Genomic DNA, 288,358 nt, shown 5'->3' on the forward strand with positions numbered 1-288,358 from the left:
GTCCGTGCTGTGCTTAGAACGTGTATTAAGTGTTGATCTGTCGCTCCAAATGTTATCGAGTTGTAAAGTGATACTTCTGGGTATAATTCTCATAATGCCTCCACATCTGTACAGTACACGGTAGAGAGAAGGATATTTATCTACGATAACTATACGAAAACAGGTGAACGTCCTGCACATAGAGATCCTGGGCGGAGACTCATAAAAAAAACTGAGAGGAACTGGTTCTTTACTCGCTGAGAAGCGAAATATTAAAAATCGTGTACTTAACGAGGAAAAAGTAAATGAAATCGCAGTAAGATTAGATCATACGCCTACAAAATCTCCAACACGACTTGGATAAGAAGCCGGGGTTCCTAGGAGCTCAGTATGGTGGGCTACAAAAATATGCAAATATTGGGAGAGCTTAAAAAGTAAACCCTCACACATTGGACGAACTAAGAGATCATATTCGGAGAGAAATATCCTCTATTACGGAATACGAACTTACGCGTGTGAATCGGAATTTCCTAATATGATGTCAGAAATGTGTGGATGCAGGAGGAGGACATTTCCAACATCTTCTGTCATAAGGTATGAGATTATTTTCTTAATTCTAATTTTCTTAATTCTAATTGTTATCTCATGTCATGCACGGATAAAGTGAGCGAAGTGCTGTCCCTGTTGCCATGACGCGGAGTGGGAAGTGATGAGTCAAAGGGAGGCACATAAGCTGGGCGCGCCTGCCGGCCATTCGATGAGAGAAACTCACTGTAGTAGGGTTCTATCGCAACAGAAACCACGGACACGATCTATTCTGCCCTAGCCCTTCCTAGCCCATTTCCTTTAAACAAAATATGTATCTCTGACAGTACGAAGTAAAGGAAAGTTTTTACCGGCGGATGCCCTTCTAGATATCAACTCTATGTTGTGCGATGTATTCACTGTGGAGGCTAGCAGTGCGGTGTATTGATTGTAGGTGAGTAAATGTCTACCATGAAAAAACTGTGTCCAAGCCACTGGAATTTATCGCACAGACAGACCTGGTTTGCACCTAAACCAACCTAGAACCTGTCAAACTGAACGCCTTCGTCATGAACTTTCAGCCAAAGATGCGACCAGGAAACAGTCTAATCTATATCCCCTTAAATCTGAAACAGCAATTCTGTAATATATTTAACCCTACATGTGTTATAATAACAGTTTGAACTAACGAAATTATAGGTAAGGCTACTCTAAAGTGGGTGGATTGCAAGGAAATCTGACAGTCGTTAAATCATCAAATGCCATCCAAATTATCATAATAATATGTAATGAAATGACTCCCGTAGGCGACCTGCGTGTCGTGATGAGGATGAAATGATGATGAAGACAACACATACACCCAGCCCCCGTGCCATAGGAATCAACCAATTAAGGTTAAAATCCCCGACCCGGCCGGGAATCGAACCCGGGGCCCTCTGAAACGAAGGCCAGTACGCTGACCGTTCAGCCAACGAGTCGGACATCATGTAATTAATCAATATTCGTATAAAATATCAAATTGGCTTCAATGTAACTTGTCTCTAACAACCACTACGATATTTTTATAGATATTAATCAGTTAATTATTGCAGTTTGTGGTTGAAATCGTCAATAATAATCTTGTATTTTCAGTATACCTCTTTTTACATCGAATTTAATTTTATTATGATGTCACACTAATTTATTGATTTATGTTTACTTACTTCGCTTGTAAATCTATTGATAGGTCCTGAACTGCCGTAGCTGATGCACAAACTAAAGTGAACAGCAATATGACAAATCTCTATAATGAGTCTTGGAGGCTCGTCTGGAAATATTTACACCACCTCGGGTATTCTTAGATCGCGAATTCATTCTACTTTTACTACAATTGTACTTAGAAAAATTCACGTGGTCCTGAAGCTCTTTTAGTCTACAGTAGGAAAGGATATCTGTTTAATGCCTGGGGCTAATCACAGTTGGATCTTTAACAAACCAGTGTGTTCGTCTTCGTGGTGGCAAATTACAGAATATTGGAAACATTCTACTTTCGCTTCGTGAGTGTTATCGACAGCATTACCAGAGCAGTTAAGCGTTGCATTGCTAGAGAGGAGTAGGCGAGTTGCTTGGTTTCGCCTCTCAACAAGGCGAGCAACGAACTGGGTAAGGCAATGTTGTTGATAACATTCTCCTTCATGTATTGTACCTGAAATATCACAAATATTGGCCGTCACTCTGGTATACGCTCTACGATCATGTGCAAGGTGTAAGGGTTGCACGCACTTTAGATGTCTGCAAATTCATCGATGCAATTTTGAAGCTACTTTATCCTTCGTGCAATTCCACGAAGCTTCATGATGTTTCCGTATAATATTAAGTGAAAACCATGGCATTTGTTTGCTCGCATAATGCGACCATTCCGACATGTTTCCAAAAATTTGCGGATTTTAGTAACACTCGTACTATTCTTGTTCTTGATAGCACTTCAAAATCTAAAATTTTAGGTTCAAGAGATTTGGAGCTGTCATATAGAAACATATTTCTAAAACTTCAAGGATTTTCGTAGAGGGAGATTTTAAAGTTCATATTTTCTTGTCTTATCAAAGTAATAGGCAACGGCAAGTCCTAACTATATTTTTATGTAATCTCATTTTGATCTGTGCTCTCATCTTTTTAAATGTTGCCCTAGTTGTTTCCATTTGGCAGCTAATTTCATGTTCCGGATCCAAGTTTTTGGAAATGATGAATTACGAGCACATACAAGAATTCTTTCTTTCAACGCGTTAACCATATTTATGTAATGATAATGTAATTTGTATAACATCCTCTGACTGGGTGAATTGTTTTCTAGTTCCAATCACCCAATGAATAACCAAGCAGTGCAATTGGGATTTATGTTATAACGCGTGGTAGCTTACGTGCAATCAACCGACTTTGAATAATTTAAATTACTTTTTTATTAATTTTATTTCAAATCAAGACTATTTAAACCAGAAGTGTACAAATATCAAACTACCGTAATAATAGAGAGATATGATGGAGAAGCAACTATGTAAGAACAAATAGGCAAGCATTGCAATAAATTTATGTAGGTTTCTCAAGATTCTCTTGCATCTAGATGACCATTCCAGATACCTCCATTGCGTCAATTCTAATTTATATTCCTCTATTACATTTCAGTTATAGAATTCAGTCTCTTTCCAGTACAACCTATGTTCGCGAAACTCCCAATTAGTCTCTTAACACTCACTGTTACAAATACACAAGGCATGTATGTGGAGAGAAGAAAATATAAACACGAAATGGTAAATTACACGAACGAAATGCCACGGGCACGTAGAAAGTGGCAGTAAATATCTAGGGAGTCTACCTCGTACAGAATATATGGCTGCCTTATTGGCGGACATTGGTACTGTTCAGAGAATCTACCGAAATATGAGCAAAATTCGAACTTAATATATATGAATGAGTTCCGAAAACTCCACAGATAGCAGAAGCAATTAAAGATAGCGAGACGGCTATTGGTGTGTGAGGCAACTTACGAATAGATTTTGAATTTCAGAAACGCCTAAAGGTGACTAACCCAATACGTGAGCAATTGCCTTTAGCTAAGACAAGTCAAGGGGTTATTAACCTGAAAAAAAGGTAGCGAGTCATCAAATGTAAATCGACCACGAGTTACCACTCCGATATAACTGCGTGAACCCTGCCATTGATTGAAACAATATAATCAAATATGCGTTAATGGTTGTAAGCAAACTTCGATTACATTCCATTGGTGGTGAGAGCAGGCCATTTATTTGGTTTTGCCACACATCAAGTCGAGCACCAAGCTCAAGAGGGTAACTTCGTTAGTTATCATAGCATAAAACACAGCGCTCGCTGGAAACGAACAAGAAAGCTCAGAACTTGTTCCCTGGGAAAGCACACGTGTGAGAGAAATGAGTATAAACTGAAACATTTCATATCTTGTTTAATTTGAAATGAAATCCTTACCGATATTATTCAATATTGAAACAGATAAGTTAAGTCATAATGAAGAACTGTTGCAAAAATTACATTAACCCTGATTTTTTAGCGGGACTTGAATCAAGTATCCAGTACTGTACGGGTCGAAACAAAGCAAAAATATTTTTTAAATAATTTCTAAATGTCATTGCCTCTACAATACTCTAACTACTTTTAAGGTTTCCGGAGACGTCAAGGTGCCGGAACTAAGTCCTGCGGGACTTCCTTTACATGCTAGTAAGTCTGCCGACACGAGGCTGGCGTATTTAAGCACCTTCAAAAACAACTGTACTGAAATAGGTTCTACAACCTGTGACAAGTTCAGTGAATAGTCCTGTACTATCAACACAGATGAACAATTCACGACAGTGACCTTACTGTCCTTCGAAATAGTCCCTTCCCATAACTATGGTCTACTGAGATCGACGATACTTGTCCTAGAAACTTTGCCAGAAGGCTTTGTTTGGGATGGTGTTCAAAAGCCTCGTCACGTTTCGTAGGATGTTAGGAATATCGTCAAATCTCTTTCCTCTCAAAGCGAGTTTGATGCGTGACTTTTCGGCTCGGACCTTTTTCCGATGAAGGGATCCCGGAGAACGCCATTCCATGCTTTGCAATTTCATTTCAGGGTCGTACCTGAGACACAATACTTCATCCTCAGTGACGATACAGTTCAAGAAATTTAGTGTCGCCCCCGCCGTTTCGACAAAATGCTGTGAAGCCTCTAAACGTGCCTGCTTCTGATCGTCAGTCAAGTGATGTGGCGCAACACGAGAACACGCTTTCCTCTTCCCTAACTTCTGGGTAACGATTTGTCGCACGGAATCATGGTTAATCTGCAGTTCATCCGCTACTATCCGCACAGTTAATCGCCGATCGTTCGTGATTGATGTCCTCAACTTCTCAATGTTTTCGTCACTGACGGCGGTCACCGGTGTTCCGCTACGGGGGTTGTCAGAAACACTTTCCCGATCTCCTCGAAAACGGGCGAACCACTCGTACACAGACTTCATAAACACGTACCAGCATTGTATGCGTTTCTTTCGGTGTGTTGCCAAGCTTAAAACTAAACTGTACATTGATCTCTTGGTCGTTCATGTTCCTGTTAGCAGTTGAGAACCAACGCATTAAACGCGCACTGTGTCAAACAGGTATTACATGGCACACACACGATGCTCAACTGAGCAACGTTGGGAACAGGTGGTCAAAACCTGCTGCTACGCAGGTGCAGCGTTGCGTGTCGCCAGTGTTGCCGGATCGACCGTTCTGACTTCAATCACCGAACTTTACTGTTACAGGTTGTATAACCTGACAAGCTGGGGTCAGAAGGACAACGCTTCAACAGTCTGAGCCACGCAGCCCGGTAAATATCATTTTTTAAATTTTCTTAGTAGCCGAGTATAATCTCAGTAGAGCCAGGATCTTGAAGAATTCATAGGTAAGAATGCAAATTAAATTCAGGGTCCGATGACCTTAGATGTTAGGCCCCTTTAAACAACAAGCCTCATCATCATCATCATCAAATTTCGCTACGAGGAAGATGCACCTCGCCCGCTTTTCCGTGGTGTAGCGAGAGTAACATAACTTCTAAGGGTATGAATAGGTCGGGGTCTCTATGTTTGGACAAACATAGCAGAACTGTTGTTCGTGCTAGAGTATACTTATTATTCGCTTCTGTAAATTATCATTCTAATCCATGAATGATTAAACTTCCGGCAAAAATTCCTCAGTTATTTAAACCAATTATTTGTTGCACACTAGCTTCCTCAGTGGTAGAGTGCTGACATCTGGATTTCAAGATCACGTATTCAAACCTGGAAGATATCGTCTTTTTTGGGAGGGGAGACCCAGCTTAACACGGGGAAAATAGTCCAATATTCAGTCTATTCTTATATATGCTACAAACTTTGTTGACAAATGATGTACATATCCCAGTATTGGCATGCAACTTAAGTAATGTCAAAATTCTAATAATTATAATATTTTAAATAAAATGCGGATTTTCATTTTCATGTTGACATAACTTCACGTGAACCAAGCGACTTGGCCGTGTGGTTAATGGCGCACAGCTGTGAGCTTTCATCCTGGAGGTAGTGTGTTCGAACCTCGAACCCCAATATTTGACAGCCCTGAATAAGGCTTTCCATGGTTTCCCATTTTCACACCGGGTAAATTATGGGGATATGCCTTAATTAAGTCCACAGCCGCTTCCTTCCCACTCCTAGCCCTTTTCTATCCCATCGTAGCCATAAGAACTATCTGTGTCCGTGCGACGTAAGACAATCTGCGAAAAAATGTCTTCAGGCGAAAAATTCCGTCACAAGGATTCGAATCCTTACACAAACATAATTTTGCTAGTGGTTTTTACCACACTGTAACCCACCGAAGACTTGTCTGACTGGTTGGTTGTACGGTCAGCGTACTGGCCTTCGGTTCAGAGGGTCCCGGGTGCGATTCTCGGCCGGGTCGGGGATTTGAACCTTAATTGGTTAATTCCAATGGCACGGGGCTGGGTGTATGTGTGTTCTTCATCATCATTTCATCCTCACCATGACGCGCAGGTCGCCTACGAGCGTCAAATAGAAAGACCTGCACCTGACGAGCCGAACCCGTTCTGGGATATCCAGGCACTAAAAGCCAAACGATATTTCATTTTTCATCGAAGACTTGCCGGCACAAGAATTCGAAGATAATGCCCGTGACATTATTTGGGGTACAAACTGTCCGTATTTGTCTGGTGTGAAAATAGTAAAACACGGGAAACAGTCATCAGGACTGCGGAAGGTGAGATTCAAACCCACCATCTTCCGGATGCAAGCTCATAGCTTCGCGACCCTAACCGCGCAACCAACTCCCTCTGTATACTTGAAGGTAAATTGCTTTCTTAATAATGAACAAACTGCTGTAATAAGGGGCCCACCAGACCCAGCATGTAGTAAAACGTCATATACTGTCCAAACAAGGCGTGGAATCGCAATGTTTGTTCACGCTTTCTCTCCTCGAAGATTTAAACTTCACCTGCTGCTAATTTAGGACCTGGCAACGTCATTTGACTTGCACTACTGCAGGTTTTCACTCTTGTAATAAAAATGTATTTATGTTAGCTTAAGAGCACGCAAATCATTTTACGCATACGCCATATGAGTCTGCCGTACCCGGATCCCATGAGATCTCCAAAGTTAGGAAACATTGGGTGTGGTCAAGAAGTGGATGGGTTGCCACGCGCTGTTGGTGGGGTAAGGGAATGGATGAGCGGAAAGGAACTGGCCACCCTACCGTACGTAAACTCCGGCTCAGGAGGTTCGGACCTGCCTTCTGGCAGAATACACCCTTACCTTACCACAGCAAAGTTAAAATGGAGAATTACGCTTCTCATAAGTTAAAGTGCACACCTTTTCCAAGATAGAGGGTAATAAACTAAGGTATTATAATGTGAAAACTATTCAGTATATATTCGAGACTTTCCGTATGGAGAGTGGCATTTTATGTATGGAAGTGAAACATGGGCGATAACGAACTCCAAAAGAAAGACTTTCTTTTAATAACTTGCTTTACGTCGCACTGACACAGACAGGTCTCATGGCGACGATGGGATATGAAAGGGCTGGGAGTGGGAAGAAAGAGACTGTGGTTCTAATTAAGACCAAGTACGCCAGTCTCGCATCAGTAGATGTACTGGCGCACAAAAGAACTCCTACGGAACTAAATTTAGGCATCACAACATCTCCGAAAAACAATTAGTAAATCCAATAGCATTATTCACTACGTTTATTGTTTTCAGAGAATCCAAGGTGATAACATTTTAGCCAGTAAGAGTTCAATTTAGGAGCCGGTATATATACCAACACGAGGCTGACTTATTATATTTAGGCTTCTTCAATTATCTCCGATCTGTGCTGGGGTCGAACCCATCCACTTGGTTTCATAAGGCCAGTTCTTCTACAGTCTGAACAACTTTGCTCATATAATCTAATTTATAAAAGAGGAGTTCACGACCATGAGATATCAGATGACAAGGGCTCATAAATACTGGATCAAAATTAATGAGAATTATTGATTTGATGATGACCTCAATACATCTGAAATGGGGCAAGAACAGTACACGTACGTTTGAACCAAGTAATAATAATGGCGTGTGGCTTCCGCAGAGACTTGGTGCAGGACTTTTGATTTGACTCCGTAGGCGACCTGCGCATAGTGATGGGGATGAAATGATGATGAAGACGGCACATACACCGAGCCTCCGTGCCAGGGGAAATAACAAATAATGGTTGAAATTCTCGACCCTACCCGGAATCGAACCTGGGAACCCTGTGAACAAAGGCCAGCACGCTAACCATTTAGCCATGGAGCCAAACAGACCAAGTAATGCACTTAGTAGAACAATTACTGCGGCTCGTAATTCACAAAGTTGAATTTAAAATATTCAGGGATTTGGTTCATAATTCCGTATTGTTAACACCTTGAAATACCGCTGAACATTCACTTTAAAAGTAATTCCCTTCGGCGATTATACAAGTATACTTTTTTAATTTAACTAACACACTGATGTTTGCATTCTCCAGTAATTTCTTGACTGATTCTGCTTTTACTTCATTTGATGATACAAAACGACGTAATTTAACTTTCATACTTGAATATATAGGTAAAAGTCACCGCGTACCATACCAGGTAAAAAATAGGAAGCAATTTCAAAACGTTGATATTTTACGCTTGGGAAGAAATTTTGACATCGGTTGCGAGTAATGCACAGTTGACAATTAGAAATACCATCCATAGAGACAAATAGTAAACAAAAATCTGTACGTGTACAGAATTAGCAAAACGCTTATTAATCGTATATTGAAGGAAAGTCCTGTTTTGCAAGTTTTCAACATCATACTTATATTTTAATGCTGAATCAATCACTACTGATCTGCATTTAGGGCAGTCGCCCAGGTGGCGGATTCCCTATCTCTTGTTTTCCTAGGCTTTTCTTAAATGATTTCAAAGAAATTGGAAATTTATTGAACATCTCCCTTGGTAACTCATTCCAACCCCTAACTCCCCTTCCTATAAATGAATATTTGCCCCAATTTGTCCTCTTGAATTCCAACTTTACCTTCATATTGTTATCTTTCCTACTTTTAAAGACGCCACTCAAACTTATTCGTCTACTAATGCCATTCTACGCCATCTCACCACTGACAGCTCGGAACATACCACTTAGTCGAGCAGCTCGTCTTCTTTCTTCCAATTCTTCCCAGCCCAAACTTTGCAACATTTTTGTAACGCTACTCTTTTCTCGAAAATCACCCAGAACAAACCGAGCTGCTTTTCTTTTGATTTTTTCCAGTTCTTGAATCAGGTCATTCTGGTGAGGGTCCCATACACTGGAACCATACTCTAGTTGGGGTCTTACCAGAGACTTATATGCACTCTCCTTTACATCCTTACTAAAACCCCTAAACACCCTCATAACCATGTGCAGAGATCGGTACCCTTCATTTACAATCCCAGTTTTGTGATTACCCCAATGAAGATCTTTCCTTATATTAACACCTAGATACTTACAATGATCCCCAAAGGGAACTTTCACCCCATCAACGCAGTAATTAAAACTGAGAGGACATTTCCTATTTGTGAATCTCAAAACCTGAATTTTAACCCCATTTATCAACATACCATTGCCTGCTGTCCATCTCACAACATTAGCGAGTTCACGTTGCAGTTGCTCACAATCTTGTATGGGACAGTTTGAAATATACCACATTTTCAAACATGCCGAAGATAAAAGGTATCGTAAACCAAAAATTAGTCATGTATTCCGGCTGAAATCAACATACAGTTCCATAACCATTATGTTCGGCTCCATGGCTAAATGATTAGCACAATGGTCTTTCGTCCAAGGGTCCAAGGTTAATTCCTGACTGGGTTGGGTTCCCTTCTCACAGATGCTCAGACCGCCAATCAGGCGTCGAAACGTAAGATTTGCACCCTGCCTCTTCAAAGGCTACACGGCATTATTATGACAATTATTCTCACCATGTGACTAAAATTTCTAGTTGATTGAGGGAGAAGCACCTTGGGTGAAAAGAAATTTAGAGAACTGTGTCGTAATTGTTATTAGTATTACGTCTCAGTCACTTACGTAATTCTTTACGATTTTTAGACACGCCAATTTGCCGGAATGTTGCTCTGATCTCAGTAGTCGTAGACACAATCATGATATAATGACTGTTCATTTAAAGGATCAAGAATTGATTTAGTCTTCAAGACAAGATTATGGTGAGTGGCATAGCATCTGCTAGTGGTCCAACGTCGCTCATAATACATGGGAGGATTTTTTGGCTATTTTCCTTACGTCGCACCGACACAAAGGTCTTATGGCGACGATGAGATACGAAAGGCCTAGGAGTGGGAAGGAAGCGGTCGTGGCCTTAAGGTACACCCCCAGCATTTGCCTGGTGTGAAAATGGGAAACCACGGAAAACCATCTTGAGGGCTGCCGACAGTGGAGTTCGAACCCACTATCTCCCGGATGCAACCTCACAGCTGCGCGTCCCTAACCGCACGGCCAACTCGCCCGGTATATACCGGTGGTGAAATTGGTAAATCATGGAGAAAACAGCTTCAGGGCCACCCACGATTAGATCATCATCATCATCATCATCATCATGTGACTGTTAGATAGGATTACATTTAGAAACACAGTCAAACGTAGGAAGAACTAAGTAGACCGGAAGAGCCTGGACAGATTAACAACGGAAGCAGCCAGCGAACGTATGAAGGAGTATTGGACACAGAGAAAACTCCGCACGAAGTGAAAGAAATGGAGTTGTAACGTGATCCTAAGAGGTCCAAACGTGATCCTAAGAGGTCCAATCGCTTTTAAAAATAAGTATAATAATAATATTAACACAAGTGACCACAGAATGTTTGGAGAAGTCAAGAAGTTTAAGTACCTGGGTGAAGTAATTCATAAGAGTAGCCTAGAAGAAGAAGGGATCAGTATCCGGGTCTGGAAATTGGATCCGGCGTACCATGTGATTAAAAACATTTATAGTAAGATGATGCTGAGTATTGGAGGCATATTACGACATTGTAGCTCTGCTTTGGAGACATAATGCATTAATCGAAAAGGACAAGTCGATCAGTTACTTAAAGAAGAACTCAGGTTGCCACGAAAGATCTCGGGTAACAGTTGGGTTGAGGGGCAAGTTCTATTAAGGTTCAACAAAGAAGAATAGAGCAAGATAGAACAAATAACAACAGAAATTAAAAAGAAACGACTGCTGTTCTACGGACACATCTTCCATATGAATAACGAGCGGCTCACGAAGAAAAACCGGAATTTTATGAATCCGAAGGCGTCCAAGTTGAGATGGTTCCAAGAGTTTGAGAAGGATTTGCTGAAGATAGACATTGCCGAGGATAAAATACATGACAGGGATAGTTTTAGGAGGATTGTGAAAGGTCACCACCGCTTTCACGAAGAGCCAGAACCCAGAAGACGGAGAGGACCTATAACAGAACAACGAAAGATGCACTGATTGATGGACGCAAGGGATAGTGCCAGGACGTCAAAGCCGGCAGAGAAACAAGATCTACTAAACAGTGAAAATGAGATTGGTATCTAACACGCATTCAATTGCGATGATGGCAATTATATTTGCTGATTTAAAGGGCCTAACAGCTAGGTCATCGGCTCTTAATGGTGCAACGAAATGAAACGATAATTGAAGTTCAACCTGTATTCACTGACTAAAGTATAAAATGAATGATGGAGAAATGACAACGAATCCAAAACTATCAGTAGATCCAATTCACAATGCTGTATTTTCTGAGATGATGCTTGTTGTCTAAAGGGGTCCAAAATCCAGGTCACCCGACCCTCATAATGGTACTAATCGCTGGTGAACAGAACCATGGCTTTCCTCCTATAGTATACTAATCACGGATAACGCAGACTCACGGTGTTAATCACACGGTGGTACTAATCACTGATGATGTAGACACAGGGTATGTCACACATAATGGCAACACGCACAGGTAATGTCCTACTCACAGTTAACGCAGACCTATTGTGTTCCTCAGATAATGGCACACCTCATAAGTTACGCAAACCCATGGTGTTCCTCAAATAGTGGCACTAATCACAGACAACGTAAACCCATGGTGTTCCGCATATAGGGGTACTAATCACGTGTACTGTAAACTCACAGCGACCCACCCACGATGATACTAATCACAGATCCATATTGTTCCTCACATAGCAGTCCTAATTGTAAGTAATATAGCTCCATGGTGCTCCTCACGTTATGGCACTATTCCGATATAATATCATGGTTCCAAGTCCTTCATCTCTTTATCATCATAAGTGTTCTGCCATATGACAGGTCTTCACATGGCTGCTCTCCACGCAATCCTGTCTCTTGCCACCCTATTTGTTTCCTCATACTTGTATTCTATCCTGATACTGTCCAGCATCTGATATCTTCTCCGTCCTCTTTGTCTTTTTCCATTTACCGTTCCTTCTATAGCATCTATAAGCAAGCAATCTCTCCTCATCCAATGACCAATTCAATTGTGCTTTCTCTTCTTGATTATTTTTAATATATTTCTCTCTTCCCCAACTCTTAAGGAGCTGCCTAGCTGAGGCGGTAAATGCGTGCTCGGTTCGCCCGGAAGGACCTGGGTTCGTATCCCCGTCAGGAAGTCGTAAAATTTAAGAAACGAGATTTCCACTTCCGGAGGTGCATATGGCCCTGAAGTTCACTCAGCCTACACCAAAAATGAGTACCAGGTTAATTCCTGGGGGTAAAGGCGGCCAGACGTAGAGCTAACCACTCTACCCCATCACGTGCCGAGGTTAACAATGGTGGAAGCCTTTACCTTTCCCTCCTTCAAGGACCTTCATGGCCTGTACGGAGGTGACATTCTTTTTTACTTTACCCCAACTCTTATCAAGACTTCTTCATTCTTTACTTTTTCTACCCATTGTATACTTTCCATTCTCCTCCTAGTCCACATCTCAAATGCTTCCAGTCTTCTTTCCTCAATGTCCATGCCTCAGCTACATACAGTGCCAGCACTTCACGAATCGCTTCCTCAAGTCTCTATCCATGCGTCTTACGACAAGCAGGGGATACCCCAAGTCTAGCAGGTCTATTCTTCATCTGGATACCCAACCACAGCGAGTGCAGTCCATACAGTCTCCAATTGAATATAAAATTTCTTCCTCACGCAATCTGTAGTGGTTTATTCAAAAGAACTGAATTAGAATATATATAAGGAGTAAGTCAAAACTTGTTGGACTATGACCTTCCAATCCTGTTCCTGGTCCTCTCCATACAATAATACTTCATTACTTGCTTCACCATTGCGTGGCAAACTCACAATCAAATATGAAGTAATTAAAGTTAAAAATCAATATAACCTAAATGACATTCACATGACAAGTCAGCAATTCATTTAATTCATCTCGAAATAGTCCCTCCTCTCTTCCCCTCTTTCATACTCTGAATAAAGCACGATCCTTTTAAATACATTATGAAATTTCTAAAAAATCCGCAGTTTTAAAGGGTAATAACACAACAGCACACTCGAAACACGCAGAGTTATGACATATTGAAATTAATTCATTACTATTGAATTTCCACATCGTATTATTTAATGAAAGTTAATTAAATACTCCAGTTGTTGAGTTGTATCGACGAAAACACAATATAAATCCCATGGGAGCTATTGGTCTACACTGTAACGTACCGTATTTCTGCTCTGTAACAAAGTATTGGAGGGATGATATATCTTAATGGGAATAAGAGATGAGGTAAGAATGTATTCTACCCGAAGGCAGGTCCGAACCTCCGCAGAGGTGTGCCTGAGCCGCAGATTATGTACTGTAGGATGGCCAGTACCTTTCCGCTCCTCCATTTCCTTACCCCCCACCAACAGCGCGTGGCAATCCATCCAAATCTTGACCACGCCCAATGTTGATTAATTTCGGAGATCTCACGGGATCCGGTGTTTCAACGCGGCTACGGCCGTTGGTTGAATAAGAGAAACGAACGATAATTTATTATTGGTAATTTTTGTTGTTGTTAGACTGGTTTTAATGAAGATTTCGACGCCACCATGTCATGAGCCAAACTTACATCTACTTCAGTCCCGTAACCCCACCACAACACACCTTCGGACACTAGCTGTTCAAGCCCTGAATGTCCCATGTTTTTCTCTGCCAATATATCGTCACACCGTATTCTTGACTCTATAGGATATTTAGAAGATTACGAAATTACACAAACGAATACTCTCTGAAACACACATTAAAACAGTCTATATCAACATACGATGAACTAATTTATTTCATAACCAGTTTGGGGAACCTTAGCTATGTAACAGCTGAGACAGCATGATCGGTCATTCCTGTCATTACAATCACAACACTTAAAAAGCAAGACGACACAATTATGTGAATTTTAAAATTTTACTTTCACTGGTCCACTGATGGTGGAGCAAAGATTCCTAAAACCGGTCACGGATTAAATTATTTTAATGTTTGGTGCTATAGACATTTTTTAAAAATTTTTAGTAAGTACATCAAACCTTCAGCACTGCTTACAATGATCTCAATTTTGTATGATGATTGTGACTTTGAAACACAATCCATGACCAATAAAAGCAGGAAATGACGTCTACTGGAAAGCAATAGGAATTTTTAACCTCATACATTTAAACACAATGCGTTCTTGGGATGAAAATGTATAAAACTCAGGAATAAGTAATATACTGAGAATTTTTTTAGATGGATATGCTACATTCAAAAAGTTTGTTTTGTAAAATAAAAAATAGGAACAGATGAACATAAAATATTTCTCAAGGCATTGATAAAGATATGAAGTGTATGTATATAAATACCTGTGTGGCTCAACAGGCAGCGCGCTGGCCTATCACGGCTGGCTTCCGCGGTTCAAATCCCGGTCACTCCTGTTTTCCCTGTTATCTTTCATTACAGCAACACACTCCAATAAAATTTCATCTGTCAATCATCAAACATTGCCCCAGAGGAGTGTGAAAGGCTTCGGCAGCCGGCATGATTCCTATCCTCGCCGCTAGATGGGGGCTTCATTCATTCCATTCTTGACCTGGTCGAATGACTGGAAACAAGCTGCAGAGTTCCATTTTGATTTTTCAGTATGTATATATTATGAAACAAATTTTCGAAATTTATAGAAGGGATTCTGAAAGACTGGTTCTCACTCAAAGGACTAAGGGGAGCTAGAAATCTAAAAGGAGAATTTTTTGATGCTTTCAAACGTTGAATCCCTCAAATAAGTTTACAATTTCCAATTTCTGGCTTCGTAAATTTGAAACGCGCGCTAGGAAGTACCTCATTTTCTCGGAAGGAAAAATTTTCTTCGCGAGTTCAGTTGGACCATTGTTCATAACATAATACGAAGAGCAACCCTGATTTTTTTCGGTATAGTTATGATACTTCTTCTTAATCTGTTTACCCTCCAGGGTTGATTTTTCCCTCGGACTCAGCGTAGGATCCCACCTCTACCACCTCAAGGGCAGTGTCCTGGAGTGTGAGATATTGCGTCGCTAATACAACTGTGGATAATGGCCAGTTCCTCGCCCAGGCAGCCTCACCTGCTATGCTGAAACAGCGGCCTTGTAGGGGATGGAAAGATTGGAAGGGATAGACAAGGAAGAGCGTAGGAAGCGGTCGTGGCCTTAAGTTAGGTACCATCCCATTTTCCTGCACGGTAAGTAGGAAACCACGAAAAACCGCCACCAGGATGGCTGAAGTGGGAATCGAACTAACCTCTACTCATTTGATCTCCCCAGGCTGAGTGGACTCCGTTCCAGCCTTCGTACCGCTTTTCAAATGTCATGGCAGAGCCTGGAATCGAACCCGGGCCTCCGTGGATGGCAGCTAATCACACTAACCACTACACCACAGAGGCGAACATAGTATGTTACAACCTGTATATTTAAAATCAAATTTCCTGCTTTAATCGTCGAACCTGTACAAAAGGAGCTGAATTTCTTCTAATCTGTCAGCAAGTATCACGTTGTGAATTGTATAACGAAAGGTATTCATTTCCTTCCCATTAATTTTGATTCCTTTATCAAGATACCTTGAGAAACAGCTTCAATTATTAAGACAAACAGCATCGAAAAAAGATTCAACCTTCTCTCATGCCTCCTGATAACTATCTAGGTACTGAACTGATTTAAACTACCCTATTTCAGATTATTAATGGATAAAGTGGCGTGTAACTGCTAACTTACAACGGGTTTAATTGACAGTGTTGTATTGTAGAGACCGACAATTCTCGTCCTGTTCGTAAAACCGATCGGAAACAGATGGCGGATATTTCTTTTAGCTCGAAGTAAATAGCACGCTGCCTAATTAAAATGTACTGCTGGTGAAGCGGATTCGACTGTCTATACTTAACAAGGCGTGACTATTTGCTTCATTTAACCAAACTGTTGTCTTGAAATTTACATACGTTGTTGACAGATGTGGTGCGCCTCACTACACCCTAAGCCTTGTTGTTACTACAGGCTGCAGCCACTAACAACAAAGATCGATTTACTATTCATGTAAGTGTGTACCATGAAACAATTCGTTAATTATTTGTAGAATTATAGTTGTCCAGGAAGAAATAAGGTTACGTTTGTTTCCAGGGAATATCAGTTTGTAATTATACAGGTTTTTATTGGAAGAAACCTCAGATTTCAGTAAGAAAAATTAAATTGAAGAAATTGAGTGTTCATTATCAGGAGAATTACATCTTAATATTAGGACCAGATTATATACTGTTATACATGCACGCAGAAAACGACATTCACCTGGTCATAAACAAAGACCTAAACAGAAATCGGGACTGGACTTTTAATAATTCCCTCAAAGTTAATCCAAAAAAATCACAAACAATCAAATAGGATCGAAAAATAACCACATTAAATTGGAGAGAAAAATATCCTGTGATTATGTTCTAGGGAAGAGAAATCGGTAGGAAAGTCTCCGTGAAGAATATTGGCCTAATCATTGATAAAATTCTAACTTAGACTGAACATGCAACAAAAATCTGCCATAGAACATTCAGATATTTTCCATCTTAAAACAAAGAAGTTACTTATACAAAGTATAATTCTACCCATTTTCGACTACGTAGACGTTATATACAACAGTTTTAAACAGCAAACTCGGTACGGTACCAAATTACAGCGCACGTACAACTAATGTATCCCCTTTAACATCAATAAACCGAGATATTGCCACTTTTCCACCTACCTCAATCAGTAATTTTGGCTATATTTAGAAGAGGGACGAAATCTGCACTCTAGGGTTCTACGGAGCGAAATGCTGGTTTATTGAGAGATGACTTCAGTACCTATCATCCAGAATCAATCGTAAACAAGGTCAATAACTAACTCTTTGCGAAGTTTGCCTCCCACCACACTACTAGTTACAGTGATTCGTTCATTACAGCTACTATTCGCCAGTGGAATCCCTTGTCGGCTGAAATTAGAGACATTCCTAGTATTCAGCTGTTCAAAAAAAAGTCTTGCAAACACTACTTCCATATAAGGACATAATCTATAGGACATATCTAAGGTAATGTACTTTCTTCATGTAAATATTAACCGTACGAACTAGACGATAAGCATTTCCAGTTAGTATCTGAATTACACAATTTTAATATGCTGTATAATTTAATATAAATAAAAAAATGCGTTATTTTTGAGCATGATAACAGGCTCTATAGCCTGAGCCACTCTATAAGAGTCTAAACTTAATAAGGTTTCCACATTTTACAGAAACTGGTCTCATTCATAAAGGTGTATTGTAATCTTACAGAATTATTCGGTCTACGCCTGGCAATGTCTTCCTAAGTGAATAGCATTTTCCAAATCGACGACATTATTAACTTCTGTAATTGTCAAGTTGCATATCAAGGATTGTCAAGATATATGTCATTACTACATTCATGATTCCTTTTCAAATTTGCTTATTCATGTGCTATTGATTTTTTAAGTGCTTGTGGGCTGATGATCACTCCACGGGCCGAAGCATGTCTACATATGTTACATAAATAATCTGTTTGAAAAATATTGTGTATTAATTAGGTGGTTAAACTATTTTTTTCTCATAGCTTGAGATGTTAAACATTGCTGGGATATTTCTCTTTCTGAAAGTTCACCAATTTCAGGAATTTTAAAAGTGGAAGTCAAATTATTCGTTGAATGATCGTTTATTTTATCCAACGAAGTGGAGACCATAAGAATCTGAGATTGAAGAAGTCAATATAAACTGCAGTAATAACTTACAAAAGAATCGTACGAAGTCAGAGAGAATTTCGATTTTCTTTCTTTTACATATACGTGACTGTGTTTCTAAGCTGAAACAGGTTGAAGAAGTGGTGTTTATGAGGGGATTCTGGAACTCCCAATTCGCGGTGCACAGCCTGGATAGTAAGGCAGGTGCTGGTATACGTCAGCGCTCACAGATAGTGGTCATCTTACCTCGCCCTTCCTCACCCCTCGTTCTCCAAAGTCCACCAACACATACCCATACCATTACGGATTTGACACGATGAGTTACGAAATGTTTGTCGGGGGTAAATTGGAACATTATTCTTAAAGTCATTTAACCCGTGAAGGCAGATATCGTAGTGCTTTTGAGGCGGGGATTATTTTAAATAAATTTTCCTTATTCACACCAGGCAAATGCTGGGGCTGTACCTTAATTAAGGCCACGGCCGCTTCCTTCCAACTCCTAGGCCTTTCCTATCCCTTCGTCGCCATAAGGCCTGTCTGTGTCGGTGCGACGTAAAGCCCCTAGCAAAAAAAAATTCCTTATACTATATACCGCGAGTAATTTTATACCTAAATCCAATACATTTTAAACATACAGTATCAAAAAAGTGTGTGTGGTACTCTTCGTCTGCGTCCACATCTAGTCCATCGCACTTTCGTATCAAACGCTACTCGTATCATCCTCGTCCTCTTCAAATGCCGGTCTCAGTAGTTCAGAGGGTTAAGGCGCTAGCCTTCTGACCCCAACTTGACAGGTTTCATCCTTGTTGAGAGCGGTGGTATTTGAAGGTGTTCTAATACGTCAGCCTCATGTCGGTAGAATTCCTGATACGCCAAAGACCTCCCACGGGACAGAATTCCAGTACCTCAGCTGTCTCTGAAAACCGTCAAAAGAAGTTAGTGGAAAGTAAAATTATTATTATTCCGCTTAATTTTCCCAGTCTTCGTTAGAACGAGAGGTAACATTGTTCCCTTCATTGTTGCATTCATCGACAGAGTTATCAAAACTTTCGTCAGTGATCTGCAGTAAGGACTGGCGCCCAGGTGCCTGATTCTCTGTCAGGTGTTTCCCCAGCCCTTTCTTAAATACTTTCAAAGAACCTGGAAGTTTATCGAACATTTTCCCTTGATAAATTATTCCGGTCCCACTCTTACTAAATTTCTCCCCTGAAGGGGGAGGCGGGCCTCTTAGATAGTGACGCCGTCTCTCAGGCCAGAAGATTGGTTGAGGTGAAGGAGATGCTCGGAGGAGGTGAGAGGTTTGGCATCCATTGCCTATACTAGGAACTGTCGCGACATTCGCCTTAGTGCAAGAGAATGGAAAACCATTCTCAGGACAGCGGAAGGTGGGGACCAGCCCTACTCCGTGTCCCGTATACACAGGCGTAGAGCTACGGCGCAGCTATGACCACCCCTCCTCTGCTCGGTTGGCCGGTCGGAGTGCAGAACTGTTCGACTACGGACCATCCGTGGCCAGTCCTACGTCGAAGCCTACTCTGCAGCCGGCAAAGTTGCCATCCCTTATGCCTTTGTTGGCTTTACGTCCCACTAACTACTCTTTTACGATTTTCGGAGACGCCGATGTGCCGGAATGAAGTCCAGCAGGAATTCTTTTAAGTGCCAGTAAATCTACCGACACGAGGCTGACATATTTGAGCACCTTCAAATAACACCGGACTAAGCCATGTTCGAACCTTCCAAGTTGGTTTCAGTAGGCCAGCGCCTCAACTGTCTGAGCCACTCAGCCCAGCTGAATATATAATCCAAAATAAATATTCTACTTTATATCATGTCCAACTCTTTGGCTGAATGGTGAGCGTTGAGGTCTTCGGTTCAGCGGGTCTCGGGTTCGATTCCCGGTCGGGTCGGGGATTTCAATCGCGTGTGATGAATTCTTCTGGCACGTGGACTGGGCGTTTGTGTTTGTCCCAATACTTTCCTCTTCATATTTAACAGCCCACTACACTAATAACCGCCATAAAGACATACTATAGTGATTATATCCGTCAACATAGGTTTGGCGTCAGGAGGGGCATCCGGCCGTAAAACAGGGCTACATTCACATGTGCGACACAGTTCGCATTTCATATCTTTACACATTTCGAAATCAAAAACTATCCACCAAATTACATGAAGCTATTGTTGATACGTGCCCGCCCCTGTTCGATTCCCGGCCAGGTGAGGGATTTTTACCTGGACCTGAGGGCTGGTTCGAGGTCCACTCAACCTAAATGATTAGAATTGAGGAGCTGTCTGACGGTGGGATAGCAGCCCCGTTCTAGAAAGCCAAGATTAACGGCCGAGGAGATTCGTTATGCTGACCACATGACATCTCGTAATCTGCAGGCCTTCGAGCTTGCAGCGGTCGCTTAGTAGGCCAAGGCCCTTCAAGGGCTGTAGTGCCATGTGGTTTGGTTTTTAATTATCGATATGTACGTCCAAAGAACATGGAGAGGGATGTAAAATATCTACATTCTTTATCGCAGGAGTTAAGACTAATTCCGTCTCTGGAGGAGACTACTACATATGGCATCATAAAACTGTACCGCAGGCTTGCCGTAGATCCACCGCAATTGAGCACAGAACAGTTTCGAGAGCATCCGCCAATGGGTTAACGAAATCAACTATAATTTTCTTCAGTAATGCATTCAAATTATTCAATAAATTACTATTCACAGGCAACTAGATCTACAATGCGACGCATCAAGTGGTATTTTGCTGACATATGCCAGAGACTCTGCCTGCTGTCATTTCTTGATGGATACAGTACTTTTGCATCCATCTATTGGCACAGGCCAGAGTAAAGTGTAGCTTCCACCGAAGTCCCAGTCAACACCCATAGGTGTGACAATATGGAAGCTGCTGGGGTATGGGTAGTGCTGAGTAATGACATTCAGACCATGACTAGTGCATCTGACTGTTATGAAAGGTGCTGCTCATAGCGTCAGTCGTGCTGCATTAGTACTCTCTGACCCAGTGAGGAAAGCAATGGCAAACTACGTCACTCCACATCTTGCCTAGTACGCCTCTTTTTGGTGCTGCCATTGGTTTTTAGGGTTTCCTTATAACCGCATAACCTTTGGTGGTGCTATTTGAGGATCCAACCAGCCTCTGGGCTGATGACCTTACAGACATGCCAGAGACTACTTTCATACACAGGCGCGCACCGCGAATATTGAAATCCTGAATCTCATCTTAGCAAATAATTACAACCCCATAAATAATTCAGTTTAATAAGACCTCGACCAATTTGTGAACAAAAATTCGAAATTCACCGTCCGATTTCATGTTGTTTCCGTCTCAAGTAAGTTTCTTAGCAAAAAGGTAATTTTTCACTAGTTTGCAGAGTGCACCTCAGAAGGGAATATCTATAAATAACTAATAGTTATATAAATAATTACAAAACCCTATGCATTAAATTGGCTCGTTCATTTTGTGTCTGTTTTACTTATTACGATATGAAGCAATTATTTGTTAATGCTGAGGATTATAACTTGTAAGAAGAACACGGATATTTCAAGCTTTGTTCGTCTATGCGTTCTGAAAGGCTGCCAGTAGTATTATTGCTATACAAACAATCGGTAATCCCAGCGGGGAATCATTTTCTGTTTTCCTAGTCTCTAAATTATATCTTATAGCATTTTATTCTGTTACTTTACGGGGTATTTTAATATCTATCTATCCTCACTTAGGGATCGAGTTATATGGCAGGTGTTCCAAATACATAACGGTGTTATTTTCCCATGTTATTTTAAGAAATTCCGGACTGAGTGGGTCAGACGTCTGAGGCGCTGGTCTTCTGATTTCTAAGTGACATGTTCGATCCTGCCTCAGACCGGTGGTATTTGCAGGTGCTCAAATACGTCAGCCTTGTGACGGTAGATTTACTGACACGTAAAAGAAATCCTGGTGGGGGCTAAATTCGCGCAGCCCGGCGTCTCCGAAAACCGTAGAACTAGCTAGTGGGTGCATAAAGCCAAAAACATTATTATTATTATTATTAATATTATTATTATTATTATTATTATTATTATTATTATTATTATTATTATTATGATCGTTTATTTTCAAATTTACCACTTAGGATCAGGCTAGGATGTCATGTTTCTTTTGTCTGAAGTTTCCTAGCCCTCCGGTACTCCTTCATATGGGCGGTATGATGTTTGTTCTCTTCATCCGTCCAGGCTCAACACGTCTTTGCAGTCCTTTCAAGTGGAAAACTCTCCCAAATTTTGCAACATGGTCCGAAATGTTATTTTGTCTAAAATCTGAACTTCCTAGGTGTTGGAATTCACTATATCTTTGTCATTATTATTATTATTATTAAAGCCCCCGTTCCTCAGGAGGCAGCGCGCTGGCCTCTCACCGCTGCGATCCGTGGTTCAAGTCCCGGTCAATCCACGTGTGATTTCTGCTGGACAAAGCGGAGGCGGGACAGGTTTTCCACCAGGTACTCCGCTTTTCCCTGTCATCTATCATTCCAGCAACAATCACCAAAATCATTTAATTTCATCTGTCGGTCACTAATCATTGCCCCAGAGGAGAGTGACAGTCTTCTGCATCCGGCACAATTCCTATCCTCGCCGCTAGATGGGGCTTCATTCATTCCATTCCTGACCCGATCGAATGACTGAAAACAGGCTGTGGATATTCATTATATATAGAACTTTATTTAGGAAACTGACCCTCAACGGGTTCGCCATAAGCCGCAGTATTGCACAATTATTGTCTTGGAATGTAATTGGTTAATGGCGCGCAGCTGTGAGCTCGCATTCGGGAGATTGTGTTCGAATCCCACTGTCGACAGCCATGAAGACGGTTTCCCGTGGTTTCCCATTTTCACACCAGGCAAATCCTGGGGGCGTACATTAATTAAGGCCACGGCTGATTCCTTTCCATTCCCAGGCCTTTCCTGTCCCATCGTCGCCATAAGACCTATCTGTGTCGGTGTTACGTAAAGCAAATAGCACGCATTATTATTATTATTATGATTATTATTATTATTATTATTATTATTATTATTATTATTATTATTATTATTATTTTTAGAAACTTCATAAACCGAAAAGAATGACTGCTATCGGGTTAAAATGTTTAAAATTTTCTTTGTCGTTCACGGTTACAGACAATGTCAAAATTGTATACCTACTGATACTTTCAAAATTCCCGATTGCAAGTACTATCAAAATGAAGAAAAATATTAGTGGTTTACTGGATGGTTAATTTACTCTTCCTCCAATAGAAAATTTCACTGTATGTTACAATTTACTTTGCGTTGCTTCGACACGGATATGTCTTTTCGAGACGATGGAAGAGGAAAGGGCTAGGAGTGGGATGGAAATGGTCGTGGCCTTAATTAAGTTACAGCCCCAGCTTTTACCTTGTGTGAAAATGGGAAGTGACGAAAAGCCATCTTTTGGGCTGCCTACAGTGGGGTTCGAACCCACTATCTCCCGAATGCAAAATCACAGCTGCGTGCCCCTAACTGCACGGCCAACTCACTCGGTAATTCCACTCTATGCTTTTAGACAGAGTTTTAATTATGCTTGCTAAAACATTACCCTAAACTCTGTATGCCACTTTTCAACGTTAAAAAAAATTTTTGGCGGACAAATTGGGGGGTCCCTATACTGCGAAAAAAGTAAAATTAAGTATTTTCCTTAATTGTGCCAAAAATTGAAGGGCTAAAGGGCACAGAAATATTTCAAGTTGTGACTCTAGGGTAGATCTATCACTCTTAAAAACAAATTTTGAAAATCACTTACGGCCTAAATGCAGTTTCGGGAAAACAGCCTAAAATCGCTTCTTTCTTTACTTGTTTCCTTTTACATTCAAATTCTAATCAAATTAACTTATTTACATAATTATTTCTGCAATGTTTTCTTTGTTCAATACCCTCAGGGATATTTTTTAATTTTTTTGAAAATGTCACAGAGAATGTAGTTAGGCTATAAGTGCTTAAGCGAAACTCTGCATTGATTCACAACAGCGCTCGTAGTGGTGCTTAAGTGAAACAATGCATTCACTCACATTAGTGTTCGCAGTGGTAGGAAAAGGTAAATTTCTAATCTAATCGGCGGATAACGATGATTAAGAGAAGAGTTTTATATTTTAGGAATAAATAGATAATATATTCTCATACTTTATTATATTTACCTAGAATCCGTAGCCCATATTCCTAGGATATTTTCAAAATTGAGTTGCTTGACTGAAGGGCCACAGACCGGAGTGCTTCCAGCCGGCCTCGAGAGCGTGACCATCCCTTTCGTGCATTGTTCTCTCCCTCTGGTTTCCATATTGCACTTTCTGGAAAGTGCAAGGAAAATTTGACGTTTCTAGCCACATCGCGAATATTCCGGTGCTCATCAGGCGAGCTACAAAAAGGAAGCTAGCCGCGAACAGTCGTTCAGTGTTGGAGTTCGGTAGCTGGACTCGGATGACGGCAGTGTTGGCTGTCGCCAGTGTCCCATCGGAGTCTAAACCAGTAGTAGTAGTAGTAGTAGTAGTAGTAGTAGTTGTTGTTGTTGTGGTGGTGGTGTCAGAGTGCCCTTATGGAGTACGGAGTACAGTGTGTACTGCCTTGAAGTACTGACTGGAGTACAATCTGTGTACCGACTTGTTGTGAGTGACTGGTGTTTGATGGCAGTAGTGCTGGTTGCCAAGACACCACGTACGGAGCGGAATACTCTGTGTGTGTGTGTGTGTGTGTGTGTGTGTGTGTGTGTGTGTGTGTGTGTGTGTGTGTGTGTGTGTGTGTGTTACCGCGGACTGAGAACCGTCGTGGAGTCAGCGTGTTGGGCAACTGTTGGGAATATAATTAGACCATTGTCAATAGTGGTTGTTGTGAAGAGTATTATCCTGCTTGTTTGCACTGTTGAGTTGTTGCTGTTTTGTTGCCATTGTTAAGTGTTTCACTGTGATTGACTGTCTGTATTACTGGACTTTCTCTGGTATCAAACAAAGGAACAGTCATCGTGTGTTGCTAGAGTCAGCAGCCCTGTGTTCAAACTTATCCGTCTGCACGCAGCTGCTGTATAGGGTGACTGTAAAATTAAGGCGTGTCTGTCACTAAGGATTATAGCCAACTCGGGTAATGCCAACGAGAACTATCCGCTGTGTAAAGAGAACAAAGACTTATAAGTAGGTAGGAGTTGCCATTCACGGTTGAATACAATATTGTGGGTGTGCATTTATTGGGTCATCCTGAAATGAATTAGATCGATCAAACATACAGTGTTAACAGATAATGTGTGTTTTTTGCCAAATGTATAGTAAATATTGAGATAGGATTATTATATTACGAAATACCATCCCACGGGACGAGTTATGTAAAGTTTGACGCTTTTACTATTTCGTACAATATTTCCCTGATTTTTTTCTGTCAGTAAAATACAGCAACTGCATATGAGTGGTTTGAAAATCAAAAATCATTTAATATCACCTTAAGTGATGCTGAATGTGTACTTGGAACCAAATTCATCCCAAATGGAAGCCTACAGGTTTAAGAGAAGTACAGTATTGCCAACTCGGTATTTATAATATTCATTAACTGACTGACAGGTAATGTTTCACAATTTTACTTTTTTTTTGCTAGGGGTTTTACGTCGCACCGACACAGATAGGTCTTATGGCGACGATAGGATAGGAAAGGCCTAGGAGTTGGAAGGAAGCAGCCGTGGCCTTAATTAAGGTACAGCCCCAGCATTTGCCTGGTGTGAAAATGGGAAACCACGGAAAACCATCTTCAGGGCTGCCGATAGTGGGATTCGAACCTACTATCTCCCGGATGCAAGCTCACAGCCGTGCGCCTCTACGCGCACGGCCAACTCGCCCGGTAATTTTACTTTTATCAGGTTGCCAGTAGTGTTTTGACAGTTTCGTAGAATTACTTATCAAAAATAGAGACAATTAGTATGTGCATAATTTTCTTCAGTAGAAGTACGTATGTGACGTCACATATTTAGCACAAAGTTTGCCCTACTTTGAAGCGCTATTTCATGAATAGTGCATTTCAGATTTTCAATATTTTTTTGACAACAGGTAGCCGGTTGTTTTATTTGTCCATTGAGGCATTAAACATAATCGTATGTTAAATATTCTCGACGATATACGCGTTCGACCCAAACACTAAAAACGTCTTACAATGTTCTTTCCATGTTCCCGTTGTCGAGGAATGCAAGTCTACGTTCAAACATAGTTGCTATAACTTATGCCCCAACCCTCAAAACTATCATTTTGATGGACGTAAGTACGTATCTGTACGCTGAGCATAAATCAAAATTTGTGAAGGCAAAATGTTAAAACAATTCTGTTAGTCATTTGATATTGAATTCTCTCCGCTAAGTCGAGTGAAACAATAAAAGTTAGTTTATGATTTTTCTCTTCGTCTTTCTGGCACTCATCGGAGTGTGAACTCTGTCATAAGATATCACATACAGTAGCTATAAAGAAACAGCAAGGGGAGAGAAAAACAAAAGTAAAATACAGAGTCTGGGTATCTTCCTTGCTCTTAAAATACATCTCGAGGAAACTTAAATTAAGCTCGCTGTGTTTCCACAATTTGGTTTAGCTGCAGAAGACAACACAATTACTGCTGACAGCAATACACACGAACACAAGATGAAGGCTCGCATTTTATTGTTATGCCAGTTGAGAGAAGTCACAACAAGACAGACGGGAAGACGTGCGGAGCTTCCACAATAATGAAATGTACACCAGCAGATTTCAGTGAGCCGATTACGGTACCAGCAGATAAAAGAACAGTTTATGACGGCATTGTTCACAGTAACACAACGAAAAAAAGGACACTCTATTGCTCTTTAAGACAATGGTGATGGGAACGGAGCGGAGTACGAAGTGGAAAAAGAGTTCTTGAATGAACTGTCCTAAGAGATGAGGAGTGAAAGGAATTTCTGCATGTTACTGCAGTTAGGTACATTATACACACAGATTTCAAGGAAACTACCATTGAGTTCATATCAAAACCTGTCAGAAAATTTTGCAAAGGGCATTAGTAATTTTAATTTGCAAGAAAATATATCCCAGTATCGCAGGAACTATTAAGGAAATTCCTACCACAAAAAATTGTAACCTTCCCCTACTTACTGAACTAGGATGATATTGACTGAGTGAACAGCTGTATATTTTGTTTACTGTTCCATATTTTACCACAAATGTCATTGAAATTGATCTAAATTAGAAACTAATCAAGGGAAATACTTTATTCTAGTTCAGCAGCTGCGTTAACGCATAAAATAACTACGAAAAATTATCTACTGTACTTAGCTTGTATACTTCATGAGATAAAAGTATATATTCCAGAAACTGAGTTCAGAGTATGACACAATGCTCACTCATGCATTTAACCATGTCAGCACCTAAGAAAAGCCTGGTCCATAGACAGCATTATCTGAGTGTTTGCTATGACAGTTCAGGCAAGTTATTTACAAGATTCTGGAACAGATTACTGAAAATCACAGCCTTCTAGATCAAAGAGTTACAAAGAGACGAATGCCCGAAGCTGTAAATTTACTCACTTGTGCATTAATATCCTAAATTCATTTTCAAAATGTTTTTGGGTAGAGAATCATAATAAATTATATACCATTTCATTCAGCAGAGTCCAAGTAAGTTTATGAGCCAAATTTTGGGAAAATGTAATTTTAAAATTGCTTTCCCACAAAATCTCTCTCTCTCTCTCTCTCTCTCTCTCTCTCTCTCTCTCTCCAGTCGTTCCACTCATGACTGAGTATCGTGACCCAAGGCCTTTGTTGTTTCTTTCATAAGCTGATACCATTCTGTACGTACTTGCGTTTTCCGGACAGTAACTCTCCATGGTTAGCCCATGATCTCTCTTACTTGATCAACCCATCCTTTTGCGAGCCGTCCTTGTGTCCTTGTACCAGAAACGTTTCCTTGGATAATTAATTTCTCCAGGTTATCTTCCTCTCTTCTCATAATGTGACCAAAGAATTGCAGGATTCTCTGGTACAGAGCTTGACATAAACTTTATTGTATTCCAATTTCCCGGATGACAAAATCTTTTGTTCACCTGGCTGTCCACGGTATTCGCAACATCCTTCTCCAACACCACATTTCAAATGCGTTGATTCGGTTCCTGTCTTTAGCTTTTATGGTCCAAGTTTCGCATCCATACAGGAAGATCGAGAACACAAGCGAATGGACTAATCTTTTCTTCGTATTCATAGATATTGCTCTATCTTGCCAGATCTTCTTTAATTTTGCCATAGCTGTACGCCCTAGAATGATGCGACGTTTGATTTCTTTTTCGCAGCTACTTTTATCCTCGATTATTGAACCAAGATAAGGAAACAATATAGATGGAAGTATTTAACTGGAAGGTTCCAATGTCGATCCTCGAATGTGTCGTATGAATGTGCTGAGTTGTTAGCAGTTGGACTTTCCTGAACAAATCCAGATACTCCAATAAAAGATCGAGCACGCGTTTGATCGCAGAATGCATAGAGTACTCTACCAGTAATTAGATCTGCCCTAACGTAACTAAAAACATCTCATGCAGTCTCTTTTTGAAGCTTCCAGCTAAATCTCGCAACTAACTTTCGGTGGGTGAGCCCCATACAGGACATAGATGACAGAAACAATTTCTAGGTAGGTTTCGGTAGGAGCTACCTTATCATTATACTTCCATAAATTGCATGCTAAACGATCACTTCTTTCGACTTTCATATATCCCCTCCCCAATTGGCCGAGCACTATTTTAAATGACTCAAAGAGGCTCGAGATATCTTCCCAATTACTGGTATATTTCTTTATCTCTAGGTTCATTCATTTCCTTAGAAGAGCATCAAAACAGACGATTGTTTACTAATCTTTAAATATCAAACAGGCCAAGTATTATACCTCGCGTTCGAAAAAAGTACAATGATATTGGTACCATTGAAAGCAAAACAGATTATCTGGTTCACATGTATACTCATTTTCAGCAATCATATGTTAGTTCAAGGGAATCCTGGTCACTCACCTATGAACTTTTTACTGGACAAAGCGAAGGCGGGACACGATTTTTCTCCAGGTACTCCGGTTTTCTCTGTCATCTTTCATTCCAGCATCACTCTCAAACATCACTTCAGTTCACCTGTCAGCCATTAATCATTGCCCCAGAGGAGTGTGACAAGCCTCGGCAGCCGGCATAATTCCTATTCTCGGGGCCTCATTAATTCCATTCTTGACCCATTCGAATGACTGGAGATAGGCTGTGGATGTTCATTGGATGTCAGTGTAAGGAAAGTAGCTTAAGAATTTGTAGGGTAAGCAGCTGTGTGCATAAGTTTTATGTTGATGTTTCTAGGAATGGCGGACAGCTTATTTGGGGGTTGGGCATTTGGAGATTAGTATTTTTAATACTGAAAACAAGAGACAAAATTCAAGGGAATCCTGGTCACTCACCTGTGAAATTTTTACTGGACAAAGCGAAGGCGTAAAATTAAGCATACATACATACATACATTATCATTATAGACTGTTATGCCTTTCAGCGTTCAGTCTGCAAGCCTCTGAGAATTTACTAAACGTCGCCACAATCCTCGATTTGCAACTAGTGTTGTGGCCTCATTTAGTTCTATACCTCTTATCTTTAAATCGTTAGAAACCGAGTCTAACCATCGTCGTCTTGGTCTCCCTCTACTTCTCTTACCCTCCATAACAGAGTCCATTATTCTCCTAGGTAACCTATCCTCCTCCATTCGCCTCACATGACCCCACCACCGAAGCTGGTTTATGCGTACAGCTTCATCCATTGAGTTCATTCCTAAATTAGCCTTTATATCATCATTCCGAGTACCCTCCTGCCATTGTTCCCACCTGTTCGTACCAGCAATCATTCTCGCTACTTTCATGTCTGTTACTTCCAACTTATGAATAAGATATCCTGAGTCCACCCAGCTTTCGCTCCCGTAAAGCAAAGTTGGTCTGAAAACAGACCGATGTAAAGATAGTTTCGTCTGGGAGCTGACTTCCTTCTTACAGAATACTGTTGATCGCAACTGCGAGCTCACTGCATTTGCTTTACTACACATTGATTCAATCTCTCTTACTATATTACCATCCTGGGAGAACACACAACCTAAATACTTGAAATTATCGACCTGTTCTAGCTTTGTATCACCAATCTGACATTCGATTCTGTTGAATTTCTTACCTAATGACATCAATTTAGTCTTCGAGAGGCTAATTTTCATACCATACTCATTGCACCTATTTTCAAGTTCCAAGATATTAGACTGCAGGCTTTCGGCACAGTCTGCCATTAAGACCAATTCGTCAGCATAGGCCAAACTGCTTACTACATTTCCACCTAACTGAATCCCCCCTGCCATTTTATACCTTTCAGCAGATGATCCATGTAAACTACAAACAGCAAAGGTGAAAGATTACAGCCTCGTCTAACTCCTGTAAGTACCCTGAACCAAGAACTCATTCTACCATCAATTCTCACTGAAGCCCAATTGTCAACATAAATGCCTTTGATTGATTTTAATAATCTACCTTTAATTCCATAGTCCCCCAGTATAGCGAACATCTTTCCCTCGGTACCCTGTCATATGCTTTCTCTAGATCTACGAAACATAAACACAACTGCCTATTCCTCTCGTAGCATTTTTCAATTACCTGGCGCATACTGAAAATCTGATCCTGACAGCCTCTCTGTGGTCTGAAACCACACTGGTTTTCATCCAACTTCCTCTCAACCACTGATCGCACCCTCCCTTCCAGGATGCCAGTGAATACTTTGCCTGGTATAATAATCAATGAGATACCTCGATAGTTGTTGCAATCCTTCCTGTTCCCTTGCTTATAGATAGGTGCAATTACTGCTTTTTTCCAATCTGAAGGTACCTTACCAACACTCCACGCTAATACTACTCTATGAAGCCATTTCATCCCTGCCTTCCCACTGTACTTCACCATTTCAGGTCTAATTTCATCTATTCCTGCTGCCTTATGACAATGGAGTTTATTTACTATCCTTTCCACTTCCTCAAGCATAATTTCACCAACATCGTTCTCCTCCTCCCCATGAGCTTGGCTGTTTGCATCACCACCATGATGATTTCCTTTTACATTGAGAAGATGTTCAAAATATTCCCTCCACCTCTCCAGTGATTCCCTGGGATCTATTATGAATTCACCTGAATTACTCAAAAACTGTTCATTTCCTTTTTCCCTCCCTTCCTAAGATTTTTTATTACTGTCCAGAAAGGTTTCCCTGCTGCTTGACCTAGCCTTTCCAGGTTATTACCAAAATCTTCCCATGACTTCTTTTTGTATTCAACAACTATTTGTTTCGCTCTGTTTCTTTCATCTACGTACCAATCCCTGTCTGCCTTGGCCCTTGTTTGGAGTCATTTCTGATAAGCCTTCTTAAAATTAAGCAATTTCCTCAATTTTGCCAAACGTTGCAGGTCTAAAAGACCCAGAGATGTTTTAAATGAGCGTCTTGGGTAGCTCTATGTAATAAGGTAACAAATTTGGAAAATCGCTTCTGGCCTAATTGCAGTCCAGGAAAAACAGCCTAAAATCGCTTGTTTCTATACCCGTTTTCGATTTAATTCAAATCCTAGCCGAATGACCTTATTCTGTAATGTGTTCCCCAGTTGATTACTCAGGTGTTTTAGGTTTCTTTAAAAATTTCTACACCGAATGTAGTTATAAGAGCTTAATTGAAACAATGCATTGACTCACATTAACGCTCGTAGTGGTAGAAAAAGGCAAACTGTTATCTACTCGACCTGAAAACGATGATTAAGAAAAGGATTGTAATATTTATGAATAAATAAAGAATATACAGTATTCTCGTACTTTATTACATTTTATTTATCTAAAATTCGTAGACCATATACGTAGGATATTTCCAACATTGAATTGCTTGCCTGAAGTTTCATTTTTCGATTTATTTCATATATAAATATATATTCATAAGAACTATCAGCACACGTACTGTCTGTGACCACAATAATCCTGAATTTTACACAAGAGAAAAACGCTAGTAGACCTAATGTTACAACTTGGAAAAAATAAACTATTCGTACGTACAAATAAAAAAATGCTTGGACTTTACGGAATACAACACATTCATAGGGGATTATCATACGAAGTGGGCTAGGTCGACAATTATGAAACAAAGTTGGTGGTGTTGAAGAATGCTTAACTAGTCTTTGATAATGTCTATTGTGATGTTGTTGAGTGTATTTCTGGGGATATCTGACCCTTTCAAAATATTGCAGGTGTATTTTGTAGTACCTCTTCTACTGCCAAAAAGCAACCCTTTAAATGAACAATGCTCAAATCACATGTTGTAATATTTGCTTAAATATTGGAGGCATGGTTCATAAGAATCTTTATTTTTCTCTCTGAACCTCAATCGCCTGCTCAATGTCTCTTTCAAAACGATGTTGGGATCCATTACTAAAGAAGTGTGCTTTTTCGGATGAATGGTAACGAAGTCGGCTCTTCTATTGGGCCTCGTAGAAGACACACAGTAAACTTCATAAACTTGCCACTTCGTTTCCCTTAATGCTGAAGATAGAGATGATCTAATTTCTCAGACCGCCCTAAATATTGTAAAATGGTTAACTCCTGGTTTTCTCTATGAAATATCGTCAAATCTCGCAAACCTCTTTCACAGGAAAGAAAGGAAAAACTAATAGAAGGACTCAAGAGATAGTGGGTACAAAAGCGAGAATCCAAGAAGAATTAGTCATAATCGCTTCCTAGTGAGTTTTAAATTACCAATAAAATATTTACAATCTTAACTGAGAATTCTTGTAACTTCAATACGTTCAATAACATAAAAAATTTAGTAATAAAATACTATGAGAATTGATTCGAATAATTTTCGCACATCTGTATGGGCGGAATTAATACCAGACGTATATTCTCAAGCGAATATTTCATATGGGTGACAGCCCGAACTTTATCAAAGGGCCTAAATATGCTGATAATCTATGGGGCAGTCCGAAATAATGCGTACAAAATTCGTCATTAGTATTTACCGTCGTTATCGAAGGCATGGCTATCTGTTGAGATTGTAATACTTGTAATAAGGATGAATGTCATCCCTCACTCGTAATCGGTCATATAGGTCAATTCAATGTAATATTTGTGCTCGAAGTTTTCCGGCCACTCTCTTCCAGAACAAAACACATAAAGTGAACGATACTGTTTTCAGTACATAAAGATGCTTTACGACGGACTGACGCAATGATGTTGGTTAAAGGGCCGGAGAGGATTGATTTAATATTTTTCTTTCGTTCAGTGCAAGCGTTATTAAATGCCACGAAGCACACAGTTTTCAGTGATATTAGACCCACTGGCACAGGAACTTTTCATCTTGTAATCAAACGACAGTATTTGTTTATTTACCATCTAAAGTGTGCTATTATTTTTAAAAAATAATCCAAAGTTCTAGGTAATTCAGTACACATAAAGAGATAAGGGATAGTTTTATCCTGATACCCTGGAAACCATGACAATGATGACTGTACCGGTATTTATTAACATTTATATTCTTAAAGATTGTTGATAAACTAAGGCGTATTTGAGGAATCTTACCTGCGTAATAGACTATGCTCTTCTTGACCATGTAGTTGGCTTCTGGAATCTTTAGCTCACAGTCGAATATTGTTGGCGACTCTAACGTACTCTCGTCAAGAAGTGTTGAGGCTGTGATATCGTAGACACCATCACGAGGAACAGTTCTCACCCAGACCTTGTCTAGGCTCACTCTGAAAAGGCAAAGCACAAGATTATCAGCACCAGAATTACACTGTCTGGATACTCTACAATAAATAAAGTAGATCTTCTTCCTATTCGAATTTAAAGAAAGTTAACCACCTTCCACAAGATTATGAAATTTTCATATGAGTATGTATTATGAACAGTATTCAGCAATATCTACTCTAGGTTCCTATTTTCGGGAGTTTCTTAACTCTAACAGTGCAGGATATAAATTTGATTGTTCATTATTTCCGCACACTTTGTAAAATGTTTATCTACATTATATCGCGTACAAGTCAGCGCGACCAATAACAACGAAACAAAACAAGTAGTGACCTCACTTGACACCAGCAAACGCTAAATCGAACAATATCGACATTCGTGAGTTTTGCTCTACCAGGTCTGATTCAGTGTTTCAATCCATACACTTCTACAGCACTAGCATCTATAATTCTATACCTTTCTCAGTTTCGTATGGTATAAGAAAATAGGATAAAGACTTAAATCATTTTAGATGACTAACTCATGACCATGTTTTAACACAGGTTATATCAGCTCATGAAACTTTTGATCGTATGTGTAAACGCTTAGTATTGGTCTCAACATTCGGCGTACCCCTGACATCTGTGAGCAACATGCCAGACGCAGCTGACAGGCGTGTTGCCTATGCAATGTACGTCACGGCGAATTCCTTCCACGGTGAAGACCTAGTTTAGTAATGTTTTATTTTACCTGGCAAGATTAAGGCCTTCAGGCCTTCTCTTCCATCTAACCAGGAACTGAAATATACATATGTTGCATTGTATTACAATAACTACGTCTAATACAAATTAAATTAATAATAATACAAGAATGGTGAGATTACATTAAGATGAAATGAATTAAGATTAAATTAATAAATTAAGATTAAGTTAAGACCTAAATGAAATAGGGTTGGACTGACCGGAACAGTCAGTTGTTCCGGAATATTAAGAGCTTGAGGTGGAGTGTTTCGGTACAGTGTGCCCGCACACGGAACACGGGACTGTAATTAAAAATGAAATGGCTTTTAGTGCCGGGAGTGTCCGAGGGCAAGTTCGGCACGCCAGTTGCAGGCAACCTGCGCGTCGTGATGAGAATGAAATGATGATGAAGACGACGCATACACCCAGTCCCCTGTCAGCGAGATTAACCAATTATGGTTAAAATTCCCGACCCTGCCGGGATCCCTGTGACCAAAGGCCAGCACGCTAACCATTTAGCCATGGAGCCGGGCGGGACTGTAACTGCGCAGCAGAGAGAAATTCGTGAGGCAAAATGACATGCTCCGCATCAGCGGGAATGTGCTGCTGTACTGGACGTGCTGTGTGTAGTTATGGCCAGCATAAAGCTGCGTGGAACGTGAAGGAACAGTCGGAACACAAATTCGTGCCCAATAATCACGTTTAAGGCTGCTTTTAGGTTAAGATTTTTTCAGTCAACATGAAATACACATAACACTGTCACAATGGCAGTACAGGTGTTCAGAAGTAACTAATCCAAGGATATTTTCACCAGTTTAATGTATCGGCCTGTATTGTGAGTAATTAGGGCCAGGATAAAACTTCAAGGCACGTGAAAAATTAGTCGGAACGCTGAAATACGCATCCCAAAAATCATGTCTAAATGTTGTTTACAGGATAAGAATGTTTTCATTCATTCTGAAATACACCTGTCACAATTACACTGGCAGTAGATGTGTTTACAAATGCCACAATGTTATTTTCACCAATTAAAAATATACTCTCACAGCTAAAGAAACATTCGTCAGTACTCTATTTACGTACACAATATACAAACGGAACACGAAAATAAAAATTAAGCATACAAGCAAAACAAGAAGATAAACATTAAACAATATATACAAGCGGAACAGGGGAATAAAACTTAAACACCGTGCGGTTAAGAGCGCGTGGCTGTGAGCTTTGCATCCGGGAGATAGCGGGTTCAAATCCCACTGTCGGTAGCCCTCAAGGTGGTTTTCCGCGTTTTCTCCTTCCCACTCATAGCTCTTCCCTGTCTCATCGTCACCATAAGAGCTCTCTGTGTTGGTTCGACGTAAAGCAACTTGCAAAAAGAAAAACTTAAACACAATGTACAAGCAGAACACGAACGAAATTTGGGATGTTTAAGTTTGAAATATCTTGTCATTGTGCCGGTTGAAGAACCCTTTGCAGAAAAAATAGAAAAACATAAATTGTACTTCACTCTGGTCCGGTTTTATTCTAGTACAAATGTCCTAAATAGGACTCTGATGCGACATAATGCAAAGTTTACCGTCTTTCGTATGGTTATATTACTAGGCTCAATGAACACACTCTTACAAAACAGTTAAAAGCAAAACGAAACGCATTATGTTATGCGCATGTACCGAAGGCCAGTTGCCGGTGCAATGGTACTCACAGAACAAGGAGGATGTGACAGAACACGGAACACGGAACACTCCAGCAATTGGTGGCACACAACTGGTATCAACAGTCAGCTAGTAGGCGAAGGGAAGTGTATGGAGGCGCTTCTGACAGGACAGCGAGTCACTGTCTCGGTCTCGCTTGAAAATGTTTCGGAACAATTGAGACTCGGTGTTCCGGAACAGCGGAACATAACTGTGCACTGGCACAGTGTGCCGAAACAGGGACATAGTGCCCAACCCTAAAATGAAATTGGCATTAATGAAAAAACCATTCAAGATAAAGCAAAATTCAGAACCTTTATTCGCAAACACAAATTTTCTATAAATCCAAGTCGATTAGGTACAGGATGAAGTGAACCACGTAAAAAGTAACACAGCGAGAGGATGAAGAGATATTGAGAAGGGAAGAAAAAAATCCAAAAAGTGCTAATAAGTTCAACCGCACTCCATAGTTGGGCATAACGAATCAAAAATAATCACCATAATGTAACAGAACATATCCGTCCTTGACGGCCTGATAGTTGGCGATATTACCGACATCTTTTTATACGGGTAGTTTTGAGCCGTAAGCTTTGCTGCCCAGTCTGAAATAGCATGAGTTACCAATAACCCGGTCATAGACCCAGCCAAACAACGCTCGGCTTGTTGGTGCTCTCGAAAACGTTCTTCTATATAAATAATTTCGTATTGACCGTGAGTCTGTAAATTAATAATACTGTCGAAATATCCGTACAGTTATCCATTTCAGGTGTAATAATTACCACAGAATATTTTCAGCTTTGGTGTCTTTGTGTTTGAGTTCTTATAACTTTAAAACTACTCGTTATATTTATACCAAACTTGATATTTAGAATCCACTTATTCTGAATTCTTAAATTTACTGGGGGTTTATCCGAAACCGAAAACATGAATTTGCACTCCCACAAAATATGCACATCCAAAGTTAATGGAAATCTACAATCCTTAATGGATATCAATTTCTAAATCTTTTTTCTGATGTGCATGATTTAGATAGGAGGATTAACAAGGCAGATATCATTCACGGCCGGTTATTCAGCACAACTCCCAACAGACTTAAATCAAAAGCGGGTGCGTGTAAAGAGTATTTCTTAGAACTTGAAAACTGCTGACGATATTTCAATATTATATAAGAAGTGACATTTTAGAAAGGGTATTTACCCTAAAATGGCAGTGGGCAGGCCATGTTGCGCGGAGAACTGATGGTAGGTGGACAAAGCTTGTGCTTGAGTGGTGTCCGAAAGATCATCTCAGATCAAGGGGAAGACCACCGGACAGATGGGATAAAGACATCCGGAAGATTACTGGGATCAATTGGCAGAACATCGCTCAAGACCGTCCCAGATGGAGAGACCTCATGAAAACCTACCTTGCTTTGGACTTAAAGAGGCCACATCGTAAAAACGATTGAATATGGCTGATAGTGATAGAGATAGTGATAAGAAGTCAAAGAAATGAATCATTGTTACTCCATGATAACTGTCAAACTTCTGCGAGAAGAGGGTCCCTCAGGAAGGAGGAAAATTTTACCGATTTTATTTGGTAGTCTCCATTTCTGGAGACTATTAATGTTCACTGGCTAACATGTAACAGAATCTGTCCTTGAATTTGCTAATCGTTGCAATTATCTTGCGACGGTGCATTGTGTGATTTTTCAAAACTTTTCGAGATATGTTGTTATTTAGTTAATAACACGTTTGAAGAATAATCGACGTTTTAGCTCATAAAATAGTGCATGTCGTGTGAAATATCTCGAAAAACTTTCAGTTCCCTTGTAAAATTGTTTTTAATGTTTGGCTAATACACTTCAAAGAGTTGCGTCAAAAAAGCGAGTTATTTGCCAAAGTGTACCAGTGGTGTGTATGGTAGTTAGTCACGCAACGTTGAATTGAAAGGGAGAGAGAGACTTTTAAACAGCATGAACTCCCGCTATGTCCTATATGTTAATACATTGGAGTACATAAACACTTCGCGCGGTTTGCTTTCCTTCTCTGATTATATGCGACATTGGCCAGTGGTGTTCTGAGCCAATTCAGAATAACTAAAATTAAATGTAATGGGCCCTTCATAAACTTAATGAATCATTTTAAATCAGTATTTGCAGAAATGAAGCTCAAATTAAATCCAAGCAATTTCTTTATTTCGAAAAAGAACAGAATATTCGCGCCTAAAACGCTTGTGGCTGTATCTGATAGATCCTAAACCAGATTTTTATTTCAGTATTTTATCGGTATTAGTGCTACCATGAACATGTCTCTCTTTAAAATATAATAATAATAATGGCGTATGGCTTCCGGAGAGGTCTGGTGAGGGTATTTTTCTCCTAGACGGCCTATTAGGCGACCTGCATGTCTGAAGATGAGAGCCCTACTTAGGATTATTTCTAATGCTGAATACGCCACACACACCCAGCCCACGAGCCATTGGAATTAACCAATTAAGTTTAAAATCCCCGACCCACCCGGGAATCGAACCCGTGACCCTCTGAACCGAAGGCCAGTACTCTGGCCATTCAGCCCAACGAGTCGGACACTTTAAACGATGATAGAGTAGATAGGGCAGTCAAATTCTTTTAAACCTATGCTGTAATGCTGGTCTCGACTGTTTCTGCGTGCCCCTGACAACTGCGCGCAACATGCCAGACATAACTGGCAGGTGTGTTGCCTATGTAATATACGTCACGGCGAATTCCTTTCACGGCGAGATCTCAGATTTCTTTATACTGTTCGCACCAGTGTATAGCTTTCTGTAGTCGCTGTACTTAGGAAATTACAAAAAAGCAATCACCGGTGACCGGGAAAGCTAGCAAAGAAAGAAGTGCAAAACTTCAAAGAGCATGAAAAATTACTTCGAACAGATACTAGTGAAGAACTATATGAAAAGGCAATATTACGTACGTTATAACACAATAGTTAGAACAAAAGCATTTCATGCATCTGAAACTATTATAATTGGGAGCAAATATCGAATGAAGAAAATGAATTCCTCAGATAAATCTTATGACCTAAATGCGGAATAGGAATTTGAATTAAAATCACATGATATCTGTCAAGTTACAGAAAAAACACGGATAACATCAGACAACGGCGTTAAAAATTTTATGGTCACTTGTATAGTATGGATAATAACAGGCTCACTAAGAACATTTTAAACCTAGCCTTATCAACGAAAAATCACTGTAATTGGCTAGAAGAAATCAATGAAGCCCTAAATGAAATTAGCTTGATGATGATGACGCTTGTTGTTTAAAGGGGCCTAACATCTAAGGTCATCTGCTCTTAACGGTACGAGATTGACGACATGATTTGATAATTAAAATTTTAATATGTATCCACTGACTGGAGTTTAAAATAAATGGTGATGAAAAATGATTATGAGATTAAATCAATTAGTGAATCTAATTTGCAATGCCTTATTTTCTTATAGAAAATACAGATGACAATGGAATAAGGCATTGCCTGGAAGTACATATATATAAAATTTAATTTAGAAGTTAAAATAACACATTGAAATTCGCAAACACAAACTAAAATAGAGTCAATGGGATAAAAGCGCAGTTATCACATATACACTAAGACAAAGGACATTATTACACACGATAAAAAATACCACCATCGGATGAAGGAGATGGTAATCGAGAGGTTTAGACTACGGCGCAGATCGACCAGGTCCGCGCACTCCCTAAGTATGTGTACCACGGTAAAATGATCGTCGCAAGTTCATACCAGAGGGGTTCCCTTTTCAGTAAAGAGGAGTGCGTTACTATACCGTGGCCTATACGAAGAAGATAAAATACCACTGTTTTCCTCCGAGAAGCCCGAAGAGAAGTCCACCATACCTTCGTTATACCTTTAATCGCTCTCAGCTTATTTGGAATGAGATATAAACAAATGTCTCAGCTGAGAGCGAATACCACTTGATGGTACCTTGTAAGGCAACGGGGCAGTGTAACTGCCTCCTTCGAAGGCTTATCTGCTAACTCGTTTACCTCTACACCCACGTGATTTGGGAGCCACATAAGCGTGATTCTGGTACCGGCATCCGAATACCCGCCCAGCAGGTCCTCGATCCGCTGCACCAGAGGGTGCCGAGTGACACAGGTATCAATAGACTGTAGCGAGCTTAAGGAGTCAATACGCAGAAGAAAGTGCCGGCGCTCGTCGGACAGTGCGTACCGCAGATCTTCACAAATAGTATAGAGCTCTGCTGTGTACACACTACAGGTTTCCGGGAGAGCAAAAAGAAACCCACCTTCGTTTCCGTCTTCGAACCATCCGTGTAAACGACGACTGAACCTGGATACCGACCAACAACCCATAGGAAGAGCCCCCGATAAATCGAAGGGTCCGTCTTGTCCTTCCGGCCAGTGTGCAGATCCAGGGTTATTTCAGGTCGTCGTATTATTCACAGAGGTACCCCACTTTGTTGTCGGACAATGCATGGAACAGAAGGTACATCAAACAATCTGTGACTTCTATCCAAGCGTTTTCCACCCGCCCGCGTTATTGAGGATAAGCAGCGTACAGCCGACGGAAGAAAGGCTCAAGGATGGCTTGGGTGAAGTGGCATCTGTCGTAAATTTGCGGCATAGGACAGAAGCATTTGCTGGCGCCTCAGATGTAAAGGCGGCACACCACATTCATCGAGCAGGCTAGCTATGGGGCTTGTACGGATAGCTCCCGTCGCCAACCTAACCGAGCTGTGGTGGAGGCTATTCAGTTTCGCTAGGAGGCTTTGACCCATGAAATTAGAATTAATGAAGAAATCATTCAAGGTAGAATAAAATTCGGAACCTTAAATCACAAACACAAATTTTCTGTAAAGCACACCAGACCAAATACAGGATGGACTGAATGACGTAAAAAAAGAAGACTGCGAGAGGATGAAGAGATATTGTGAAGAGAAGAAGAAAAAAAGGTGATTATAAGTTCAAACGCACTCCATAGTCGAGCATAACGAATCAAAAGAATCACCATAATGTAACGGAACATTCCCGTCTTTGAAAGCCTGATAGTTGGCGATCTCACGGACTTCTGATTATACGGGTAATTTTTTAACAATAATCTTCATATGCTTTGCTGCCCATGACTTACCAACAACCGGCCAAATACCCAACCAAACAGCGCTCGGCTGGCGGGTGCTTCGAAATGCGTTCTTTAACAAATAAAAGCCGAATTGCCCGAGTAACTATTGGAGTTGCACAGAAAATCAGTATGGTGTTATTTAATAAAATTTATTTGGTTATGCGCCCAACCTTTTAATAGTGTTGGTTCCCAGCTGATAAAACGTGAGTAATTTCAGAAAATAACTATAATAATTATTGAAAAATTAAAACAGGCAAAAATCATATACAACCAGGATGTGATCCACCTTGATGCTTTATTGCAGTTGGATGTTTGAACCTAATATACATAGGATTGACCGATAGTTTGAAACTGGTGGAGATAAAAAATCTGAGGAAGATACAGGGACCCCAAAGAACAGGGAATGGATCTCACAGAAAGAAAGGGAACTAAGAATTAAATCTCAAGATGTTAAAGATCTCAGATACCATCTGGAGTAAGAGAGCAATGTTCTTTTTTTTTTTGCTAGGGGCTTTACGTCGCACCGACACAGATAGGTCTTATGGCGACGATGGGATAGGAAAGGCCTAGGAGTTGGAAGGAAGCGGCCGTGGCCTTAATTAAGGTACAGCCCCAGCATTTGCCTGGTGTGAAAATGGGAAACAACGGAAAACCATTTTCAGGGCTGCCGATAGTGGGATTCGAACCTACTATCTCCCGGATGCAAGCTCACAGCCGCGCGCCTCTACGCGCACGGCCAACTCGCCCGGTAGCAATGTTCTTCGGACATATCTACAGAATGAACTCAGAAAGACTGACTAATCGCATAATTTTTCTTTTGCTAGTGGCTTTTCCTCGCACTGACACAGGTAGGTCTTATGGAAACGATGGGATAGGAAAGGCCTAGGACTGGGAAGGAATCAGGCGTGGCCTTAATTAAGGTACAGCCATCATTTGCAGGGTGTGAAAATGGGAAACCACGGTAAACCATATTCAGGGCTGCCGACAGTGCGATTCAAGTTCAGGTTCAGGGCGCGCGCCCTTAACCGCACGGCCAACAATCCCATAATATGAGATTTTGAGACCAGGAAAACTAAGGTGCGCTTGTATCAGGAGGTGAAGAAGGACCTGGAAGAAATGGTAATACAAGGAACGGAAATCAGCAACAGGGATGCTTACAAGTCGAGGATCAAAGCCACCAGGATATTTCAAGAAAAAAGGAAGATCCCGTTCCGAAATAAAGAAGCAGATTGCAGAGTGAAAGAAAGAAGTAAGAAACCAGGTTTGTATTTTAACTTATAATCTGAGGTATACCCAGCAGGCGTGATTCAGCGAGAAATGAAATGACATCTCATTTTAAACCATTACGACATTTTTTGGAAATATTTTATTTTCAGGTCAATTACTTGAGGAAAAACATAGCCGTCATTTAATTCCAAAACAGTTACAATTAAATCATTGAAAATTGAGTCTAACCATACTTCTAAGCAAGCAGTTCTGATTCAAATGAACTCCGCTCAAGTGAAATTCAGCGTACCAATTCGAGCAGCATTGAATGGTTAGCGTAGTGGTCCATGCTCTATCCCCGTCTGGCCGGGAATTTTTTACTGCATGTGGGTAATTCCTTTATCTCGGGGACTAGATACATGTTCATGTGAGTATACATCCTTTTACTAACACAGCACATCACACTATCAACCAGCATAGAAATACGAAACAGTGATTCTATCCCATCCCCCATTCAGCTGTAAAAGCCGACCACATATACACACACACATGATTAACCCTAAGAAACTGAGAATAAAGCTGGAAGAAGAATTACTACAAGCATTACAAGCCACTACAATTATTTGGAACCCAATGAACGTAAGGCATATTAATCTTATTGAGAGTGCTCGAAACAATTTTTAAAATCCACGCCTTAAGAACCACAGGAAACTACCAAATTCTCATTAATTATTCAGGTGTACTGAAGGAATATGCTGTGAGTAGCTTGTGCAATAGAAGAAATTGCAATGATTTAATTTTCTCGTATAAAATCGTTACCATGTCATTGATTACTCCAGTAAGTTGCAGTCATTAACTTCGTATGCGACACAGAAATTAAGTCACCCTAGAAATATTTTCTTTCTATCACAGACTAGGACTGAAATCCATAAGAGCTCCCCCAATTAACAGAGCAATGATACCCTACAATAATATTTATCCTTACGTCGTTATTTTACCAAGACCGAGGCTAAATTCACTTCGCCATGTAACACTGTACTTCTGAATGTAATTTGATGGATCATGAAGGAATTTAAGAAAGAAAAACTAGTATAAATTTCGTAAACCATATTATTAAGTTTATTATATTCGACAGGAAAGTCCTGAAGTAATACTTGTCATAAGTACTGGTATTAAATTAAAATTAATTAGAATTAATTAGTACTGTAATGTAATATTGGTTATATAATCCTTGATATTTTTCTATTAATGTGACATATGTGTCATTGGAATTACTTTTTAAGATTATTACAGCTACACATTGTGTTTTTATTTGTATATTTTTCGTCTAACTAAGACTTGTCGTGAACACTGTAATTGGGTCACATGACCTGTTAAATTCACAATAAATAAATAAATAAATAAATAAATAAATAAATAAATAAATAAATAAATAAATAAATAAATAAATAAATAAATAAATAAATAAATAAAAGCAGAAGACGATAGACCTTAGAATTATTTGCCAGAACTACGAATTAGTACGCTCACAATTAATTATTTACGGTTCATTAATCGTCCCTTTTGTCCAATAACGCTGGTGATTTTAAACGTTGAATATTATCATCGTTAATACTGGTTTCAGACAGAGGTTTAACTACGCAGGAATTATTATTAATGCATTACTTTTATTGATACTTCATCTAGAAATACCTGCTTCAGTCCACAAATAAATGAATGTTAAAATCTCTCAGTAAAGGCTTTACTCGGTCCTGCATTTCTGGTAGTGAAGAGCATGTTTCCATGTCAATGGTTTTTATGAAGGTTATTACCTTGACTTCGTTTCAAAGCTGAACGAACAATACATCGTCAGCTTATGAAGCTTCCCCTTTTATCATTTCGCCATCCTTTATGGCTTCTTATTTGGTTTCTGAGACTCAGTGCGTACCTCAATTTATCCCTACTGTTGCTTTTGTTTTAGAAAATCGATGAAACATTGAGGTAGATGGTATTTAAATGTCTTTTCTTTTCAACAAAGTATTTGATTGAAAGAGATTTAAGCTCTGGAATGAGCACAGTTCTACAGCTCAACCGCCATCTCTTTTTTGTCTACAGACGTGGTTGCTTTTCACAAAATATTTATCTTCTTGTACTCTGATCATTATAAACATGTAATCCTCTTTCTTTTTCTATAAATGTTTTCCTATGTATTCATTACTATTAATTTGCTGGCGGCAATCAGGCTATTTGAAGATCACGTATAAAATTAAGGACAAAATATTTGTATGAGTTTTTGACGAGTGTGAGTGATACAGAATTCTACGTCTGGTGTGCCCTAGTGTTTTCAATGATCTAATTCTCCTGGTATGGACTTAAATAAGTTAACAAAATACAGCAAGTTACTGACATAAAGAATGTTAAAGAGTTATTCGTATTCATGTGGCATAAGCATTTCAGTGGTCCTTGGTAGACTGATCTTTAACAGAAACTTATGGACTGGTGATGGAAGCGACTGTAAAACTACTTTACTCCTATATTTGCTAGCGTGACACCTCAGAAATGTACCTAGTCCATGTATGGGAGCTGATGGTGAATCGCCTGAGGATCCAACTATCCCTTGGACTGAGGATTTCACGTACAACTGTGACACAGTCCCCTTTCCGTTAATTTACATCTGGAACAACTAATTGAATTTATTTCAAAGGAAAGAAATCAATATCAATGATGTTACTTCCCCCGCGCTGTTCAATTCAAATATTTGTTTTTAGCAGATTTCAATGTTCTACGTTAATTTGCTATCTCTGTGGCAGTATTTACGTATCATTCTTCTTCTTCCTATGCTTCTTTCTCTAGTCCCTATCCGTTCCGGATGTAGGCAAGCATTTTGGCTGTGTCTGTTCTGTTGTGAGCTGCTTAGAATAACTCTGCTGATGTCTTGATAGTCCAGTCTCTGAAGATCTTTAGCCAACACCTCTCTTTCCAGAAATCTTTCCTTGCAGGATTTCTTGCAGTAGATGTTTCTTGCTTCCATTTCTCATTATGTGACCGAGGTATTGTAGCTTTCTCATTCTTACAGTGTTCCGTAATTCTATATATTATATTCTCATTCTTCGAAGGATCTTTGCATTTGTGACATGATCCCTCCATGGCACTCTTAGCATCCTTCGGTATAGCCACATCTCAAAGGCCTCTAATATTTTACTGAGCGACTTCATTAAAGTCCATGTTTCAATACCGTAATAGAGGACAGAAAATACATAGCAGCGAAGGAGTCTCATTTTTGTAACCAGTGTTAAGTCACGAGTTGTAAACAGTATTACCATTTTGTTGAACACAGTCCTACCTTTTCCAGTGTGGGACTTCACTTCAAGCGAATTATCCCATTGATCATGTCCTGATTTCTCTGAACTCTAACATAGAATGCGGGGTGTTGGAAAAATAGTTTTTTCTGTCGTTGGCGCGAGTCCAGCTGGCTAGTCAGTCCGTTGACCCTCCGCTACGCCACGCGCCTCACGCTGGGTAGGTCCATGACACGCTGTAATTTACTTTTATGAGTTTTTGTGCTCCCTTATTATTATTATTATTATTATTATTATTATTATTATTATTATTATTATTATTATTATTATTATCTACCGACACGAGGCTGACGTATTTGAGCACCTTCAAATACCACCGGACTGAGCCAGGATCGAACCTGCCAAGTTGGGGTCAGAAGACCAGCACCTCAACCGTCTGAGCCACTCAGCCCGGCAGGAGGAAGTGTATAGTGCTGAATGTGAGGAAAGGAACGTTAAGGACGGCACAAACACCCAGTTCCCAGGCCAAGGATATTAATCATTTACAATTAAAAATCTATGACCCAGCCGGGAATCCAAACGGGGGCCTAATTTTAACCTCTGCCTTCTCTCTCTCTGACAGTATGCAAGGGTCTTTTCTTCTACTTCCTTTTTCTACACTTGTGTATAGTACCTCCCTTTCCTTACTCGCGATTTCCCAATTTCCTGGAAACCAGATAAGTGTATTTCCGTACTCGTTCAACACGTTTGTTGTCAATTAGTACATGACATGCAGGGTTTTTACTTACGACCATAAAATTTGGTTTTCTTTATATTATCAATATTGTAACTCATCAATGTGAGCCGGTGGTTTTTTTATTAATGAATGTGCATGCTGCACGTGTTAATGGTGGTTTTCACCTCAGATCCACTCACACTGGCTCTGGTAAAGAAGTAGGGGACTGGAAATATTAATAATATTGCATTGAAAATTACTCACAGATGTTCAGGACTCCATTCTGAATATTATTAGGTCCCGAAATGTTGCATTATTAATGATTTTCTGGGTAATATTGGTAATAATTGCACATAAGAAGTAGGAGGATGTATTCATGATAGCCATCTTTGTTTCCAGAGATGTTATGTTATAGACTTTGACTTTACAGCAAAGCAAGGAACTTCAGATAGGTGAGGAAAGCATGGAAGTTACAATGCAAAGCATGGATGTTACAACATAAAGCATGGAAGTTACAATGCAAAGATGTCATTCTCATGACAGAGCTTGGTCTGGATTTTGCAAAGATAGGTTACAGCTACTAAATTATTTTTTTTCTTGCCGTGCGGGCAGTATGCGCCGCGGCGATAGTTAAGAGCCTCTTGAAGGGAGTGTGGCCCCCGAAGGGGGCCACTGTTCTAATTAGAGCTTGGCCTTAATTTGCAAAGATAAGTTACAGCTATTAAATTAGAGGAGTTGTAGCATCCATGCTTTATGTTGTAACGTCCATGCTTTTCATTGTAACCTCCATGCTTTCCTCAACTATCTGAAGTTCCATGCTTTGCTGTAAAGTCAAAGTAACCAGTCTATACCATAACATCTCTGAAAACAAAGATGGCTATCATAAATATATCCTCCTACTTCTTAAGTGCAATTATTACTAATATTACGCACAAAATCACTAATAAAGCAACATTTCCGGACCTAATACTGTTCAAAATGGAGTCTTAAATACAAGTGAGTAATTTTCAATGCAATTTTTTTATTATTTCCAGTCCCCTACTTCCTTACCACTGCCCTCACGCTGACGTATTCTTCGGCAATTCAAGTAGCGATTTTTTCTTCTTCCTTGACCTCAACGCCCGTGGTCCGAATAATACTGTCTTCAATTTCACCGATAGCTTTCCGCTGGTTTGTATTAACTCTTTCTCTCTGTTTGACTGCTGTAGCAGTCGGGAGAGAGCTGTGCCACGCACCCGGTGAACTGCTGTAGCAATCGGGAGAAAGCTGTGCCACGCACCCGGTGAACTGCTGTAGCAGTCGGGAGAGAGCTGTGCCACGCACCCGGCGAACTGCTGTAGCAGTCGGGAGAGAGCTGTGCCACGCACCCGGTGAACTGCTGTAGCAGTCGGGAGAGAGCTGTGCCACGCACCCGGTGAACTGCTGTAGCAGTCGGGAGAAAGCTGTGCCACGCACCCGGTGAACTGCTGTAGCAGTCGGTAGAGAGCTGTGCCACGCACCCGGTGAACTGCTGTAGCAGTCGGGAGAGAGCTGTGCCACGCACCCGGTGAACTGCTGTAGCAGTCGGGAGAGAGCTGTGCCACGCACCCGGTGAACTGCTGTAGCAGTCGGGAGAGAGCTGTGCCACGCACCCGGTGAACTGCTGTAGCAGTCGGGAGAGAGCTGTGCCACGCACCCGGTGAACTGCTGTAGCAGTCGGGAGAGAGCTGTGCCACGCACCCGGTGAACTGCTGTAGCAGTCGGGAGAGAGCTGTGCCACGCACCCGGCGAACTGCTGTAGCAGTCGGGAGAGAGCTGTGCCACGCACCCGGTGAACTGCTGTAGCACTCGGGAGAGAGCTGTGCCACGCACCCGGTGAACTGCTGTAGCAGTCGGGAGAAAGCTGTGCCACGCACCCGGTGAACTGCTGTAGCAGTCGGGAGAGAGCTGTGCCACGCACCCGGTGAACTGCTGTAGCAGTTGGGAGAGAGCTGTGCCACGCACCCGGTGAACTGCTGTAGCAGTCGGGAGAAAGCTGTGCCACGCACCCGGTGAACTGCTGTAGCAGTCGGGAGAAAGCTGTGCCACGCACCCGGTGAACTGCAGTAGCAGTCGGGAGAGAGCTGTGCCACGCACCCGGTGAACTGCTGTAGCAGTCGGGAGAGAGCTGTGCCACGCACCCGGTGAACTGCTGTAGCAGTCGGGAGAAAGCTGTGCCACGCACCCGGTGAACTGCTGTAGCAGTTGGGAGAGAGCTGTGCCACGCACCCGGTGAACTGCTGTAGCAGTCGGGAGAGAGCTGTGCCACGCACCCGGTGAACTGCTGTAGCAGTTGGGAGAGAGCTGTGCCACGCACCCGGTGAACTGCTGTAGCAGTCGGGAGAAAGCTGTGCCACGCACCCGGTGAACTGCAGTAGCAGTCGGGAGAGAGCTGTGCCACGCACCCGGTGAACTGCTGTAGCAGTCGGGAGAGAGCTGTGCCACGCACCCGGTGAACTGCTGTAGCAGTCGGGAGAAAGCTGTGCCACGCACCCGGTGAACTGCTGTAGCAGTCGGGAGAGAGCTGTGCCACGCACCCGGTGAACTGCTGTAGCAGTCGGGAGAGAGCTGTGCCACGCACCCGGTGAACTGCTGTAGCAGTCGGGAGAGAGCTGTGCCACGCACCCGGTGAACTGCTGTAGCAGTCGGGAGAGAGCTGTGCCACGCACCCGGTGAACTGCTGTAGCACTCGTGCTGGAGCCGTGCCTCATTGCTGGTCGACTTCTGTAGAAGTCGCGTGTCTTTCGGCTGTTTTCTGTTTCATTACGACAGACTGCTATGGAATTTCGGCCTTGGAGGTCTCACTGGGCTGTCTTGGGAATCTATAGTTACAGTTATGGTCACCAGATGACAGGAGTAACAACTTCGAAGACGAAAGCAATGTGTCTGGTGTGCTACTCACTTCGCGCCTAGTTGCTCCTATGTGTTGACGTGCTTGAGTTCTTGACTAAGCTTTCAATCGCTTTGAAACTGTGAAAGGTCTGATGATGGAGGAAATATATGCTGCGGAGGAAGCTCTTGCCGTTATATTGGGTAGTGACTTTGAAGAAGATGACGATAGTGAAATGTCATCTGATTCTCGTGACGGAACGACCTCAATCGCACCTTCTACTTCAGGTACGTTTACTACTCCATTTTCTGCTTTAGTCGTCTAAAGGTTCTGAAGGAAAACTTCGACGCAGCTAATTCTGAACTGAAAAGTCTAGTGGACAATGCTAGCATGTTAAATTTCTTTCAGCTGTTTCTTTTTAACAAGAGTGTCATAACTCTTCAGTGCGAGGAAGAAAAAAAGTGCTAAAGAAATAGTCCATAAACATTCCACCGGATAGGCCTATGCATTACAAATAAAATAAATTTTAAACTCTCTCTGTCACGAGCCGACTGTGGACTGGAGAGCGGAGCGAGACAAGTATAAAGTAAAGCGGGCTCGGTGAGCCACTCGCTGCTTGCGTCCACAGGGCCACGCCACCATACCCGCTACGCCACAGTGAAAGGGTTAAGAAGACTAGTAGAAGTGAACAAATTTACCGTTTCCTTGCTTCATATGACATTCTGTCTCATATTGAATACATTGTATAAAAATAATATTAATCACTCATATAATATTTTGAATACTAACTTGTCATTAGGGAATTGTATCAAGGACCTTAATGTGCATTTTGACGCTATTTTGGCGTTCTCTTTACACATAAACGAAGTATAATGTTACGATTTATTAAGAGATGCACAAGTGATTTCCATTATCCAGAGGCAATAAGGTGGTTCAAATATACCTCACTCATTTTAAATCAAAGCAATGAAGTGTGTGAAAATGTAGAAATGGTTCAAGGCAAATTTCTTAGGTACATTATGTACGAAATAACTTACTTACCCTAAATTCATTTCTTATGACGATTCAATGAAATAGCTTTGCTATAAATCTCTGGCAAAATGACGAGTAATCCGAATTATTATATTTATTATTTACCTAAAAATTGCATAGTCAATCAAATCATCCAGTACTGAACTGTGTTTATGGTAGTCGCCCAGGTGGCAAATAGCCAATCTGTTGTTTTCCTAGCCTTTTCTTGAATTATTTCAAAGAAATTGGAAATTTATTGAACATCTCCCTTGGTAAATTATTCCAATCCCTAACTCCCCTTCCTATAAACAACTATTTGACATAGTTTGTCCTCTTCATTTCCAGCTTTATTTTCATATTGTGATCTTTCCTACTTCTAAAGATACCACTCCAATATATTCGTCTACTAATGTCATTCCACGCCATCTCTCCACTGACAGCTCGGAACTTACCACTTAGTCGAGCAGCTCGCCTTCTTTCTCTCAAGTTTTCAGAGCCCAAACATTGCAACATTTTTGTAATGCTACTCGTTTGTCGGAAATCACCCAGAACAAATCGAGCTGCTTTTCTTTGAATTTTTGTCCTGTTCTTGAATCAAGTAGTCCTCGTGAGAGTCCCACACACTGGAACCTTAATCTATTTGGGGTCTAACTAGGGACTTATATGCCCTCTCCTTTACATCCTTACGAAAACCCCTAAATACCCTCATAACCATGTGCAGAGATCTGTACAACGATTTCATACTACTAAAGTCAGTACGTTCGTGGACTGGCGCCTACAGTGCAGCTAACACAGCAACATAGACGATTTCAACTCTATCATCTCAAAAGTTTTGTTAACGGATGTTCCTCATTTTTGGCAGAACATGAAATTTGCCCATTGTGAAGTTACGACATTGTGAAGTTACGCCGCTGACATTCAACCACTCTTCACAACAGAGACGGTAGTTCTGCTTATACTAAATGCACTGAACTGCCTCTTCCTAGGACAAGAGAAGAACTGTCACGACAACATACTGTGGTTCAAACTCTCCACTATAGTACACCACAGCGACACTACACGACCAGTCCATGAACGAAATGACTCTAGTATGTAGATAGCACTAGCTTGCTCTTTCTCACCAACTATTCTGTCGTAAATTCGTCTACATGACTAAAATAATACGGTCTAGATATTATATTTACAGCTACGTAACCTTTCATAGTTAAACAATGACGAGAAAGGGAAGACAGCTACTGTGGCCTTCACTGTAGTAGAGCACGAGCATTTTCGTACAGTGAAAATGGGCTGCCGACATTGGGATTCGAATCCCAAGTGCAAGCTAACAGGAATAGACCACGAAACTCTTAGTGATAATTTCTTTTACGATGGTGAGGAGTAAGGATGGAGCTACCCCTGTTCCAGTAATAGTGCCAAAAAGAACGTAAATTAAATCTGAACTGAATCGATACGCTTTGTCCAGCACAAATATCACAAGGAGTGCCCGTGATTTGAATCACTGAATGCAGCGGTGAGAGACCGGCGCACTGCCGTTTGAGGCACGGAGGCCCAACCAATTATTATTATTCTCCTACTTATCAGCTGTCATGCTCATGGAGGATGCAAACCATGTATCCCGTAAAAGAAATCTGGATTTTGGCATAATAATGGTGAATAACTATCTTCTACACCGACGTACGTAATAATGAACAAATTCCTTAGCTTAGAAGTTGTTATAATAAAATACTTACTTCCCCTTTTCTTAGTCACAATTTTGTGCCATACACGACAAGTTAACAGATGATCGATCGATATGAATTTTCTGAACCTTTATTATCTTAAGCCAACAACTGTGTCACACACACATTATATAAAGGGGTGGCCACTAACCTTACTTCTGGGAGCCGCAAATTTAGGAGACCAAAAATTGGGAGCATGTTTAGAAAATGGTTATAAAATGAAGACACGTTTTTCATTTTATAACAAATGAAGGGACATTTATTCTCTACACTACAGAGAAAATTATTTTTCAGGTACACATCAAGAAATGGGATTTTATTTTTGAGAAGTGCTTTTTTTGAGTGTTCATTTTTGCTGTTAGTTTTTTGAAATTTGGCTGATAATTGGTAAGCGCAGTTCGCACAACTTCACTTAAATGTTCATCGGTTCGTTCAGATCGATATGTAGATTTAATGAATTTAATTATTGAGTACAGTGATTCACACACATAAGTAGTCCCAAAGATTGAGATTAGTTTTGTTAGTGTGTATTTTTCTTCTGGAACATTCTTCCAAAACTCTATGGTAGAAATACCACTTCGTTTGAGTCCTTTTAGTCTTCGTCCCCTTGCAGTTCTTGTAGCTCCAACTCTACAGCTGCTGTATCCTTTGTTATTCGTGATAAAACAGGACTGCCTTCGCCCACAAGATCAACAGAAAAAGGATTTTCCAGGGATGAAAATGAAGGTTTAAGTGATCTAAAATCATTAAATCTGCCATTGATTTCTTCAGGAAGCCAGATATTTTACTCATGTAATCTCAGTCTCGACCTGATCGTGTGGAAGGCTTTCGGTAATTTTCTTCAAACATTTGAAATGAGAAAATGTTTTAGTTTGAAGGTCTTTCCCAAAAAGCTTCAACTTGCTATGAAAGCTAAATACAGTCTGGACCAATTCAGAAATATCTTTACAAGGAAGATATTGCTTTGAGCGGGAGAGTGTGTCAGTGAGCCAGTGTCGTGAGGTGAAGCCAGTCGCGTTCACGTATAGGCAGTAGCGAGTGTCGATACTGTACTGAAACAGCACACACAAAAGTATCGACACTCGCTACTGCCTGTACGTGAACGCGACTGGCTTCACCTCACGATACACTCTCCCGCTCAAAGCACTATCAAATGGAAGGCGCCGGAACTATCTTCACCTTCCATGTCTTACCACTGACCAACAGCGCTAATAACGTTAAGCCCCACATCACTGCTACTGACTGCCGCCAGCCGCGAGATGTCGTTAGATTCCATTAATTACATCATTTAATTTTACACTAAGGTGGGTGTCAAGAGCCGCACAAGACTGACTCAAGAGCCGCATGCGGCTCGCGAGCCTCTTTGTGGCCAGCCCTGTATATATAATATTTATCGATGCGAATCTTGTTTCTAGCATGAATTCTTTGCTGTGTAAACAACAGTATTAGTACGTAAAGTGTACGCCAGATGTCTCACGGCGATGCATAATCGATTCATAGTTTGTGTGGCAAAGGTTGTCAATACGAATCGCGAATATAACCGAGGTCTACGTATTCAGCACTAGGGAGCTGAAGTATCACTAAAAGTTTCGCGTACTATATACGCTTCGTTCTGCGTACACAACTTGCTCAATACTTCATGTAGACCCCGGCAGCTTCTATTAAGCTCCATGTTGTTTTAATACCTGGATCATCTTTTGCGGCATCATTAGCAGTTACGATACAAGTAAGGTACAACTGAAGCCTTCGGAAAGCAATAACATGGGCCTGTTGTAGGAGGCGACCAAGAAAATTGGGGTGGAGTGTGGATGGGAAATCTTAAAGTCAAGAATTATTTAAAGGAATGATGTTCCAAAGGAAAACGCGGAGAATGAAAGGAAGTAAAATTATCAATTATGGGATTATAATTTATTTCAGCGTATCCATTTACTATAGTATCAAACTCCATTGCAAAACTGTTATGAACTAGAATTTACGAAATTCATTGATTGGTACAGACTACAAAGAAGAAAAGGTATTAAGGAAAAAGTACCAATTCTTCTTCCCCTACAATAATAAATCCATAGGAATTGAATGAATGAAGCTGCCATCTAGCGGCGAGGATAAGAAATGTGCCGGCTGTCGAAGCTTGTCGCAATCCTATGCAACAATGATTAACGACTGACAGATGAAATGAAATTATATTAGAGATTGTTGCATGGAATGAAAGATTACAGAGAAAACAAGGCTACCCGGAGAAAATCCTGTCTCTCCTACGCTTTGTCCAGCACAAATATCGCATGGGGTGACTGTGATTTGAATCACTGAACGCAGCGGTGAGAGACCGGCGTACTGCCACCTGAGCCACGGAGGCTCAACCAATTATTATTTTCCTACTTATCAGCTGTCATGCGCATGGAGGACACAAGCGCTGTATCCCATAAAGTAAATCTGGATTTTGGGATAATGATGCTGAATAACTTTATCATTTGCACCGATGTACATAATAATGAACAAATTCCTTAGCTTGGAAGTTCTTATAATAAAATACTTACTTTCCCTTTTCTTGGTCACCATTTTTATAGAGCGCCATCTTGGGCTCAGGGTACACTCCCTGTGCCCTACACGACAAGTTAACAGATTCCGTCGACGGTCGTCGATCTGTTAGTTCGAGCGATTCCTGGGGAACTGAAACAAAACGGAGAAGAAATTGGTTAATCCAAATGTTAATCGCAACTGAATCTACAACTGAGTAAATTGCAAATTTGACTTTAGTTTGTCGATTTATAAAATAATTTTTGATATTTTTTAAAAATTTATAATAACTGCTAGGTTTTCAGTCTGCCAAAACTAATTTTGCTTAATAAATTTTTGAACTACCTGAAAAATAAAACATACGGTATCAGTATTATTCTTGGAAAAGAAATAATTAAAATAGAATTGCATCTTTCGTTCTTGGAAAAACATCAACAAATTCTAAAAAAATTACACTCAGATATTTATAAAATTATAAACATTTGACTTCGTCCAGAGTGTGAGGGTTTGTTACATAAACCTTATTTTTCAATTTTCTCCATGAAGTCGCAAAAGGTAAGATGTGGGGATTTTGGGACCACAACTGGTTACTCATTACTCTGTTGTCAAAAATTTCCTCAGTTAAATTTAATGACCCGTTAGCCGTATGCGTGGTTGCCGAGTCTTGCTGGAAATATCCAGATTGGTATTCATTGTCCGTCAATTATTAAAAGATGGAACGAGAAAGTCATTCCTATATCTCTGCCCAGTGATTGTGGTTTGAAAAACTATAGGTCCTATTATTCTGTCTGCAGTGACTGCCGCCAACACTCCCATTTTCACACTCTAGACGAATTCACACAAAATATCGCGAGAGAATTTGAGGCTCTCTCGGTAAATGAACTAATCTGTATGAATGAAAATTTCCTTTGATGAAGCCAGGAATGTGTAGATGCAGGTGGAGGACATTTACAACATCTTCTGTGTCAATCTGAGAAATTATTTTGCTTTGATTATGCGCTATTATGTGTGCTGGTTATTTACATGCCATTCATACGGGCGCTTTCCCGGTCCCAAGCTCAGCGAGTTGCCATGTGCTCGTGTGACCAGCTCGCCCATCTACCCGTTGCACTGCGCCGGCCCCACTTTCAGTGAAAGACCGTGCATGAAGATGTACAAAAGAGGTCCATAGAAAAGATTTTAAAGAAAAAAAATAAACTGTGTACCAAAGTTCAGATTGTGGTGTACCAGAAATTAGCAACGTCGAAAGCGTCCCTTGTCGCCACAAGCAGCTCTTTAGTATCAATGCATGTGGCAGGACACTTCACCATCTGTCATACAAAACAGAATACACCGAATATACCCACTAGTACAGCAACTAGTAACACCCGAGCGCAGCCTATTTAGAGATCTCCCAAGTCGTCCAGTACTCCATATGTCCATCTAGTAATTCATCACGAGGTGTTTTCCATTCTACAAGCTGCTCAACCCTAGGTCGCCTTATAGTGAGTCCAGTTTGCTGTTGTGTTACTTCAAGTTTCTTTGTGGTATTCAAGAAACTTTCGCGTGAATTTAAAAGTTTTGGTGCTGGTTGCAGTCAATACAGAAAAGAAGTTATCTTCGATTGGTGCACTCAAGCCGGTCTTCAGTCACGTGCAGAATTAGCAACACAGCCTCGTAAAGTCCAATTGAATTCGGCCATGAAGCGATGTGATCGACTAACTTGAGATGGTGATAAACTAACAACGGTGAGAGATATCAAATTACAGATTGTTCATCAGTGAAGGCCGGATTTTTATGCAGTAACAGGTTAGATTGCAAACTAATTTGGTTAGTAAGAAGTGTCGGTTACCCGCTCTTCCATAATGTAGCAAGAGTAACATAAATTATAGGGGTTCTGATGGGCCGTATCCCTAATGTTTATGCAAACCCCATAGCATAGTCGTTGTGAAGGTAAACCATACTTGCTACTTGCTTCAGTAATTTTGCACTCTAACCTATTAATGCATAAAAATCCGGGCTCTATTGATCAGTATTACAAAATCTTTAACCCTCATATTTATACCTAGTTGACGTTGTCTCCAAGTACACCATATATGCATATGTTGTTTCACATTTTCTGTCAGCAGTCAGACGAACTATGCAAACTTCGTTATTTGTCACGACTGGTCGTTTTTGTGTAGATTAAAGACAAACAAAGAAAATGTCACAACACAAATATCAATTTTAGCGCTAGGTTAACATTTGCATAAGGAGGGATGGTTTAAATTTCGTCAATGTTTAGGAAAGAAAAATAAAGTTTTTGGCACTTTTACGCTTACTAGTTTAAAAAAAAATCAAATTTGTGTTAGTAGGATAATGCCGGCGCCACGGTGTAGGGGTAGCGTGCTTGTCTCTCACCCAGTGGCCTCGGGTTCGATTTCCGGCCAGGTCAGGAATTTTAACCACGATCTGAGGGCTGGTTCGAGGTCAACTCAGCCTACGAGATTACAATTGAGGAGCAATCCGACGGTGAGGTAGCAGTCCCGGTCTAGACAGCCAAGAATGAAGGCCGAAAGGATTCGTCGCGCTGACCACATGACACCTCGTAATCTTGCCTTCATGCCCGTGAAAGTCAGTTTTCAATCTCTCTTGTTGTTTCAGATATATTTGCAGTGAAATTTTTAAGTGGGCCACCTTGTATTCTCGAAACATGTATTATGTATTCTTGAGGGTATAATTAATTCAATCTTTTCCAAAATAGATTTGGTATTGAGTATGTGGATGCACCAATAAAAATAGTTAATGCAATGTGAACCACTTTAATACTTGTTGTGAAAAGTCAGAAATTAAGAAATAACATATACATATATATTTAATGCCAGCAAGTTATTAACTAAAGATACATGTGTTTATAATGAAAATTGGAACGACTCCGCCTCTCTTACTTGGCACTGTCAAAACAGGCGTGGTTCGCAGGCTGTCTGCTTTTAATCTCGCATTCCACATTGCCTGGTGTCTTTCCATCTTCAATCAATCTCGCCTGAAATGCTATTTCCTGGACATTATTGTCATCTTTCTGAAAAGGAAAAAAATGCCACTCTTGTTCGTTCTTCAATTCGCTACTCCTGGCCCCTTTTCACTTAAAAGAAGGGAACTGACGCTGGCTTGGATTGGTAATGTCATAAATGATGGATGACGACACTTTAGGATCTGCCAGACGACAATTAGTTTGTAGCTTCCGTCAGTCGCCTTGACGAATGTTCGTTAAAAGAAACAAAGACCAAACAAAAGGCAGATGCTCCATCATATGCTCTTCTATAGCGAATGAGAGTCGTTGGAGTGGAAACAGGGTGGTTAAGAAGTTCCGTCTTCACAGGAAACTTGAAGTTCCCTTCTTGGAACGTAATGAATAATAGTTTATGCTGGTATATATAATCGTCAACTTCTGTGGTGTAGAAGTTAGTGTGTTTAACTGTCACTCCCAGAGGCTCGGCTTCGATTCCAGGGTCCGCCATGAAATTTGAAAAGTGGTACGAGGGTTGGAACAGAGTCCACTCAGCCTCGGGAGGTCAACTGAATTGATGGGGCTCGATTCCCTCCTCATCTCTCCTCGAAGTGGTTTCCTGTGGTTTTCCACCTAACTTAAGGCCATGGCCGCTTCCTTCCGTCTTCCTTGTCTATCCCTTCCAATCTTCCCATGCCCCACAAAGCCCCTGTTCAGCATAGTAGGTGAGGCCGCTTGGGCGAGGTACTGGTGCATCTCCCAGTTTCACCCCTGACCTAAAGTCTCACGCCCCAGGACACTGCCCTTGTGGCGGTAGAGTTGGGACCCCTCGCAGAGTCTGAGGGAGAAGAAACAACTCTGGAGGGTAAACGAATAAATAAATAAATAAATAAATAAAGAAAGAAAGAAAGAAAGAAAGAAAGAAAGAAAGAAAGAAAGAAAGAAAGAAAGAAAGAAAGAAATATCATACAACTCTTAAAACTAAATCCTTTGTAACATCCCTCACAGAAGTTACCCACAGACCAAACTACGAGACCAGGAAATGGTCTGAGGAACGTAAGATTGAATTTAGCCAGAAAATGAAGGACTATTGCGCCATCAGAAAATCTCGAGGTACCAACAAAAACAGCTGCCAAACCAACCGCTAAGAACACCAATTGTGGCAAACAACGACGATGACATCAAGAAACAGCTAAAACACAAGCACCGTGGTCCATAGATGGCCCTAACGAAATAAATAAATAAATAAATAAATAAATAAATAAATAAATAAATAAATAAATAAATAAATAAATAAATAAATAAATAAATAAATAAATAAATAAAAATGAAAGGTAGAAATAAGTTAGTTGATTAATTAAGTCATATTTCTGTATGTCCTGTCTGAATATTAACCTGATACTTGGTTCTTATTCCAGATAGCACAAATCATGGCGTATGCTTGATTCCATTTAATGTTTGTCTATGAAACACCATGGGAAAAATGACAGGTGAATTTTCATGGAACTTGGTTGTAAATTTGGGTAAAATATCGAGTGAATTCTTTCATGTATATTGACAGAAAATATTCCGCAGGAGATGGGGGTCTCATAGGGGATATAAATCATAATATTCGATGCAAAGTATTTTACGATTTAAATAACATTCAGAAAACTCAGTCATCAAACATCACCAGTGTTTCGCCCCAGTGTAGCATGGCCTCGTCAGTTGGATATCGCACCTTCCCAAGACAATGGCCGCCTAGCACGCCGGTAGCGACACCATTGCAAGCCATACATGTGATAAGCACAATGCAGTGCCGACGTACTAGGGGAGAATTGTATCCCCACTTGATATATATATATATGCCCTCCCTAGCTAGCATGACCAAAATATAGCCTCCGATTGAGGTAGCTAAATAAACTCAGGAAACTCAAATCGTCAAAATTTACGATTTGTTTTACACGAAAATTGCTGACGAAATAAATATTTAGAGTTTTTACTTACAAACTGTATTGTTCCATACAATTCTTCGATTCAGCGAAAACTAATGGAAATATTGTAGTAATCTATCTGTAGTTTTAAATATTAACCCGATTTTCTGTCGGAAAGGAAACGTCAGATTAAGATAAACTATAATACAGGAAAGATGAAACTGCAAGAGGTTTTGGGAACAAGCACGACTAAAGGCACCGGTAGGAAGAGGCAGGCCCACCCGTGTGACTCAGGATCTCGGGAACAACATCAGGGATCGACCAAAATATTGTGTCAAACTTCCCTATGAGAAAAGACACTATTTCGTTACACAAAATTTTGCATGACCACTAGATATCAAACTGTACACACACACATGTGAACTGATTGCCCCTTCAACGACTGGTAGAACAGCTATATTTATTTATAAATATGGATATAATAAACAAATACTCTCTTCCATATTTGAAAGATTCCGATCGTTAACACTGGGTGATTTCTTTGATATACTAATCAATCAGTATGACCGTGAGATAGTTACTAAGTAAAGTGAAATATGTTACGTTTGATCCGATAGTATCCGCTTTCTGTCGAGCACAATATTTGATTGATAATTACTAATATAGGTGCAGACAGTTTAAGGAAGTACGTGCAAGCAGCAGAGATGACATTGAACATGGATAGAATCACTCTCCATACCACAGGATAATTCACTCACGCTGTGAAGAGAGCGTATCAATCAGACGATAGTGGAAACAGCATGTAGTATAGACCTAATTAAAGATCTCTATATATCGTTGTTGCGCGCAGAAAAACCTCTATTTCATAATATTTCAGCTTAGACAAGAAAGGTTCTGCCATATAAGGTTCTGTACTGCATGAAATATGTGCTGTGGCTCAGTATGTCTCCACTCAACATTTTTTTCCAATAATAGACCTTCGAGGTGCAACGATGATAGGTCTAAGTTTGCTGTATAGCACATTTCACGACAAGGTGGACAAAATACTGCCAAAGAGGAACTTTTTTCAATAATTACAGTTTGAATGTATACGTAGATAAGATTCAAATATAAACATGGCATCATGAGTCACGTAAATCTACACGCTTCCTTGTGAAATATGTAATGGATATTCTAAAACTGTTGGTGTCTCTGCGATGTGTATATTCTGAAAGACTCCTCTGTATTGATAGCTTACATCTTTTTTAGTGAAGACATGCGATAATTTTACGATGTTTTATGAGGTCCAGGAGCTCATATTGAAATTTTGGAGTGGGGGAAGTTTCTTGCTCTTCCGACTTTCAACGATTGGGAGTAAAAATCATGTCAGCTAGGTAAATAATACTCTATTCTTCTGCATGAAGTAATTGCAGTCTTTGTGCCTTTCAGAAAACTAAGGATCACCGGTGAAACTCCCATTAGTCAGATTAATTCAACTATTTCAGCAGTTGGTACGTCTTTTCAAACTCCGCAGTACATCACTTACTATACTGATCTTCGTTTTCTCCTAACTAGAATCATTACTAATTCAATAAAGTGGATCATTTCTTTTAAAGAATCGTATTTATATCACAGTATGTTGATATGTTCTCCAGTTACAGATTCCAGATAGAATTAACGGTAGAGAAATGCGTACGGTCTATTATTTCCACAATCCTTCAAGAAAACTGGCATGAATATAAACGCGTTTCCTTTACATTCAGTAAAGATAGAATTAAGAGAAATTTTTCAGTTACTATAAGGAACATTCGCTTGAGATAAAAAACAGGTATTGACACTGGCAGTAATATAAATGTTTAATACATTGAGTTGAAATAATTACTTCTTATAAGAGGATCAAACATTGAACTGGTGTTTCATCACGAAGTATTTAGAAATTTGAGAAATAATCCTGAGAAATCGACAAACCATTCTTGGAGCCTCAACAATGCAAACGCACCTATTCAGGCACTTCTGTTCATTCTTGTACTTTTTTACGATCCGATGACAGTTTAGTATCCACATGGATCCTACTCTCTAGACTTATCCACGGCCATCCTTTGTTCTGTTCCGTAAACTGAAATTCATCACGGAAGGATTATGATTTCAGTCATTTGAAGATATCAGTCTGAAATCCCAGACGGAAATGTCTGCATCCCTTAAATTGCCTACCAGAACTGCTTCCATAAGTGAAAACCGTGTGCAAAACCTTGTATTGATGCAAAAAGGAAGTAATTGTATGGACATAAAGCTAACGACGCCTTTGCGTACGACATAGCCATAGTAAGAGAGACGTAAGAAAATGCAAAGAAACAATTCGACAATATTGAGCAAGATAGCCAGAATGATAGGACTACGGATCGCCCACTCAGAACACCACTGGGGATTGGTAAACAACGGAAGTCATCGTGCAGAAGGTAGAACATTTTAATTACCTTAGAAAATATGCAGAAGGAAGGAACAGGAGTAGCTATGGGGTAAAAAGATGGTAAAAGATTAGGCCTACTTACTTTGCGGCCAGAAAAGTGTACAATATAGGAAACATATCAACAGACTCAAAGCTCGGGCTCTACAAGGCAACAGTGAGGAACACGGCCGAGACGATGGTACTAGAAGGCATCGGGCAGAGCAAATGGAGAACGAAGAAATAAATATTCTGAGAAAGATATTTGAAACAAAAAGAGGAGATGAAGGATGAGAACGAAGATCAAGGGACGAACTGTACTGAAACATGAGGACGATCTCCGAAGAAAAAGACTCCAAAGAACAACTAGCCGTAAAATTGAGGTTAGGACCCTCCAAGATGGCATCTGTGAGGTTAGGAGAGAAAGTCTAGAAGAGAGTGGGGGATAACGTGTAGGACGGGAGGAAAGACGGGAACTAAGTGGGTTTTCCGGACTGAGATGCGGATCAAGGTGAAAGAGACAGAGAACTGGAGAAATAAATATACAACAACCAATATTCCAGAGTTCAGTGACCGGGCGAGTTGGCCGTGCGTGTAGAGGCGCGCGGCTGTGAGCTTGCATCCGGGAGATAGTAGGTTCGAATCCCACTATCGGCAGCCCTGAAAATGGTTTTCCGTGGTTTCCCATTTTCACACCAGGCAAATGCTGGGGCTGTACCTTAATTAAGGCCACGGCCGCTTCCTTCCAACTCCTAGGACTTTCCTATCCCATCGTCGCCATAAGACCTATCTGTGTCGGTGCGACGTAAAGCCCCTAGCAAAAAAAAGAGTTCAGTGACAGGGAAGGGTACAGTAATACGATAGAGAAGCACCAGAGGGGAGGACAAGAGAAGAAGACACCGAAAATAGCCCGATAAAGGACTTAAGAGAATGAGAGGGAGAGAGAGAGAAGCTGAAGAGGTCCTGGGAGAAGAAGAAGAAAACCCAAACCATGACGTAACGAAACGGAATAAAAATAAGAAGAAAGCTAACCCTCTCTAACTGTATCCATTCTCAAATTTTGACTATAGGCTATTTCTAACAGGTTTATTAACCCTTTCAGTCTGGCGTAGCAAGTATTGTGGTGTGACCCTCTGGACGCGAGCAGCGGGTGGTTCACCGAGTCCACTGTACGGGATACTTGTCTCACTCTGCTCTCCAGTCCGCAGTCTGCTCGTGACAGACAGTTTTTAAAAGTATTTTATTTGTAATGTATATACAGTGAAATGCTTGTGACTGTATTATTTATTAATTTTCATCCTCCCCAAACAGAAGAGTTACAACACGCGTGTTAAACACAGCTGAAAGAAACTTAACATTGTCCACTAAACTTTTCAATCCGGAATTAGCGCGTCGAACTTATGTTCCTTCGGATTCAGGTACTACTATTTTCAATTTCGTTTTCTGCTCGGCGGTTAAGGAACCTGATCTTCATCCTCACTATCCTCATCTTCAGTAGAATCATCAAAGTAGGCCGGCTTTTTTAGACGACGAAGTGGTAACTGGAGTACTAAACATGCTGAAATAGAAGGTGTGATTGAAGTCGTTCTGTCACCAGAATCAGTTGACAAATCACTATCACCGTCATCTTGTTGAAAGTCACTAGCTAACATGAGAGCAAGAGCTTCCAACGCAGTATATATTTCCTCCGACAACAGGCCTTTCACAATTTCAAAGCGATTGAATGGTAAGCCAAGAAACACAAGTTCGCCAGCACAGGAGAGCAACTATGCGCGAGGTGAGTGGCATACCGGACACATTGCTTTCGTCTTCAAACTGGTTTATCCTGTCATTTTGGTGATCATAGCCGTAACTATAGACTCCGAAGACAGCCACGAGAGACCTCCAAGGCCTAACTTCCACAGCAGTCTATCGTATCCACATGCCAGGCCTACAGCAGTTGACCGGCTATGAGGCTCAGCTCCCTCCCTTCTGCTACAGCAGTCAACCGGAGTGAAAGTTTTAAAAGCATCTGAATGACCAATATTAAAAAATTGTACATATCAGTAACGGGATCGAATTATGTATATTCACTTTTTTAAACAGGCTTTGATTTCATCCGATTTTGTGGATACTGCAGGAATGTTATCAAAGCACGGGAAAATATTAGCTTAAAATGCTTACAAAAGAAGAAGAGATTTCTGAAACATACATCATGATTTATATTATGAGCTTCCGGGATTACAAAAGGAAAGTAAATATATTAAAAGACTTTTGAACTGTTACTGTGTAAGTCCTGGTCATCATTATCAATTAAAATTCTCCTATCTAATATTAAAATTAAATAAGCTCTGTGTGTCTGTACCGGTATATATTAAACATCTACTAATGAAGTCGAATAGAATCATATTTTGTCCCCAAAAAAGACGTACAATAAAGTGTAACTTCAGTGGAATTGTGGATCAAAGAAGTTAATATAAAAAAATTACATTCGCTTTTTTGTTTCTCTCTTCCTCTTGTGGAAATAAAAGGGTAGAAACAGAGAGAGAGAGGCCTGGGTAAGGGAAATGTAATATTTTTAAGCATAACATATAACTTAAAGTTAATATGAGCTCTACCAAGTTAATTAATGCAATGTCCACACACACACACACCGTAGTGATGTGGAGAAGGAGGGAAAAATACGATATAAAGGGGGAGGACAGACGAATGGAAAGGGGAATGTAGACAAGTTCATATTAACGGGCCACCAGATATTAATTTTTACCACCAAATGTTGCAGGAAAGAGTGAAGTGGTTTGTATCTCAGAAAAAATTAGAAAATGTGGGTGCAATTTTGTACAACGAGATGATTTAACGCGCAGCATTTTTAATATAGAGAAATACTACATTATGATGTCGGTAGGAGTCAACCTACAAGATATGGCATTGCCGCTGAAGTAGGAATATCAGAATAATACGGCAAGGTACAATAAGTTCCTTAAACCTTCCATAAAATGCATGTGACCTGTTCACACTTTACAGGTATTTGGTCACTGGAATCCATATCCATAGGAAGATCCCTTGAATAAAGGGGAAAATTCACGGTCTCACTACACAAACAATCATTATTATTACTTTATCAGATCAATACAAAGTAACGAGTATCGAAAACTACACTGACTGACAGAGCAAATTCAACACCAAGGAGGAGTGGTTCGAAAGGGATAAAAGTTGGGGAAAAACAGAGACGGCACGGACGAATAATTGATGTTTATTTCAAACCGATATGCAGGTTACACAATGCGCACGGCATCGACTCAGTAGGATGTAGGACCACCGCGAGCGGCGATGCACGCAGAAACACGTCGAGGTACAGAGTCAATAAGAGTGCGGATGGTGTCCTGAGGGATGGTTCTCCATTCTCTGTCAACCATTTGCCACAGTTGGTCGTCCGTACGAGGCTGGGGCAGAGTTTGCAAACGGCGTCCAATGAGATCCCACACGTGTTCGATTGGTGAGGGATCCTGAGAGTACGCTGGCCACGGAAGCATCTGTACACCTCGTAGAGCCTGTTGGGAGATGCGAGCAGTGTGTGGGCGGGCATTATCCTGCTGAAACAGAGCATTGGGCAGCCCCTGAAGGTACGGGAGTGCCACCGGCCGCAGCACATGCTGCACGTAGCGGTGGGCATTTAACGTGCCTTGAATACGCACTAGAGGTGACGTGGAATCATACGCAATAGCGCCCCAAACATTGATGCCGCGTTGTCTAGCGGTAGGGCGCTCCACAGTTACTGCCGGATTTGACCTTTCTCCACGCCGACGCCACACTCGTCTGCGGTAACTATCACTGACAGAACAGAAGCGTGACTCATCGGAGAACACGACGTTCCGCCATTCCCTCATCCAAGTCGCTCTAGCCCGGCACCATGCCAGGCGTGCACGTCTATGCTGTGGAGTCAATGGTAGTCTTCTGAGCGGACGCCGGGAGTGCAGGCCTCCTTCAACCAATCGACGGGAAATTGTTGTGGTCGATATTGGAACAGCCAGGGTGTCTTGCACATGCTGAAGAATGGCGGTTGACGTGGCGTGCGGGGCTGCCACCGCTTGGCGGCGGATGCGCCGATCCTCGCGTGCTGACGTCACTCGGGCTGCACCTGGACCCCTCGCACGTGCCACATGTCCCTGCGCCAACCATCTTCGCCACAGGCGCTGCACCGTGGACACATCCCTATGGGTATCGGCTGCGATTTGACGAAGCGACCAACCTGCCCTTCTCAGCCCGATCACCATACCCCTCGTAAAGTCGTCTGTCTGCTGGAAATGCCTCCGTTGACGGCGGCCTGGCATTCTTAGCTATACACGTGTCCTGTGGCACACGACAACACGTTCTACAATGACTGTCGGCTGAGAAATCACGGTACGAAGTGGGCCATTCGCCAACGCCGTGTCCCATTTATCGTTCGCTACGTGCGCAGCACAGCGGCGCATTTCACATCATGAGCATACCACAGTGACGTCAGTCTACCCTGCAATTGGCATAAAGTTCTGACCACTCCTTCTTGGTGTTGCATTTGCTCTGTCAGTCAGTGTATAAAAACAGAGAATTATTAACAATCAGTTGTAATCTTGCAAGCTAAGAGGTAGATTTTATAGTAAGTTAGTGTTGGTATTGAACCCATAATTCTACGGTGAGAAAATTATTTTTTATTTTTCTCAAATATTTATTTGGCATTCAGGAACTACTGTATGTTTGAGGGCAGCCATTTTGCGCTCCCAAGAGCCCGATGTTGCGTGGGGAGGTTCTTCCTTCCCGGCGAGCTCGTGGATTGCCGGGACACCTCGGTGGGGCTCGAGTGCCCGACAATTCTTTTAATCCATGGAATTCTGCAGAATGAGGGATTTTGATAATATAGTAAATAATGAAAGAAATAAGCAAAATTATTCACACACCCTCTGTGAAGGTAGAGACACCAGGAAAAATTTTAAGTGCAGTTAAGCCCAAGTACATGGTAGCGTGAGACCAGCGAACTAGCTACACGTGCCAAGGTCATGGAAGGAAGAAAACGCGCGAAACGCACGGGCAGAAACAATTTATTTCTCCTGTTGTGAGTGTAGAAAAATTATAAAATTAACATCGAACATAAGTGCAAGTCTGTCCGGAGTTCTGGGACAAGTCTTATCAAAATTGGTCTATTAGAAGCAAATTTGGCAGATTTCACAACCAAGCCTCATAGAGGGGATAGCGTCCTTCCGGAAATTATAAAAGAAACCCCCCACCGTAGATTTTGGCAGTGTCGATCTGGAACTTGAAGCCGCGGGAGCTTGTGCCCGTCGTCATTAGAAATTCGCGCCAGATTGACCGACAATAATTCAATACATGTTCGTGGCTAAGGTCCATATATTTAGTTAAGAAGAAAGGTGATTGGAGAAGCTGTGAACGTTTGCAGACGAACTGGGAAGGTGTAGGCTGGTTGAAAAATACACAGCAGATTTTATTTTTATCATTTCGTGTACTCTTGTAAGTGAAGAGGGTCTGGGGGAAGCGGTTCAAAATAGTTCTACTCCCTTATCGGCCGAACACCTGTTCTTATTGAAACAACGGGGAGAGAAACCACTCTGGGAAACGCATCAGACAGTTATAGTCGACTGCAGAACGAGCGAAGTTCGTGGTGCAAGTTACAGAGAAAGTGCATTATTTATATGGTAATTTTAATCTCGTGTGTGTGAAGGGTAGTGTTTGGATGAGTGAGTTTTTGAAAATGAAAATGTTATCTGTGAAAATGAGTGGCTAAGTACGAGGTTGCTGGAGATGATGTAATCAGAATGCTGAGAATGTCACCATTGTGCAGGTCTGTCTATTTTATATTATGTTGTAGTTAGTTAGTTAGTTACTGTCTGTCCTAAACAAAATTTTCCAGATGATTGTCGGGTGATATTCATAATTATCAGGCGAAAGGCGTTGTAAATTTTGGTCAGCGTGTGAAAATTTCAGTGTGTAAAGTTCATGTCAATAACGGTAAAATGCGACGCTTAAATTTTGTGTTGAGATGAGATATCATTCAAAGTGCGGATTTGTGAACGTTATAAGTGTAAATTTGTCGTGGCGAATATTGTAATTTCAGGTGTCAGTTGCATTCAGAAATGTTGGTCAATAATAATAATAATAATGTTTACCGCGGGATAAGGAAATTCCTCTCTGTTAAATTACATTTAACCAGTTATTTTTACAAGGATCGTAGGCATATTTAGATAATGTCAATAAAATTTGTTAGAGTCACAGTCATTAATGGGAAGGAAATTTTGAGACATCGTGTATACTTGAATTGCGAAAGGTCGATGTGTGCTCTTGGATTCTTGAGGTCCGAAAGTCGTAATAATAGTAAAGTCAGAGATGTGTTTGATAATGGTTGTCGTTTTACCAGGGGATCGATGTATGAAAAGGATCTTGAAGGAAAAGGAATTGAGAGCGATGAATTGATATGTATGTGGAGACGAGATAGATGGAAGTAATACCGCTGGAAAGCGAGGAGAAAGAGTGTTGAGACAAGCTGTATTTTTGTAGAGGAAGTATTTAGGAACAGGCTGTGTGAGGCAGGCTGTATTGTTTTCCGCAATCAATCCGAATTTGAGATGACTATGATGTGAAGCATTGTGAAATTTATAGAAAGATTCCAAGTGAAAACGACTCTTGTAAAATGTTAAAGGCTGGGTAGTACACATCCAGTGATCTATGTTACGTAAAGCCCGCATGGATGATAAGAGAATGAACGATCTCCAGGATCAAAGAGTACTTTGGACACACGGTTGGGTTATATTTAATTTGTTCACTGGAGAGGTCATGGATAAGATGGTTGGAATTGATGATAGGCGATCTGAGAATTTCGAATGCGGTGGTGATGATTATTATTTTGAAGGCGTCCACTAAAAGGGTACACGTGTGTTGGGAATTTTCATTTGCTTCCCTAATATTTCAGTGCACAGGCTGAGATTGTGTTCGAGGTGGAGAACCCTTCGTCACGTCTATTTATTTCTGAGTTCACATATTATAATGAGGTAGACACTTAATGTATTTTTCGAGAGGTAGACATTTGCTGTATTTCGACCTGCATTCATTTGATAATAGAGACGTGGGTTCCGTCGTGCGTATTTGTTTGACGAAATCTAGTGTTAAATATCAGAGTTGTTTGAGAATTGCATTTCGCCTGATATGTTAAGGGAGACGTAGTACGACCCACTTTGACGCCCGACGATAGATTTAGGACGTCACGTGTTTATTCTTGGAGTCATTGATGATGAGACGTCCTAGGTCACGCCCGACGATAGGATTTGGAAGGCATCATGTACATAATGATTAGTTTTAGGGTGTACAGATTTCAAGTGAGCCCGACGATAGGTCTGGGATGGTAGCTGTACACACTCAAGTCTCAGTTTAGATTTTTTCCTTTTGTTTCTTTTGTGAAGTGGCCTGGAGGAAGGTAGCGGTTACAGTACGATATGATTTATTGTAGAGGGTCTATGCGAAGCTCTCATTGAGATAACGGGACTGCTATCAGACGAGTTGAGGGCTGTCCAAGTGTGGGACATCGACCCGATCTAGATTAAATATTTTTACTGTGTTTCTTCGTGCGTGTTAAGCTGTATGACTTCGAGATGTTAATTTATTTTTACGGACTTTATTGTTTCCTCGTCTTGACGTCCGTTTTTCGTTGATAGTGTGCATATTGACACTCAGTGTTTTAGAATGAGACTTGAGTTGCGAATGCGGTTTCGATTCGTCAGCCAGTAATTTATATTATTTTCATCTTGTCGTATTTTCATTCTTATTCATGGTTAGAGTAAGTAAGTAATCACTTTACCGGTAGTGTGTTGGGACAGACAGTAAATAGAGAGATCTGTACTGGTAGCATTGTTGTCAAGGGAAAGAATTCCTTAAATTTGTAGTAAATTTTAGCGTGGACTGGTAAATTTATTAAGCATAATAAACCCATTTCTAACCTGAAAATCGGTTCAATAATAATATTTTCAAGTGACTTTTCACTTTTTGATTAACTTCAGTGTTTGGCATTTCTTCTAAATGCATGATTAATAATTGTTTCCTGCATTTCGCAGTTTGTTCCTTTAGAACGACTTAACGTAAGATCCTCCTGGATCATGTTGTTGTTGGTTCCTTCCGAACAGCTGTTTGGGGTGACGCACGTTTAGCATCGGGATTACCTTATCACTTAAGGGTGTCATGAATGACAAATACATGGTGGAATTTTATTTCAATTGTGAATGATGCCATTAACTTGTAGTGAACACCATGCTTTCCCATAATATTTCGCAACCTATCCAAAGCAACTGATAGTCAGTTTGGTTCGATTAAGGGTCCATTCGGCGGATGTTCCGTATCCGTGAAGGGTATTTGACTGGTGGATAACCTTAATTAAGAGAAAATCAGGCGTTCTACTTGTTGAAAGTCAGATTTTCCACGGATCGTGTGGATTAACTCTCAGTTCTCGTTTGGAATAATAGGTGCCCGGTTTTCAGGTCTTCCCTTTTTCAGTTTTTCAGTTTCGCTGTCCACTAACATAGTAGCTTCTCTGAAGCAACTCTTCGACATTGGAAGAAACGAAGTGACGTTATGTAATGTGACTGTGTTTGGAACTTTTCAAAAATCAATAATTAAAATTTTTCTATATTATTGTGGCAAGAATGCATATTAAATTAACGATGTTATCGTGCTCTTTCAGTTTAATAAAAGTTAGTAAGCACATTTTTGCTCCTCATTTCAAGTAGTTAGGCTTTCTTCTGAACCCCATCGTTTGGTTAAGATCGTGACCGAATTTATTCCCGCAACGACCCAAGATTTAAGAGTTCTAAATTGTTCTACTATAGCAGCCGTGGCCGACCAACGATGGAATGGTAAGTTCAAGGGTTCAGTAGAAGTGGCGCCATCAACTTTGGGGCCTTAATGTCACGATAACGATGAGGAGCCCAAAGTCACGATAACGATACGATGCCACGATAACGATAATGAAATTATCCATTGAAAATAAATGTTAGAAAAATATAAAATAATGTTGAGGCCTAAGCCACATTATAAATAATACAAGCGGGTGAGAACTATGGCTGAGCCACAGTTAAACGAATTATGCCCAATGAGAGTGCTAGATATTATCACGTTTAACGAGGAGCGTAACTACTTGGTAAATAATAATAATAATAACAGTCACAATGCATTTTAGGAAATCAATACTTAAAGCTTTATTGAAGCTTATGTCATGTTGCCAATATAAAATTTGGAAGTGGTAATGCTGAATTACATTCAAAGTTTATGCGTTAACATGTTCTTCGTTTAATTAATTTACGGAAGCGAAACCATTTGGGATATTTATCCAGAGTAACTTATTAACTTTAGAATTTTCTTTTCATTAAACAAGTTTGTGATACCAGCCACCTAAACAAAATTTTATGAGACAACTGTTGGAATGTTGTCAGTTTCGGTATTAAATTATAACAGCGTTTGTATGTGAAAACGCAGTAGGTAGTGAATTCTTTCCCTAGTAGTTTGGAGTATTCTGGTTGCATCGACAGCCAGCGTACTCATTATTGTATTCTTTGTGGTATTGTGAGATGGAAGGTCAGGCGACCTTGGAGAAGTTAATGCAGATGATAGAGGACATGAAAGTCCAGAATGAGAGTTTAAATAGTAAGACAAATGAGAACTTGAATAGTAAGATAGACAGTTTGGATAGTAAGATGGAGGATACAAAAGGGCAAATGTTAGAGAGTTTTGATAGTAAGATGGAGGACGCGAAAGTCCAGAGTGAGAATTTGAGAGAGGACATGAAGGCTCATAATGAAAGTTTGGATAGTAAAATTGAGGAGTTACAGAGTAGTATCGAGGATACCCAGGCTAGGTGTAAAGAGTCTAGTGATGAGTTGAAGGCTGGATTGAAGAACGTAGTTCAGGAGACATACACTATTTGTACCGAACTTAAAGAGGAAGTTAGGGGTGAGATAGGTAAACTCAACCAGCGTTTTGATGATAGCCGAGTGGAAATTAGGGATGAGATTGATAAACAATTTGCGGAAGTGCAGGTCAGTTTAAAGAACGATTTCGACAAACAGTTTTCTAAAATCCATGACAGTTTAAAAACCGATATGGACAAGCGTTTTGACGAAAGCCACGACATGTACAGTAGGTTGTGTGATAGTCAGGATGAGATGAGAAAGGAACTTGACAAGCATTTACTGGAAAGCCAGGCGGCGCATAAGCAGCTGATCGACAGCCAGGTTGAATTTAAGGACGACATTACACAACAGGTCGTAGAGATGCGGATCTCCCGTGATAAGGAAAAGGGAAAAACGCTAACCATAATAGAGGAACAACGTCAAATATTATCTGCGGACATTCAGTCACTGAACAACAAGGTAGATAAAATTAGTGTGGAATTGGAGAGTCAGGTATTGTCAAAAACCGAAACCATGGAGAAGAAACTGTTGCAAGTTAATGAGGAAGCAATTAGTAAACTCCAAGCGGCTAATGAGGACTCCGAATTAATTAAAGAAATTCAAGAGGAGTTAGTTGAAATGAAAAATGAACATACCAGGGAATTCAACGACAGGCAAATTAGTATAGAACAGGATTTAAGGGAAATCACGTCAGCCCAGGAAGAGACAGACAAGAAAGTTGGGTTCATTAAGAGCGAAGTGAGCAGTTGGATTAGCAGCGTGGTAGATATGCAGTCCAAGGTGGACAAAGTATTAAGTCAAACCTCGACAGCTGTTAACTCTGACCTCAGTGGTCAATTGCCAAATATCAGTCATGTGAATAGCAACGGTCAGAGCTCGAATGTAGATACCAGTCGATCTCAAAGCTCAGGGGTCACCAACGTTATTAACATGATCAAGTTACATGAGGACCAGCCTAAGAAATTTAATGGAGGTCCACATACCACGCCGAAGGGGTTTCTTAAGGATCTCAGGGAGTACATCCGGGACGCCAAGATTCCTGAGGAACGTCAGTTGAGGGTAGCTGAAAGATATTTAGAGGGGGCACCACTTTTATGGTTTAAAGGCTTCCGATACCACTTTGATACCTTTGATGAATTCCAGAGGGCGTTTCTCAATAAATTTTGGAGTACGGAAATTCAGCAGAGTCTTAGATTAGAGCTATACTCACGTCGGTATACTGCAATAGGCCCTACAAAGTTCAGTGAATACTTTATTGCACAAATGGTAAAGTTCAGAGAACTTGAGGCGCCGCCCTCGGAGCAAGAGTCGGTACAGGCCATCCAGAAGCAGTTACCTCCCGAAGTACAAAGGATGCTCATTGCATCAAAGGTAGAGACCCCCATGCAGGCAGAAATGATCCTTAGGCAATTGGATCATACCCATAATCAAATAGCACCCAGAGGGGGACGATCGCACGAGCAACATGTAAACACTGTTAGCCAGGTTCCAGAGGGAAGTCCAGAGGCACCTGAGCAGGGGAAACCACAGTCGACTGAGCGGAGGCGTGAGTTTCGCAATAACTGGGAACCCTCGCATCCACGAAATGAGGATTGGAAAAGGCGTAGGGGTAATTGGAATTATCCACAAAGGAGGAACCCTTACTGGAGGCGATACGATGGGGACAGAGAAAACCAGAGGAATTTCAGGAATGGACTTAATAACCGCAGGGACTGGGGAAATAATCGAACCCAGAACTTCCGCCGTGATGAGGATGAACGGTACCGTGAACGTGTTCAGTACACCGACGGGTTAAGGAAGGACCACGAAAGGAAAAAATGGCAGGGGGCTATACAGCGCCAGGACGTCAACACCGATTGTTTCGGGGCTGAAAGTTTGGAATTCCAGAAGGCACATAGGCAAGACCAACGAAACTCCGGTCTGAACCCGTTTGCGCCGAATTTCGAGCAAGAGTCAATGTCGACTCTTGATAGAAAAAAAAAACTTCAAATTCCCAGTAGGAGATTTTTCAGAGTCTCTCATCCCAGATTCTGAAGGAGAGACGTCAGATGAGTGGGTGGTCGCACAGATAGATTCGTGGATCATTACCTCTGATGACTTGGTGGAAGACCACTTAAAACAGGAGAGCAATCAAGTAAAGAAACTGCCTTTAATAAATGTCCGCATCTGTAATTTTCATGTCAAAAGTTTGGTAGATACCGGGGCCAGTATCAGCATCATCTCCCAAGCTCTTTTCGACGATTTGAGACAACGAAATAAATTGCCAATTATTCCGGTGTCAAATGTAAAAATTCGAGGGGTCATTCCTGATAAAATTGCTGTTTGTAAGGTACAAACTTATTTGGACGTACAAATTGGAAATTCCACTTTCGCTCATGCATTCGTAGTCATGTCCAAAATGCACTACAATGTAATTTTAGGGGCTGATTTTATCCGTGAGACCAACGCAGTCATTGACTTGAGCAGGAACCAGATAAAGTTCAGGAAAGAAGAGGGAGCAGAAGTCATTACACTAAACGAGGAATTGGGAGAAGATAGAACATTAGAATATGGCGAAGAGGAGGCCCAATGTGTAGACTTTGTAAATTCATTAGAGGGAGTCGCTGGTGAAATTGACAGTGTAGATGACGAAGGGATTCATCATGAAGAGTTACATGACGTCTTGGAAGCTGAGGTTGACACTGATTACGAGGCCTTAATTGGGTTAAAGGTCGCGGAATGCCCTGGTACTGTAGAAGAGAAGGAAAAACTTAGAGCTCTCTTAATGGAATATATATCTGTGTTCGATTCCAAACCGGGTCTAATCCCTAATTTCACATATGCGCTAGCTGTTACGGATTGGACACCGTTTAAGAGGAGACCCTACCCTATACCGGACAAATATTATGCTCAAGCTGCAAAAATTATTAAGGAAATGGAGGAGAACGGGCTAATTTCCAAGCAGCCCACTCCATATTTGAATCCGTTGGTCGGGGTTCAAAAACCGGACGGGTCTCTGCGCGTGTGTTTGGACGCTCGTGCCCTCAACGAACGCCTAGTCCCCGAGCATGATCATGCCCCTCCTATTAAAGAGGTTATCAAACGTTTCAGAGGAAAATCACGTTTTATTAGCGTAGATTTGACATCCTCGTATCATCACATCGGTTTGGAACTCAAGTCTAAATTGTTTACTGGCTTCCTTTTTGACCAACAGACGTATGTCTTCAATCGTCTCCCATTCGGGTTGAAAACCGCCGGTGCAGCTCTCATACGCGCCCTAGATCGATGTCTAACTGATGAAGTTAAAGCCGCTACAACTCGGTATGTCGATGATATCTTGCTAGCTTCATCCAGTTTTGAGGAAAATATCAGGGATTTGAGGAAACTACTGGAGAATTTAAGGGCATCAGGTTTCAAAATCAACTTGAAGAAATCACATTTTTGTCAAAAGGAAGTCCTATTTCTCGGTCATGTCATTGATGGTGAAGGAGTTCGCCCGAACCCGGTGAAGCTCCAAGCCATAGACAAGTTCCCAAGACCGCTCAAAATTAAGAATGTCAGGCAATTCCTTGGAATGTGCAACTTTTTTTCGGACCATTGCATGAATTACACGGAGGTTGTAGCCCCACTTCAGAGCTTGCTTCATAAGAATAACAGGTGGAAATGGAGTCCCGAGCACGAAGAGGCCTTCAGGAAGACCAAAGAGCTCTTGCTAAACAGCGTTAAGCTAGGGTATCCAGATTTCGAGAAACCCTTTATCGTACAGACTGATGCATCGACCGTAGGAATCGGGGCACTCCTATATCAGGAATGTTTGGACCAGCCTCATAATAGGAATTACTTATCCTTCTATAGCCGAAAGTTGAGATCACACGAAGTCAAATACAGCGTGACCGAATTGGAAATGTTGGCTATTGTTCAGGCATTGCAACATTGGAGGAAAATGATTTATGGTTTTCACATAATCATTAAAACCGACCACAAGGCGCTGACCTTTATAATGAAAACAGCTGTCGCTAGTGAACGAGTGGCTAGGTGGGCCCTGTTCATACAACAATTTGACTTCGAAATTGAGCACTGTTCGGGAAAATCGAACATCTTGGCAGACCTGTTAAGCCGAAACCCTAATGAGGAAGAACACGCCGTGAATCATTTGGACTTAGTTCAGGAAGACCACGATTTCCTATCAGAGTTGAGACAACTGGGAGACTTGCAATTGAGAGATCCTTTCTGCGGAAAAATGATTTCTTTCCTCCGAGGGACACTTCCGGCTGACGATCCACGGTACTTTGCCATCCAGAAATTGTCAAATAACTACTTGTACGTGAATAACATGTTGGTAAAATTCGTGGACAGCGATCACGTGAAATCCCGAATTTTGGTACCACCGCAGCTTCGAAAGGGATTAATCTGGCACGTACACAGGGTTATTGGTCATGGAGGGATTGATAAGGTTGTGTCAACCATCCAAGAAACGTTCACCTGGGTAAATCTGAGGGAAAATGTCAGAGACATCATCATCACATGCGATACATGTCAACGGGTCAAGGCAAACCCTTATCTGATCAGGCAGGCGCCTATTCCTCTCTTACCTTCGCAACCTAAAGAGCTGTTCGCGATGGATATCTATGGGCCGCTCGTGAAAGGAAAGCGTGGGAACAAGTTCGTGCTGGTAACCATCGATGTTTTCTCCAAGTATACGACTCTATTTCCCATGCAAAAAGCTAACACCAAGCTAGTCTTGAGATGTATTTCCCGAAATATCATTCCGGAAATGAGCACACCGAAATTCCTCCTGACAGATCATGGTCCCCAGTTCACCTCTGCACAGTTCAAAACTGCCCTTCAGAATATGGAAATTCACCACATCCTGAGCAGCGTGAGACATCCTGAGGGAAATCCTAGCGAAAGGGTAATGCAAGTAATTGCAAAATTCTGTAGAATTTATTGCGCCCAAGAGCATTTCAAGTGGGTTGATGTGCTACCCCTGATAGTAACTTGTGTAAACAACACCATACATGAATCTATTGGGAGGATTCCCTCTATCGTGCACTTCAATAGGTATCCTGTGAGATCCTGGCATGGTGTCATCCAGTGTCCCATCGATCCCCGCCCGTCACAGGAATTATGCATTCAAAGTACGGCAGAACATTTACGTCGGCAGGCAGACCGCCGGTTGCGCAGGGTGAGGAACCGGAGATTCCACCGTCCCTTAGAGGAAGGCGAATTGGTGCTTGTTAGGAGACCCATGATGTCAAAACCGCAGGAAAACATCTATGCTAAATTTGCTCCCTTATATGTTGGGCCTTTCAAGGTGGTCAAAAGTTTCAGGAACAATTCCTACAGAATTCAGAGTCTGGATGGCAGCAGCGAAGCTATATTCAATGCCGCCAACTTAAAGGTTTATCATAGAGCCGAAGAAAGAATTTCACTACAGGATGACGCAGCCTTACCAGCTGGGGAAATGGTCACTGAAGGAGAAGAAGAAGAAGTACAACCCATAAATATGATCGTCACGTCGAGAGGAAGACAGGTCGAGGCACCAATCCAAGGACAGGCAAGCAGCGGGTGTAAAGAAGAGGAAGACGCTAAATGTTTACAATGTTCATTCTTAAGAGAAGACTTTGTTGATGACATCTGTAACGCAATCCTATTGTTGGAAGAAGAAAACAGGGAAATACGTGAAAGTAACAGAGCCCTACGTCAAGAGTGAGATCGGCTGGGAAATTTTACGTAGAATCATGGTTCATTTGTGTCAAATTTCCCATGTACAATTCAGAACTTTGAAGGAATATATCTGTTTAAATATTTCCCCTTTATGGGTAAACATTTCGTCGTTGTAGGTGGATTATGAACCCATAATTCTACGGTGAGAAAATTATTTTTTATTTTTCTCAAATATTTATTTGGCATTCAGGAACTACTGTATGTTTGAGGGCAGCCATTTTGCGCTCCCAAGAGCCCGATGTTGCGTGGGGAGGTTCTTCCTTCCCGGCGAGCTCGTGGATTGCCGGGACACCTCGGCGGGGCTCGAGTGCCCGACAATTCTTTTAATCCATGGAATTCTGCAGAATGAGGGATTTTGATAATATAGTAAATAATGAAAGAAATAAGCAAAATTATTCACACACCCTCTGTGAAGGTAGAGACACCAGGAAAAATTTTAAGTGCAGTTAAGCCCAAGTACATGGTAGCGTGAGACCAGCGAACTAGCTACACGTGCCAAGGTCATGGAAGGAAGAAAACGCGCGAAACGCACGGGCAGAAACAATTTATTTCTCCTGTTGTGAGTGTAGAAAAATTATAAAATTAACATCGAACATAAGTGCAAGTCTGTCCGGAGTTCTGGGACAAGTCTTATCAAAATTGGTCTATTAGAAGCAAATTTGGCAGATTTCACAACCAAGCCTCATAGAGGGGATAGCGTCCTTCCGGAAATTATAAAAGAAACCCCCCACCGTAGATTTTGGCAGTGTCGATCTGGAACTTGAAGCCGCGGGAGCTTGTGCCCGTCGTCATTAGAAATTCGCGCCAGATTGACCGACAATAATTCAATACATGTTCGTGGCTAAGGTCCATATATTTAGTTAAGAAGAAAGGTGATTGGAGAAGCTGTGAACGTTTGCAGACGAACTGGGAAGGTGTAGGCTGGTTGAAAAATACACAGCAGATTTTATTTTTATCATTTCGTGTACTCTTGTAAGTGAAGAGGGTCTGGGGGAAGCGGTTCAAAATAGTTCTACTCCCTTATCGGCCGAACACCTGTTCTTATTGAAACAACGGGGAGAGAAACCACTCTGGGAAACGCATCAGACAGTTATAGTCGACTGCAGAACGAGCGAAGTTCGTGGTGCAAGTTACAGAGAAAGTGCATTATTTATATGGTAATTTTAATCTCGTGTGTGTGAAGGGTAGTGTTTGGATGAGTGAGTTTTTGAAAATGAAAATGTTATCTGTGAAAATGAGTGGCTAAGTACGAGGTTGCTGGAGATGATGTAATCAGAATGCTGAGAATGTCACCATTGTGCAGGTCTGTCTATTTTATATTATGTTGTAGTTAGTTAGTTAGTTACTGTCTGTCCTAAACAAAATTTTCCAGATGATTGTCGGGTGATATTCATAATTATCAGGCGAAAGGCGTTGTAAATTTTGGTCAGCGTGTGAAAATTTCAGTGTGTAAAGTTCATGTCAATAACGGTAAAATGCCCTAGATCGATGTCTAACTGATGAAGTTAAAGCCGCTACAACTCGGTATGTCGATGATATCTTGCTAGCTTCATCCAGTTTTGAGGAAAATATCAGGGATTTGAGGAAACTACTGGAGAATTTAAGGGCATCAGGTTTCAAAATCAACTTGAAGAAATCACATTTTTGTCAAAAGGAAGTCCTATTTCTCGGTCATGTCATTGATGGTGAAGGAGTTCGCCCGAACCCGGTGAAGCTCCAAGCCATAGACAAGTTCCCAAGACCGCTCAAAATTAAGAATGTCAGGCAATTCCTTGGAATGTGCAACTTTTTTTCGGACCATTGCATGAATTACACGGAGGTTGTAGCCCCACTTCAGAGCTTGCTTCATAAGAATAACAGGTGGAAATGGAGTCCCGAGCACGAAGAGGCCTTCAGGAAGACCAAAGAGCTCTTGCTAAACAGCGTTAAGCTAGGGTATCCAGATTTCGAGAAACCCTTTATCGTACAGACTGATGCATCGACCGTAGGAATCGGGGCACTCCTATATCAGGAATGTTTGGACCAGCCTCATAATAGGAATTACTTATCCTTCTATAGCCGAAAGTTGAGATCACACGAAGTCAAATACAGCGTGACCGAATTGGAAATGTTGGCTATTGTTCAGGCATTGCAACATTGGAGGAAAATGATTTATGGTTTTCACATAATCATTAAAACCGACCACAAGGCGCTGACCTTTATAATGAAAACAGCTGTCGCTAGTGAACGAGTGGCTAGGTGGGCCCTGTTCATACAACAATTTGACTTCGAAATTGAGCACTGTTCGGGAAAATCGAACATCTTGGCAGACCTGTTAAGCCGAAACCCTAATGAGGAAGAACACGCCGTGAATCATTTGGACTTAGTTCAGGAAGACCACGATTTCCTATCAGAGTTGAGACAACTGGGAGACTTGCAATTGAGAGATCCTTTCTGCGGAAAAATGATTTCTTTCCTCCGAGGGACACTTCCGGCTGACGATCCACGGTACTTTGCCATCCAGAAATTGTCAAATAACTACTTGTACGTGAATAACATGTTGGTAAAATTCGTGGACAGCGATCACGTGAAATCCCGAATTTTGGTACCACCGCAGCTTCGAAAGGGATTAATCTGGCACGTACACAGGGTTATTGGTCATGGAGGGATTGATAAGGTTGTGTCAACCATCCAAGAAACGTTCACCTGGGTAAATCTGAGGGAAAATGTCAGAGACATCATCATCACATGCGATACATGTCAACGGGTCAAGGCAAACCCTTATCTGATCAGGCAGGCGCCTATTCCTCTCTTACCTTCGCAACCTAAAGAGCTGTTCGCGATGGATATCTATGGGCCGCTCGTGAAAGGAAAGCGTGGGAACAAGTTCGTGCTGGTAACCATCGATGTTTTCTCCAAGTATACGACTCTATTTCCCATGCAAAAAGCTAACACCAAGCTAGTCTTGAGATGTATTTCCCGAAATATCATTCCGGAAATGGGCACACCGAAATTCCTCCTGACAGATCATGGTCCCCAGTTCACCTCTGCACAGTTCAAAACTGCCCTTCAGAATATGGAAATTCACCACATCCTGAGCAGCGTGAGACATCCTGAGGGAAATCCTAGCGAAAGGGTAATGCAAGTAATTGCAAAATTCTGTAGAATTTATTGCGCCCAAGAGCATTTCAAGTGGGTTGATGTGCTACCCCTGATAGTAACTTGTGTAAACAACACCATACATGAATCTATTGGGAGGATTCCCTCTATCGTGCACTTCAATAGGTATCCTGTGAGATCCTGGCATGGTGTCATCCAGTGTCCCATCGATCCCCGCCCGTCACAGGAATTATGCATTCAAAGTACGGCAGAACATTTACGTCGGCAGGCAGACCGCCGGTTGCGCAGGGTGAGGAACCGGAGATTCCACCGTCCCTTAGAGGAAGGCGAATTGGTGCTTGTTAGGAGACCCATGATGTCAAAACCGCAGGAAAACATCTATGCTAAATTTGCTCCCTTATATGTTGGGCCTTTCAAGGTGGTCAAAAGTTTCAGGAACAATTCCTACAGAATTCAGAGTCTGGATGGCAGCAGCGAAGCTATATTCAATGCCGCCAACTTAAAGGTTTATCATAGAGCCGAAGAAAGAATTTCACTACAGGATGACGCAGCCTTACCAGCTGGGGAAATGGTCACTGAAGGAGAAGAAGAAGAAGTACAACCCATAAATATGATCGTCACGTCGAGAGGAAGACAGGTCGAGGCACCAATCCAAGGACAGGCAAGCAGCGGGTGTAAAGAAGAGGAAGACGCTAAATGTTTACAATGTTCATTCTTAAGAGAAGACTTTGTTGATGACATCTGTAACGCAATCCTATTGTTGGAAGAAGAAAACAGGGAAATACGTGAAAGTAACAGAGCCCTACGTCAAGAGTGAGATCGGCTGGGAAATTTTACGTAGAATCATGGTTCATTTGTGTCAAATTTCCCATGTACAATTCAGAACTTTGAAGGAATATATCTGTTTAAATATTTCCCCTTTATGGGTAAACATTTCGTCGTTGTAGGTGGATTATGAACCCATAATTCTACGGTGAGAAAATTATTTTTTATTTTTCTCAAATATTTATTTGGCATTCAGGAACTACTGTATGTTTGAGGGCAGCCATTTTGCGCTCCCAAGAGCCCGATGTTGCGTGGGGAGGTTCTTCCTTCCCGGCGAGCTCGTGGATTGCCGGGACACCTCGGCGGGGCTCGAGTGCCCGACAATTCTTTTAATCCATGGAATTCTGCAGAATGAGGGATTTTGATAATATAGTAAATAATGAAAGAAATAAGCAAAATTATTCACACACCCTCTGTGAAGGTAGAGACACCAGGAAAAATTTTAAGTGCAGTTAAGCCCAAGTACATGGTAGCGTGAGACCAGCGAACTAGCTACACGTGCCAAGGTCATGGAAGGAAGAAAACGCGCGAAACGCACGGGCAGAAACAATTTATTTCTCCTGTTGTGAGTGTAGAAAAATTATAAAATTAACATCGAACATAAGTGCAAGTCTGTCCGGAGTTCTGGGACAAGTCTTATCAAAATTGGTCTATTAGAAGCAAATTTGGCAGATTTCACAACCAAGCCTCATAGAGGGGATAGCGTCCTTCCGGAAATTATAAAAGAAACCCCCCACCGTAGATTTTGGCAGTGTCGATCTGGAACTTGAAGCCGCGGGAGCTTGTGCCCGTCGTCATTAGAAATTCGCGCCAGATTGACCGACAATAATTCAATACATGTTCGTGGCTAAGGTCCATATATTTAGTTAAGAAGAAAGGTGATTGGAGAAGCTGTGAACGTTTGCAGACGAACTGGGAAGGTGTAGGCTGGTTGAAAAATACACAGCAGATTTTATTTTTATCATTTCGTGTACTCTTGTAAGTGAAGAGGGTCTGGGGGAAGCGGTTCAAAATAGTTCTACTCCCTTATCGGCCGAACACCTGTTCTTATTGAAACAACGGGGAGAGAAACCACTCTGGGAAACGCATCAGACAGTTATAGTCGACTGCAGAACGAGCGAAGTTCGTGGTGCAAGTTACAGAGAAAGTGCATTATTTATATGGTAATTTTAATCTCGTGTGTGTGAAGGGTAGTGTTTGGATGAGTGAGTTTTTGAAAATGAAAATGTTATCTGTGAAAATGAGTGGCTAAGTACGAGGTTGCTGGAGATGATGTAATCAGAATGCTGAGAATGTCACCATTGTGCAGGTCTGTCTATTTTATATTATGTTGTAGTTAGTTAGTTAGTTACTGTCTGTCCTAAACAAAATTTTCCAGATGATTGTCGGGTGATATTCATAATTATCAGGCGAAAGGCGTTGTAAATTTTGGTCAGCGTGTGAAAATTTCAGTGTGTAAAGTTCATGTCAATAACGGTAAAATGCGACGCTTAAATTTTGTGTTGAGATGAGATATCATTCAAAGTGCGGATTTGTGAACGTTATAAGTGTAAATTTGTCGTGGCGAATATTGTAATTTCAGGTGTCAGTTGCATTCAGAAATGTTGGTCAATAATAATAATAATAATGTTTACCGCGGGATAAGGAAATTCCTCTCTGTTAAATTACATTTAACCAGTTATTTTTACAAGGATCGTAGGCATATTTAGATAATGTCAATAAAATTTGTTAGAGTCACAGTCATTAATGGGAAGGAAATTTTGAGACATCGTGTATACTTGAATTGCGAAAGGTCGATGTGTGCTCTTGGATTCTTGAGGTCCGAAAGTCGTAATAATAGTAAAGTCAGAGATGTGTTTGATAATGGTTGTCGTTTTACCAGGGGATCGATGTATGAAAAGGATCTTGAAGGAAAAGGAATTGAGAGCGATGAATTGATATGTATGTGGAGACGAGATAGATGGAAGTAATACCGCTGGAAAGCGAGGAGAAAGAGTGTTGAGACAAGCTGTATTTTTGTAGAGGAAGTATTTAGGAACAGGCTGTGTGAGGCAGGCTGTATTGTTTTCCGCAATCAATCCGAATTTGAGATGACTATGATGTGAAGCATTGTGAAATTTATAGAAAGATTCCAAGTGAAAACGACTCTTGTAAAATGTTAAAGGCTGGGTAGTACACATCCAGTGATCTATGTTACGTAAAGCCCGCATGGATGATAAGAGAATGAACGATCTCCAGGATCAAAGAGTACTTTGGACACACGGTTGGGTTATATTTAATTTGTTCACTGGAGAGGTCATGGATAAGATGGTTGGAATTGATGATAGGCGATCTGAGAATTTCGAATGCGGTGGTGATGATTATTATTTTGAAGGCGTCCACTAAAAGGGTACACGTGTGTTGGGAATTTTCATTTGCTTCCCTAATATTTCAGTGCACAGGCTGAGATTGTGTTCGAGGTGGAGAACCCTTCGTCACGTCTATTTATTTCTGAGTTCACATATTATAATGAGGTAGACACTTAATGTATTTTTCGAGAGGTAGACATTTGCTGTATTTCGACCTGCATTCATTTGATAATAGAGACGTGGGTTCCGTCGTGCGTATTTGTTTGACGAAATCTAGTGTTAAATATCAGAGTTGTTTGAGAATTGCATTTCGCCTGATATGTTAAGGGAGACGTAGTACGACCCACTTTGACGCCCGACGATAGATTTAGGACGTCACGTGTTTATTCTTGGAGTCATTGATGATGAGACGTCCTAGGTCACGCCCGACGATAGGATTTGGAAGGCATCATGTACATAATGATTAGTTTTAGGGTGTACAGATTTCAAGTGAGCCCGACGATAGGTCTGGGATGGTAGCTGTACACACTCAAGTCTCAGTTTAGATTTTTTCCTTTTGTTTCTTTTGTGAAGTGGCCTGGAGGAAGGTAGCGGTTACAGTACGATATGATTTATTGTAGAGGGTCTATGCGAAGCTCTCATTGAGATAACGGGACTGCTATCAGACGAGTTGAGGGCTGTCCAAGTGTGGGACATCGACCCGATCTAGATTAAATATTTTTACTGTGTTTCTTCGTGCGTGTTAAGCTGTATGACTTCGAGATGTTAATTTATTTTTACGGACTTTATTGTTTCCTCGTCTTGACGTCCGTTTTTCGTTGATAGTGTGCATATTGACACTCAGTGTTTTAGAATGAGACTTGAGTTGCGAATGCGGTTTCGATTCGTCAGCCAGTAATTTATATTATTTTCATCTTGTCGTATTTTCATTCTTATTCATGGTTAGAGTAAGTAAGTAATCACTTTACCGGTAGTGTGTTGGGACAGACAGTAAATAGAGAGATCTGTACTGGTAGCATTGTTGTCAAGGGAAAGAATTCCTTAAATTTGTAGTAAATTTTAGCGTGGACTGGTAAATTTATTAAGCATAATAAACCCATTTCTAACCTGAAAATCGGTTCAATAATAATATTTTCAAGTGACTTTTCACTTTTTGATTAACTTCAGTGTTTGGCATTTCTTCTAAATGCATGATTAATAATTGTTTCCTGCATTTCGCAGTTTGTTCCTTTAGAACGACTTAACGTAAGATCCTCCTGGATCATGTTGTTGTTGGTTCCTTCCGAACAGCTGTTTGGGGTGACGCACGTTTAGCATCGGGATTACCTTATCACTTAAGGGTGTCATGAATGACAAATACATGGTGGAATTTTATTTCAATTGTGAATGATGCCATTAACTTGTAGTGAACACCATGCTTTCCCATAATATTTCGCAACCTATCCAAAGCAACTGATAGTCAGTTTGGTTCGATTAAGGGTCCATTCGGCGGATGTTCCGTATCCGTGAAGGGTATTTGACTGGTGGATAACCTTAATTAAGAGAAAATCAGGCGTTCTACTTGTTGAAAGTCAGATTTTCCACGGATCGTGTGGATTAACTCTCAGTTCTCGTTTGGAATAATAGGTGCCCGGTTTTCAGGTCTTCCCTTTTTCAGTTTTTCAGTTTCGCTGTCCACTAACATAGTAGCTTCTCTGAAGCAACTCTTCGACATTGGAAGAAACGAAGTGACGTTATGTAATGTGACTGTGTTTGGAACTTTTCAAAAATCAATAATTAAAATTTTTCTATATTATTGTGGCAAGAATGCATATTAAATTAACGATGTTATCGTGCTCTTTCAGTTTAATAAAAGTTAGTAAGCACATTTTTGCTCCTCATTTCAAGTAGTTAGGCTTTCTTCTGAACCCCATCGTTTGGTTAAGATCGTGACCGAATTTATTCCCGCAACGACCCAAGATTTAAGAGTTCTAAATTGTTCTACTATAGCAGCCGTGGCCGACCAACGATGGAATGGTAAGTTCAAGGGTTCAGTATGGGGGATCGTAGTTCAGCAGTACCGGGCAGGGATAGCTCATTAGTAAAGCCTCGATTTTTATGCGGTAACAGGTTAGGTTGTAAACTAGTTTGGTTAGTAGGCAGTGTCGGCCACCCGCTCTTCCGTAGTGTAGCAAGAGTAACATAAATTTTAGGAGTTCTGATGGGCCGTACCCCTCATATCTATGCAAACCCCATAGCATAGTCGTTGTGAAGGTAGACTCTACTTGCTACTCGCTCCAGTAAGTTTGCATTCTAACCTATTAATGCATAAATATCCGGGCTCTACTCATTATTATGGGTGAGGTAGGCACATCAGGCTTGTTACTGAATACACCATCGTACAGTAAGTCAGGTTCACCATAATTCTGATGTCAGCTTCGGTACTGGTGGCGCTTTTCGTCAATGGAGATGTGAAAATGAACCCTGTACTATGTCCTGCCTGTGCCGTTGGATGGAAAAAGATGGAAATGGGAAAGTATTGCCAAAGTGGCTTGGCATACATAACAAACCAGAGAGCTCCTACGGGAGCAAGCCAAGGAATTAAGAGAATGGAAAAGGGTAAGAGAGTTGGTGGTCCAGAAAAACCCTACAAGAATGTTTGAAAGACAAAATAAAATAAAATAAAATAGGAGATAAAGGAACTTAGATGGCAAGAGGGAGAGCATCAGCATGGAATCCATAAGAAAAACTTATTTATACATGATTTAGAAGAGGACACCAAAGGAGACCTAATAGCTAAATTACTAGATATAATAAATGGAAGCTTCTGGATCATCTGCAGTGAAGCCGAATTCGACCAAATTCAGCGGCTGGGGAAGGTAATTTATGAGTGTCCAGTGAGAGGGACTCATTTCAACCATAATTGGCAGTACAATTCACCTGAAAGTTTAGAAACTATGCCTAAAACGGGAAATGGAAGGAACCAAGAAACGTTCCGATTCCATATGCGAAAATCTAGGCGTTCTGGACTCTTCGACTACATAAGAGCAAACCAATTAATAACAATCAAGATCAGCCTGGATTCATAAACAGGAGAATAGCAAGCAAGGAACGAGGCGGTTGATGACGAGAAGCACTCGTGTGGCCGTCGTAGACGATTGAAAAGACATAAGATTGATTCTCCAAGTAAATCTAAAACTAAAGAGGTAGGAAATAAGCAGAAGGCCAGCAATGATTAGGAAGAGATAGAGTATAAGTGAAAGCTGATCACTATCACCCTGCTTGTTTAATTAAAGGAGTGCTTTATGGGGCCACAAGGTAGTCCAAGGCAGATACAATGGACATGATGAAATGAAATGAAATGTATGGATTTTAGTGCCGGGATATCCCAGGACGGGTTCGGCTCGCCAGGTGCAGGTCTTTCTATTTGACGCCCGTAGGCGACCTGATTGTCGTGATGAGGATGAAATGATGATGAGGACAACACATACACCCAGCCCCCGTGCCGAAGGAATTAACCAATTAAGTTTAAAATCCCCGACCCGGCCGGGAATCGAACCCGGAACCCTCTGAAGCGAAGGCCAGTACGCTGACCGTTCAGCCAACGAGTCGGACAATGGACATGATGATCAATGGTCAGCAAATTCAATGCATTTGTTTTTTAAATTATATAGCACTAGTCACCGAGTCACTGCTAAATTGCCACAAGTTCAGCCAGCCATCCGCGTTTTCTGACTTACAGATGGAAACCATTACGAAAAGGAACCGAACGTGATAGCTATCAGTAAGGACTGGCAGTAATATACCAGAATACAAAGTTACTGAAGCGACTGCACAACCACTATGTTATGCTAAGAGAATTTCATGAACATTAGAGTTCTTTCACTGCATTGTGAAAGAGCAGGCTAGATTGCACTTCCTACTATCCAAATTAATTTGCACTCCGAATTATTAGTGGCTAACTGTTCGGTCACTATTTATCAGCCAATACCATGAGTTAGTTCGTGCAGATAGCAATATTTCAAATAAGAACGTTGATCAGGTCACAAAATTGCCCTATTTTGGAAGTTTTATGAGATGGATAGAAAGAGGAGGATACCGTTGGCGAAAGAAGTGTTGTCAATCGACAAAAGAAATTTGCTGGCAAATGGTGGCATGAGGAGACAACTAACAAAGTGTTCGCAAAATACGGTGCGTGCTGCTATATTGTTGTGACTGCCGGGTATTAAGTGAACTAGAAAGAACATTGCTGGAAATTTGTAAATGTTTTCCAGAGACAAGTGTAGGGGATTAGCTGGCCGCAAGTGGTCCAATGGAAGCATCCTAATTGAAGTACACTCATGCTCATAAAAATCGGAACACCTTGAAGGACTAATGATAGGAAGTTCATATTTACAGGCTGTATACATTTCTATGTTCTTAATAAATGATTAGCATTTGAACCATGTCGACCCTCAGGTTCAAGGTCCACATCGAAATCTCGGCGCACAGGCACCGCTTGGTAAAATGTGCCTCCGACTCTCGTTGTTGCTATAAACCGAAGGTAAGGGATCAGTGTGACTTGAGCAGACGTACAGGATGCCTCGCACACGTATGCGATAACCGTACCGTCAAATGAATCGAGTTTGAAAGAGGGAGAATTATTGGCATGAGAAACGTGATGCATTCAACCGGGAAATTGCTGCTCGTGTGGCGGCAGTGCAACGGGCGTGTACAGAATGCTTCACAGAACGACGTAAAACACGACGAAATGGGTCTGGTCGCACCAACCAGACCACCCACCTAGAAGATCGACACCTCATCCGAATGACATAGCAGGACAGATCAGAGTCCTCCTCAACTCTGGCGCAACAGTAGAACAGCGTTACACATCGCACACTATCAGGAGGGACAGTCCGTCGCCGTTTATTACGGTCTGGGTTACCGGGGCGTCGTCCACTTGTCCGCCTACCTTTTAGACTAATATGCATAAACATGCTAGACTGGTATGGTGTATGGAACGACGTCACTGAGGACAGGATTGGCAGCAGGTAGCGTTTTCGGACGAATCCTGGTTCTGTTTGTTTGAAACTGATGGCTGCATTTTGGTTCGCCAACGACATGGAGAGAGGCATCACATTGACTGCATTCGCACAAAACGTACAACGCCAATTCACGGCCTTATGGTGTGGGGTGCTATTGGGCACAACCACAAATCACAGTTGGTGCGTGTCCAGGGATTGTGACCACTTTGACCTTCGTGAATGACATCCTGGGACCCATAGACACACACCGTTTCTGCACGACACCTCAGACGCAATATTTCAGCAGGACAATGAACAACAATATGCTGTTACACGAACACGTGCCTTCTTAAAGTCACAGGATGGTAGATTTTGGCCTGCCCGATCACCGGACTTGTCGCCAATCGAAAATCTGTGGGATACGGTGGAACGGTGGGTGCGGCACTATGACCCAATGCCAGCCAACAAAGTTGAACTGTGGAACCAGGTGAATGCAGCATGGATGGCTATACCGCACGACGCGATTCGTGCCTTTTACGCGTCGACGCTATCACGCAAGGTACACGTTATCAGTCCCCATGGAGGACCCAGTGCCTACTAGGCAACATGAAACATGCTGAACCTAGGTGACTGAAATTCCAATCGTTTCTGCAGAATATACTAATGAACATGTCCTGTGAATATGAACTTCCTATTTCTAGTATTTCAAAGTGTTCTGTTTTTTTATGCACATGGCTGTGTACAAATCAAGAGAGAGAAACTCACAGTGATGAGGAAAATGGCGTTTATATTTCTTTGACATACCCGGCGACATAAATTCCTGGTAACCTTATTGAGGAAAAGGCCATGCCCTGGCCAGAGAGAAGGCGTAACCTTCTAGGTGGCCCGCCCCTCCCCTTCGGGGAGGGGAATGAAAACTTCCCCCTTGGTCCTTGCACCTTCAAGTTCAGATATTACAAGTAATATGGGACTACGATTAAGACATGGGAGTGTTGGTGCCTCAACATTGCATCACCTTTAGACATTTATAACTAAGAACAACAGAATCTTCACCGAGCTCGATATCTGCAGTCGCTTAAGTGCGGCCAGTATCCAGTATTCGGAAAATAGTAGGTTCGAACCCCACTGTCGGCAGCCCTGAAAATGGTTTTCCGTGGTTTCCCATTTTCACACCAGGCAAATGCTGGGGCTGTACCTTAATTATGGGCACGGCCGCTTCCTTCCCACTCCTAGCCCTTCCCTGTCCCATCGTCGCCATAAGACCTATCTGTGTCGGTGCGACGTAAAGCAACTAGCAAAAAAAAAAAAAAAAGAATCTTCACAGCAGCAATCATCTAACAAGTCATATTTTACCAAGCGCTGACCGTACACACAGTCACATCGATTGAACAGGCCAGTGACTTCTTGAAATCGATTAGAGACAAACTAAGTCGAGTTTTACAGGGTAATGCGAGTGAACAGACCATTTTTCACTCTACACATATTGTGTTCAAATACGAAATACCTATTCCCAAGAAAGCCGGTGCTGACAGGTGTGAAAACTACCGCACCATTAGTTTAGTATCTCATGCCTGCAAAATTTTAACACGTATTATTTACAGAAGAATGGAAAAACAAGTAGAAGCTGAGTTGGGAGAAGATCAATTTGGCTTCAGAAGAAATGTAGGCACACGTGAATCAATACTGACTTTACGTCTGATCTTAGAGGATCGAATCAAGAAGGACAAGCCCACGTACATGGCATTCGTAGATCTAGAAAAGGCATTCGATAATGTTGATTGGACCAAGCTATTTATGATTCTGAAGATAATAGGGATCAGATACCGAGAACGAAGAATTATCTACAATCTGTATAAAAATCATTCTGCAGTGATAAGAATCGAGGGCTTTCAAAAAGAAGCAGCAATCCAGAAAGGAGTGAGGCAAGGCTGCAGTTTGTCCCCTCTCCTTTTCAATGTTTACATAGAACAGGCAGTAAAGGAAATTAAAGAGAAATTTGGAATGGGAATCACAGTCCAAGGAGAGGAAATCAAAACCTTGAGATTTGCCGATGATATTGTTATTTTATCTGAGACTGCAGAAGATCTCGAGAAGTTGCTGAATGGTATGGATGAAGTCTTGGGTAAGGAGTACAAGATGAAAATAAATAAGTCCAAAGCAAAAGTAATGGAGTGCAGTCGAACGAAGGCAGGTGATGTAGGAAATATTAGATTAGGAAATGAAGTCTTAAAGGAAGTAGATGAATATTGTTACTTGGGTAGTAAAATAACTAACGATGGCAGAAGTAAGGAGGACATAAAATGCAGACTAGCACAAGCAAGGAAGAGCTTTCTTAAGAAAAGAAATTTGCTCACTTCAAACATTGATATCGGAATTAGAAAGATGTTTTTGAAGACTTTCGTGTGAAGTGGCATTGTATGGAAGTGAAACATGGACGATAACTAGCTCAGAAAGGAAGAGAATAGAAGCTTTTGAAATGTGGTGTTACAGAAGAATGCTGAAGGTGAGATGGATAGATCGAATCACGAATGAAGAGATACTGAATCGAATTGGTGAGAGGAGATCGATTTGGCTAAATTTGACGAGAAGAAGAGATAGAATGATAGGACACATCTTAAGACACCCAGGACTTGTTCAGTTGGTTTTTGAAGGAAGTGTAGGTGGTAAGAACGGTAGGGGTAGACCAAGGTATGAATATGACAAGCAGATTAGAGCAGATGTAGGATGCAATAGTTACGTAGAAATGAAAAGGTTAGCGCAGGAAACCATAATAGCATAGTAGAAAATGAACATATCGTAACTTTCGTATGGATTGTAACTTGCCCACTATTCTCGTTTCCGAGCGGCACATCAAGTCACAAAGGTCAGAGGTACCTACAGAGTTATCACTTTTCATTATACTCCCGTGTGCAGGTCTTCATATTTCTCTTCCCCAACATACCACGTATTGTTTTCCCTGCTCCAGAAATGTTGCTTTAAATTCTTCTCTCTCTATCTTTTTTAGCTCCTTGATTTCTCCTGCTTTGTTGAGACCAAGCATTATGAACTATAAAGGCTCCCATAATAATAATAATAATAATAATAATAATAATAATAATAATAATAATAATAATAATAATAATAATAATAATGATGATGATGAAATAGCGTATGGCGTTTAGTGACGGGAGCGTTCCAGGAAATGTTCGACTCGCCAGGGGCAGGTTTTTGATTTGACCTCCGTAGGCGACCTGCACGTCGTGATGAAGATGAAATGATGATGAAGACGACACATAAACCCAGCCCCCGTGTCAGCGAAATTAACCAATGGTGGTTAAAATTCCAGACCATGCCGGGAATTGAACCCGGGACCCCTGTAACCAAAGGCCAGCACGCTAACCATTTAGGCATGGAGCCGGAAATAATAATAATAATAATAATAATAATAATAATAATAATAATAATAATAATAATAATAATAATAGTTAATGTCTGCACTGAACTGATCTGTGAGTTTCACTGGGATTAACCGTCTGCCTGCGAGCCGGCGAGATAAAACTTGTAGGCGTTTTACTGCCGGGTGCAAATTAGGTGAAGCCCCTACCTCAAGGGCCACACACAGAACAGGCCAGTTCATTAAACGGTCTTCCTTCATGGCATAAATATAAATGCTACTCTCTCTCTCACAGTTCCATTATCTGTCGTCATTCGTCAACTAAGAGATAACTACCCTTTCCCAACGCATTACAAATTTATAATACCATGATCTCATAACATCAAATCCATATAAAATGTTTTCCTTATGTGACTGCTAGCTCCTGACAAGAAATACGGAATAGCTCGGAGACAGACTGGAGTACCAATTTTTTTTTAAACGTAAAATAGATAAAACACTAAATTCCGCTATAATAAATCTAGAATTCCGGCAAAAAATCCGCTGTCCGCTAAATGATATATTTCTCCGCCGACAGTCTTCTAATTCCGCCAAATTTAGCGGAAAATCCGCTAAGTTGGCAACACTGATGAACAGTTGCGTTTACAATGTATGAAATTCTACTGATAAGACACAAGGGCGATATCATTAAATGCAGTTTCCTTCACCACATATCGCACTCTTATTCAGTTTGGGTTTGGATAATTCCTGTCTAAGAAGACGAAATACCTCAGCTCATCTAGTAAGTTCTTTGATCATACGTAAAAATACTAAAATATGCTGCAAATTCTGTATTAGTTTCGTTGTGGTATGTTCTATTTACAATGCTAAGTAAGTAGTAAGTCATGTCCGGCCCCGTGTTCGATTCCGGCCGGATCAGGGGATTTTTATTGTAAATGATTAATTTCCCTGGCCTGGGGACTAGGTGTTTGTGTCATCCGTAACATTCCTTTCCTCACATTCAACACTTTAGACTTCCGCTACTTACATAATACACGCAGGTCCCTCACATATGGTGCATGTAGGGGAAAAAGATCTTAATAGGTCGACGCCTCGAACAAATAGAATTTTAAAAATAGTAAGTCATTATAATGATGAATCTACTGATAAATTTGGTGTTACGGTATTAGAAATAATTAAGCTAAATGTGACTGAGTTGTAATCATCATGCAACACCGTGCGTACTGGAATAATTTACATCACATATTCTTTCAATTCTGAGTTATTTTCACGCTTTATTTAAATGGCATTTTGCTTTCGAAATTGCCTGGTGCAGTTCTTTCGAGATGACGCCTGATAGACGACCTTGGCGTCTGTAAGGATGGGCGCTGCCAATGATGAATTGTAGTGCTGAGGACGACACAAACATGCCCAGCCCTCGAATCATCGGAATTAACCAATGAAAATTTGAAATCCCAGGCCCACCCGGGAATCGAACCCGAGACACCCTTGGACCAAAGGCTAGCACGCTAACCATTTAAAAATTGGCTGAGTGACTATGGTGTAATTATGTTACACTCACATAGGAAAATGCTGTAAGTTAATATTAATGAATAATAATAATAATAATAATAATAATAATAATAATAATAATAATAATAATTGTACCGGGCGGTACACCTCCACACCGCTAATTCAAAATGTGCGCCAGTTGAAACTCCTCTGTTGGAGGAAGTCTGAACTTTATCTACGCTATTAATTCGCTACCTTCTCAAAAGATGTCACCACGTGGAAAATTTTGAGTTTTTGAACTGTGTCATTTTTGATGTGTTTTTGTTTTGCTTGAAGTAAGAAGTGTGAACTTTCTCTTCTAGAGGACACTACTGAAGATCAACAATAGTGCAACCTAGTGCGAAGTCAAAGAACTATTTTGTTGGAGAAATTTTTATTTCAAATGTTTGTTCTTTGCTAAATTTCCTTCTGTTATTGTTTAAGTTGGCTGTATACCCCTCTTTTTCCCCTTGTTTTAGATTTATCCAATCCCGAATTTCTTTGAGTTTTTTCTCGACCAATCCGATGTATCTTCCCCCTACTTGGATATGTTTCTGTACCCTAGCCAATAAAGAATGTGCGGGAGGGTGTTTTCATTCCCCTAACGCCTAGAAACTTCTGCGAGAGGATATAAACTGCTGATTTTAGGGTCTCCGGGCCACTTCTGTTCCATCTTTCAGTGTATTAAGTACATAGCAGGAGGCGGGAAGCGCCTCTTTCCTCGGCAGCGGTCAACAACAAGGTAATGGCCGATTAATAACTTCTTTCTTTGCTTGCTCAGCAGTTTAACTCTCGGGGCGGGTTCTAAGCTTTCCACCATGTAACCGTTTCCTAAATGTAACTATTCTTTTCATTTATTCTCTTTTAAAGCTACATACTGGGATAGAGAGTGCTAACCCTCTCGAGCTCCCACTCATATTGTTTTGAGGTGAACTTATTTTTCTCAACCTATTCTTCGATAACGTAAAACAAATTGTTCTCTTCTTAAGTCACCTCTTTAGTATGGGATTAGCCCTTGTATTAACGGCCTAGTGCCAAGTAGGTCTTAATCAAAGTGTATTAGGAGTGCAAGTTCGCCTCCTCTCAAATTGTTATTTTAGAGGTCATTTAATTAACCTGCTTTTCATTTAATAGACCTCAGTAGATTGGGTATTTTACCCCTGTGTTTATGTCCGTTGAGGACAACTCGAAGGTGGAGTTTGGTGTGGCCTGGGAGAAGCTTAAATTTGAGAGCGAGTGGCTCTTTTGAAAATTGAGTGTTGTACGCCTCGTGGAGGCTTTTCAGTGTAATTTGGAGCAAGGGCTCCTAGGCATGAATGGGGTTTTCTTCCCCTCTGTTGAAACTTGTGTTTGGGGTAAAACTGAGCTGATTGCCCAAGCAGTGTAAAGTCAGGGCGCGAAGCCCAAATTCTGTAAATATTGTAACTACCCTTTTGATTTGCTACTTTGTACCTGCCATGCTTGTTATTTCTTTGTTTTTGGAAAGAAAATATAACCTTGTTAAATTTTACATTAACTTTGATTCCGTAGTTTGAGACCCGTTCACGCCCGCACCTTCTTTCACGCATAACTACCACGGATATCTCCGTAACAATAATAATAATAATTGTACCGGGAGGTACACCCCAACGCCGCGCATTTAAATGTTGCGCATAATAGAACTCATCTACGGGAGGAAGGGTGAGCTTGAAACATGACCTTCTTAAACTTTTACTCAGAAGATGTCACTACAGTAATTTGACGTAAATTTGTTATTGTGAAGTTTCCAGTACTGTGTGAATTTCTCAATTGTTTTGTTAGCCCTTTATCAAGAAGTTCGAACTTTCTCCAACAGATGTCATTGATCATAAACTATGCACCGTGGTGCGAAATGGAAGAACCTTGATTTGAAGAAGATTTTTTATTCATAAGTTTTTCTTTACTAAATTTCGTTCATTCTTTGTTTGGTTGGCAATATTGATCTTTTCTTTCCGCCAGTTTTGAATCCAGCCAATCCCTAATTTTGTAATTAATTTCCGACCAATCCCGTATTTCTTCTTCGATTCTGAATGTCACTTTTAAATTTGACCAATAAAACCCTGTGGGTGTGTCTTCATTATTCATGAAAGGTCTCGAACTTTCCCCGAGGATTTATAAACTGCGGATTTTCACGTCTCTTGGCCAATTGATCGTCATCTAACTTAGTGTGTGTGTCAAGCAGGAGGCGGGAGGTGCCTCTTTCATCAGGCAGCAGTACTTCAACAAGGTAATGGCCATCTAACGTCTTACTTTTTTGTTAGCTCCGCAGTTTAACCTGAGGGAAAGATCCGAAAAACTTACCTATGTAATCAACTTCTCTAAAATGTAAGTTCTTCCGACTAATGTAAAAATTTCACAAAATCTCCAACTGTAATTCGGTGATAGAGAGTGACATACCCTCTCGAGCTCCCTTTCATATTGGTTTGAGGTGACTACGTTTTGTAACTGGTTTTCTTCCTTTCCGTAATGTCTTAAATTATTCTTATACGAGTCACCTCCATAGTTTGGGAATATCCCCTGTTTCATCGGCCTGGTGTAATTGCTGGAGCAAGGGCTCAACGTATTAGGTGATTTCTGCCCTTAAGTAAAGTTGTGATCTTTGTAAAGTTGAGCGTGTAGCTCAGGAATTGTGAAGTGAGGGCTTGAAGCCCAGGATATGTTTATACCACCAATCTTGTCTTTTCTAAGACTTGTTTATTGCTACTGGTACCTAGCACATTGTTATTTGTGCTTTTAAAGAAAAAATATAACCTTTGTTACAGTTTTAAATTAACTTTGATTTTGTAGTTAGACCCATTCACCCCGGCACCTTCTTTCACCCCTGCTGGTCCACGGGTAATCACGTAACAACAACAACAACAACAACAATAATAATAATAATAATAATAACACAAAACCAAACCCCATTGTGCTACAGCACTGATTTTCTTTGATTTGTGAAGTGACCCCGCTCAGCCCGAAGGTCTGTAGATTACGAAGCGACGCATGGCCACTGCTAGGAATTTCGCTCCTCAATTACAATCGCGTAGAGGCTGAGTTGACCTCTGACTAAGTCTTGGTAAATATCCCTCATCTGGCTAAAATAGAACCCAGAGCCTCCGGGTGAGGGAAGACATGCTACCCCTAGACAGCGGGAGAATATAATAATAATAAGGAAAATAATAAATGTACCTTCCCTTCCTGTTTGCTTTGTGCGCCTTCTCTGCTACGGCCATCTATAGCAATTAAAAACTCTGGAATTTCTGGAAAAAAAAATTTCATCCGATCGCTAGACGTCTCTAACGTATATGTTGTAATTAACTTTGGAGGGCAAAGTCTAAAACTATTTTGTAAGAAAGTTTGAATGTTGAAGTTGGTAAGCCTATTGTTACGTTTGTATTATATTTTGTGTTTCCAAAGTTGTCAATAATATCTCCGACATCTCCTCTGATTCAACCAGGCTATCACAAGTTAGAAATTTATATTATTCCCCCATCATGTTCCTGTTTTGTAACTTGTAGATGTCCAATCATATCCTTGTATCGTAAAAAATCTAGATGATTCTCTCATTCACCCTTTATATGACGAGCGATTCCTGGGCTCCGGGTCTTAACTGGATAGTGCGGTAGTGCGTGCATCGTGAAGGAGGATTGAGAAAAGCTCCTTCGGTAGCTAAGGAGGCGGAAATCAAGGCGTGATGGAGGTTCATACTAACACGGCATGGCAGAAAGTATGTAATACGTTCCTATTCCTACGAGTGAAGTGCGGGAAGCATTCAACGGTTTTTCATTTAGCATGTAATCGTTAGGCATTTCTAGTAATGTACGGCTTTCTGCACAGTCTTCGGACTTACAATTTATTTGCTGCTGGGAGTTTAATTACATGTGAGGGAGCATGAGTGGTTACCCTCGGAATCCTCCCTTTCTAATCGAGTTGAGTGACTAAAAATTCGTTCTCGGCTTTAAAGGTTTTTACTTTTACTCACCCGGTAGCGTGGACTTATGCCCTGTTCCTTTGAGCCTTACGCCCACTTGGGCCTTTCTTCTTTGAATTTTTCGGAGTGCTTCTTTTCCGCCTCCATTCAACTTTTAATTCCGGCCATTTGTAAGTTTCTTTTTTTTCATTTTTCGTGACCGTGTATTATGGGGCATATGCCTCTGCACATACTTATCTGTTGAGATAAGCTTGACATGAAAATAAGCTGTCACTATGACATTTTCCCAGGTAAATTTATATTGCCCAACATGGGTAGATTTGGTGATATGTTTCACTGGATGGTGAAATTTCGATTAAAAGTGTACCAGGAGATACGCTCTCTTCTTCTCCTAATAATTCCCTTTGAATTGTGGTCAACCTATTTGTAATACAAACTTTTACTCTGCCGGTTGTGCCGGTAAAGTGTTAATATTTTCAACCTAGTACGTTAGAGAAAAAGGGTAAATGCTTCCCGGATTATTTTTACTTGTTTGAAGCTATACACTCAATATAGTACCTGCCTCAGACCTTATGAGTACTTTGTCATTGATTCAGAGCTGATGAGCTCGAGTTGTATTAATGCTATAATTTTGTTGAGCACTTAAGCTCTTGCTTTGGTGTTGCTTGTTGCGAAAATTATTTTAAATTTCATCAGGAAAAGGAAAGAATGAACATTTCTCAAATCTAATTAGGGTCACTTGTACTCTAATTTATGCACTGTCCAGCCGGAAACAGAGATGAGTTTTACTGATGCTAAGGTAAAGCATGCATTATTCTATTGTCCTGCCAGATATGAAGGTAGGTGTAGGAGACCACAACCTCTCTTCCAGACTGATTAAAGCATTTGAGGAAGGCTAACTAGCCAGAAAACAAACTTTAAACCTTCCTATTAAAACCTGCTTTAAGTATATCAAAACATTCTTGAGTTTCGACGTTCATTTGCATCTCAGTACGCGGAGTTGTTAGGAGTTCCTTCTTGTAAATATGTATGTGGCGGAACACATTCACCCTACGCGAAGAATTTTTCAAACAAACTTCCCTTTGTGTGGAAAGTAAAATGGAAATTTGAAATGCAATATTTACACGCAAACAAAAATCATTGATTTGTTTTTTAAACAATGAAACATACTTCAACGCTCTAAAGAAAATCACGCCGCTTCGTACTACACACCTGTTTGTATTTTCTTACGATTCGCTTTACGTCGCATCAACGCAAATGGGTATTATGGCGACAATGGGATAGGAAAAGGATAGAAGTGGGAAGGAAGTGGCCAATGTTTTAATTAAGGTAAAGCTCCGGCATATGCCTGATGTATAAACGGAAAACCATGGGAAACCATCTTCAGGGCTGCGGGCATTGGGGTTCGAACCGTACTACACACTAACGTAGAAAATATGACAGACTAATTATTTCTATTTTAAGAGCATAAGATACAAACCCTCTACTTTTTGGAATTTAAAAGCAAAAATTTTCACATGAAATACTCAAATTACCTGCACTATGATTAAAAAGGACAGGCCATCGTTCTACGATTATTAACGCGACTCCAGTCTTAGACCAACGATGGTATGACGCGTTCAACGTAACAACTATCTCTCAAACGAAGAACTGTTAACTGATCTACGATTCAGCACTTCATTTGACTGCAATGGCCCCCCAACTTAAAGAAGTAGAAACAGTGGAGATGCCGGTTTACGCATCTGCTGGGCAAAAAAAAAAAAAAAAAAATCAGAGACTACTTCCTCTGTTTCAGAATCAAAGACAGTCCGATGTGTCCATGTACCAATGGAAACCAGACTGCGGGGCCGTTTGATATATCAGTGTGATAAATTGCATCAATAAATATATATTTTGAGGAAAATATTGTAGATACAGGGAACTGATCAGTGAATAAAAGTGAATTTACTAAGTTTTATATCCGGTGGTTAATGCATTACTTCAACTCGATGTACTTTGAAAAACTGTATTTATTTTATGGAATACTTCCTTTCATGCAGAGGCTGCCTTGCGACTAGGTATACTTTTACATTCATTTTTAGATGAGAAATTGAGAACATTTTTAGTAATCTAATTGTAACAATGTTTCCTTACAATTCTCAATGAACCACTTAATGCAATGATGGCGAACTCCCCTGGAAGATTCATCTGTTTCCAAAAATTGGCGGCAAAAACGGGAATTGTTACCCTCGCTCCAATCATCAGACTGACTATGTCGATTTTCTCTAGCTGGTATTGCCCCCTGTAGTAAGGAAGTTGTTGGTGGGTAAATATTCCTCTTCTCGATGTTGACGTCCGAGGGCTGCGACTTACGGCTTTCAAAGCGATTTTGAAACAAAATTATATTCCTTTTACAAACTTTTACTGGCGACGATGGGCGAGGAAATGCCTAGGAATTGGAAGGAAGCGACCGTGGGCTTCATTAAGGTACAGCCCCAGCATTTGCCTGGTGTGAAAATGGTAAACCCTCGGAAAACCATATTGAGGGCTACCGACAGTGGGGTTCGAACCCACTATCTCCTGGATGCAAGGTCACAGCTGCGCGCTCCTAACCGCACGAACAACACGCCCGGTGGGGTTATTATTATGAAAAGTCCGAATTGGTCAGCGCAAGTTACAAATAGAGGTTGGTCTGAAACAACGTGAGCCGCGTATTGGAGTGTTACAGGGTTGTTCATATTCATTTATAGCTTGAAACATTATTTTTATATCGCACGCCGTTGTCAGTTAATCACCAGGTAAAGTTAGGCAGTCAGATCGCTTTTCAGGAGAATTCAAATGGACTCTGCAAAGGAGTGTTGTTAAAATCTGCACGTGACTTAAGACCGCCTTCAGAGCACCCATCGAAGGAAAATAACTTCTCCAGGGGAGCGATTCGAACACAGACACAGACAGGATCGTGCCATAGCAACTACACTATGGTGACACTACCTGAAACTCATGGTCTCTCGAGCCGGTCTAGACCACGGGGTTGGAACACTTGCACGGAGTGGCACTTGCACTCTGTCTAACAGTAGTTGCTGAGTCAGAAGTAGAATGGCGACTTTTGCACGACATTTGCACGGAGTAACACTTATACGGAGCACTTCACTCCATCTAACAGTACTTGCTAAGTCGAAAGTAGAATCGTGACTTATGCACGGAGCACTTCACTCTATCTGACATTACTTGCTAAGTCAAAAGTAGAATGGTGATTTTTGCACGGAGTATCCTTTGCACGGAGCACTTCACACTAACACTATTTGCTAAGTCAGAGGTAGAATGGTGACTTTTGCACGGAGTAACACTTGTACGGAGCACTTCACTCTACCTAACACTACCTGCTAAGTCAGAAGTAGAATGGCGACTTTTGCACGGAGTAACACTTGTAAGAAGCACTTCACTCTATCTAACACTACTTGCTAAGTCAGAAGTAGAATGGTGACTGTTGCACGGAGTGACCTTTGCACGGAGCACTTCACTCTATCTAACACTACTTGCTAAGTCAGAAGTAGAATGGCGACTTTTGAACGACATTTACAGGGAGTAACACTTGTAAGAAGCACTTCACTCTATCTAACACTACTTGCTAAGTCAGAAGTAGAATGGTGACTGTTGCACGGAGTGACCTTTGCACGGAGCACTTCACTCTATCTAACACTACTTGCTAAGTCAGAAGTAGAATGGCGACTTTTGAACGACATTTACAGGGAGTAACACTTGTAAGAAGCACTTCACTCTATCTAACACTACTTGCTAAGTCAGAAGTAGAATGGTGACTTTTTGCACGGAGCCTCGATTGGAGAGATGGTCTACCTCCTCGGCGTAAATTTTTGAAATCATGCCCACTGTTTCCTCGGATTTCTTTTTTCGGCTACACTTTTTCTCATATCATTCATCGGTTCATCCAGATTGTAAAAATGACTTGCCTCGCCTAAAACTTTATTACTTTTTCTTGTTACTCCCCCTATACAGCCGGGCTGAGTAGCATAGACAGCCGCTGGCTTTCTGAGCTCAAGTTGGGAAGTTCGATCCTGGGTCAGTACTGTGTTATATGAAGGTGCTCAAATACGTCAGCCCCGTATTATTATTGCTACTATTATTCCTTTACGTTTCTTTAAATCTAAACAATAATACGTCGGTTGAGCTTTATTGGTATAGTCCACAATGTACTGATGTCCTCTTCGTAGTATCGTTGAACTCTATAGCTGTAGAAAAAATATCACCACTTCTATTTATCCAATCTATCTATCGTAGGAGTATTCCCCTCCCATGCTCCTGCATTTCAACTCTCCTTGGGTCTCCGTGAACGTGTCACATTTTTACATACCCATTCTTAGTAATTTCCATGAATGTCTGGTGTTCCGTGCAAATGTTAACCCACTCCATCTCCGTGCAAGTGCCAGAACTTCCTAGGCCACTTGCAAATGTAGCAAAGCCCATCTGAATTCGCCCGGGAAGTTATCTGATTGTGAAATAGGAACCATTTTTCTATGATGGTCACCAGACTTCTGTGCTAATAACAATAATAATATTTAGAGTTAACTCTCCCCGGTTGGCGGCTGTCCTCCGTGCCTGAGAGAGAGAGAGAGAGAGAGAGAGAGAGAGAGAGAGAGAGAGAAATGTTTATTCGTTCATGCATGCATGAATGCAATTGAATCATTCATTCATTTATTCATTCCTGCGGTCATCCAGTTAATTAATAAAATCTACTGTAGGCCGTACGCTAAGGATAACTCTGTTTAGACTCATGACATAAATAAATACTTGGAATGGAGAGACATGCTAAAAATGACAATGGTCACTCAAGTGTGCACTCTATCTGGACGTTCTACAAGCGCAGGCCACTGCAGTGAGTACGAAAACATAATCAGAGTGCTCGGGAGCTGCCCTCAGGGAGAGTTGCTTCGCATTAAGCGTCATAACACAGTGAGATCATTATTAGTGAGCAGTCTCAAAAACACTTGAGGTTGATGAAGTCTACTGTGTAGCAGAAGATACAAATAACCGCCGTATTGGTATAATTGTCATCAATCGGAGACAAACAAAGCAGAAACCATTGACCCTACGATAAGATTTGAAGACTCTCTTTCCCAGCCAGATGATGTAAAGAAAAACACAATATCGTATAAGCGCCAAAGGTACCCTACTTCCAGGGAGGCTACAGCGTCAGGAATATATCAGTAAGAGGAATGCTTCTGTGTGCTAGAGCAGGGCGTCTCAGGGTGCATGCAACAGTGCACGGTGCAAAAGACGACTTCGCTTGGTTGACCAGAGTGCAGACCCCTACTCCTCGATTTGGAGCAATAGCACTGTCTCTCTCTTTCCCCACGCCTGTCTCGCTCGCTCCGCCTGTCTCCCTCTTCCTCACTTGCTCCGTAGCGCTCCAAATCCGAGCCGTGTTGAGCCAAGCTTAGCAGAGTAGCCCAGACACGAAGCACTGGTCCGAGCCGAGCTGAGTGGGACCGACGCAATGTGCACAGGAACTCTGCGCCTCAATTTGCACGTGTGATATTTTGGGCATTCGAAAGGCTCTGCATTAGAGGGACCATCTCCAGAAATTTTGTCGACTGGCGGCGGCAATTGTACAGACAGGGCAGAAATCTTATTAGTTTTCTTCTTTTTCTACAGTTTTTCCCACACCTCTGGGGTCACGGGTGCGAACTGTGTAGCACATGTAGGTGTGGCCATATTTTACGTCCGGATGCCCTTCCTGACACCAACCCTATGTGGAAGGATGTAATCACTATTGCGTATCTCTGTGGTGGTTGGTAGTGTAGTGTGTTGACAGACTGTGTAGAAATATATCAAGATTAAATTGTTACCACCATTATAAACTTCCCTGTGGCAATAATTCGAAACCATTTATATGGAAAACATAGTATTTAACTTCGTCCGGACAGCACAAAATTAAAGTTCATATTATTCAGTACCATGATGTATCATTTCGAAACAAACAATTCAATTAGTTTTTTAAAAAAACTTGAGAGCTATTGTGTGTTCTTTGGCAAACACATATTGGTGTCAGAATGAATAAACAAATTTCCCATATTCGATCGCTGTGATATAGTTCTTAGTGATATAGCAAATGATTTAATTCTGAAACCACAACTAACTCAAAATATTTGCTATGGATTAACGGTAAGACTCCAGTTTATCCCTACTACAGGCAACTATTTTCGTTACAACTAGACGACAGACGTAAAGTGCATTCAACTACTCGTGTAAACTAGGTGCATTATGAGGAAATTCCATCTTAACTCTCCAGAAATTCTTATTGTGTCGTTTTAGTTCACTGCATGTCCATAATACTACTTCAGTGTCCCTCATAAAATTACGTGTCGGGCGAACGACGATATATCATTGCTGTCCGGCCCATCGGAAGTATAACTGGCCCCTGTGGCCGGAAGTTTTTGGCAGAGACATGGAGTTATTGCAGGGTATCATAATTTAATAATTTTGGGTTCATTTACACTTATATCTGTCCATTTCAATGTTTTTGGTGAGATTTTATATTTCGGTTCATTCTGGTATTGATATATGTTTGATTCCTCTACCATATACGCCAACAAATCATTACAAATGAACAACTTGACATCGTAACCTATATTTTCAGGTTTACTCGGCTAACTTTTAACGCCAGGCGTCCACGAGAAAGACTACAAAAACAGCATAATATCCCGTTACGCCACTCACTGTCAGAAATAGGGAGAATATTATCAACAGTACTTATATCTAGACCATCTTTGCAATCTGAAGGAACAGGTCATTGTCCACATAGTGGAATAAACGTATCACTTTGTCTGGCACTAGAGTTATCATTAGACAATTCATATTCACTCTTCTCACAATCACGGGAAACATAGGAAACATATGACAAATTATCAAGGTATAATTCATGTATAATATCACCAGGAGTCAGTCCACTGTTTTTGTTTACCGGCGCTGCCATTTTTGTTTACTAGCATTGATAGATACACGGAAGATAATCGAAGGCAAAAACAAATGCCACTGACTGACTAAAACGGGCAAAATCAGTACTAAAAGAAGCGGGGATTTTCTACCATTTAGGTACATCAACGATAATCTCCAAATAGTTCCTCAATAACCGTTAGATGGCATCAGAAGACAGACTTGCACCAACACGTATTCATACGTGATCGAACAGCATTGTGTCAACTGTCAGTGCCTCAGGATGGTGGAATGCTCTCCATGAAGACATGAAGGGTGCTGTGTTAACAAGTAAATATAAAACCCCTCATCATCAAATACCCTACATTTGCCCCCGGAAAAGGCTAGGGCGAACCCTGCAAGCGACGCAGGATTCCTTGTGTGCTGAGGGGAACTGTGAAAAATGAACGACCAATTGCCAATATCAGCGGCTTCCGTGGCTCAGGCCACAACGCGCCAGTCTCTCACTACCGGGTTTCGTGGTTCATATCCCGGTCAATCCAAACCAGACTTTTCTTGACAAAGCGGAGGCGGGACAGGTTTTTCTCCAAGTACACCGGTTCTCCCCTGTCATCTTTCATTCCAGTATTTCATTTCATCTGTCAGCCATTAATCATTTCCCCAAGGAAGTTTGATAGGCTCCGGCAGCCTGTACACTCCCTGTGCTCGCTGCTAGATGGGGCTTCATTGAGTCCATTCCTGACACGGTTGAAACTGAATATAGGCTGTGGATTTTCAGTCTCCAACATCAAGAAGGTGAGAATAACCGGCCTTAACAGGAAATGCAGAAGAAGTAGTAGATTTTACGGAGAAATACGTTATAGAAATACGAAGTGTGATGACAAAATCTGAAATGTACGAATAAAATAGTTGGGAACAAATTTAACACATGTAATAACACACTGATAATAAACAAATGGCTGAATAGTTAACATTGTTACTTTGAATGAAAATAACACCTATAACATTTGCCTTTCCACACAATAAAACATTACACCCCGCTGACCATTAAAACACCAAAATACATATGAAAAAATGTTCAGATAATGAATATAGTTGCAACGTGGTGCAGAAAACAACCCTCATTAGATACTTATCTATACTGAAATAGAACTATCATACTTCACATGTAGAGAGACGATTAAAAATTCGACTATATATCTTCTGTTGGCTTAAACGAAATGCGTTCCTCAAAATAATGCTAAATGTTTATTATTCACTTGTCAACTTTGAATTGCAGTATGAAATTATGGTTTAGGATCCATTACTCATAAACAGATACTAAAATCGATGCATGGTAAATCCTTTGATAACCTTTTCAATTCAGCTTAGATTTTAAACATAAGGCAATTATACGCCAAAGTTTTGACAACACACGTCGCAAAGAAATGCCACAGATTCCTGCATTACCAGTCTCAAGTCGAAACGCACTTCTTCGCCAGAGACATGTAGGACCACGTAATTTAATACTCTCCTCACATAAATATTTAAGATAAGGACCGAAGCTAAAAACTGCCTAAACATCAGGTTTCTTCAAACAGACATGGTAAGGTAAGGGTGTATTCTGCCCGAAGGCAGGTCCGAACCTCCGCAGAATGTGCCTGAGCAAGAGTTTACGTACGGTAGGGTGGATAGTTCTTTTCTGCTCCTCATTCGCTCAACCCCCACCAACAGCGCGTGGCAACACATCCAAAACTTGACCACGCCCAATGTTGCTTAACTTCGGAGATCACACGGGATCTGGAGTTTCAACACGGCTACGGCCGTTGGCAGACAGACATGAATCATATAATAAATATTCACCTAGGATAACTCCTTCCAAAACACTAGAGGCTATTAAAAGTGCTATCCTTACTATTTGAATAACTCCACGTCTAATAATCAATTACCACTGTAATAACATGAGGACTAAGGCCATAATACGTAAAAACAAATTACTTCCCTCTGTACAACAATTATTAACTCACGCGTTATGCTAATTTATCAGGTAAATGAAAGAAAGGAAGAACATTGCATACGTATCTGAATTTTCAGGAAACATCTAGGTTTTAAAAATTGTTTTACCGGGCGAGTTGGCCGTGCGCGTAGAGGCGCGCGGCTGTGAGCTTGCATCCGGGAGATAGTAGGTTCGAATCCCACTATCGGCAGCCCTGAAAATGGTTTTCCGTGGTTTCCCATTTTCACTCCAGGCAAATGCTGGCCACGGCCACGGCCGCTTCCTTCCAACTCCTAGGCCTTTCCTGTCCCATCGTCGCCATAAGACCTATCTGTGCCGGTGCGACGTAAAGCCCCTAGCAAAAAAAAAATTGTTTTCAGTATTGCATTTAAGTAAAATTTGTAGGCTTACATATAGAGAATTATTATTATTATGCTTTTTTCAATAAATAGTACTAATGAGGAAGGAAAATTAGTAAATAATTTAATCCTAAATAGGTGCCACATTTTAACTTTCCATTAATGAAAATTTTAGCCACTTGTCATTGAAATTATTTTATGATGCTATCTATGTAAGTAATGTATACAAGCATACACAAAGGTTTGCCTATGTGGGATTTACTGAAATGTGTATTAATTGTGAGCCGTCTGAGTTGGTCAGATGGTAGAGCTCTGGCCTTCCGACCCCAACTTGGCAGGTTCGATTCCGGCTCAGTCCGGTGGTATATGGATGTGCTCGATTACGTCAGCCTCGCGTCGGTAGATTTACTTCACACGCAAAGGAATTCTTGGGGGGACTAAATTCCGGCACATTGGCGTCTCCAAAAGCCTTAGAAATAGTTAATGGAAAGTAAAGCCAATAACATTATTATTATTAGTGTTATTATAATTATTATTATAATTTTGAGTAATGTAAATTAAAACGAAATAAACACATGTATAAAAATAAGGACTCATACTGCACATTGCTTTTCTTGGAACAGTAAAATTCGTCATTATTAACAGTGATCAAACCCGAAGCTCTTTATGCTTCAGAAACTCTCAGTTTACAACATAGAAATTTAAAGGTACAATAAGATAAATCGTGATAAAAATCTTATGACCTAGAATTAAAAATGGAAAATATTACCACAAACCCAACTCGTAAATATATTTTAACATTTATAAACTTACTGATGCAATGAGAATACGTCGAATTCGATTTTTAAGTAAATTGGAAAGAATGAATAACATAAGGCTTACTTATCGAATACAAACATTTCTGCAAATCAAACGTACGAGATCAAAATGGTATAAGCAATTAGAGGAAGACCTCACTGAATTAGTATCACCAAATCTGCAGGATAGAAATATATTTCTTTCTGTCTGCCTTTCTTAGTCTGTTTACCCTCCAGGGTTGGTTTTCCCTTGGAGTCAGCGAGGGATCACACCTCTACCGCCTCAAAGGCAGTGTCCTAGATATGAGACATTTGGTTGTGAGTAAAACTGGGGAGTAGGACCAGTACCTCGCCCAGGCGGCCTCACCTTCTATGCTGAACAGGGTCCTTGCATGGGGATGGGAAGATTGGAAGGGCTAGACAAGGAAGAGGGAAGGAAGCGGCCGTGGCCTTATGTTAGGTACCATCCCGGCATTTGTTTGGAGAAGTTGGAAAACCACTTCCAGAATGGCTGAGGTGGGAATCGAACCCACCTCTACTTAATTGACCTTCCGAGGCTGAGTGGACCCCGTTCCAGCCATCATACCACTTTAATTTTTTGTGGCAGATCCGAGAATTTAACCCGGGCCTTCGGGGGTGGAAACTAAGCACGCTGACCACTACACCATAGAGGCGGACTGGATAGAAATGTAATCAGTAAAATTGTTCCCACAAGTGGATTTGAGGATGATGAGAAGGAACCAACACGACGTACCTGGTCAAAGGAACAGAAATTAAAACAACTGACGAAAATGAAGAACTAATGGGGAAGGAGGAAAGCTCAACAAATGCTGATTTCACGTGGTCTTTAGTGACCCATTCGCGCAGAAGAAGAAGATGCTGCATATATGAGGGTTTAGTTAACAAGTAATGGTATACAGTAAATTCACCAGAGGCTTACATCCAGAGGATAATTACCCGACTACAGGGTTAATGTAGTTACGTTGCTTGTCCAGTGCTATCACTTCGATATAGTGTACACCACGCACTTCCTTACACCGTGAAGCGGTTTACTCGATAGTGACCTAATTGCGGTCACAGCAGAGGTCAGCAATAGCTTCATCAGGTAAACGATAATGATGTTCCAGTTAGTTAACGAGCTAGAATTGTCAGTGCTCCGTGTCCCGTGAAATAATGTGCATACAAATATGTGCATGACACAGCCAAAACGCCTCACTGTGTATAATTTCAGACAGCTAGGGAAAAGGAGTATAGGTCTGAAACTACAACGTTTGATTAAAGAAAATTATAAATTCGACAAACTAATTAATGAAATATTAACATACAAACAGATCCTTAATTTGATATAATAACTTGATTATATATGTTATAAAGGAAATAACTGGAGGTAAAACATGAGAAGATTAAAGGACAGAGGAGTACAAATATCTCATTGAGTAGATTCAACCCAACGGACTGGATAATTAAGCCAACAAGGCAACAGCCAGAAAATCAGATCTGGCGTACAAGCTAACACAGAATAATATAAGAAACGGGCAAGGCCATTGTAACAAGCGAAAAGATTCTTAGGCACTAATATGTTAGAATGCAAACATATTTGAGCAACGTATACCGGGTGAGTCCAATACGCCTTACTTTTTATGCTGTTAGGCATCCCAACGAACGTCAGTGGTGTGATGGTCGATTCTCCTTTTCCGCAAACCAAGCTACTGTATAATCGCCTGTAAAGCACTTATTGCATCATCACAGCAAGAATTTTCGAAAAGAATGTATGCGACAGGTATTTACACAGTGCATCAAATTGTCATACGGTTATGTAAAATGTACGTGCCAATTATAACTTTAGATTGGATATGAAATAAACGCTGGAAGGTGATGGCTTAGTAAGAGGTTAAGGGCGATTGTTGCTTGGTATACAGCAAAGGAAAATCGACCACCACATCACCAGCGACGTTCGTTGGGGTGCCTAACAACAGAAAAATATCAGGCGCAGCGGACTCACCCAGTATACAGTATTATGATTTAAAAGACCAAGTTCCATTAAAATGAACCCATCCATTTTCCAGTGATGCTGTAACAGACATATACCAATATAAACTTAAGTCGACATTGGCCATTATAATGACGTCAACATTCCTTCCAAAATGCAATATTACCGACTACAATGTCACAGTTGAAAGCAGTGTTACATATGAAGTGCTCGATCAAAAAAGAAATGTAAAAGTTTCTCATTTTTCTGGCGTTCTAACAGTGCCAAGTTCCGGACCTGGAGTGACCTGGCCACAGAAAGCGGTGCACATTGCTTTTCCGTTTTTCACTAAGTGTACACAATCCTCATTCCAATAACCAGGGATCGAATATCCGTAATACAAGAAGTAACCAGTGTGTAACGTGTAGAGGGATTGAATGCTAAAAATAAACTAATCTAACGATATCTAATTCCTGCCAGTATTGAGGTAGACTGTTCTACTCGGATAGGCAAGTCGCTTAGCTAATGCGGCACTCGGGAGTAATGTTATATATCGGACATGGGTGGCAGGCGAAGAGACTACGCACATCATAACGAACTATAGTGAATGATCTACTATTGTTGATAAATTCTTAGGTTTTCAATATTGTAAGCCTTCACATTGAGTTTTATTTCGACTCCTTGACATTACGGCATCCAATATAAAGTCAGTCCTCCTTTCATGCGATCGGATTTTCGCAATTTGTTCTCATGTTGATGACCATCTTCACAATTTTCCCTTCTTGAAATGAGCTCATGACCACGTGGTTTTTTCACCCGATAAACACGACAGAACAATATTTCCATTTTAAGTAAAAAAATAACTACATTCACGAAAATATCGTTTATAAGAGTAAAACTGTATAACACATAAATGTTCGGAAATTATATTGTCTTAAAAACTGACCCAAATTCATATCACGTGCCGACCTTTCAATAAACTCGGAATAAGGTCAGAAAGAGGAAGGGGAGATGAAAGAGGTAAGATTACGCGCGGAAACTAACATTACTTCCAGGTGTACAAAATTTGAGTCATAGGCGTTAGAGTTATAGAAGTTTGACTATAAATAAACAAATAAATAAATAAATAAATAAATAAATAAATAAATAAATAAATAAATAAATAAATAAATAATTAAATAAATAAATAATTAAATAAATAAATAATTAAATAAATAAATAATTAAATAAATAAATAATTAAATAAATAAATAATTAAATAATTAAATAATTACATAATTAAATAATTAAATAATTAAATAAATAAATAAATAAATAAATAAATAAATAAATAACATTATTGGTAATTACGGGTATTTCTCTCATTAAAATACGTACTTCAATCACAGCATCCCATAATGCTCCAGAGTTCGTGCTGACAAGGTATAAAACCCTTCACTTGGTGTGAATTTTCAGCTGAGTCAGTGATACTCTGTTGGGACGTCATTCCGACATGCACGTCCAGTTAACAGACGATGACCTCCCGTAGCATTTGAGAGTAACGACCAGACCAAGAGCGGCTTGTATTGCCAAGTCCGAAGTGGACCATCTGGTGCAAGCTCCACTCTCCGTGACACGAGCTTCAATAAGGGGTGTCAAGTTACGGCACAACATCAACTTCTTACGAAAACAGGTCACATCTGAACAACATTTCATAATAATGAGACCACTTCACTTTTAATTCCTAGAACACAACTTTTAAGTCAAGCAAGAAAATTTGTATTCCGAAACTATACATGCCAGTTAACACATAAATAAACGATCACTTATTTCTACTCTTAGGAGTAAGGTAAAACCCTCTCTCTATATATTCAACATTTCAAATGAATTATTTTCTGAACAAAAACAAAATTTGGCTTGATTAAATGTGTCCTTTTCTTTAACTGGTATTCCTAATTACTGTTGAGGAGTGTATTTATTAATCCCATGTTCATACACTAGTTAACCAGCAGATTTACGTGAAGCACGAACGACTGTGATATGAACGTTAATTTTGAAATATGACCTGATTTCGGATAGCAAAACATTTTACTTCTTCTTAAGCTTCTTCATTATTATATTATTATTGTGCCGCGTGGTACATCTACCCCGTTCATTCAAATGAAGCGCCTTGAAGAATGCTGGGCCGATGACCTTCGATGTTAGGCCCCTTAAAACAACAAGCACCATAAATAATGCCATATTCAATATAAACTAGCAACAACTTGTGCGAGAAATTTGGACATTTCTTCACAGGTTCCTCTACAAAGAAACGTATGTTATGCCCTCTAGTGTGAAGAGGAACGATTAAGACTACAAAGTAAATTGTTGTTTTAAAGTTTCCTAAACTGAATTGATTTGTCTGGGTTTTTTTTGTGTATCACAGTTGTCAACACTTCGATCTCTTTCCGCCACTTCAAAATTGCTATTTGCTTTACGTCGCACTGACACAGATAGGTCTTATGGCGACGATGGGATAGGAAAGGCCTAGGAGTTGGAAGGAAGCGGCCGTGGTCTTAATTATGGTACAGCCCCGGCATTTGCCTGGTGTGAAAATGGGAAACCACGGAAAACCATCTTCAAGGCTGCCGACAGTGGGACTCGAACCCACTATCTCCCGATTAGGAAATACAACAGACAATTACATTTAAAACATTGTTGCAAGATATTGCATGTGAGCAACACAAATTAAAATACAAGCAAAAATACTTCACGATTCTATATTACGTATTTTTTCGGTTTGCCTTACGTCTTTCTGGCACAGATAGTTCTTATGGCGACGATAGAATATGAAAGGTCCATGAGATTGGAGGAAGCGACCGTGGCCTTAATTAAGGTAAAGACCCAGCATATGCCTACTGTAAAGTGGAAAACTACGCAAAACCATCTTCAGGGCTGCAGACATTAGGTTTCGAACCTACTACCCGCAGAATGCAAGCTGAGAGCTACGTTAACCAAACTGTGAATGAAACGTTACTGAAGGCAGTAAGAAATATAATCTAGCCCCCACAACGTTTATACTCAAAGATCTGGACAAATATTACGGTTGCGACCAATTGCAGCCCCTAGAAGTTATGTTACTCTCATTACATTACAAAACAGCGGGCTAGAGAACATTTCCTAGAAACAAAACCAGTTTGCATTCTAATCTATTACTGCCTGAAATTTCGGGCATTAGTAATATTAACAGAGACCACAAATACTTTCCCCGCTGGAAACTCATGATATTTCTCTCTCTTATTCCTCCGTCGATTTTGAGGATCATGATATCCGAGCAGGCTATTGTTCAGTTGTCCCCATCTCTTACGCTCCTCAGCCAGACGTGCTGCACCAAGGATGTTCAGCCCATTTATACTCTTGATAATGTTCGGACATCGAGTGGGAACTCGTTCACGATCTCTCTTTTCGGGAACATTTCCACGAATGATCAGTTTTTTCTAAGGTGTCACTCCCAACCCGCAAAGTGTGTCCAAACAATTGTAGAATTGTTTATATATTGATGATAATCTGGTTTTAAGGTTGAGCTGGTTTATAATTGAGTCATTGGTGCGGAATGTTGCCCAAGGTACGCGTAACATTCTTCGCCAGAACCACATTTCAAATGAATATTTTTCATCAGGTCTGTAGCACAAAGAGTCCATGTGTCAGCTCTATGGGTGAAAACTGAAAATATCAGACTGGATGCTACCCTCATTTTCAGTTGTAACGCGATGGAGAGATCCTTCCATAAATAGAACAAATTCGCCATTACATTTTTGGTCATAGCTGTTTTTCTCTTAATCTCAGCATGGTTACCTGAACTGAAAATGATTGAGCCATGGTATAGAATTTCTGAGACGTTCTATAATTGAAGCCTAAACCTTGGTTAACTGCAGGCGCTATAGAAGTTAATGATGTCGGTATTCATCTTACGTTAAGTAAATCACCGACAGAACAGCCCAAAATTCTCAATGAAGCGGAATTTTATAGAAGAAATCATATATAAAACAGCACAGGTCCTGGAACTTGTATCGTTATTGTCCGTAGATGTGATGCATTTCATGTGGTTGAGTTTCAAAATGGCTCATGTACAACATCCACCATTTAGTCCTCACCAAATCCTGCTCATGCTGCCTTGTGACCGTGATTTTGCTCGTATAGACCTGAAGAAAAGAAAGCAAGAGACTGTCTACACCGGCTTAAGATAGTCCAGGAAATATCTAGTAATAGAAGCGTTGATGATGTTCAGCAATTCATTGAGTACCGTAAGAACTGTGTGACTGTTAGCAAAACTGCTAACAGAATCCGATTCTTAATAATCGGCTGCTTAAACGTGCTTATGAAGATGACATACCAACGGAAGCTCCTACGACAAAGGACATTGGGAAGTATGTAGCACACATTGATGCCGATCATTGTAAATACGTTAAAGACATATGCATAAATGTGCAACGCAAAAGGAGAACCATGCAGATTCAGAAAATGAAAGTCTGGGACTCTGATTAACAGTGTGAACCACCGCCGTCTCAATCCTATATACTGCCTGCTCTATGCTATGCGGTTAACACGCTTCTCAGCGTGAGCTCTTAGTGTCACGAACCTCCGCTAGGGGCGCCAGCTAACGCACCCAACTCATCTCCGTACCCACGTTATTGTGCTCCAGTGCGTTTGCATCGAGCATTTATTATGTGTGTCTGGTTGTAAAATTATTAATTGTTGTGTTCCTCTCTTTATATCAAAACAGGAAATACAAATTCTTCAGGTGTGAGGATTCCTGTTATCCCCCTAAGTAAAGAACTTCGGGAAAATTGGCTTAACGCTATATCAAGGCAAGGATCAACTAAGGGTAATCAATATTCCATCCGATTATTCTCGTGTTTTTATCCTGAATTTTAGGGATACAGATAAAAGGTAAAACTAAAATGAAAATATATTGAAGCCAGAGAGCGTACCTAGTCGGTCTTCGAATTATCCCCATTACCTTCAAACCAGAAAAAATAGCTCCACGAAAGATCAGACAGCGACAAGATATTTCTTCGGAAGAAATCTGTGATGAAACAAACTCTTCATCAACAGGAAATACATTGGATGACGAGTACGAAATTCATTTGAACAACGATGTATCAATCGAAGTCAATATTCCGACGAGTAAGAATGACAGCAGTGATCAAAAAATCAGACATTAGAGGCTCCAATCAAGAATTCTGAGACTGCGAAAGCAGCTGATGACTAACCATAATGAAGTTAAAAGACTACAGAGACAATTCGAAGAAAACCCAGAAACTGATCGTCCGAATAAAAGAAAGGAAGCAGCCAAATATAAAAAAACGACCGTTTTTAAAAATTAAATCCATAATTTTCGCAAGACAAAATCCGGGCAGTCAGAACAAATCACGCGGTACTATGTGGCATGGGGAATAGTACCCCAAACGGTTACGAATATGGCAGGACTCCTGATCTAGTGTCAGTTCCGTCACAAAGTACTCTGGACAGGTAGCCTAAATGGAAGAAGTTGATAGTGTTTGTCGGGAATTCCCCATTAGTGAAGGAAAGACTTAGAGCTGAATGTAAAACTCTCAGACCAACACAGAGGAGTGTAACAGTGATTGCCGATTAAATGGCTAATTAGGTACGACTCCTCTACGACCGAACCAGTGACAAGTTCGTTTGCGTGGTCAATGTTGAAGGTGTATGCGGCACAGATATTGTAAAATCTCTTGCTCTCACGAATAAACTGTTGTGTTTTCTTGTAATCCGACTTTCAAAGTTCTCTAGTCCTTCTGCCTACTCACTCGTTAAAGGCTTAGAAGTCTCCGATCTATCCCTTTTAGTTCAGTAATGATTACTGTAATGCCTTTCGGCAAAACAATCCAGATTGTGTGCATTTCTATTCGCCAGCAGACAAAATACTTACAATGGTTGAATGATGATTTAATCGAGTACGTTAAAATAATTCGGTTGGAATCAAAACGTGAAAACTGAAGTGTCTGACTAATGAGACGGCAGATGCTGTCTCGCTAACTGTGAAATATATAGTGGAATGTGTCTTATCTGTTACAAAATCGGTTATTTTATGTTCTATATAATTTTCTGGAGACGCAATAGAAGCTCTATTTAGTTCAGTGAGATTGGGTGGTGGTTTAATGACATGATGGGTCAGCGAAATAGTGATGGAATTTTTTTTGCGTCCACTGCTGGTAAAGAACAGTAAGATAAGGACTGAAAAGGTGCTCCGGTACTCGTGTCGAGAAAATTCTGAAATTTTTATACACCATGGAGCATTGGATGATCCTAACATATCTACTTCAACTGGTAAGATTTTATATATTTTACGTTTCTGTATCTTAAGCCAAGCTCAAATGTGAAATGTTAGTTTCTGTATATGCAATATCTTCTCAGTTAGTAACATGTTAAGGATTATTTTTCATTTTATATCGGTGTTACGGACCAACTCTCATTTAAGCAACATGTGCTCTGGGTGCGGTATGTGCTGCCATCTGCAATGTCGCTGTAAACGCAATTCTCGCGGCACAGAGCAGGCAGTATATAGAGATTGAGACGGCGGTGGTGTGAACATATTATTTACACAATTGTAAACACATTTAAGTCTAAATAAATACAGTTTCTATTTCGGTAACTTAATTTGCGCTGACTTAGTGTAAAGTTGCACGATCTGCAAAACAGCACACACACATTTTAAAAAAATCATGCTAAAATCATTGATTTGATTTACCTGGTATGAAACAAGGTTATAATCGTATATACGTATCTTAGATGCACACAAATTATAATTATAATAAACTAAATAGTTTCAGTGATGTACTAAAATAATTGATTTTCTCAGAAGTAAGGTTGTGGACTTGTACTATTTTGGAAGTCATGGCTTTAATTCCTAATTTTTCGGCTCTATATCAACCATCATTATTTTGGTCTTGTTCATCTTTATTTCTGGTCCCACTTGAGCACTGACATTCTTGACACGAGAAATGAACACTACCATTTCCTTCTCATCACTAGGGTGCATAGTATTTACAACACTTCAAATTCTGGTTCACTGATTTCAAAAAAGACGTCAGAATATATTTACTGTAGCAACCTTGCTAATGGATGGTCATCATGGCACGTAAGGAGAATGCAGTTCTTAATACGAAATTAGTTCCTAATTCACATAATATATTCAGGAGAAAAAGAATTACTCTCTCAATAGAAACGGGAGATATAACTTCAGACGCTGAGTGTAACAGTGGACTAAGGACCAGTCACGTGTGAGCCACAACTCCAGCAGTCTGCAGTTAACCAAGGTTTAGGCTTCAATTTGTTACCACGGGGCAGCGGGGGCCAATCGTTGCTGAGTCAAGCCACACCCAGTGAGGGCGAAAACGGAGTGTTAGAGTGGGAGGAGGGTGTCGGATGGCAAGGAGGAAGGGGATAGAAAAAAAGGAGTAGGAAAATAAAGTGAAAGAGGAAAATAAGAGAGAGAGAGAGAGAGAGAGAGGGAAAAATTGAAAAAAGGTCAATGCGTGCCTAACGTTTGTAACATATGCGTCCCGGCGAGGAACTGGCTAGGCGATATAAGGCGTGTCAGATGTGGGGTGCCGACGGAATCACATTATACAGTGAAACAATCAACTTCAATATACTGCGTGAAAGTTCACTAACAGAAATTTAAGTATTAAATGAATAAAATTGCTTACTATATACTTCTTCGTATTATTATTATTATTATTATTATTATTATTATTATTATTATTATTATTATTATTATACTCCTTTTCCCATTCTGGTGGTATCACGGGCGTGAACAATGCCACAGATGTGGACTTGTCACTGTTATACGGATGGATGCCCTTCCTGACGCCATTTATTGCTGTTTCCCTCTTAGTAGCCTCTGACGTCATGCAGAGGGCAGATGAAAGGATTCAGATAAATCGAAAGAAATATCACTGTTTCCACGAAATAATGGTAAGGCTCAAGAATTGCGAGGAACTGAAAGACATTTTAGACAGCGTAAATAAAACACTTTTCTTATTATTATTGTTCCTTTATGCCCATTCATACAGCCCGTTGGAACTTGTTCAATGGTTTGATGAATTTCGCCTTTCCTATTTTCCGAAAATCTCTTCATGAACTCACTGTGTTCATTCTTCCCTTCTTGTGACCACTTTGTACCAGTCCTACTGCTAGTTTTCACCATAAATGTGTGTTTATTTACCGAGGTCCTGAAGACTTCGCGATTTATCTTGATGTCTTCCTTGATTGTCACTTCATTCAGATCCCCTTTTGTTTCCTACACCCAATTTATTCTCATTTTTTGGACATTTATTATATTGAATAATCTTTTGTGTCCGCCTCTGTGGTGCAGTGGTTAGCGTGATTAGCTGCCACCCCCAGAGGCCCGGGTTCGATTCCCGACTCTGCCACAAAATTTGAAAAGTGGTACGAGGGCTGGAACGGGGTCCACTCAGTCTTGGGAGGTCAACTGAGTAGAGGGGAGTTCGATTCCCTCCTCAGCCATTCTGGGAGTGGTTTTCCGTCGTTTCCTCACTTCTACTCCAGGCAAATGCCAGGATGGTTCCTAACTTAAGGCCACGGCCTCTTCCTTCCCTCTTCCTTGTCTATCCTTTCCAAACTTCCCATCAGCCACCAAGGCCCCTGTTCAGCATAGCAGGTGAGACCGCCTGGGGTAGGTACTGGTCATCCTCCCTAGTTTTATCCCCAACCTAGAGTCTGAAGCTCCAGGACACTGCCCTTGTGGCGGTAAAATTGGGAACCCTCTCTGAGTCCGAGGTAAAAACCGACCCTGGAGGGTAAACAGATTACGAACGAACGAATAATCTTTTTAAAACGTGTCCGGTGTAACTATAGAGGTCTGCAGATTGCCTTTTGATCAAAATTCCATTTTCTTGCATGGGGTCGCACATTTTTCTAAGAATTTTACGCTTTTGTTTTTCGATATCTACAATTTTTAGAATGACCTTCTAAAGTTAATGTTTCTGATGCATATAGAGCTTCCGGCAGATTTTTTTTTAATTTTTCAGTTTATCATTACGTAACATTACTCGTTTGTTGTAGTTATCGCCTGTTAGTCTAAACACCCTCTGAAGTTTTGAGGCCCTTTCTGTACTGGCCGAACTGTTTAATCCTGAAGGGAGAATTATTTCTCCAAGGCATTTAAAATATTATCCTATACTATTATTATTATTATTATTATTATTATTATTATTATTATTATTATTATTATTATTATTATTAGCCAGCCCTTGGTGTAGAAGTAACGTGCCTGTCTCTTATTCCAGGGTCCTGCCTCCGTTTTCTGGCAAGTTCAATTTTTTTATATCTTATTTTTGTAAAATTTGCCTTACGCTGCACCGACTCAAGTAGGTCTTATGGCAACTATAGGCTACGAGTAGGAAGTAAGTGGCCATGGTATTCAGATACAGCCATCAGCACTTGCCTGCGGTAAAATGAGAATCAATGGAAAACCATATTCAGGGCTCACAGTGGAACTCGAACCCACTACTTCCCGAATGAAAGCTGACAGCTACGTGAACCAAGCCACACATCCTCTTGCTCGGTCCAAATACTCTTAATCAGTTCATAATTATTAAAAACATTCGATCCCTTTAGACATTTCAGTCGTGAAATTACCAGCATTATACCCTAATGTAGCAGTGAGCTAATCAGTTGTTTTGGCACACCTTTCAAAGACGGTTGCCAACGGTCGGAGCCGTGTTGAAACATGAGATCTCCGAAGTTAAGCAATGTTGTGCGTGGTCAAGATTTGGATGGGTTGCCGCGCGCTGTTGGCGGGGGAAGGGGGTTATGGGATGGAGGAGAGAAAAGGAACTGGCCACCCAATCGCACGTAAACTCCGACTCAGGCACACCTCTGCTGAGGTTAGGGCCTACCTTCGAGCAGAATACACTCTTATCTTACCTCAAAGACGTTTGCAGGTCGAGCGCCATTTCTCTTCTTATTCTCTTTCGCTTACGTCAGTATAAAATTATCAATATCCTATGTGAAATGAAGATACATACAATGTATCTCATTGAATATTGTTTGAGATGTACATTAGGACCCAAATGTGTTCAAGCAGCACCGTAGTTCAATAACAGTCCGGCAGCGCGTCCGCCTGTCACCCGGTGGCCGCAGGTTCGATTCCCGGCTGGGTCAGGGATTCTTAATTTCGCAAATGATTAATATCCCTAGCCTGGGACTGGGTGTTTGTGTCGACCTTAAAGTTCTTTTCCTCGCATTCAACACTCTGCACTTCCTCCATTCCAACTACACGCAGGTTCATATCACATGGTGCAAGTAGGGCCAAAAAACCTCTATAAGTCAACGCCACGAACAAATAGCATTTTTAAAATATCCCAATAACATGTAACACTGCCAGTCTCCGAATAACAGCGACGTGATGAAACCGAACATTAGAGCAACATCTGTTTTCATGTTTATGGTTGTTGTTTAAAGAGGCCCAACGGCTAGGTCATTGGCCCCTAATGGTACGAGGTGCAACGAAATAAAACGACAATTAAAACTTCAAAATATATCCACTGAGTTGAATCTAAGAAGTTTGATGATGAAAAATTTCCCGGAACCCAAAACAGTCAGTGGATCCAATTCACAATGCCTTATTTTCTGAGATGATGCTTGTTGTCCAAAGGGATCCAAAATCCAGGTCACCGGATCCTCATAACAGTACTAATCACTGTTAAAGCAGAAGCATGGTGTTCCTCCTATAGTGGTACTAAACACAGGTAACGTACACTCGTGGTGTTCCTCGCATGGTGGTACTAATTACAAGTAAAGCAGGCCCATGGTAGATCATACATAATGGAACCACTCACAGGTAAAGGATACCTGTGGTGTTTCTCACATAGGCGCACTACTCACGAGCAACGCAGACCCATGGTGTTCGTGACTTAGTGGGACTAATTATGGCCGGCGACTAGATCCGTGGTGTTCCTCATATAATGTACTAATTACAGATAATGTGGACCCGCGCTTTGTTACACATAATGGCACCACTCACAGGTAACATAGATCCATGGTGTTTCTCACGTAGGGGTACTAATCATAAGCAATGTAGAACCACGGTGTAGGCTATCACACTTTATGGTACCACTCATGATTAAAGCCCGGATTTTTATGCAGTAACACGTTAGATTACAAACTAATTTGTTTAGTAAGAAGTGTCGGCCACCCGCTCTTCCATAATGTAGCAAGAGGAACATAAATTAAAGGGGTTCTGATGGGCCGTACCCCTAATGTTTTTGCAAACCCCATAGCATATTCGTTGTGAATGTAGACTATACTTACTACTTGCTTCAGTAATTTTGATCTCTAACCCATTAATGCATAAAAATCTGGGCTCTACTCATGATGTTGCTCACACAGGGGTACTAATCATAAGCAATGTAGAACCACGGTGTAGGCTATCACACATTATGGTACCATAAAGACCCATGGTGTTCCCCGCATAATGGTACTACTCATAGGTAACATGCATCCATTTTGAACGCAGTGGAATCAACCCATTCGACCGTAGCGCTCGGCACCTATTCACGCTAGACGCTAGTCTTTGCAGCCGAGCGCCCGCTCCCCCGCCTTGGTGAGATGCACACGAGGGTACTAATCACAGGCAACGTCGACCCATGTTATTCCTTACGTTATGGTACTAATCACAAGTAGTCTCATGTTTCTAATTCCAAAATCCATTGGTTGCCCCCTTTAGTCACCTCTTACGTAAGGCAGGGGTTACCGTGGGAGTATTCCTCATCTGCGTTCCCCACCCACAGGGGGATAAATTTGTCTTATTAACTGAGATGTGCTCTTTCGCTTCTACCCACCTGTGCATGCACAACTCGTGAATTAAGGAACTAAGAGGCCTGTCGTACCATGACACCATGCCGCACCCACCTCTAACGTCGGCTGCGATAGCTAGTTAGGACCTGAGATTAAATACGCCCCATAGTAATGAATTATTAAAATTGTTATTGGAAACGAAATTTTAAAATGCTTTAAAATTTCACTCTCAACAATATTTCATGATGCAACACACATATTGGGACACTACAGCTCTAGACCATTAATATTTATTCTCGAAAAGAATGCTACGTTCCTGAATGTCGAATCCTGCCTTAATAAATCACATAACAGATAAGTTTTATGACATAAGACGTATTGAGCAAATACCAGTGAAACAGCAAACATCAAATTCTTAAGAAAAGAAGAAGTTTAAGGTCTGTCTCTGTCCATTTCCTCCCTTAGTCACGATATTTTGATATATGGCGACTGTCGTGGAGAGAACAAAAGGAAGAAAATGTAGAAAAAATATTTAGGTCTTTCAATTCTTCTGTAATGTTTCGAAGAGATAATATATGTTTTCCAACCAAGATCTAGTCAGTTGTCTTCGCTTACTAATATCACGACGCGTACAAAAGCGCATCTTAAAGGACATACTTTACGGTTCGATAAAGGTCAGAAAGCAAAAAAGAATGGGATAAACATAGAGCTACTCCGATGACAAATGTTCTGACAGAAAAGAAACGAAGAGGAGGTAAAACAAACAACAGAAAGTATATAGAAAGAAGATGATAGATGCTTTGTGGCAACAAGAAGTTGCTGGGAGTGGTACAAGCTGGATCATTATGGTTTACTGTCTTGATAGGATATCTGTCTTGACTATAGGCTATTAGGGGAAGTTAATTAGTATGAGGTGGAATCGAAGGCCATACGCGACGAAATTTCATTTTGACAGCCTTTCAGTACAGCGTAAATATCTACAGAGCGTTGCACATTTTTAGACCGTCGTTGGAGAATTACTCTTTGAGTTACAAGGCTGTTCTTTTGTAACTTCGAAAGTTTTGCAAGCATTATTGCAGAATACAGATGCATATAGGCTTTAAAATATAATGTTGAGATATAAATAGCAGAGATACGAAATTTTAAATGAACAAATATGAATTTGGAACATATTTTCTCTTGGAATCCGTGCTTAATTTATACTTGTCATAAAACGAGGTTTAACAATTTTCTCAACGTTGGAGGTATTCTGGCTGGTCACTCTTCGAATTGTTGTGAAAATGATTTCAACAGGGTACTGGGAAGGGTAGACAGTAAATTTCAAGATTTAATAAAATGAGGATTACAGAATGGAACATTGAAATGTACAAATAAGAAAGAGAATTTGAGTTCCTGTAAGTCGCGCTTTACAACAAGATTTCATATTACGTTACAGTATTGTGCGCACTTTTATTAGTGTTCCGCGATATTTGCTTTCGAATTCTTGCAATTAGTTATTTCAATCACTGGTGGATAAGGTGTAAATTTCAAGGCTTGAACACAAAGAGAAATGCGGAATAGGAAATGTAAAATGTACGCTTAGGAAGCTAAATAGGTTTTTCTGCAGCAGATCTGATTTCATCGTGATATATGCTCCAAAGAGAATTTTTCATCAGATAATTTACACAGTAATGCAGGTTTTGAATTTGTATACACTGATTAACCATTACATTATGGCCACTCCGATGATCGTACTGTTGTCCTCGATAGTTTATGTCTTTCCATAAGATCTGATAGGGACTCAGTCAAATCTCACGAGAAACCTTGGATTCATGGAGAGGTCTGGTATCCAAATAATGAACCAAAGGCGTACTGGGAAAAAATGGTACTCTTAGCATTGAGTTACCTTAATTTATTTAACGTCCTCTATCGGTAGCAATAAGTTATAATTTCCTGTCGGAAACTTAATTTCTGACCATGCTAGCCTAGGACAGCAAATATGACAAGTGGAGATTCATAAATCTTCCCACACACATCGGCACTGCTTCTCTCAGGGTAGCTTGCAGTGAAACCAAAATGGCCTACCTTGGAGAGGTACGGTTTCGAACCGATGAGCCCAAGTCAAACTAGGTCGAAACCCTGGTACTATTACGATTTGTCTTATCCAAGAAACATTATTTCGATGTTCCAAAACCAGACAAAACTTATGAAATGGCCCATACCTATGCACAAACATCTTGTTAGTTCTCGACTGTCCATTTTGTTATTATATTTTGACGCTAATCATACTAATTTTAACATTTGAACTCCCAGGTAACTAGCAAGTACAATTCTTCACGACTTTGAGGCATTGGCTTCTCAAGGTCCTACAATCAAGCAGGACTTAGGTGTTGGGGCTAAATTTGTGTAACAATATTTAAGGTCCTCACCACATTGACCGATGGTTATATATTTTATTACTATAGCACAAGACACGCCCAGAGATTTTCAACGAACTACTGCAAGTCATCCGTTCACATCATTTCAGGTTCCCACAAGGTGATAAACTCAGATTTGCGACTCTCTTCTAGTAGTAACTGTCCTCTTTCCTCTGCAGTTCTTTTTATATCATATTAAAAACTATTTAAAATTGTATATACTTGAATCAACCTTGTCAATACACTTTTATTATTGAAAACCATTTATTCATGGAACACGTTTCAGGAAAATAATACATTCCCTTCATCAGAAAATATAACAGTCCAACTTATTTACAAATATCACAGAACAAAACCAACATCACACTTTCTTTTGTTTAGCCCAAAATTTAAAGAATTATATCATAATTCACCACATCAATGAATAAAGAAATGTCAACGGTATATTTGGAAAATTATTACACAAAATTTTGAGATATAGATGATGTTAAATAAATTTAAGATCTTCAAGTCTTATCATTTCCTTCTTTTGTTCCTACTTCGACGTCACTTCTAGTTCCCTTCAACAATTACATCAATGTCTGATATAAAGTCATTAGTCTTACTTCCATAATTTGGTCCTCGTCACAATTTCTTTATAAAATTATTCCCTTTCCATGCAATATTTAGATTTTATGTATCTCTTGGCTACAATATGCTTTGTCCTTCTTACGTGCAGCAATGCACTTCACACAATTTCAATTCATTAGATGTATATCGTTAGACAGGAATGAGAACAGTATTGCTCAACCTCATACAATGTCAAATTAGGTCCAAATTTATGTAGGAAATGCGACTTAAAAGGACTGTTGTGACTTTTGATGAATGCAAAGGGTAAAGAAAATAGACCAACAGGGAAATGTAAAACATTTTACGAATATATAGGATGAAACTTTCAATTCTAATTCCTAGAAATAATTTAGCTTTTATATTCACTTCAGCTGTTGCTACGAAGGGAACAACACGATAGTTTACTGTATGAGGAACTTTAATTACATTAAATTACATTACATTAAATTACATTAAATTATGGAAAGGACTTAATTATTACGTTCTCCCGAATGTTTGTTAAGCATAAAACAATCAAGTAACCATTAATTATGCTAATTCCTTTTGAAAGTGTTCACTGGCTTGGTTACTGAGAGTTCTGGAACAGTATTAACAAACTCAACCTCCAAAACCTGATTATATTGACACAGGCAAACGCAATTACCAACAGAACGTCAACATCAGCTGCGATAGTGGTAGCTTAATAAAGAAGATATCACAGAGTGGTTATTGGTTAATGTACACCTGAGAATGACAGAGTTAGTAATTTCCCGACCTCCCAGCAAAAATTATCCTGAATTTCCCTTTACTAGTAGCACACATTTGCTGCATTTGACAGTGAATATTGTAAAAGGAAGAAGGTAGCGTGCGATAAAACAAATAGTATGAACCGAAGTGATATAATATAGTATAGAGCTTAAGCAAAGAGGTTATAGAAAAGAGAGGCTCGGATAATAATAATAATAATAATAATAATAATAATAATAATAATAATAATAATAATAATAATAATAAATTAAACCATGGAAACGCGCAGTAAGAAGGAGCTAGGCCAAGAGGAAGACCAAAAATGAACAACATGGATAGAATATATTTAACAATCCAACATAGGTAACAAGATAAATAAATCGAAGATAATTTTTAATTAGTGGTGAAAGATAAATATGTAAAACTTGAGAAAATTAGAAAAGTGTGCCATATTTACAAATAGAGTATCCGAAATGCATGAAAGAAGAACCTATTGAACAAATACAAGCGTACGATGAATACATACCGAAACAGAATAAGAAAAGTGGGAGCAAAACCTGAAAGAAAAGAAGTACAACAGGAAGGGGAAAGGGAAGTGGGATAAGGATCGGAACGGGTAAAGGATTTTCTTCACCGGTTATTACTATGTTGCGAGAACAGAATTTACAAATAGTATACGTCTTAGAAGACAACTGAAGTTTTTACAACAATTTTATATTGTCCGTAGCGCAGTTCGTGTAGAAGTGCAGTCTTTCATAATATGAGCTTTTAAAACACAAAGTATTAAGTCGGCGGAAGAAAAGTTCATCAGGCAATTGGCCCAGATGAAAAATTAATGTCCAAATAATGATAAATCTTGCTCACCAAATTGTTTGAAGATATACAGTTCAGATAGAATTGACATAATACAATGTAGCACGGTTATTTTGGTGCTCCACCATACCGAGACGAAAGCAGACTCAAATGTGGAGCAGTAGAGTGGAAAATATATAGCGGTGTAGAAAAATCTAGAAAGGTGAGAAGGCTACAAGCCAGCAAGTTCGAGAAGCATATCATCCGTGTCCAATAGGTGAACACGCAGCGCACAGACAACGGAGAAGGCGAAGTGTAGAGAGGATGACGTCATAGTCACGTGATGAATGGCGTAGAGGAAAACAGCATGCAAGGTAGGGAATATACGTAGTATATTCGGAGATCGTAACAATATAAATACAATAAGTACTTGTGCTGACCGTAGTTCCAAAATTAAATCAGATCTTAATTTAAGTGAATTTCAATTCATTCCTAATTAATGCTCAGCTATACGGACTCATTTGAAAGAGGTTTAAGAAAAAATCCACAACTCAATATTTAAAATATCCTAAGGATATTAGCTTCGAATTTTAGGTACATAAAATATAAGTATGAGAATATATTCCTTACTTATTCCTGAAACTTACAATCCTTTTCTTAATTATAGTTATCCGATCAATTAGATTATCAGTTGGCCTTTTTCTACCACTAAGAGCGATAATGTGAGTCAATGCAGAGTTTCACTTAAGGCCTTATAACTGAATTCGGTGTGGATATTTTTCAAATATGCCTGAGGGCATTACTCGTTTTCTGTTGTTTGATTTTCCTCTGTCCAACTAATTTTCACCATCCTCCTCCATTGCTTCCAGGCGTTTTATACACTGTTTTTAAGACCTATCTTTCGCAACCATACAACAAAACACTCCACACAAACATTTCGGCTAATTCTTTCCTAATTTTAATATTAATAATAATACACATAATTATCGTACATAAATACCCTTCTCTCTACCGTGTACACGCGTGGAGGCATTATGAGAATTCTACCCCGAAGTAACACTTCACAACTCGAGAGCAGTTGTTGCGACAGATCAACATTAAATACACGTTCTAAGCACGGACATGAACTGCGAAGTGCGAGCATTGCCGTGCTGTCGTTGCACTGTGTAACGGAAAGTGATGAGTCAAGGGGAGGCAGATAAGCTGGACGTGCCTGCCGGCCAACGAATTAGAGAAACTCACTGTAGGTATCTTGCGAATATTTATGGCAATAAAATCGTGTGCAAAATCAGCGACCATTTTTGTAGACCTTGTGACATGGCATGGGAATGTTATGTGCTGAATCAGCTGCCATATTGTTGGATATAGATCATGGTGATATATTTTTCTTCCAACTCTTCCCCTCCCCCCTCCACCTGTGGGTGGAGTGGAAGAATGTGTTATCTGCACGCCCTGCATGTCGTAACCTGAGGTGGTTAGTAGTGTAATGTGCGTCGTATGTCTGAATATAAACAAAAAACAAATACGAACACCCAGTTCCCGAGTGAGAGGTAGTATACGTACAGTATTATAAAAATCCCTGAACCCCCAGTAACGAAACCCAGAACACACTGAACCGAATACGCTGACCATTCATCCAAGGGACCGGACCACCTCTTTTCCTTTATTTATTTACAAGTGATTAAAAAGCCAGTTCACTCAGGACTATGAAAGTTCCATTAACCTAATAGTCTACGGCTCGTAAAATAACTAATCTTTTTCTTTACAAGGTTTCCTCGAACAAATTTATACGAGAAAAGGGAAGCTGATATTACCGGTACTGTACTAACTGACAGCATTGTCAATCTCGTATGAAGCTGCGTGATTTTCACAGACACGAATGGGAAGCTGCAGGTCCCCTTTTGGGATTTGTGGTGGTCCAACGTGTTTCTGTGATTATATGGAGGCTAGAACTGGAATAGGTGTCCTGGGACACAGAATATAGTATTGATCTCAATGGGCATATGACCACCGGGCAAAAGCATCTCACTGTTCCAACTTTTTTATATATTGAAAAGTTCTGAATAAGAATTTACGTGTATTGTCCACCTGTTCAATAAAAGAAATTATCACCACTTAAATAGCAGAACACACGACCTGAACAACAAAAAGGCATTTTTCAATGCAAGATAAACTCAGACATTACAACATGATGATTAAACCCGAATGTCTCTATGGAAGTGAATGCCTCCGAGTTACTCGAAAGGCTGGTCTGCGAAAAGCTGTGAAATTTGAGAGGAAGATCCTTCGAAAGATAATGGGCCCAAAGATCGTGGCTGGACAATATAGGTTGCGAGGACGAGAGGACTATATCAGAAAACCGAACGATTGATGGGAACCATCAAGAAGTGACGACTCAAGTTCTCAGAATGGATGACAAGCTGTTGATGAAGAAAGTGTTTACTATACTCGGTAGTAGAACTAACACAAGTGGTTCAGGAAGGTCAGGAAGGATCTGAAAAGAACGTCCTAAATCGTGAAGACATTGCTAACAGAACCAAGTACCGACTCCAGATCAATAAATTTAAGGGATTTCATGAAGAACAGTCGAATAGCGGTGGGACAGCAGAAAGGATACAGGCTGACAGAAAATGCAACGATACTGGGCTGTAAAGAAAGCTTATAAAATGTGTCAATTCTGCTTTTTGTGGTTTCTAATCTAAAAAATGGCATGTCTAAACATTATGTCTAAGGACACGTTTCGACCTACTGTATGTTAATGTCATCATCAGTTGGAAGTACAAGAAATAAGAGATGCATATAAAACAGTGAGCAATATGGAATAAAAATTGATAAGAACAAGACAAAGAGTGCGGTATTAAGTCCAGGATGGAACAAGTCAAACGTCAAGATAAACCAGGAGGATATTGAACAAGTATCAGCTTTCAAACATCTAGGAAGCATAATAACGGACGAGATGAGAAACTGTAGTGAGGTAAGAACTCGCATTGCCATGGCTAAGGAAATCTTCAACAGAAAGAAGAGACTCCTATGTGGACGCTTGGATTTGAGGTTAAGGAAGAAGTTGGGGAAATGCTTTGGTTGGAGCATTGAACTTTATGGAGCTGAGACCTGGACGCTAAGGAAGATAGATGAAACGAGACTAGAAGCATTTGAGATGTGGTTATGTAGAAGGATCTAGAGGATATCGTGGGTGGAAAGGATAAGGAACGACCAGATATTGGGGAAAGTTGGAGAAAAGAGTAAGTTATTACAAACTATCCATACAAGGAGGATGAAATGGCTTAGGTATTGACTGTTTGCTGTAGGATCAGTAAATGGGAGAATAGAACAGACAAGGTAACATAGGGTGTACAGTGTCAAAATAGCAGGAAATTATGAAAAACCTAAGAGGATGGCTGCAGACAGCACTTCTCAAAGAGCGGCTGTGTGAAGACCAGCCTAAGAGCGGAACACGTTATATATATTTCAGTCTTCCTAGGAAAGATCAGTTGCAATTTTAACGCAAGCTCTCAAAACATGAGGAGGAAAGTATATCTTAACACAGTGATTCAATACTCTATCATGTCAATGAATTTAAGTCTGTATGGTTAATTCCTCAAGCTCGGGGTGTGGGTGTTTATTAACTATCACACAAACGCGCAATACATCCGTCCATAAAGAGCTGGCGTCATAGACTGCAAAAACACCTCGACAATGATGTAAAATGGAGAGCCGACCTCGGCAAGTAGGTAAAAGGAATGAAAAGTCAGGTTGTGAGTTTCACAAAGATGGAAAGTTCTCTCAGTTTTAATTACTATGTTAATGGGGTGAATGTTCACTAAGGGATCACTGTTTGTACCTAGGTGTTTATATAAGGAGTGATCTTCATTGGTGAAATCACTTAAACGGGACTGTAAGTAATTGTTATGAGGGTATTTAGGGTAAGGACGTAAAGGAGAGGGCATATAAATCTGTAGTAGGACCATAATTAGAGGATTACTTGATTCAAGAACTAGAAAAGTCCAAAGAAATGCAGCTAGAGTAGTTCTGAGTGATTTCTAAGGGAATAGTAGAATTAAGAATATATTGCCAAGTTTAGGCTGAGAAGACTTGGAAGAAAGGAGACGAGCTCCTCGACTAAGCGGTATGGTCCTAGCTATCAGAGGAAGGATGATGCGGTATGACATTATTAAGTGGTGTTTCTAGAACCAGGAATTTTCAAAATATGAAGATAACATTTGCATTCAAGAGGAAAAATAGGGGTAAATATTTGCTTATACCAACGGGAGTTAGGGATTGGAATAATTTACCAAGGGAGATTTCAATATATTTCCATATTTTAGAATTTATTCAAGAAAAACGTAGATAAACATCTTAGAGGGAATCTGCCACCCGGGCGAATGCCTTCAATGCAGATCAGTGGCGGTGATTGACTAAATGATTGAAGGATAACCGGGCGTAAAGCAGGGTGAAATACAAATAATATGTTGACCGCAGTTAATCGGGAATAAATTTAGGAAAGAGAACATGATAAGAATCATGTAAATATTTAATGAATTGTGGTGTATAGAGTGAAAACCTCACTTAGATAAATATTAAATATGCAAATTTGGTGAGATTAAAAAAGGAATTCTTAAGATTTTAAAAATCTCTAAACATAGTTATATATGAATGATAATTATACAAATTCAATTTTTAAGCCATTTTGAAAGAATGAATAACGAAAGACTGTTTACCAATTACATTTTTTTTTTTTTTGCAAATCAAACGTGAGGGATCAAAATGATACAGGGTGATTAATTTAAAAGCTCAGAGCGAAGTGCTGAGGATTAGACGCGCTGGAAAGCGGAGACAGCGAGCGCAGTGCCCGCAATGACAAGTAGGCATAGTCGGCTCAAAGAAGCGCCATGATTACGCCTATAGAAACTAAACGAAACTGAACTCACCGGCTACATAGATGCTCTGGACAAATAAGTAAATGAATAAACAAATAAATAAATTAAGTAGGAAATTAAACTGAACACACCGGTAATAAATAAATAAATAAATAAATAAATAAATAAATAAATAAATAAATAAATAAATAAATAAATAAATCAACTAGGAAATTAAACTGAACTCACCAGTATTTAGAGATGATGGTGAAAGTGATCTCCTTCAGCTGCATTGCAAGCATCACATCTTGTAATGAGATTTCGAAATACACTTTGTAGTTCACGGACACCGATAGAACGCACACCGTTCTTAATTTCAATTTTTAATTCTTCTGAAGTTCGAGGATTATTCCTGTAAACTTTTCCTTTAAGACTTCCCCATAGATAAAAATCACATGTGCTTAAATCAGGCGAACGAGGGGGCCGTAAGCTTTTACTGATGATCTGATCATCATCGAACACTTCCCGTAACCGTCGCATAGAGCTACGCGCCGTATGGGCCGTTGCACTATCCTACTGGATATAGCCGTACCTTTTTTCTTCTTCAGTCAGTTAAGTAAAACATGGTTCCAGAATGTTGTGAATATAAAGGTGAGAAGTAATCGTGTCCTAATAAAATATCGTACCGAGCTCGATAGCTGCAGCCGCTTAAGTGTTGCCAGTATCCAGTATTCGGGAGATAGTAGGTTCGAACCCCACTGTCGGCAGCCCTGAAGATGGTTTTCCGTGGTTTCCCATTTTCACACCAAGCAAATGCTGGGGCTGTACCTTAATTAAGGCCTCGGGCGCTTCCTTCCCACTCCCAGGCCTTTCCTGTCCCATCGTCGCCATAAGACCTATCTGTGTCGGTGCGACGTAAAGCAACTTGCAAAAAAGAAAAAAAGATGATAATTCGTCGGGAACTGATAGCGCACCACACACCCACCTTCACATCATGCAGAGGTCACGGCTGTAAAATGTGTGGATTGTCTGTATCCCTGATTCTATTGTTCTGTGAATTGACATATCCACCCAAATGAAACCAGGCTTCGTCACTCATAAAATGAAAGTTCGGATCAACAATACCACCGTGGACACTATTCATTAGCCAATTGCAAAATCGTATTCTTGCATTGAAATCTGTAGGAAGTATGTTATGGACTGAATGAGTCCGATAAGATCGTATATGTAACAACTTTGTTGCATTATGTGCTGAAGAAGGTGAAATACCAATTTCCTGAGCTACTCTCCGAAGCGACTTATGTTGGCTGACCTGGAGTCTTGGTTGTATATCTTTTAACCTCTCCTGCGTGAGAGCTGTTCTCCTCCGCTTCTTTTTCTTATTGATTATGGAACCAGCACAACGCCACTTGTAAACGAGCTGATGCACGTAACGTTTTGATGGTACTGTCGTACCGGAAAATTGTCTACGGAATTTTCTAAGGCACCTTTTAACTGGTTTCTTCTTCTTGTGCAAATAACACTAGACCAAAAATATTATTTGCTCTATAGTGTCTTTAACCATCCTGATAATAATCTCACAACACACCTTAGAAGTCCAACAGTTTCTAGAGAACTGAGGGACAGAGTGCTAAACAGCTGCGCGCTGTCAGTGAACACTTATTACCCCACCAGTGTTGACACAAGCCGTATGGCGCTCGCTCGGGAATTCCCACGGCAGGTGAGCAGAAGTCTGAACTTTTAAATTATTCTCCCTGTATAAGCAAGTAGAGAAAGAATTAGGATCACCAAATCTGTACGATAGAAATGTAATAAAGAAAACTGTTTACTAAAGGGGATTTGAGGAAGATGATACGGAATCAACACGACGTACTTGGTCGAAGGAACAGAAATTACAACAATCCTTGAAAATTAAGAACTATTCGGGAAGATGGGATTCTCAACAAATGTTTATTCCGCATAGTCCTAAGTAACCTATTCGCGAAGCGGAATATAGAAGAAGAAGGTTATTAAAGTACGGTAAGTGTGCGAAATTTCGTTTTAATCAAAGTTTTCAGCTCCTGAGTCATAAATAGATTAAATTTCATGAAACTTGACCTAGTGAAAAGTGCACCTATCTGTTAAGCTCTTATAGGATCATCAATACGTAGATAACTTGTTTTCCAATCACAAATATTTCTTTTCTGTAATACAGCATGGGATTCGTTCGTAAATAGTTGGATCATGTGTGTTGATCTTATATCTCATTGTAGTGTGTCATTCAAAATATCACAATAAATAAATAACAATACAATAACTGATAGATTCCTATTGTAATTCACTGATCATTGTTCTTAACTTCACATCCATTGTGGTTTCCCTTAAAAAATAAACGTGATATCAGTTGTGTGTTTTATTTTAAACCCATGCGATAGAGGGGGTTTGCTTTATACCACATTGTGGCCAGACAGTACAATACCACAGATATGAAAACGCAACTTTACGTGGATGTTAGCGGAGTCTGCAGGGTGGAATTGGGGGTGGAGGAGCTGTAGGGAGTAGCGAGGAGTATATGCATACAGGGTGGAGTGTTTGTGAAACGGAATTGAGTAAGAGGGTGGCGCAGTGGGTGGTGGACGGCGGGATGGGAAGTAGCTTGAAACAATAAATTAGTGGTAGAAGCCACCCAACTTTAACCACCACACCCCCTTGCCCATCCCCTTCTTTTCTCTGTATTTTACATAAACCCCGGTACATGCAGAAAGGAGTTATACCAATTTGATATGCCACGTAGATCCAAATTAAACGTTAAGTCCCTGTAATTTTTTTAACTTCCTCTTCTCTGCTATCGAAAGAAAGGGGGAATTACCGGGCGGTTTAATGACCGTATATAAGTCATGCTATCTTAACACCTCCAGTGTACAAAAAGAGAAAAATGAAAGTGCATACTATTCATTCGCTATAATCCTCAGGAAAATGATCGAAAAGAAATACGGAGATAGAAGTGTAGCCTACAAATAGGGAAGTTAAGAGTCGAAATATGGGAAAGACAACCAACTTCTCAGAAGTGGAGTGTGGCTGGGTTGCAGTCCAGTTCCTCTCAATATCTACGCGAAACAGGTAGTGAAAGAATATAAAAGGTTTATTTTTTATTTATATCATATCGGAAGCAGATATGTACAGGATGAATCGAAATTCGAGCACACGGGCGTCGCAGTGCGACTCTTAACATGCCAGCAATAAAAAAAATGTCTGTCACAAAAGTTCGTCCTGCGAGTATATCCGGCAGAAAAAGGACGTTGAAGAGTGGAAATCTGGCAACACTGTAACCACATGTAGGGTAACTATCCCTGTCAGCATATGTTAGTTGTGCTGTACAGTTGGTGCAGTGGATGGAGTTTTGGGTAAGCGAGCAGGAGGTCGAAGGGTCGTTCCTGGGTTGAGGCGTATGTTTTTTATTTCGTAAATGAAGTCCAGGTGGTATGGTATCTGGCTTCTTAATCGTCAACAGCGAATAAATTCACACCCACGACGTGGGCGTCTTTCAAAGCTGACCAATGAAAACGATTGTTCGTCCATTTTTAGGATGGTAGTATGTAAGTGCAAATGGTTCGTAGAGGACCCACTGCAAGATTTTCAAGTACCTTTGGGACATAAAGGCAGCGACCAGCTGGTTTCTAGAAGTAATGAAAGATTTACAAAGAAACTATAGACAGAGAGATTTTTAGAAAGAGGGTAGTGAGTATGGAAGGCGGTTATGTCTTGATTGCCAACAAGAGATTAGTGTTGACGTGAGATACAGAAAATAGATACAATTTTCAAAACCATCACATATGTAATTTTTCTTCTAGTAGTATTAACATTAAGTCCGCCTCTGTGGTGTGGTGGAGGCCCGGCTTTGATTCCCGGCTCTGCCACGAAATTTGAAAAGTGGTACGAGGGCTGGAAAGGGGTCCACTCAGCCTCGAGAAGTCAACTGAGTAGAGGTGTGTTCGATTCCCACCTCAGCCATTCTGGAAGTGGTTTTCCGTGGTTTCCCACTTCTCCTCCAGGCAAATGCCGGGATGGTACCTAACTTAAGGCCGCGGCCCCTCCCTTCCCTCTTCCTTGTCTATCCCTTTCAATCTTCCCAACCCCACACAAGGCCGTTGTTCAGCATAGCAGGTGAGGCCGTCTGGGCGAGGTACTGGTCATCGTCCCTCTTTGTACCCCCGACCAAATGTCTCACGCTCCACGACACTGCCCTTGAGGTGGTAGAGGTGGGATCACTCGCTGAGTCCGAGGGAAAAGCCAACCCTGGAGGATAAGGAGATTAAGAAAGAAAGTATTAACGTTAACTGGTACATTAAGATGTTTTAGATAAGCTAACCATATTTAAAAGAAATATTTTTTCTTATTGAAAATGTTTAATTATTTTGTTTGAGGTAACCTTATCATTTAGAAGATTATCTTTTTTTGTGTAACATAACTAGAGGGGTAGTTGTTTATAATGGTTTAGTGAGAGTCGTATTATTATTATTATTATTATTATTATTATTATTATTATTATTATTATTATTATTATTATTATTATTATTGTATTATTATTATCGCACCGACACAGATATGTTTTATGCCGACGATGGGATAGAAAATGCCTTAGAGTTGGAAGGAAGCAGCCGTGGCCTTAATTAAGGTACAGTCCCAGCATTTGCTTGGTGTGAAAATGAGAAACCACGGAAACCATATTCAGCCCTGCCGACAATGGAATTCGAACCCAGTATCTCCCGGATGAAAGCTTACAGCCGCGCGCCCCTAACCGCACTGCCAATTCTCCCGGTATTATTATTATTATTATTATTATTATTATTAATAATAATAATATTATTCATAATAATACATAAGAAGTGAAATAGTTTATTTGGAAACAAGTGCGTTTTTCCTTTCATGCTTATAACTTTGTGTATTACTCAGTATTCCAAATGTGTGTACCAGAACTTGGTGTACCAACTGAGGGTTAATTTTTCTGGCCACTTTCTTTATTGCCGGAGCTGATTTGTGAATAATTTCGAATCCCTCTGGTAATAACTTCAGAAGACTGTAGGTGCCTCTAGTGGTGCAAACTGATGCCACAATCCACCTAGATAAGCAGCGTGACATATATAAAATGAGATATTCTTGCTCATTATATTATCGCTTAAGCGCCTGTACTTTACGCCTGGCCGCAATCTCGACTCATTAATGTGTGTCAAACCCAAATCATCCCCTTCAGGTACCCACTTGTTTGCAATTGGACTGTTTGCTATCAGGACGACACCATGGAAGAATTCCAAGGAAGATTGAACAAGAAACATGGTGCGAAGTGGTCCGAAGACAGAAAGGAGCAGCACAGTGTAAGGATGAAAGAAGATTGGAAGGAACGGAAGAGAAAACAACAAAGTATGAAGAATGGAGCGGAAAAAGAAGAAAAACTGTGCAAAAGTTCCATATTGTGGTACACCAGAAATAAGCAACGTCGAGTGCATTCCTCGTCGCTTGAAGCAGCTCGTTTTTCAGTACATGTGGCAGGACAGACATTCTAGGAGATGGGCCGTAATTTGCACTTAACCACAGCCACACAAAACAGCCTATTTAGAGAAGTCAATATAAAGAGTAAGATGAAAAGGTAATTGCAGTTCATGGAGATGATATAAATCTACCATCGCGAGATATATTTTAATACATTTATACGTTTTGCTAAAAATTAGTTTGTATTTCGTTTTCAATCGTTATCTTTCCTGAAAAATCTCATCCAGTTATTTTGGTACGATGCATTACAGCGTGCTCATGAGACTCAGGAATGTAAATAGAAGTGGGAGAGAAAGCAACATACGTTGTGTGTTTGTTGCTACTTCATACCACGTGCAGTCGAATTTGTTTAATGTCAGGAGAGATATAAGTGGGTATGCTATTAAATAATAATAATAATAATAATAATAATAATAATAATAATAATAAATGATAGGTATTACGTCTCACTGGAACTCCTTTTATACGGTGTTTGGAGTCCCCGCAGGAAATCGTTTTCATGCCCTAAATATACCATCAAAAGTTTGAATTACATGAGCAAGATCAAATACCACCGAACTGAATCGTCAACTCGGGCCCTGAAAGCTAATACTCTCTACCATCTGAACCACTCAGTCTGGAAAAAATATTATTTATGTACTATAATCTATTAGTTTCATGGTCCGTATTGATAGTTCAAGTATGAAGGATGAGTTCTCCACCTAATCAATACTTTATTTTACATAGTGTCAATTATTTACATAAAAACAGTACCGGTTTCGACCAGTAAATAGGTCATCTTCAGCTGTTAGAGAACTTACTCAATAGCGACTGTACAGAATAAACACTACTAAAATTAAAATTAAACAAGAATGCCATTAAATAAACATGATACCACTATTCTAAAATTACTTAATGTTAACATATATACACTGACTGACAGTGACAATGCAACACCAAGGAGGAGTGGTTCGAAAGGGATGAAAGTTGGGGAAAAAACAGAGACGGCACGGATGAATAATTGATGTTTATTTCAAACCGATATGCAGGTTACACAATGCGCACGGCATCGACTCAGTAGGATGTAGGACCACCGCGAGCGGCGATGCACGCAGAAACACGTCGAGGTACAGAGGCAATAAGAGTGCGGATGGTGTCCTGAGGGATGGTTCTCCATTCTCTGTCAACCATTTGCCACAGTTGGTCGTCCGTACGAGGCTGGGGCAGAGTTTGCAAACGGCGTCCAATGAGAACCCACACGTGTTCGATTGGTGAGAGATCCGGAGAGTACGCTGGCCACGGAAGCATCTGTACACCTCGTAGAGCCTGTTGGGAGATGCGAGCAGTGTGTGGGCGGGAATTATCCTGCTGAAACAGAGCATTGGGCAGCCCCTGAAGGTACGGGAGTGCCACCGGCCGCAGCACATGCTGCACGTAGCGGTGGGCATTTAACGTGCCTTGAATACGCACTAGAGGTGACGTGGAATCATACGCAATAGCGCCCCAAACATTGATGCCGCGTTGTCTAGCGGTAGGGCGCTCCACAGTTACTGCCGGATTTGACCTTTCTCCACGCCGACGCCACACTCGTCTGCGGTGACTATCACTGACAGAACAGAAGCGTGACTCATCGGAGAACACGACGTTCCGCCATTCCCTCATCCAAGTCGCTCTAGCTCGGCACCATGCCAGGCGTGCACGTCTATGCTGTGGAGTCAATGGTAGTCTTCTGAGCGGACGCCGGGAGTGCAGGCCTCCTTCAACCAATCGACGGGAAATTGTTCTGGTCGATATTGGAACAGCCAGGGTGTCTTGCACATGCTGAAGAATGTGAAGAATGGCGGTTGACGTGGCGTGCGGGGCTGCCACCGCTTGGCGGCGGATGCGCCGATCCTCGCGTGCTGACGTCACTCGGGCTGCGCCTGGACCCCTCGCACGTGCCACATGTGACTGCGCCAACCATCTTCGCCACAGGCGCTGCACCGTGGACACATCCCTATGGGTATCGGCTGCGATTTGACGAAGCGACCAACCTGCCCTTCTCAGCCCGATCACCATACCCCTCGTAAAGTCGTCTGTCTGCTGGAAATGCCTCCGTTGACGGCGGCCTGGCATTCTTAGCTATACACGTGTCCTGTGGCACACGACAACACGTTCTACAATGACTGTCGGCTGAGAAATCACGGTACGAAGTGGGCCATTCGCCAACGCCGTGTCCCATTTATCGTTCGCTACGTGCGCAGCACAGCGGCGCATTTCACATCATGAGCATACCTCAGTGACGTCAGTCTACCCTGCAATTGCCATAAAGTTCTGACCACTCCTTCTTGGTGTTGCATTTGCTCTGTCAGTCAGTGTACATATGGTACACTTTTGGGGTTAAGAGTGTTATTTTCAAATATTACATATATTGAGACTGGAATCGGATACAGTTCTTAGAGTTGATCAAGAATCACTGGTATTCAGTGTCAGGTTATCTATGTTAAAGCCACTATTATGTTTATATGTTTATGAGATCTTTGAAGTGCATTGTTGTGCCGAAAATTTTGTCTGTGGCATCTTCTGTAATAGAATTCGTCATGTGTAGTCCCCATCCTTACAGACGCGGAAGTGACCCACACGACGTCAGCTCTGAAGACCTGCATCAGGACACTTCAGAGGCTTCACGCCATTATTATTATTATTATTATTATTATTATTATTATTATTATTATTATTATTATTATTATTATTATTATTATTATTATTTAAACATAATATTACCACATCACTGTAAAGCCCGCATTTTTATGCAGTAACAGGTTAGATTGCAAACTAATTTGGTTGGTAAGAAGTCTCGGCCAACCGCTCTTCCATAATGTAGTCAGCGAAACATAAATTATAGGGGTTCTGATGGCCCGTACCCAAACCCCATTGCACAGTCGTTGTGAAGGTAGACTATGCATGCTACTCACTTCAGTAAGTTTGCATTCTAACCTATTAATGCATCACAGTCCGGGCTCTACTCGTCAGTTATAATGCATTTCATGCAAACTGCTGGAATTCATCGGACGTGTAGACTTCAGCCACGTATTTGCCAATCTCTCCAGATCCAGATTTAATACCAACACACATATCAAGCGACATAATATTGATTATGAGAACATACAATTCTTAACTGCGAATTTTTGAGCTTATATAGTGGAGTAATTTAATATTTGGGACTGAGTTTCCTCGCCAGAGTTCCTGCTTTTAAATTTGAGATGTTATATTTCTCTGTAGAAGTGAACACCTTCACAGTACATTTAAATTATTGTTGTCATGCGAACAAATCACTACAAAATTATTATTGCTGAGTTGTAAATTCTAGAAGCTAATATGCATGCTTTTTAACATGATTCCAAACGCAAATAAATGGATAACGAGGATGACATCTAAAATTGCGCTTTGTTCAGGATAATGGAAGCAGAATGGAGAGAAATCTCATATTAAAATGAACATGAGCTGCCATGGATAACTAACTCACTCTTCGTACCAGACTTTAGAGAGGTTTCTCTTATTTTAATGATACGTTCATATCATTTACATCATCACAAATGTTAAAATGATGTTCCAGATGGGATGGAAATATAAACAGACTACTTGTAATTTAGAATCAACATGAATATACTGCATTTCCAATTCATTGTATATTTGTAATAACTGTTTTATGACATGGCAAATAATAATTGTGGATATCTGTGCAAACATAAACTAACTTCAATATGAAATTCATACATGCACATGTCAAGGATATAGAATACATTAACATATGAAAAACGGATATTTTTCTTTATGTTGAAAAATAGCAAAGGCAGTATTATTAAACATTAATTTTCACAAGTAGTTTCTTATACACTTACAGGAAATGTAGCGGGTTTCCATAGTTATTTAACTTCCTATACAAATCTGCAAGAATGGTTGCATGGACTACAAGGGGTTCATTTTTATATCTGACCAGTATCAGGGATGTACTAATACAATCAAATGAACCTTATATTATATATAATGATCACTTTATTTTAAAAGCTCGTATCTCCCAATGTTCTTCCTGCGTAGACTAAATTCTACTAAGACTGGTCACGTCTCCCACCGACATATTTATATGCAGTCCATCAGAATGATTTTCGCTGTGTTCATTTTCCTGTGCTAATATGTACTTCTGTGCACCTTCTTCTTCTTCTTCTTCGCCGTCTTCTTTTCTAGCGGATGTCCCGTTGAAAGGGGTCCTGTATATTGCTATGCCTTCTCCATTCTACTCGTTTCTGTACGTCTTCTGGGCTGAGGTCTGCAACGCGCATGCATTCTGTTGTGTAGTTCATTCACTCTTCATTTATTTATTGTTTAATATTTATTTATTTGCCTTGCTTTGCTTGAAGTAGTTAAGACTATAAAGCCTTCTCTTATATTGAACCAAGTTTAATAACTGCATCACCCTGATACAATTAAAGTAACTAGGAAATACTTTTAACAATTGACACATAATTCAAAGATAACAGTAGTACGAATTTGGTGATGATGGTAATAATCACAATTTAATAGTAATGGCAGTCACCGTTTAAATGGAGAATAATTATTTCTTCTACTGGTTTGTAAGCCCGGCGTCAAGCTTTGTAAACTCGTCTGGTATAGAATTCCAGACCCGTGCAGGAGTGGGAGTACTGTTTGGTAGTGTGTGAGTTGATGGACAGGATATTCCTGTTGTGGAAGCGGGTGTTCTGTTGATGATAAACCTAGATGCCAGGTAATGAATGTAGACGTACTTAGAATATTGTGTAGTTGACACTGGGTTTGAAGATACCTTCTCATTTGAAGGTTTAGCATTGTCAGTTTAAGATATCGAGTCATGTGTTGACGCGGTTTTACGTTGAAGATGAATCGAATGCAAGAATTTTCAGTTTCTTCTTGTCTACTGGCTGACTGTGAGAAAGGTTACTATTTACCGTATGACAGTAATCAAATAAAGGCATTATTAGAGTTTTGTCTAGGTTAAGTTTAGTAGCTAGAGGTAGAATTATTCTCTTGAACAAGTATATTCCACGTGCTCTTCCCACGAGAGGCTTTCATCAAACGTAACTCCAAGATATTTTTTGTGTATTACTTTGTTTTCGTATAACCCACAGTCAGGTAGGTTCATAGGTCTTCCACGTGGACGACAACCTCCGGGGTCGAACTCAACGGCTACTTTTGCCACATAATTGCTGTCTTGACTCATGATATGACCATATAATGTGTCTACCTCCTTAGCTGAATAATCACTCAGTATTTTTTTTTTAGTTCTGAGGGATCTGGGTTTGATTCTAGGTCAATCCGCATTCTCGGTTTTTATCCGCGTCTGGCTAATTGTAATAGCTCGGTGGCTGAGTGCTAATACACGCCTTAATACATATTTACATACCATTCCATTGTTACGCCACCATACCAATACGAAATAGTGAAGAGATCGTTCCGCACGACTTTGGTGTTAGAGAAGGCATCCGGCCGAAAAAGTGGCCTGCATTTAGAGCCAAACCCAAGAAACTGACAAAGGGCTGGGAAGAAGATTCTAATGTTCGGTTTCTTGTTTCTGGTACTTGTTTAACGTCGTACTAACTCATCGAAGGTTTTTTGGCAACGGAGGACTGTGAAGGTAGCGACCGAAGCCTTAATTAAGGTACAGCCCCAACATTCACCTGGTGCGAAATTAGGAAACCGCGGAAAACCATCTTAACGTGTTTTACAACCAGTGATTTCATGCGGCCGAGTGGCTGAATGGACACAGTCTTTGTCTTCCTCCTCGTCATTCCGAATTCGATTCCCGACCAGGTCGAGGGAGTTTGAAATTGAACGGTTTAATTACCGATTCAGCTTATGCAGAGACCTTGTTTTCGGGAAATAGTGGGTTCAACCCCGTCTATTGGCAGCACTTTAGAAAATATTCCATAGTTTCCTATTTGCCATTTAAATGGCCACCCCACGGTCCAGGGGTAGAGTGCCTGCTATCACTCGGAGGTCTAGGGTATAATTCCCGTCCACATCCTGGATTTTTATCTGCACCTGAGGGCTGGTCCGAGATTCATAAACCTAAGTAATTACAATTGATGAGATACCTGACAGTGAGTTGACGACCCAAAAATAACGAACTGGAGGATTCGTTGAACTAAGTATGCGTCACCTCGTAATATACATATCTTCGGGGTGAGCAATGATCGCTTGGTAGGCCAAAACCAATTAGGTCTCTAGTGCTATTGTATTTGGTTTGATTCGCATTTAATTAATTAATGCCAATGCAGCTTTCTTCCCAGTCTTGGACATCTGCTGGCCCATTGTTGGCATAAACCTATCTGAGACGATGTAACGAAAAACAAGTAGCGAAAACAGGAGGTGTTTAACTCCCTTGGTGGAAAGCGAGTGTTTGTTCCGTCAACATTCCTGCCATGCACACAAAACAACACGTATTTTCTCATACACAGAGTTTTACATGTACTGCTGATGTTCTATCTTATGGAAAGAAACCAAGAGGTGGGATGTCCTTCCAGATAAACCGAGTATAACTTTAACGCCTCTGATAGACAAACTCCTACTTATAGTATGGTGATGGTAATATTGATTTGCACTCCATAAAGAGCTGTCGTGAATGCACTCCTCCTCAATCACACCCACGTTATATGCGCTTGTCGACTACTTCCGGAAGAAACTTACGGAATTCCATCATCGTAACTGCATTGAAATTCCGTCCTGGATTTACATCCATATTAATGAAACCCTCAATAAGCAGGTCATCTGGCTTTCTATAGCTAGAACAAACTGTTTTGTGCTTGTTTTAACCACGCTAAAATATTGAAAGACAAGTTCTAGTTTATTAAAACTTCACCGGCACTGGTATTTAAAATGGCACAAGTTCTCCCATTTACAAGTCATATGCGTTTGAAAATCACATGTGCTAAAGGTTTCATTGAATATCTTCAAGGAAACGAGAAGGTAAGAATTATTGAATCACAAGACACGACTTAAGATAATTAAATTCAGTCATCAACAATCTGCATTTAGGACTGTCGCCCAGATTACGGATTCCCTATCAGTTGTTTACCTAGTCTCTTCTTACAATTTGTAAGTAAACTTTAAAATTTATCGAACATTTCCTTTGATAAACTAGATATAAGACTTTTGAGTCGTTTGCTCTACAAGACACAATTTTTGACATGCTCTTAGGGGAAAAATCTAAATCCTCCACAAGGAACTAAATTTTTCCATTAGTAATTCCTAGGCGGGCAACAATTCCATTATGGATATTTATCTCCCGTATGCAGTTATCAGACTGTTCCTCCACTGGTCTTCTTATAAATTCACCTGCGGATCTTTCGTCCTCAAACAACTTCAAACGGCTGCCAATCAAACTTTAAACTTGCATTACCAAACCTCCCATTTCGTCCTAAACATACATTTCACCTTCAACCCCCTTGATACATTGGTTTAGTTCCATACATTCCCCGGCCCCTTTTACGATCCCAACCACTTTACCCCGCCTACACTCTAGGATGACGACCTCCTATAACTGGACGGGTCGCCCTTCGATCATTTTCATATCCACCTAGCTTAACAGTCACCCAAGACTCAAATACTGTGGCAAAATCTCTACCTTGGGCACATCTCTGCTACCCACAGGGAATAATTTAATATTGCTGTAGGTTACATGACAATGTTGTGGTGTTCCAATTTTGTATACAGTCCACTTTCCCATTTCTCCCTTCGATAATTACTGGTAAACTCAGTTGAAGGATCTCCCGTCTGTTCATCATGTAAAACTTGTAACTTGTATGTGATATACTGTCACTATGAAAAAACAACAAACCAACAACAGGATGAAAGAAACATAACAAAAGCCTTTTAAATGCTTGTAAACCAACTGATCCAATAAAAAATCCGCCCGAAGGCCATAAACCCAACCCCATCTCCTTATCTCATATCCTCTACCCCCTCCCCCAATCTCTCATCTCCTCTTCAACCTGTTCGCATCTCTTGGCCAGAGAAATGGCGTAACCTTCTAGGTGGCCCGCCCCATCGCTTCAGGATGGGGGGAATGAAAACATTTATAGATAGCTAATACTGCGGTGATGGCCAGAGGGAGGGTGTTTACATCTGGGTGACTGAACTCACTCCTTCATGTTACGAAATTAAAGCAATAATAGAAATGTATACCTGTATACACCCCAGCGTCAGTGGGTAGTGCCTGACTTAATCCTCTTTGATGAGTCTAGCGTTAGATCTAAGAGGAAACGCTAATTTATAGAGCAAATACCTGAAAAGCCTACATCTAATTTTTAAACGCTCTATTGGGGAAAAGATAACGAAGTCCCTAAGAGAAATCTTAGATTTTTCCATTTTGGTAATTAACTGCAATTTCTTATTCTTTTCCTATAAACTAGTATTTTCTCCAATCTGTCCTCTTTAATTCCGAATTATTCTTCAATGCTCTTTCCAACTTTTAAAATCTTCACTCATGCTTCTTTGTCTACAATATCATTCCAGTCCATCTCTCCACCGAGAGCTCGGAACGTAACCGCTTAGTTTAGCAGTTCGTCTCCTTACTTCAGTGTCTTCACATTCCAAAGTTTGCAACATTTTCTGAACACTACCCTTTTCTCGAAAATCACCCAGAATAAATTGTGCGGTTTCCTATGGATCTTTCCCAGTTCTGCTATCAAGTACTCCATTTATGGGTCCTATTCACTGGAACTATGATTTCAACTTTTTATATATAATATGCTTTACGTCGCAACGATACAGCGAGGTCGTATGGCGACGATAGGACAGGAAAGGCCTAGGAGTGGGAAGGAAACGGCCGTGGCCTTAATAATGGTACAGCCCCAGCATTTGTCTGGTGTGAAAGTGGGAAACCACAGAAGACTATCTTAAGGGCTGCAACAGTGAGGTTCGAACCCACGATTTCCCGGATGCAAGCTCACAGCTGCATGTACCTAACAGCACGGCCAACTGACCCGGTTCAGTGTTAATAAAAATGAACTAAAAGCATATTTCAGCTTATCCAAGCTATTCTGGGTTCCTCGAAGCTACCCAGGTTTATTTTGTTCTTGGCTGGGGGTTTAAGGACAGATGCTCTTCGTAATAACACAGGATTTTTGGAGATAAAAATCTTAACCGAGGTTCAAACGGGATTCGAATCTCATCCTTCCTGGTGGGGAAGCAAGGGCTAAGCCACTGAGCTAACCACACTCCCTGGATAATTAAATGTAATTCATTAGTTAAAATTAATTTTAGTAACTGAATCATATTACAATTTCCATCGGTTGGTTGCACCTGCCGCAAGCTTTGCATGACAGCACAAATGCCAATTACTGCTACCCGCCAGCTGGTTGGCGCTTGGGAACTATTTGCTCAGTTGAGGGGTTAAGTCAATTCCGTCACACGGAACTCTAAAATTTCTTTGTTCTATGGCGGAAAACGTGTTAAGGAGAAATTATTTAAGCGAGAAATTTTACAAAGGTTATAGTAAGGGAATTCAGGGAACTAGAGGAATTGAGTGCTTGACATAGAATAGGACAATGAAGTAAAATTCGACATCCTTTTATACTTCAATATTATGTTTTAGCACCGTACCTTCTGTTTCTCTACAGATTTTCCATTACGTAAGACATACAGAAAATCTGTAATTATCATATCCGTGGTTTCTTGAATCAATCATCACTGATATGCATACGGGGGTATCGCCCAGGTGGCAGATTTACTATCGAACATTTACTTACAAGGAATCCATTCCAGTTGAGGTGGGGAAATAATGTGTGTGCGAGGGAGAAAAAGCGAGAGCATGACACATGAACTGGTCGGCGGTCCCGCATCTACTTGCCACCCGCCGCTCACTCCTGACTAAAGAGTGCTTAAATGAGCAAACTTTGACACCCGAAAACAGCTATATATACTACACAGGATCTAATTTTGATGTGGCTGTTGTACCAAAACTCTATTCAAACTTTTTCATCTCAAACTTTTGATCTCTGCGACATACTGAAGTATGTTGAGAAACATACATCTTAAAGGAGGTACGGTGAGGAGGAACGAACTAGAATGGAGAGACGGGGATAACGCTATCGAATAACTAAGTTACCCGCAGCAATAATCCAACCTTAAAAGTACATCTTACCGAGGTTACAGCGCTAATTTAACACTGGAGGGCTAATAAAAGGGCAATATATACGTTGTCAAATTCCACTTCTTCTCCACACTTCAGGAATCAGTTTAAACATCGGAATCGTTAATAAAAGAATCGTATTCTGTTTGATTGTGGTCTGTAAACCTCCGAGAAGTTTAACATTACTCTGGAGTAAAAGAAATATATTTTAATTTGATCAACACTTTTTGGTTCAAAACCTCTCACTGAAGTGGCACGATGATATAGGAGTTTCATTAATTCATTAATTACATTTTTGTTAAGTTATATTTGGGTTTGTTTTTACTGAGTTAGGCCTATACTAATGATTTTTGTTTAGTTTTATTGTAAGACTTTGTACTACCTCGGTAATACGACAGAACAAGTTTACTTTAACACAATCAGCTACTGAGACCAAATCATCGGCATAGATGCTGCTTACCTTTATTCCTCTTCGTCGTCGTCATCTGCACCTGCTGGGGACCACGGATATCATCTCTTCTCGCCACTTCAGCCTTCTCTTGTCTCTTCTTCCACTACTCCATTTTCTGATGTGAGCCAACTCTCTTTCCACCGTCCACGTAATTCAGCTTTGATTTCATTATAGCTCTCAACCAAAATGATCCATGTGAATGATGGTGAAAGGTTACTGACTTGTCAAACCATTGTTACGACAGTACCTTGTACCAAGAACTCATTATACCATCAATATTTTACAGTGACCATATTGTCAATATAAATAACCTTGGCTGCCAATTGTATACCAGGGGTTCTCTCGTAATCTGTGACAGTGCTTCACTTATTTTCATTTGATACTCTGCCATAAACTTTCCTTTGATTAATGCACTATAATCTTAACTATGAATTCGATTCCCCGTGAAGATGTCGAAGTATTTAAGAAACGAAATTTCTATTTCCGGAGGTGCACATTGCCGTGAGGTTCACTCAGCCTACACCAAAAATGAGTACCAGGTTAATTCCTGGGGGGAAATGTGGCCGGGCGTAGAGCCAACCAATACAGCCATCCAAGTAGCATGTTTGCAGATAGTGGAAATTTATCTTCCACCTCTCCAAAATTATTTATATGGCTTGTACAGAGATGACTTAGCTTCTGTAACTGCGCATTGCCCTCGCAGCATTTTTCTAATATTCTATACATGTTGTAAATCTGTCGTCTGAAATCTCTCTAATATTGATGGCATCTTCCATTCTGAAATACCTGTTAACACCTTTTCCGGTATATTGATCGCCTAAATAACTGTGTAACAGGTGGAATTAATCCTATTCAATTCCTTATTGATATTTGGAACATTTCGACTTTAAATCTGAATGTTGAAAATACTTGGCAAAGAAACTAGTGGTCCTCATACTATGAAAAACATAAAATTAAGCAATTCCCTCAATTGTGCTGAAAGTTAAAGGGCTTCATAACCCAGAAACGTTTGAAATTGTGAGTCTTGGATAGCTCTATCAAACTACGTAAAACAATATTTAGAAAATCACGTCAGGCCTAAATTCAGTTCTGGAAAATCAGCCTAAAATCGCTTGTTATTTACTCGTTTAACTAATTTAGATTCTTCTATCTGTAATATGTTCCTTGGTTCAATAACGTTTTGATGTTTTGAAAAATGTCCGCACCAAATGTAGTTATAAGGGCTTAATTTAAACTCTGCACTGACTAAAATTAGCGCTCGTAGTGGTAGGAAAAGGCAAACGCCTAATACAATCGACCGAGTAACGATTATTAAGAAAAGGATTATTAGCAATAAATAATGTGAGAAATGTGGGTTTTTTGGATGTACTTTTGCTGAGAATTTAATAACTTTAGTATTATCTCCAAATACTGTACCATTTCACGGAGAAGTGAAGAGAATTATAATACAATTTGCTACAGCATTAATTACACACACTTCGTGACTATAATAATCTTTATTGAAGATTGAATCATGGTTTATATCCACTCGACACATAAAATGGTGCGGCATGCGGATAATGGTTTATGACCTGGTGTTCTAATAATTGTGCTCATATATTCAGTGAAGCATATTAATAGCCTGGCTCGTTAATATAACGGAGAAATAGATAAAATCTCTTAGGTTTTTTACATTTTACCCTTCATCCTTTATATATTACAACAGCATGGAAAAAATTATGCTCCATATTCACTGTAATATACAGTACAGCAGCAAATTAATTTTTACAACAGAATATATTGGTAGATATGAATGTTACATAGTTAATATATAAGATAACAATTGAAAGTTTCTATATTTCATTACGTTTCTTTATTAATTTGTGTATTAATTCGCTGCAGTGTTAATTTACGAGGATAATTCAGAACTTTATGTTGAACTGATATAACGATCGCTCAAGAAAGGGATACTGCTTTATTTCAATATTAATCATGAATTTTTCCACAGCTATACGAACGAAACGTGGGAGATATCGGCCAGTATTATTAAAAATAATGTTGATGAAAGTAGAAAAGGAATAAGGTATCGTTTTCCTCTAGCATAGTATGTGTTTAACCTGTTCATTGAAAACGTAGTGAAAATAATGTAATCAGTAACACCCAAAATCAAGGTAAAAGGAACCGTCATCTGCTGCATTAGATACGTTGATGACATACTGTTAGCTCACAGTGAAAAATGCATGCTAAAGTAATTCATTAATGCTCACCTATTTTGAAGACATTCAAATTAAATGCTAGTATTAATGAACTGAAATTATGACTTTTAACAGATATAGACAAAAACGCAATACAATAATACAATTTAAAAACTGGAAGGTGTACAGTACAAGACAAGTAGAAACACATTCTTATTTCGCTTTGGGACAGTTTTTTAATAAAAGTCAAGATATTTTCCCTGGAAATTAAAAGAAGAATTGTAACACAACGAGCTTTCACACAGAGAAGACATGTGTAAATAACTAACATTGTGGAAAAAATAAGAAACGATTTGTGAAAATATTTATTTATAATGCACTGCTATATGGTGTCTATATCGCTGAAACGGGACAAACACGTTTATAGGCACTGTATATATGATTGTGGAGAAGACTTACAAGAACAAGCAGGACAGAAAGGAAACTAATGAAGGCGTTTTAAAGGAACAAGGAAACCTCATAGCTAACATGCAGAGGACGAAAGCAAAAACATTTCGGCTACCGGTACTTGTTCAGAAATAACAGAAATATTTGAAGACAAAATTTTACTTTAGAAAGGGAAAGAGAGTACTTGTAAGTGGATTATTAAATATGACCTGGAGCTCATCAGATGCCAAAATTATCAAGAAATGAAAAAGAACTGTAGAAAAAATTGAAAATCGTATATTTAATTTTTGCGACCAGATTGCATTCCAAATAAACGTTTAACTTATTACGTAGTTTTCAGTAAATATGGTACATATTGAAGAAATGTTCAGTGCTGAACAAATTTTCAAAGGAACACCAGTGGGATCCGACCTCAAAACCTGCCGATTTGGCGTTGGTTGCATTCTTCAGTATGTTACACTAGCTGTAGTACCCGGCGCTGCCCGGATAGTTTCTGAATATTTACCTTTTAAGATTTGCATTACCAGTTAGTTATGTGTGAAGTGAATTTTTATAGAATTCCTTTTTGAGTTGCAGATTGATATGTTACGATCTATTATGTAGTTTTAGAATTATTTAGATGTGTTTGATTTCAAGTTTTAGATTATTTAATTTTTGAGCAAAACTTCGTCCTTATGACAGCTCGAATCGACTCGAAAGTATTTGATCATGTCAAAAATTGTAACTGTATGTATTTAGCCGTCGCACTATAGGTATAATGTACAGGATCTCAACTGTCAATGAGGTTGTCCTCCTCTCGACCCCCAACCCTAGGGGATAAAAAATCTGTATTGTCACCATTCATCTCAGTGACCCGGAAAATTGTATATTCAACACTGTTTTTGATTATTTTCATATCTCACTTCCCCCCTCACCCTCACCCTCAAGGGGGCTAAACATGAACTTTAAAAAAATCGGAGTGTCACTATTCATTTCAGTGACCACGAAAACTACGGATTCGATACTATTCTAGATTATTTTATACCACCCCCCTCGCCCCCTGCCCATAAGGGTGCTAGGTGTGTCTTACCCCCACGCGGTTTGTCTCCTGTTATTAATTGATAAGTGCACCAAGTTTGGTGAAATTGCTCCAGTGTTGTAGGAGGAGATGTGTCATTTACACACGCACAAACACACACACACACACACATACACACATATATATCCATTTTTTATACTAAAAAGATGAAAATACGAGTTTTATATATTATAGTTTTTCGATTATTTTATATCTCAGCCCCTTCGCCCCCACTTCGACTTGTAAAAAATCCGGAGGATTACTACTCATCTCAGAGACCCTGAAATCTATGGATTCGAAACAGTTTTTAATTATATCTATATCTCACCCCCCATTCGCTCCCCACGTAAAATGGCGCTGAACTTCGACTTGAGTATTACTTTTCAATTCAGCGACCCCAAAAACTATGAATTCTACATTATTCTCGATTATTTTTATAACTAACCCTCCTAACCCCCCTTCCCTTAAGGGCGCTAGGGATGGCCTACCCCCCACAGTGCTCGTCTCCCTATATTAAGTAATACGTGTACCAAGTTTGGTTGAAATTGCTCCAGTGGTTTGGGAGGAGTTGTGTCATTTGCACACACACACACACACACACACACACACACTCTCTCTCTCTCTCTCACACACACACACACACACACATCCATTTTTATTTATAGTAAGATTTTTATACTTCACCCCCTCCCCATCCCCGCCCAAATAAATCCTATGAGTGCCTTACACAACAGTATATTTTTTCCAGATAGTAAGTCTTATGTGTACCAATATTGGTTGGCAGCTATGCCCAAACGTACATGCATAATCTCGCTGCTCTAGAATCCTGGAGTTGACGTTGCCATGGTTACGGCATTTCATTTCTTTTATTCGATTCCTAGAGCAGGGGTAGTGTGGTGCCAATATCTCCGTAATGGTTGGTTTTAGGGCCTTAAAATGTGGTTTTCGAGCCCGTAGGTCTTACTGAGTTTTGTTCTTTGCGTCAAAAGGATTCAATTGACCTTTGTCTCGTCCTAATTCGACAAATTCGATATTTTGCCTATATTAGCCTATTATTTTTATATCTCTCCCCCCCCAACGCGCCCCTCACCGCGAATTGTTTTGAAAATAAAACACAGCCCACTTTACTCACTGGCAATGTCTTTCTATAGGTGAAGAATTTTTTTAAATCGGTTAACTAGTTTGTGAGTCTATCCGTTACAAACAAACATACAAATTTTTCCTCTTTGTAATATTGGTATAGATATATACTGAACATGAACTAAATACGTTAAAAGTTTATTTTGAGATATTGAGGACTGGTTGCAGCGAAAAGTCACAGCCTTCATATGAAGCTCAAGAAGAAGATCACTGTTGCTCCAAATAAATCTTGAGAATACTCTAAATCGACCACGTTAGAAACGTGGAAGTCCTGCGCCACAATGGCTTTTCCTAACCTTCATGTCATCGTTGCCCGACGTCGATTCTAATTAGTTGGCAATATTCATATCCCAAAAGCACATCCAAATGAACACCGAACACGGTTAGTGAATAGACAGATAGCTGGGACATCAAAACACAAAATAAATACTGAAATAAATTTAGGAAAACGTACAGAACAAGGGCATCAATATAGAAAAGAAATAAAACAACAACACACACGTAACTCGTACTATCAAGAGCAAATGGAGATATGGAGGGGAAAAATACGAAGTGACATCGATGATTCTGAATTTTTCTTATTTGTAGAAGACTTTCTAAAGTTTCTTTCCACCGCTATTGCTTCTTTTCCTGGGCCCAAACACCCAGCAAGGAAATTTTACGAGAAACGCAAAACGAAATTGTGTACTAATACAGAAAAAGTATATAAACAAAGTTCAAATCCGCAAAGGTCGGGTAATAGGAATGAGGAAAAAGACGAAGTAAATATTTATATCAATTAACTCAATTTCAGTTCCACAATCAACGTAGTAAAGCAATTAGAACGGTCCTTCATGAAAACAAAGAAAGATGCCTGATTAATTCTCAACATGTATATGGCTATTCCTATGAAATATTAGGACACGAAAATAATTCAACGAGATAAATTTATCCCCCAAAAGATAGCGGAGTTACTCAAACGGTTCACAATGACAGGTTTAATGATGTTATATCTAAAGATGAAATACAGCTTGCAACAAGTAGAATCACGGTGGACACTACACCTGGACATGATTGTGTCATCGTTAGAGCTATTAAAAGTGACATAGCTTCCCAGATGGCCATTCGTATGCTTCAAACAAACCACCGTGTTTTGGAAAGGCAAGAACCGTTCTTATACACGAGGTAGGCGCCGTTGATGACATTGCAAACAGGAGACCAGTCACAATCTTTTCTCTTGTTAGGAGAGTAATCGAACTATCTCCTGATAAACGCCTAAGAGGATACGTTGCTTTCAATCCACAACAACGGGGATTTATATCTTCAGCCGGTACACATATCAATACTTTTACCCTCTATTCGGTTTTAAATTCTGCGAAACTGAACAAAACTGATGTAACAGTATTTTTTCTAGACGTCATGAAGGCGTTTGACAATGTTGGGCAGCATCATTTAAACGAGACCTTGAAGACATTAGTAATTTCTGAGAAATTAAAGGAATTAATAGTTAAACTCCGGCAGGAACCACTATAAAAATAGAAACTGTAACTGAAAAGACAGCCATCTTAAGTCTAAAAAAGGGGTGTTAGGCAGGGCTCACCTCTTTCTCCATGTCTCCACAATCTAGCAACAGACCATATTTTATACGAACTAATCGAAGACTCTCTCACAAGCCACTATGGATATTCTCTAGTACCACATCTTCCACCTTTAACGATCATGGGTTTCGCTGATGACTCGGTTGTCATAGGCAATCGTCGGACAGCAGCACTTGAGCTCTCTAAAATAGTCACAAGGATATTTCATGAAAAAGGGCTTTATATCAACACTATGAAATCTACTGCAATCTGCATCGAACGCGGAAAGTTAATCGAAGAACCAGCTGAATTTAAGAACTATAATATATCAAGTTTGCAACATGGAGGAACGATCCGCTATCTGGGAGTTAACATTTCGAATGACATAATATTTCGACCTACACAAGAACTTAAAAAGTTACAAAATAAAATGGAGAAATTGATTTCTTCTCCACTATTACATGTTGATCAGAAATTTAAAGTAATAAACACAGTTATATGCCCATCTCTCATATACCCATACCAAACTATCAAGCCAGGGAAAATTCCGAAAAAACCTTCCTTGCTGATATAGACATACCATTACGAAGTGCCATTAAGCAAATTCTTCAAATACCTGCAGACATTCCTAATGTAATGGTCAACACCGAGAAAAAATATAAGGGGCTGGGACTCTCCTGCGCCACTTGGGAAGTGTATCTTGAGCACTATTAAGCTACTATTAAGGTACTACGAGGTATTAAGCTCAGGTGACGAATACATCCAAGCCGCAAGAAATCTGAAAGAAGAAATAACACTCTCATTACAATCCCTCATTGAATCTCCAACTGACAATTTGCTACATCCCCGCCTAGAAAGAACTGATGCCAGAAAAGTGAAAAGAGTACTGAGAGAAAGGGCATTTAGCGAGTTGTGTAACCTGCAGCAGAATTGAAGAGGTGTATGTTTATACAGTGAATATACTCCTGCCAAATTCTGGATTCGAGATCATCAAGGCTTGTCATGTAGTGGAAGGCGTGGGGCAATTAAGATAGCAGCAAACATTTCAGCAGTCAGATCGGTACCAGCAAGATCTCAGAACGATTCCCTTTCTAGGAGATTGAAATTCTTGCGAATGTTCTGGGATCTTGCCCACATGGTGAACTTTTAAGGAATACGCGTCATCATAACATCCGCTCGTTAATTGCGACAACGCTGAAAGACCATGGTTTGCAGGTATTTGAAGATGTTCATGGCTTAGCGGACAACGGAAGGCACAGAAGGATCGACATCATTTCCTTCAAAAATAAGAATAGAGGTCAACATCATAGAACCCACTGTTCCATTTGAAAGCCATAAGTCACAGCCCTCACATGTGAACCTCGGGAAGAGGAATATTTACCTACCAAAAATTACTTACTATAGGGAGAAATACCAGCTGGAGGATATCGACATAGTGGGTCTGATGACTGGAGCGAGGGAAACAATCCCCGTTTTTGCCGCCAATTTTTTGAAGCAGATGCCTCTGCAAGCTACAACGTAAATAGAGATAGCCATCATAGGCTTAAGGTGTTCATTTGATAATTCTAAGAAACCATTGTTACAGTTAGGTTACCATCAAAATTTCTCAAGAATATTTATTTATCTTCTAAAAATAAATATAAAAGTATACTTTGTCGCAAGGCAGCCTCTACATGAGAGGAAGTATTTCATAAAAGAAAATTACAAATAATTTTATTCACGCTGAATGAAATGGTAGTTTATTGGAAGGTGCCTAATATGGAATTTTTAAAATACCAATGTTAATGGTCCTATCGAAAGGTACTAAGTTTACATATCGTAACGAAAGTTATAGAAAATACAAGTTCCAATCATTTATGTCTCATACAGTTTTACGGTAACGACTGTTACGTGGGTCGAGTCATAAGTCATGGGAACTATTTCTTTTCTCGCGAACAGCAGACAACACGGAAAATCTAAGATATGCATTTGAAAATGTACGGTATGTACTTGCGTATAATGCCACTAGATGGCGCATGTAAACAACAGTGTGGGTCTAAGCATGCCCCCCAAGTACAGTGTGTGAGTGAGTGAGAACGTCACAAAATGGAAGTCAACAAGCAGGAGCAACGATGCTTATGAACCTGAACTGAAGAGACAGTCCAGTGAATGGCGTCGTCAGGGGTCACCACGGAGACACAAGGTTCGACAAAATTAGTCGCCCAATAAGGTTATAGTAATCCTGGCATACGATGTTCAAGGCTTCCTTGCGTGTTATCCAGTGCGTGAGGGACACACTGTCAATGCAGTTTATTACAATCCCTTTTTGCTGTACCAATTGCGCCGTACAGTGCGAACAAAACGTCCAGATCTTTTGGACAACACCATAATCCTACACTTTAACGCAACATCTCACACAGCAGCCATCGCTCAGCGTCGCTTACAACGGCGGGGATGGGAGGTTCTTCCACACCCGCTTTACTCGCCTGATCTGAGCCCATGGTACTATGTACTAATCCCCAAACTCAAGAAGCCATTACATGGACAACGGTTTGCTAACAAAGAGGACATCATAACAGCATTTCGGAGAGAGGTGTCACACGTTAGCGATACACATGTAGAAAATGGTATTCAGCGCCTGCCCCACCGCTGGCAACGCACAGTGGGAACGCTGGGTGATTATCTCGAAGGTCTGTAACCAGTGGAGACCTGTCCTTTGTACGTAGTCTTGTGTATTTGCTGTCTATACCATAATAAAACAATGTTTACCAATGGCCTGTGTTCTGCCACTTTCCTACGAGAATCTCCTGAAGTCAGAATTTGTCTTCAGGCACTATGCATAAGTACATGCCCTATACAGTATTTCTAAATGCATATCTTAGATTTTCAGTGTTGTCTCCTGTACGCGAGAAAATAAATAGTTGGCATGACTTACGACTCGAACCTTGTATAATACAATAATGAATTTAGACATTGTTGGTTAGTCCATATCAGTGCCGTATATCGTTACCATGGAAAATTGTTTAACAGTATTAACTGGAGCTAGCTTTATATTGTTTTTAATGTGTAAAACCGCATGCTAATCGATCCGTATCGCAAAGGGAAAATGTGATGATGATGATGAGGATGATAAAAAAGTCACAAAAAACCGTAAAGGAACGACCCCTTGAAGAATAAGACAAGAAGAAGTCATCAAATTGGGAAGGGCTGCCTTTACATTAGATGTTATTATATCTCAACGAAATGCGAAGGCCTACAATATCGAAAGCTCATAAAACTGATGAACAATAACATTATATTGACCACTATTGTAATGTAACTTGCCTCTTCTGCTGCCTCTTATCTCTGATAGATGGCATTACTGCTGCGTTCCGAATTAAACATCATGCCTGAATATTGGCGGAAAGTAACTGGGGAGTTAGATAACTTGGCACGTTCTATATTACTGTCGCGATAACGACGGATTCTGCAGCTAGTAATTAAATAAATAAATAAATAAATAAATGAATAAATAAATAAATAAATAAATAAATAAATAAATAAATAAATAAATAAATAAATAAATAAATAAATAAATAAATAAATAAATAAATAAATAAATAAATAAATAAATAAATAAATATTAAGCTATAATATTTTGATGATGAAGCTACCTGAAATAAGGGAGGAAATTTCTAAGTTAAACCTCTCTGAGAAGAGTAACTTCATAGTCGAATCTTGAACAAATGGATGTTGTGAAACGAGATATAACATACTCGATATATTATTGTGTTGGTTACAGCACATGACGGTGAAACTGAAATACATCATAATCGGATCGCGATCTTGTACCGAAGGTGCCCTTTGGTGCTTTGCTAAACTTCTGTTAAGGATTTCCATTCGTGTATGTACTATTCTGCTCTCTGAGCGAATGGAAGGTCTCCATGCTCCATTAAATTGCATGCAGTTAGGAGATTAAGCAAGTTCTACTCCCCAGCTCATAGGAAACAGCCTGAAAAAGAGAGGGCCAGAGAGTAGGATCGAGTTTAAATGAAAGCTGTCCTTCCGCCTCGTTCATTCAGAGAAACTCTGGAACGAACTTTTGAATTCCTGCGGCTATTAAATTCTAGGCTCGACATCATCCATCTATACCAGCGATTACATCCACACGCTCACACAAGTAAATACATAGAGAACCATAAAACATATTCTCACTCTTATGTATATGTACAGAGAGTTTCACGAATGTTGTTGTTACTTTTTAGTCGACAGTTTGCATGTGAAATGTGTTGTCTACAGCAAGAATTAGCCTTTCATATTTTCTCCTCGACGAAGCGGAATGTTTCAGCAAACAGAAGGTTCTGTCACGTTGTCTACCTCCTAAAATTCATTCCCTCATTTGTTCTTAATTTCCTCCGTTTTGCAAATATAAACTCGGCAGCAAAATAGAATTTTTTTAAGAGCGAACATACTTTCCAGGAAAAGTGTATAAAACTAAGGCCCAGGAGTAAAGGTCAATACCTAGGGAGATGATGATGATGATGATGATGATTTTTGTTGTTTAAAGGGACCTAACAGCTACGTCATCGGCCCCTAATGATACGAGGTGCAACGAAATGGAACGTTAATTACAACTTCAAAATGCATCATCTGGCTAAAATCTAAAACGAATGATGGTGACCAAGTGACCATGATTCCGCAACTATAAGCGGATCCAATTCACAATGCCATATTTTCTGAGGTGATGCTTGTTGTCGAAAGAGGTCCAAAATGCAGGTCACCGGCCCCTCATGATAGTACTAATCACTAGTAAAACAGAGCCATGCTGTTCCTCCTATAGTGGTACTAACCACAGGTAACGTAGACCCATAGTATGTCACACATAACGGCTTCATCACGGGTAACTATAGGATCCCGGCCGCTTTTTCAATCACGTAGTTTTCGGGAGTAAGTTTCCCGGATCACGGGATTTTCGGGATTGACATCATTTTTTTAAATTTGCAAAATAGACTGCGTGAAGCGAAACTCTCAGTGCGTTTGAATAATCCATTGCAGTTGGAAGAGTCCGATTTCGAGCTCATCGATGAAACCATTAAAGTCCTGGCTCAAGTCAAATTAACTGTAGAAGCACTCTGACGCACTGATGCAAAGCTGATGCTGCCCTTAAGTTTCTCTTTAAGCAGTTAAATGACAATAGCTCGGAGTTGGCTTCTAAATTCAAGATGCATTTTGCAAAAGGGCATGAAAGGTTGCCGAAGATATGAGTTGGGTGGCGTATTATGCTACCTACAAAATCCCCTAGTGGCAATGTGGCGCTGGCGTTCGATGATGACAAAAAGCGTACATTTTCAAGTCCGAGCAAAGTTCTGAAAAAACCAGGTTGTTTATTTAATTTAGAGATTGAATGGTAAAAAAGTGACGAAGAGGAAGAACAAAATATGCAAGTCGAGCCTACAAATAGGCTACAGAGATAAGTGAATTGACGCTCAAAGAAAAGCTTCAGCTGGAAATATAAAACAGCATGAAAATTATGTTTTCTGAAGCATTAAATGAAAATTAATTTTCCAGAATTGTTAAGAAGGAAATGAAACTACACGAGTCTTCAAATTCTACTCGGAGCTATAACCTAGAGCAGGCTTGTAAGTATTTACTAACGATTCCCCCAACTTCCATCGAACCTGAACGCGCTTTCTCAGCAGCTGCATATATGTGCAACGAATTGAGAAGCAGGCTTGGTGATGAGACACTGGACGCGTTGTTATTCCTCAGAGCATATTTTCGCAATTCATATTAAAATGTTCCTATTAAATTAGTTTTCTTTATATTTACGAGAAATGTGAAATGTGACAGATTAATGTTATTTTTAAATACATTTTGGTAAGAAACTTTCTACCTACTTATTATGTTTTTACATGAAAGTCATCTATTTAATCTACACTGACTGACAGTGACAATGCAACACCAAGGAGGAGTGGTTCGAAAGGGATGAAGGTTGGGGAAAAAACAGAGACGGCACGGATGAATAATTGATGTTTATTTCAAACCGATATGCAGGTTACACAATGCGCACGGCATCGACTCAGTAGGATGTAGGACCACCGCGAGCGGCGATGCACGCAGAAACACGTCGAGGTACAGAGTCAATAAGAGTGCGGATGGTGTCCTGAGGGATGGTTCTCCATTCTCTGTCAACCATTTGCCACAGTTGGTCGTCCGTACGAGGCTGGGGCAGAGTTTGCAAACGGCGTCCAATGAGATCCCACACGTGTTCGATTGGTGAGAGATCCGGAGATTACGCTGGCCACGGAAGCATCTGTACACCTCGTAGAGCCTGTTGGGAGATGCGAGCAGTGTGTGGGCGGGCATTATCCTGCTGAAACAGAGCATTGGGCAGCCCCTGAAGGTATGGGAGTGCCACCGGCCGCAGCACATGCTGCACGTAGCGGTGGGCATTTAACGTGCCTTGAATACGCACTAGAGGTGACGTGGAATCATACGCAATAGCGCCCCAAACATTGATGCCGCGTTGTCTAGCGGTAGGGCGCTCCACAGTTACTGCCGGATTTGACCTTTCTCCACGCCGACGCCACACTCGTCTGCGGTGACTATCACTGACAGAACAGAAGCGTGACTCATCGGAGAACACGACGTTCCGCCATTCCCTCATCCAAGTCGCTCTAGCCCGGCATCATGCCAGGCGTGCACGTCTATGCTGTGGAGTCAATGGTAGTCTTCTGAGCGGACGCCGGGAGTGCAGGCCTCCTTCAACCAATCGACGGGAAATTGTTCTGGTCGATATTGGAACAGCCAGGGTGTCTTGCACATGCTGAAGAATGGCGGTTGACGTGGCGTGCGGGGCTGCCACCGCTTGGCGGCGGATGCGCCGATCCTCGCGTGCTGACGTCACTCGGGCTGCGCCTGGACCCCTCGCACGTGCCACATGTCCCTGCGTCAACCATCTTCGCCACAGGCGCTGCACCGTGGACACATTCCTATGGGTATCGGCTGCGATTTGACGAAGCGACCAACCTGCCCTTCTCAGCCCGAACACCATACCCCTCGTAAAGTCGTCTGTCTGCTGGAAATGCCTCCGTTGACGGCGGCCTGGCATTCTTAGCTATACACGTGTCCTGTGGCACACGACAACACGTTCTACAATGACTGTCGGCTGAGAAATCACGGTACGAAGTGGGCAATTCGCCAACGCCGTGTCCCATTTATCGTTCGCTACGTGCGCAGCACAGCGGCGCATTTCACATCATGAGCATACCTCAGTGACGTCAGTCTACCCTGCAATTGGCATAAAGTTCTGACCACTCCTTCTTGGTGTTGCATTTGCTCTGTCAGTCAGTGTATGTTCAGAGATATTGTTGTTAATTTCCGAAGTTTATTTGCATAGTTTGTTACATAAGGGTTTTTTTTAATTTATGTAAGTTTAAAGAGATCTCACTGATTCTTGGAAAAGAATAATTTTAACATAGAGGCTGAGAGATCTTAAATCTGGTTAGGGTGATTACATTAACTAGGTGCATACCGTAAAACAGCTGATTTCTCTAACATTTTCTTATTTTTTAATTTGTAACCTTAAATACCGAGATAATTACGGGATCCCGGGACTGACCAAGTCTAATCCCGAAATCCCGGGATTAGAAATAAGGGCCGGCATCGAATTCCCTACAGTTAACACAGATCAATGGTGTTCCTCATGTAGCGGCAGTAATCACAAGTAATGTAGACTTAGGGTGTTCCTTACACAGTGGTACTAATCACAGGAGCATCCCAGACCCGTGGTGTTCCTCATATAGTGGTTCTAATCATATGCAAGGTAGACACACGGTTTCGCTTATTGTGGTACTAATTACGAGTACTGTAAACCTATAGTGACCCACCAACGATGATACTAATCACAGACCTATGGTGTTTCTCACATAGTGGTGCTAATTGCAAGTAATCTCATGGTTCCAATTCTATCATCCCTCGTTCATCACTTTTAGTCGCCATTTACGACATGCAGGGGATACCGAGGGTGTATTCTTCACATGCGCCCCCCTATCAAAGCGGGAACGCACGTATGTGTCTTACCCATCCAATCTCTCTGACGTTTCGAAATGAGTACAAGTTTTCCACATGTAATGTTCGACATATACGTGTTCGTGGGGCATTGATACGTGCGGGAAGACGCCGTGTGCTGATAGTCGGACTACGCTGCACCATTTCAACAATGTGTTGATGTTCCAGCAAAGGTTGTTGAACTATACGTTCGGAAGATAAAATGAGAACTTGGAAGAACACCGAAAACTCCGGTAAACACTGCACGATCAGGAATTTGACTCGTCGGAAAGCGCCAAAGGTATTCAGCGAGAGCTGCAGGAGAACTACCATCGCAGAGGACGAGAACATACACCATATCTGCATATTTTTCATTAGTGTAGATGAGTGGCATTTTAGCCAGCGTGTGTACAAACACAGTTAAACGAGGCTTCTCACTGATACACTCAAAATCACTCGCGCTAATTCACATGGATCACTGCGCGTTTAATGGCAGAAAGACATCCGGAGGAAAAGTTGATGATGATGCTTGTTGTTTAACGGGGTCTAACATCTAGGTCATCGGCCCCTAATGGTAAGAAATGAGACGACATGCAATGTCAATTTAAAAGTCCAAAATTCATCCACTGACTAGAATTCAAAACGTGATGATGAAAAATGAATGGATGAATATGAATTTAAAACAATGGATCTGACACGCACCTTTCCAGAAAATATATTACTAACCAAGGAACTGCTTAGGGGTTCAAAATCCAGCTCTACGGTCCCTCATTATGGTACTTATCGCTAGTAACGTGGAACCGTGATATTTCTCAAAGTTGCGGTACTAATCAAAAGTAGCGTAAACTCACGGTGTTCCAAACTCACAAATAATTTTCGTCGCACAGGTAATGAAGACCTATGATGTCTCTCACAAAAAGGAGCCACTCGTAGGCAACGCAAACCCATCGTGCACCTCACGTGGGTTTACTGATCACAGAGACTCATTATCGCGTGGTGTTCCTGACAGAGTGGGTACAAATCACAGGCAACGTAAGTCCGTGATATTCCGCATATAGTGGTACTAACCACAGGTACTGGAAATCCACAGTAAACCACTCTCTGCTGCTACTAAACACAAACCTATTGGGTACCTAACGCAGTGGTACTTCTCGCAAGTAAGGGCGATCAATGGTGTTCTCCGCGTGATGGTACTGATCACAAGTAGTTTCATGGTTCTAATTAAGTCATCCCTTGCTCGCATCTTACGACAGACAGCGATTACCGTGGGTGTATTCTTCGTTTGCGTCCCCCAACCACAGGTAGGCTGGGCTAGAATGAATTGTCAAAGAGGTTAGGTGGGTAAGAGACAGCTTTGACATCATTTAAGAAAGGACTAGATAAACATTTGATAAGGAATCTGCCGTTCGGGTGATAGACCTAAACACAGATCAGTGGTTAATGTAATATTGTAAAGAAATGAAAGAGTTGATGGTGAAAAACCAAAGATAAGATGAAAATCATGGTTATCGATCGAGCAGGAACGCTGTCATGAGCAGACTTACTGTCTCAATATGAGGAATTAGGCAAATTTATTTAAGATCTTTATTGTCTCAAAGTATGGTAGCTCAGCAGACGAAATACAGTGAAGAACTAAGAAGTTATATATAATAATATTGCCATTAATAATAATAATATTATTGGCTTTACTCCCATTACATACTTTGACGATTTTCGGAGACGTCTAGCCGGAATTTGGTACCTCAGGAGTTATTTTACGTGCCAGTGAATCCACCAACACGAAGCTGATGTATTTGAGCACCTTCAAACATCAATCGGACTGAGCCAGGATCTAACCTGCCAAGTTGAGGTCAGAGGGTCAGCGCCTAAACCGTCTTAGCCACTCAGCCCGGAAAATAATATATCAAAGCTGACAGTCACCTGTAAGGTTCGTGCGATAAGCAGACGCAGGTAACCATGGCTAATGAAGACATTATTTTTTGAGCTTTGCTTCATAGGGCATAAATCTGAACAATTAAAGCATTAGATAATAAAAGACTTGAGTCATTTACGATGTAAACGTTTAAGAAGATTCCAAGAATACCGTGGAGGAATAAAGAACTAATGAAACCATTTTGAAGAAAAGACTGCCTTTCAAATTTTGTTTCTGAAGAACTCGGCATTCATTTGGTGAGAATTCACCTCGGAGTAAATCACTAATCACGGAACAGACGAAGGACAAAGACTACAATGAAGATAACTAAGAAAACACTGGTTCAAATAAGCCATAAAGCAGGATATTTAAAGCAATGGAGGCGAATATTTTTTTAAAAAATTACATGGCAGGTCACCTTTCCTCACTAAAATACAGAGCTAATCATATTGATAATGATAATATTGGTGTGTTCATAGAAACTCTCCTTACATAATTAATCAAAGCGCTGAGAACTGCATGAGAATTTCTGCTAGGATATCTGAATTTTAAGTGTTAATGGTGCGTATTCCATTTGATTCCATCGGAGGAATTGAGTTAACAGCAATATTAAATAAACGTTTTGTAGTTATTATATTCTCGTTAGTACAATGATAAACCTCGAAATATTGTTCATTAATTTACGTTTTCAAAATGGTTTAATTCACCGTTAATTGGTTTCTCTATTTATTTTTCGCTCTGTTTCACACATATATACACATGAGATAAATTACATACGACTATTAAAACAATCATCAATTATGATATTCTTCCACTATTTCCGTCTGTCAGTCCCCTTCTGTGAGTTAACATCTTAACTATGCTTTCATTGTCACTAAGTCGATAAGCATTTAGTGTACATTAGCACTTCTTTCGTGCATAGTTTTATGTAGAGATGTTGCAACACTGTCTTCATATTTTTCCAGCCGGGCCAAGATTTAAGCTACGGACACACTTGTGTATTTGCACGGTGTGATTTTATTAGTGTGTTACATATTGTAAAGTTGCAAAGCATCTACTTTGCTCTGCATATGGAAAGAATTCGATTAAATAATAACTCCATTGTTGTCTTATGTGGGTTGCGTTAGTTTTCATCGTCGCCCATCCAAGAAAATATTGAATCCGTCCTATAATAAGAGATAGGTCATCAAGTGGACAATTTTTGCTCCTACACACAAACTAAAAGACAACCAAGAGAGTTTTCTTTAAATATTATAGAATGTACGTGAGCTCACTCGAAATGCTTTTCTGATTGTTTAAAAATGTTAATCAGCAAAAGAAACACAAAGTCTCCCCCAACACAGAGCTCATTACTGATAAACACATGTCTCTGTTTTTAACTCTTGGTTCTTTGTATCGTAAAGGCACGGATACTTCTGTACCTACATTCTCTAAAGTGAAGGTACTAAACGAACGCAATATTTAAACAAGTGCACAGTGTCTCAGCGTCTTCTTCCCGCAAAAGTGTGGGCAGGCACTCGGAACGGGAAAACATGCAAACAAAATTGACTCGGCTCATTCCGGAGCGGGCGACCTTGAAGACGCACCTTGTCTCGTGTCCTGTGGTGGAAAATCACGCTGTGTGTGGCCGATCCGATCGTAATTAGTGTTGTGCATTTTTGACGCGAGATTTCATTCAGTAATGCAAGTGTAGCCCTAGCCTTAGTGATATGGAGTCTGCGTCCAGGTAAGGAATTATGAATTCAACCGGAGAGAAGATTCGAGGTCGACTCACCCTATGAGAGAACAATAGGAGATATCTGACGGTGACGTAATGAAACCGGTCTATGAAATAAAGAAGAACGGGTAAGAGGATCCATCACGCTAAACACGCGTAATATCGTAATGTGCAGGCCTTCAGGCGGTTCCATTTCAGACCAAGGGATATCAGGATTGTACCGTTATGAGGTCTGGTTTGGTTTGTTTACTTATTAGCAGAGAAAACACCTGCTATTTTCCTCGAATATAATCTCCCCTATTGGCTATAAATATCAATCCTACACCGTCAGCGTGACGGCCTATGGCGACGCCCCTCAGTGACAACCCTACAGCATTGATAGTTGCTTCTCACATGTCACAATGCCCCCACGATAGAGCGCCTTATCTTTTAGGGGGAGTATTTAATAGTATGGGCTAATATCCGGTGAATATGGCAGATTTCCCCAATAATTCCTAGCACCAGTCACCCAGGAGTTATATGACGGTGTTAACATTTCGACACTGTGCATTGCCATGAAGAATTTTCGTGAGAGTAGGACAAAGGTGGTGCTCCAAAAATAACGGTTGAATCGACTGTCTGCCTGAAAAGTACAGCATGGTTAATTATGACCCTATGGATGCTACACACCAAAGTGAACGCCACCTTCACGCCACCATCTTGTCCACGGTGGATTTTCGTTGAGCGTTCTGGTAAGGCTGCCTCCATTCCTTGAACTCCTGCGTCAAGCATGGTCTGGTAAAGGTTCTCTCGTAAATATAAAGTAGTATCAGGCATGTACTTAAGTCATTCGAAGTATCCAAAGTAATGAATAAATCCCGGAATTTTATTCAATAACAGGTTAGAATGCAAACTTACTTTACCGAGTAACAAGTTTAGTCTAATCTACACAACTAATATGCTATGAGATTTGCATAAACATTAGGGGTTATGTCCATTGAAACCCCTAGAATTTATATTACTTTCACTACATGACTACATTTTTTTAAATGTTATTTATTCGGGGCGTCGACATAAGATCTTTTGCCCCTGATAATCAAATTAGTTTGCAGTCTAACTTATTACTACATAAACATCCAGGGTCTAGTATTGAAGTTATGGATTCCAAAGAGTGTCGTGCAAAATACAAAACACAGTGATTACGAAGCAAACATGTACTTCCGCAACTAAGTCACATGGCATACCTCACTGAACTACTACTACCAAGGAGCTGAATTGTGATCACTCCTATGATATAGGAAAGACGCATCATTGCGTGCTTCATATATTCCTTATAAAAGTCCTGTGCATTCCACTCACGTGCCTCCTCTATTCTGAGTCACATACGATTTTTAGTACTATTAGAGCCCTTACATTCTCCTCCTCTATTCATTGTGAAAACAGTGTTACCAACTAAGGAAACCCCACGGCTATCCGACTCACACCTATGTGTCAGCACTATTTCCACATGTATACATAAAACGTACGTATATCATACCTTAGAGACTCATACAAGTGTTTATTAATTTTCAACAACACGATGCATTTACTCAGTGATCTTTGATGTTACTGAAGGAATAAGTTCCCATTGTTCCTCCCTTTAAAATCCTCTCTGCACGGTCACCATTGTTTAGAAATAAATATAATTGTGATCTTAATAATTATTTTGACTCACCGTTATCGTTTGTCTAAACTCAGGTGGCAATTTGCAATGTCTTTCAAGTATATGACCCTCGAAAACTACTCTGTATATCCTCTGGATATTCAAAACTAACACACAAGTAATATGTTGTGATAGTACAATAATTACACCCCCGAATCATATGTAGAAGTTATAGATATTATTGTCAGTATTCGATTTATTATTATTATTATTATTATTATTATTATTATTATTATTATTATTATTATTATTATTATTATCAGTATTTCATTTGTATATTTTGCCATTTATATTGGTAAGCTGGAAGATATCCACATATGTAGGTATGAGTAATTTGTTTTGCACGAGTGGGAAAACATTGCTTTAATAACTCTGGTAATTTGAATGAGTCATATGGCTACCCCAGAGTTTGTTATTGTCTTGGGAGGAAGAAGTAGTTCAGGGCTTGGTCTTGACTAGAGATCACTCATGATTGGTGGGCAAGCACCAATCCAGACGTATCATCTGAGAGGAGGGGGATGTTGATGTCTATAAAGGTTGATCATACGGCGGCAACCAGGACATTGTAAGGGTGATTGTAGAGGTAATTGTAAAGGAACGAGAAGGAAGATAACTACAACTACAACTGACGCACTGTACGGGAAGGAAGTGGTGCTGATACACGGTGCTGGAGTGACACGGCTGCAATGGACTGGACTTCAAACGTTCGTGGAGCGTAGTCTTGTTATGTTCGTGGAAAGTGGATGATTGTGGAGAGTGCTTGCGCATGAAGTATTGTAGCACTTGTGGCGGCTTAGCATTATATGTTGGTGAAAGCTATCTCAGACTTTCCATCATTTATGTTGAGGATCGACAGACGTGTGTATATATCTTGACAACAAGTGTTAAAATATATGAACACAGTAGTACAAGGTACAGTATCTGTGTGATGTGATAACTGCCAATTATGAGAATCGGTAAGTCGAATTGATATAGAGACAGTGAAGGGTATTTATCTTCATACATGTACATTGTTCATCGGACTATCTACAAATGGTAGCTTAGTTCTCGCTTTCGTTTTCCCACGATTTTCATTATTATTGTTGTTGTAAATATGGAGTCTTCCAGCAATATTTTATGTGTGTATTATATGTATAATGTTGTATGTTGATGAGGTGCTCATGCACGGAATTTGTTAAGAATATAGTTAGCTATTTTAGAATCAGTGTTATTGATGAACCTAGGTGCAGTTCCTACCTAATTAGTCGTTTTCAGGAGGTTAGGTAAGGCCTGCAGCAGATGTACCAGTACGCAGCATTATGTACACGCCCTGGGATATACAGTTTATCATGCTCTTATCTAAATTCGAGGGATCCATTCTGGTGAACTCTGGCGCCCATACTACGGACATTTCGGTTAATTATGCTTATTAATTTTATTAAGTTTTTGAGTGATTTTATTTATATATTTTATTCATGATTTTATTTATTATTATCATCAAAAAAGTAACAATGTTTCTAACTGCGCTACATCTACAAGGTTCCTCAGATATTCTGTTTCTCCTTACTACAAGATAAATATTTCCAACAAACCCTTTCTTACCGTATGTGACGTTATCGGTCAGAAAACAAACTGTGCTTGCGGATATAGACGGATGATTTCAGACGTATAATGCAAAAGCGTTACACTATGTCATTTTATTAATTTTGAATGGGACATGCCTGGTTTCTGTGTAGAAATGTTACTACCGAAAATATGAAGTACATCTTAACTGAATCATCATCATCATCATCATCATCATCATCATCATCATCATCATCATCATCATCATCATCATCATCATTCATATGAAATCATTGTTCTCTGTCCTCAGCTCTCTCTTACATTTCATTGTAGGAAGAATGATGAAGATTGTGTTTCAAGTCTTGAAAGAATGTTTACTTCGGTACTCCTTGGTCTTTCTTCCCCGCGGTTTTACCTTCCAGCATATTGGTTAGGGAGGTATTATGTCGCAAGATATGGCCAAAGAATTTAGTTCTTCTCCCTGTCGGTAGCATCAGTTTTCTTTTCCCTTGAATTTCTTACACGATGCGTCTCCAACGTCAATTAGAAAGTGATATAAATGTTACCAAAATGACTCCATTTATTATTAGGTTCATCCTGTACTGTGCTAGAAAGCCTTGCTTTAAGATTTACCGGTAGTGCCAAACATGAAGCGAAAGACTACAATAATATTAACTACTGTGTCAAAAAACATTTACTAAATGATATTCTTGCTACGAATACCTGGAGTCAAATCCAAGCGTCGGCATCATTCTAGTCTCTGGAGAAAATCTACTCAAGACAGAATTCTTCAGGTACCTTGGGTCTCGCCTTCAGGGTAATGGAAATGTCAGTGACGAAATAAGAGCCAGGGTAAATGCAACCTAATATGATGATGTTTGTTGTTTTAAGGGGCCTAACATCGAAGGTCATCGGCCCCTAATGGTACGAAATGAAAGAACAAAAATTTCTAAGGCATCCACTGACCAAAATAAAAATAAAATATGTCATGAAGAATGAATGGATGGATGGATGGACAGGAACCAAACAAAACACAAAACAAACACACAAACAAACAAACAAACAAACAAAAACCAGTGGATCAGACTCAAAACTGATCGAAAATAACATTATTACCGACCAAGGAACCACTTATAAAGCACAATGATGCTTGGTGTCTAAAGGGGGTGTAAAATCCATGTCTAAGGCCCCACAGAATGGTACGTGTCGCGAGTAAAATAGAACCATGGTATGTGTCATGTTGGGGTATTAATCAGAAGTAGCGAAGACTCACGGTGTTCCACAAAAGATGGTACTACTCACAAGTATTGCAATACGTACAAGTAACGCAGACCTATGGTGTGTCTCACACAATGGCGCAACTCATAGCCAACGCAAACCGAGAAGGTTCCCCACCTAGGTGTACTAAACACGGGCGCCGGTATTCCCGTGGTGTTCCTCACATAGTGGGTACTAATCACAGGCAACGCAGACCCACGGTGCTGCTCATATAGTGGTACAACTCACAGGCTACGCCCAGACCCGCGGTGTTGTTCACATGGGTACGACGCACGGGTACTGTAATCCACCAGGCCAGGCTTTTTACTGCAACTAATCACAAACCTATTTCGTACCAAATTTAGTGGTACTACTCGCAAGTACAGGCAACCTATGGTGTTCCCCGCGTGATGGTACGATTCAAAATTAGTTTCATGGTTCTAATTCAGTCAGCCCTTGGTCGCCCCTTTTAGTCGCCTCTTACGACAGGCAGGGGATACCGCGGGTGTATTCTACATGTGCGTTCCCCACCCACAGGGGTTAATGCAACCTAACTCCGGTGGAAGGGGATCACCGGTGCACTTTGCGATAAAAATCCAAGATGTATCCGACAGTAATACGGCCAGTTATTCTGTGTGAAACAGAATGTCAAAAAACTGACAAAATCTCAGTACGCCAACTACATGCCATTGAAGTGAGAATACTCCGTTGGACTACGCGTATCTCCCTTATTGATCATGTCAGAAACGACACATTTCGAGATCAGATGGGTGTCGCTTCAATTGTGGATAAAATGAGAGTAAAATGGCTCCGATGGTATGGCCATGTTCTGCGTTTCTTCTTCTTAAGTCGTCGTCTCCAAACGGAGGTAGACGGTCCACACGGCCGGCTCCGATCTTGACGTTGCAGCCATGCCATGTGGATTTATTGGAATATCTCTCAGGATCTTTAATGCAGTGGTTTCCCGTTGCCTTCTGCATCCTAATGCCGTTGACCAAACTGGTTCCTCCGCCTTTGGGAACAATTTCTTGTCCCCAGGACAATAGAGTGCCCTTACCCATACCCGCTCATCCACTCTCAAAGAGACTGTTGGCACTTGTTATAGGGGATCTCCTTATACCGGGAGATAATCGGTCCCTTCATTCGTTAGCCGCCTGCATATAAAATATTATTTTTATATGCAATCGTTGCCCCCTCTCTACCACGGGGAGGTGAATGTCAGGATTTCACCGTCATTGAAAGAAGGAGCAAACAGCATTTCCTTGTTTCTCTAGTTCTGCGTTTAGCGCCTGGTATTGTTGCCAACCCTGTCCTCCGTTTTACGTTGAAACTCTACGCTCCAAAGGTCGAACCAAAACAGCGTTGGCAAGACACAATAAATGGCGTTCAATGACTAAGAAAGCGGGCCCTTCATCAGCGGGACAACGCTAGGAGGAAGAAGAAGATTCTAGCTATAATAATAATAATAATAATAATAATAATAATAATAATAATAATAATAATAATCGTATGGCCTCAGCTACCGTGTGCAGACATTTCAATTTGACGCCATCTGGCTGTCTGCTCGTCAATTTCGACGTTCCGTTTTTCTCTAGGCCCCCACTAGGTGGCAGACCGAGTAAACCGAAACTCTCTTGGGCGTCTATGGCTGAGATTTAATTAATTTTGTCGGGTAAACACCAAATGTGTCACCAGAGATCATTTACATGCCGACATCGTACGACATGGAGTGTCGAATGGACTTTTTTCCGCCCTTCAAAAATCCGACTACCTCTGCCGGGTTTGAACCCGCTATCTTGGGATCCGGAGGCCGACACTCTACCGCTGATCAACAGAGGCAGCTATTCTAGCTATGAAATATTATCACGTAACAATGAAACATTTCTTACAATGCAATGCAAATGTGTTTTAGTAATTACACGCGTAACGATGGCGGTCATATGCGTCTATCGTTCTTCAGTACCGTTAATGCACATTTGCGTTATCCATGATATTTCATGTGCATGTGTTAAAAATTCGCATGTAATGTTAAAACCACCTTCTAAGAGAGAGAGATTTATTAATGAAATAAATCGCCCATCCTCCAGTGAGAGTGACCATTCAGATCCGGAATACAGTCAGGTTAGAATTTCAGTGGAGTTTAAACACATCATTAAGTCGAAATTCAATTGTTATTGCTGTTATCTCCTTTTTTCAAGGCTGGTGGGGGAGGAATATTAATCACGTTCTCAGGTACAGATGTAAATGAATGATTTGTAGCGTGTGCCTATCTGTATTCATCATCATCATCATCTGTTTACCCTCCAGGTTCGGCTTTTCCCTCGGACTCAGCGAGGGATCCCATCTCTACCGCCTCAAGGGCAGTGTCCTGGAGCTTCAGACTCTTGGTCGGGGGATACAACTGGGGAATATGACCAGTACTTCGCCCAGGCGGCCTCACCTGCTATGGTGAACAGGGGCCTTGTAGGGGAATGGGAAGATTGGAAGGGATAGGCAAGGATGAGGGAAGGAAGCGGCCGTGGCCTTAAATTAGGTACCATCCCGGCATTCGCCTGGAGGTGAAGTCGGAAACCACGGAAAACCACTTCGAGGATGGCTGAGGTGGGAATCGAACCCACCTCTACTCAGTTGACCTCCCGAGGCTGAGTGGACCCCGTTCCAGCCCTCGTACCACTTTTCAAATTTCGTGGCAGAGCCGGGAATCGAACCCGGACCTCCGGGGGTGGCAGCTAATCACGCTAACCACTACACCACAGAGGCGGCGCCTATCTGTATTACTATTTGTTACCTCTATCGCAGAATTAACTTTCAGATTTTGTACTAAGGCCAATGTTGCCGAATAGCAGGCCTCTGGCAATCCACCGATCGACTGGTATTTTTACTTTGCTGACAGGTAAGGCAAGCACGGAACATAAATTGCTTCCTTTTCTAGGTCCACATCGCGAGCCTGATTTGAGTCTCTTTCAAAGCGAATGACAAGATCTAAGACCATCGCTTTACTGTCCTTTCTGCTGATAGCTATTATGCCAGTCCTCCAAATAGATTAGAGATGCAGTGAACCTCCTAGTCCACCTCCCATCCACGCTTGTCTCATGGATTGAGCAATTGACGTTCTTACACATTGATGGCGATGATTACGCATTAGCTCAATGCTCCGGCAGAATTCCAGCATATGTCCAAAGATTTCTGTCTCGTTGCAGCCATTTTAGCGGCAACGGGTTGTGCTGAATGACCTACTGGGAACCGATATGACTGCGGTGAGGTTGCACGACCACTTTACAGCGTTTATGTATTCAGATGAGGACAGGGGTAATTATGGTTTATCCAGGAGTTTGCTTTCGGGCAGTCTGAATATAACACTACTCCCTTTCCTTGATGTGGTAACTGGCACGACGACTGAAAGGATCGATTTCTCATAATTTCACGTAGTTTCTCTACTTAAATCTCTGGAAGAAAAGAAACATACAGGATGAACTGAAATTCGCGCACTCGGGCGGCACAGCGCGACTCCAGCAATAAAAAAATGTCTCACAAAAGTTGGTCCTGTGAATACATCAGGGAGAAAAAGGACGTTGAAGAGTGGCAATCTGACAACACTGTAACCACATGCACGGTAACTATCTCTGTCAGCATATATTAGTCGTGCTTTACTGTTGGTGCAGTGGATAGAGATTTGGGTTAGCGTGCAAGAGGTCGAGGGGTCGATCCTGGGTTGAGGCGTATGTTTATTATTTCGTGAATATATTCCAAGTGGTATGGTATCTGGAATCTTAATCCTCAACAGCGAATAAATTCACCCCCACGACGTGGATAGGGCGTCTTTCAAAGCTGACTAATGAAAACGAATGTTCGTCCATTCCTAGGATCGTAGTATGTAAGTGCAAACGGTTTCTAGAGGACCCGCTGCAATCGCTGTTGACGATTAAGATGCCACACACCATACCACCTGGACTACATTTACAAAATAAAAAACATACGCCTCAACCCAGGATCGACCCCTCGACCTCCTGCATACTAACCCAAAACTCCATCCACTGCACCAACTGTACAGAACGACTAACATATGCTGACAGAGATAGTTACCCTGCATGTGGTTACAGTGTTGCCAAATGCCACTCTTCAACGTCCTTTTTCTGCCGGATATACTCACAGGATAAACTTTTGTAGAGACTTCTTTAATTGCTGGCATGTGAGGAGTCGCGCTGCGACGCCCGAGTGCGCGAATTTCGGTTCACTCTGCATATCGGCTCCTGGGGAAATTCATACGTTTCATTAAGGCGGCAAGGAAAGTGTTAAAGAATGGGCACTTCAACTAGTGTAGAATACAACTAGTTCGTATATTTTTCACTGAATATAATGTCGTCTGAAATCACTTCTTGCAACGTGATTGGAATATTAGCATACTAGTCTGAATACAAGGTTTTGTTCGAATTTCTCCGCAATTATGAACCTCACTTACCAATATCCTCCACACTTCAAACTTTCAACGATTACCACACCTCCAATAGCAACATCACCGCACCCAGAGGTGAGTGTGGCCACAGTGGTTTTACGGGTGCGCCAGCTAAAACACACACATACTCACACACCTGATACTTGATGAACGGCCCACTAGGGGGTGATGTGGTTGCTCTGCTTTTAACTTCGTATGACCCTGAATCCCATCTCTTCTCACTTCTTCACCCTCTCTCTTCCCTCGTGTCCTTTTTTAATATTATTTGGAACACGTTGAAATGCTAGCTAGTATATAGGATGGACCGCAGGGTGATATATACATGGCTACAATGAAGTAATAATTCATTTCTCCCCCCCCCCCACACCTCTATCTCTCTCTCTCTCCACCTTCCTAGCCTAGAGTTATAACTGGGTGTGATTAAATGAAGGAGAAAAATGAGGGTTGAATATGGGGGGTGGTTTCTGGTGACGGAACGAGGTGAATATGGGAAATGGCAACAGAATTTCAGCGTGAATGGGTGGGCGTGTTCCTTTGCACAATAAAGTGTTTAATTTGAAAGATTGTTTCAGTAATTGGTTAATACGTTACACATTGTAATATTTCATCACTAACAGTTTTATCTCGCCCATACATTATTTCTCCCTTGTGTTTGTTGGATTGTGAATCCTACATATCTTATCTGAAAGACATGAATTCTCACTCCAAAGAATATTTTCCTTTCTTCTTCTTCTTCTTCTTCTTCTTCTTCTTCAAGTGCCATATCCGGTTCACCAGACGTTGGCGATCACCCTGCAGAAAGCACCTCTTTCTTTACCTAACTTGAAGAGTTGTTCGTTGTTATTGATGCAAGTCCAGTCTTTGATGTTTTGGAGCCATGACATTGTGATCTACCAGGTCCTCTCTTGCCTTCTATCTTTCCTTGTAATATGCAAACCGGCTCCGTGGTGTAGGGGTAGCGTGCCTGCCTCTTACCCGGAGGCTCCGGGTTCGATTCCCGGCCAGGTCAGGGATTTTTACCTAGACCTGGTTCGATGTCCACTCAGCCTACGTGATAACAATTGAGGAGCTATCTGACGGTGAGATAGCGGCCCCGGTCTAGAAAGCCAAGAATAACGGCCGAGAGGATTCGTCGTGCTGACCACACGACACCTCATAATCTGCAGGATTTCGGACTGAGCAGCGGTCGCTTGGTAGGCCAAGACACTTCAAGAGTTGTTGTGACATGGGGTTTTTAATATGAACTGTAGAAGCCCGTTCTTTTTACTCGTAAAACATGGCCTAGTCCACCCCTGTGTTGTAGTGGTTAGTGGGATTAGCTGCCACCCCCCGAGGCCCGGGTTCGATTCCCGGCTCTGACAAGAAATTTGAAAAGTGGTACGAGGGATAGAACGGGGTCGACTCAGCCTCGGGAGATCAACTGAGTAGAGGTGGGTTCGATTCCCACCTCAGCCATCGTGGAAGTGGTTTTCCGTGGTTTCCCACTTCTTCTCCAGGCAAATGCCGGAATAGTACCTAACTGAAGGCCAGGACAACTACCTTTCCTCTTCCTCGTCTATCCCCTTCCAACGTTCCCATCCCCCCGCCGCAAGGCCCCAGTTCAGCATAGCAGGTGAGGCCGCCTGGGCGTGGTACTGGTCATCCTCCCGAGTTGTATCCCCGACTCAGAGTCTGAAGCTCCAGGACACAGCCATTGAGGCGATAGAGGTGGGATCCCTCGCAGAGTCCGTGGGATAAACCAAACCTGGAGGGTAAACAGATAAGAAGAGTACGGTCTAGGTAAGCTGTTTTCGTGGCTTTTATATTGTCTGCCGGCTCACGCTAAGCGCTAGGTCTCCTTAACCCTTCATTATTGGTTACAAATTCGTTCAGCGCATTCTGACATTCACATTTCAAAGGCCTCTAATCTGTTCATGGAGGAAGCTTTGACAAACCAAATCTCTACTCCATAAAGCAGTGTTGACCAGACGTAACGTTAAAAAACTTTTGCCTGAGTTTGAGGCTTAGATTATCTCATACATTGGAAAGATGATCTAGAAATCGCTGAACCCATTATCTACAAACATTTTTATCAAAGAAATTGGCCAAATATAGACCGCTTGGAACTTATTACTATGGTAGAAAATTGTTACTTTCCTTTTCTTCCCAAAACTCCTTCATACGTCGGCTGATCACTTGCCTCTGTTCTTCCGATAACACCATCCGAGGTTGACGTCGAATTTGCAAAAGGGGACAATCCGCGGATGTGCTATGTTGCCGGAATTCCACCCTGTAGTTATGATTTCATCTATGATCTTAAGTGTTTTATATGTCCCACCGCATCTCTATCAGCCAACCTGTACTGTGTTTCAATTTGGAACTGTCACAAAAACATTTTCTGCTGTTGTTCATTCTACGAAGGTGGCCATAAAATTCTATTCTTCGTATTTTAATTATGTCTGTAAATTTTATTTTTAAATATTTACCGGGCTAGTTTCATTTTTCTCACTCTGTAATTGAGGTTCATGTCTTAACTGATTGACTCTCTGTATGATAATGTGCTATATTTATTCTGTCATGCCAATTTCTCAGGGACTTACAAATTACCAGATCGTCACTTTTTGGGGTTGAGAATTTTACGTGATATTGGTTTGTAAATATCTGAAAAGAAAATAAGCCATTCTGCCTATATTAAATAAGATTATTTTCTGTACATTGCTCAGAGTTAAAAAAAAAGAATGGTATTTCTGTATCGGCCGTGTTCACGGGAACAAGGAAACACTTCTTAAATAGATGTCTGCCTCTACGCGCATCAGGAAAAAATGACGGAAGAGATTTGAATGAAAATCGGTGTGTAAGTGCGGAAAATTCGGAACCATAATCTAGGCTATAAACTATTTTATTCACGGTGAATCGAATGGTAGTTTCGGGGAAGGTCTGAAATTCAGTTCTCAAAAATCGAAGTTATCGATAAATTCTACATAACTAAAGTTATACATTATACATTTTTACCGTACTGGCTGTGATAACAGAGATATTCATGAATTTCGATTTTTTTTTTTGCTATGGGCTTTACGTCGCACCAACACAGATAGGTCTTATGGCGACGATGGGATAGGAAAGGCCTAGGAGTTGGAAGGAAGCGGCCGTGGCCTTAATTAAGGTACAGCCCCAGCATTTGCCTGGTGTGAAAATGGGAAACCACGGAAAACCATTTTCAGGGCTGCCGATAGTGGGATTCGAACCTACTATCTCCCGGATGCAAGCTCACAGCCTCGCGCCTCTACGCGCACGGCCAACTCGCCCGGTGAATTTCGATTTTTGTTGCTAAGTCCATATCAATGCCGAGCCACGAAAAAATGGTTGAACAGGATTTAATGAAAATCGGCACATTATATCGGGTAATAAAGCCCTACAGTCTGTGATATAAAGAAATTTATTCAAACGGGATGAAATTATAGCTCAGGGGAAGGCACATAAAATAGAATTTTTAAATACCTATGATAGTAAGCAATTTAACAAAACCTTATTAACAACGTGTGTACGACTTCACCTGGAATTCTGCACACAGTGTAAAATTCCGTAGCGAAACACGTATACACCAGCTAGTAAAGACCAAGAGCAAAGCCTTCATGCGCCTTAATGTTACAAATTCAACGTTAGGGGAAGGGAACTCCACCAATAAGTTTCCTACTAAAACTATCAAATTATGAAATAATGAGCGACATAATATATTATTAAAATACTTCTTTCTTCACGTGCACTGAAGTTAAGAATTATTGCATGAATCACTCACCAAAGACGACCATCTTCTTGGTCATGAAGTCTTCATCCTTGAACGTGGAGACAAAACACTTGTACTCTCCAGAGAGTTCCGTGGTAGGGTTGAGGATGTAGAGAGCACGGTGCATGGTAGCTCTGTGGTCTGTGGCACGATATCCCAGGTTCAACTTTCCGCGCAGAACTCCCATCTCTTGTGGCTTCTGTCCGGGAATCCACTGATACACTGGTGCAGGTTCATTATTGAAGAACCATTTGATGACAAGACCCGAGTCAGGTTTGAGTTCCTCCTGTCTTAGGGAATATTCACAGTCCAACAGAGCTCCACCGGAACCGTTACGCACTGCGGGTGGTACTCGAAGATCTGTGATCTGCACCCCACCCGCGTCTGCAACACACGTTACAAGAACAATGTCAGAATTCTCGAAATATTATGAGGTTAACGTAATAATAATAGTACACAGGAACCTCGTTTATCGGGATTAAGTGGGACCGGAAATGATCCAGATTATCGACAATCCGGATAATTCGGAAAACTAAAAAACAAATACAACATGTGTTATACAACATATTAACATGAGCTGTAAAGTAATACCCTTTTCAATTGTACAAAGAAATATAAGAACACTTTTCTCACATTTACGACTCTGTTTTATGCAATAAAATAATGTGTGAGCTTTTTCTGTTTTACATTTGTATAGTGTTTGCGTGCAGCATGATCACGAAAACGTTTTACTAATATTAGTTCTGCCGGTGTGGTTTCAGTCTGGGATTCTAAATAGGTCATCAGTTTGTCCAGCTTCATTGTTGCCTCTCCACGAGTCATTATTTCTTCTGATGGAGCGCTGGGTTCATTTTAGAATTCATTACCTGCCGAGAAACACGAGGGAATAATTTATTCATCTGTCATATTGTAGCCTGAAATAGAGTCATTTTTCAACCAGTCATTTACGTCGTTCACATCTACGACCGAGCATCTGGGAATGCGTTGAAATGTGCCAAGGAACTCAGAAGTGTCCACAGTTTACCATTTTCAATTTCAGGCGAATGCCGGGACGGTACCTTTGATAGACCGCGCCCTACTTACTTCCAATTCCTATCCTTGACTATCCTTGGCGGAAAAGGCATGCAAGAATAATCGACCCCGTAAAATAAATACTCTACAAGCAAAAATCAATGTTTATTAATTTCGATCCGGATAAAGCAGGTTCTTGTGTAATAATAATGGTAATAATAAATTCAATACTTAGGCGAAATTAATTAACCCTCATGGAGAGTTTAGGAAATAACCTGGAAAAATACGTAATAAATAGAGAGGGTGAGGCCAAACTAGAACAACATATTTTGGAGATTGTTCAGGAATACCTTCCGACCATACTGATATAAGGGATCCGTGGTCTCCAGTAGATCGTTACAGAGTGATAATATGATTATTTATTCGGTTTGTTACCTCAGTCATCATTATTTTTTCTTTGAAAATACGTTCAGAACAGTGGAAGAGCCTGTAATATGCAATAACCTAAATGTATTATCATTTAGACTTTCACGGCACGTGTAACTATTCATGAGGTATATTCTTAGGCTTATGCCGTGTAATTAATGATATAAACACACTCACCGGTTTCGAAAGGAACCTTAGTGCACCATTTCAAGTTCCTTGTTGCTTTCTCCTAGCAACCTGTTATGCGTCGTTCCATTTTCTCTGTTTCTCCTGATGAAGAAAGGCAAGGCTCCTTTCGAAACGCGGCATAAGCCCAAACATATACCTCATGAATAACCTAAATCCAAACCAAATTCCATAGCACTACAGCCCCTGAAGGGCCTTGGCCTACCAAGCGACCCCTGCTCAGCCCGAAGACCTGCAGATTACGAGGTGTCGTGTGGTCAGCACGACGAATCCTCTCGGCTGTTATTCTTGGTTTTCGAGACTGGAGCCGTTATCTCACCGTCAGATAGCTCCTCAATTCTAATCACGTAGGCTGAGTGGACCTCCAACCAGCCCTCAGGTCTGGCCGGGAATCGAACTTCGGGTAAGAGGCACGCACGCTACCCCTACACCACGGGGCCGGCTGAATAACCTAAATGTACAACACGAAACACAGAGTAACGCAAAAAACCTCAGACGAAACACGTACATCTTTGTCACAGTGCGTTCAATCTGTTCTGTAAGTGTGCTGTATATTACAGTATGTAACAAATGCAGAACTGTTCACCATAGGTAACAACTCCGTGTCGTTGGTAATGACACGTCAAACAACTCCTATTGGACAAAATTTCGACAGCCCGACGTCTGTCAAGAACAAGCATTTAGGACGTACGTAATACAATAATAATAATACACAGGTACAGAAATGAAGAACTCAAAGTCAGCGCAGAAATAGTAGTGAAGTATCAGAAAGAACTCGACACGTTGGAGTCCTATGAGTGGGACAAAATGGCTCGAAAGATTCAGGAAGCAGAGAAACAAACATTTTTTTCTCGGTAAGAAGAGGAAACATCCATGGTGGAATGATGAGTGTGAAAATGCTCTACGAAGACGATCAGAAGCTTGGAACAAGTGGAACTCCAAAACACAGAATTTAGAAGAATTTAAGATCCAAAGGAAAAGGACAACAAAGGTGTTCAAAAAAGGCAACGGAATGTTCGAAAGAGATCAGCTGAGAGAGATGGAACAGAATTTTAAGATAAACAACACCAGGAACTTCCATCAGATGTTTAAGACAAAACTTCGGGGTTACTCGTCACCCAACATTTATTTCAAAAATAATCATGGTAAGCTGATTATGAGCAACAAACAGAACGGTCAACACTTGGATAAATATTTCAAAGAAGTGCTCAACTGTGATCCACCTCAAGAAAAACTGACGTTCCAGAAACCAGAAAGCACACTGCATGAATCAACCCCGCCAGATAAGAACGAAATAAAGGAAATCATCATGAGCTTGAAAAATAACAAAGCATTTGGCAAGGACTCAATTGTTGCTGAACTTCTGAAATATGCGGGGATAACTTCCTGGAACAACTTGAAACACTCTTTCAACAGATCTGGTCCACAGGAGAGATCCCAGAAGAATGGAGGGAGGCTATCATCCACCCCCTGCACAAGAAAGGAGACAAAACGAATGTCAATAACTATAGAGGGATATCACTTTTGCCAGTAGCCTACAAGATCCTTTCTAAAACACACAAGCGTAGGATAGAAGGACATATAAATAAACAATTACGAGAATATAAAGCTGGCTTTCGAAAGGGACGGTCATGTGCAGAACATATATTTACCATCAAGACCTAAACCAAAACTAAGACATTAGCAGCAGATAAGAAAGTGATAATGACATTCGTGCATTTCTAAGAAGCATAATACGACTCCATAGATCGGGACTCACTAATGGAAGTGCTTAAAGAATTTGTAATAGACAATACAACAACCGTGATTCATCAAACACTAAAAAACACACGATCGCAGGTAAAAGTTTTAGAACTGTCAGAGCCCTTTGAAATCAAAACAGGTTTGAGACAAAGAGATGGCCTCTCTCCAATTTTGTTCAACTGTGTTTTAGACAAAGTTATCAGAGAATGGCGAAAAGAAATGAGCAAGTTCAACTTTCTAAATGGAATTAGATTAGGTCACAAGAGAACTGGGCTTAAATTTGAATTTGCAGATTATATAGCCTTTCTTGCAGAGAATTTACAATTTGCAAGTAAGCAGATTGCAGTTCTCAAAGAAATAGCAGACAAAACAGGATTGCAAATATCTTTTGAGAAGTCGGAGTTCATGAACATAAATACCACTTACCGACCTGGACAATGAGGACGAAGTACGGTGACACAAAAGGAGCTACAAAATTCAAGTACCTAGGAGAATTGTTGACTCCAAACATGAATGAGAAAACAGCAATTCAAGAACGTGCAAGAAAGTTGGAAACTGCATTTAGATTATGTCAGGACACCTACAAATCTAAGTCACTCTCCTACTAGGCCAAATTCAAGCATTAAAGCACGATAGGCAAACCTGAATGTTTATACGCAGCTGAGACAATAGCCACGAAGGTACTCTCAGATTTGGAAATGAAAGAAAGGAGTTCCTTGGGAAGATTCTTAGACCCAGAAAATCATCAGAAAAATTTACGTTTCGCATGAGACCAAACGAAGGACTATACCAACAATTTGAAAACAACGCCACCACAATGAAAAAGAGGAGATTTAATATGTCCGTAGAACGTCAGACAAAGGATGGGATTATTATTATTATTATTATTATTATTATTATTATTATTATTATTATTATTATTATTATTATATCAATTTAGAAAGGCTCGGCTTGTGCCGGTAACATAAAGGGCTGACTCGGCCTAGGCAAGAAGTCACTCTCGTGATAATAAAACTATAGGTACATATATCTACAAGTATTTACAACAGAAATAATTACAACATATACATTTATACAATAAATATGCACCGATGATGTCACTAAAATATTCTTATCTCCCCGTTTTGCGAATCTGTTCTTCAGTATTACTGGAACTGCAGCCTGGAACTTCATGCTGTTTGGCGAAAGTCAGAGGAAAAGTCGTTCCTAGAAAATTTCGCACAGTGTGGCAGGTGCTCAGGAGGGTGGCTTTCTGTAGTTCAACGTAGGTGTGATAATGCAGGTTTAATGCGGCCAGAGAGCAGATTATATATATATATATATATATATATATATATATTACACCGGGAGAGTTGGTCGTGCGACTAGAGGCACGCGGCTCTGAGCTTGCATCCGGGAGATAGTGGGTTCGAATCCCACTGTCGGCAGCCCTGAATATGGTTTTTCGTGGTTTCCCATTTTGACACCAGCCAAATGCTTGGGCTGTACCTTAATTAAGGCCACGGCCACTTCCTTCCAACTCCTAGGCCTTTCCTATCCCATCGTCGCCATAAGACCTATCTGTATCGGTGCCACGTAAAGCCACAAGCAAAAAACTATAATATATTTTTAATATATTTGAGTGATATTTGGTTGAATCTGTTGATGTTCTTTGAAGAAACTTGTCATTCTATTCTAATTGAGTTATTCACTTTTCAGGTATAATACTGTCTTACCATAAATTGTCTTTTCCAAATAGTTTGCCAATGTATTTGTTTCAAAATTGGTTTCCGTAAAGAAAGAACATAAGAGTTATAAACTAAATAGTTTAAAACATCAATTAGATTTAAGCGAGTCTACTGATTTGTGTTGAGTTGAGCTTTATTCTCGCTTATGTTATTGTAACCATAAAAATGGATTAGAATTCCGCTAGAGACCATTGTTGTGGTTGGGAGTGCAGATGTACCACAGATGATATATGGAGAAGCAGAGGATATACTCTGATCTGGTAGGTTTAGGGGAGAGCTACCAGATTCTCTGGCAACGACACTCTTGGGGGTGATGTGATCAGAAACACACTCGCAGGCTAGACCAGACATATAGTCTCTGGTGACTAATTGATACGCACATACACAGCCAGCGTGCAAAATCCATGCTAGCTGGTTTAGAGACTTCCCTCCAATTGGCGATGCCATGTCACGTACAGTCACTTCAAAATATATCTTCCCTTTCTAGTTTCGCAAACAGTTTTAGAATCATGTGATTAGCTCAATGCAGTCCTTTTCGAACTCTAGGGAAAGAAGGGAAGTACTTGGAAAATGCGGTCGCAAATGACATTCCCGAACCGGAGTTTTCATTCGGGCTCTGAATAATTACGAATGTGTAAATCATAGGATTGTGCTTCCGGGCTGTCCCTTTCAATACCTTTCCCTCAAACTGTCCGCTAGAGGTGAGGGAAGTTTCAGGCAACAATCACGCTGTCTGTGTAAGAGCACATTTCTTGAACGCCTGGAGCATTCCTCCGTGAGCGACCCCGCACGTTTCTCAGCGAGCCGGAATTTTCATCCCTGTGCGACCTCTCATGTTACGGATATTACGCAAACATCTATACTCCGAGTGTAAATATTTCAGTACTGTAGAGTTTTCTGCCGTGTCATGGGTCTCTCAAACGCCCAAAATCTCACGCGTGCAAATCGAGGCGCAAGAGCTCCGTGCACTGTGTATCGGTTCCACTCAGCTCGGCTCGGACTAACGCTTCGTCTCTGAGTTACTCGGCTAAGCTCGGCTCAACTCTTCTCGGATTTGGAGCGCTACGAAGCAAGTGAGAAAGAGGGAGACAGGGTGAGCGAGCGAGACAGGCGTGGGGAAAGAGTGAGACAGCGCTATTGCTCCAAATCGAGGAGTGGGGGTCTGCACTCTGGTCAACCAAGCGAAGTCGTCTTTTGCACCGTGCACAGTGCATGCACCAGGCGCATGCACCCTGAGAGGCCCTGGTGTAGAACGTGAGACTTCTGACGTGCAACATTTTATGCGCCCTCTCACGGGTTAAGAATTAAATAATTTCATTACCTATCTTACATACATATAAGGCTAAATCCATCTGACTGTAATCAACGCCAAGCCAAAACTACTGGACATAAAGAAGTGGAATTTACGGGATACATTTGTAAGACGGTGTAGGTGCTCCCTAAGGTAGGATTTTTGCTACCCCGTGAAATTTTTAAATGAGTACATCTATATCTCAAAAACATAAAATTTTACAGACGTAAAAACAGGTACTTCGAATCTACTTTAAAAATAAAGAAACATGAATATTTTGTTTTCGGAAAAACCTGTTAAACGGGGGGCAGGGGAGAGGTTTGACAAAGGGGTTGAATTAGTTTTACTCAGATACTGATATCCCAAAATATACTTTACGTTTTTGTAAAATCCGCTTTAGGGTAGGGCAGGGAATTGAACATGAGTGACAAAGGGGAGTACATTTTTAAAATGAGTTATCTACAGTACATCTCAAAAACATAATAAACATGTTACAGATGTGAAAATTTGGAATGTTGAATCTGCTGTAAAAGTAAGGAAACACGCATAACTTATAATATATAATTTTAGGGGTGTTAAGTCGGTTAATATTTATTAGAAGCTGATGCATTTGGAACCTGCAACGAAGGTCGTCTTCACAGCAGTAACAAGTATTTTAGTGGCAACTGTCACTCCATAGTAACCAGACTCAAGATAGAGAGACGCTGTTAGAAATCTAGTTCATTCCATCGCAGGCACTTACGTCTTAGCCAGCCATGCAAGTCTGCTTTAGCGGAACACGCCATACAGTACATAATGATCATCAAATCTTTGAATAGAAACATTGTATTCGTAGAATCGTTTGTGAGGCGATAGAAATTGCTAAATACGAACAATTCTATGAAAGAGGACGGCTACATACTGAGTAGATCATGGCTACCCTCCATAATTAATTATTAAACATCGTTCTGCTTAACTCTGGAGGCCCTGATAAGCAGATTTGAGGTCCATGAAGAGTAGGCAGACATTTTTAAACACATTGATTGTATTCAGTTTCATATTAATAACACTTTCTCCATATCATCACCCTCCTTTCCCCTTAAACAAACTACTGCCGGGTCGAGGCATTTATGGCATATTCCTACCTTCCTCTCTCCTTCCACCGTTCCTCTTGCATCATTTTTTTCAAATCCAGCTTTCTTCCTTTTGCACTCCTCTTTTTCGAATCCATCTACCATGTTCTAGATATCTCTCTCTTTCCCTAAAAATTAATTTCCATCATCTGGTTTGATATTATTTCCTCCTTCATCTTCTTTACATGTCTAAAATATCTTAGATTATTACTATTAATTCCTCCATTTAGATTCTCCATTCCGATCTCTCAGTAGTATAATAGGACAGTTCTGCGGCCGCCTGCCGCCAAGATGGCAGCACTGCCGATGACAGGTGACAAATTTGCAGCTACTGCGATAAAGAGGGCAGCACGGTGCTCTGTAGTTTAAAGATGGCGGATGACAGCTGTCAAAAAGCACGTGGCTGTCAAAAAACACGTGGATTTGTTTACCTCGCGCTAGTTAGGTTAAGTTGGTACCACTGAGGTTTAGGCCCGTCAAGATGGCAGTACTGAGGTTAGCGATGCGTTGTTGTCGATGACAGCTGCCTCAAAAATCACGTGGCTTTGTTTAAAAATTCAAATCTCGCGCCAAAATTCAAATTTCCCGCCAAAATTCAAATTTCCCGCGGGAGGCGGAGGGGCCCCTGGGAGCCCGGAGGAGGAGGCGACCGCAGAACTGTCCTATTATACTACTTCTCTCTTCTCGCATGTTTAATTCCCAATATGTATTTCCTTGCCTTTCTAATCATATTTCTTAGGTATTTCATTTGACTGGCTTGAATTTTACTCTCCTTCCTGCTTGTCACTGTTCTGGTCTCAGCCAGATAACAGGTCGATATGGGTGCGCAATATTTTTTTTACAATATCTCTTTATACTTGCTTGTATTTCCTTAATCCAGACAAAGTTTCTTACACTCTGGTAGAATGCATCGCATCCTCTTGCTAATTTCCATTGTCCAGCCTTGTATACTCCATTAATTCACTCCTTATGTGTTCGAAGGGGCTGGCCGAGGCGGTAAAGGTGTGCTCGGTTGGTTCGCCCGGAAGGACGTGGGTTCGAATCCCCGCCAGGAAGTCGTAAAATTTAAGAAACGATACTTCCACTTCCGGAGGTTCACATGGTCCTGAGGTTTACTCAGCCTACACCTAAAATGAGTACCAGGTTAATTCCTGGGGGCAAAGGCGGCCGGACGTAGAGCTAACCACTCTACCCCATCACGTGCCGAGGTTAACAATGGTGGAAACCTTTACCTTCCACTCCTCCAAGGGCCTTCATGGCCTGTACAGAGGTGACTTTGCTTTTTTTATGTATTTGAAACTGCCAATAATTTCAAGGCTTTAACTGCCAATTTTCACAATGCTTACCCTTGCCTTTCTCGTCTTTGATATCAGCATGGCCTTGATTTTCTCTGCGCTGATTTTCATACCATACTGTTCATTTTCGTAATGACTTTCCAGTCCAGTAATTTCATTAATTTTCGGATATACCTTTTCCTAACACTGGCATAAGCTCATTTGAAATTAATGAAGAGTTGACAGACAGTTGTAAAATGGATTGTATTCAATCTGATACCAGTTTCTTAAGTTATAATAATATTCAAGAAGAAGAGTGACTGTATTAAGCTTTGCAAACCGTAGCATACATATTCTAAACTTCATTACGGTTTTAATATATTCATCACTGTGAGAGTTATTCTGAACTGGCTGACACCATGCATCGCGCATTTTCATGCTCTATTATTTGGCGTGCCACTTAAAACATTCGTATTACTTCATGTAGAATAATAACCTTTAAGGAATGTGTATAATATGTGCTCGTAGAACAAGTGTCAAACACTCGACTCTGCAGCAGACAAGAAGTACATTTCTCTCTTCTCTCTCTCTAGTTCGTGTTAATGATAACGAACTTGTGAATCACTTACTCTTCCTCTGTAGCCCTTTGCACCTCCCTTCCTCAACCCACCCTTATCCACACCTGTATACAAGAAGAGTCATTTGAATTTCAAACTAGCAAGGGAATAGTAGATAATAAAGGATCTTACAACGACACGCCTCCAATCCTGATAGAAAAGGGTGAGGTGGATGGCGTGATGTTCTCTTGTGTTCTCAACTAGATTTAGGGAATATTGCAGTGTATTTTCCCTAGTAAAAAGTCGCACTACTGCAGAGAACACACAGTCAAATATAAATTGGATGCAGTTATGCATCACTAGACCAAGCGCCAAAAGTTGGTTGCGAGATAATCGCGTTTAAATTTGGTTCTATGTGTAATTTCTAGCGAACATAATTTTGCTAAGTATGGTATTACTGGTGTTGTAGGATAATAGATTGTACCTTCTCACCAAATTTCAACATTTTTGTATTCGCACTACATAGATTTTCTTGAAGAAATGGCGCTTAGTCTACTGATGCAATTTAACGTTTTTCTCAACTGCGAATAATGTATCACGATGCTACACCAATAACACCTTACTATTGAGTATCTACTGAGTAAAACTTCAAAAAATATAACGCGGAAGCAGCCATGACTAAAAACTGAATCTCCTACTGTCTGAAAAGGCCCGCTAAGTGCTTGATCCACCACGAGCCGCGCCACAACTCCGGTACATTATTCAAGTTTTAGATGGAGAAATTCTAGAAGGGAACCTTTTCTCTAAAGTCGTTGCTATAACGACTTACTGATTTGAGGAATTTCAACTTATCTGAGTCAAATACAAATGGTAAGACATGAGCCATACAATCTATACAATTTTTGAATGGATTTTCCTTCACGATAGGCCTATTATATTCTGAGAGCACAGTATTGACTTGATATTTTTAAGCCTTGTTTTGTTCTACTTGAGACAGAAAATGTTATTAAAGATACTTTCTCCCATAAATACGCACAAATCACTGGACAGGCAATAAGATTGTTGCTCTCAATTCATTCAATCTCGAAATCAGGATCTCCATTAAATCCATCTACGTCATCCACGATGTCAGAATCTGCTTGAAGATTCTGGTAAAATTGTTTGGCATCTGTAGGTATTAGGTGCATCAACGAACCAAAGTCTCTTAGTTTGGCTTCAGAGATAATACGTTTTCCTTCTGGCCAAAAAGGTATCAATGCCTGGTGAAAGGGAACTCTACTTTCCCGTGGTCGTCCCTGTCTTGACTTATTTAGATTTACTTCCTGAGGTTCACCATCAAATTCTAGAGAATGATTCTCAGACGCAACCTTCTTAGCAAGCTGCATTAGTAGCATTGTCCTTCTCCTTACTTTTGGAAGTACTTGATACATCGCTGAACTTCGTCACTTGATAAACCACTCAATGTATCACCACGTAAAAATGTCAGCACTATCGAAAACGCGGGCTCCCTCGCTGTCATCCGCGCGCAATGTGAGGAATGTGGCGCTTGGTCTAATGATGCAAACTGGAACGTCGCATAGTCTACTGATGCAATATACATTTTTACTGATTCCCGCTTTGTCGCTTAGGTTTTCTGTTTACTAACAACTAACGGCCTCTTGTATTGCAGTGGGGAATTTTTTATAAATAGTTCAAGCCTTCTTCTACAAGATGGCGCTAAAATCTCAATTTTCGTCAAATGGCGCTTAGTCTACTGATGCATAACGGCATCCAATTATAAAATCTCTGCGTTGACAGCTTAATTGCATTCCCGTGAGCATTTATAGGAAAAAAAATATCTGCTCAAGCTTGCTGGACTGAAGATAGTTGTCGTGTGTTAATGTTAAAGGTTTTCGATCCAACAGTTACTTTTTATGGTTTTTGAAGACTCGGAGGTTCCGGAAGTTTGTCCCGCAGGAGGTCTTTAACGTGCAATTAAATCTACCGACACGAGGCTGACATATTTGAGCACCTTCCAAAACCACCGGACGGATCAAGGATCGAACCCGTCATGTTGGGCTCAGAAGGCCAGAGCTTTACCGTCTGAGCTGCTCAGCCCGGCTTGTAGTATGTTTCAAGTTATCCCAGTAAGTTCTGAGAAAAAATTTACACATTTGTGGAAAAAGCGCGGTAATTGTTACGATGTTTAGTTTATATTTACTAGAAGTATATCTGCGAAAAATAATAGAGACAGACGTCAAGAAAGCTGGTATGGTAATGTTCAAGCGTTCATAGCCTGGAGTAAAGATTAAGAAACTGAATCCAAGTGCAGTCGGCTAACAATCAAATGTGCTCAAATATTTGATGCTTATTTATTTATTTATTTATTTATTTATTTATTTATTTATTTATTTATTTATTTATTTATTTATTTATTTATTTATTTATTTATTTATTTATTTATTAGATACGGCCTATGGAAGACCATTTTACAATAATATTAATAATAACAATAATAATAAATAAGTATAAGAGGTAACAAAGGTATAAACAACAATATTAAGTAACAACAATAAATTAACAATGTTAACAGTAACAATGTAACAACAATGACAACGATAATTGGCAAGTGTCGGTTACAGAAATTAGGAAGAAGAAAGTTCGAGGTTTGGAGGGACGGAAGAAAATAGAAACCTGGAGAGGACTTCAAAGAAATATTTTAATTTTTTGTTTGAAGGATACCAGTGTTAGTTGATTTATCAGAAAATTTTATAATTGTATTGGTGTTCATTGCCGCCCCCTCGGTGTAGAGGTAGCATGCCTGCCTCTTAATCTTGGGGACCCTGGTTCAATTCCCGGTCAGGTGAGGGATTTTTACCTTGATCTCAGGTTCACTCAGCCTATGCGATTATAATTGAGGATATATCTGACGGTGAGATAGCGGCCCCAGTCAAGAAAGAAAGAAAGAAAGAAAGAAAGAAAGAAAGGGATGGTTTCTTCTTGACAACCACGCGACACCTCGGAATCTGCTGAACAGCGGTCGCTTGGTAGGCCAAGGTCCTTCGGTGCTGTTGAGTCATGGGTTTTGTTTTGTTTTAATGGTATTGCTTGGTTCATATATCTGTAAGTCGGCCGACGTATAATGCACATTAAGAAATAGCACTACCTGTAATGAAACTTAGATAACACGCCAATACATCCAACACGACTACTTCGATGAATCGAGGTGAACTTGGCAAAAAGATGACAGTAACAGCCAATGCTAAGGACAGGGAAAGCATTTACCATCCATAAGTTACGGGTATAATTCCATTTACACACCATGGTATCAATGAATAATGATGATGAAAATATTAATCACTACATCATCCACTGTTTAAGGCAGGGGGTCTCAAACGCCCAAAATCTCACGTGTGCAAATTAAGGCGCAGAGTTCCTGTGCACAGTACATCGGTTCCACTCGGCTCGGCTTGGAGCAACGCTTCGTCTCTGGGCTACTCGGCTAAGCTCGGCTCAACTCGGCTCGGATTTGGAGCGCTATGGAGCAAGTGAAGAAGAGGGAGACAGGCGGAGCGAGCGAGACAGGTGGGAGGGAAGAGAGGGGCAGCGCTATTGCTCCAAATCGAGGAGTGGGGTTCTGCACTCTGGTCAACCAAGCGAAGTCGTCTTTTGCACCGTGCACAGTGCATTCGCTCTGAGAGGCCCTGGTTTAAGGTGACCATTGTAAAGATAAACGTAAAGTTTCATTTGGAAGGACGCTAGAGAGACACAATCTCTCGGTCATTTCGGATCAAACGGGGACTCTTTCAGCCCACTGTGGTTCCGTCTGTGTTTAAATCTACTACCTGCAAAGTTAAATAGAAGTGGAATAGGTCTTGGATGGCGTCGCAGCGGGACGAGCAAAACGCTTCCCATAGAGTGTATATGCTAGGAAACGGAGATCAAGTGCAGGAGCTCTTTAGACCTCTTGCAGAAATTCAGTGCATATGGACATGACCTTGAGAAATGTAAGACAGTTTTTCTAACGCGAGGGAAGCTTGACATAGCAGAGGAAATGTCCACAGCCTGTTTCCAATCATTTGACCGGGTCAGGAGTGGAATGAATGAAGCTCTCTCAGCACGCGGCGAGGATAGGAATTGTGCCGGCTGCCGAAGCCTATCACACTCCTCTGGGGCTTTGATTAATAACTGACAGATGAAATGAAATGATACTGGAGAGTGTTTCTGGAATGAAATATGGCAGGGAAACCCGGAGTACCCGGAGGAAAACCTGTCCCGCCACCGCTTTGTCCAGCACAAATCTACCATGGAACCCAGCGGTGAGACGCGCTGCCGACTGAGCCACGGAGGCTTCATATAGCAGTGGGTTTCGATGTTAATCTAGAAGAACTCATAGGGTATTCGGATGAAGGGGAGACGCATAAAAACTTAGTTTTTCTTCAACTTTGTGATATTAGCCACACTCAAAATAAGAAGCAGCTTCAGAAAAAAATTATTAATGAATTTTTACGACCACATCGTAGTAGTACATAGTACGTGTTGAAGAGATGTTAAGTAAAGAACAAAATTGGCCAATCGGACGCCAGTGGGATCCGAACCCATAACATCCCGATTTCGCGTCGGTTGCTCTACCAATTCAGCTATGGTGACCTAGATCATATTTGTTCTCTTGGAAAGGATCTAAGCTACAGGTCTGACACTACTGCCATCACGCTGCAGAGTGCGTGCAAGTCGCCCGTTGTGGGCCAATTCAATGAATATTGAATTCTCACGACCTAATACGTTTATTTCGATTACTTCAGAGGAAAGTTCAATGTTCAAGTGGCGACTATTTTGAAGTAATTTCCCAATGTCATAAAGAAGGTAAAAGCCATTAAACACCTGGGCAATACCAGTAGTGACGTTCTCCTTTGGAATTGTGAAATGGTCTAGGACAGATCTGGAACAAATTGAACGTAGTGTGCGAGTGGCAATGACGGAATATTGATTGCGCCATTCAAGGACAGCCATTGAGCGCATCACACTTCCACGAAGCGAAGGCGGTCGGTGAGTTATTTTTATTAATCATGTAAATTCTTATAGCAAGCAGGTGGAAAGTCTACGCCAGAAAATTTTTGCCATTAGAACCGCTGTTTGAGGCGGTTGTAAAATACGATGAGAAATACACATTATTATCACTCGCAAACGCGCAATTTGACCGTAGAGAGAAGTTCATTTCAGTCGATGAAGGCAGTTTTATGAGGAAGAAAAAATATCTCCATCGTACACACCACCAAATGCTAAGCCGACATTACGTCGACCGCCTATTGTCGATCTTATGGTCGAAGCATCTTTCCCTCTTCAGTAAAACCGAGAGGTTTGTCATATATTAAAGATTTTTCTTTTCAATTGGCTTTACATCGCACCAACACAGACAGGTCTTATGGCGACGATGAGATAGGAAAGGGCTGGGACTAGAAAGGAAGCAGCCATTGCCTTAATAAAATTTGCCCGGTGTGAAAATGGGACACCAAGTAAAACCATCTTCAGGGCTGCCGACAGTGGGATTCGAACCCACTATCTCCCGAATGTAAGCTCACAGCTACGCATCCCTAACCAGACGGCCAACTAGTCCGGTAATAAAATATGTGAGATGAACGATGCCGCAGATACACCTCGACACTAGAAACCATCGATCGTATAATTGGCATCTGTCCCGTACTAGCTGGTGTGGAATACACTAAGAGGCACAATAATGTATCCACATTCATTCATGAAGAACTTGCACTAGCATGAGGACTCACAGAATTGAGTGTTGCCTACTACAACCGCCAGCTATCCAACGTGCTTGAAAATGACAAGCACAAAATGTACTTACAAAACAGCTCTATTTTAACTGCCCACAAACATCTTGCTAAATTGTTCAGATATTGTCCTCCTCAATAACGATACTATATTCGTCCATCTGATAGAATTCCTACCCCACCAAATGACAATGAGACATGTAATAAGAACACAGCGCTGGGAAAGGAGATGAAGACGATGTGGGGACTAAATCGCACTAAAGTGATACCTGTGGTGCCTTCAGCAACAGATATCTTCCCAAAAGTGGTGGAGAACGTTGGGAAGAACTCGAATGAAACACCTAGTTGGAATAAAGGAGAGATGGGTTTCATTCGACAAGTCACATCCAGTCATATTGTTTTTGGCACAACATTTTTATAGTCTACAAAAAACTTGATTGTATAATCCGTATTTTGCGTATTGAGATACACAACACATAGATAGTATCTGTGAGCAAATAAATACATATTAACCTCATGTTTGTTATTTTTCTTCAATTGCCCTTGTTAGGAGACAGAGTGATGCCAGAATTGTGCCTTGAAGAAGTCCTTCAACATGCCAGAGTCTAGCAACACGGATTTGTAGCCTAAAAACACATTCAAATAACTCTAAATTCAGAAAGGATGAGCTGCCTATCTTATAATCAGAAAATAACCATTAATCGATTTAACCACCGAGTGTGTAATAATACAAATTAATAATAACAATAATAATATTAATCATAAAAATAATTAAGAAGGATTGCAATTTTTTGGACATATTTACAGAATGGAGTGCCTCCACGCCGGCCTCTCAACGCTGGATTCCGTGGTTCAAATCCCGGTCACTCCATGTGCTGGACAAAGCGGTGGCGGGGCAGGTTTTTCTCCGGGAATTCCTGTTTTCCCTATCATCTCTTATTCCAGCAACACTGTCCAATATCAGTTCATTTCATCTGCCAGTAATTAATTATTGCCCCAGAGGAGTGCAACAAGCTTCGGCAGCCGGCACAATTCCTGTCCTCGCCGCTAGATGGTGGCTTCATTCTTTCCATTCCTGACCCAGTCAAATGACTGGGAAAAGGCTGTGGATTTTCATTTTTCATTTACTTGAAACTAAAGCGTTGGAATTTTGTCCAGCACTAGTTTCCCCAACGTGTAGGAGGACAGTAATATAAATGTGTTCCTTTCATTGTCCCTTAAAGACTAGAAAATTGTCCAGAATCCATCTCATCACCTTGGAAACAGAAGACCAACCATTGAACAACTACACCAATAACTCACAGCTATTTATTTATTTATTTACTTATTTTTCTTCCCGAGATAAATCCCTGCAATGAATCGTGTGAATGTGTCTCTTATAGGGTCCATAAAAGTACGCATTCCAGTAGCCTGATGGAGTTATATGTAATAACACGGTCTAGTTCGGTGAAGAAAGTAACATTTCTCTGAAATATCTGAATCACCAGAAATCGTAATCTCTGGCTTAACGATGAATTTTCCAGCAAAAATTAGTAAGTATAATTTCATTATTATTATTTTTTATTTTGTTATTTACTATACAAGATGAAATACCATAGCAATAAAGTGTCACATCTCCTCAAACTCCCCAGGTTGTAACGTTTCGTGTAATGATGATACAAATTACAGGCTAATGTAAACCATACAATTACAGACGCGGATATTCTCCTTTGTTGCCTGCTACGCAAGCAAACGAGTGGAGCTCATTTAACAACGACACACTGTATAACAAGTGATTATGTCCATCATCCACTTAAAATCCCAGTATTGCCGACATGTACAATACTGGTGAGGGTCAGCTAAAAGAGGGAGACTGACATTGCCTTGGACGTGGTAAACCGGAGGCTGACAGCTTGATAATTACGTTTTGTCGGACTGCCTGTCAGTGAGAGTATAAGCGGAACCGCTAATTCAACCAGAACGTACAGCGTACTTCCCTAAGATAATTTTATTCATTATCTCCATCTTATGAACTTTATCTTGAGTTATTAGTCATGATTATATTTTACAAGTATTATTATTATTATTATTATTATTATTATTATTATTATTATTATTATTATTATTATTATTATTATTATTATTATTATTATTAAATATCCAGTACAGCAGACAGCCCTGTTTCACAAAAGTACATTAGGGCTGCAGTTTAAAATCACAGAAAATTTCAAAACGAAAAATTAAAAGTTAAATTTTTAAAGACGTGCTGAACGAATGTTAAGAATTGCTTATAACAACAAGGCTTCTTGAAAATATCACGCAATGGTTTAGAAGATACAAGATCATAAATGTTTAGGTGGCACTAAAATATAAGTCTTTTCATTGAAAACGAGGGACAGGAGAAAAGTTGATGATCTGCTGTCTGAAGAGGTTTTAAATCGCTCAAGTTAAGATTTAAATTTTAATTTAAATTTTCCATGTCCCGATAGAAAATGCATTAGGACAAAGTTAGGCACTAATACTTTACTCTTAAGTCGATCTTTAACTTTCGGGAAGAATAGTTATTTTTGTAACAGATCCTTTCAAGATAGAAGTCCAGCTATTGTTCCTTTGATGTATAATATTATGTTTATTGATTTGTCGCTTAACATATCACACTGGAGGTTAATCATATGTAATTCCGATGTTTGATGTGGCGGCTAATTTTATTAAAGAATCTGCTCTTTCATTTCCATAAAATACTGTATGACCACGAATACGATATATACAGTTGTGAGGATATTCTTCAGCTTCTATTCTTGTATTAGCGGCTATCGGATTCATTATACTTGTTAATGGAGCTCAACGCTTTTTGTGATTCACTGAGTATCTTCATAGTGTCGTTATTAGTTTCACACCACAGTACTGCATTCTTTATGACCCAGAGTTCTGCCTGAAAAACTGAGCAGCTATTTGAAAGCCTATGCTGGCCTGAAAAAATTTGAATACCATCCTGATAGACTAAATAGGCACATACAACTTTGTGAATTTCATCAGTATGAAGTACGCGCGAGCCGTCTGTATGAATGATACAGTCATGAATTGCGAGTAATTGTTACAAAGAAGTTTCCTGAAATAGCTAGGATGGCCAGACTGCAGGAAATGACACTTTCTCTCAACAGCAGTGTTTAAAACTGGTAGAGTAAAAGTAATGAACTATTAAAATTCAAGGAAAGCTATCTGCAAAAATGATTAACATTAACAACTGGAATTAACTTTGTGGTAGGCTTACATTTATGTACCAGTACAGTCAGTGTTACTTTGTTCCTTTTTACATTTTTAACGTTTACTTAAATTCCTTGAGAGCTTTTATATTTATTTGAGCTCGGAGGAAGCTCCCACGGTTTCAGCTCATAACTTGATATACTGAGCATGAAGGGATTATCTATCATTGTCATTATACTTGTTGTTTTTCCCACGGTTGAAGATTCTTAGGTTTCCGTTCTAATTGAGTGTATTTAATTTATTATAACTAGTTTACTAGGTTATCTGAAATGTTGAAGGTAATTGGTTTTAAGATGTAGTAGAGCAATGAGGATTAGGCCTGTTATGATATATGAGTTTTCTACTGGTAGTGCATCAATTCATGTTAGAACTACGTTGGATACTGTTGATCAGAATAAGATTTGATTAGTAGGGTAGAGTTGAATCCCTCTGAGTTTATAATTATCTGTAAAAGAGAAGATAAGAAGGATAGCAATAGATATAACCAAGATGATTACACCTCCTGGAAAGCAAAATTTTAATACGCGTTAACTGTTTGGGTAGAGCTCCAGGAGTATTTAACTTATGTTTAATATATCAATTGAGATGTAAAAGAGGAAGATACCTGTTGCGGAAATAGAACGAAAATATAGAAGGTAGTTTTAATGAAATAGGGCTTTGAAATAGGGATTGGGAGAGGGAGGCTGGCCCGACACGTTTGACTGACTAAAAATGCTTTTTTTTTAAATTTAATTTTCCATTTAAAATTGAACTTTTCTCTTTAAAAGACTGCACATGTGTTTTTAATATCTCAAATACTTTCGTAGTTATGGCCAAAAAGGGAAGCCCTCTCACCCAAGCAAACACTTTATCGGTAAGATCGCTGAACTTTTGTTTTTCAGAACCGTTTCCCTGATAACTGTCAAAATTTTAAGATATAAAAATGAACTTTTGCATGCATATGTATTTCATAGAGAAGAAAAGATACTAGAATTATTGAGTTAGTTTCGTTGGTTAAGTTTCAATAAATATTTTCAAATATAAATTAATTAAAATTGATTACTTGAAAATTTCATGAAAAATATTTGTACTTGATGAACTTCACTGGTTCTAGTACATGTTGTAGCTATAACATTACTAATCATAATACAAAAGAATCATACACAAATATTCGTGTGTTTTTTAAATTATCAGGGAAACGGAAAAATAGTGGCCACGATACACCGCCATTTTTAATGACTAATTATATATAATGGCATAGGTTTTTATGATTCATGAATATGTAGATATATTATTAAGGAATCACATATTTGTCATAATAAGTTTCCTTTTATTATTAATTTTATTCGCTGCGGTATAAAAGTTTAATACACACCAATTTTCTATGTTCAAAGGTGTAGATCCCCCCTTAATGTGAGGGGCGCATGGCCATAAGATGTCTCTCTCCTCCTCATTCACCACCAATGCCTGTTTCGAGTTGACCTCAAAGCGTATGGTGGATTCAACAGGAGACATGAGGTAGCCCTCGGTTGCTTTCCTCAAAGAGATAGGAGCTTCTATAACTAAGTCGAGTAAAAATATTATGTCCATCTATTGCATTAGACGTTTACAAAGAGTAGTCCGTGAAGAACATCACATGTCGTGAACTTGATATACGGTACGATATATGCGATAGCTGTCTTCACACACATGTCGCGCGTTTCTGTTATCGATGAAAATGGCAATTTATTTGAGTTGCAAAAAAAAGGCATCATTACTGGTTTACGGATCAATGATGGCAGAATTTGTGAAGCTGCGCAGTTTGCGAACTGTAACGTAACAGGGAAACAATTTACATGTATAAATATTTGATATAAAAACAGGGGAGGATCAGGTACCATTAACTGAGAAAAAAGAAGAAGAAGAATGCCGGGCAAAGTAGCTCAGCCAGTGGACTCAAATTAGAGGGTTCCATCCTGGCTAAGTCAGATATTTGAAGTTCCTAAAATACGTCAGTCTCGTGTCGGTAGAATTACGGACAAGTGAAAGAACTCTTGCAGGACAACATTCAGGGACCCTTTAAGTCTAAAAAACCTCAAATGTAGTTAATGCCACGTAAAACAAATCACATTATTAAAAAACAATAAGAATGAGAGTAAATCACATAATAACCAGATGCATTGTACTCCACAAAAAAAAAAGTCTAGAAGCAGAATGTTTGTACAGAGATAAGCCACTGACACACATTTCCGTTTGAGCCATCAGTCCATAGCCTGGTTTGATGCAGCTCTCCATCCTACCCTATACTGAACAGATATTCTCATTTCTACGTAACAACGATATCGTACATCTGATCTAATCTTGTTGTCATATACTTCTTCCCTCGAAAACCAACTGAACAAGTCCTGATTCTCTTAAGATGTGTCCTATCTTTCTATCCCTTCTTGTGGTCAAATTCATCAAAATCGATCTCCTTTCACCAATTATAGCTTCATTCATAATTCAATCTACCTACCTCACCTTCAGCATTCTTCTGTAGTACTACACTTTAAAAGCTCCTATTCTCTTTCTTTCTGAGACAGTTATCGTTCATTTTTCACTTCAATACAAAATCAAACTCTAGACGAACGTCTTGATACTGAAGGACCGAATTTCTTCTGAAAAAAAATTGCAAACTGAGTTATTTCTTTCATAGTAAGGGTTTTATCCTGTATATTTCTTTATTCAGTTTTAAGAAAAATTACATGTGTGGTTTAGAATCAGGAATTTATTAGGCTGGTGGAAATGGAGGGCTCCGAAGCAAGACGTTTTCTCGAAGACTAGAAATCCTAAAAGTCAGTGAGTTGCCAGGTAATTAGCGTCTAACAAGTAACAAACTCACGTTGTTCCTCACATAATTGTACTAATCACAGGTAATACTGACCCATGTTGTTCCTCTGACAGTGGTACTAATAACAGGTAACGTAAAGCTATGGTGTTCCGCAGATGGTGGTACTAGTCACAGGTACTGTAAATCCACAGTGAACCTCCCCAGGTGATACAAAACAGAGACAATCTCACGCTTCAAAGTACATCGCATCTTTTAGTTGCCTCTTTCGACAGGCGGGGGATACCGTGGGTGTTCTCTTCGTCTACGTCCACCACCCACAGGGGTTGCCAGTCGTTTCAGTTTCATTCGAAATTCTTAAGCACTTCCAAGCAGGAATGACAATCCGTTGATACTGCACATCCATATGACACTCGTTGACCGAGCGCAACAGTAGATCTATAGCACTAATCAGAAAATTGATCTTCTCGACAAATACCTTCCTTAATAGATGCTATCTCTCTTCATAATCTACGACACCTGAAAATGATTTGTTAAACTGTCATTTTTCTGACTTCGTGCAATTAGGCATACCTGTTTTGAATGATGCGCCAGTGTGTAATGGTTAAGGCAGAAATGAGGAAGCTATAATTCAAATATATTGCTTGGAGCAACCCTCCCATTTGTTGAATGTCTTGCACATCAGAAAGACAGAAAATTCAAACATGTCTGTCTTGTATAAAATAATATATTACAATCCTTATATTATCAATCGCCAGCCTTGCATTATTGGGGTACCATGCCTGCTTCTCACCCGGAGGTACAGTGTTTGATTACCGGCTAGGCTGGCTTTCTTCACTTGGATCTGAGGGTTGGTTTAAGGTCCACTCAGCGTATATGATTATAATTGAGGTGCTATGTGACGGTGAGATGGTGAACTTGGTCTAGAAAGCCAAGAATAATGGCCGAGAGTATTCGTCACACGGACCATGCACCACCTCGTAATCTGCAAGTCATCGGGCTGAGCAATAGCCTAAGTCCCATTACGGCTGCCTACTTACTTGACTTCAGGAGTGACGAAGCTAGGGGTCGGTGCCCTCTCTTACACTTAACCACGTAAATTATAATACGTATATAAAAGAAATTTTCAATTCTACTATAAAGGATACCAAACCAAACCAAACCCCATGGCACTACAGCCCTTGAAGGGCCTTGGCCTACCAAGCGACCTCTGCTCAGCCCGAAGGCCTGCAGATAGCGAGGTGTCGTGTGGTCAGCACGACGAATCCTCTCGGCCGTTATTCATGGTTTTCTAGACCGGCTATAAAGGATAACTAAACTAAATAACAGATTTGGAGAACATTAAATGAAGAAAGAAAGAAAGAAAGAAAGAAAGAAAGAAAGCAAAGCTCAATAAATAAATTCAAAAGGAATTCGTAGCATAAAAGTAAAAGAAGGAAGAAAAAAGTCATAACGAAGAAAAGTAACATACAAACTGAAAAATATAAGCAATGCATAAACAGAACACAATATACATTAAAGTAAACGGAAATACAATTATGGCTATAAACACGAGTTAAAAACTAAATATTATGTACATTTGCACGCTATATCGCCATGGTGCAGAGGATTATATCATTAATAGGCAATAGATTTGTATAGTGAAATGCATCAGCTTGTATCGTGTATTGAGTCTATTTTTGTAGGTCTTCACACTGAACCCAGAAAAGGATTTCTAAGGATTTTATAGCCAAGACATTTTATAACCCCTGCAGTTCATATAAATCTCTTGAACACAGTCTGATAGACTAACGCAATGTAATATATTAGTTGATAAAATATTGATACGTTCAACAGGTAATAATATTCAGGCTCCGTAACGGAATGTTCAGAGAACTCCCCTTCGGTTCGAAGGGCCCCATGTTCGATTCCCGGCCAGGCCGAGGATTTAAATCGCGTAAGGGTAAATCCTCTAGCCTTGAAACTGGGTGTTTGTGTTTTTTCTTCCTATACACACAATATGTCAAGCTACGAACCTGTACAGGACCACGTTATAGTGAATACAAAATTGGGGCATACAGGCGTCAAACTGAGTCTATATCAATATTGGAACAATAAATAAATGATAACATAAATAATAATAATAAATACAACTAAGTGTTTTAATACCTTCTCAGATTGAAAAATGAACTAAAAAGAAAAGAGGTTCCTAAGGAAATCTTTGGGACCTCTTTGGGGAAATGGTGTATACTGTACAAATTGAGACCAGAAAAATAGCCTTTGATCACCTGTACAGAATGCACGAAAATTAATGAAACAAATTTTTGAACAATACGCAAATAAAAAATAGCATTTTTCCAAGAAGCCTAAGGAGATTTGGAAGTGTTCATACTGAAAATATAAAAGTATTCAGAAAATCAATAATACATGGTACATCTCCAGAGAAAGCCAAAAAGAACCTAGGCAGTAAGTGGACGAAAGACAGTACCCTGAGGACTTTTTTTACGTCATAGTGACACAGATAGGTCTTATGGCGAAGATGGGACAGGAAAGGCCTAGGAGTGAGAAGGAAGCGGCTGTGGCTATAACTAAGGTACAGCAGCGGCACTTGCCTGGTGTGAAAACGGGGAAACCACGGAGAAACAACTTCAGGGCTGCCGACAGTGGGTTTCAAGCCCACTATCTCCCGGATGCAAGCTCACAGCTGCGCGGCCCTAACCGCATGGCCAACTCGCTCGGTGGACAGAAGAAAGAAAAAATCAACACTGAGAAAGGATGAAGTAGTTTTGGGAAGACAGGAAGAAGGAAACCGTTTCATGTGGTCCTAAGATGGCCTGGTCGAATAAGAATAAGAATAAGAATAAGAATAAGAATAAGAATAAGAATAAGAATAAGAATAAGAATAAGAATAAGAATAAGAATAAGAATAAGAATAAGAATAAGAATAAGAATAAGAATAAGAATAAGAATAAGAATAAGAATAAGAATAAGAATAAGAATAAGAATGAGAATAAGAATAAGAATAAGAATAATTGTGGATGTTATTGGGATTTCGCTACGTATGACGCACACGATTCCATTAAGACGTACCTGGCGGTAAAGAAACAAAATGCCTATTGGTTAATCTATTACTGATTTAATTTTGTCGGGTGAATACCAAATTATGATCTTTAACACGCCGATCTCATACGCCCATGGGGTGTCGAATGAGCATTCTCCACCTTCTAAAAATCTTACTATCTCTTGTGTTTTAGGTTGTGATTGACAGGTGAAGGAGAATTTACGATTAAGTGCTTCATGAGAGTGATTTTGAATGAGCAACCTATTTTCTGCAACCTGCAATACAACGGCAATAGAAGAGTAGCATGAATGTTAGGAGTACAGTCTCGCAATCATAAATTCTGCAACCTGCAATACAATGGTAATAGAAGGGTAGCATGAAAGTCAGGAGTTCATCCTCGCAATCAAAAATTCTGTTATCTACGATAGTTAATTTTATTTCTACACAGGAACTAGTGTGTGAGCCTTAAGGTAACAAACCCATTCCACAAAAGTTTAAATATAATCCTCCAACGTATTCATATTTAGGAGCAAGAGATTCAAATATATACTTGGTATGGTGTGGCTTGACGATTTGCTACTATCAAACCATCAATGGAAGGAAACTTGGATGATAAGGTGCATGGACTTAGTATGATGTGGTTCCTTACTGCCTTACTTAAAATGTTAATGTAAATTTATAACTTATTTTTAACAGCATGGTAAATTCATTTAGCTGGACATAAAGGGACTGTTTTAACTTTAAAAGGAATAAAAATTCTAGACACAAGATTCTTTATTTAGCTTTAAACTGTGTGGTAGTGACATATATCATATACTAAGCGTCTGAGAGTTTAGAATGCATCACGTTCGCGACACAAAGAGCTAGAGTCTGTATGCCTTGGCAGGGCCTACCAGTCTCGTTCACACAAAGAAGCACCGCTCAATACTGCTTCAACAGGTGAGAGAGAAAGCTGTTGCTTGCTGACAGAACACAACACAACAGCTTAAACAATATTCAGGGACAGCAAGTAATGAAGTAGTTCACAAACTCCTCCGAGGCACCTCAACAACATAATACCGATATATATATGGTCCCATATTGGTTATGGATGTTATAGCACATTTCACGTCTTTGTTCTGTATATTACACGGTTCTCATTCCAATCTGAGTTACGGATCACAAGAGAAAAATGTCAGAAGCAGAGAAACAGAAGTATTCAAAGCATTAGGATGAACATCCTCATTTCCTGAATTGGCCGTACAAAGGTTACGAAGGTTCAAATAATTATGTCACTTATTTAGTCCATTCTTCTTGTTTCGTTATGCACAATAAGGAGCGCGTTTGAACTTATTAGCACTTGTTTGGGTTTTTTCTTCTCCTTCTTCTCTTCTCAATATCTCTTCATCCTCTCACTGTGTTCCTTTCTACGTCGTTGAGTCCATCCTGTATTCAGTCGGGTGAGCTTTACAGAAAATTTGTGTTTGTGAATTAAGATTCTGTATTTATTCCACCTTGATTGGTTTCTTCACGAATGCCAATTTGATTTAGGTCTTCACTGATTTATTTTAGCCAATTATTGTGATTTTTCATTGATAAGACTAAGTTTAACATTTTATTTGTGAGCCTGTTATCCATTCTATATGAGTGACCATAAAATTATAATCGTCGTTTCCTGATTGTAACTATTTATTTAACTTGATTGATTTCATGTGATTTTTATTCTCCATCCAAATTAATTTTTCGCACTTTGCTCCTAAGATTTTCCTGAGTATTTCGCTTTCTTTTTCGATCATCTTTATTCGATATTTGCCACCAATTATAATAGTTTGCGATGCATAATGTGATTCTGTTCTACCTACTGTGTTATGTCGTAATTTTTCCTTTTTTATATACTTCTTTTATTGTATCCGTTCCAAGTAATTTTGTAAGTTCTACAATTTATTCTTTGTTAGCTTGCTGATTTAACCCTGTTTGTTCAATAATTTCACCTAGATACTTAAATGAGTCTACTTGAGCGAAATTTCCACATTTGGTGATTAATGATTGATTGTTGAAAGCTGATCTAGTCCCTTCCATATATTTTATCTTTAGTCTGTATAGAATTAATGAAAAATTATTAGGCCCATACAAATCAGGAAAGTACACAAAGTTTGAAAGGCAAATATAAATATTTCCCTTGCTCCATAATATCAAACTTAAGGAAAATCGACAGTGTTGCCTTCAAGCAAACAACTTAATGTTGAAACATCCTACGGATATGAACTTTAGGTAAATAAAACATAATAAAGTATGAGAATATATTCCTTATTTTTTCCTAAATCGGTTCCATTTCACGAAAATTTGCGAAATTTTTCAGGTTGAACACGATGTTCATAACATTAAATGTATTCAGACTTCCCGATCTTTGAATATCAGTAACATCATACAGCATCATATTTATGATTAAGCTGGGCTGAGTGACTCAGACGTTTGAGGCGCTGGCTTTCTGATCCCCACTTGGCAAGTTTGATCCTGGATCAGCTGATTGGTTTTTGAAGGTGCTTAAAGATGTCAGTCTCGATCTGGTAGATTTACAGCGGGTAAAAGAACTCCTACAGGGCGAAATTCCGACACCTCGGCGACTCCTAAAACCGTCAAAGAGAAGTAAATGAGTCGTAAAAACAATAAAATTATCATTGTGATTATTGTCATTTATTCGTATGATTATATACTTCACGAAAGTGATTTTGAATAAGCTTCCTGCATTCTCCAACCTGCAATATCACTGTGTCAGAAGGGTAGTCTGAACGTCTTGAGTACATCTGCAGATAAAATCTGTTATCTACAATAATTCATTTTATTTTTACTCATGTACCAGTTTGTGACGCTTAAGTCCTCAGGTCCTTAAGAAAGTCCTTATTTCCTTGAAATCGGAATATACACTAAATTCATTTTATCAAGTCGTCCTATTGATAAAAGTGATCCATGATTTCAGGATTTGAGTACAACCAAAGCGTTAAAGAAGATACGATAAAATAAAAGATATGAAATTTCATGGAAAATTATTAGACCACTGCAAATCAGGAAAGTACACAAAGTTCGAAAGGCAAGTAGAAATTGTTCCCTTACTCCATAGTATCAATGCTATTAAACAAATACTGTCATTAGTTCAGCTAAAGATAACTCAATGTGAGAGTTTCGTAATTATATAGAAGATTTTTTCCCAATTCTAACAAAGATTGGAGTAAAAAAATAGAAATAATAAGGTTTTAAAATACAATGTCCTTTGTTTACTCCGTCACTTCTGAAAATCCTTGACTTCTTTTGTGTTAAAATTTTCATTTAGAGCAATACATATTCAATAGATTCAGAAGCTGAATGGTGAGAATTTTTTCCTGAAAATTCTACGTTCCTAATGAATATATTGAGCTGTACCGGTACTAAGATCCAGTCAGATAAATAATCTGTCATTATTTCTATCAATCCAGGAAATCGATTATACTTTTACCCTTCAGGTTAGCTTACCCACAGTACAGTAGGAGTGAGATAGACCAGAAAGAATGAGAGTCCTCCCCACGACAGCTTGATTCCTGATATCATCTAGATTTATTAGGGTTATAAATGAATGGATATAAATTCTCCATCTGCAAGTGCCTGCCTCAAACAAAATGATTACCTTCTCGTCTGGATTAGAGCCAATAGGAATGGGAGAAGAGGTCTTCTCCATATCAGAAATCGATCAGAGAAGAAGTTAAAGGAAAAAAATAGGTACTCCCACAAAATGGACTTTATCTTGAAAGGGGACGCTTGAACAGTAAAAGAAGATTCAATTACCATTTATGACTACAGAAATATACATCTATTTTTTCGTTTCTAAATGGATAGTAGAACTGTATCAGTGATGATATACGCGAGTACCAATAATTTATGCTACACATGATTTAATCACTTTTTCGTGGTATATCCTTCCCTGTCTAAATTTTTAATGTTGAAGATATTTCTTACCAGACAATACTACGAAAAACTACGACAATACTATGAAATACTACGACAATACTACGAGAAACGTAAAATTAAGTAATGTCCTCACTTGTGTCGAAACTTGAATGGATGAACGTCTAGGCAATGTTTCAATTTGTGCCTCTTGGGGAGTTCTATCAAACTAAAAATAAAATTTCTAAAGTCACTTCCGTCCTAAATGCAGTTCCGGAAAATAGCCTAAAATCACTTGTTTTCTTACTCATTTCCTGTTTGATTCAAATCCTAGCAAAATTAATTTAAATATCTTTCTCTGTAATGTGCTCCTTGCTTCAATACCCTCAGGTATACTTGATATTGAAATTTGGCCACACCGAATATAGTTATAAGAGCTTAAGCGAAACTCTGCATTGATTCACATTAGCGCTCGTAAGGGTAGAAAAAGGCAAACTACGGTAATAATCTAATCGACCTGATAACGATGATTAGAAAAGTATTGTAATTCTTAGGAATAAATAAAGGATATATATTTTCTTAAGTTTGTTGAAAGCTTTCAGAAAAGATTGTTTTGACAATTTTTCTTCAGCACTTCAAACATCAGGGTTTCCTTCTTGGACCGTTGGCTTGTGCATCCTATGAAATCAGGTTCGAATTCGGAAGGTTCGGAATAATTTACCTACCAGGCGAGTTGGCCGTGCGCGTAGAGGCGCGCGGCTGTGAGCTTGTATCCGGGAGATAGTAGGTTCGAATCCCACTACCGGCAGTCCTGAAGATGGTTTTCCATGGTTTCCCATTTTCACACCAGGCAAATGCAGGGCCAGTACTTTAATTAAGGCCACGGCCGCTTCCTTCCAACTCCTATGCCTTTCCTATCCCATCGTCGCCATAAGACCTATCTGTGTCGATGCGACGTAAAGCCCCTAGAAAAAAAATAATTTACCAAGTGAGATAAGTACAACGTTTGACAATCTTTGCAGTATTTTTATCGTTCTCTGCCTTCACTCTCTGTCCATATCTTTTGGCTTGCATCCGGGAGATAGCGGGTTCGAATTACATTGTCGGCAGCTCTGAAGATGGTTTTCCGTGGTTTCCCATTTTCACACGAGGCAAATGCTGGGGTTGTAAATTAATCAAGGCCACTTCCTTCCCACTCCTATCCCTTCCCTATACCATCGTCGCCGAAGGACCTAACTGTGTCCGTGCGACGTAAAGCAATTTATTTTTTTAAAAATCATTCTCTCTTCTATTTCATTCTTCTATATTTTTGTATAGTACCTTCCTTTTCTAATTAGTGTTACCCCTGTCTCCTGGACACCATGGAACATTTTGATGAGACGTTTCATGATTTAATCCTCCGGAATCTTCATTAAGTCCAACCTCACTCCTTGAAACCATTTTAGCTCTGTCTTCCTGTTCCTGAAAAAAATCAAAGATTATCTGTCCGCAACTCTTGGACAGAGCGAGGGCGCAACCTTCTTGGTGGCCCGCCTCACCCCTTCAGGATGGGGAATGAAAACGAAATAAAAAAATATTCGTTAGACTGTTGCTGTCCATCCTCAGCAAGTATCCATAGATCTGTCGAATTCTATTCCTTAACAATGTAACCAATCTTTCTGTTCTTTTAAACAATTATTATTATGATTAATTTAAACAATATTTTTTTATAATTTTCTTCATTTATATATTATTCTCTAATCGGCCAACATTCTGGCGTTTACTCAGTTTTCGACTGATCCAGAAGGTCTCCATTAGCTCGCTGCGTCGAACACGACGTTCATCCGACCACTTTGCACCTGTAGTCCAATTAACATCCCGAAAAATCCCGAAAGTCACGATGTTTGTTCTGAAAATTTCTCATTTGTGCTCGTCATCTGGTCTTTCTTTGGCGTTAACGTACCTTCCTCTTTCTTCGATTTTGGCCTACTTTGGACCACAGTAAACGATTGACTTGCTGGTTAGTCCTTTATCCTTCTCACAGAAATTCTTTATCATTTCCCTTTGGTTACCTTTCCCCTCTTCTGACTGCATTTTCCTGGACTTTTCATTTTATTTGAGTTTATCTATATTCGCTCGAAACATAACTCTATTAAAGGTTCCTTTTGGATTGATGCCAACCTCCTCCATGTCTTTTCTTGTTCCTTCTACCCATTTAGTGGTTGCTTTTAATTTGACGCAGTTAAAGACTCTCTGCTAGTCGACTTTTCTTCAGTCTTGTGAATTTCCCATAAAACTCCAGTCTCCTCTTACGTATGGTGTCTGTGCACTTCTCTGTCTGTATAGATCTTCACTTCTTCTATTCCTCCATGTATCATCCTTTCTTTTATTTCGGGTACCTAAGATATTTCTCAAGATTTTTCTTTCTTTCCTCTCTGGCTCATCCATTTTACATTTCTTATTCAGTAACAGACATTCTGAACTGTAAAGTCCCTCTGGCTTTATGACTGTGGAATAGTGTCTGATATTTGCTCTGTAATACAGCGTGTGCAAAAATTTAAATACCTGGGAGAAATACTCACCCCCAATGGAGATGAAAAGGAGGGATTAAAGGAGAGGGTGAGAAGGATGGAGCTGGCATTCAGACTATGTCATGACACCTATAAGTCCAAGTCTCTCTCAATTCAGGCCAAGTTAAAACATTACTGCACAGTGGTTAGAACAGAGTGCCTTTATGGAGCAGAAACCTTGACGAGGATGGCTGACCCAGTCCTTGAAAAAAGAGAAAGAAGATTCTTGCGAAAAATCTTAGGCCCTAGACAGTCGACGAGTGACCCAAACACATTCCGGTTAAGATCGAATTTGGAGCTCTACAAGACAGTAGAAAGAATCACGACTGTGATGAGAAAAAGGAGACTGACGTTTCATGGACATATCAAAAGAATGAACCCTGAGAGATTGACCAACAGGATACTTCTTCTGCAGGAAAGGTGGAAAAAACAACCGGGATGGCTTACACACGTGCACAATGACTTGGCAGAAATAGGTATCAAGGACGAGGATATAAAAGAAAGGACATCATTTAGGAAGAAGGTTGCGGGATTGAGGGATGCGTCTGAAGAGCAACATGCGAAGCCACGGAACATCTCGGTGGAAGAACGAGCAAGAAGAAGTCAAAGACTCAAGAATCTTTGGCGAGAGTGTAAAGAGAAGGGTATCAGTCTGCGTGACAGAAGGAAGATTGTGTAAACGTGGCCCACAGGTGGCCGTATCGATTAATAATAATAATAATAATAATAATAATAATAATAATAACATCGTTCTTTTATTGTATTTAATCCGTACTTATATATATACTAACTCCAAATTTCTAACTCTTCCCTTACTTATTTTTTATGAAACCCATGCGGCTAGATCCATTCACCAAGATATATTATTATTATTTAAACTAAACATGTGCTTAAGTGTATCAAATAATAGCCTTTTTCTTTTTCTCGTTATCCTACGATGGCATTTATTTAATAACATGTTTAGAAGGTAGCGAAGTGTCATAATCGGTCATAGTGATGTGGTCGTCAATATATACGAAAACCAGACCTGCTACACTGCTACTCGATGAAGAGATTGTTGTTGCTTCATGCGTCTCTAACCTTCAGCTTGCCGTAACTGGTGTATATGAAAATAATTGTTCACAAGTTTATATAATATGAGAGCTTTCAAATGCAGAGGAAAGCTGGAGTATTGGCTGCATAAAGGAGTGATTCATTACGAGAATGTTTGGGTAAGGGTAGCGGAGGATGTGAGTAACTAGCGTCTGATGTCTGATTTAATTAGAAGATTGTCGGGATTTCCTTCCCGATGGCAAATAGGAGTTGCGGAGGTGAGGATAGTCAGGTGAGAGGACTATGTCTTCCGAACAGGGTAAGAAACTAAACAAAACAGAAAGTATAGTTTCGCATTGTTTGTTTACTGATGATGATGCTTGTTGTTTAAGGGGCATAACATCTTGGTCATCGGCTCCTAGTGGTACGGAATGAGACGAAGTCTAATGACAATTCTAAAGTTCAAAATCATCCACTGACCATAATGAAGAACGTGATGAAGAATTAATGAATGGATATGAATTTAAAGCAATCAGTGGATCCGACCCAGAAATTACCATAAACAAGAGTATTACTGACCAAGGGACTGCTTCTAAAGCACAACCCTGAATCGAGGATGCTTGTTGTCTAAAGGGGTACAAAATCCAGGTCAACGGCCCCTCATAATGGTACTAATCGTTAGTAAAGTAGAACCACGGTATTTGTCATGTTGCGGTACTAATCAAAAGTAGCGTAGACTCACGGTGTTCCACACATTATGGTAGTACTCACATGTATTGTACTTTGCACAGGTAAAACAACACAGACCTATGGTGTTTCTCACAGTGGGACTAATCATGGGTACTGGAAAACCCATACAGACGCACATTCTGTTGCTACTAATCAGAATCCTATTGTAAGTTATACCTAATAGAGTAGTAGTACTACTCGAAAGTGAAGGCGACCCATGGTGTTCCCCGCCTGATAGTAGTAATCACAAGTAGTTCCATCGTTCTAATTCAATCATTCCTCGGTCGCCCATTTTAGTCGCCACTTATGACAGGCAGGCGATACCGCGGGTGTATTATTCGTCTGCGTCCCTCACCCACAGGGGATAGTGAGAGAGAAAAAGAGGAAAAAGGAAAAACAAAGTAATGGACGAAGGAATGCAAGGGCCCCACGATAGGCGTGAAAATTAAAGATTCCCTAGGGATCGAATGCTCTAATATCGTCGTGGTCGTAAAAGAACAAGAGTTGAGTAATGCAGGTCGGACAGGATAGATGAAAGTGAGGATCCCAGCACAAGTAAGTGGAATCAATGCCAAGAATCAGCTAAGGGCCCCGTAGTCGCCAACGCCCGCTTTCACGTTAAGAGCCCCTCGGGCGCCTCTTAGTCATCCATTCCGATAGTCAAAGGATACCGTGGATGTATTCTTCATCTACGTCCCCTGCCCACAGTGGGTTCAGATGAAAATAACAATTAACAGATATTTCTGCCTCATTAGGCCATCTTCATCTTCATTGATATAAAATTGGCTTAAAATTAGTAGCAAAATATGAGTACAATTTACAGTTATATGTTATACTTTACGATAAAGTTTGCTAAAACATCATTGGATGAGAGATTCGCTCGACGTGATATGATGAAGTCAGAGTGAGTCTGACAATGAAAAGATATAGGCGATGTACAACAATAATTTTGTAATAAAAATGTATTCCTCTCCTTAAAATTTGTTTCAAGTATAATATTAGGTAAGGTAAGGGTTATTCTGCCCGAAGGCAGGTCCGAACCTCTGCAGAGGTGATCCTGAGCCGGAGTTTACGTGCGGTAGGATGGCCAGTTCCTTTCCGCTCCTCCATTCCCTTACCCCCCACCAACAGCGCGTGGCAACCCATCCAACTCCTGACCACGCCCAATGTTGCTTAACTTCGGAGATCTCACGGGATCCGGTGTTTCAACACGGCTACGGCCGTTGGCAAGTATCATATTGACAGCTCGAAAATCTAATTCATTAGAACTGCTCTTCCACTTTATATGAACAAATCTACAATCACTGAGTTTACAAATATAGAGTGAATTAAATGTAATGCCGGCCAGACTGTAGTATAGAAAATGAACTTCTGTCAGGTCATCTTATGAGATATAAAATTTTCAACAGCTCTATGTTCGCGTCATAGCATGTCTATGCGCTGGCTAAGCCTAACGGGGCCGAAATATGTAATTTTATTTTAATATGGTTGTTTTGCAATTTTGAATTTTAAATATATTTGAACGTATTTACTAGGTGGAACAATTTATACTAGTTTTTTAACTTATATAATGTAATCATCAATACATTACCAAAATGAAATTTCATGTTACTACTACTACCATGCCCTCTAGCTATGGTTCAGTGTCTGCCTTAGGATACTCAAGAACTTTAGCTGAAACCTGGCAGATATAGACGGACTTGTCGATTTGCCATTCCATACCGTACGATATCGGCAAGTAAAATATCTCTGGTGACACATTTGAACTTCAACCGACAAATATAATTAAAGTCTCAGTCATAAACCGTCCACCCGACGTCTATGTTTCTGCAATCTGGTGCAGTATAATAAAATGTCTAAATTTACACGCAAGCAGTCTCAATGTTGTTGAATCGGAAAGTATGCACTTTGTACTTGAAATCCTACGATTATTACTAATCTTCCTTTTCGTTTCGGCTGGCGGCAGACCGCGTTATTTCAACCGTTTATATCCTTGAGCTTTAAATATTCCCCAGTATTCCCGAAATCGATTTCTGTGAGTCTCCTTTTTTCATCAGTGCACTTCGGCTTTTCTCGGAATTGTTGGTATGCTCGAACTTTGTTTCGGAGAGGAACACGTTCCTGGATGTCTTTGTGTGTGATGCCTATTCCTTGAAGGTCTTTTTTCAACTTGAGTGAACCAGGGCCCTTCGGTTTTCATGTTTACAAGGTAGAAAAAGATTCGTTTATTCTATCTCTGCGAGTTCATTAGTGTTACGTGGCCATAAAAATTAATCCTACATTTTCGGACGGTGTCCGTTATCCTTTCCACATGCAGGTACGGTTCGTAGTTATACCGTCTCGTGTTCTCACCATTTTCTCTGATTTGTCCTAGGATCTTTCTCAAGAGTTTCCTTTCTATGCCTCCTAACTGTTCAATTACACCCTTCCATTTCAATGCAAGGCATTCTGCTGTAAACAGGACCTATGGATGAATGACCGAACAATAATATCCAAGCTTGGCGTTGATGGACACTGATCTTTTATTGTAGATATTTCTAGTTAGTTGGTATGCCACTTATATCTTGATTATTATTACTAATATTACACCCATGATTACAGCCCTGTTTACTAAGCACTCATAGTTTAGAAAGCAAACTTATTTAAACGAAGTGTTTTACCGAGTTACATTTCGTTAGATTCTTCTAAACGCAGATACCGCTCTAAAGTTATGTAGTATGAGCTATGGAGGTACTAAAACAATGGGAGCTGAATCAGCATTTTCCAACGAGATCATTGACGCCTAGTAGTATACATATGCGGGTTGTGACCCGAGGTCATTGACCCGTAGTATAGAAGTAGGGCTATGCCTTTTCGCGGATTTTAAATAAGAAAGCAAGCCCAAAATCACAGACGCCATATTGGGGCTAACCTCACTTTTACGGCTAGTTGCCCTCCCCACCGTGGATTTTACATAAGAGAGCATGCTAACCTCACATTCGCCATCTTGGAGGGGCCTAACCTCAGTTTACGGACAGATGCCCTTCCTGACGTCAACAGTCGCCATCTTGGGTGGGCCTAACCTTACTTTAACGGCTAGATGCCGTTCTAATAAGTCGTAACCCTGATACATATACAACTGACAATGCAGAAACATTGTACGAGCTGGATGACACTTGCTACTCATGTAATTAAGTTTAGAGTAGTGGTGGTGATTGTTGTTTGAAGAGAAAGTACAAATGTATTGGTGATTAGAAGATCAGGCTCTACCAATGATATTCCCACGTAACATCCGCTTATGTGTAAGGCGGTCGTATTTCCTACATTAATGTAAAGATTATGGAAAATTAATTAATATTTATGGATAAACAACACAAAACTATCAGAAAGGAAACGATGTGATTTCATTTCGATGTTGAAAATATTTCTTAGCAGACAAAGTACTGTTGGGAGATCAGAAGAATGCACATGCGTGGTGAGGCACGGGGCGAAGTGGTTTCCACCAGCAGAGCCAGTGACGCGATGTTTACCATAGCAACTCCGCTACTACCCAGGCGACTTTATTTTACCTTTTACTGGCAACTCTTCGCTCTTTTCAGTTGTAATCCAGCAAACTGCAAAGTGTGAGTAAATATTTTCGTGTAGCAGATAAGAGCACATAAGACCCGATCTCTCTGGGCAGAATAGGAAGTTCGTGCTTGCAGGCCACATTCCTCTTTCTTGCATTCTTCTCATCTCTACACAGTAGTGGTCCCCATACTAAGGCAAATGTAAAATTCAGCAATTTCCTCAATTATTCCGAGAGTTTAAAGGCTAAAATGCCGGGAGTAGTTTCAAATTCTAAGTCTTCGATGGCACTATCAAACTAAGAAAATTAATTTCAAAAAATCACTTGCGCCCTAAATGTAGTTCTCGAAAAACAGCCTATCATCGCTGGTTTCTTTACTTATTCACTTAAATATTTCCGTAATGTATTCCTTGGTTTAATACCCTCAGGATTTTTAAAAATTGAAAATGTCGACCTGATAACGATGATTAAGACAAGTATTATGATTTTTAGAAATAAACAAAGAATTTATTCTCGCACTTTATTATATTTACCTAAAATTCCTATCTCATACCCCTATGATGTTTTCGGCAATGGAGGGACGGGAAAGGGCTAGAATTGGTGAGGCTGATGATGATTTTTGTTTAAGGAGGCCTAACAGCTACGATACGAGGTGCGACGAAATAAAACAAAAATTAAAATTTTTAAATATATCCCATGACCTAAATTTAAAATGAATGACGATTAAAAATGACCGTGAATCCAAAACATTCACTAGATCCAATTCATTGTGCGTTATTCTATGGGATGATATTTGTTGTCTAAAGGGGTCTAAAATCCACGTCACCTGGCCCTCGTAATACTACTAATCACTGGTAAAGCAAAACCATGTTGTTTCTCCTATAGCAGTACGAATCACAGGTAACGAACAATCATGCTGTGACAGGGTATGTCACAGGTAATGTCACTGCTCACAAAGCAACACCCACCCATGGCGTTCCTCACATAGTGGTGCTGATTACGGGCGCCGGCTAGACCCGTGATGCTCTTCATGTAGTGGTACTACTACCATAGTAATCTTGCCCTGACGATGCTAAACACACACCTAACTGGAGGCAGTAGCGGTATGGAACCCTCGGGCAATAGTGTCTAGAGGCCAAGAAAAAGGATCCGAAACTTCGACAAATGAAGTACTGGATAATGAAAGAAAAGAGCAACAAAGGGCGTGAAAATTAAAGACTCCCTAGGTTATAAAAGAACAACAGTTGACCAAGGGAGGTCGGACAGCATAGGTGAAAGGGAGGAGCCTAGAACAAGTAAGTGGAAGCAAATACAGGACTCAATTAAGGGTCCCTTAGTCCCCAAGCCACGCTCCCAAGTTTAGAGGCCCTGTGGTCCCTTTTAGTCGTCTGTAACGGCAGGCAGGTGATACGGTGGGTGTGTTCTACGTCTGCGATACCCACCCATAGGTGGTGAATTGGGAAGGTTCTAGACGTCGCTCTAAGGTACATCCCCAGAATTTATATGAAGAGAAAATGCTAAACCACGGTAAACCATCTTCAGGGCTGCCAATGGTGAGATTCTAACTAACTATCTCCAGATTACAAGCTCACAGCTGCATGCCCAACTCTCTCAGTGTGAGAAACATTAAATACCATCCCTCATTAATTTCTTCAGGGACTGTACAAGCAGAAATACAAAAGAAGGAAGTGACGCTAATGCTGTTTAGAAATTCAAACCTTGAAACATGGTGTGTGTTCAAATATTTCTGTTCGTGATTGCTGAAAGGCATGGCACAAGCGAAATACTGTATAACGCATACGTAATTGGTTAGAGACGTTAATGATAAAATGACTTCTCTTCCAGAGAGTACAGTCAGAGCGCAGAGTGAGCGGCTGATTGCCATCGGAATAAATAACTAATCGGAATATTTTATCGACAGCGCTCGTAATAGTATCGATTTAAAATGCCTGCCACCACTGTGTAAAGCAGACAGCTCCAACGGATGCGATAGAGAAGGATACTGTAGGGCGCCCTCATTTTATTGAAATTAAATACTTTCCATTATCAGCAAACGTATTTTAGATATCGGGTCAAATTGATAACGAAACTCTTTGTTAATTCAGAAGGATGAATTATTTTTTCTCTGTTAGATCAAGAAATTTGAAACGATATTTCCCATTCTCTTCTACAACTTGTACAACTTTGGCGTAAGTTTGAAACCATCATGACAATCTATTTTCGAAGTTGCTTCGTGAAATTCAAAACCGTACTCACGGCGTCCAGTAAGAGTCCCCTAGGTTCATCATCCTGGATGTTCTCCTTCGACCAGGTTCGCGTCAGCCTTCTACGTTACCCTGCATAACTAGTTGTAAGATCATGTACATATTATTTCGTATCACGTGCTGCAATATCCGAGATTCCGTATTTCTTTCTTTCTTTCATTCTTTCTTTCTTTCTTTACGTTGTGAGGAAGCTGACATCTCAGCAAGAAGATAAATCGAATTCCGATGTATAGGCAGAACTACTTAGAATCCAAACTAATTTGTAGAGTAAGTGGAGTCAACAACCCGCTCTTCCGGAATATAAAGAGTGTAACGTAACTTTTAGGGGTTTTAAGAGGCCCTGCTTCAAACCTCATACCAGTAGTACACCGGTTCTCTTTTGTAGTATCTTCATCAATTGTTTACGAGATTCTTAACATTCGCCGATTAACACAAATTTCGAAGGCATCCACATTTCTATATAGTGCCATCCTTCCATCTTTCACAACAGGGTGGAAAGCACGTAGCCATAGACCATTCGAAATATCACATACAAGTTCAGATGGCGGTTTCTTACCGGTTCTCTCTTTCCTCGAATCTACAGGATGCTACTTACGAAATTGATCTCATTTCGAGGCCGGAAATGTACCAGTACAGTTGATATCCCTGAATACACAAAACTGCATTCAGTTCACGCGTACACTGTTATCCGCCAATTGAAAAAACTTTGTCGATAGATTGCTAAAAATAAAATATTACCTTTGCTTGGTCTAAACAATATCTTCATCCCAGTAATGAGATAAGTCGATTTCGGTTGATTAGGCTGTAATAGGTTAGATTGCAAACTTTTTGAATTTGATATTTGATAAACAACATATGTCCCTAATCGTACAAAATAGGTTTAATGCATAGAAATATGTTAAAATTATATGTATTCCCATCTTTCAGAATGAAAGCATACACGTTTGCTTCATTACAAGTAGAGCCTGGATTTTGATGCATTAATAGGTTAGAACGCAAACTTACTGAAGTGAGTAGCATGCATAGTCTACCTTCACAACCATTGTGCTATGGGGCTTGCATAAGTTTTAGGAGTACGGCCCATCAGAACCCCTGTAATTTATGTTACTCTTACTACATTAGGGAAGAGCGGGTGGCCGACACTTCCTACCAACCAAATCAGTTTGCAATCTAACCTGTTACTGCATAAATATCTGGGCTTTAATTATAAGGGTTTTACCGCAACGTCGAGCATTTTATCCTGGCCTAATGTGAATAGGCAGACATATACGAGGAACGTAAATAACAGGCAAGAAAATACATTCTCTTGGCGTTATTGTTAATAGGCAGGATATCCCTGAGCGACTGCCATAAATACAATTTTAAGGCGGACAACTGTGGAATGTGTTATGAATTCTGACGTTAATATTGTTGTATGAGGATAAATTAAAAGATAAAACTTAATTGTATAACTAAAGTGTGATATATAGTGTTCTTAAATATTCTATGCAATAGAACACCTCATATATTTACGTGTTTTTTCCTATTGAGGGTTTATTTATTTGAGAAATCACAGATGGTCAGTAACATTAGTCCCCCATTTAACTCTTTTTTCAAAACATATTTTCTATTTTCGAAAATGGTCAGGATTATTACAAAGGATCTCATACCGAGCTCGATAGCTGCATTCGCTTAAGTGCGGCCAGTATCCAGTAACCGGGAGATAGTGGGTTCGAGCCCCACTGTCGGCAGCCCTGAGGATGGTTTCCCGTGGTTTCCCATTTTCACACCAAGCAAATGCCGGGGCTGTACGTTAATTAAGGCCACGGCCGCTTCCTTCCAATTCCTAGGTCTTTCCTATCCCATCGTCGCCATAAGAACTATCTGTGTCGGTGCGACATAAAGTAAGTAGCAAAAAAAAGGATCTCATAAATAATTAATTGTTGTAATCCCGACACAAATTACAAATATTAGAAGCTGTATGCAGTGTTAACGTTTAGAATGTTTCATAGCAGACGAAGTAGGGGGCCTCATACTACGAACATCTAAATTCAAGCAATTTCCTTAGACTAATTGTGCCGAAAGTTGGTGGGCTAAAGTCCCCGAAAAGGTTTCAAATTATGAGTCTTGGATAGATATTTCAAATTAAAAGTCTAATTTGGTAAATTACTTCCGGGCTGAATGCAATTCCGCAAAAATAGCCTAAAATCACTTTTTTGCTCTTTTTCTTCTTGATCTAATGCTAGCCAAATTAACTCTTTTACATCATTATTTCTGTAACGTGCTTCTTGTTTCAATACCCGAAGGCGCTTTTGATTTTTTGAAAAATGTCCTCGCCGAATGTAGTTATAAGGGCTTAAGTGAAACAATGCACCGACTCACATTAGCGCTCGTATTGGTGCTTAAGTGATACAATGCATTGACTCACATTAGCGCTCGTATTGGTGCCTAAGTAAAACAATGCATTGACTCACATTAGCGCTCGTATTGGTGCTTAAGGGAAACAATGCATTGACTAACATTAGCGCTCGTATTGGTGCCTAAGTAAAACAATGCATTGACTCACATTAGCGCTCGTATTGGTGCTTAAGGGAAACAATGCATTGACTAACATTAGCGCTCGTATTGGTGCCTAAGTAAAACAATGCATTGACTCACATTAGCGTTCGTATTGGAGCCTAAGTGAAACAATGCATTGACTCACATTAGCGCTCGTATTGGTGCCTAAGTGAAACAATGCATTGACTCACATTAGCGTTCGTATTGGTGCCTAAGTGAAACAATGCATTGACTCACATTAGCGCTCGTATTGGTGCCTAAGTGATACAATGCATTGACTCACATTAGCGCTCGTATTGGTGCCTAAGTAAAACAATGCATTGACTCACATTAGCGTTCGTATTGGAGCCTAAGTGAAACAATGCATTGACTCACATTAGCGCTCGTATTGGTGCCTAAGTGAAACAATGCATTGACTCACATTAGCGTTCGTATTGGTGCCTAAGTGAAACAATGCATTGACTCACATTAGCGCTCGTATTGGTGCCTAAGTGATACAATGCATTGACTCACATTAGCGCTCGTATTGGTACCTAAGATAAACAATGCATTGACTCACATTAGCGTTCGTATTGGTGCCTAAGTGAAACAATGCATTGACTCACATTAGCGCTCGTATTGGTGCCTAAGTGAAACAATGCATTGACTCACATTAGCGTTCGTATTGGTGCCTAAGTGCAACAATGCACCGACTCCCATTAGCGCTCGTATTGGTGCTTAAGTGATACAATGCATTGACTCACATTAGCGCTCGTATTGGTGCCTAAGATAAACAATGCATTGACTCACATTAGCGCTCGTATTGGTGCCTAAGATAAACAATGCATTGACTCACATTAGCGCTCGTATTGGTGCCTAAGATAAACAATGCATTGACTCACATTAGCGCTCGTATTGGTGCCTAAGATAAACAATGCATTGACTCACATTAGCGCTCGTATTGGTGCTTAAGTGATACAATGCATTGACTCACATTAGCGCTCGTATTGGTGCCTAAGATAAACAATGCATTGACTCACATTAGCGCTCGTATTGGTGCCTAAGATAAACAATGCATTGACTCACATTAGCGCTCGTATTGGTGCCTAAGATAAACAATGCATTGACTCACATTAGCGCTCGTATTGGTGCCTAAGATAAACAATGCATTGACTCACATTAGCGTTCGTATTGGTGCCTAAGTGAAACAATGCACCGACTCCCATTAGCGCTCGTATTGGTGCCTAAGTGAAACAATGCACCGACTCACATTAGCGCTCGTATTGGTGCCTAAGTGAAACAATGCATTGACTCACATTAGCGCTCGTATTGGTGCCTAAGTGAAACAATGCATTGACTAACATTAGTGCTGGTATTGTTGCTTAAGTGACACAATGCATTGACCCACATTAGCGCTCGTAGTGTTAGAAAAATGCAAACTGCTAATCTAATCGACTGGATATCGATATTAAGGAAAGGTATGTAATCTTTAGAAATGAATAAAGAGTATATTCTCGTACTATATTTTATTTACCTACAATTCGTTGCTCATATCCTTAGGATGTTTTCATCATTGAATTTCTTACCTGAAGGCCTAGAACTCTGTAGGAACTGACATCTACCCGCTCCTTCGTATTGTTGCGAGAGTAACATAAGTTTTAGGGGTTTTAATAGGCCGGGACTCGTACTGTTTATACATATCTCACAGCAGAACTGGTGTTTGTGTAGAGTGTATTTGTTATTTGCTTCAGTATGTTGTATTCTAACTTATTACAGCCTAGACATCAAACCTCTACTCTCCAGTAATAGAAAATTGCATCTTCTACCAAAACAACGCATGAACACCGAAAAGATTAGCTCAATGCGCTGCGGAACTACATGTTATGGCGTCTATCTCTGCACGCGGGAGGGAGTTGGATGCGAATCTCTTATCAGCCATCGTTGAAATGGTTTTTCATGGTTTGTCATTTCACATCCAGGTGAATGCCAGGATTGATTTTTTCTCAAAAAACAGGGCCACTTCCTCCCTTGTCTCATTCCCTACAATTACATCTATATTCTCGGACAACACCCTCAAACAGCGGTACATGTAGCTCACCCACCCCTCTCCCCCGAAGAGAATACTGTGAAAAGTAATTCCAGAACTGGCAAGGTAAACATGTCCTCGGACACTCCCGTCATTAAGAATCAATTAACTCGCGGGAAAATGTTGCATTAATGGCCTTGCTTGATAAAATGATACCTTATAACCCAAACTCAAAATACCTCAATTATTCCCGACTACACACTATCTTTCAGGACAGGATTAGGCCCTCTATCCCTTGACTGTGGAATAATATAATATTGTCTTAAAAGACCGATTACATGACCAACATTAAAGAAGCCCTGAGATGCATAATGGCAAAAATAAGATAAATAAAGTTGTTAAATTCAGATAGAAAAAATGAGCTTTCATTCCAACTTACGAAAAACACATACAATAAGAAAGCGACTTATACTTTTTTTTACAAGTTCCTTTAGGTCGCACAGACACAGATAGGTCTTATGGCGACGATGGGACAGGGAAGGGTTAGGAGTGGGAAGGACCCGGCCGTGGCCTTAATTAAGGTACAGCCCCAGCATTTGTATGATGTGAAAATAGGAAACTACACTAGAAAACATCTTCAGGTCTGCCGACATTGTGATTCGAACCCACTCTCTCCCGAATACTGGATATTGGCAGCTATCGAGCTCGGTGCGATTTATACTAGGACTAAACTACGACAGTGTCAGTCAGTAACCCAACAAGAGTGCTGTTATCGTTCAGAATGCCCAGGATTACTTTGAAGAAGTAGAGAAGAAGGGACGAAACATTTAAAGAAAATTTCTCTGTCCAAAAAATTTGTAAACGCATGCAGATTACGCGGTAACAAAGAAATATATAAAACATGCAGTAGGATTCCAAACAACGTACGCAAACGAAGAGTTAAGTTCTATGGACATATTTCAAGAATACCCAACGACAGACTCCCTAAGAAAATGTTTAACCATTTAAACAAGCCCAATAGGAAAACCACCTCTTATGACAAATGGTTTGATAACACCAAGAAGGATCTGCAAGAAATGAACATCACAGATCCATACATCCACAACAAAACCGATTTCGGAAGCAGAATACACACACTTTAGGAGTTACAAGCTCCAGAAACAGTGACAAAGTACAAACACCATCATCATCATCATCATCATCATCATCATCTAAAGGCTTCGCCTTGTCGCTGCAACCATTGATCTCTTCTCTCTGCGATCCTTTTCATCTCTCCATAACCTTGGCATCCCATCATCTCAACTACCTCTTCAATGATCTTCTTCCGTGGTTTCCCTCTGCCTTTCTTTCCCATCACCTTGCCTTCGAACAAGTTCTTTATGAAGTTATTATGCCGGAGAATATGACCGAAAACTGATGCTTTTCTCCTTTTTATCGCTGTTATTAAATGCCTCTGGGTGTTTATTTCTCTAAGCACTGCTTCATTAGTTTTCTTACAAACACCATCGGACGACTGAAAAGCAAGAGACTGTTAGCAAAAAAAAATGAAAGAATACTAAAGCCAAAGGAACCTGAAATTATGAAGGATAATTTACGTAATCCAAACTCGATTGTTAATAATGTAATATATTTGGTTTAAACTTACGAAAGAATTTCTTTAACGAGATTATACGCAGTTGAATACGGAACCCAATATGGAATGTATAACTTGCAATATCTGGTTTATACGCAGATCCTTCGGTAGGCACATATGAGTAACATCCACGACCTTTAAGAGAAATAATAATAATAATAATAATAATAATAATAATAATAATAATAATAATAATAATAAGGGTTTTTATATTCCAGTAACTACTTTCAGGATTTCGGAGACACGAGAAATTCATGGAAAATTTAAAGACATTGACCTTCCGACAACAATGGATCCTGGCATTATAAAATAACAGCAAACGCCAGAAGAATTGTGAAATTTTATTGCTTTCTTTCAGCTGACTATCATTTACCTTTAAATAATTCATTTCTCCTGAAATATACAATAGGACGAGATGTTATGATGAAATGGAAATGTAGAAAATACGATTTTTGAAAATAAAAAACAGCGCAGGCATTATGTCCTATTGTTCGGTTTTTACTAAATATGAGAAACCTTTTATGTGTATTTAATCCGATTCAATTTAAATGTTTTCCTGGAGCCGCTACTTTGCTAGACAGGTTATACGGGAATACGAGGTGGAGTGAAGTGGTGTGCGATCTACAAGACTACTCTGTTTTCTGCTCTCTGAATGCTAATCGTGAATTCCAGGGTCGATGGCCTGTAAGTCGTAAAGACTTCCTAACGTAGAAAAAAAAAGGCTGCATAGGAGTACGACACAAAAGAAATAGACGAGGAGAAGAAGAATAAGAGGAAGAAGAAGGACGAAAAATTAAACGATGAGATGAACTTCAAGCACCCTATGGGAAGGAGAGTGAAAGAGTTGAAAAACATCTGGACGGGGTAAGAGAGAATGCTCAGCGTTTGTGATAATATACCTTTTGTGCAAGGCTCCACATGAATGATTAGAGAATGGAAGAATTTGGTGGTTTGTAAGGGCTAAAGTGAGACATCTGCGTTTTCAGGCAAAACAATAAAAGAAAAATAACAAGACTTAGAAAGGTAAAACGAAGGTAGGACGATGTTAAGCTGCAGAGAGATCTCATGCTAATGGAGGAATTGTTCGTTCAGTTAGCCTTATCTTGTAATATTGAGTTCAAGCGACTGAAGTGTGTAGGTACACTCCGTGAAGACATACTGCATTTACGTAACTGGCTGATGTAGAACAAATACAAAAATTAGAAAGTGCTTGGAAACCACGTTGCTGAAGATGTTAAGATATTAAAAAGTAAAGGACAAGTAATTATCACATCTCTAACCCCTTTTAAATATTATTGAAAATGAAAACCTACAACCTGGTTTCCAGTCTTTGACGGGGTCAGGGATGTAATGAATGAAAGATATATAGGCTGTTATTACAATGAGGTCGCCACTCCCAAGGTGATTCCTAATGAGTGATAAATGCTATGATATTATAATGGAGAGTGTTGCTGGAATGAAAGGTGACAGGGTAAAACCGGAGTACCCGGAGAAAAACCTGCCCCGCGTCCGCTTTGTCCAGCAAAAATCTCACATGGAGTGATCAGGATTTGAACCACGGTATCCAGCGGTGAGAGGCCGACGCGTTGCCGTCTGAGCCACGGAGGCTCTTTTAAATATTATTCTGGGGCCAATATTCGTATCACCCCTGATAAAGCTCATAAAGGAAAAATATCGTCGGGAAGGGTATAAAAATGCGTAATACAGATCATACGGTTTACTTAATTTACTTCGCATAGCAAGTTGTTGTTTAAATAGGCCTAACAGCTAGGTCATCAGCCTCATGATACGAGGTGAACGAAATTAAATTTAAAACTTCAAAATGTATCCACTGGTCCGCCTCTGTGGTGTAGTGGTTAGCGTGATTAGCTGCCACCCCCGGAGGCCCGGGTTCGATTCCCGGCTCTGCCACGAAATTTGAAAAGTGGTACGAGGGCTGGAACGGGGTCCACTCAGCCTCGGGAGGTCAACAGAGTAGAGGTGGGTTCGATTCCCATCTCAGCCATCCTCGAAGTGGTTTTCCGTGGTTTCCCACTTCTCTTCCAGGCAAATGCCGGGATGGTACCTAACTTAAGGCCACGGCCGCTTCCTTCCCTCTTCCTTGTCTATCCCTTCCAATCTTCCCCATCCCCCGCAAGGCCCCTGTTCAGCATAGCAGGTGAGGCCGCCTGGGCGAGGTACTGGTCATTCTCCCCAGTTGTACCCCGACCAAGTGTCTGAAGCTCCAGGACACTGCCCTCAAGGCGGTAGAGGTGGGATCCCTCGCTGAGTCCGAGGGAAAAACCGAACCTGGAGGGTAAACAGATGATGATGATTGTACCGGGTGGTACACCTCCACGCCGCTAATTTAAATGCGCGCCAGTTAAAATTCCTCTGCTGGAGGAAGTCTGAACTTTATTGACGTTATTAATTTTCTACCTTCTCAGAAGATGTCACTACCTGTAAATTTTGGAGTTTTAGAACTGTGTCACTTTTGATGTGTTTTTGTTTCGCTTGAAGTAAGAAGTGTGAACTTTCTCTTCTAGAGGACACTACTGAAGATCTACAATAGTGCAATCTAGTGCGCAGTCAAAGAACTATTTTCTTGGAGAAAATTTAATTTCAAGAGTTTGTTCTTTGTTAAATTTCTTTCTGTCATTGTTTAAGTTGGCAATATTTACCCCTTTCTTCCCCTTGTTATGAATGTATCCAATCCCAAATTTCTTCTATTAATTTCTGACCAATCTGGTGTATCTTCCCCCAACTTGAATCTGTTGCGGGGTCCTACCCAATAAAGAGTTTGTGGGAGGGTGTTTTCTTTCCCCTAACGCCTAGAACCTTCCACGAGAGGATATAAACTGCTGATTTTCGGGTCTCCGGGCCACTTGTGTTCCATCTTTCAGTGTGTTAAGTACATAGCAGGGGGCGGGAAGCGCCTCTTTCTTCGGCAGCGGTCAACAACAAGGTAATGGCCGATTAATAACTTCCTTCTTTGCTAGCTCAGCAGTTTAACTTTCGGGGCGGGTTCTAAGCGTTCAACCATGTAACCTTTTCCTAAAATGTAACTACTCTTTTCATATATTCTCCTTTAAAACGACATATCGGGATAGAGAGTGCTTAACCCTCTCGAGCTCCCACTCACATCGTCCTGAGGTGAACTTATTTTTCTCAACCAATTCTTCCGTAATGTAATGTAAATTGCTATTAGTCACCTCTGTAGTATGGGATTAGCCCTTGTATTAACGGCCTAGTGCCAAGTAGGTCTTAAGCAAAGTGTATTAGGAGTGCAAGTTCGCCTCCTCTCAAATTGTATTTTAGAGGTCATGTATTAATCTTCTTGTTATTTAACAGACCTCAGTAGGTTGGGTATTTTGCCCCTGTGTATATGTCCTTTGAGGACGGCTTAAAGGTGGAGTTCGGAGTGGCCTATGATAGGCTTGTATTTTAGGGGGAAGTTGCCCTTTTTGAAAATTGTGTTTCTGCCTCAAGGAGGCTTTTGGATGTAATTGGAAGCAGATGTTTCTGGCATGTTTGGGGGTTTTCGGCCCCTTTGTTGTATGGTGTTCATTGTAAGGTTGGGCTCATTGCTCAAGAATTATGTTTCTGACTTTTGAAGCCCCAAATGGGGTACCTATGTAAATGTATTTGTCAATCGTGTTTCGGCTACTAAGTACCTGTTCTATTGGTTGTTACCTAATTTTGAAAAGAAAATATAACCTTGTTAAATTTTAAAATTAATTTCACTTTAGTAGCTTGAGACCCATTCACCACCCAGCACCTTCTTTCATGCATAACTACCACCAAAACACGGTAACAAGTGGTAGCAGAGCGTGGTTGAATGGGTCTCAATTTAGCCCCTTTTGACGGCTAAATATTGTTTGTTCCGAACTCTAACCATTTTCTCAGTTGCTGGAATTTTTTGACCTTTTCAAAATTGGTCTGTCATCATGCCCGGCCCTCGCGATGTTCTCCTTCTTAACTATTTGCGCAAGGAGGAGTTGATCTATGAATTAACTATCAGAAATGTGCAATCTGGAGGCACGGTTGCAATAGACACTAACAAGCTTAGAGAGTCCCTGGATTTGCCCATTTCCATCCCCAATTTGGGAGAGAAAGAAATTGACGATTCTCTTTCCACGATCACGGAGAATGTTACTGGGCTAGCTTCTGTAGTTAGTTTTTTTGATGAAAATGATCCGTCTCCGAATCAAATTAAGCGTGTGCAAGGCAGGCTATATCATTTTTCGAATAGGGTTAACGATCTGTTGTCTCTAAAACTGAATGACGTTCAGAGGAAGGAAGCTAGTAAGCTCCTGGAAAATATTTCCGAATTATCTAGTAAGGTCACTCAATTGTTAACAGGGGAAGTTCCTCCCAAATCTGATCAGCCCACCATAGTGAATGTAGGTAGCGAGGAAGAACCTGCTAAGGGAGAAGTAAATAGGAAAACCATCGCTGCTCAAACTATCTCTGCCCCATTGGACAACGAGTCTGAACGCCGTGCATCGCTGAGTAACATCCGTTCTGAATTAACTTCTTTGCCATTGAAACCTTTACCTACTATGTCACCCGGGTTTAGTAGCTTGCCTCATCCATTGGCAATGTTGCTCAGAGGTATTTCTAAGTTTTCCGTTAATACCACCAGTGACGTAATTTCATTTTTAAGATTTCTAGTGGAATTTCAGGATCATGCCCTTGTTTTTTCTCTTTCTCCATGTCAAATCTTGCAAATTATCTATCCGTATGCTATTGGTATTCTCTCTGACAAAATAGTTAGAGCCATTGCCGAGCAATCTTCTATTGAGGATTTCCATGCCCATTTGCTAGCTAACTTCATCCCGGCTAGGGCCAGGTCCTCCCTTATTCAGAAGTACTATTGTCGTGTACAGCGCTTGGATGAAAACTTGGCTGATTTCATACAGGACATTAAGTTTTATACTAGGGTGTTTGCCCTTCATTTTCCTGAAGATCAGATTGTACAGGCTATTGTAGAGGGAATTTCACCCCCCTATAGGTCATATTTGTGTTTCGCGGCGTGCCCGCAAACCTTCTCTGAACTTGAAGCATTGGCCGTCTCAGCGGAAGGAGTTAGATACGCCGATTCTTTGCGTGTCGCGAAAGAACCCCCGCCTTCCTTTAGTAACACTCGGCCTCCACCTCGCCGACCAGTCAATCCCCGTAAATGTTATGCTTGCGGGTCGCCTGACCATCTGCGCAACAAGTGTCCGCTGATCAAGTCAAGTGGGACAAGGAATGGAGCCGGGTCATCACAAGGCTGTTTTAAATGTGGGGCTTTCTCACATATTGCCAAGAATTGTCCCAACTCAAATAGCACCCCCTCCTGCTCAACGTCTGGTGCAAATTCCACCTATGCCAATAATAAAAAGTGACTAGTGGCTCCGGCTGAGTCGACTAATCCATCTTCCCGAGACTCAGCCCCTAGTAAACAGGTTGTAAATGCAGAGAACGATCAGCCTTCAAATTCATCTTTTGAATGCCCTAAAGAATGTCTTAGGATTGCGGCGGATACCCCCGCACCTGTTCCTTTTCTTAAGATTGAGTTAAATAACGAGCCTATAACAGCTCTCTTAGATTCAGGGAGTGTTTGTTCGATTATTTCGGCTGAATGGTATTCTAAATTGAAATCGGTTTGCAAACTTCCTGACTATGTCTCTTCTCCTGTTCAATACATTTCGGCTAATTCATCTCCATTAGAAATTCTAGGTTCCTTACTGGTCAAGATTCGTATTTTTAAGTTTACATGGAAAATTAAATTGTTTGTGGCCAAGCAATTGTCTTGCCCCATTATATTGGGAGCTGACTTTATTTCTCACACTGGTCTTGTGCTCGATCTCCAGTCTAGGTCGTGCACATTCAAATTTGCTTCTAGTTGTAAAATACCACTATTAAAGTGTAATTCTGTGTCATGTTCTTCTATTTCGCCTACCCAGGATGAGATGTTGTTAGACCTTAGACATCTACCTGAGGAGCAGGCTGATAGTATTCGCAAACTGTGTCAGTCGTTTTCCGAGGTGTTCTCTGATACTCTTGGTGTTACTGACCTTATTGAATACAAAATTGAGGTCACGGATTCGATTCCTGTTCGTTTTCCACCGTATAGGCTATCTCCACCTAAAATGAAGGCTCTGAAAGAAATTATCGATCAGATGTTGAAGGATGGTATTATTAGGCCCTCTACGTCGGCGTATTCATCGCCTATTTTTCTAGTCCCGAAACCCCAAGGAGGCTTCAGGCCTGTCATTGATTACAGGGCTCTCAATCGGAAGGTGGTGTTGCAGTCTGTGCCCCTTCCTGACCTTCATTCTTGCTTTTCATGGTTTCGTAAGGCCAAGTTCTTCACTATCTTGGACTTGAATCAGGCCTATAATCAAATTCCCCTTGCCGAAGAGTCTAAACACCTTACAGCGTTTGCCACGGACTGGAATTTATACGAATACAAACGCGTGCCTTTCGGGCTCCCCACGGGGGCAGCTGTGCTCACTAGGCTACTAGATAGGGTTTTCTCCGACATCAAATTCGAGTACTTATATCACTATTTAGATGATGTCGTCGTATTTTCAGAGACTTTTGAAGAACATCTAGATCATCTGCGAGAAGTTCTCGATCGCCTTCGTAAGGCTGGGTTAACCGTTAAGTTGTCCAAGGTCGCCTTTGCTAAGCCCTCTATGTCATTCCTAGGGCATATTGTGTCACCCGATGGTGTAGCAGTCGATCATTCTAGAACACAGGCCATCCGTGATTTTAAACCTCCCAAGGACATTAAAGGTATCGCCAGGTTCATTGGTATGGTGAATTTCTTCAGAAAGTTCATTCCTAACTTTGCTAATAGAGCGGCGCCCTTAAACCTTCTTCGTAGGAAAGGCATCAAATTCGAGTGGGGACCTTCTCAACAAGCCGCTTTTGAAGATCTGAAATTAGCTCTCTGTAATGCCCCTGTCCTTGCTATGCCTGATTTCTCAAAGAAATTCATCGTCCAAACGGACGCGTCATCGTCAGCTGTAGCTGCAGTCCTTCTTCAAGAGACTGAACTAGGGAGGCGACCCATCGCCTATGCATCTAGGACTCTATCGGCTCAAGAAGCCAAGTATTCCATCTATGAGCTCGAAGGGTTGGCAGTCTTATTTGCCTTAGAAAAGTTCCGTCTCTATCTGGAACATGTCAAATTCGACCTGGAAACAGATAATCAAGCCCTAAGCTGGGTCTTAGGTAGGCCGCGTCGTACTGGTCGTATAGCCCGCTGGGCTATTCGTATTTCCGCCTTCCAGTTTGATGTTAGACATATCAGAGGTACTGAAAATGTTGTTGCTGATGGACTCAGCCGTATGTTTCATAACGACGTCGAGACCCACGAACCGGTCGATAGTTCATCACCTTCCGAGTCCATACTATCTGGTGTTAATGCCATCTTAACAGATGCTCCCATGCTTTTTAGGGATATTGAGAAATACCAATGTGAAGATCCGACGCTGGCTCCGATAATGGAAACCCTTTCTTCTGGGGAACATGCTATCCCTTATGTTCTAAGGAATGGTGTTCTATGTTGCCCTTCGAGGCATGATAAGTTGATGAAAGTTGTTGTTCCAGCGGTTCTTGTACCTATGATCTTCAAGTATTATCATGAGACCTCATTAGGAGGGCATCTTGGAATCTTTAAAACCCGTGAAAAGATTCGTGAAATGTTCATCTGGAAAGGTATGGACGGCGAAATTCGTGAACTTGTAAAAGCTTGTAAATCTTGTTTGCTCAGTAAACCAACCATGTCCACCAAGGTAGGCCTCTTGTCTTCGCATCAAGCATCGCGCCCCATGGAACGCCTGTATATTGATTATGTAGGACCCTTCCCCCAGTCAAAGGGAAATGCCAACAAATTCATCTTTGTATGTGTAGATGGTTTTACAAGATTTTCGTGGTTATTTCCGACTAAGCTGGCTACCGCTCAGTCTACAATTACTTGCTTAAATTCTATTTTTGCTTCTTTTGGTCCGTGGCAATATATTGTATCTGATAATGCTAAGGCTTTTACATCTAATCTTTTTCGTAAATTCTGTTTTGACTTGTCCATCTCTCATGTAACGACTTCTGCTTATTACCCTCAACCATCCCTGGCTGAACGGGTTAACCGTAATCTCAGGTCCGCACTTATTGCCTATCATCATGAAGATCATTCCAGGTGGGACACGTCCCTGCATTGGATAGCTTTTGCTTTGAATTCGGCGGTTCATGAATCTCACAAGTTTACTCCAGCTTCTTTGATGTTTAAGTTTGTTCCCAACACGCCGCTCTCTAACCTCTGGTCTCTGAGTGACATTTTGCCCGAGACAATAGATCCGGACAACATTAAAGATCTTTGGAAGAAGGCTAAAGCTAATCTTAAAGTATCTCATGAAAAGGTTAGGGAAAGGTATGATCGTGGACGGAGACCCACCCCTTTAAAGGTAGGTGACCGAGTAATGGTCAAAAATTTTGTTCCCGCGGGCAAGCTTGCCCCCAGATTCCATCGGCCATGTATAATTCTCGATTTCCTCACCCCGGTTACGTTGTTATTAAGCAATCCAGCCACCGAGAGGATATTTAGGGTTCACCTGTCACAGGTGAAACCAGTGTAAATTGTGTGTCAACTTGCTTCATATAATTTGAAAGGAATATGAAGGTTATATATTTTTTTTTTGAGTTCAACTTTTAAGGCTTTCTGCCCCTTCTATAATATTTTGTCTTATATGTAAGCCTCTTGTAAAACCTTCCCCAATCCGTTAAACTGCCATTCTGTCCTTGCCTCGGCCATTACCACGCTCCCGTCTCCTGCTCCACCTTACACAGTGGCTTAACTTATGCCATGGATATTTGCACGCCGCTGGCCCCTCAACCTCTCCACAAGCCTGTACCCTCAAAGAAGATGATAGTCCAACACAATTCTGCCGCCAAGCTTTAATGTTTCAGTGCCCCCGCAGCCGCGCGACGCCGTGCAGCTACTGGAGCAGAGGACGGGCCCCCTCGGCCCCAGCGAGGACGACGTGTGCACGGCGAGCCGGAGCTCTCCTCCCGGCCAAGGCTGATGTGCGGCGCACGACCTGCTACTTGCCCGCGGCCTGTATAGGTTCACCGTGGGCGCGGCGTGCTTCAACACCTCTGCTCCCCTCATAGTGCGGGCGAGCGGTATCTCAGGGTACTTGAGGGGTCCGAGCGGCCTCCTTTGGACGCAAGCTGCAACGGCCGGTCTGGCCATCCAACTTAGCCTACATCAACTACATGGACAGTCACTATAAGAGATGACTACACTTGGGAATTCAACAACAATTTGGTGGACATTGCAAAATTTTTCATCACCTTTTAAAAGATTATCTTCAGAAATTCGCCTTCTACAAACATAAATACCTTACGTTACCAATTACAACAAAAATTTTGGAACTGAATTAAGAAATTTCTCAAATACTTCTGCAATTTATTTTAATATCAACATCAAAACTTGGACCTTATTTTCAAACAAAATTTTATGTTCTTGTGTGTTACCCCTTGGAGGAACTTTTCGGGGGGGGAGGTCTGTACCGGGTGGTACACCTCCACGCCGCTAATTTAAATGCGCGCCAGTTAAAACTCCTCTGCTGGAGGAAGTCTGAACTTTATTGACGTTATTAATTTTCTACCTTCTCAGAAGATGTCACTACCTGTAAATTTTGGAGTTTTAGAACTGTGTCACTTTTGATGTGTTTTTGTTTCGCTTGAAGTAAGAAGTGTGAACTTTCTCTTCTAGAGGACACTACTGAAGATCTACAATAGTGCAATCTAGTGCGGAGTCAAAGAACTATTTTTTTGGAGAAAATTTAATTTCAAGAGTTTGTTCTTTGTTAAATTTCTTTCTGTCATTGTTTAAGTTGGCAATATTTACCCCTTTCTTCCCCTTGTTATGAATGTATCCAATCCCAAATTTCTTCTATTAATTTCTGACCAATCTGGTGTATCTTCCCCCAACTTGAATCTGTTGCGGGGTCCTACCCAATAAAGAGTTTGTGGGAGGGTGTTTTCTTTCCCCTAACGCCTAGAACCTTCCGCGAGAGGATATAAACTGCTGATTTTCGGGTCTCCGGGCCACTTGTGTTCCATCTTTCAGTGTGTTAAGTACATAGCAGGGGGCGGGAAGCGCCTCTTTCTTCGGCAGCGGTCAACAACAAGGTAATGGCCGATTAATAACTTCCTTCTTTGCTAGCTCAGCAGTTTAACTTTCGGGGCGGGTTCTAAGCGTTCAACCATGTAACCTTTTCCTAAAATGTAACTACTCTTTTCATATATTCTCTTTTAAAACGACATATCGGGATAGAGAGTGCTTAACCCTCTCGAGCTCCCACTCACATCGTCCTGAGGTGAACTTATTTTTCTCAACCAATTCTTCCGTAATGTAATGTAAATTGCTATTAAGTCACCTCTGTAGTATGGGATTAGCCCTTGTATTAACGGCCTAGTGCCAAGTAGGTCTTAAGCAAAGTGTATTAGGAGTGCAAGTTCGCCTCCTCTCAAATTGTATTTTAGAGGTCATGTATTAATCTTCTTGTTATTTAACAGACCTCAGTAGGTTGGGTATTTTGCCCCTGTGTATATGTCCTTTGAGGACGGCTTAAAGGTGGAGTTCGGAGTGGCCTATGATAGGCTTGTATTTTAGGGGAAAGTTGCCCTTTTTGAAAATTGTGTTTCTGCCTCAAGGAGGCTTTTGGATGTAATTGGAAGCAGATGTTTCTGGCATGTTTGGGGGTTTTCGGCCCCTTTGTTGTATGGTGTTCATTGTAAGGTTGGGCTCATTGCTCAAGAATTATGTTTCTGACTTTTGAAGCCCCAAATGGGGTACCTATGTAAATGTATTTGTCAATCGTGTTTCGGCTACTAAGTACCTGTTCTATTGGTTGTTACCTAATTTTGAAAAGAAAATATAACCTTGTTAAATTTTAAAATTAATTTCACTTTAGTAGCTTGAGACCCATTCACCACCCAGCACCTTCTTTCATGCATAACTACCACCAAAACACGGTAACAATGATGATGATGATGTATCCACTGACCATGAAAAAATGATCGTGAAAAAAAAACAATCAATGGATCCAATTCACAACGCCTTAAGTACTAGGATGATACTTATCGAAAGAGGTACAAAATCCAGGTCGTCGGCCCCTCATGTACTAATCACTGGTAATGCAGGACCATGGCGTTCCTCCTATAGTGGTACTAATCGCAGGTAAGGTAGACTCATGGTGTTTCTCGCATGGTGGTACTAATTACAGGCAATGCACACCCATGGTATATCACACACAATGGCACCACTGGTAACACAAACCTATGGTGTTCCGCACAAGCAACGCAGACACAGTGTTCCTCACATAGTGGTTGAAATTACGGACGCCGGTATTCCCGTGGAGTTCTTCTCTTAGCGGAACCAATCACAGGCCACGCATACTCATGGTGTTGCTCACATCTTGCTACTCATCATAGGCAATGTAGAGCCACAGTGTATCACACATTATTCATATTATGCGTCCCCCAGGTCTCCAGCCTGATCCTGTCAGCCAATTCCGCTCAAAAAAAGGACAATTCAAAATTGTGGCACTTTTAGATTTTCACACTTCAATTATATCTTAACTAGCTGATGTGTCCGTGCTTCGCTACGGAATTCTACATTGTATACAGAATTCTAGGTTAGGTAGTGTACACGTTGTGAGCAAGAATTGTATTAAATTGCAAAGCTCTTAACGTTACCCTAGAAACGCGACGGGAGGTCACCAATCATATTTTCTCATATGAAGACTGAGGGAATTTTCACTGTAATGGCAGACCCAATTTCACACCATCAGCCACAATCAGGTTGGGATGTTTTCATTATAATGCCTTTTTACATCCTCAGAAAGACTGTCTTTAGTGGTTTTCACAACTGAAATGAACACACAATGACGTCAATAGGAATGGCGCGATTAAAAGCAATGCTGTCATATTACGAAATACTCGTTCAAATGAAACCACACATTTTCTCACTTTTAACGAACAGGACTACGTTGCATATCTTACAGTCCAAAATTCCAAACCTGGAGTGACCAAACCGCAGACAGCCGTGATCCCTGTTCACTCTTCGGCGGGGAGAGGGTCTAATAGTGGAGACTCCCGGGGCAAAAAACTATGCCCAATTACTATTCTGTTTCCTAGGAGTACCCGATGAGTCGGGAAATATCAATTCACTACACTGGCGGCGGAAAAATCTATCTGACTTGAAGGCAAATTTTTCCTCCAAGCTAGAAGAGAAACCCCCTCTTCACTGCTAGTTTGGAATAAATTGAATGTAGAATTTAATAAAAGTGAAGGGAAAGAAGCTTTTCTTAAGAAATGGCTCTTTTCAGAGTTGAATTTTGAGTTATTTAGTGAATAGTGTGGTGCTATAATTTGGAAAAGAGGCTAAATTATTATTCTAGACCAGGCCATACTACTACTACTACTACTACTACTACTACTACTACTACTACTACTACTTACTACCACTAAGTGAGGCTCTGCCTTAAGTATGCACACTGCCCATTCAAAACAACGCGTCAGAGTAGAGATCGAATAGCTGAAATACTATGATGTTCCAGTGTGTTACGTACCAGCTGTAATAGAAAATGTATGAACCAGAGGAATGGCATGCTAAAGAAGAAAGTTTTCTAATTCCCCGGCTATTTCCCGCCAATATTCAGTCAGGCTGTTATACTCGGTACGCAGAAGTAATCCCATCTATCGGAGTTGAGAGACAGCATAAGAGACAAAGAACATCACAATAAATAATGGTCAATGAAATGTTATTGTTGATCAATGTGATCAGGGTGAATAAAATTCTTTATAGCTTAGACTGTATTTTCTTATTCCCCGACTCTATATACCGATTTTCTTTAAATTCTGTTAACCCATTTTCTCATGGCTCGGCGTTGATATGGACTTAGCAACAAAAATACAAATTCATGAATATCTGTGTTATCATAGCCGGTATGGTAAAAATGTATAAGACATAAATGGTCGGAAATTTAATTCTCTATAACTTTGATTATGTAGTATTTATCGATACGACAACTAATAATATAAATATTTGAGATTTACATTTAGGCCTTCCCCTAAACTACAATTTCACTCAGCGTAAATAAAATTGATTATAGCTTAAATTGTATTGGCTCGTTCTCCCACTTTGCATACCAATTTTCAATGAAATATGACCACTAATAACGTAAATATTTAAAAATATTTTTTTTTGCTAGGGGCTTTATGTCGCACCGACACAGATAGGTCTTATGGCGACGATGGGATAGGAAAGGCTTAGGAGTTGGAAGGAAGCGGCCGTGGCCTTAATTAAGGTACAGCCCCAGCATTTGCCTGGTGTGAAAATGGGAAACCACGGAAAACCATTTTCAGGGCTGCCGATAGTGGGATTCGAACCTACTATCTCCCGGATGCAAGCTCACAGCCGCGCGCCTCTACGCGCACGGCCAACTCGCCCGGTAAAATAAAATTTTAGGCCTTTCCCTAAACTACCATTTCCTCGGCGTGAATAAAGTTATTCATAGGCTAGATTGTAGCGACATATTCCTCGAGTCTGAATACCAATTTTTATTAAGATAGGACTATTAAAAACATAAATATTTGAAAATTAAATTTTAGGCTTTCCCCTAAACTACCATTTCACTCAGCGTGAATTAAATTATTTATGGCCTAGATTGTAGCGACTTATTCCCCGACTTTGCATACCGATTTTCATTAAATTCTCTTTGGCGGTTTTCTAGTGATGCGTGTACATACATACAGACAGACAGACAGACAGACAGACAGACAGACGGATAGAAATTACGGAAAAGAAAAAAGTGCATTTCCTGGTTACTGTGTACATGACCGATATAGAAATACCATTCTTTTCAAATTCTGGGCAATGTACAGACAAAACTCTTATTTTATATATATATAGATTGTTTACTGCATCATTATTTTAGTTGTATTTTGCCTGCTGTCATTTCTTGATGGATGCAGTACTTTTGCATCCATCTCTTGGCACAGGCCAGAGTAAAGTGTAGCCTCCACCGAAGTCCCAGTCAACATCCATGGCTGTGACAATATGGAAGTTGCTGGGGTATGGGTAGTGCTGAGTAATGACATTCAGAGGACGACTAGTGCATCTGAGTGTTATGAAAGGTGCTGCTCATAGGGTCAGTCGTGCTGCAATAGTACTTTCTGACCCATTGAGGAAAGCAATGGCAAACTACCTCACTCCTCATCTTGCCTACTACGCCTCATTTTGGTGCTGCCATTGGTTTTTTGGGTTTCCCTACAACCGCATAACCTTTGGTGGTGCTATTTGAAGATCCAAGCAGCCTCGGGGCTGATGACCTAACAGACAGACACATATAATTTACACAGTAGGCTGGATAATTGTTTTGCAAATTCAGTCCTCACTGCGTGTTCCTTACACGTTACAGACTGAAATTTCTGCTTTTTATAGTACCTTACACCACAGTTCTTTGCTATAACTTTTTTTTTTGCTAGGGGCTTTACGTCGCACCGACACAGATAGGTCTTTTGGCGACGATGGGATTGGAAAGGCCTAGGAGTTGGAAGGAAGCGGCCGTGGCCTTAAGGTACAGCCCCAGCATTTGTCTGGTGTGAAAATGGCAAACCACGGAAAACCATTTTCAGGGCCGCCGATAGTGGGATTCGAACCTACTATCTCCCGGATACAAGCTCACAGCCGCGCGCCTCTACGCGCACGGCCAACTCGCCCGGTCTTTGCTATAAAAACGACCCCTAAAGCTTGGTATTCATTTTACGTACCTTACGCTTTCAGATAATAACATTGGATAATAAATAATAACAACGAGATGGTGATTTTCTTGCCTGTCTGTGTGTTTGTTCCGGATAGGCTTGTAAACTGCTGGATAGATTAATCAAAAATTTGGTAATATAGCTTGAAATCGGCCCCGCGGTGTGGGGGTAGCGTGTCTGCCTCTTACCCGGAGGCTCCGGGTTCGATTCCCTGTTATGTCAGGAATTTTTACCTGCATCTGAGGGCTGGTTCGAGGTCCACTCAGCGTAAGTGATTACAATTGAGGAGTTATATGACAGTGTGAGATAGCGGCCCCGGTCTAGAAAGCCAAGAATAACGGCCGAGGGGATCCGTCGTGCTGACCACACGACGTCTCGTAGTTTGTAGACCTTCGGGCTGGGCAGCGGTCGCTTGGTAGGCCATGGTCCTTAGGAGCTGTTGCGCCATGGGATTTTTTTATTTTTTAGGTTGAAATCCTGAGTAACGCAAGGGATATTTTAAATTTTGATATATTTAACCATTTCGAACCAGTGAAGCATTTTACAGGAGATGTCCATGATTTAGACAATTTTTGCCCTAAATCAACTAAATTAACAGATAAACTGTTTGTCCTATCAAAAAATGAATTGCACTGTGCGGCCTTGAAATAAATTTTCTACAAGAACGTCATATTCATTTACTTCGTAACTAACAGTTTTCAAGAAAATTCTGCCTTCTTGTATGGGTTTTCTTGTGTGGTTGCATTCACTAATGAATAGGCTACTTATTTCACGCGTGAGTGGGGTCCTTCTTCGTTTGTGAGCAGGCTAGTTTGAGAAAGACTAGCGCGGTTCTCCCCAAAACTTTCTGAGGTCACAGTTTTATTGTTGAGAGTGCTAATCATGCTCATCCATGTTTGAGAACTGATGTGATCTGTAATTTATTTATTCAGCCATTTTTATTATCATCGTATTATACGATACTCCGTGCTTTCTTTTTTAATATTGTGTAGGTTTAAGTTTCATGTCTTATTGAGTCTATAACTCACATTCCATTTTACGTCATAAACGACAAAAGCTAATTTGTTGCAATAAAACTTATTTAAACTTCGATACTGCCAATACTTGGCTACTGCGACATCATCCTCGTTGATGCGACCCGTGAACAAACTATTAATCTTCAAAGAGAATTGAGCTCTGGTCTGTCTTCGATTTATTTTTAACATGAGTTATGGTGCTCACCCATAACACCTAAATACACAGCTCTTTAATGGCTGAAACCCGAGAGACTACGGACATTCCACACACTTACGTTAATATATAGAACTCTGAAGGAAAATCCGCCCAAATACATTTCTTCAATATTCCATTTATTATCCTCTTTGCATATTGTAGCACTATAATTGACAATTCCCTCGCTATTTTCGTCAACCACCCTTCAATGTACACTGACGTGCAAAACCTAAGGACGAGATAGAAAAAGCAATATAACACTTGACTCTGTGGAAGTGAATGAAAGTGAGGTAACATGTTGCCAGAGAAGTCTCCCACACGTAACCTGGCGCCCCACAAAAGGGGGCAGTTGAGGGAACGGGACATGGCGACCTGTTACGGTGCATTATAACACGCCCCTGCGACAATATTTGGATGACTTCACACGGAGAAGAATCATAGGGAAACTCGCAGAAGGACGAGATGTAACGAGTGTAGCCCAAGAGTTCGATATTCCTCACAGCATTGTTTTACGTGCATAGAGAACATTCCGAACGACAAGCACTGCTGCTTGAAAGAGAGGAGGCGGTCAACCACGGTCAACTACAGAGCAGATGGCTGCTATATTGCGCAGTATGCAAGAAGTAACTCACGTCAAACAGCAGGTGCAATTGCAACTACTTTTAACAGGACTGCAAGGTACCCAATCTCACGCTTCACAGCGGCACAGCGACTGCATTGGGGTGGTCTGTTTGCCCGACGTTGTGTACCGTTTCAACCCGCACATCGACGGCACCGTTTGCAATGGTGCCAAGAGCATCAGGTCTGGACCGACGAGGAGTGATGCCGCGCGCTCAGATGAGAGCAGATTCAGTCTGAGTAGTGATTCCAGACGTACCCTCATCTTGCGAGAGGTTAAAACATGTAATGCACCCAGAAACATTGTAGAACATGATCATTTATGGTGTGGGGAGGTATAATATTGCATGTGCGTACCGACGTCCAAATATTTGAACGGTGTACACTCGCCTGTCAACGTTATTATGGCAGTGTACTCCCTCCCCATGTGAGTTTTATCAGGGTTGCATTCGGCCCTGACTTCATTTTTATGAATGACAATGCATGAAGGCGTCGAACAGTTGGAGGAGCTCTTGGAACGAGAGGTTATTCGGCGAATGGACTGATCTGACCCTTCCCCCGACTTAAATCCCATCGATCACGTGTTGGGCAGACGTATTTCAGCACGTCCACATGCAGCAACGATCATCCAGCAGCTGTCAACCACAAGAACTATTTACCAATCGTGTGGCCAGCATGGAAACTCGTTGCAGAGCATGCGTTACTGTCCGCGGTGATCACACACACTTTAAGAACAATGTCCTTTCTTTTTTGATGTTCAGGGGACAGTCATGAGTCACAGTGACCTACGTGTAATTTATTGTTTCGGTAAAAAAAATGTCATTTCTGTTCATCTCACCGAATATTCCTTTCAGTGCACAGTTGTAATCGAGCTAGCGAAGCGACAGGTTGTATTGTGTAATGAGTGCTGAGTGAGAAGTATGAATATTGCTATAGAGCAATATCGCGCGGCCATAGGTCGATGGCACGGGCGAGTGAAGTGTGTGTATACGCCAAGTGATAAGGTGCATTTACGAAAATCTGGGCTTGAGGGAACTATGATGGTAGCAGAAGTGGCGGTAATTCTTCTGATAATAGGAGGCATAGAAATGAACCCTGGACCAACGGGTTCATTGAGATGGGAGGACATAGATAAGATTAGGGAAATAGTCAGAGATGCTTGCCAGTTTGAGCAAACGAGGGAGTTAATTCGCGAGCTGAGAAATGATATGACAGAAATGAAAGACTGTATAAAAGAAGAGAGAAGAATTATGACAGAAAAGGTGGTGGAAAACTCTAGGGAAATAGAATTATTGAAGTCGAATATGAAGGAGATTGAAGGAGAAACTGATAAATTAAAGTGGCAACAGAAAATGACTATCCAGGACGCAAAGAGGAAAAATATTTTCATATACGGCATCCCAGAGAAGGAAAAGGAGGATTTGAATGATGTATCGAATAAAGTGTTGGACATCATAAATAACCATATAAAGATAAATTGTAAAGAAGAAGATATTGATGAAATCTATAGGCTGGGGAGAGTCAAAGGGAAAAGACCTATTAAGGTTAAGTTGATTTCTACTTTGAAGGCGAACAAAATTATCCTCAATGGGAAGAACTAGAAAGGAGAAAGGATTTGGGTAAGAAGAGATATGGATAAAGAGACAATCATGGAACAGAGAGTCTTGCGATTTCACCTAGTAAAAGCTAGGAACTATGGACTAAAAGCATACATATTCCCTTCAGTTGCCTACCGTAATCATACATTAGCAGTTCTTTCTATGTATAGTTCAAGTTTCATTGAGTTGTGTTATTTGGCAGTGACACAACATGCGAGAGTTACTTTCGTCTTCAAGTTTTGCACAGCATTGTATAACAGGTCCTTCATTGTGGCTGGGTCACGACTTTGGAAATTCACTTCCAGCTGCTGTCAGGGACTAACTCAATATCAAGATTTATGTCTCCGTGCATATATTACCTGGTGAATGCCGCTGATAATTTCGCGACTGCGATGAATTGTGGGATTATGGAAGGTAGGCTAGTAACGTTGCCAGTTTACTGAAGAGTTCAAGAACAATGTTTCTTTTAATTAATTATTATAATTATTATAGTTATCATTATTACTGTGTAACATTACGTACTATTTAGCTTTTAACTCATGTGTATATATCACATTTTATGGCCATACTTATATTTCCATTACTTTATTAAGTATTGTGTTCTGTTTATGCATTGATTATATCTTTCACTTTGTATGTTACTTTTTTAGTACGACCTTTTCTCTTCCTTTTTTCACTTTCATGCTCCGGATTTCTTTTTATTTTGAATTATTTTATTTGTTGACCTTTGCTCTCTTTCTTCTATGTTCTCCAAATCTGTTATTTAGATTAGTTATCATTGATGTTATAATAGAACATTTATTCTTCATGTACATTATCTTGTAATTTACGTGGTTAAGTGTAAGAAAGGAAAACGAGCCCGATAAAAATCTAAAAAATATCCACTTTAAAACTTGCTCATAAATCCACACGAAGACCGGGTACTTCAGCTAATTTTGGATAGTTATGGATATTATTCCATCCTTTTTCTCATTTCCCGCTACAAGTTCCTAATAATACTTGTAGCAATGGACAATCAATTTCAGTTACATGCTACATAATAATATACAAGCGAGATAAATCGAACACCAGTAGAGTAGAAACTTTTTCTCTCAATAGTTAACGCACCTCCGACGTTGATCGATGAAATTTCACAGTTCGCTGCAATTAAACCAACACGATAATGAAGTGATACGTGCATTTACTAACATCACCCGTTATGAAATATTTACAATGTCTGTTCAATCCATACATAATCTACTGCACATTCTACTTCAATTGATATTGGGAGAGAGAGGAGATAGGGGAATTCATGGGAGGGAGGATAGGCAAAGCGAAGATAATTTAATTCACCAGTCCTGATGGCATAGAAAATAAAATACCCATATATCATACTGCATCCTCATGCAAACAATTACAAAACATTAATATTGCGAGAGAGCTCTCTCTCTCTCTCATACTGTGTGATGAATTTCATGGGATTTGTGATATGAGTGTATAGAGGAAAGAGGTTTATCCCTTCATCAGGTTGTAAATCCTAAAGAGATCATTTAAATAACACGCTGGAAATGTATGTTCACTGTGTGTATGCTGCCTAGGTGCGTGCGTGAATTAAAGTGTGAGTATTCGTAATATACTTTTAACTGTGTTATAGAAGAATGTATACACATCTCTCCATTTTTCACATTTTTTTTTCTTTTTAATTCATTTTACCTCATGAAAGAGGCCTTATGATGGGAACCCACACAAGGACTATTTGATGCCAGAACTGGAGTGACTCAAAAGGTTTGACCCCCTATATGGCAGGTACAGTCCTGGCTCCGTCCGATGGTATTTGAAGTTGCTCAAATACATCAGCCTCGTGTCGGAAGATTTACTTCAACGTAAAAGGTATCCTGTGGAAAAAATCCTTCACCTCGGCGTCTCCGAAAAGCGTAAAAGTAATTAGTGCGACATAAAATAATAATATAATAATAATAATAGTAATAATAATAATAATAATAATAATAATAATAATAATAATAATAATAATAATAATAATAATAATAATAATAATAATAATAATAATAATAATAATAATAATAATATTTACTTATTTATTCAGTTAGTTTGTTTCGACCCATAAAGGATCACATTAAAGCAAATTAAGATTCGCTGATATTTTTCTCGTTTTTCCAGAATTCTTTCATCATGCCGCTATGTTTAGCTCGACATTCGCCAGTCCATTTCCTCCTAGATCTGCTGAGCTGATCTTCTGGAGCAATTTCCCAAGTGTAGACTTTTTTTATTTATTTATTTTATTTATTATCTGAGGCACCTGAGCTAAAGTTCGCTGTGGTGCAGTACATTCTAATATTATGGCTTCAGAGTATTTATAAAGTAAATATGTCTGAAAGTTTTGCGGTCTTCGATATCTGTAGGTGTGATGTTGGCGTTATTGAGATCAGTATGGCCTTCTTTTATCCAAACCGTTTTCGTCTTTAATGTTTGTGAGTAATCAGTATTTTCTTTGTTAGTCGGTTGCCATCTAGCCTCATAATATGCCCATAAAATTTCAATTGTCGTTCACGGAAATCTGTTTCAATGTTTGAGTTGTTATTGTTAAATGAAAACGATCCAAAGGAAAGCAGCACGATTTGTTATGGCTGATTTCCGACAAATAAGTAGTGTTACGAAAATATTGGAAACTTTGGGCTGGGAAGACTTGGGAGTAAGGAGACGAGATGCTCGACTATATGGTAAGCTTCAAGCTGTCAGTGGAGAGATGGAGTGGAATGGCAAGTAGGAAACATCATAATATGAAGAGAAAGTTGGAATTCAAGAGGACACATTGGGAAAAATGCTCATTTATAGGACAAAGAGAAAGTGATTAGATTAAAATATCAAGGGAAATTTTCGATAAATTTACAAGTTATTGGAGACGTTTAAGCAAAAGCTAGATATTCAGTGATAAGGAATTTGCCATCCAGCTGACAGTCCTAACTGCACATTATTGATGAATGACTGACATTGATTAATCAGACAAAATTCTACCTGATGAATAGACTCAGAATTGTTATGCAGTAACAGGTTAGAATACAAACTAATTTCGTAATTAGGAAGTGTAGTCTAGCCCGTTCTTCCGTAATGTAGCAAGAGTAACATACATTCCTGGGGCTCCGATGGTCGGTACCCCTAACGATTTTGCAAGACTCATAGCATAACCGTTGTGTAGTGGAGACAATGCTTTGTTATGCGTTTCAATAAGTTTGCATATTTACTGCCTAAAAACCAATATTCGGGGACCACTCATATTGTCGATCAATCGTATTGGTACTTGTACTCGCGATCAGGTTCCTTAGAATTTGCTGTGAAAATTAGACTTCTGAAAAGCATTGTATGTCCAAAGTAGCGTATGATCCGCCGAGAGACCCCACACGATAGGTTAAATTTTATTTGAATTTGGTTCAGAATTGAAATATTCGTGCGATGAGCAGTCCAAGGAATCCCCTGCATTTTCTTCAGCACCACAATTCGAAATTTAGGGATACAACGAGCTTCTTTTTTATATATTGATGGTAATGTCTTTCCAAATCTTCTGCAGATGCATCATTTCTACTTCGATCCTTCATTTTACTTCATCTTTGCAACCTCCAGAATTAGACAGTAGAAAACTAGACGTACGCACTAACATACAACTTCTCATCTTCCAAACTGCTGCATATTTAGAATATTATTATTCTTATTCTTACGCTCAACAATCATGACCTTGGTTTTCTGTCGATTTAAATGTAATCCAATGTCTAGGCTTGTTTACCCCACTCTTTTGATCCGCTCTGTCAGCTCCTCCTCAGATGATTCTATCAGGGCAGTTTCATTAGGAAATTTCATATTGCAGATCTTGCATCCCCCAGTGAAAAAACACTTATCTCAATCATGTACTGCAGTTCCCATTGCATATTCACGGTGAAAAGTACTGGCTACAGCATACATCCCTGAAGGACTCCAGACTTCGATCGAAACCACTGGAACTGTTGTTTTGAATATTCACAGTGGCTGTGTTTCCCTTAAATGTAACATGAGAACATCAATCAGATGGAATGGTAACCCATGTTATGCAGAATTTTCCAGAGATGGCTCTTTTTGATGGTATGGAAGACACTGTTCTGATCAATAAAGTAGAGATTTGACGGAACATTGAATTCCCTAACCCTTTCTATGATTTTTCTTACGCCTAAGATCTGTTCTGGGGTGCCTTTTCCCTTCACGAATCCAGTGTGGAATTTTGTTTGACTTGGTAGTCTAATAACGATAGTAGTCTTTTGTGTATGATATCTACCATGTGACATCAAAGCAATTAAGCTATAATTTCCAGATTTTTCCTCGACCGATTGTTGTGACTTGGGATGAAAATGGATTCTACCCATCCCTCGAAAAACTTGTAAAATGTTCGTTCATAAACCTGAAATGCATAGAGTTGTCCGTGTTTTTATTGATTCTACAGTAATGTGGCTAACTGCCAATGCCATGGAATAGAATTAGTTAATGTTAGCTCTCATCTTTCTACGATGCCTTCGTATTGTAAGGTAAGGAAGAGTCATCTAACTATTAATAAATCACTGGTCACAGGTTATTTTAAGATATTTTAAGTTCAAAATTTTCTAAAAAGACCTTTTATTAAAAATCAGGCAAAAAGGAACAGCCAGTTACCCGTGGAGTAATTTGTCACTGATGAAGAGATAGAATTGGGTTTTGTGTAGAAATAACGATGTAATAAAATACCCCTGCTCTTAAAAAAATTTCATAGGTAATTTGAGTACAATGAACGTTCATTTTACCGTCAATTAGACTGTAATTACCGAGGTTAAGTTAGATTAGGAGTCATGACACGATGGGCAATTTTCCCTGAGTTTCTAGTAATGTGTTTTGTAGATAGAGTCGAAGTACATTAGCTGCTACTGGTGGTGGCACACAATGTTTTTTTAAAAGGCTTTACCGCGTAGATAATAGCCATGTAAGAAAGAATATGAGAGTGGTAGCACTTAAGGACAAAATACGAGATGGTATTATGGACATATCACCAAATTTCAGAAACAAGCTCTCCGCTCTGATCCGCGAGGAAATCGATCCCGTAGCCACCTAAAGAAACTCTGGCTGAACAGAATTAGGAAGGACATGTAAGTGACCGGCCTCAAGCCTGAAGATGCCCTCAACAGGAAGAAGTGGCGATCAGCAGCCGAACAAGACGACCTTGCACCATCGCAGGATACATGTAAAAAAGAATATATATGGTTTGCTCTTGTGGAAATAAAGACATATATAAGGGAGCAGGGATAAGACTCACTATGGATCTCTGTACTTACTGCAACAGAGTAATCAGCTCTATGCGGAGATACACAAGCCTGCACGACAAGAAATCTTGTCGAAGATCGAAAGAAAGTGTGAAAATGTGTTAAAAATTAGTCCAATATCGACTGTTAACTTTCCGTTACGTAATGCTGCGGTAAAGTCAGCGGTGACTTTGCATTGGATTTTAAGCATTATTATTGATATTGTTATTACTTTTATTGCTGATATCTTATTTTAATTGTTTTCAAAGGATTAAGGTAGCCAGCTGTCCTCAATCAAAGGACAAAGGATTGACAGCTCACACACCTACAAGAAGGGAGTACGTACAACTGAGCAGTTCACCAAGATATATTATAACTAGACCAGGAAATTTTAGGCAGTAATAGGTTAGAATGCAAACAAATCGGGTTATTAATAAAGGTTGCCTACCCGCTCTTCCGTAGTGCAGCGAGAGTAACATAAAATCTAGGTGTTGCTATAGGACATGCCCCTAAGGTCTATGCAACACTCATAGCTTAGCCGTTGTCCGAGTTAGGCTGTACTTGTTACTTCCTTCAGTAAGTTTGCATTCTAACCTATTGCCTATTATTTGTGAACTATTTTCATCAACTAATAATCCTTTTAAAATAGTGTAATTTTATAGAATCTGATGATGTTCTATCAGGACAGAAACATGTCATTCTTTGCTTTCTAATTTTCTTTAATGATATCTTTTTACGCATATATTTTAGGAATGTAATTGTTATATTTACTGTTCGGTTCGACAGACTGTACAACTTAACGTTACACCTTTACAATCATATTTTCAAAAATATTCTCTAATTCGAAAATAAAACTTTGTAACCACTGATATTTCATTTTCAATAGGGAGAAATTACACTTTTAAAGTCCCGACTAGAGTAGGTACATGTAACAAACAAAACAACAACAACAACATTTAAGAATCTTGACCTGCCAATATGACTGCTGACAATTCAGATATAACTCAGGTACTGGAGTGCACATGGACAGCGTAACGGCATCCTCAGATCATTTCTTTGCTTTTAAGACAAGTTCGCTCTCTCTCACATCAAATATCTCCCCAGTCAATACCACGAGATGGCATGGAACACATCCCAGCCATCTTCCGGTAGTTGAAATAATTGTAATTGCCGGAAATCGAACCCAAGCCCCCGAGTGAGAGAGAGGCACACAACCTCTCCACCATAGGACTGACAGTATATATATATATATATATATAAATCTGAAATGTAATTTGATTATGAAATGTGAGTGAATCTGAAACTGGAATATAATTTAGGTTGTTTAATTGCAATAATTTGCTTCCTTATTCTCTACCTTCGACATGGTTTTCTGGTCTTTTCCATTTTATATCGTTTCTGATTTACAACTAGCCATCAATCTCGCCTCTGTGCCATTATTCGGAAACGACTTCTTAAACCTCGTCCCTCCAAACCACCTCTACATTTCCCTGGCTAGAATCTCAATCTAATCAGTCTTTGAGGGTCTGAAGGGCAAATAGCTAGAATGGAATGTGGATAGTTTTCATCAAGAATTCCTCTTCCATCACCTAAATTACATATATTTGGTAGTTAATGAGAGCAGAGCTTTAGAACCTCATCTTCATTTGAACAAACTCATGACTTGGCGAGAGTTTACCAACACATTCCTGGCGAAGTGCAGTAAACCACACAACTTAACGCAAGATGACGTCATGACACACACACACATACACACACCATACTCCACCCTGCCAATTAGCTTCCCTTTCTCACCACTCTTAAATCAATAATATGCGCCTTCACGCAATAATGATTATGTGCCAAGGTCTTTGATACCGGCCGCTTTAACAGTCTTTCCTCATCTGACGACATCAAAGAAGATCGTAGAATAGACTATTGTTCGCTGAGGAGATTACGTGAGGTGCCTCCTGTTCATCTCCTATTGTACTTCATTCTATACGACAATTTAGGACACTAACCACCATAAAGATGGAGCGTGATATACAGTGTGTTAACAGTTTGTCCTTGAAAAGTTCCACGCTTATAATGCAGTTTATATGTAAGTTCACAAATTAGAGATAAAAATATATTATTCATTGGTTAAATACAGGGAGGGAAAAGAAAACTATCACGAAAAATCCCTACAATAAGACCGACACGGGATTGGCACCTTGTCAATAAGCATCAGAGTAGATGTTAGTATTAACCTCACCCGAAGAAATGAAAAACTGAGGATCAAAAAGCTCTGACTCCACTCTACTCAGAAACGACCGGCAGAACTCAACATGTGGAGGTTCGTTTGGACGGTTTAAAGCATGCACAACAGCACAACAGATGCTGGTACGTTTTGATGACGCTTCGACACGGTGATCTCTTAACTCCCACTTGCACAGATAAACAGCGTTGAGACTTCATTCCAGGATTTCCTTCACTCTAGCGATGTTTTCTGATATTCAAACACTTTCGGATAGTTACTGTTTTTATTCGCTGCAGAGCCCGTTTCAGGTAATTTTGCCACTAAGTTTTGTATTACAGACTTTGCTGGAGGTTTCTGTCAAAACACTTCCACTCTTAAACTCTAGAGCCAAGAGCCGCACAGGTTTTCCACGAATTGTGCTTCGCATAACACTCGACAATGCACATGCGCTATTTTTACAGTGATCACCATTTTTTTGTTGCGTTCGACTTGTCAGTAAACACGTTGCGCCTCGCACAGGGACATGCTCGGGAGATATGAGAGTTGCGTACGCTCAGCCATGTGACAGCAGCCGACTGGTGCATCGAAATCAGGGTATCCAGCATTTCCTGTAATGCGCAGTTCTCATGTTCATTAACATGGTTCAGTTCGCGCCAGTATTATAAATAATTCTCAGGGCAGTTTTATGTTATCTACTCTGTAGATTGCAATTTGTCTAAGGTAAGGTAAGGGTGTATTCTGCCCGAAGGCAGGTCCGAACCTCCGCAGAGGTGTGCCTGAGCCGGAATTTACTTACGGCAGTGTGGCCAGTTCCTTTCCGCTCCTCCATTCCCTTTCCCTCCACCAACAGCGTGTGGCAACCCATCCAAATCTTGACGACGCCCAATGTTGTTTAACTTCGAAGATCACACGAGATCCGATGTTTCAACACGGCTACGGCCGTTGGCCAATTTGTCCAAGTAACTTATTATTTGTTCAAAATACGATTGAACTCAGGTGAGTTGGTGCTAGTGTTTGTTTATAGCAGGGAGAACAACAGATACATCAGTGGACAGAGTAAAGTGTATTTCATTACAGACAGGGCAAGACATATTTAAGGGAATAGTTGCGAGTGCTAAAAAAGCAATAATGATAGGATGAATTCAGAGCAGACTGTGCTTGGTCCGTACACAGACTAACGGTGTTGAAGCAGACGCAATTATTATTTAACAGAAGATCAATCAACCATCTAGCTGAGCAGTCATACATTTAGCGCACTATCGTACGTTGTGCCAGAGAACTGGACGTAATCAAGCTGGATTTCCTGGCACAGTCGAGTGAAATTGCATTTTAAAGAGGTAATACCACTAGCAAACCTTCTGAAAATTAAGGAAGTCAGAATGTGACAGAAATTCAATTTCTTCTTGTCTTTTCCGTAAGTTATTATTTAGTGTGTGACTAGAATCGTGTTGAAAACTTATTTCCAAGGTGAATATCCAGAGTATAGTACACCATTTCGTACGTCGACAGTAATAACCAGAACTACTAACACAATTATCCCACTCTTCGACGAGATGATGAATCCCAGTCTTGAAAAGATGTGTGGGCAATCGACGAAACGACATCTGTACTCAGTCACTCTTATAGTAATCCTCTGCAAACATATGTCAACGAATGGCTTCCTCCAGCTGGAACATGGATCCGGAATCAATGCACAGCGCTATGAAGGCAAGTTGCAAAAGCTGAGTAGCGCAAACAAGGGGACACGTGTACGTTATCTTTCAAAACTACGATTTTCCTTTTACTGAAATTGCTAGCTTATTATGTTGGGAATCCATTTTGAAAATAATTCAGCTGAATTCAGAATATAAATGCTCTAAATGCATAATATATGCGCGTCGGGTGCCACGCCCCTTTCATCGTGCACTGCTGTGTTTACATTTTCGCTGAACGCTTTGGGTCTTTTTTGTCAGGCAGTTGACGAAATCACACTTAGGAGTTTTGTAGAAGGCTGTGAAGCGTCATTTCCGGTTGGTCAAGCATGGCGATCACTGCGGAAAGTATGTTTTAGTTTGAGAGATACAGTGCGAGGTTTCGTGTTATGAAATTCCATCGTCGTTTCCTAGACTTACGTTTTCAAAGATAAGTTTACTTTTTCTCTTTAACTACCAAGGATATCAGTCTGAGACTTGATAGAGAAACAGAATAAACATTGTCACGCATTTTACTGCAAGGAAATTACAAGGTGTGTCATCTTATGGACTTTACAGTTTAATATGTATGTATCTATTGTAGAAGTTTTCAAATTGAAAACTTCATTTATTTTAAAAAGTCGAAATAGACATGAAATTAAAAACGACTGCAGGCAATAAATCATCAAGTGCTTAGAAACCACTAAAAAATTTACAAGGTCCAGGACGTTAGCGTTGCTGAGGAAAAAGTTACCGGTAAGGTACCTACATCAATATAACTAAATGTCAAATGTTAAAAAACATTTTTTTTCAAAAATATTTTATCTAAATAAACTGATTAGTGTTTAGACCTATGTATATTAAATCAATGTGCAATGTTTTATGATTTTACTTCAAATATTGTCCAACATACAGAGAATTTAGAAGATCAAAGAATTACCATGCACATCTCCCGTTAAGTCAAAAACGCTCGGGCATGCTCGAAGGAGATTTGTGTTGCAATGTAAGTTCACGGCCACTGTACGTATGCCACATGGCTACTGAACGAACATTTCTCTAAGTGTCCTTCTTTCGCCTAGCAGCTACCGATGCCAAGAAATCAACATCAAACAAGCACACCGTGGATTTCAGCCGGTGGCATCGTAGCGTAATTGCTATGGCACGATCCTGTCTGCTCGAAGCTCTGTATTCAAATCGCTCCCCTGGCGAAGTTTTTCTTCGATTGGTACTCTCAAGCCATTCTTAAGTCACTTGAAGATTTAGCAACATCGCCTCGCAAAACCGATCTGAATTCACCTACGAAGCGATCTGATTGGCAAACTTCAGCACGCTGTAACTCATCGAATTAACTTTTAAATTATTTATCAGTACTACTAACCCGCTAACGCTCATACACCCGATCAACGCTGTTCCGATCATCATCTACAGGGTGACCCAAAGATCCGTTAACATTTGACAAGGCAATACTTCATGGAATATTGGAGGCAGGGAGGTAATAATTGTCACATATGATTGGAAACACATGGGGTTTCATTGACACCAAGATATGGTACAGAATATGACCATCAGATGGCGCTGGACAACAAGAGCTCAGATACAAATGGCCACTTATGCTTGATATGACATGGGGTTTTATTGACGCCAACAACGAGTGCACTAACACACTGGAGAGCAACACGCCAGTGATGCCACATGAGACCCGTGTGCAGTATAAAATGAGAGAAGGCGACAGATGCGCCTGCAAACGCAGCATGTTATTCTTGGCCTCCCAGGTCCCCCGATCTCAATTCGTGTGATTATTGTTTGTGAGTTACCTGAAGTCGCAAGTCTACCGCAATGGTCCGATCTCATTGTGGAAGCTGAAAGACAATATCCGACAGCAATTCACACCATACCTACGGACATGCTGTACAGTACTGTCCACAACATTGACACTCGACTACAGGTAGTGTTGATGAATGACTGTCAACATGCCGGGCATGTATTGTAAAGAACATCACCTTTCCCAGAGCCCGATTGTTATGCTAATTATCTCTTGCATATCATATGGAGCGTCACCTGTTAATCATTTCGTGTTTTTTTTTTTTTTTTTTTTTTTTTTTGTCAATGAAACCCCATGTCATGCCAATCACATGTGTCACCTCTCTACCTCCCATATTCCGTCAAGCATTTATTGCCTCGTTAAATGTTCACAGACGTTTTGGCCACCATGTATAACACATTTTACTGAAAATATTTTCTAAAAGGCTAAGTTCATAATATTTAATCTTCATGGACCATTATGTTAAAAGTGTTCACGCACTCTCTCAACAAATGATCATTATTAAAGCCCGGATTTTTATGCAGCGACAGGTTAGACTGCGAACTAATTTGGTTAGAAGGAAGTGTAGGCCACCCGCTCTTCAATAATGTAGCAAGAGTTACATAAGTTCTGATGGGCAGTGCCCCTAATATTTATGCAAACTCGATAGCATAATCGTTGTGAAGGTAGACTATACTTGTTACTCGCTTCACTAAGTTTGCATTCTAACCTATTAATGCATAAAAATCCGGGCTCTAATCATTATATTCTCCTGCAACGTACCTCCTGAGTGTCACCTGGTTATCTAACATCTCTATTAATTATACTTTCAGCACTGTTGATATGAGATGGTAGTTTTTCTATCGCCAGCGGATAAAAGTTAAGTTCCTAAATGAAATAATTATATGCACTAAGAATCTCGACATTTCAAATGTTATCGCATTTAATTTTCTGCCCCTTCCGCGGAGGACATTAAGTTGGAAACGAGTATTAAGTGCTTCAGGCTAAACACGAAAGAGCGAGTTATTTCAAGCGAGTGTTAATTAAATAACATGTCCATATAATTATTTAAAACACTAGGCTGAATTTTGTAACTGAGAGTTTGAGAGAACAGCTGAACCAATTGACATCGCAAAGCATTCTGGCAAAAGCTGTGGATTTGCAGCGTGTATTAAAAAGCACAAATATTTCGTGCCGTATATTTTTAAATTATTAAACACAAGGCCACCTAAACTGTGAGCCTGAGCACTCAGACGTCTTCCTGGTCAGCTATACTTCGTGGAGAGGAATAGCCGCTGTTTTGCGGCCGAGCAGTTGGAAAGTGTACGTAACATTCAAAATTCCTATGAATTTAAATGAGAGTTCGGTGTCTGGATGAAATTTAAATTACAAAGAAACTGAGGCTAGTCTACTAGGACGATTCAATATGGGATAAACGCCCACGGCAGAGAGTCATTTATTAACATGTCATGTCATTGGTGAAATGAAATATCGTATGGCTTTTAGTGCCGGGATATCCCAGGACGGGTTCGGCTCGCCAGGTGCAGGTCTTTCTATTTGACTCCCGTAGGCGACCGGCGCGTCATGATGGGGATGAAATGATGATGAAGACAACACGTACACCCAGCCCCCGTGCCATTGGAATTAACCAATTAAGGTTAAAATCCCCGACCCGACCGGGAATCGAACCCGGGACCCTCTGAACCGAAGGCCAGTACGCTGACCGTTCAGCCAACGAGTCGGACATGTCATTGGTATCGAGATTCCATTTCTGCTGGTGGAAAAATTATTATCCTTGGGGAAAATTTCATAAAGGTTTTGCCTGTTTTACCACATGTTTATCTCCAAACAGTTATTTATAATTGTATTAAATACTTTTCTCTTCTACTCTTCTTCAATACACGCCACAGGGAAAACACTAAAGATGGAATCGCCGATTTTTTCCAAGAAATCCGTAACGACTACTCCTCTGCAGATGGTGACGGATCAAATGTTACTTACCGGGCGAGTTGGCCGTGCGTGTAGAGGCGCGCGGCTGTGAGCTTGCATCCGGGAGATAGTAGGTTCAAATCCCACTATCGGCAGCCCTGAAAATGGTTTTCCGTGGTTTCCCATTTTCACACCAGGCAAATGCTGGGGCTGTACCTTATCTAAGGCCACGGCCGCTTCCTTCTAATTTCTAGGCCTTTCCTATCCCATCGTCGCCATAAGACCTATCTATCTGTATCGGTGCGACGTAAAGCTCCTAGCAAAAAAAATGTTACTTAACTACCAGCCATAAATTTGGCAAATTATGATATCATGATTGAAGTTTACAGCAAAACGTTCACTCTGTGAAAGATGTAATTTCCTCCAAAGTTGGTATTCTTAATTATTTAAATTAATTAATTTAAAATTCATTGGACTTATACCCCGGTAGTTCAGAACAATACACAAGCGTCAACAGATTATTGCTGAAGACGAAATCCAGCTACTTCAATTTCCCATATAATTCTTGAATTCCTTGGTGCTTATGGTTTGCCTCCACTTGTTCTCATTCTAAAAATTAGAGCCGGAACGTTCCCCAAGGGCTCCTAAACGGAACCAGATTCGGGTGTAATTCTAAGAAGTATGGACGAAAATTGTTTAGATTTCGAAATAATACGTGGAGATGAAGCTGAACATTCGATAAAAGCCTTCCATTTTCTTTCAAGAGGCATCAGTTTCCAATTCGCTTGGCATTTTTATCACGGCCAATAAACCTCAAGGGACGTGGCTGTCTCTACCTCAGGCAGTATGAAGCCAATTAAATGTTGCAATGCCAAGAAAGCGATAAAGTTGCATTAATGACAAAATGTAATTGTAAGCAATGCACCGAGCACGTGGCTGCGTGGTTAGAGTCACGTAGCTGTCTGGTTGCATTCGGGAGATGATGGATTCGAAACCCACTGTCCCCAGGCCTGATTATGGTTTACCGTGGTTTCTCATTTTCACCCTCAATTAAGGCCACGTTCGCTTCCTTCCCACTTATAGACATTTCCTACCCCAACATCGTCTTATGATCTACCTGTGTCGGTGCAACGTAAAGAAAATTGTAATAATAATAATAATAATAATAATAATAATAATAATAATAATAATAATAATAATAATAATAATAATAATAATTGCTTTACGTCTCACTAACTACTTTTTAAGGTCTTCGGAGACGCCGAGGTGCCGGAATTTACTCCCGCAGGAGTTCTTTCACGTGCCAGTAAATCTACCGACACGGGGCTGTCGTATTTGAGCACCTTCAAATACCAGCGGACTGAGCCAGGATCGAACCTGCCAATTTGGGGTTAGAAGGCCAGCGCCTTAACCGTCTGAGCCACTCAGCCCGGCAAAAAAAGTTGTAAGGAAACGAATATACTTTCATTCCCCCCCCCCTCTCACTCTCTCTCTCTCTCTCCCTGTCTAATTTTCGACAGCACCTCATCCTTGTCAGAACATACGTCAAATGTGATCCTAAAAGTTGTGTCATCCGTGCACATTTTGAAACGTACAGTGTCATTCACACCACCTTTCAAGCGAAAACTACTTGTTCAACGTTTTATATTCCCATTAACTATGGTTCAGTCGTATACAACGACTTATCTGAAACTTGAACATAAAACTACAGAGGACTACAGACCATGACCGCTTCCTTCCTACTCCTAGCCTTTTTTGTCCCTTCGTCGCCGTAAGTCCTATCACTGTCGGTGCGACGTAAAGCAACTTGTAAAAAAGAGAAACAAAACGCCTGTGTTCTTTGTGTGGCATATACCAGACGTGATGGACACATAACACTATTACATACAGCTGCAATGAATGACGAGAAATCTCAGTAGCTGTTGCTACGCACAAAATTTTCAAACTGATGACCCCATCCTACCTTTGTAATGCACTTAAACCTATAGAGTCGGTACATGAGAGAGATAATAAGTTTACAAAAAAAACTACCCTTCAAATTCCCTTCCATCGTACCACTAAATTTAACAAATGCTTTGCTTACACTGCATCGCTTATCTCTAGTGTCTTTGGTCATCACCGTTTCTCAAATAACACTAATAGGGAACATGCATGATCCGGGGTTTTAATTAAAAATATGCTAATCTGATTCAAAATTTCATGCAGAATTCAAAAATGTGATCAGAATGTACAAATAATAACTCCAAACATGATAAAAATCTACGAAAATGTCACGTCACGCAAGTACGCGATCTCATTGGTCTGACGTCATCGTACAGGTTGACTGAATTAGTAGACGAAATAACACATAGCGTGCTGTGAGAAGCAGGATACACTTCGCGTGTTTCTACTTTACGTCAGTGTCTAGTATGGTTAAATTCGAGGTCTATACATCGGATAATAATCTGAGTGGTATATTTTAGACTTAACATGAATCCTGCGCAGACAGTGAGGCAGAAAACTTATAAATGGTGTAGAGTTCCGATGTGCAATAGCACATCGCATACCATACCAAACAAATTGTTTATACACGTTCCAAAGACGCTAAAACTAGGGAGAAATGGATTTTGGCGAGCCGGAGAAATGCTGGTGATATATCGGAAAAGTCTACAGTTTATTTTTTGAAGATTTTAACGTAAGATGAATTTGTTTGAATTTTCAAATCACTTTTCCATGTCAGCTGTTCTAGTGGTACAACTTTAAATTTTAATGTATGATGCTTTATTTAAATGCTTCAATTACATCTTGGAATATGAAAGTAATGAACAGTGCATTAAATAATGCTGATTATTAAAGTATTCTCCAAACCTAACCTATGTTTTGGGTGATCCATGTCAAGATAATATATCAAAGGGGTTATGAACCATTTTGACAGCTCTAATTCTACCAATATATCTTGGCATGGAACAGTTATGTATGTCTTTATTGAAGAGCTTAATTGGTAAAGAAGTTTAGGCTATATCTAAGTACTCTATAATGTAACAAAGAATAGGCGTGTACATCATGAAAGGAAACAACGTGAATTTAACAAATGTATAACTCTACACAAAACCAATGCTTGTCTGTTGGGGTCTTATAAGTTAACAATGCTCAACTATAATAATTATCATAATATTAATGAAATAAATAACATAATTGCACACAGGTGAAAATAGTGATGTAGGTGTTTAAAATATTATCCAACTTAGCCTAAGTTTTAGGGTATACAAGCCAAGTCAATAAACCGAAGGGTAAAAATACCGCGCGAGTTGGCCGTGCGGTTAGGAGCGCGCAGCTGTGAGCTCGCATCCGGGAGATAGAAGGTTTTGAACCCCACTGCTGGCAGCCCTGAAGATGGTTTTCCGTGGTTTCCCATTTTCACACACCAGGCAAATGCTGAGGCTGTACCTAAGGCCACGGCCGCTTTGTTCCCATTCCTAGGTCTTTCCTGTCCCATCGTCGTCATAAGACCTATGTGTGACGGTGTGACGTAAAGCAAACAGCAAAAACAAGAAAAGAAGTAAAAGTCACAGCACCCAAAGACATTCCTGTATTGAGCGACTAAAATGTCACCAGGACACTTTTCTTTCCTGATATGCTCAGCTTGTTAAAAGCCAAATGTAATTAATGTTATTGGCTTCACGCCCCGCTAACTACTTCTACGATTTTCGGAGACGCCGATGTGCAGGAATTTAGTCCTGCAGGAGTTCTTTTACGTGCCAGTAAATCTACCGACACGAGGCTGACGTATTTGAGCACCTTCAACTACCACCGGACTGAACCAGGATCAAACCTGCCAAGTTGGGGTCAGAAGGCCAGCACCTCAACCGTCTGAATCACTCAGCTCAACTTGTGAAAACTAGATGAAGTCATATTTATCTTTATCATGTTTAACTTTTTCCCTCCACAAATATATTTAATTCTCTTTCATGGGCCCCGGAAGTGGGTAGGCCAGTTGCCCCAACCATAAATATATATTTTTTCAGAAATGATAGGTTATAGACCTACAGTACTATGATCTTTCTTTTTTTCTTTCTTAATCAGTTTATCCTTCAGGGTTGGTTTTCTCTCGGACTCAGCGAGGGATTTCACCTCTACCACTTCAAGGGCAGTGTCCTGGAACGTGAGACTTTGAGTATGGTGATGAATGGTGAGGAGGGCCATTACCTCGCCCAGGCGGCCTCACCTGTTATACTCAACAGGGGCCTTGTTGGAGGATGGGAGGATCGGAAGGGATAGACAAGGAAGAGGGAAGGAAACGGCCGTGGCCTTAGGTGCCTGGAGGAGAAGTAGGAAAATACGAAAAACCACTTCGAGGATGACTGAGGTGGGATTCGAAACCCTTCTACTCAGTTGACCTCCCGAGGCTGAGTAGACCCCGTTCCAGCCCTCGTACTATTTGTTTTCAACTTTCATGGCAGAGCCGGGAATCGAAACCGGGCCTCCGGGAGTGGCACACATTAACCACTACACCACAGAAGCGGACTAGTACTATAATGCTACCTATATGTTTATGTTAGCGCTGAAATCCGATTTCTTACTTTACTAATGCTGAAAGCCCGAAAATGAAATGTTATTCTTTAATAGGGGAATCAGTCTAGAAGGAAATGTTGAAAGTGATGCGATATCTATCCAGATTCGTTGTTATCCTAATACTATGGGTTACAGTACATTGCACGTATATAAAAGACGTCACTTACAAACTTGCTTGTTATCCGCTAATTTCTGCGGCCACAAAAGTCTCATTTTTCAAGAATGATGACATCTACACATGGTAGATTGTCTGACTGTGTTGTTTTGAACCTTTCTTCTGTCATTTCGAAGTTATTCGCGATCATGAATAATAAACAATCGGCTTTTAGCAACGGCTGATGCACAACGGCTGGTAGAGCTGCATGCGCTACTGGATCGTGAAGTCACAGCGCGCCGCTTACGTCAGAGGCCGTTTCACTCGCCTTGCGGAAAGGCACTATTAAATATTTTTTTAATGGTAGAAAACAAGGCAACATACCACAATGTAATACGTTTACGTACTATTTCATTGGTGTACTTTTCAAAAAAAATATTTTTGGAAATGATGCATGTTCCCAATTGTACTCGACTAAAGCAGCCTATAACATACATCTTCTTGGAGGAATATGCTGAGGAATGGCTGAGATCAGGAATTATTGTGTCTAACAGTCAGAAATATGTATAATTGTTAGAAAGTTGTTTCTCTCTTTTAGCTTTAAATTCTTTAGATTATTGTAGTCTAAAATAATAAACAGGCCTTAGTTATTAGGTAATGTATGTTTTAATTTTACTGGATTTGGTAGGTATATGTATTTGAATTTTCTAAGTTTAGTTTAATATTTTAATATTATAAAGATGTAGTTAATGTCTTCATAAAACCTCCATTGTTTTATACGTTGACGCTACATAAAAAGGCTTTTGATCCTCAGTGGCATGTAAATCATCAATAAATTCAAATTCAAATTCTCTATCTACTATTTCATCGGTTTTATAAGAGAACATACGTTCTGTGGCATACAGACTCTCTAGTTTGATTACTGTTACGTAGTGTTTGATCTTAGTTTCCCTTCACATATTCTTTTTATTGTAAGTATATTTAGTCAGTTCTTATCCTCGCTCCAGTTTCCTTCCTCTTGATCTGTTCGCTACCTTATAGACTTCATTAATCTGAAATATTTCATCTGTGTATTTAAATTTATTAACATTGCTTTACAAATCTGTGATGAGACTTGCGATGCTTTATAGTTAAGAAGCATGGCCGATCACTAAATCCCAAGAGAAAAAAAAAGAAGTGGCAAGAATTAGAATGCTAAGATGGATGAGTGGAGTTACAACCAAGGAGAAAGTGAAAGTGCGATGCGTAGGAAAGAAGATTCAAGAAAGTAGGCTAAGATGTAATGGGCATGTGAAAAGAAGAGGGAAGGACTACGTGGGGAAATGGGTTGGAAATCAGCAAATTAAAGGATCAAGGAAGAGAATAAAACTAAAAAATGAGAGGGAAAGACTAGGCAGAAGGGGATCTATGAGAAAAACTTTGAAATACATTCAATAGACATTTATGGAAGATAAGTATCCACAAAAGCGACGCCGACAAGACGTGACGTGGGAAATTCTGAAATAAAGAAGAAGAATATGTAAATTTGTTAACCTTATTGACTTTTCCGTACTCTGTATTTTAGTCTGTGGGTCAATCGTGAATTTATTAATTCTGAAACGATATCTGAAGTCTAAACTGTCCTGTTATTTCTTTCATAAGGTTGATTTTTCTAATGCATTCCCACTACTGCCAGAGAGAACTGCTGTGTTATCAACGAAGGCCAAAATGTTTGCACCAACCCGTTTGTGCGTTAAACCTATTCTCATCTCACGATGAAGTTCCGTTGAGCTTTCCTTCCCACACTCTTATTACCTTTTCCAGAATGACATTGTAAAGAATCAGGGAAAGCCCATCTCCCTGCCTGACACTGGTTTTAATTTAAAGTTCATCTGAAATCTCTCCCATAAATTTCACCCTGGAATTTATTTCAGTGACAGTCTGGCTAATTACATTGATTGATTTTGTCTCAACTCCAAATTCCTCTAAAATTTTCAGCAGCGAAACTCTGTCTGATGAATCGCAACATTTTATTTTCTGAAGTCCACAGATACTATGGCGTAGTTTTGCTCATTATTATTACTTAATGATATGAATTTACAATACATTGAATGTAAATGCATAACACAATAAAGAAACTAGAATGTAAAACTTACATTCTGTATATCTTGAATTGACTGATGTGTTAAAAAGACGAAGTCTATTGAGTCTCCTGCGTTATCATATATAGAACAATTCTGAGTGATGCACTGAACAGTCTATCAGCCGCACATTCACACTGTGGAAAAGGAATTTTCTTAAACTTGAATAAATGTTCTCCATATACTTCTTGTTTAGTCCGTATGTGGTTAAGTGTTGACCAGCCTCTTCCAGGTAAATAAAACCAGGAATATGTTCTGTGATGGAAGGTAAATCACAGAGTTACGAATATTTTCCTATTTCCGCGCCCATTGTTTATTTATGTCGAAGTTGCAAGAAATTAGGTTTTCAGCCAGTATTGAGAATTTCTTTGGAAATTCATATGATATTATTCGTGAAACCAAGCGAGTTCCCTAAGCATTTAGAGCCACGTAGATGTGAGCTTGCATTAGAGAGATAGTGGGTTCGAACCCCACTGAAAATGGTTTTCCGAGGTTTAGCGTTTTCATACATTGCTGTGTACTAATTAAGACCATCGTCACTTCTTTTCCATTCCTAGCACTTGACTGCCTCATCGTCGCCGAAAGACATGTCTGCGTCAGAATGAAAGATATTCAATAAAACAGAGAACGACCCCTTTAAACCTAGTCTCTGTGGCTGATAAAGTTTTTAAGGTCCCCGTGCAGACTGTCAGTTGCAGTAGTGGTGGTGGTGATAATCTGTAGGAATGGTTTCAAACCGCAGACCACCGGATCCAGCCGTGGTCACAACTGACAACCCCTTGGGATAGGAAAAGAGGACAGCACGGGATGAGCGGTAGTGGTGGCCTTAGCTTGCTTTAAAGTTGATGAATACCCTCCCCCTTGCGCCACTGCAACCCCTCCTACTTCCCTCCGTCAACTCCAGTGAACCTCAACCCAGCTAACCACCTGTCTCGTAACAAGCAGTAGCATACCACCTACCTCCGGGAATGCTTCTCCACTGTTCTCCAAACCTCGCTTATCTCAGCCAGCAAAACCATTGTATCGTACAGACTCCTACGGGATCGTTGTACACAAACACGTACATACCAAGTGATTTTTTTAATGTTTCTCTGTAAGGCATGTTATTACACTACGTCTGAAAATATCAGAAGATTTAATAATGTTCGTATACCTTACAGTCTTGTAGAAACATCAGACTTCGTGATACGTTTCCAAATACTTTACATCACTTTGTGAGATACCTCACCAAACACGTGTTTCAATTACCTGTCGAAAGGAACGACTGAAAATATTAATCCGGGAACAAGAGATTAGCGAAAAACAGAAATATTTCACTGCAGAGGTGTTTGGTTTAAAATTTGGGTAAGTCCTGTCCTAGTAGAGACTGACTTAACACGGAAAAAATAACCAGTTTTGCAAGCATCGTCAGGTGCAAGAAACTGACCGAAATGGACTCTTATAAATAAAATAATCTACACAATTATAATTAAGCTTCCACCTGTGACAAAAGCGAATGCAAGACCAAAATTGCTTTGTGTTTGACCTGTTACTGACAACAGAGTTCTGCTTGTCCGCAAGTGAATTAATCTGACTTTTAGATTGATATCTTAGCAATGGGGTGATATATCGAGTTAAGAATATTGCACTCTTTTCGTACAATTGTACAGCGTAACAAATTCTGTTTGTTAGCACTTGTATTTCCATACAGTTTGATAAAAAGTACTTTTTTGCCATTTTCCTTTACATCGCACCGACACTGCTGACAGCCGGGTTCGAACCCACTGTCTTCCAAATGCAAGTTCATAGCTGCGTGATATAGGTATAAGATTCAGCCCTTTGTTGGTGAGGCGAATTGAAGCTTTCGAAATGTAACTTGAACATAAGAATGCTTCGAATATCCTGGATAGAAAGGAAGACCAATCAAGAAGTCCTCAACCTGTTAAATAAGAAAATAATACCTTCTAAATTTCGCCAAGGAACGACAACTCAGGTACATTGGACGCATCATGAGAGGTGAACGATATGAACTTTAACTCATCACCAAGGAGAAAATTGAAGGTAAATAATTTGTGGGGAGTCGGAGAAATTCTTGGCTTAAGGATATGCGCCGCTGGTATGGACGAACTTCTATCGAGATCTTTCGAGCCGTTGTTATACGAGTTATCATAATCAATTGGATCGTCAACCTTCGTATGGAGATGACGTCCAAAGAAGGTATAGACTGTTTCAATTTTAATAAATGTATCAAAACAACAGCACAGCGACAATGGATTTAATTATTTATTATCAATTTATCAACCAGTCAATTAATAAAGCAATCATAGTAGATTCCCCATCCGTTGTTTACCTACACCTTTCTTAAACAATTGCAAAGAATTTGGAAATTCATTGAACATCTTCCTTAGTAAATAATTCCAATCCGTAACTCCTCTGCCCATTAAGGAATGTTTGCCCCGATTTTCTTTCTGATATTCCAACTTTATCTTCATAATATGATCGTTCCTTCTTTTAAAAACACCACTCAAACTTATTCGTCTACTAAAATCGATGATGATGATGATGATGATGCTGATCTCTGTTGTTTAAAGGTGCCTAACATCTAGGTCATAGACCCATAATGGTAAGAATTGTAACGACAAATTAAAAGTCAAATTCATCCACTGACCAGAATTCAAAACATGACGGTGAAGAATGAATCGATGAATGTGAATTCAAAATAATCCAACTCAAAATAAGTTACTGAAAGTTTAAAAAAAATCCTAAATCGATCCACTGACAAGGAATTAAAAAAGACAACAATGGATAATGACAATGAACTTAACATATTGTTGTCCGGGCGCGCGCTGCTCCATTCTTTCCTGTGGACCGGCAACAGATGCACACCTAGTATGAGAAGTAGGATGAAATATAAATACCAGTAAAACCTGAAAATGGTTCCAGGACTCAGATTTCATCCTTGTATGTCAATCGATCAATCTCACTGTCACTACTATTACTGGCATCTTCACTCGTATTATTGTCGCCGTCAGCAGACTTGTCTGAACTGAATGTCGCCCATTCGCTTCCGCGCGTATAAATTTGATGTTGACGGACACACATCTTCACAATCACTAATGCTTACACTTTCGCAATCACTAGGGACATCAGATAAACTATCAGCATGAAATTCTCCAAATATTTCGTCATCGTTCAAGCTGTCTTTGCTACGGCGCGCCATGCTGACATCTGACAATACACTCGGTCCCGTGGTACTGTGTGTTATGAAACCACACTTCCTGTGCCGAAAGCATTATCAAGGAAAGAATATATCTATCTAAATTCCGATTAACAAAGACTTCAGTTTGTAAACAACACGGCATATTTCGATTAATAAGCGGCGGAAAGGATAAAATCACACAAGAATGAAGGAATGTGAGAAAACGTTAATTTACGTAGCCCGTCATTAATGTGTTAAAACAATCAGTGGATCCGAGCCGCGATGCCCCACCCTCCCAGAAACTATCGCAATCTTGCATCGGTAATGCTTGCTGTCTAAACGGGTCCAAAATCCAGGCCAACAGCCCCTCATAATCGCTAGTAAAGTAGAACCATGGTATTTCTCATGTTGCGGTACTTATCAAAAGTAGCGTAGACTCACGGTGTTCCACACATTATAATACTAATCACAAGTATTGAACGTCGCACAGGTAACGCAGACATATGGTGTTTCTCACATAATGGTGCAACTCACAGGCAACAGCAAACCAATGATGTTCCTCACATAGGTTTACTAATCACAGCTACTGCAAACCCTCAGTGAACCCACTCTCTGCTGCTACTAATCGCAAACCTATTGTGTACCTAAGATAATAGTACTACTCGCAAGTAAAGGCGACTCATGGTGTTCCCAGCGTGATGGTACTAATCAAAAGTAGTTCTATGGTTCCAATTCATTTTAATATTTTAATATTATTAATATTTTATATTATACAATGTAGTTAGTATATTCATAAACCTGTATTGTGTTATAAGGAGACGCTACATAAAGGGGCTTTTCAGCCTCAGTGGCATGTAAATCATCATTATCAATAAATTCAATTCAATTCAATTCAATCCCTTTGTCGCCCCTTTTAGTCGCCTCTTACGACAGGCAGGAGATATCGTGGGTGTATTCTTCGTCTGCGTCCAACACCCACAGGTGGTCCTACTAAAATCATTCCACGCCACCTCTCCACTGACAGTTCGGAACATACCACTTAGTCGAGCAGCTCACCTCTTTTCTCACAAATCTTCCCAGCTCATGATTATGATTTGACATCATGAATAGAACTTTGCCTTGATACTCATCCGTTTTTAGTCCAGTAAATTCCACTAATTCTTGATTTCATTGCAGCTTTTTGCCTCACAAACAACTACTAAAATTATTCTGTATCACTGTTCATGCACAACAAAAAAGTATATACAACAGTAAGTCCAGCACTTCACCATATGTGATGAACCTGCGTGAATTAAAGTCACTTTATTGGTAATTTATTTTCACCCAATGTAACAGATGTTCCTCCGTTACTACCGGCAGACTCTTCCTATTAGACTTCCTCTATAGCAAAAGCAGGAGAGGAAAAGGACAGGAGGAGAAGAGGAAGCGGAAACAGAGAGGGAGAATATATATCTATCGACTTGTAACTACAAAGTTCTCTCCCTCTCTCTGTATCTTCCCATTCCTTTTCTGCCTCATATCTTCTCGCTCATGACTTACCAAGTTCAGACACACAGAAGCCAACAAAAACAACAGCTACGGACTTCTCGTGTGAAGCATGGCCTAATAATTGAAAGAGGTGGAAAGCGCGGTGGAAAAAACATTGCACATCTCTGCCAATATGATGTTGAGGGGAAACCAATGAACACCATTATAAATTATAACAGATAACGTTAGAAAAGAAAAATGAGCAGAATTTATTGTATGTTTCTCTCTAAGTGAATCCTCTGTCCTTCATGATGAATTATGGAGATACCTATCGTGAATTATTGTAAGTATGTTTCAGAGGATAGCTTGGGAAATTGATTTTATATTTTAAGTATCCGGACACCAGAGCAGATACGGTACAAGCCTCAATCAATTCAAGAGAAACCTTTTAATTGTAAAACTACAGTGTAGTCATTCTGAATTCAAGTAATTCAGGATAATTGGCTTATATTTATGAGTTTAGTTTACCTGGTAAAATCGCTTCTCAGTCCGGTTGCATTGGAAAAACGTCTTGCGAGAGAAACGTTAATGTGGCCATGTCCAAAAACCGTAAAAGAATCTAGTATTTATTTATTTATTTATTTATTTATTTATTTATTTATTTATTTATTTATTTATTTATCGCACCTGTAGCACTAATACACTATATTCATACAAAATATAACACCTTGGAAGACGAGACATAGGAAGTTATAATTCACAGGACATATCCATTAGTATGTTCTGCAAAAACGATTAGCATTTCAGTCACCCAGGTTCAGCATATGTCCTATTACGTAGTAGGCACTGGGTCCTCAATGGGCACTGATAAATTGTTCCATTCGTGATGGCATAGACGCGTATAAGGTGCAAATGGCGTCCTGGGGTATAGTCACCAATGCTGCATTCACCTGGTTCCACAGCTGATCGTTGGTGGTAGGCATTGGGTCACAGTGCCGCAGCCGTCGTTTCACCATATCCCACACGCTTTCGATTGGCGACAAGTCCGGTGATCGAGCGGGCCAGGGCAACACTCTGAAATCCTGTGACAACAAGAATGCACGTGTTTGTTTAGCAACATGTGGTCGCGCATTTTTCTGCTGAAATATGGCGTCTAGCGTGTCGTGCAGAAAGGGTATGGCTACGAGTCGCAGGATGTCATTCACGTAGGTCTGAGTGGTCGCAGTGCCCTGGACACGAACCAACTGTGATTTTTGGTTGTTACCTGCGTAACAAATTTTCCCTCTCGGTAAATATTGTTACGCAGGTAACAGTCAACCACGCTCTGCTACCACGAACTGTGGTACTTAGAGCAATTAAAGCCACAATTACCCCAAGTGACAGTACCAAAGGTCTGACCATGCAGCCAAGGCACGGTTCAGATACATGGAAACGTGCTAGACTAACACATAAGAAAGGAACTTATCATAAGATAAACCAGAGACCCCAGAGGAGCGGATAAAAGTGCACCTGGTCATATCATGGTTTACTCAATAGCACTCCACACCATAAGGCCTTGAGTTGGCGCTCTATGACGTATGCAAATGCAGTCAATGTGATGCCCCACCCTGTCTGCGGCGAGCCAAAATGCGGCCATCATTTTCAAACAAACAGGACCTGAATTCGTCCGGAAACACTATCTGCTGCCATTGCTGTTCCCAGTGACGTAGTTCAATGCACCATTGCCGTCTAGCATGTTTATGCACATCAGTCAAAGGTAGACGGAGAATTGGACGACTCGCCGGTAAACCAGACCATAATAATCGGCGACGGACTGTCAATTCTAATAGCGTACGATGAGTTACACTGTTCCACTGTTATGCCAGAGCCGAGGAGGACGCAGATCTGACCTGCAATACCATTCGGATGAGGTGTGGATCTTCTCGGGAGTGGTCTGGGTGGTGCGACCAGACCCATCTCGTCGTGTTCTACGGCCTTCTGTGAACCATTCTGTACGCACCCGCTGTACTGCCGACACATTTCGTCCTGCACGTGCAGCAATTTCCCGGATGGTTGCAACACGTTCTCTCATGCCAATAATGCGCCATGTGTCAAACGTATTCATTTGACGGTACGGTTTTCGCATACGACTGCGAGGCATCCTGCACGTCTGCTCAAGTCACACTGATCCAGTACCTTCTGTTTATAGCGCTAGTGAGAGCGGCGGGCACATTATACCAGTCGGTGGTGGTGCGCCGAGATACCGATGTGGACCTTGAATCTGAGGACCGACATATTCCATATGCTAATAATTAATTTTCAGAGCATCCTAATGCACATGTCCTGTGAACATGAATGTCCTATCTCTAGTCTTTGAAGGTGTTCTGGTTTTTATGAACATGAGTGTATATAAAGACAAATATATAACAACCAAAACATAAAAGGAAAGAAAATAGGTCCGAATGTGGTATATTTGGACTATATGGGTGACTTCTTGTCGAGCACCGTGCTTGGAAATGTAGGTGTGTAGGTTCCTTATTGTGCCGGGCTGAGTGGCTCAGACGGTTGAGGCGCTGGCCTTATGACCCCAACTTGGCAGGTTCGATCCTGGCTCAGTCCGGTGGTATTTGAAGGTGCTCAAATACATCATCCTCGTGTCGGTAGATTCACTGGCACGTAAAAGAACTCCTGCGGGACTAAATTCCAGCACCTCGGCGTCTCCGAAGACCGTAAAAGAGTAGTTAGTGGGACGTAAATCAACATTATTATTATTATTATTATTATTATTATTATTATTCCTTATTGTGAAGACTGACTTGAAATGACGAACCACAATGAAAGGTCTAAGAAGACCTCAGAACATTGCAGAAGAACGAACTTATATGGTTGATCACCATTAGTTAGCCACTTTCAGGAACTCAGGTGTTACTTGCATGAGGTCTTCCATAGTACATGAAGTTCGACACAGTTTGCATTGCAGAAGATAAGGCGTTGTCTGCATAGAGACCCACAATCACATAAGGGCGAGCCTACGCAAAAACCCCCACTTCAAATGTTAACTAGTGAGACATTATTATTCCAAAATTATGATTTTAATAATTCGAGTATTTTCTCAGAATGTACTTAAGCCAGTTAAATAAAATTACCAGCTGTTGTATTGTGTTTGGTGAATTTACTGACGTTATCGTATGCCAACAACTAAAATAGTTCCAAATTTATTCAATATAATACTTCACAGAAAGCAATAACTTTTAGCAGTAAAATAAAAAGATGTTTCTGCCATATGTGCCGTTAGATGAAGTTACAAAAGTGTCAGTATATACAGCAAATATTGCCTTCGAACAATACCAATTTTAACATCATTCGAGTTTAATAGTTTCATAGAAAAATACTTTTAAATATGGACCATATAACATTGCCAAGATAAGATGTACAATCTCTCCTTAATAGTAGTAATAATAATATTAAACATGAACACCACATAAATGTCAAGGACACCAACATCCTGCACAGGGAAAATATACAGAGATGTGCTAGTAAAGAACTTCATGGAAGGTACTGCAACTAGAGCAATGATGAGAGAGTTATTTCCAGAAACTGAGGGATTCAACCAGGCGATCCAAGATAAAGTGACCTCAACAAAGTGTTATAGGAAACACATCCTCAAAGAACCTACTACTATGAATGACGAGTGTAGGAAATGCAACAGGAGCCCAGAAACCATTGAACACATCATCAGCAACTGCAGATTACTAGTACCAACATCGTACACTGACAGACATAATGATCGTTCATCCAGAACAGGGTGCCTTACTACAATCACTCCCCGCTAAGTATACTAGAAAATAAAACTTTTAAACGCTATTGGGATTGAATGATACAAAGAGATAAAACAACATAACATTAACAGATAAAAAGAATCAACACTTATATCTCATTGACATCGCTATCCTGAATGACCACAATATGAAAAACAGAAATACAGGGAGAAGGTCGATAAATATATTCCTCTGGCTATGGAAGGAGCAAGTATCTGGAAACAGAGTGATAATTCTTCCTTTTCTACTTTCTCTCACTGGACTCACACCAAAATAATTAACAGAAAACTTATTGAAACTACATGTCCACATCTTCACTCACAATGTCGCACAAAAGGCTGCAATTTCTAAGATGTGTAACATCATCAGAATATTCCATAAATCGAAAAGGCTGCAACCTCTACAACGAAGAGAATAATTGTATAATTGAATATATTGTAAGGTAAGGGTTATTCTGCCTGAAGGCAGGTCCCAACCCTGCAGAGGTGTACCTGAGCCGGAATTTACGTGCGGTAGGGTGGCCAGTTCCTTTCCGCTCCTCCATTCCCTTACCCCCACCAACAGCGCGTGGCAACCCACCCAACTCCTGACCACGCCCAATGTTGCTTAACTTCGGAGATCTCACGGGATTCGGTGTTTCAACACGGCTACGGCCGTTGGCAATATATTGTAAAGTTATATAAATTATGATTGAGCTCTATTTCTTGTATGTATATTATCGAAATACGTGCTATATTACCACCTATAAAGTTGTGAAATTAATAATAATAATAATAATAATAATAATAATAATAATAATAATAATAACAATAATAATAATAATAATAATTGTAAGTGGACTAAATCTTGAAGATAATATTAACAGAACCAAGGATTTTCTTTAGGAAGAACAGGAGAACAGCAGGTGGACTGCAGAAAGGACACAGGCTGCAGGGAGAGAATTATAACAATAATGGTCTTCTAAAAATGTGTAAATTTTTATTGTTAGGGTCTCTAATGGCCGTAAATGAAAAAAAATAAAGATGAAATTTTAATTAACTCAACAGAATACCCTTATTTCGGTGCGCTAAATTATATGCTGTTCTTCGTTGATTTTCAATATCAAGGACAACTGTTGCTGTAAAGAGGTGAACAATACTTCAAGACTTAAAACTATTCCCTCCCCTGCCTTCTACACATACTATATAAATCCTCATAAAAGCTAGCCAGTTCAATAAACAGAATTTAACTCAAGTAATACAGGAAATTACAAAACTTTTACACACACGGTAAGCAACACGAAGTTTGTCGGGGCCTGCAGTGCAGAACAACAATGGACGCCCTACGTATGGGAAATATCTCCCTCAGAATAGAGTGCATTTAAAAGCAGGTTTACATACTCCCAGGAATTTATTCATGGCGGCAGTAAAATGTAATATGCATCCAGAGAGTCAGAAAACACGTTGTTATTCAGTCGGATATTCTCACGGAGCGGAAATTACGTTTCATCATATACAACATTTTATTATTATTTTTGTATGAAATAAATGGAACGGTTTTGGAATGGAATTTGTACTGATTTCTTTTTGTTCATTCGCTCTGCATAGAATGATTTGACTGTAGAGAACTGCTTTTATGATATATTGAAATTTGTGTATAGCACTGAGCTTTAGAATTAAATTATCATTCAGTCCTTTCACAAAGTATATCTTCCTTCGATTTAGCGAATTATTATATTTACTGTAAAATTAAATTATTCTGACTGTATGTCCTTGTTGAGACAACTATATGTATTGATATAACGAATTCTCCTGATTTAATAGATAAATTCCCGTGCAATAAAGTTACGAGTTAATAAATTTATCTTGAGGGAAACTGCGAACCATGTTACATTTATTTGGACTACAGTAGAACAAAGAGGGGGGAGGAGGTGAAGGTGGTCTCGAATAACGAAAATGTCTGATATTTCTCTCATCCTGAGGGAAAACCAGATAAAACATTTTTAAAGATATTTAAATAAATTTACAGTAACTTATTGAGGCCAATGACTTCTATCATTTGACATTAACAAGATAAGTAATTTCGTCATAATATTTAAGAAATAGCCAAATTTTACTTCCTTAAACGAAAAAGTCCCCGGTGAGAACTAGATACGTTGAGTTATCTCGTTAAAATTCTGAATATTTTTAATAAAAGTGGCTTCAACCGGGTAAGTCAGTTTGTGTTGTGTGTAGTATATTACGTTCCTCGCGGTTCGGGTCACCATGTGTCCCGGGGCATGTTACTCTCATCCGTCGGTGCGAATTTCCTAAAATTGCGGAGCAAGTAACTACGTTCTAGTAACAAATTTCCGATAACGAATGGCAACATACAGTAGTGTCCCTACTGAACTAAAGAATCCAGGCATACTGGTAGTATGGATCGGTCCACCGGTGACCCGAAGGAATTATTTTGCATCTTCCATTCATACCGCTTCGAGTCACCGTGTATTCCGATTGTTATATCATAGAAAGAAAGAGAGATCCACCTGATCAATACTTATTTATTTTAAAAAATGTTTAAAAAACAGAACCGGTTTCGACTCCTCACAACTCTTCAACTGTCATACATTTACATTAGACTACACATTCTCAATAGTAATAACTCGCCAAATTTAAAACAATTTTGTATTGAATGACATTAAATAGTCATGTTTTCGAGTGGTTATCCTGTTCTTATATTTAAGTTTTGTTTGAAGACTAATAATAAAAAGGTAACTATTTGAAACACATTAAAAGTTTACATTATACAGTAAAACACATTGCTATATACATTTGTACTATCACCTCCCTTCTGGCATCTCGTGTAACCCGTTCCTTTCTACATTGCTCTCAGGTAATTTTGATATATTGGAGTTATTGATATATTTATCGTCTTCCATAGATAATATTAACAAGCAAGTTCACGTCCTTTTGTTAAGGCATGGAGCCTTCACATTCTGACACACATGTGGCGCGGGAAAGAAAGAGGTTTACGACGGCACTGGATCCCGGACGAACTGCTTATTAATTGGAACAAAGTGATGAGAGTGACGGTGATTTCTCTTGAGTATCCGATGATGACCCTACGTACAGCCTCGTCTTTTGTGATGATATTTTGTTACTAAACATGATATGAAAATAATAATATAGGTCTGTAATATTCCCACAGCCAACGGCCGTAGCCGTGTTGAAACACCGGATCCAGTGAGACTTCCGATGTTAAGCAACATTGGGCGTGGTCAGGAGTTGGATGGGTTGCCACGCGCTGTTGGCGGGAGGGTAAGGGAATGGAGGAGCGGAAAGAAACTGGCCACCCTACCGCACGTAAACTCCGGCTCAGGAACACCTCTGCGGAGGTTTGGACCTGCCTTCGGGCAGAATAACCCTTACCTTACCTATATTCCCACAAAAACAGATCACTGAAGATGATGATGATGATGATGATGATGATGATGATGATGATGATGCTTGTTGTTTATAGGGGCCTAACATTTAGGTCATCGGCCCCTAATGGTACGAAACGTAAGGACAGATTAAAAATTCAGAATCATCCACTGACTAAAATAAAAAATGTCATGAAGAATGAATGGAGGGATATGTATATAAAGCAATCAGTGGATCCGACCCCAAAAACAAACATAAAAATAGTATTGAATATTGAATTTTCACGACCGCATTGTAATCGAAGGTCGTGAAAATTCAATATTCATTGACATGCCCCACAACGGGCGACTTAAACGCACTCTACAGTGTGCTAGCAGCAGTGCCAGACCTGTAGCTCAGATCCTTTCAAACAGAACAAAGATGGCCTAGGCCACCATAGCTCAATTGGTAGAGCAACCGACGCGAAATCGGGAGGTTGTGAGTTCGGATCCCACTGGTGTCCGGCTGGCCATTATTGTTCTGTACTTAACATCTCTTCAACACGTACTACATGTACGTAACACGACCTAATACGTTGAAAGTCTGTTTCGATAAAAATAGTATTACTGACCTGAATCGAGGACGCTTGTTAGCTAAAGGGGTCCAAAATCCAGGTCAACGACCTCTCATAATAGTACTTATCGCTAGTAAAGTAGAACCATGGTATTTATGTTGGGGTACTAATCAAAAGTAGCGTAGACTCACGGTATTCCACACATGTTGGTAGAACTCACAAGTATTGTACGTCGTACAGGTAACGCAGACCTATGGCGTTCTAACATAAGAGCGTCACTCATAGACAACGCACACCGATAGTGTTCCTCACCTACGCGTACTAATCACGGACGCCGGTATTCCCGTGGTGTTCCTCATAGTGGTACTAATCACAGGCACTGGAAACCCACAGTGAACCACCCTCTGCTACTACTAACCACAAATCTCTGGTGTACCTAATATAGTGGTACTGCCTGCCAGTAAAGGTGTTCCCAGCGTGATGGTACTAATCAAAAGTAGTTTCATGGTTCTAATACAAACATACCTTGGTCGCCCCTTTTAGTCGCCCCTCACGACAGGCAGGGGATACCGTGGGTGTATTTTTCGTTTGCATCCCTTACCCACAGGGTAGATAGAGAGGAAAAGAAGAAAAAAAGGGATCCGTCACTTCGAAAAATGTCGTAACGGACAAAGGCAAGGGCCACGAAGGGTGTGAAAATGAAAGACTCCCTAGGCCTCGAATGCTCTAATACCGTCGGGGTCGGAAAAGAACAAGAGTTGACCAAGGGAGGTCGGAGAGGATAGACGAAAGTGAGGAACCTGGTACAAGTAAGTGGAAGCAATTCCAGGACTCAGCTAAGGGCCCCGTGGTCGCCAAGCCACACTCCCTCGGGCCCCTTTTAGTTGCCTCTTACGACATGCAGGGGATACGGTGGGTGTATTCTTCATTTGGGTTCCCCACCCACAGAGGGTGATCACTGAACGAGCAACTAACATTTACTTCCGGGGTCATTTTTGGGTCACGCGCTTGTTGAATCGGAAAACTGTCGCAGAGGTAAATACATCGAAATGTCAATCAATCAATCAATCAATCAATCAATCAATCAATCAATCAATCAATCAATCAATCAATACTGATCTGCATTTAGGGCAGTCGCCCAGGTGGCAGATTCCCTATATGTTGTTTTCCTAGTCTTTTCCTAAATGATTTCAAAGAAATTGGATATTCATTGAACGTCTCCCTTGGTAAGTTATTCCGATCCCTAACACCCCTTCCTACAAATGAATATTTGCCCCAGTTTGTCCTCGTTAATTCCCACTTTATCTTCATACTGTGATCTTTCCTACTTTTATAAACGCCACTCAAACCTATTCGTACCGGGTGAGTTGGCCGTGCGCGTAGGGGCGCGCGGCTGTGAGCTTGCATCCGGGAGATAGTCGGTTCGAATCCCACTATCGGCAGCCCTGAAGATGGTTTTCCGTGGTTTCCCATTTTCACACCAGGCAAATGCTGGGGCTGTACCTTAATTAAGGCCACAGCCACTTCCTTCCCACTCCCAGGCCTTTCCTATCCCATCGTCGCCATAAGACCTATCTGTGTCGGTACGACGTAAAGCCCCTAGCAAAAAAAAAACAAAAAACCTATTCGTCTACTAATGTCATTCCACGCCATCTCTCCGCTGACAGCTCGGAACATACCACTTAGTCGAGCAGCTCTTCTCCTTTCTCTCAATTCTTCCCAACCCAAACTTTGCAAAATTTCTGTAACGCTACTCTTTTGTCGGAAATCACCCAGAACAAATAGGGCTGCTTTTCTTTGGATTTTTTCCAGTTCTTGAATCAGGTAATCCAGGTGAGGGTCCCATACACTGGAACCATACTCTAGTTGGGGTCTCACCAGAGACTCAACAAGAACGCACACAACAGGTGCACCGGCATTGTTTTGGATTTCATTGTAGAGAATCACCAAATTCAAATTCGTCAGGTCACTGGTGACCCGAACCGATAATAACTGAGGGCAGTATAGCGTCACCGGTGGGTCGATACGACGTAAAATTAAGTCATCAAAATTCACTGCCGCAAGTAAAGTGATACACTGACTGACAGTGACAATGCAACACCAAGAAGGAGCGGTTCGAAAGGGATGAAAGTTGGGGAAAAAACAGAGACGGCACGGACGAATAATTGATGTTTATTTCAAACCGATATGCAGGTTACACAATGCGCACGGCATCGACTCAGTAGGATGTAGGACCACCGCGAACGGCGATGCACGCAGAAACACGTCGAGGTACAGAGTCAATAAGAGTGCGGATGGTGTCCTGAGGGATGGTTCTCCATTCTCTGTCAACCATTTGCCACAGTTGGTCGTCCGTACGAGGCTGGGGCAGAGTTTGCAAACGGCGTCCAATGAGATCCCACACGTGTTCGATTGCTGAGAGATCCGGAGAGTACGCTGGCCACGGAAGCATCTGTACACCTCGTAGAGCCTGTTGGGAGATGTGAGCAGTGTGTGGGCGGGCATTATCCTGCTGAAACGGAGCATTGGGCAGCCCCTGAAAGTACGGGAGTGCCACCGGCCGCAGCACATGCTGCACGTAGCGGTGGGCATTTCACGTGCCTTGAATACGCACTAGAGGTGACGTGGAATCATACGCAATAGCGCCCCAAACCATGATGCCGCGTTGTCTAGTGGTAGGGCGCTCCACAGTTACTTCCGGATTTGACCTTTCTCCACGCCGACGCCACACTCGTCTGCGGTGACTATCACTGACAGAACAGAAGCGTGACTCATCGGAGAACACGACGTTCCGCCATTCCCTCATCCAAGTCGCTCTAGCCCGGCACCATGCCATGCCAGGCGTGCACGTCTATGCTGTGGAGTCAATGGTAGTCTTCTGAGCGGACGCCGGGAGTGCAGGCCTCCTTCAACCAATCGACGGGAAATTGTTCTGGTCGATATTGGAACAGCCAGGGTGTCTTGCACATGCTGAAGAATGGCGGTTGACGTGGCGTGCGGGGCTGCCACCGCTTGGCGGTGGATGCGCCGATCCTCGCGTCCTGACGTCACTCGGGCTGCGCCTGGACCCCTCGCACGTGCCACATGTCCCTGCGCCAACCATCTTCGCCACAGGCGCTGCACCGTGGACACATCCCTATGGGTATCGGCTGCGATTTGACGAAGCGACCAACCTGCCCTTCTCAGCCCAATCACCATACCCCTCGTAAAGTCGTCTGTCTGCTGGAAATGCCTCCGTTGACGGCGGCCTGGCATTCTTAGCTATGCACGTGTCCTGTGGCACACGACAACACGTTCTACAATGACTGTCGGCTGAGAAATCACGGTACGAAGTGGGCCATTCGCCAACGCCGTGTCCCATTTATCGTTCGCTACGTGCGCAGCACAGCGGCGCACTTCACATCATGAGCATACCTCAGTGACGTCAGTCTACCCTGCAATTGGCATAAAGTTCTGACCACTCCTTCTTGGTGTTGCATTTGCTCTGTCAGTCAGTGTATTTTCTGTTGTTATTGTGAAGGCGGACATTATCATCTTGTAAATGAATTATTGGTGGTGAATTTACACAACTGCCTTTATTAAAGAGAACTGTTAAATCTTACAGGCAACAATACACAAATGTGACTTATACCTGAACGGTCGTCATCAGATAACAATGCCAGGTCCATATAGAACAAGTCACTTTCATTCACAGTCCGAAGCAGATACTGTACTTCATTAATATTTTGATTTAAACAAAATCAAACCAAAAGCATTATTTAAAAGGCCGTTTTGACATCATTTGGTGAAGCGGAGATTTAGTATTGTTTAAAAACAGAAAATTCTTCCCCTGAGAAATTTAACTTTTTTACTTATCTTGTTTTTATCTGTTATGAGTGAATTATAATATCATTTTTGTAGTTAAGAAACTTTTTTGATGTTTTAGAATGAAGTAAATACACATTTTAATAAAGCCAAACTTCTGTACAAGTTTAACATAGCCGTGTTCCATAGTGCATATACTCATACTGAATATTTTGCGCTATTTTTCTTAAAAAGTCCTCTATTTTCGTTTGTTTTTCTTCTTTTCACTCCACTTTCTAGCCGCTAGGTCACACCACCATTTCATTACTAGAATGATAGGAGGCTTTGATTACTTTATATTACAAACTGATTTAACAATGGAGAACTGGAGAAGGCACTCGCGGTCAGAGTCCACGCATTCTACTACTCATCCCCTTTGACATAACACAACATAACACGATAGTGATGTTTGGTCCAAACAGCTGCATCATCACCCCCTAATGGCACGAGGTGCAACGAAACGAAACGACAATTAAAGATTCAAAATATATCCACTGATTAAAGTCTAAAACGGATGATTATGAAAAAAATTATAATGAATCCAAAACAATCAGTGGATCCAATTGTGATATGATGCCTGATGTCCAAAGGGGTCCATAATCTAGGTCACCAGTCCGTCATAACTGTACTAATCACTGGCAAGGCAGAACCATGATGTTCCTCGCACAGTGTTACTAATTACAGGTAACGTAGAAGCATGGTGTTCCTCGCATGGTGGTACAAATCACAGGCAATGCAGACCCATGGTGTATCACACATTATGGTACCACCCACAGGCAACACAGACCCGTGGTGTTCATCATATAGTTGCACTAAAACGCAAGGAAGATCCATGGTATTCCTCATATATTGGTACTATTCTTAGGTAACGCAGACCCATTCTGAATACAGTGGAACAAACACATTCCAGCGCAGGGTTCGGCACCAACTCGCGCTACATCAAATATAAACGAGATATTATTTAAATTCATTGAACTGATTTTCCACCTAGTTTCCTGCTTTGGAAATGCATTTTTCACAGCGTATAGGCAGCATTCTTATGCCCTCATCGTAAAAAAATAGCGTCGTGTCACCGCCAGTTGCGCACGAAGTTTTACACACTATGGTCATCTACAAATCATTGCCCTCCTAGAGCTTCTTTAAGCGGTCCGAACAAACGGAAATCGCTGAGCGATAATTCGGGCTGTAAGGAGGATGATCAAATGTAGTCCACTTCGTTTCCTGTAGCTTGGAGACAGAGCTGCATTATAGGGCCGCGCATTGTCGTGAAGGTGGATGACCTGTCGAATCGGTTGGTCTCATCTTTTTCAGCGATATGCAACTCTCGCCTGGTTCAACAGCTCGCAGTAGTAAGCAGTATTGATTGTGCGTCACTCAAGCAAAAAATCATTCAGCAAAATGCCTCGCCGATCAAAAAAGAACGGTTGCAAGTACAGTACCTTGCCAGCTGACAGTCGAGTCATGGCTTCCACTGGTGCTGCCTTCCCTTTCCTTCGCCACTCCTTACTGGCTTGTTTGGATTTGAGAGTTTAGTGGTGGCATGTTTCGTCGCAGGTGACGATCCGACTCAAAAATGCATCAGCTACTTCCGCAAAACTTTCTATAAGTCTCTGACAGACCTCCAAACGTCTCAACGTCAGATTTTCGTTCAAAAGGCGAGGGACCCATCTGGAACCCACTTTACGGAACTGTAGGTCGTTTGTGATGATTGTTTGACAGCTCCGATAACAGATACCGACTTGATCTGCAATTTCTGGTACTCTCGTCCGTCGATCGTCGTCAGTAATGTCTTTATCCGCACAAATGATTTTGCCTGAAATGCTGGTCCAAGGACGGCGATCGTATTGCTGATTTTCCACACGTTCTCTCCTTCCTTGAACTATTTATGCAATGCAAACACACGTGTCTATGACAATGTTTCATAAACGAACTGTGCAGTCAATCTTTGGAAAATTTCCGCTGCTGTAACTCCTTCACGAGTAAAGATTTTTTAATTTATGCGTTGCGCAGTGGAGCGGTGCACCTGTTGCTCCGACATCGTGAGCGTTACTAACTAAACGGCGGGATATATCTAACAGCACGCTCTCCCCAATTCTAACGGTCCCGCCTAAGCATAGCAGAAGCGCGGGGCCAATCCTACCAACTGTTGATGTTCAGGAACAAAAATCCCGTTTATATTTGATCGACCTTCGTATGTGTCTACGCAACCAAGCGCCCGTTCCCCTTCCTCAGCGGATTGCATACTATGGTACTAACCACAGGCAACGCCCAGAACCGTGGTCTACCTCACATAATGGTACTGGTCATAGGTACTGTAGGCCCATACTCTTCTTCACATGGTGGTACTAATCGCAAGTAATGTCGACCCAAGGTGTTCCTCGAGTAATGTACCTAATTACAAGCAGTCTCTTGGTTCTAAAAACATCACTTAGTCGCCCATTTTACGACAAGCAAGGTATACCGTGGGGGTATTCTTCATCTGCGTCCCCCACCCAAAGTGGGTCAGAGAGAGAAGATAGAAGCGATCCGACACTTCGAAAAATGAAGGACAATGGCCACGAAGGGTGCGGAATTGAAAGACCCCTAGGCCTCTAATTCTCTAACACTATCGGGGTTAGAAAAATACAAGAGGTGACCAAGGGAGACCGGACAGGATTGATGAATGTGACGAGCGTGGAACAAGTGGAAGCAATTGCAGGACTCAGGTAAGGACCCCGTGATCGCTAATCCACGCTCCCAAGTTCAGAGCCCTTGGGGCCCATTTCAGATGCCTCTTACGAGAGGCAGTGGGTATCGTGGGTGTACTCTTCATCTGCGTACCCCATCCTCAGGGGGTTATAACACATGATCATGATCATCATCATCATCATCATCATCGGTTCTCTGCCTATCAGCAGGTTTTCGCACGCGTTTTCCAAGGCGATCTGTTTTCTGCCATCCTTAATGATAATAATAATAATAATAATAATTATTATTATTATTATTATTATTATTATTATTATTATTATTATTATTATTATTATTATTATTATTATTATTCCCGTGTGGGGATTTACCGGTTACCTCCATCGGGCGCGTCCCATTGGAATTGGGGAAGCTCGCTGGCTCTGCCACCAGCAGAGTCAGAGGGTAGTAGGGAAATAAAATACCACCGTAAAAAAATGGTCCCTTGCCAGGGTTACGGGGAAGACTGGTAAATGACCAGAAGCCAGAAAACATCTTGAGACAACCTCTAGGGCTAACAACCCTAGTTGTAAAAGGATGGGTACCCGTCCAAAGCAAAGTCAAGTCAAAAAGCATGATGGCACAACACTTCAAGAAACATACCCCAGGGGGTAAATCTTCTGATAAATCCCTCGTCGTGAATCCCACGGCGCACGAGTCTCGTTCGGATTCTGGGGGAGACTCGACATCATGCAACAGACGAGTCGGAGCGTCTCGGTGTACCCCGAAGAGTCAAAAACTCAGGCCAAAATCTAAAACCTTTCTAGCAACTTTCAACATAAATTCACTTACACAAACTTGCAAGCTGAAAAACCTCACCAAAGCTCTTCACGAAAATCAGATATCCATAATGGCCCTACAGGAAACAAGGTACCCAGATGAAGAGATTTTTGAATCCGAAGGCTACCGATTTTTCAAGAGCAAAGCGCAAAGAGGAATCCTCAATGGAGCTGTGATGCTTGGAACCGCGTTTGCTGTTAGAACCAAGATCCTTAAATCGGTTGCAAATTTCGAACCTGTGAATGACAGATTGTCTATACTCACAATTAAATGCGCGAACAAAACCTACGCCCTAGTTAACGCACATGCTCCTACAAACGATAAGAACAAGTCTGATCCAGACGAAGTTGATAATTTCTGGGACCTACTGGATGAAAAATTAAACAAAATCCCCAAACACCATGTCAAGCTTCTTTTGGGTGACTTCAATGCCCAACCAGGTCGTGAACAGAAGTACAAGAAAGTTATAGGAAATTACCCTGCTCACAAAAGAACCAATCCCAACGGAAAAAGACTGGTGTCCATTTGCGAAAATCACAACCTGCAGGTCATGTCGACCCACTTTCGCCATCTACCCAGAAAGCAAATGACTTGGCGTTCTCCCGTCCAAGCTCTCGGAGAGTTCCAAATTGATCACGTTGCAATCTCCAGGAGAAACAGCCCTGAGATTATGCATATCAAGGTAAAGAAAGGCATCGATGTGGCCTCAGATCATTATATGTCTCTTATCAAATTCAAACCAATTCCCGCAAACACAAGGAAGACAACCAAACAGATCACACGCTTCGACAACGATAAACTTCGGCAAAGGGTCGAGGAGTTCCAGGAGAAGGCTAGACCAAATGACTGACTTTAACAACGCCAAAAGTCTCCTTGTTGAGGCTGCCAAAGACGTTGCAGAAATCAAGAGAAGCAAAAAGCATGCCTGGTGGAATGGTACCTGCGAATTAGTCCTCCAAGAAAGACTCAATGCATGGAAACAGTATTACTCTACGAAATCAGAAAATGATTGGGAAACCTACAAAACCCAACGTGCCCAAGCAGCTAGGGTGTTCAGAACTGAGAAACGTAAATACGAAAATCCTCTCATTGAAAAGATAGAACAAAACTTTAGGAAGAATGAAAGCAGAGAGTACTACAGAGCCTTCAAACGCAAACTCACTGGCTATAAACCACCATCTCTATGCTTTGAGCGAAAGGACGGCACACAGGCGACGTCAAATGAAGAAAATTGCAGCATTCTGGCAGATTACTTCAAGAATTTACTTAATTGCTCTAAACCGCAAAGCGCCATTGAGACCAAGGAACCCTTACTCAGGTACCCAAATTCCAGACAACCCGACAGAGATGAAATCAAGCGCCACATTGCCTGTCTCAAAAATAACAAAGCGCCGGGTGAAGACTCAGTAGTAGCAGAACTATGGAACTATGCCCCAGAGGAATCGCTTGATATCTTGCAAAAGCAAATAGAAGAAATTTGGAACAAGGAGACCCTACCCGAAGATTTGAAAATAGCTTTGATCCATCCACTACACAAAAAAGGCAGCATGAAGAACATCAACAACTACAGAGGTGTATCTTTGCTACCCGTGACTTACAAAATTCTATCACTTGCCATCCTGGAGCGTTTGGAAGCACAAGTCGAACATCAAATAGGTGAATACCAAGGAGGGTTCAGAAAAGGTCGCTCAACAGCTGAACAGATACGAAATCTCAAAACGATCATCAGATATTGTACACTAAGGTCCAAGCAGTATGTGTCTGTCTTTGTGGACTTTAAGAAAGCGTACGACTCCATTGACCGGGAAGTCCTGCTAAACATCTTAAATGAATTTGGAGTTGATTTGAAACTGGTGGCATTAATCAGAGCCACCCTGACCGATACAAAATCCAAGGTGAAGTTCCACGGATGTCTCTCGCATTCCTTTGACATCAAAACAGGAGTCCGACAAGGTGATGGGCTATCCCCGATACTCTTCAACTGTGATCTTGAAAAGATCATCAGAACCTGGCGGGTGAGATTACAGGAAACCAACTACAGTCCATTGAGAATAGGAACCAAATCCAAGGGGATCGCAACAGACTGCTTAGCATTTGCCGATGATATTGCTGTTCTCTCAAACGACATAGAAACCGCTAGAGCTCAAGTTGAAATTTTACAGGAAATTGCCGAACAAACTGGTTTGCAGATATCGTTTGAGAAAACAGAAGTAATGACTAACATCAAAGAAGCTCCACCAAAACTCCATACAAAATACGGGGACATCACCAGAGTAGACAAATTCAAATACCTGGGTGAGGTCATCATGAAAAATGGACTGGACAAAGAAGCACTTCAGGAGCGAGTACGCAAACTGGAAATAGCCTACCAAACATCCCGCACAATCTACAACAAGAAATGCCTTTCCCAAAACACCAAGATACGACACTATGAAACAGTTCTGAAGCCAGTAGTTCTATATACAGCCGAAACCCTGTCTCTAAATGCCAACAAAGGACTCCTTGAAGAACTGGAGAAAAGAGAACGCAAAATTGTGAGAGGAATCTTGGGATCAAAGTACAAAAATGGAATCCATCAAAAGAGATCCAACAATGAAGTCTACAGCAAAATAGAGAAAATTACCGACACAATCAGAAGAAGACGGGCACGATTTTACGGTCGTCTGAAAAGAATGGACGGAAGAAAGTCAACTAAAGAAATCTTTCACTTTTTTGATTCAAACCCCAAAACCACAATTCCCTGGTTTAGAAATACCAAGGAAGACCTTCAAATGCTACATATCTCAGCTGAAGACGCCCTTAACAGAGATCTCTTCCGCAAGAAAATATTGACGAACGGGCTAAACCGAGACGAGCAGCCGAAGAGAAGACACGGTGCCCCTTGGACAGAGGAGCGTAAGCAGGCCCACTCACAAAGAATGAGGGAAATTTGGGCTCTAAAGAAGGCCAAGTTCAGTGTCAAATGCAACAAGACTTAACGTGGTCCTTGATGGCCCCAGCGAATTATATATATAATAAGTATTAATAATGCTATTTGATTTACTTCCCACGAACTACTTTAACCTTTTGGGAGACGCCGAGGTGCCGGAATTTAGACCCGCAGGAGTTCTTTTATGTGCCAGTAAATCAACCGACACGAGTCTGACGTATTTGAGCTTCTTCAAATATCACCGGATTGAGGCAGGTTCGAACCTGCCAAGTTGAGGTCAGAACCAATCAGCTGTGCGCCATCTTCGAAAATCTTCCATTAATTTTCACACTATCCATCATCTGATACCTCTTTCTTCCTCTCAGCATTCTCTCTGCAACTTTTCCTTCCAATACCTGTGTTAATAAACGTTTCCTTCGTAAACAGTGACCTAACCAATTCTTCCTTCTCTTCTAAATGGTTTCAAGTATAGGCGAACTTTCTTCATCTATTATTTCCAATACGACTTCATTCCTTAATTTGTCTCGCCGGTTGATCTCCTCCATTTTCTCCATACCCACATTTTAAACGATTTGAATATTTTTTTTTCTTCCTCCCCTCTCAAAGTCTAAGTGTTACACCCCACAACGAGCAATGCTCAAATACAAAGGACTTCACTAACTTCAGCGGCGCACTCATCAGTACCCTTTGCAGAACTTAAACCATAACACATAACATAACAATGTACGTTCAGTTTGTTTTTACCGAAAATATTTATTTTTGACCGTTACGGTTAAACGGTATTTCGGTCAAAAGTATTCCGGTTAACAGAGGTTCTGCTGTGTTTGCTGTAACGATCACTCACCTATTTTCGGCTGCCGTCATCTGGAACTCCACCTATTTTCATATACTCGGCGCTACTTCACTCATATAACCGGCCTTGGACTTTCACTGCTGCCTCGCCGTGCATCCGTCCTGGTGAACTGCTCACTACACACTGAATCTGCACTGGATTACGTCACCCGCTGCGTCAGTGTCCGATATTTCTCGACGTTTTGTATATGTTTTTCCTGAACTTCCCCCACATACTCGGTCTTCAGTCCAGCGCTGACACCGAGTGTGGTTGGAGGGTCGTCTGAGGACTTCCCAGTATTTGCTGGGAAGCTCCACTTCTTGTATTTGCTGTATTGGGTGAGCAACAGAGTATTTATTTTATAATTACCACTATTATTCTTCTCCTATGGATTTTGGATTTATATTCATTGCTGTGGCCGGTTTTCTTTTAAGCTTGATATGAGTGATATTTCTCCTTAACAAATGAACATCGAGTAATTTGCAATTTCATGAGTTAGTGAGTGATTGAACTTGTGGCCTGGACGGTACAACTTACCACATAAAACTGTTCCTGCATTTGGCAATGTTTATACTCAGGCGACTCCCATTATTGTAATCCCCGTCCTTGGTCTTTCCCGTGCCTTTCTTCTCCCTTTGTTTACCTTTTTGGAAATCTGTGTCAATATTCTCCGAGGCTTATAGGTTACCATGTCACACATTATAACTTGTAAATGGTCTAGGGATTCTATTCTAATGTACGTCATTCACGATGAGCGTTTTCTTTTATGTGCCAGATTACAAAATTTTGAGTTGTAAATTTGAAATTGATTTCATTGTAGAAACAATATGCTGTTTTGATTAACCTTTCTTCTTCTTATTATTATTATATCCACCAACCTCCAATTGGTCCCAGCCCTTTTCTTCTTGAACGTCTTGTCAAAGAATCTTAATCAACTACTACGTTGTTGATTTGTTTTTCTACGAATTGATAAATTCGTTTCTTTCTACATCCCCAACACGTCACATTGCCTAGTGTTTGTGCCATTAATAATTATGATGTAAGTAAATAAATATAAAACAAAATAAATTACGTAGATATTTCATGGGTCACTTTGAGGGCAGATATATACTGTATTATATTTCGATTTAAACACTTTGGGCCACAGTCTTCCAATATAAAACGGGCGAGTTGGCAGCTTTGAGCTTTCATTCGGGAGATAGCCCTTTCCCACCCTTCCATCACCGCCAGCCTTCGATGTGTCAGCGCAACATTAAACAAGTAGCTTTTTTTTTGCTAGTGGATTTACCTCGCACCGACACAGATAGGTCTTATGGTGACGATGGGTTAGGAAAGGCCAAGGAGTTGGAAGGAAGCGGCCGTGGCCATAATAAAGGTACAGCCCCAGCATTTTCCTAGTGTGAAAATGGGAAGCAACGGAAAACCATCTTCAGGGCTGCTACCGGCAGTGGGATTTGAACCCACTATCTCCAGGATGCAAGCTCACAGTCGCGCGCCCCTAACCGCACGGCCAACTCGCACGGTCAAAAAATTTTCCCGTATGTTCGCTGTGAGTTTAATCTGAATAATGGAACTGCATGTGGTTGGATGTGAGCTCTGTGTATCGAATAGGACAGCTAATATTCTGGCCAAAAGAAATATGGAGATTTTCCAGTGGTCCGTTCTGACTAATTTATAAGGGGGAGTCAAATGAAAACCAAACACCCGGTAAAACGTGACCATGGAATGGTTTTATTCAAAACCAATTACCAAAATCGTTAAAACATTCATCCCACTGGGAGACGAAACGATCAATTACAATTTTTTAAGAAGAGGTAGGTCACCGACGGAGCTAAAAACCTCATCCAGTCTCGCACTTCCTCGTCCGAATGAAACAGACACCCATGAAGGCCTTCTTTCAGGTTGCCAAAAATGTGAAAGTCACAAGGTGAAAGATCCGGACTCTACGGAGGATGTTTAAGAGTTTCCCAACCAAATCGCTGAAGCGTAAGCCTTCACCATATTGCAATTATGAGGGCAGTGATTTGCGCCCTTCTCTCAATCTCCTATGCAACTTTTGCACACTCGTCATGTACGATACATGCCATGTTCGCCATACACAGCAGACCTGCGACGCTCAATATTTTTGCTTGATGTTTTGTAATTAACCTCGCAACTGCTGGCTATGTTGTTCTTTTTCTCTTCTTCGTACAAGGGGTACCTGTCCCCTTTCGTCGTGCCTTGTCCTGGAATCATACTTGTTTTGCTATACTTCTGAGAAGTAATCGGTATCCGATTTCACCTTCCGTAGCTCCTATTTCCTGGATGTTTTTGGTCATTAATGTTAACAATGGTCTCTCGATCCAGTAAGCAATAAGACTCGTTGGTCAGTCTGGCTAGATTAATACTTGAGATATGATCGTAAAAGGGTTTGACGTCTCCTCCAAGCCACGGCTATGATCATTTCAGCCTACCGATACAACTCCCGGTTCATACACCTTTTTATTCATCCTTTTCTTCGACTCCCAATACCTTTCGTAGTAATTTTCTCCCCTGGACCTCGAGTTTGTCCATCAGTCCTTTTCCGTTGAGTTTCAGACACTCAAAATCGTACAGGGCTTCTGGACTGATGACTGCAAGGTAGCGTCTGACTTACGTTTTGTGAAAGACACACTTCTTATTGCAATAATTCTTTGTTAGTTGGTATGCCAGACCAAGTTTTGAAACAGATTAAAATTTCTCTGGTGGATTGTAATATGAGAATAATTTTCTCTGCCGAGACGTGGGACAACCATGTGTACGTGTGTGTTTCAGTGACAGGGATTACAATTCTCAGCCCATCTAAATAACCTAATCCAAAGCAAATCAAGGTAGTTTCTCCCTGAGGGTTAACTGGTTGAATATTGTATACCAGAGTTCAACTAGGAGATGAGATGGGATGGAATGGTAATTGGTCAATGTTAGGATTGCATTCATAGGGGAATAGCACGTTCTAGGAAGTGGAGGGGCGAAAGGGTAGAAATGTCAAATTGAGCGTCGTGTAATAGGAAGGAGTGAACTTCCCCCAACCCACCCACCATTTCCGTTCCCACCTTTGTAGTTATCTCCATATGCACACACATATGATTGCGTCTGGTTCTGTCTATGGTTTAGACGCATATTTGATCAAAAGATGACTATCGTAATTTCTAGAATTATTAGTATTATTAATAGATATATTTAAACACTTAATCTAGTCATAACCTATACGAATTTTAACATGACATAGTTGTGTAAAATAATGGGATATGTATTACGAAAACAACTAAGTAATTCTATCTATAAGGGAAGAGAATGATATAATTTTCGCCCAGAATCAGGCAATAAGAAGTGAATTTTTTCAGCCTTCCTTAAATCACCAGCATTGCACGACTCAGGACAGAATTGGCATTGGAATAGACGAATCTTTGTTTTTTCTTTTACACAGTCACACTGTGTTGGTTCTTTGGAACATCCCCGTTTGAAAATGTTGTCCATGGATTTGCTAACACCTGAACGTAGTCTATTCAATAACGTAAACTCGTGTCCTCATCCCGAGGTGGTGGAGCTCTTTTCAGGCACAACCCCATTGAAGGTGAGCTTAATGTACCATTTCAACCACATACCAGCCCTCCTGCCATTCTTAAATTTTTGGCAGTACCGGGAATCGAACCCGGGCCCCCAAGGACGGCTGTTAATAACACTAACACGGAGGCGGACAGTCTATTCAATGATCTCAATGTTAACCAGTCTTAAGTACAGTACATCTAGGAGGTAAATATTCAGTAGGTTTCATACACGTTTGAAGATGGATATAGACAAATAGCTAGGTAATTATTTTTCCTGCAAAGTTAGGGAGATATGGACAGCCGTCCCTGTCTTACACGTAACCAGTAACAGAGTTAGACTGATAAATATGTAGCTACGTATCTTAAAAAGTAACCATTCAAACTTGCACCACGTAGATCTACTTCTACAAATAAAAGTATTAAATCTCAAGGATTAAAAGCACGATATTACCAAGAAAGGAATACCGTCTTGAATATATACACTTAAGTTGTAAAAAAAGAAATACGGAACAAAATCTCTTAAATTTACCCTTATAATGCGAGTTTTAATCTGAATTTATAAAGGCACAAGAGAAGGATAAAGTAGACGGCGTGAAGATGATTTTCAAAACACAGGACGAGAAAGCGCTTTTGGAAAAACTATTAATGTTACAATGGGATGTTACTGGTGATTTTAAGAATTTGATATTTCTTTAGGTGCTTCAAGGTAGCCTCACACAATGTTCTTGCTTCCTCTGTCTGTAGGATACCAGAGCAGATGATCACCATTACACGAGGTAGGTTGATATAGAATAAAGCGTCAAAGAGGTTGGGTGGGTAAGACCCATACGTGCGCACCACTAGCCGAGGAACAAATGTACAGTAAGTGTGTTGTAACTCGGAAATCATTCAGAATAAGTTACATGTCCATATGAAGTGTTTTGCTGCAAATGATCTTTCTTATCATCCCTGAGTATTGACCATTCTTCCTGGGACGTCCTGTGGACATTTCCTTTGCTTACTAGGTAAGCAAGAATTAGCGAGTACAAAATGTTCTACGGGAATGTCCGCCAGAGCATGTGGATGTAAGGAAGTCCTCAACGAAATGCAAGTGGAGACGGGGATATAAGCTGAACTGCAAACACTGAAATACCACTGCTAC

The 288,358-nt window shown here is 40.5% G+C and overlaps 1 protein-coding gene across 1 annotated transcript; it reads right to left on the bottom strand.

Annotated features, from left to right (window-relative positions):
- Window positions 1-19,231: 19,231 nt before the first annotated feature.
- On the bottom strand, window positions 19,232-183,453 carry LOC136884121 (uncharacterized). The gene is made up of 5 exons (XM_067156160.2): window positions 183,225-183,453; window positions 177,926-178,297; window positions 54,900-55,032; window positions 33,895-34,067; window positions 19,232-19,404 (listed from the first exon to the last, which is right to left on the bottom strand). Exons 1-5 carry the CDS (start codon window positions 183,451-183,453, stop codon window positions 19,232-19,234), a joined length of 1,080 nt encoding a protein of 359 aa, XP_067012261.2.
- Window positions 183,454-288,358: the final 104,905 nt, after the last annotated feature.

The sequence above is a fragment of the Anabrus simplex genome, chromosome 12, assembly GCF_040414725.1.
Source record: "Anabrus simplex isolate iqAnaSimp1 chromosome 12, ASM4041472v1, whole genome shotgun sequence".
NCBI classification, from domain to species: Eukaryota; Metazoa; Arthropoda; class Insecta; order Orthoptera; family Tettigoniidae; genus Anabrus; species Anabrus simplex.

What these genes read in the sequence shown, in the direction of transcription:
- LOC136884121 (XM_067156160.2), bottom strand. Translation starts at nt 183,453, where the DNA reads ATGGCATCGCCAATTGGAGGGAAGTCTCTAAACCAGCTAGCATGGATT. An exon ending in CAAGAAGATGGTCGTCTTTG is followed by an intron (nt 55,033 to 177,925) that starts GTGAGTGATTCA and finishes GTTTTGTTTCAG; the next exon opens with TTCCCCAGGAATCGCTCGAA. An exon ending in GAGCATAGTCTATTACGCAG is followed by an intron (nt 19,405 to 33,894) that starts GTAAGATTCCTC and finishes ATAAACTTCCAG; the next exon opens with GTTCTTTGAAAGTATTTAAG.